This window comes from Choloepus didactylus, chromosome 18 (genome assembly GCF_015220235.1).
Source record: "Choloepus didactylus isolate mChoDid1 chromosome 18, mChoDid1.pri, whole genome shotgun sequence".
Taxonomy (NCBI): Eukaryota; Metazoa; Chordata; class Mammalia; order Pilosa; family Megalonychidae; genus Choloepus; species Choloepus didactylus.
In genome coordinates this window covers 63785145-64028141 of record NC_051324.1, presented here as the reverse complement: position 1 = coordinate 64028141, position 242997 = coordinate 63785145, and the positions used below count along the sequence as shown (strand labels likewise).

Genomic DNA, 242997 nt, shown 5'->3' with positions numbered 1-242997 from the left:
AGTGTGTTGATTTTGCAGCTCAGCACCTGTTGTGCTGCTCCCGCCTGTAGATCTTTTTTACCCTCCCACCTCCATTTTTAAAAACATTTTTCTCGAGTGGAGAATTTGCTAGTGATTTGGCTATCTAATGGTAAGCTTACCTTTGCACTGCAGAGAAGATGCAAAGTTTTATTTAGGTCAGTTATTTTCAAAGTACTTGAAATTCAGTACTGGGTTGCGGGGGCGGGGCGGGGAGTATCGGGGGTGCTCATTTCTTGCAGGGTTAAAGAGGAAGCTTGCTTTTTATATGGCGAAGCGAACTTTTTCCAAGTTCAAGTATTTAGATGCTTTTTCTCAACTGGGCTGGGGGGTGATGGGAGGAAAGTCCCTGGACTAGGGGAGAAAATGGGTGGTAATCTTAGACTAACAAAGTCAAATATCTTGAATTTATTCAATAAAATTAAGACATTTGTGCAGCCCCCAGCGTGTGCCAGGCACTGTGTAGGGCCTTCCGTCATCCTTTTATCATGTACTCCCCACTAGTAGGGGACTAGTGAAGGAAATTGTCACCCCCTTAGTGGGGAAGCCTGAGATGCACAGGGTAATTCCATGCAAGTAATAGAGGAATTGAGAGGAGGGAGTGGGGCTGAAATGAGCTCAGACTTCTTTAGATGAGACCCAGCAATGTGCTTTTAAGGTAGAAAAGGAGGAATTGAGGATTTCAGGCTGCTGAGGTGTGAACGAAGCCCAGTCCCAAGAATGAGGACAGCTTATTCAGGAGACAGTGCTGCCTTTTGTACAGGGGGGAGTGGGTGGGGAATTTGTAGGAGATTCTATGGTACCTTAAAAGGAGGGCTGGAGGTTTGGATTTTATTCTGCAGTTAGTTAGGAGGCAGTGAAAAGGCTTTGAAAAGGGACACGACCTAATCAAAGCGTGGTTTTTAAGAAGGTAAATTTGCCCTCAGTGATCAGGTGGGTTGGAACTGGGAGGAGCTAGAGATAAATCAGGTCAGCAGGGAAAGGAATAAAGAGGCACTTTGAAAGCAGATGTGGCTCGATTCGATGACTGGTAATGAACACTATTGGAAAAACTATTTCTGAAAGATTTGAAATTTTATCAAGAATTGTAGGAAGCCAGGACCTTCTGAGTGATGGATGAGTGAGAGGGAAGAAGGCCATGATGTTTTAGTGGCAAATCAGCAAATCAGCTCTAAAAACAAATATACAATAAGTCATGGGACTGACCTGAATTTACTAAAGTTGATCCCCTTACTGACATTATATTGAGAATTAATCAAGGCAACCTCATGTCCTTATTAGCTTCAGACTTGGAAGGAATCTCTGTCCCATGAGCAGGAGTGCAGGAGCTTACCAGCCTACTTGCTTTCTCTGTCCTTTTGAGCTAGTTCATGCTGTCCCTTCTTCCCTTTCTTGCTGCCTCTAACACACACAATCTCAGAGCCTCATTGAACCAACATTTTTTCTCTAATCTTACTTAACCAAGAGTCATATGGTTGGAGATCCCTTTCATCACATCCAGTTTACTTTTCCAAACATCGATGAGGCACCTGCTCTGGGCCAGGTCTTTGGATAGCTACTGAGCTGTGTGTTGACTTGCTTAGTGCAGGAAGGGCCTGAACAGCTGCTTAGAGCTTGCTTCAGTTCACATTTTATATGGTCAGCTGCATCGCTCCTAAATTGCTTGGACTTCCTTCTTTACGGAAGGGTCCGATCACAACTTATCTGGTGCATTTTGCTACTATCATTTGCGCTTGTATTTTCTCTGCATAGGCAAGCACAGTTAACAGCTGGCAAATGGATTGTGTTCTGAAAGTCAGTCTGTAATTCATTTTCTCATAGAAACAAAAATGTTCAAAAGCTAATGCACGTAAACACAAACACATACACACAGACACACCTGCAACACATCTTTGATCCATAAATTAGTTGGACCATATATTTTAAAAGAGTGACATTTTAATCATTTTTCTTTCTGGGAAAAATATATCCTGAATTCTGAGTGGTAAATTGAGATGACGGGGAATTCAGCCTCTCTGTGAAGTCTTAGATTCCAGAAGAAAATGTTAATTTTCCTGCCTTGGTGGTCAAAAGCTTACTCCACCCTCATTCTTGGGTGGAGGGTAGAGGTGCCTTCCCCCTCTGTACAGCGGTAGGCCTTGCCTCTTCTTGCCTGTCTTATGGAAAATCCCTCCTAAGAAAAGAAGAGTCAATTCTGACACTACTGTTCTCTTGTAAGGCCATCAGGTCTTCATCTTGAGATGGCCTGTGCTTCTACTTAGAATCCCAGGTCTTTGTAATTTTTGGTACTTCACATCTTTCTAAAATGCAAGTCTGATGCACTCTACTCCCAATTTCTAGTTACTCTCAGGATCAATTCCAAACTCCTTGGCATGGTAGTAATTGGGGCTTCAAGACCCAGTCCTTGCCTGCTCTCCGGGCCAGGAGAAGTAAGGTTTTTTCCCTCCTTGCTTTTGGAGACCCTCCTCCCTGTGCCTGGCAAGCCTTTTCCATTCTCACCTTATCTCTTTCCACTTTGTCCTTGAAGACTCAGCTTAGCTGGCACGTCTTTTGGGATGCCTACTGTGACTCATCCCCACCAACAGCATGCATTAGGGGTATCCTACACACAGCTCTGTCATTACACTCATCACAGGGCTGATGGATGGTCATTCACCTATTACTCTCCTCTAGGAGGCTGAGCTGCTGACTTGCAGAGATGTTTCCAATTATCTCGGCCTATCCAGTGACTAGGACAGTCTCTAGGATATAATCAGTACTCAGTTGCATGCTGAAATAATGAATGCCATATATGAGGAAAGGATCCGTAGGACCTGGCTAGCCTGGAATAATTAGATTCCAGCAATGGAGTTAACACCCCTGAAGAAACTAGAGCCCCTGGGGAAAGGCCTCCTCTGTCGGGACAGAGGTGAGATTCTAGGAAGGAGATCCTTAGGTAGGGCAAACTCTCTTTTGAAGGAAGGTACCTGGAAAAGGAGCTATTCAAGAGGTGTATGTGGGATGAGGGATGGGATGGGGGTGTCATGTGTTCAATGAAGGTAATCATATATGTTCAGAAAAAGATTAGGGGAGAAAGAACCCAAATTACCAGGAACAATATCTAATCTCATATCTGGAGAGCAGTGGCTCTCCACAAGGGACGATTTTGACTCCTAGGAGACATTTCTGGTTGTCACAATGTCGGCGTGCTATTGGCTTCCAGTGCAAATGCTGCTAATCATACTACAGTGCAAAGGACAGCCCCCCAGGATTATCTGGCCAAATGTCAATAGGGTCAAAGACGAGAAACCTGCTGTAGAGTGATACCCAGAGAAGTTACTGAACACTGTTTTTTAGATTAATTTGAAAGTAATGAGATTTGGTGAGATATAATTGTTTTGAAATGAGAAAAACACTAGCATCCAGGAGATTTGAATTCTCATCCTGGTTGTAGAAAAAAGTTAATTAAGGCAAGTCACTTCCCCTTTCTGGGCCTCTTTTTGTTCCACTGTAAAATAAGCAGGAACAGCTTAGGCCCTTTCCAATTCTAACATTCCGTGGCTCTAAACCCAGCTCACGTGTCTGATTAAAAGCACTAGTGATTTAAGGAAAGAGGGAGGATTGTGATCACACTAATTTTTAGATTGGTTAAACATCTTTCTGTTTCGTTATTAGAAGAGCCCATAATCCTATGTTGTGGCAAGATAATCAGTGACCATTTTTGAACCTCGCCTAAGAAATGAGATAAGTATACACTTATTTCAGTTTAAATATTGACTGCCAGGGGCAGTACTAATTTTCACATGATATTTATGAATGTTTTCCAACAGTGTCTCCTAGATGGTCAGGAACAGGGGAGAGGAAGGTGCCAAAGTTAAAGCTAAGAGTTCAGGTCTGAATATCGACTTTGGTAGAGTCTAGAACATACTTCTATATAGGGAAGTATATTGGGGAGAAGCATGGGGGAGAGTAGTTTAGGAGGCTGGATAGTGAATCAGGTTTGCACAATATGTTTAAGTGCAATTGTTTTTACTACGTTAAATTATCACAATTAACTATGATTGATGGCAGAAATTTTAGAAATCCCAATATGGATTCAGCATAGTTTTCAGTGCCCTCACAAGTACGGCACAGATAATACCTGTTCGGCCTCATCTCCTCCTTCTATACTATATTTTTTTTTTTCAAGCAGTCTGGCCAAAACAAGATAATTTATCCTACCTGTGACATGACATGACACTGTGTAACTTCTGCACATTAACTCATATTGTTCTGTCTTTGTCCTCTGACCCCCAACTCAGTCTTCATTTTTCAAAATTCTGCCCTTCACTCAAGATTCAAGGTCATCTCTTACATGAAGTTTTCCTTGATCGCAGCTGTCTGTCATGTAAGAGCATCCTCCCCTTTAACTTCTGACAGTACTCATTAGCTCTTATGGGCCATATATCTTATATTGTCTCGTAGTAATATTACTTGAGTACATATCTTCTCTCCTGCTAAATCGAGTATTCCCTGCACAGTTTCTAACCTACTCCCTTGGACAGCCCTTCTTGCTTGTCTTTATTTGGCTCTGGACTTGTAAGGTTGAACAAGGACAGTTTCATCTTCATCATGAAGTCCTAGGTTTGGCAAATGCCTTGCACATAATACGTGCTCAGTCAACACTTGTTTATCTGAAGTTCGGACGGATTTATTACATTCTGAAATAATTCATCTAAAACAGGTTGACAACCGGGACTTGGCCTTTTTTTTTGTAAGTTAAAGAAAAGCGTAGGGATTTGCTAGAGAGAATTTTTTACTTAATTGTGATAGCTAATTAAAAATGTTTCAGCTGATAATTTACCTTAGACCCCTAATAAGATTCTAGATTGAAGAAGCTTTAAAATTGATGGTGTCCGGTATTATGTTATGGAAATGCCAATAGACTATCCAGTCATAATCTGAAAACATTCTCACTGAATAAAGAAACATGTAATACAATTGTTTGATGTTTCTTAGCAGTGAAAGAGCGAGGCAGAGCACCTGTATGATGCTGTTTCAACCTTTCCCTAAAACCATATTGAGTGTTGGCCAGGCAGATTAGCATGAGCTGACGGGCAAAGTATGTAGGTTCTAGAAAAGTAAGAACAGAAATGAGCCCAGCCTAGCATTAACCCTATATGGGTGTCAGTGCATTATCTATGCAGTGGGTTAAAGCACTGGCAAGCAGTAAATAACTTCAAATCATCAGATTAAGTTGTAACTGGGCACAAATTAGTTATTTCAAATTCTGTTATATCAAGAGAGAAAATTGGAAAGATCTCTAAAATACAACATGCATTTTTCTCTTCCTTCCACCCTAATATCCTTCTCTTCTGCCCCTTCATATAGATATGCACATATATACACACACACACATACACGTGTGTATGTGTGTGCGTCTCTCTCTCTCTCATACAACACTCGCTCCAAACCCTCCCACTCACCTTCTGTCAGGCTCTGGTCCTGCCCCCTCTGGCTTTAAAAATCTGAAGAAGTTAGAGCTCGACAGAAAACCAAATAAATGGCTCTGCCCTGTACATGAGGCTCAACTTACACTTCAATTTGGAACTCCTTTGTAACACACCTAATCCATTCCAGATTTAATTACTGGCTTGTGTTATACATGGTGATCCAATAAGAATTGAACATTGGCCCCCCAAACCCCCAGATATCTCGATTTGCAACTTCTTCCTGGGATGATGCCTCCAGAACCTTGCATTTGTCCCACACCTTCCTTTACTGCCTTGAGGAAACAAAGGCATGATCGCAGCTGCTGTTTCAGTTGTCAAAGATGATATGCTATTAAGGGGTCAGGGGCGATAGATAGATGCACACCTTAGTGACAGGAGGGGTGCATATTGAACCTTTATTAAATTATAAAGAGAGCTGGGAGAATTCCTTTATAACAAGGGATGTCAAATTACCACCCATGCTCCAAATCTCGCTCGCCACCTGTTTTTGTAAATAAAGTAGTATTGGAGCACAGCCACACCCATTCGTTTATGAATTGTCTTTGGTTTATAAGGGCAAAGTTGAACAGTGGCAACGAGAGCTTCTGGCCCACAAAGCCTAAAATAGTTACTAGCCCTCCCTTTACAGAAAAAGTGTGCAGACCTCTTCTTTGCATATTGATCTTGACTATATGTACCTGTAAACTTAGTTACTCATTAATGCATTTCTGAAGATATTCAGTTCTTTTGAATCACACTGTGCTTGAACTATTCCTAATGTAAAGTCTTAACTTCACAATTATACTGCAGAATCTGTGAGGATGCTACTCTTGTAGATCATCAGATTAAGTGATACGGGGCACAAATTTGTTATTTCAAATTCTTCTATATCAAGAGAGAAAACTGGAAAGGTCTCTAAGGTGACAGAAGGTGAGTGGGAGGGTTTGGAGCGAGTGTTGTATGAGAGAAAGACACACATACACAGGTGTATATGTGTGTTTGTGTATATATATATATATGTGTGTGCATATATATAAAGAAAAAGGGAGAGAGAAGGATATTAGGGTGGAAGGAATACAGCAGTGGGCACATAGCAAGCCCACTATAAATATTTCTTGATAAACTGAACTTCTATCATAAGAATCATGAATCTTGCAGCATAAAAAAAGTCTCAGTTTTTCTCAAGTATCTCTGACTTTCCACTTACTTTACTTTTCAGTATATTTCTCAGGATGTGCAAGTCCTAGTATGTTTAAGTATGAGGTCTATGGACTTAGAGAAAGCTTAAGAAAAATCAAAATGTAAAATACAGCATGAGAAACATCATTTAAAAAAGACATATTTCACAAATTTGCTTTTCATGCCGGAGCTCAAAAGGAAAAAGAGGGAAGCACCTTGGTTTTTTATATCACATTTTAAAATGTAATAAGACTTTTATTAAGTAAGATCTACAGTTGTGATAGGCATGGTATGGGTTACAAAAATGAAAAAAAGTATAATTCCTGGCCTGAGGAGTTTAAAATCTTGTGGGCAGTGTTAATAAGATTTTTGTAATGTTGTACAATTTACAAGCCCTTTACACGTATACCGTAGCATTTATCCTTACAATGGCAATGTGAAATGGTAGCCCTAACATCGTGGTTATCAAAACCATCTCATGTCATTACTTTGCTTTGACAAGTGGAATTCAGATTTATAAAATTGTCTTGACTGCCAATATAAAACTTGTTTTCTGATTCCTACTTCCCTATTCCTACTTTATGCTATCCAATTTAGTCTTGGCTAGGTAACTTTTAAATAAATTTGCCTTTTTTCAGGTGAAGAGTAATCTGGTAGCATTTTGCCTCATTTTGTATTTGTTGTTAAGGGGACCAGCTCAATCCAAGTCCAGGAGAGATCTGTGTATCTCCTTAACACTCTGTACCTTGGCCAATACACTGTAACAATTCAGTAAAGGCTGTACTATTTGAGGATGAATTGGAAACACTGAGATAGGACAAAGCCTTGTGCCCTTCAAGGCTCCTTGATCTGTTTATGTTGATATTAATAGATGGTCCTGGGCTTCAGTCACAGGCCGGAATAATTCAGGTCATTCTGACCTACGGCACCTTTTAAACAACTATGAAATATTCTGGGAAATATTTTAGGTAGGTAATATATGCAAGTTATAGAAAAAGTTTGAAAGTCCACAGAAAATTAAGAAATTGAACTACAGGGGTATAGAAATACTCAACGTAATACATAAATTGTTCTTAAATTGTTCCTTATAGATTAATGTACAAAGGGAATGTTTTATTATTATTAACAGCAATTAAGTATAAATAATACCAATTTTTCCCTATTTACTCTCTTTTGTGATGGGTGGACTATTTTATTTGTGGGCCAAACTAATAAAAACAATAGGTTGTATATATTTTTGTTTGCATGTTTGTTTGTTTTTGTTTGTTATAAAATGTTTTTTTGCACTTATTTTTTTATTCATTTTATTGAGATATATTCACATACCATGCAGTCATACAAAACAAAGTGTACATTCAGTTGTTTACAGTATCATTATATAGTTGTGCATTCATCACCAAAATTAATTTTTGAACATTTTCATTACCACACACACAAAAATAATAATAAAAATTAAAGTGTAAAAAAGAACACTGGGTGCCTTTTTTTCTTTTTCTTTTTTTTTCCTTCCTCCATTTTTCTACTCATCCATCCATAAACAAGACAAAGGGGAGTGTGGTCCATATGGCTTTCCCAATCGCATTGTCACCCCTCATAAGCTACATTTTTATACAGTTGTCTACAAGATTCATGGGTTCTGGGTTGTAGTTTGATAGTTTCAGGTATTTACTGCTAGCTATTGCAATTCATTAGAACCTAATAAGGGTTGTCTATAGAATGTGTAAAAGTGCCCACCAGAGTGACCTCTCGGCTCCTTTTGGAATCTCTCTGCCACTGAAGCTTATTTCATTTCCTTTCACATCCCCCTTTTGGTTAAGAAGTTGTTCTCCATCCCACGATGCCAGGTCCAGATTCCTCCCCAGGAGTCATATTCCATGTTGCCAGGGAGATTCACTCCCCTGGGTGTCAGATCCCACGTAGCAGGGAGGGCAGTGATTTCACCTGCCAAGTTGTCTTAGCTAGAGAGAGAGGGCCACATCTGAGCAACAAAGAGGTATTTGCGAGGAGGCTCTTAGGCACAATTATAGGGAGGCCTAGCCTCTCCTTTGCAGCAACAGTCTTCCCAAGGGCGAGTCCTGTGGTACAGGGCTCAGCCCATCAAACCACCAGTCCCCTATGTCTGTGAGCACATCAGCAACCATCGAGGTGGGGAAGCCCTATACCCCTGCATTCTCCACAGGCTCCTCAAGGGGGCGCTGCATTTTTTTTTATTGTTTTGTTTTTTTTTAATTAACTCTTTTTTAAAAAAAAATCAACTATATTAAAAAAAATTACAAAAAACATACAATAAAAAACACATTTCAAACAAACCATAACAAGGTAGTAAAAAAAAGACAACTAACCTAAAATAACTACTTTACTTCTAACATGTTCCTACTCTACCCCAAGAAAATAACCTAATATAGCAAAATTTCTGTGAACTTGTTCCTACCATACCCATCAGAAATTAACAGAACACAGTCATTCCTGGGCATTCCCAGAAAGTTAAATTTACCCACAATAGCTTATCTGTTCTTATTGGGTTATCATTCCCCCTTCCTTAATTGCTCTCTATCACTAGTTCCCCTACATTCTGCATTATAAACCATTTGTCTTACATTTTTCAGTGTTAACATTAGTGGTAGCATATAATATTTCTCTTTTTGTGCCTGGCTTATTTCTCTCAGCATCATGTCTTCAAGGTTCATCTATGTTGTCTTATGTTTCATCACATCGTTCCTTCTTACAGCCACATAGAGAGATTCCAAAAGGAGCCACTGTGTGTATATACCACATTTTATTTATCCACTCATCTGTTGAAGGACATTTGGGTTGTTTCCATCTCTTGGAAATTGTGAATAATGCTGCTGTGAACATTGGCATGCAGATATCTGTTCATGTCACTGCTTTCAGATCTTCTGGGTATATACCGGGGAGTATAATCTCTGGATTGAAGGGTAACTCTGTATCTGGTTTTCTAAGGAACTGCCAGACTGACTTCCAGAGAGGCTGAGCCATTATACAGTCCCACCAACAATGAACAAGAGTTCCAAATTCTCCACCATCCTCTCCAGCATTTGTAGTTTCCTGTTTGTTTAATGGCAGCCATTCTAATTGGTGTGAGATGGTATCTCATTGTGGTCTTAATTTGCTTCTCTCTAATAGCTAGTGAAGCTGAAAATTTTTTCATGTGTTTCTTGGCCATCTGTATTTCCTCTCCAGAGAACTGTCTTTTCATATTTTTTGCCCATTTTATAATTGGGCTGTCTGTACTATTGTCATTGAGTTGTAGGATTTCTTTATATATGCAAGATTATCAGTCTTTTGTCAGATACATGGTTTCCAAAAATTTTTTCCCATTGAGTTGGCTGCCTCTTCACCTTTTTGACAAATTCCTTTGAGGTACAGAAACTTGTAAGCTTGAGGAGTTGCCATTTATCTATTTTTTCTTTTGTTGCTTGTGCTTTGGGTGTAAAGTCTAGGAAGTGGCCAGCTAATACAAGGTCTTGAAGATGTTTCCCTACATTATCTTCTAGGAGTTTTATGGTACTGTCTTTTATATTCAGCTCTTTGATCCACTTTGAGTTAATTTTTGTGTAGGGTGTGAGGTAGGGGTCCTCTTTCATTCTTTTGGATATGGATATCCAACTCTCCCAGCCCCATTTGTTGAAAAGACTGTTATGTCCCAGTTCAGTGGCTCTGGGGGCCTTATCGAAGATCAGTCAGCCATAGATCTGGGGCTCTATCTTCGAATTATCAGTTCGATTCCATTGATCAATATATCTATCTTTGTACCAGTACCATGCTGTTTTGACAACTGTGGCTTTACAAAATAAGCTTCAAAGTCAGGGAATGTAAGTCCTCCCACTTGGTTTTTCTTTTTTAGAGTGTCTTTAGCAATTCGAGGCATCTTCCCTTTCCAGATAAATTTGATTGCTAGCTTTTCCAAGTCTGCAAAGTATGTTATTGGAAGTTTGTGTATATATTTTTCAACTAATACATCGTGTAATGAAATAGTATTCTGTAAGTATTATGTAACTGTGTAATATTAGAAAGTTTTTTGAGGATATAATAAACCTCTGATGTTATTTTATAGACTGGACTTCCTGCCATCCTTAAAGGTTAATATTATCTTCTTATGGTGCAGTTGCACGAGCTATATGTTCCATCCTTATTCATGATTCTGAACCATAAAACAGCAGGGACATGTTAGGTTGTACTCTACTGCCTCTGGAATTCTTTGGAAGTCTTTTCTAGAACCCCTTTCCCACAGTCTTACTTTATTGAAAAAGGAATGCAGAAACCCTGGAGGTTAGCAAAAGAAAACAAGAGATTTGCATTTTGTGGGTACTTTTTTTATACTTTTTGTTTCTGTTTTTTTTTTTTTATCCAAATAAATACCAAAATGCATTTATTAAACATTTGTTGGGCATGTTGCCAAATCAGATGCTACTGTATATAAAGAAACTGTGGAGTATGGTAATACCATCTGACACTGTGAATAAATTCTGGAATGTTTGTGAAAATTTCAAAAGAAAATGTAGGAAATTTTGTGTGTAATTTTCTTGAACTTATTTCCATGAGATCCATGATGTTAGGAAGCTCGCTCCATAGGTTTTCAGTAGACATCTGGATGATTTTTTTTAAATATGCAAACAGCCCTTTATGAAAAAATATACTGCTTGCTTTTAATTTTTGGCTTATTATTTTGTGTGTAATAGGAGGTTCTTATAGTAGTTATTTTAAAATATGCTTTGTAAAAATTTTTCAAGAATTTATGAACATGATATTATTTCTTACCCCATCTTAATGAGGTAACAAATCAGAATACCTCCCACTTTGAAGCTATGGAAACTGAAGGCAGTCCACAGTGTTTGTTAGTGATATTATAGGTAGAATCAAAAAAGAGAGCAGGGTACTGAATTTCAGCTTACTACTTGCTATACAGTGCTTATGATGACATCTAACTATCTACTAAGGTAGAATAAAAAATTACTGTGACTCAAAAGTTGGAAGCAAAAAAAACACCCAAATGTAAAATACATTGCTCTCTCTTTATTCCTGTATCTATGGATACCTGTTGCTTTGTTCAACATTGGAGGAGTCAGGCTTATTCAGCTTTTAATTCGGTAACCTGAAGGCACTGTTTTATTTTGCAAACTGAGAATACTCACTATCACAATTTTAAGTGACCTAATTTGTTTGCTGTCCTAGGATTAATACTTTGGTGAAAGTAAAACCGTTTCCACCTGTTCTCTTAAAATTTAGAATCAGAGAAAGGAGGATCTCTAAAACATGTTTAAAAGATCATACCTATTTGGATGTTAGCAACATATTAATGCACCCAGATACGTAAAGCCTGTGTTCTACAAGATGTGTAGTAATTTCAGGTTCAAATCTTTTTATAGCCAATAGCCATGGATTATTTTTCAAGGGCAATGGTGAGTCTAAAGTATGGAATTTATTGGCTGATGGTGCTGTTCAAGCTCCCTTCAACCTAATACAGTTTCTATGCTCCGTTTCAAACCCATTTTAGATAATGAATCAACAGATGTTACATGAAGTTTCTGCCAGTTTTTTTTTTCCTCAGCCATTCACATTTAGTTTGGGAAAGGAGTGTGAGCAAGTAAATTAATATCTTTCCTACTTGTCTTTAAAAGTTTATGTTGAGAGAACTATGAGGGGAGAGAATAGAAGGCAGACCAAAGAATGTAATATTAAAAGAACAAAAAGGACTAAAAGATCTACAGAGTGTCTTGCTAGCAGGGAAGGTTGGGATTTTTAAATAAGTTTTTTTTATCTTTAAAACAAAGGGAAATGGTCTAAGTTTTTCAACACAGGTGAATCCTGATCAGGTCTGTGGGATACCCACTTGTCCCCCTTCCCTGGTCCATCCCACTTGTCTTCCTTTCTTTCCACTCCCTGCGGGAGGAAGGCTGCCTTCAGTGGAGAGAACTTTCTCACAGAGAGGCCGCTGGCTGTGCAGGAGACAGTTGCCCCTCCCAAGACCAGCTGACTGCACTCTCTTGACCAGTGACTAAGAGCAGATCACCCTTTCTACCAGCACTTAGAGGATGGTAGTAGGAGACGATATTCCACTTCAGGAAGAAAACTCTGGGGCACCAAGAGGGGGAAATGGAGAGGAAGCATTAATATTAATGAGCATGAGATGTATCTTAGCCACTAAGCTATGTATTTTAAGATTCTCCATTTCAAAATAGAAGGAATTAATATTAGTCTCTGTCTTCAAACCTGTCTGCTTACATGTTTGCCTCTCTCTCAAACCATAAGCATATAGGATCCAGATGCTCGCCACAAAGCTCTCATCTCGACACGTGGCTCCCATGTCTGTATCATCATCCTCTTTTACTGGCCTGCGATCTTCACTGCTCTTAAGCAGCGGTTTGGACACCGCGTCCCACCTCATATCCACATCTGGTTGACCGATGTCTGAATTCTGGTTCCACCAATGCTGAATTCGATCATTTATGGGATCAAGACCAAGCAAACCTGAGAGCAGGGGACTCGTACTGTGTCCAAAGCGGATGTACCTTTTAGAACAGACTTCAGAGGTAGTTCGTGGCAGTGGTGTGAGTGATTTCCATCTCCGGGGCAAGTCACCAGAAAGGTTGCAAGACCAACTTTTTCCACTGTCTAAACAACCTGAGAGAGCAGCACCGTATTGGACTGGGCAAGCTACCTTCTGCATACAGACTGAGGCAGGATGGATTGATTTTCGGAAGTCATGTATGTATCCTTTATGACACTGGCCTGCTGGTTGGACTTAGAAGAAGTGAGAAGAGTGTTCTGCGCTGGTAATATGTCTGGCCATTCTGCACGTAGTTTCTCAAGCTCTGAAACATCATGTTATATGTCTGGACACTTACAAACTCCATTCCTTTTGGTCCTTCGTTCTAGCAAGCAACATTCTTAGAATCAGTGATTCCTGGACTTTGTGGTTATTCATATTGTAATTTTTATACTGATCAAAAAAAAGTTTATGTTAACAGAAGAGTCACGTATGATGAGTATTTTGTAGAATCAGGTGTTTTATTGAAACCAGATTAGGTTGGAAGAAGTAAAATTTCAGAATGATAGTATATCATATCTGTTGTTTTGTGTTGCATTACGAGGGAATATTTCATGGGAATTAATGATTATGGTCAGACACTGATCCAGAAAAATAAAAGGGTCTCATAATTTGGGGGGAGTTATAGGTTCCCAGGAGCTAATATAAAATCCGTACAGTGCATTGGCTGAACATTGCTTTTTGTGGGTGACATGATTCAGTCTCCAACAGAGAGTATTTGATCTACTTATAATACATACCTTCAACACTAAATTAATGGCCTTTTTCCCACAAAAAGCAAAGTAATCAATTTTACATTAAATAAATAATTTCAGACCTAACTTATGGAAAGTGATTTGCCCTGCCTCATATTCATGGGGGCAGATAAGCTGCTCTATTTCTCAGCTCCCCCGCTTTTTTAAGTTGATAAGTCCTTATTCCAAGTATACAGGTTTCCAATGGATTAAATAAAATCCAGGCAAAAACTTAGAGAATATAGAAAAATTAGTGAACTGCACGTCCTTCAGTAGATCCTCCACAGCTATTATATTTTATGACAAAACTTTTAAAAAGACTTCAGCACCCAAGAAATCAGGATTGTATTCCTTAACCAGAACTAGGAATAGAGATAACCTGTTTGACCAATTGAGAGCAGATCAGACCCACTTTTAATCATCACTGTTTTCATTCAGCAAAATAGTTGATGATTGAGGACTTAAGACAGCTCAGCTGATGGTATACCATACATTGTGATATAGACTGCAAATATTGTGAAGAATTATGTGCAATAAAATTTCAAAGAAACATTAACTTTGGACCCCAGTTTTATGTTTCGAAGACTGAGGTATGCATAGTGTCAAATACCAAGAATATACCATTGGAAGATGCCATTTTCCTTTACAAAATTCCATAAAAGCAGATAAATTGATACAACTCTAGAATTTACTTCAGTGACCAATTCCTATTTCCATTATCTTTTCCTTCTAAATTTTCAAAGGTATAATTTGACTATGCTGTTTTTATAGTTGTGGCATAATTGTGAGAGGATTAAAGCGGAGGCTCCACTGCCAGACTGCCTAGGTTGGACTTCCAGCTCCTCTAGCTCTATATAAAGGTGATGATAATAGTAACCTATCTCGTAGGATCATTGGAAAAAAATGTGAAATAATACACCTACAGCACTTAGAACAGTGCCTGGTACATGAAATGTATCCAATGGCTATTAACTATTGGTATTTTGTTGTTGTTGTTATTGCTATTAAATTTCCAGGTGTTGACTAGTTTCTTGAGAATGAAGATACTGTCTTTGGAATAGAAGAAAAATGAGATGTAGGAAGATGAGTTCTACCAAGTGATAAGATAAAGGTCTTTTTAAGACTAGAAATAAGAAAGCTCTGAAATTACAGCAATGTTAGCACGGACATAAGGAAATAGGAATAGAAATACTTAGTCTTATGGAAGGGAAGGGAGAAGAAATATTTTATTGCAGCAAATCAAAACACTGTTGGATGCTTGTTAAGAGTAATGGAGGCCATCTGGAGAAAACAATTCCATTCCCCAGTGTGGAATGGATTTAAAGGACAGCTGAATAGCTAGGACATGAATTATGGAGGACTTTGGCCATGTAATAGCCTCGATTAACAAAGTGAACGGCAGGGGGCGTGGTGTGGTTAATAAGAGGTGGAAAGAGTCTTCTGGCTTCAGTGATCTCGGGCTTCATTGTTTTCCATATTAAAGCGATTATACTGATGACATTATTTTAGTGCTTTCCAATCATTTGAATACGTTAGGATCGTAACACTAAAAAATCTTTCCATTTTTATTTCTTTTAACTGTACATTTTTTCCTATATTCATTGCCTTTTATTAATATTTTCTTGTAACTATTACTAGTGGTTGCTGTCATTTTATTACTTAATTTATTAATTTTCTAGTTAACTCAGTTTTTAAATTCATTGGGGCATTCGTTAAAAACCACCGAAATATGTTTTCCTCGGCAGTCTGGTTACTTGGTGTCTAAATGCTGGAGGGATTTAAGCATGGTTGGAAGTATTTTATTATTATTTAACATTGATAAATTCTTATTAAATATTTATCACTTGATTCAATCTTTGAAATAATTGTCTAATACCTAAGCAAAATGAGCCATGTGGATTATTTGGATTTAGGCAAGGGTAAAAGGAAAGAATAAAAAAATAAATATTAGCTGAAATATTTTACTTTCCATTATGATCAGTGTTTGAAAACATACATAGAAAATAAGTATTCTTCTTTTATCAATGTTGAGAAGTCCAAACATGAAAATCTTCCTGTAAGCAGCCGAATTTCAAAAGGATAAACGGGTTTACATTAAAGTTTTAATAAGTGTTCAGAAAATTTTTAAAAGTCCACCTGAAAGGTAGCCCCTCTTTGCTAATAACATAGTTATTACCTTTTCTCCAGTTATTATGGATTCTAAAGCTAAATATTTAACTTGACTAAAAATGTAGTTTATTTGAATGAATTGTTTTAGGAATTTATGATCAGTGCTAATTTTGAGTAGATAAAAGGTGAGAAAAAAATGAATTATTTTTAAAATTTCATGTTCACAGTGACTGAGATTGCTTCAAAGAAATAAATAAATTCTCTGCAGCAAGAGCTGAGCGACTATCAGTGTGCCTTCCCAAAAAATGAATTGAGCCTTGTGCCTTAAAGACAGAACTTTAAAAATAAGTCATGAGGGAGCCGAAGAGCTGAGCAGTAACCCTCCTCTGTAGTGGATGGTGTTCCAGTTATTTCTTAAGTCAATTTTGTATAATGCTTTGGGAGCAGAATACCAAGTAATACGAAATCATTTTTCAAGATGCTGCATGTTTACACTCTTCACTCTATTTCAGCCTTCATTGGAACTTACAATTTATGCAATACACTTGTAATACATCAAGACCAATTCCCTGGAGGTTAGGAGCACTTCTGAATTTTAGAAATGTAAAAAAATAAAAAAGTATTTTCATGGTGTCACTTTTAGAAAATAAAGTGTGCTAGATTTACAGTCTCCCTGATGAGTCTCAGGAAAGATGCCCACTGTGCATATATTTTATTCCTGAAGTTCAGAAAGTGGATGTAGGCAATTCTTTTTTTTTTTTTTAATTAAATTCAGTTTTATTGAAATATATTCACATACCATACAGTCATCCTTGGTGTACAATCAACTGTTCACAGCACCATCATACAGTTATGCATTCATCACCACAGTCTATTTCTGAACATTTTCCTTACATCAGAAAGACTCAGAAAAAGAAAAAACAAAAGTAAAAAAGAACACCCAAATCATCCCCCCATCCCACCTATTTCTCATTTAGTTTTTGTCCCCATTTTTCTACACATCCATCCATACACTAGATAAAGGGTGTGCGATCCACAAGGTTTTCACAATCACACTGTCACCCCTCGTAATCTACATTGTTATACAGTCGTCTTCAGGAGTCCAGACTACTGGGTTGGAGTTTGACAGCTTCAGGTATTCACTTCTAGCTATTCCAACACATTAAAACCCAAGAGGTGTTATCCACATAGTGCATAAGAATGTCCACCAGAGTGACCTCTCGACTCCATTTGGAATCTCTCAGCCACTGAAACTTTATTCTGTTTCATTTTGCATCCCCCTTTTGGTCAAGAAGACATTCTCAATCCCACGATGCTGGGTCCAGATTCATCCCTGGGAGTCATATCCTGCGTTGCCAGGGAGATTTATACCCCTGGGAGTCAGGTCCCACATGGGGGGAGGGCAGTGAGTTCACCTGCCGAGGTGGCTCTGTTAGAGAGAGAGAGAGCGGGCCACATCTGAGCAACAAAGAGGTACTCAGGGGGAGATTCTTAGGCACAATTATGTGCAAGTTTAGCTTCTCCTTTGTAGTAATGAGCTTCATGAGGGCAAGTCCCATGATAGAGGGCTCAGCAGGATGTAGGCAATTCTTAACAAGCATCAAGAAGAGGTGATTAACGGTGGGTGCCACGGAAGATGTGGGGCTGAAAGGATTTGGACATCCACTTCTGAACATGAGGATCTTTCATTCTTGGGAAAGCGGTATTCAGGTGATCTGTTTATGATGCTTACTCTAGGTTTGAGAATCGAACATGAAGCTTTGTGCAACTGAAATGAGCCACCTGTTGTCTAAAATGGAAGTGAGGAAAAGGCCGAGTAAAGACAATATATTAGTCTTTTGGCACCTTGTAGCTGTTTTGCTTGTTTTATTCTACTTTGGGGAGGTGCATAGGGCTGAGAATGAAAATGCGTCACTCATGAGAGGCTAGCCATGACCACGTGGCCACCTGATGGCCATGTAGAGTCCAAACTTCAGAGGGAAGTCCTGTGTCTTTGCTCCCTCCAAGTATTCCTTGAATGTTTACATGGTTTTATTTGTTCTTTAATTGTGCCAGTGGAGTCTTGCTGGTGAACTATTTCCCGTACAAGATACATAGAAACAGTGTTTGTGTTTAAAATGTTCTTATCTACCTGATGAATAATCAAATGTGGAAATCCATGTCTTGCTAGAAGCACAGGTATTTTACAGCTTTCCTCCCTTTTCTTGAAATCTGACCTGAATGAACAGACAGAGCACAGTTGATCAGTCTCTCCACCCATTTCCCCCAAAGTTACCCCATCTTTAGGGGCACAGTCCTGCTTAAACTTGCTTCTATGATATTCTATTCTGCATGTGTTCATACTCTACCCTTGCCAAGTTCCACGTTATGTAATGGCCATAAATGCTCTTGTCTGGCTACACGTAATCTATAAGGAAGAACAAAATAGTTCTACGAAAGGAAGTCGTGATATAATTTCTACCAAAAAGAACAAGTTGTGGGCATCCACTCAGTATTTAGGCAGAGGCAGAAAGGCACTTTTGTCCATTTTACTGAAGTGTGCGACCCTATTATAGGCCACAGAGGAAGCCCGAGACAGGAAAGGGTTAGAATCCATAGGCCCCTGCCTGTTGGACCTGAAAAGCAGAAAATGAGGGCTGGATTTTAAGCTTTAATTTGCATTATTAGCACATCATTGGAATGCCATGTCAGATTCCAGCTAAGAGACTAATATGCTCTTTGAATATATCCAACCGTTGAAGTCATACAGCTCTCACCTCATTCAATGGCTTAATTTGTTTGGGGGTAAAAAAGGAGAGGAAAGTAAAAATGCAAGGACCTCTATACTGGGACTAGTGCTGGTGGGTTTTGTTTTTTGTGGGTTTTGGTTTAGTTTTTTATATCCTTTCTAAGTTTTTTAGGTCTGCTAGTGTGAAGTTTTAGTTGTAACTTCACAGATGGTCCAGACAGATGAAAGAGGAAAAGGATGGCTGCAGAGATCTGGCAGTCAGCCCCTTAAATTCTGTCACTCGTTTTAATTATGCTTTTATTCATATATATATAATATATATATATAATATATATATTATATATATATATATATATTTTTTTTTTTGGTCTGCTTTGGAGGGAAGATGGAGTGGGTAGAAGAATGAGTTTGGGAGTTTGGGCATCTCACTTGACAGTCGCGTTCCTCCTGAGGTTTATCTGCCTGCCATGGGTAGGAAGAGCCCTGTATAATGTGTTGAATTATGGCTCCCAAAAGAGAATGCCCACATCTTAATCCCCAGAACCTGTGAATGCAACCTTACTTGGGAAGAGGGTCTTTTTCCAAATAATTAAATTAAGGATTTCAAGATGAGAGCATCATGGATTATCTGGGTCAGCCCTAAATTCATTGACAAGTGTCCTTGTAAGAGACACACAGATAAAACAGACACAGAGAAGGCCATCTGAAGACAGAGGCAGATGGTGGAGTTAATAGCTTACGAGAAAGAATGCCTAGAACCATCAGAAGCTGGAAAAGGTGAGGAAGGCTTCTCCCCCATAGCCTTCAGAAGGAGCAAGGTGCTGCTACTGTGATTTCAAACTTCTGGCCTCCATAATTATAAGAGAATAAATTTCTGTTGTTTTAAGCTACCAAGTGTATGATAGTTTGTTACAGAAGTCCTAGGAAACTAGCTTGTAATATTAATTTCAGGTGGCAATATTTGGATGGGTGGTGATCTTGGCAATCATATTTCTAAAAGTTGCATTCTGATGTTCCTTTTATGTATACTTTGGCAATCCAAGAAGCCATCAATGCCAGTGATATTGCAGCTGAATTGAACCCTTAATAAACGAAAAGGTAGCAAAATCTTGGTTAAAATCTTAAGGTTAATTAGTTCTAAATATTCTTTCAATGATAAAATTGCTTAATCATGCTTAATCAACCCTCTGCTATATTCTTGGATGGATGCCATTTTTAGTAGGCATTCTTATATATTTTTTGGAAATAGGCTACATATAAGTGCTAAATAAATGAAGAATAGGTATCCTCATTTATCTCTTCAGTTACAATCATCTTCATCTCAGTTCATTTCAGCAAACCTGGCTTTCTAAGTCTCTTTTTTTTTTAATCTCTAGAGCAGGGTTTCTCAATCTGGGTGCTATTGACATTTTGGACTAGATAATTCTTTACCTTGGGAGGCTATCCTTTGAATCCCTGGCCTCACTGACCCCTAGTTGTGACAACCAAGAATGTCTTCAGATATTGCCAGATGTTCCTTGGGGGCAAAATTCACCCATGGTTGAGAACTGCTCTAGAGTGAACAGGTTTTCCAAGACAGTCCTGGTTTATACCTATTTCTCAAAGTGAATGACATCCCCTTTCATCTTTAAAGATTTCACAATTTGGACAATAAATTAAATGATTAAATGGCCACCCAACATATCTCAGTGAACAGCAACCCCATGTTTCCAGCTGCTTATGCCAAAAATCTTGGAGACATTCTAAACTCTTCTCATTCCCTCATACCTCAGGTAACCAGTAGCAAATCCTGTTGTATCCATCTTCAGACTCTATGGAGAATCCAGCCACTTCTTCTCACATCCACTGATACCACACTTGTCGAAGCCACTTCTTTTCTAACCCAGAATACTTGCCCCTCTTCAATCTGTTCCCAACACGGTTGCCAAAGTTATAGTTAATTAGCAAGTCAGAGCACACCACTTGTTCTGGTTTGCAAATGCTGCCATTATGCAAAATAAAGAAATGGATAGGCTTTTATAAAGGAGATTTGTTAAGTTACAAATTTACAGTTCTGTGGCCATAAAAGTGTCCAAACTAAGGCATCAACAAGAGATACCTTCACTGAAGAAAGGCTGATGGCACCGAACAGCTCTGTTAGCTGGTAAGGCACACGGCTGCTGGCTGCTGATCCTTTCTTTGCTCCTGGGTTCTGGTTTCCAAATGGTGTTCTCCAAAATGTCTCTGCACTTGTCTTTCTTAGCTTCTTAAGCTTCTGTGCATCTAAGCATCTGGGGGTCCTCCCTTAGCTTCTCTGGAGCAAACTCTGGGCTAGCATCTCCAAACATCTCCAAGCATCTCTTAAGCATCTCCAAGTGTCAGCAAACATCTGGGTCAGCTCTTGAATTCTCTTAAGTAATTCAGTGAACCAGTCAAAACCCACCCTGAGTGGGCGAGGTCCGCACCTCCATGGAAATAATTTAATCAGAGGTTCCACTCTAATCAACAGACTAATCTATCTGACCCCACAAGATTGCATTAAATAATATGGCTTTTCTGGGGGACATAATATATCCAAACCAGCACATCACTCCTCTGCTCAAAACCCTCCAGTGGTTTCCCATCCCTCTCAGAGTAAAAGCCACAGTCATTACAATGACCAAAATGTAGCCTTACAGGATCTGCTCCACTCCCTACCCACCCCCATCCCCACCTCACTCCAGGTAGACTCTCTGACCTTATCCCTGGGCTCACTGTTCCAGTCCTACTGGCTTCTCTGCTATGCCTTCAATGCTTGGCATGCATTTGCTTCAGGGCTTTCTTCTGCCAGTTCCCTCTGCTTGCGATGGCCTTCCCCACTCAGATATCCATCAAGCTTGTTCTCTCATTATTTAGGTCTGTGTTCTAATGTCAGCATCTCAGGGAAGCCTTCCCTGAGCACCCTATTTAAAATCGCCTTTGATTCCTCTCCCCTGCTTTATATTTTTCTGTAGTCCTTATCACCATCTGACATAGTAAAATTTTACCCACTTATACATTTACTTTTTAAACTGTTGTGTGCCTTCCAGAAGTAGAAGATAAAGTCTGTGAGGGCAGAGGTCTGTTTTGTTCACTGTCATATTTGCAATGCCTGTCACAGTTCCTAGGAAGCATGTAGCAGGCACTCAACAAATATTTATTAAATGAATGAAATAATGAATTTATTGAGTGATTTATTCTAAGTATCATGTTAAACAGACTGTACAAAAATGAGTGCAGTGTGCTCCCTGCCTTCAAAGAGCTTACAGTCTAGTTGAGGACACAAGCATGAAAATAAATAAGCACAGTAGCGTGGGATGCATGCAATAAAAGAAGAATAAATGGCTATATTATGGAGGAGTAGAAGGATTTAGTGGAGCACGAGGGATTGCAATGGGTTGAGAAGTAGGGGTAGTGAAGAGATACTCCTTAGGATGCCCTTTCTTGCCACCCAGTCCCAAGTCCGCTATCTGCACGGTGCTGTCATGTAACTCCGATCATGGATGCTCCAGTGGCCCCTCTTCCTCTACACCTCTACCTGCAGCATGGTCAGGTTCCCTATCACCTGGTTCCCTTTCCAGCCTTCTCTACTGCCAGTATCCTCCAAACAGCCTTTCCCTCTAACTAGACTGTGGGAACAAGATGTGTTCTCAACACTTCCAGGATTTTCCTTGTTCCTGCAGTGCCCTCCCCAACCGCCGTGGTCTCCCTACCATGCTTCAAGATGTAGCCAAAATGGAATCACTTCCATGGAGCGTTCCTCCATCCAGGTGGATTATCATTAATAAGGCCAGAGGTAGCTGCCTCAGAAAGCTTGGAAAACTATGCATTTCTACAGAAAATGAAAATACTGAGAAAGTTCAGAAAAGGTGGAAACAACAACAACCCAGAAATATCAATGAAGACGCTATGTGAACTTTGAATAATGGTCTGAGATCCACATTCTTGAAGCAAAGAAGTGAGATACCTCTCATAGATCAATGTAAAACAAACTGGCACAGCAAATCCTGAGCCTGGACAATGAAGAAAGAGGAAGATCAAGATTGGGACCAGATCAAAACATTTCTCTCATCTGTCTGAAGTTTCATTTAATAAAGGATTAGGATTAATTTCTGGAACACACTGTACTTATACCTACATGTTAAATGTGTTTGTTATATAGATCTGCTGAAGTTAAATGTGTAGTAAAATACATAAAGTTCATTTCATGTTTAGAGTTTTATGGTTGATGACTAGTTCCTATTATCATGATAAAGTCCTAGGTTGAAAATGGCCATTCAACTATTGTTAAAGTTAAATACTACAATCAGACAGGCAAGAGGGGGTAACTAGAGACAAGCTGATTATACTGTTTCCTGAAGACTTTGAATATTTATTTAACAACTTTTGTAGGTCTACGTGTCAGGCATTGTGCTAGGCATATGAATGTTCCCAAGAAACTTAAGAATTCAGTTTCATTTTCTTCACTTAAGATACGAAAGCTGAAGCTTATGGAGGTTTAAGTGCCTGCCTAGTATTGCACAACCAGCAAGGGAATTATTAAGATCTGAATGCAATTCTTTCCAAGGTCAAGCTCATTCTTAACCACTATGCACTTCTGGCTCTGTACAATGCATTATCTGGATAATTTCATTTCTGGGGCAGTTATGTCTGAATTAAGGTTAATCATTAGCATCATATTTGATATAGTTTTTGATGGTAATTCATGTGTCATGAGTCATGGTTAGTCACAGAAATTATCTGTTCAATTTGTAACTTTTACACCTTAAACTCATTGAGATTAATGAACTGGCTGAAAATAATGTTTGAGGCCAAATTGTTAGCTTGGGCAGGTGTACCGCTGGCTTGGTATTTAATTACATATGTATCTTTGTGAAAACAGAACAGTTTGAAGACCAGTATCAGCCATTCCTGAAGGAAGATTCCAAGAAGCCGCTGACAAGACTGAAAACTCCACTAGGTATTAAGGATTTCATTGTAAGTTAAAGCAAAGCAGTTAAACTTCTTGTAAATGAATTTCTTAATTATAAATCATTTCTATTGCTTATTTATTTTATCTTTAGAATTTAAGAACATTGATTTCTTGCAACTATGCAACAATTTTAGTGCAAATAGAAAAAGACTAGAAGATTATATGCAAAAAAGAAAATATTTTGGGTCTAAGGATAGTAAGTTAGGATTTCTTTTCCCTTTTTAAAACTTTTCAATATTATTATTTTAGTGATTTTCCATTTTGAAAAAAAAGAACTGTAATCAGTAAAACTGTCCTGAAATAATAGGATATATTTAATATTTGCTCAATATTTAATTCATAGTATGTTGGATTTTAGCTATTTTACTATGTATGTGACTTTACACAAATCACTTAATTTTCTCCATCTCCCATCTCCTTGAGATATTTTAATACGTATACAATAGCTCTCATAATTAGCAATTTGGAGCCCTGGATATATGTATTTAAGATGTTTTCCGTTCAGTCTTTCATTAATTTAAAAATAGGCATTTTCTGGTATGTTTTAGGTATGACTACAATTCAGATGTCTTGGGTGATACTTATGTCCAAGGCAAATTTGTTTTAGTTCCACCATCATATTGTTATTTATTCTTTGACCTCTTATGTCAACACTTTTCTCTCATTACAAAACATATTCGATCCACTCTACTAATTGTGTATCAGATGCTTTCACCTTTTAGGAACCTCCCCAAATTTCCTGGCCCAAACAAAACAGAATAGAATACCAAAGATCCATGGATGACCACTGCACCAAAACTGGGTTACAAATTATCCCTGAACCCCAACCCCCAATATGACCCATTGAGGGCAAACCACACTCGCCTGCAAGTCCCATGTGGAATCACCATCTGCGTCAGATGAAGCGAGGAAGGCATTGTGGCATCTGATGGCCTTGGTAATAGGAGAAGCCCAAATCACCAACAGGTACTCACTGAGAACAGCAACCCAAACTGGGAGGGATTCTACTGGATCCAGTTCAGGAGGGAGACCAAGATAAGGTTCAGTGATACTAGGAGAATTCAACCTACATAAACTCTAAAACTAACACAGGGAAGATGCCATACAGGAGAGTTCTGCTTCCAGTACGGTGGCATAATTCTTCTCTCACCTAATAATATAGGAATACTTATTTGTTTTAAGAAATGAACAAAAATGTACTTCAGTCCCATAAAAAATTATGAGAAAAAGCAGAATAAGTCATTACAAGTAAAGAAAATCAGATTGTCATCAAACTTTTCAACAGTAATGATTTATGCCAGAAGATAATGGAGAAACATATTTCTGACTCAAACAAAATGTGAACCTTGGATTGTGTATACAGCCAAACGATTCAACATAAAGGCTATCAACAGATTACCGTTAACATGTAAAAATGAAGGAAAATTATTCTAATGAACACTTTCTGAAGAATGAAATAGACTGAGTTCCAGACAAGCAGTAAGACTGGACCAGTATGAACATAAAGACTAGTGGTGAGTGTTAAGTACATATTTACTTGTAGTATTAAGAATCAATAACAATTGTAAGGAATAAGTTATTATTCTGTAGATATGGCACAATTATAGCAAATGGGGAAGAACTGGGACTTTACATAAAAAGTAGAATATGCTTGGTCATTTTCTTAGTGTTCTTGACTGGGGCTACAAGAACCTCAAATCAGATACTAAAGGTCAAGGGGAGAGAGGAATAGGGAATTAAGAGGTTACTAGCTGTTTTCAATATTGTACACAATAGAGAACCAGCAGATGATAAATTATTACTAAATGTGATTTGTTTCAGGAATGCAAGGAGGGCTCAATATTAGGAAATCCAGAATTTATAATCTTTATAGATTTAAAGAGAAAAATCATATGATAGCTCTATTGATATTAAAAAGCATTTCACAAAATTTAATGCCTATTCTTTTGAAGAAACACTCAAATATTAATTTATGGATATTTTCTTAACATGAATTACATGCACGCATGCACACACACATTCAATATGCCAGCATTTATCTTATTGGGGAAACCGGCTTTCCCATAAAAATCATAATAAAATATAATGATGCTTGCTATCTCCACTACTACTTAATATATGTTGGAAGTTTTATACAATTAAATTAGATAAGAGATAGCAATCAGAAGCATAAGAATTGAAAAAAGCAAAAGGTAAAATTATACTATTGAATATGGTTATTGAAATTAATTAAAATTAAATTAAATTAAAAATTCAGTTCCTCAGGCACACTAGCCACAACCCAAGTGCTCAATAGCCACATTTGAGCAGTGGCTACCCTATTGGACAGTGCAGATATTGAACAGTTCTGTCATGGCAGAAATTTCTATTAGACACTGTGTTAGTAGCGTAGCTGATACAAATACCTGTAACTTGAAAACTCAAAATAATCAATGGAAAAATTACTGTTTAAAAATTAATCAAGTATCAGGTTATAAAACTAACATACCAAAATCAGTAGCTTTTTATATAGAGACTATATTTACAATGGCAAAATCTAACAAGAAATCTCCAAAGCTTGCATGAGAATAATTTTGAAACATTCCAGGAAAACACAGAGGTACACGTGAATAAATATACATATTCGTACACTTGGGTAGGAACACTCAACATCATAAAGATTTCAGTTTTCACTTATCTATAAATTTAATGCAGTCTCAATAAAAATTATGTTATTTTTTCTTCTAGAACTAGACAAGTGGGTTATAAAATGTATTTGTAAGAATTAAGCAAGAGGACTCTGATAAAGGAGATCGATGGGAGTAGGTAGCATTTCCAGATATTAAAATATACTCTAAAGTGATGTCTCTCAACCTGGAGCTATTTTGCCACCACCACGCCACCCCACCCCCACCACCCCCAGGCAACATTTGGCAAAATTTACAGGTACTTTTTATTGTTTTGACTGGGAAGGAGGTGCTGCTGGGGGTGTGCTTCCAGAATCTAGCAGACAAAGGGCAGGGATGCTGCTAAACATACTACAGTGCACAGAACAGCCTCCCACAACAATGAATTATCTGGTCCAAAACGTCATTCATACTGAAATTGGGAATCTTGACTCCAAAGCTTCTCTAATTAAACCATCTTGAATAGACAGACCAGTGGAACAGAATAGAAAGTCCAGAATTAGGTTCAATTGCTTGGGAAACTTATGATATGATAAACCTTTATACGATAAAGGTACATCACAAATTAGTGGGGGAAAGTGATTTTTAAAATAAGGAGTATTGTGATACTTGGATACCCAATATGAAAGAAGTTAGTCTTCATGTTGTTGCATGTAGCAATAATTTGTTCATTATCACTGATGCATATTAATCCATTGTCTAAAAATGCCACAGTTTACTTTTCCATTCTGTTGATGAGCATTTGAGTTGTATGAGGTTTGTATTTTTAATAATGATGTATGAACATTTTGTATGTAGCTTTTGATGCACATATGTTGCATTTCTGTTGGGTACCTACTGAGGGGTTGAATTGCTGTGTCATATAGTATTCATTAATTTAATTTTAGTACACCCAACAGTTTTAAAAAGTAATCATACTAATTTATACACACACTGGCAGTGTATGAGAGATGCAGTTGCTCTACACGCTCACCAACAGTTGGTATTGACAGTCTTTAATTTTAGATATTTTAGCAGCATTTCCTTGTTGAATAATGAAGTTGGACACCTTTTCATAATTAGAAGCCAGAGAGTCCATTGATGTAATCCATAGGGTTAACGTCCTCAGACAGACAGCATGGTGGTCAGTGGATCTGAAAGGGAAACCAGAATATAGCCAGTTAATCTAGTTAGAGGGGTTTTGTTTTGTTTTTTGTTTTTTGTTTCCCATTGATTTCTAAGTGCTAATTACATTATTAGAGATTGAATACCATGTGACTTGATGTTTTGAAATTTTTTGAGACTTTTCTGTTGAGTTCTGTAGATATGGTACACTGCAGGATCATTTTGTTTTATGTTCTTAAAAAGAATGTCCATTCCATGGTTGTTGTGGGCAATTGTCTACAAATCCCCATTATCAAGCTTTATTAATCATGTTGTTCAAATCTTCTGTATCTGTTCTTCCTGACTTTTTAATTTGTTTGTTTCATCAATTACTAACAGAGGCTTTTAATTTTTTTCACATTATGATAATAGATTTATCTATCTTCTTGCAGTTCATATATATAGATATACATTTATGGGGGGGTGGGCTGTGTTATTTGGTGCACACAAAATGTGAAATGGTCACCTTCTTTTTAAATTAAATGTTTTATCCTTAGGAAGTGACCCACTTTATCCCTAGTAACGCTTTTTGTCTTCAAGTCTGCTTCCTCTGATATCAATATGATTACCCTAGCTTCTTTATGGTTAATATATTCTGAAGCATATGAATATATTTCTCTTCTTATTTATCCTTCTTGGTATTTGCTGAGCCACTTAAGTCTATGGATTGGTGACTTCTTCATTTGTGGAAAGTGCTCAGCCATTATCTCATCAATTATTGCCTCTGTTTCTTTTCTCCTTCTCTTCTGTAACTGATTAAATATATGTTAGGCTTCTCTGCATCTCAAGCGCTCTTCTGTATTTTTCATATTTGTCTCTCTGTGCTGAAATTCTGGATAATTTCTTCAGTCTTCCCGTTAATGGATTTGTCTACTTTGTTTTATCTACTTCCAAACATATCTGTTGAGCTTTTAATTTCAGGTATTGCATTTCTTCATTTTAAGATGTTATGTTTGGTTCTTTTTCAAATCTGCAAGGTCATTTTTTTGTTTCCTGCTGCCCACAGATATTTTCAAGCCCATTATTTATTTCTTTAAACACATTGGGCATATTTGTTTTACAAACTGCTGGTTCTCATTCATGTTGCCTTGTTAAATGGTCTTTGTTATTGTTGATAGAGTACTAGTCATTGTCCCTAAAAAATTATTCAATTATTCAAAAATTCTCCAATGCCTATGATGAAGCCTTCCTCCTGAGAGCTTTGCCATCTTCTTTTGCCAAGTGCCTGAGCACACGACCAGTTAAAGTTCATCTCAAACCAAGTTCAAGGTTTGGGATTCCCAGGTCCATCCTGGCTGTGCAAACCCAGGGTAGAAGTCTGCAGGAGGGCTGGTTTGTGGCCTTATCTTATCAAGCACAGTTATCTCCATTCCTTTCTCTTGTCCTCCATGACAAGGCAGTCTTTACGCCAAGGCAGCCCTAGGGTTGGGTGACTGGGTATGTCATTTGTAATTCATCTTTACCCTGAGATGTACCCTTTTGAGGATCCCAACTTAATATGGAAGGGTCCTCTTTAACACTCTCTACCTTAGATGTGCTTTGCGCCTTGACTTCTGTTTCTTCTCACTCAAGACCAAATATGAGGGATCAGAAAGTATGTTGTTGATGTAAAAAGTGTCTTTTCTACTTTGATACACAGTTTGGCAAAAAATTTTTTTGAAATTAAAAATTTGTAAAATTCCAAAGAAGGAAATAATTGGCCTTATTCCCGTCACCTACAATTGACCACTATATATATCCTTTTATATTTGTTTTTGCTATATTATCTTTCTAATTATACATGCTCTTTTAAAAAAAGATGAGCATTAAAAAATTTTTATTGTCAACATTAAACATCATTCTAGACACTATTGATGTATGTGCAATTTTTTATGCATATGTATGTATAAAAATTGATGATGGATGGATGAATGGATAGATATAGAGAGATATAAAGCTAAAAAGGGCTTGTTAGAATAATGATAAATGCAATTTTTAATTAAAATATTAAATTTTCTTGAATTTAATGTAATAAAAATAAAAAGAAGTGAAACTGAGGGAATTAACTTCAAATAAATGTCTCTTCACCACAAGAGAACTCATTTCCTAAAAGATCTAAGAGATCTTTTAACATTAAAAGACTTAAGATATGGGAGTCATATTGTCTTTTTAAAAAAACTGTATGTATAAGTTTTAGATAATGTTTGTAGACTTCTGTGAAAAATTGGTATATTTTTAATCCTTTATTCCCTCTCTCATCTCCCAAATGTTGTGAGTTATATCATTGGTATATCATCCAGGGAACTGCATTCACATCAGGTTGCTAACCATAATTCTCATGGTTGTTTTGCTCTTTGTTTAAATGGATTCAGAGTTAACACCAGTGCTTTCACTTCTGTTTCTTCATTCCTGAGTTCTTTATTTGAGACTTCAGAAGTTTGAGTCAAACATTTAGAAGGGCTCATGGATGCTATTTCCCCAAGTAATTTAATATTTGAGAATACAACCTATATTAGAATGGCATAGTAACAAAATAGAATAATCCTGACAATATCTTCTTTCCATTAAAACTCAGTAGATTACTGATTTTCAAACTTTCATATGCCTAGAAATTACCTGGGGAGCTTGTTAAAAATGCACATCCACCAGGTCTGGCATGGGGCCTGAGAATCTGTATTTCTAACAAGCATTGCTATAATGCCCATGTTACTAACTGGCAGAACCCCAGTTTGGTGGCAAGTTTGTAGGCTTCACTTTGCTCCATTATGTTCAGACTCCAAAGGCTGCTATACAGAAGTCTAATACCAGCTTTATATCCCCCCCTTGAAGGTGATTTACTTTCTCTGCCTGGATGTCTGAAGCATTTTTCTATTCTTTGATTTGAGCATTCTCTGTAAGACTTTGCTGGGGGGGGAAGAAAAGTGTGTTCTTTAAACTTGGAGATGTGTTTTTTTTTCCTTCATTAATGGGATATTCCCTTAATTATATTTTTAAATACATCTTCTGTTCTCTCTGGTGGGTTCGCTATCTCATGGAGCATATTATCCTTATGGAGTATCTTTTTCTGTGCTCTTTATCTCTTAACTTCTCCTAATAGCTTTATTCTCTCTGTAGTCTTGGTATGCATTCACCAATTAGCCAGAGCCTTTCCTCTATGTCAGTAATTCAAATTTCAGTGGTGTATATTCTGTTAATCATTCGTATTTTTTTATTAGTTCTGTAATTACACTCTTCTGAGCCTCATGACGGTTTTCCTTAGGTCAACATTATCCCTTTCATTCCATTCCTGAGCTATGTTATCTGCTAAGTTGTGGGTGTTTTTTTTTTTGTTGTTGTTGTTGTTGTCTCTTGCCTGCTATACTCCCTCTCCCCAACCCCCAACCCCACTCCACCCCACCCCACCCCCACCAGATATTTGCTTAATTACCAAGCTATTGCTTTTGCTGAGGCTTGAGTGGTTCTGTCTGGACACTGTGTTTGCTCTGATATGATGAAGATGACCTATAGGTTCTCTTTTCATAGTTCCACCTGTTTATTCACCCTATGGATCATTTCCCTCAATTCAGCTTGTGGCCCTGGAACCTTTATATCCATCAGAGAGAGTGAGCCTCATTATTCATTCTTCTATCTCATCCTCACCCCTTACCCCCAACAACAGTTTTCACTAATCCTCAATCAGAAGAGAAAAAAGTGACAATTTGTTTTAATTGTTTTCAGACTTGAGAGTATTAAAGAGGTTTCTCAGGATTTTGCTTCAATATGATTTTGCTGGGAGAGATAGGGGCAGGGTTTAGAGCCAAGTGCTGCTCTATTTCTTTGTAGAATCTTCTGTTTCTTGTTGACCCCTTTCATTGTTTGATTGCAGTTGCTTATTTCTTTTTTCCCCTGAAGATCCTTTTAATATTTAAGTCAGGTCATATCACTCCATTATTTAAAATTTTCCAACGGTTTCCCCATCTCTTTGAGAGTGAAAGCCAAAGGCCTTACCCTGGCTGGGGAGGCCCTCGAGAGTCTGACTTCATCCTTTCCCCTGACCCTCCCTGGCCTAATCCACTTCGCTCTCCCCAGCTCTTTCTGCAGGAGCCCGCTGGCCTCCTTGTTATTATTCCTCAAGCACATCAGGATCTTTTGCCTGCAACATTCTGTCCCCTTCCCCCTATCCTCACAGCTTCTTCCTTCTTCAAATCTTTGCTCAAATATCACGGCAAAGTGGCTGCTGATCAAGCTATTTAAAACTTCAGCCTTCAGCCCCACTTTCTGCTAATTTTTTCCATTTTTCTCCATAGCCCCTATCATGGTCTCATGTACCTTAATATTTACTTCTTCATTTTATTCTCTCCACTTCGCTCCCCACTCCCACCCAAGATAAGTTTCAAGAGGGCAGAAGTTTTTCTGGCTAAAAGAGTACCTGGACAATTTTTAAATCTGGCGATTTCAAGTCTTTATTCATTTCAAGTCTTTTGTGTTTGTGCTCCTGCTGCACTAGTACTGTCTCTAAGATAAAGTTAAGTGTTGGCTTTGCATGTGTGGTTATTACAGGCAGTGCTCACAATAACCCTGTGTGATGGGTATTAGAATAATATGCAATTTACAGATAAAGATATTGAATAGTAAGTTACCTGTCCTAGGCCCATAGCCCAAAGGTGGTAGAATTAGAATTCAAACCAAGGAGTTTGTTTCTAGAGGACACACCCTCAGCACGGTCTTCCTTTACCACATCATCTAAAATTTAGATTGTCCAACCCCCAACAACATGTTATATCTCCCTTCCCTGCTTTTGTTTGTTTTTTCCTTGACATAGTCTAAAATTTCATGTACTTTACTTTCTATCTTATGTATTTCTTGCTCCTTCACTAGAACTGTGTGTATCTTTTGTTCCTGTGCTGGTTTGTATACATTTTAAAGAATAAAAAGCCATATTCTTTAATGTAATCTTGTGGAGGCAGACGTATTAGTATGGATTAGGTTGGAACCTTCGGATTAAGTGTCCCATGGAGATGTGACCCACCCAACTGTGAGTGACACCTTTGATTAGGGTGTGACCTCTTGATTGAATGTTTCCATGGAAATGTGGCCCGGTCATTCAGGGTGGGTCTTGATTAGTTCACTGGGGTCCTATAAAAAGAGCTTACAAACAGAGAGGGACCTCAGAGCAAGTGAGAGTGACATTTTGAAGAGGAGCTGCAGCTAAGAGAAGACAAAATGCCCCAAGAGCAACATTTTGGAGAACACCATTTTGAAATGCAACTTAGGAGCAGGCAGACGCCAGCCACGTGCCTTCCCAGCTAACAGAGGTTTTCCAGACACCATTGGCCATCCTCCACTGAAGGTACCTGATTGTTGATGCCTTACCTTGGGCACTTTATGGCCTTAAGACTGTAACTTTGTAACCAAATAAACTCCCTTTATAAAAGCCAATCCGTTTCTGGTATTTTGCATAACAGGCAGCATTAGCAAACTTGAACAACTACTATATTCTCAACCCCTACTACAGGACTTGGCACATAGTAGGAACTTAATATTGTTGAATAAAGGATTGAATTGAATGGAATTGAATTAAATCAACATACTTCTAGCAGCGCTTAGGTTCCCCATTCTTATTTATGAACGGGATGGACAGTAGAGAGGGAATAATGTACCTAAAGTTGAATATATGATACTGTAAAGCGGTATAATTGACTCAGAAACAGAGCAGTCACATTTTGCCAGGATCTAGACCTAACAACTATGAAACTTTGGATGTGAGCTCATTCTACCCTCTTCTCAGAACACGGCTGTGAAGGCCACATCCTTGGCAGACCACCTAGGCACAGGTAGGATGATGTACCTGGCCATTTGTGACCTGCGAGCAATGCTGTTGGCCCTTTGACATGGCATATATGCTCCACATTATCTGTTAGATGATAACATATGTTATAAATCTAATAGCAATTAATAGATATTTTATTCTATATGCATATAGCATGTATAGTTGCGGGACACTGATTACGTGCTTCAACTTGGCGGGCCTGGGCTGGGGGACCTGATCAGCCCCTGGGGAGGGTGGTGGGCACGGGCGACAGCGCCCTCCGCAGCCCCCCGGGCCTGGGAAAGTGAGGCCGGAGGCAGGCCCCATTTCCTCACCCAAAATAACACTGTTAGGGGAGGCTTGCCGGAGGGAACCGCCTTTTCCCCACCCCCTTATCTTGCCCGGACACTCCCCGTTGCCAGTGCAACTCCCATTACCACCAGTGCGCATACATTGTTGCCAGACACCGTTACCGGAGCAACTCTCGCCCCTTTTCAATCAACCTCCGCGCCCTCTCAGAACCAATCCAAGCCTTTAACCTCTACAGCTACCCCGCCCTCTAAACGCCCGATATAAGCTTGTACTCTCCCCTAATAAAGCTCTCTCTCTTGGCTTCTTCACCCTAAAAGAACCGTGTCCCGCCTGTTCCTTTCTCGCCGCCCTCCATACTTTGCACGCCACCCCGCCGGGGACCTGGCCAAGTCCCCCGCCTCGCCCTCGCCTCCGGGAAAGAGCCCCCGCCGCCGGTACCCTCCAAGCAATCCTGGGAGCCTAGGATTTAGCAACCGGCCGCCACCCCCCCCCAGACGAATCAACTGCGACCGCATATAGTATATATTGAGACTGTTGTACACCTTGAATAAGCAGGTATGGATCTAATGCCTTGTCTTCTGAAGTTGTATTTATTAAAAGAAAAACTAGTTTGCTTTGACCTTTTATTGTGTTCTTCCAACTGAGAATTTTGTTGGTCTGCCATGGGTTTTGAGCAGGAAGTTGATAGGTATCTGGCTATACAAAATGTGGTTTTTTTATTCCAAAATTTTTCCAATCAAATTTCTAGTAAGATAGAAAATCTTAAAATCTGGCAATTTAAAATTTTTGTTCATTTCAAGTTTTTTTTTGTTCCTACTCCTGCTATTACTAGTACTGTCTCTAAGATAATACTTATTACGTGTTGGTTTTGCACATGTGGTTATTACAGGCAATGCTCACAGTAACCCTGTGTGATGAGTATTATAATAATATGCAGTTTACAGAGAGATATTGAATGGTAAGTTACCTGGCCTAGGCCACATAGCACAAAGGTGGTAGAATTAGAATTCAAACCAAGGAGTTTATTTCTAGAGGACACACACTCTTCACCATTGTGTGAAACTTGATGAAACTTGAATATGATTATATGTATGTGTTTGTATGTATATATATATATATATATATGTACATATATAAAATATACACTCTCTATACACCCAAATGCATGTACACACAGAATATATACATGTGTATATTTAATCTGACTTTCTTATTAAATCCAATTCATTAGGTTTACTGAGTTTTTTCTCCAGTTATAGACCTTTGTTAAAGTACAGGACCATCTCTACAGCAAAGAGCACCTCTGTTCTATTTGTCCTTTTTTAAATTTACTTATAAACTTGAGATGGGAAATTAGTAATGAAATAGTTCTTGCTGAATTTGTCCTTACCTCCATAGCAGGAGGTAATTTCTTCCCCTTCCGAATGCCTGTAGCATTCTATTTACATCACCTTTATGGAGTTTCCTCCCTGTTATGCTCTATTTGTATAAATAACTTTTCTCCTCATCTAGATAATAATGAATTCTTCCTGGGGCAGGAGCTCTGTCTTCTGCATGTCTTTTATCCACTACAAGAATGTATTAATGGTACACTTACTGTATTATCTGAATGAATGAACCTTTACCACAACCCCTTTCTATGTACACACACACACACACACACACACACACACAAACACAAACACAAACACAAACCCTACCTAATGCGATACATTGGATTTTGGGGGTGGGAATGATGAATAATACAAGAAAGGGGAAAAAAAGAGGAAGAGAGATAAAGTGAAAGAAGGAAGGAAAGAAAGAATGAATAAGAATAATATCCAGGAAGGGAAATAGACGGAGTTTTATAATAGGTTGCATCCACTGAGTCAAGAATAAAGGAATTAAAACTCCCAAAAGAAGACGAGGATTAGCATTTTCATACCTACTCAAATACTTCCCAATCAAACTGACCCACTTTTCTTGACTTTATTTTCAAATCCCCTCTGATTATAGCATCAATTAGGTGATAATAAAATAAGAAAGTCATGAAAGAGAATTAAGGCATGGTTATAGGTAACTCCAATCCAAGATGGAATTGTTAAAGGATCATTTTTAAGTAAAAAATAAAATGAACATGTATCAGAGATTTTATTTAACTCACTAATTAATGAGGAGACTAGTAATCCACTATAGGTGGTTCATCAGAGAATCCAAAATCCCATCCATACACAGGCTATCAAGAATGCTGAAATAAATTTATAAACAGATGCAAAAACAGCAAAATTTATCCATAGGAGATAATAAATTGCATTCCACCAGGACACAATTCATTTGAATTTCTATGGGCAAGAATGATTTGCATTGTTACTAGTTCTCTACAACTTATAGAGTTGTAAAATAGCTCAAAGACAATGAAAGATGGACATAAACCAAAATGGGGTGTGTTCAGGTTGCTAATGCTGCTGTTATGTAGAATACCAGAAATGGATTGGCTTTTATAAAGGGGATTTAATAAGTTACAAATTTACAGTCTTAAGGCCATAAAAGTGTCCAAACTAAGGCATCAACAATAGGGTACCTTCACTGATGAAAGGCTGTTGGCGTCTGGAACACCTCTGTCAGCTGGGAAGGCACATGGCTGGTGTCTGCTTGTTCCCAGGTTGCATTTCAAAGTGGTGTTCTACAAAACATCTTTGGGCTTAGCTTTTCGGGGCAAACTCTGGGCTAGTATCTCCAAAGCGTCAGCAAGCGTCTGGGCCTGTGATGGCTCTTTTCAAAGGACTTCAGTAAAGTAATCAAGACCCACCCTCAATGGGTGGGGCCGCACCTCCATGGAAATAATCTAATCAAAATTATCACCTACAGTTGGATGAGTCACATCTTGATGGAAACAACCTAATCCAAATAGCCGGCAAGATTGGATTAAAACGTCTTTTGGAGGGACATAACATATCAAAACCGGCAAAGGGTGCAAGACAGGAAAACAATAGCCCTTTTAGCCCATTTCAAAGTTTTCCACAGTTCCTTCTGACAGTCGCCACCAGTCTGATCATAATTTAAAGAAAGATTATTCTTGATTACAAAAAAGGTTTTCTCATTAGGTTTGCTATAATTATTTACATGGTTTCAACAAGATTGTGAATGAACCATAGAGGCATTCTTGAGTTGGCTTTTCCAAGTCCAGAGCTATATAGTATATAGCCACCAGGACCACAAAATAAATTTCTGCTGAAAGAAAGTTTTCATTAGGAATCTCAGATTGGATTTTTAAATAGCCTCAATTGTTTGCCCTCCTGAAGCTAGGAAACCCAGCCTAAGAAACTCTTCACCATATTTCACCTGCAATGACTACAAATTTGGATAGTTTCCTCCCTTCTTAAGGTCCCCAAAATTTGTGTGCTGTTAGGAAGTGACATTCCCTACCCCCCGTAAGGCTGGAACACCGTAAGCAAGGGTCATTCCAGGCCAGATTTCCTGGGAAGGTTCTGTAGGCATTGCCTCTATAAGTAAAGACTACCTTTTTCCTGAAAAGTGGCTTGTCGCCCCTGATTTAATGAGAACCATTCTCAAATCTAACACTCCAAAACATTCCAAGTAAGGTCTTGGCTGCACAATGAATTTGTCCAATTATATCCAGGTGCAAAGTGGGACAGATTCTTATGCAACCTATGCAAGTAACTATATTGTCACGAAAAGTAATGACACTGAATTCTGGGGTATGTGAGAATCAGATATTTTGCGATGTTCATTTAACTTTATAAAAGTGGAGTTTACTAAATTGCTGTGGATTGGAACTAGCTTAAAAGGAAAGAGAAAGAACTTCCTTGTATATCCAGAAAATAGAACATTTAAGAGAACATCGACAAGATTCCTCACAAATAACCACAATAAAATGCCCCTCTTCAGTTCACTCGGTCCTACGTAACTAGTTCTTGTTCTGCTAGATCTTGGACTAGCAATCTGCTTTCATGCAGCCATGTGACTCTGGACTAAAAGGGTCCTGGAAATCCTAATTTAGTCCATTTGGTACTGTCGGAAAGTTGTCTAAGTTATATCAGCTCAGAAGCCTATACCCAAGAATCTGTTCAAAGTTTCAGTAGTTTAAATTTACATAGTACAATCTTTTTCCATAGGGTTCTAGGACAGTTGTATGGGGTTTTGTTTTTGTTTTGTTTTGTTGCAATACAAACTGGCCTGTAGTTTATTGCAGAGCCTTTATATAAGCACCAGAGTAAAACAGAATTATCTGTAGATAACAGAGACTTAATGACTGTTAATTTATTTCTGTAACCCCTAATATCAGAATAGAGGATATTGAATTTCTCAGAGTACACCGAGTGGCTATTACATAAGAGTTTGGCTCATCAGTGTTCATTCTTGAGTGTAAAATTATTGTGGACAAGAAGGGTATTGGTAAATCTCAAGGGATTTTCCATAAAGCATTTGATTTCTGAAATACTTAGTAGCATTTTACCTATACAAATTTAACATAGGGCAGGCTGAGCATATTTTGCAATTTGACAAATATTTTTGTGCATCTCTTACTTTTGTAATACACCAAACAAACCTAAAATATTTCTAGCATCTCTCTTTTTATAAAATAAATGCTTTTCCAAGGGCCCTCTAGGAAATCTCAAAAGATAAGTATAAAAGATGTCTGGAATGTTTTAATTTTTTCCATCTTTCATATTTATTGTGGGTCTAAAAAATCAAATGTTGTCGAAGGAAATTCGGGGACTTGATTAAGATAAGATAATGGGTGCCTGAGAAACCATTTAATCAATGTTATAAGATTTAAAAATAAATATAGAAAGTAACATGATTGTAAAGAACATTAACTCTTTTATAAGTGAGGACCCTTTGTTTTCCTTTTTCTTAAATAATCGAGGATGCAACAAAGTTAACATAAAGCAAAGCAAAGTATTCTGGTAAGAGACAAAATCTTTTCCATCCAGGTAAATTACTTTAAGGTAAATAATAAACTTTACTATTACAGGTGAAGGCAAGACATTAGTCAGTAAATCAAGGGAGCAAGCCCATCAAAACTGAGCAAATTTTCCTAAAATTTTCAAGCTATTTCAAAGCTTTTATTCAAACTCAAGCATTAAAAGTCAAGATAAATAAAATTCTCTAAGTTTTATACTTAATTATGCTCCTTCATATTCTGGATCAAACTGACGTTTTAGGACAATGGTTGCCTCTTAGGGAGTCTGTCATGTCAGAATTATTTCCATAAATAATACTAAGATGATATTTATAACTAAGATTATATTTATACCATGCAGTGTGTTCATCATCTTCAAGTAAATCAATAAATATTTTGTAAAGATCTCAGATTCAATTTCCAATACAGGACGTATTGATAGCTATAACCCATATAGACAAAAGCTCTTTGAGACACTCTGTAAGTCCTAAAAACATTAAGGGACCCAGACACCCAAAGTCCATGAACTGTTGCTTTAGAACAAAACTACTCTTTTTCCTTGAGAAACAAAAGCACATACACAGTTGTATTTCTCTGTCACTACTGCTCCTAACATAGTCTCAACCTTATGATTATAACTCTTAATAACAATAACTAACTTCACACAGAAAACTAGAGTGTAGGTAATTAAGGACCATCATGCACAATCAGTTTTTTTTGGTAGAAAAGTACCGCCTATGACTATATGTAACACAATTTTCTACAACCACATGCATTCCCTTTACATCTTCTTAGTGACAAAAAAAAAAAAAATCATTAACATGTCCCCCATACAGAAAGGCTCCTGCCTCTCTATATCATATAAAAATATAAAGCAAAAATAGGTACTGATTATCCATTAAATCACTTTAAGGTTGGAGGGGAAATGTGAGCTGGAAGGGGATTGTGAGTGAGAAGCAGTAATCAAAGACAACTTTGAGGTTTTGAATTTGGTAGGAGTGAAATGAACATAGAGATCACAGGGTGGTAAACACACTTCCCAGAAGTTGATGATTTCTATTGGGGACATAATGATTTGAGATGTCAAAACATTCAGGGGGAAATGGCTTGCAGACATTTAGCAATGCATCACTAGTATTTGGAAGACATGTCAGGGCATTTATTTGGGCTGGGTCTTGAAGGTTACAGATTTGTGATTTGTCTTTGATAGTTTAGGCCATACAAATAGACGAAATAGCCAAAGAAAGATTAAAAGAGAAATTTGTTTCGGAACTTAATTGTTATTCTAACTGCACATAGGTATTGCTTCATTTGTTCCTGAAATAGTGTTGCTTATAACTGTTTTGAAAGTGCAAAGCAAAACCAAAAGAGGTTTTTGCTACAGTGTTAGTTCCTTTATGTGGCCCCAGCACTTTCAAACCCACGCTGAAACAATGTAAGAAAAATTTTGGTGAATACTTAAATCCAGCCTTAGAGAATTACTCCAGTTTCATCTTCCTTCTCTCTCCTTTGAACTTCCTTTTGCATTAGTTTCCCCCTAGTTTGTGACTTTCTGATATGTTAGCTCATTAACCTCTTCTTGTTTGCATGTTCTGGATTTGCAACAGCCTTCTGGACTGGTTTACCTTGGTGCTGGTTTGGAAATCTAATGGGAGTCTGCTTTGGTAACTGGGTCATGGTTTTATTCAGGAGGGGATGTGCCCACATTCCTTGCACAGGTCCCCAGAGTACAGTTGTCTTGTTAATCTAGTATAACATTCTTTCAAAATGTTTCAGGGAATTTGTAAACATAAATTATAAAAACAATTTATTTTTTTCTTTTGAAATATACACGTCAGTATCTAAGACAGTGCCTGGCACATAAGAAGTGCTTAATAAATAAATGTTAAATAAAAATGAGTAGGGAGTCTTGGGCATACATAGATAAAAGTTTAGTCATGTCTGAGTTCTTCCTAGTCCCTGTAAATTACACTATGAAATCCTGCTACTCGGTGTGCTGAGAATAGAACTGGAACAGTCAAATTTGTGGCATTTAATCCCCAAAATAAGCTCTTGAACACACAAGTGAGAAAATAGTCTAGAAAGCCTAGACTTTTAGTTTTCATAGCCAAGCTTTTTTGGAAGAGAATAGTGTTTTGAGTTTCAAACAGATCAGGATTTAAAATTTATGCATTCATATTAAATAAGAAAGGGACAGAATAGATGAAGAGCCAAAGTACTCTCACCACCACCACTAACTCAACCAAGTTTGCCCAAGCTGTGGGGGGAGGATTTTTAGGAAAGGAGAGGAAGAATGTCTGGATTTGAGCAAAGCCCTTGAAGGGTCCTTTGCCTCTGTCTCCCCATGATTTGTTCCTCAGTAGGTTACAGATGGTGCATTTCCCAGTCACAGATAGGTATGGGTGAAGCCCAAGTATGTAGCAAGTCACTAAGAGAAGAATGCCCATCCAGCAAAATGCAGTGGCACTCAAGGAGAACTGATGGCATCAAGTCTCTGGGTAGAAAACACTAAGTGTTCTTTGACTCTGATGTTGCACAGGGGCTCATTCCAAAGTGTACTGTGCTCAGTTAAGGGCATCAGAATGGAAGGGAAGTGAAGATCAGTGGATCTGTTTGGGATGAAGAGAACACAGAAATAGCTTCCTAGACTTGAAATTCATGAGAAGGAATATGCCAGACAAGTGAAGAGGAAGTCTCAGCAGATGACAGCAGGAACATATGACAAAATCAATGACCAGAAGTGAAGAATTGCTTCTCAATAGATGGCAGTAGAAGACAGAAGATGGAAAACCTCTGCCACCAGTGGTATACACCACATGGACCTCCCTAGCAGCCACATCACTCTACCCTGAATCATAGAATCCATGTTAAGGGGAAAAGGAAATGGAAAATCCTGGATTGACTGAGTTAAACCTGAATCAGATGATGAACTACTGAAGTTGTTGACTTTATTTGGCATTCATTAGATTAAATTTTCAGCCATTGGACAAAATGAGGACTATATAGAGATTAAATGTTCAAAAAAAAATAAATTACAATTACCAACACCTGAATTTGGGGCCCTGAAAATTCATATTGGCTCTCTATAATATGTGCATTTATTTAGAATTAAGGCAACATAAGTACTTAGATACCAGAAGATTCATAACTAAATAATAGAGTAGCAAGACTGTACTTGTTAAATCTTATAAAGTTAAGACTTAAAATGATTCTGAGGTACTTTGTCACTTACAAATGCAAATACTTATAAATTATTTTCAGCATATGTGCCTATAGAAAGACTCGAGGAGATTAGGACAAAGGGTATAAGATAAAAGGAAAACCAATGCACCATAATGAAAGTTGTGTTTAAGTATCAGGTAGAACTTTTAGTAATAGTAATAAAAGTATATTTTCAGAAGGTAATCCCTCAAATTAAGGATAGGGAGTAGGAAAGTGCTTTCTCCTATAGAATAATATCAGGTTCATTTTAATTTTCACTAAAGCCTGAAATTCAAGTGTGTCATTTAGAAAATTTGAGGATTCCTATGTTGGAAATAAGGCAAAGCATAAAATGTTAGATGCACATCTGTACCAAAAAAATGTCTATTTGTATGTTTTATTCACTTGGCAGCCCTATTTGAAAGAAAGATAAATTAAATTTACATATTGTAATTTAAATAATCCAATATTAGGGAATAAATCAGTAACAGAAGCATTTCTCCTTATTCTCCTATCTCCAATATGTAAACATAGGCAGAATAAGGAAAGAAATGCCCCTTTTGGAGTTACCAAAAAAGAATTAAAAAAAGAAAAAGGCCCAAATTTATTTGCCTAGATATTATTTATAGAGTTCTTCAAGTTACCTTATCAGGTTATTGGTGACTTTCCTAGATAACACACATTTGGCTCTCCTGTCTTTGCTTTACTGAATGTTTACAGATTCACTTTTTTTACATGTAATTACATTTTTATATTCCCTAGTTTATTTTGAAAACAGAAATGAATTTCAAATGAATTTGAAGTTACAGTTATCTCAAAGTACACAGAAATTACCTATATTCTCCTATAAATGAAACAGTGATAAAAGAACACTTAACATATTATTTAAGGACTTCAACATAACAGAATTCTCTTTTTCCAGCTTTTTAAACTATTTTTCCCATCTAACTCAATATGTACTATTTGACATTTGGGTTATGTTTGCATATAAAACAAACACATTTGTCAAAATGAGCATAAAATGAAACAGCATACAATGTCCTTTCTGGATATAAATTTTCAGAGGCAAGGTGGTCAAATGGGAGCAAAAAACTGACTTCCTCATGAAATAAACTAGATAAACAAAAATTAAAAATAACACTAAAGATTTATTCCATACCATAAATCATTTCCTTTCCTATCCTAACATACAAGTGTGTACTCTGGGTATGTGTGAATCAGAATACTTCCAATCAAGATTATAAACCTATATGACTAGGAATTTCTAATTCAGTAAGATGCCCTGGGGTAAAAAAGAGAGGTAGTACAGGTGAACAGAGACATTTGTCCATCGAGTTATACATATTTACTCAATAAAGAGGTAGATTATTTAAAAGTCTCAGTGGGCTCAGATATTGACTTGGGCCTGAAAGTGATGTTTTCATTACTTATTAGGCATATTAGAATGCTAGCTGTCACTGGATTAGTACCTTAAGGTTAAACACTGGAAAAAAATGATTGTCACAAAACACACACAGAACATAATATTTTGTGATTCTACTATTTTGTTTGTCCCACTATTTTTGTAATTGGGGCAAGACAAGTGGTCCAATTTGTTTAAGAACATTTAATATACCCCATAAACTGAATCAAAGATTTTTATTAATTCTTCTGCCAAACACAACATTGATTGCTATCTACAATTATTTTTTAAGATAAAAAACAATAAGTCAGTTGAAAAAAAAGTTGTGGCCATGAGCTATGAAGCCTTACACTTTTAACACACTGGCTGAAAAACCTAGAACATCACCATTAAGATGTTAATCATTGTTGGCCTTCAGAAATGAATGGATGCAGCTTTACTGTGACTTTTCCAAAAATGCTTTGCAGCATCTAACACATGGCCGGCACACAGTCTCCAAGTCTGAGTCATTCTCATAATAGGGATCCTCAATAACAAGTTGTTTTTGTGGATCATAGCTCCCAAGTAGTTCAATTTTCGCTTTGCAGCTTTTAACTTCAGTAGCTTTTCTATTCAAATCTCTCAGATTGCTTTCATCCATACAAAGTATATAATCAAATGTGGCAAACTCTTCTTTGGTAACCTGCCAGGCCACGTGATTCCTAGGAATATCAAGCTTCTTCATGCAATTTTGCCCTCAATAATCGGGAGGGTTTCTTATCTCATTAAGTGGATGTTGCGGCACTTACCTGTCCTCCAATTACCTGAAATATTTTGATCAGTTGTAAGTTTTCTGAAAACTGCTTCTGCAATAGGTGATTGACAAATGTTACCCAAACATACAAACAGCACCAATTTGGGCAGCTGCACTGCCATCTTCTCAGAAGCAAAGAGCAGCAGAGAGTGACTACAGATTCACTTTTAAAAATATTTTTTTATATTATCAACATAATATATGCTTATTGTAGAAAATTTGAAAAAGATATGTATGATCCCACCATCCAGATATAATCACTGTCAAAATTTTGCTATACATTCCTTAAGACTTTTCTCTGTGCAACTACACATTTATTTTACATAGTTGATATCACAGTACATAAATAACTTTTCATCTTACTTTCTAATTGTAACATAAGCATTTTTCCCAAGTTTAAAAGAAACTAAAAAAGCATTTTATTGGTTGTTTAATTTTCTATCTTATGATGTACTTAATGCTTTTGAACATTTTTGCTTGTTTTCCTATTTTAAAATTATAAATTAAAATGTGATGAATATTTTTAAGCTTCTATCTAAGCTTACATTTTGGTTACCACTCCACATCCACTCCCTACCTCACACCACACAACAGAGGATAGATTCCCAGAAGTTGAATTACTGGGTCAAATGGTGTCAACATTTTTTTAAGTTAATAACACATATAGATAACTTACTTTCCAGAAAGAAGTTACCAGTATCCATCTCTCTACCAATGTATAAGGAGCCCTTTGCCCAGTACCCTTACAAGCACAGTCAAAAACTGTTAAAAACTTTATTCTTTTAAGACATATTATAAAGAAAAAGGAGCTTTCTCTTTTTAAACTTGCATATAACCATTCTTTTAAAGTTTCATTTCATCAAAATAGTCTTAGTTTTCATGGAATTTGCCTCATGAACATATCACTTTATCTTGAAGTTCCCAGTGCTAGTAATATTTCATAGCTATAAAAAATGTCCAGTCAGGAATCTCCAAACCAAACAAAGCAAACAAACACACAAGAAAACCAAAAACTTCCCAGCATTTTACCATCGCTATTTTTATGTTTATGGAAAGGAGAAACTAAGAACCAGAGATGGTTCCAAGACCATGTAATAATATGATTAACAATCAAAGACATAGAGTATAGACTCTCCCCAGTTTAATGCACACACCACTTTTGGATAGGAAGATGTCATTTTTGTTAGAAAATGTTAATACAGAAAAATTGCCATCGAAACATAACCTGTAATCCCCTCAGTAACTTTATCATGCTTTTAAACAAGCATGATATTCTTGTTTAAAACATTCTACTTTCTACTTTCCCTGATAAGGAATCTAAATTGCTATCTCTTTCATGCCCAATAATTTTCTTTCCTTCAGCTTTGCAAAAGAAAACAGTGACTTAAGAGAGAGGTTGGAATTAAGAACTAAATTATACTTTCCCATCTAGTTTTACGCTAAGAACATTGGACAATGCTCTCCGTAGAATGCAAATATTTGTAGTATAAAAGTAAATTAGTTTATTATCAAATAGAAACTAAGTACGCATCTAATAGAAATTTGCCAACTAATGCCACTGCCAGCTATCCTGTGGACAAATTCAGGATGTTGTGACTTAATGTCTGACTCATTTTTCCATTCTTGCTCCATTCTTAACTCACCTGTTCCCTTCCATATTACTTTACAGCACATCATGCACTATTCTCCTAACTTTGCCCTGAGTTGGCACCCAGTATGTGGAGATGAAAATATCTTTCATGTCAGTCTGCTGTGGCTCATGACATTCTCAAGCTGTTTTCCCACTTTAGGATTTCAAAGGCAGTTCTGTCCTACTGGGTCCTCTTAAAACTGACTGGATTTCAGTGGAAGACGTGCATGCAGAGTTGATAATAGAGCAAAGAAAAGAGAAAATTAAATTCTCCTGTGCTGACCAAGTGGACATACAAGGCCAATCCAATGTCAAACAACGCTTCTTTTAAATGTCAGTGTTAACGGATTTGTGTTTTACAGAAAACCCAGCCAGAAATGTCTACAGCTAAAGAAGTTTATCTTAGAGGCTTTGAGTTTGCATCCTTATGTTATTTTTATAGCATCTACTTTGGTTTTCATCTACGACAAACAGAAAAAAAGAAATCACTGAGTTAAGGAATTGGAATGATAATTTTGAGCAAAGAGATGAGTAGGTAAGGTATGGAGTCAAAATGCCACTTCTTCATACAGAAAAATGTTCTATTTTAGAAAAAGATCTCTTATGGTTCTTAAAACGTCATTTCAGTTATGCTTGTTTTGTTCAATTTAGAAATGCAAGATAGCAATTCTAATTCTTTAAATATATAATGCTCTTTAAATTGAACAGACAAGATGTAATTAAGTGTCTTAATAATCTACTTGAAATAAAATTAGGTTCAAATTGAATTCTTCCCCTGTGTCCATCTTGATGTGGGAAATGCCAGTTTTTAAGTATTCTTATGGAAAAATGATATTTTCTTAAATTAGGATCTAATAAAAGGGAATGCATGCTGGAAAATAATATTCACAGAGTTTCAGTGGTGACTTTTACAAAATATTTGTGAGTAATTCAAGGAGCATTTTGTGGCACAGCTGCTGTGGGGAACAGTTTGACAGGTCCACAGAAATTAAACATAGAATTATCACATAACCTGACAAAAGCAATTCCACAAGTTATTGAACTTAATGTTGTCTATATAGTTGGTGTCAGAAAAAGTAGGACTTGCTGGAATATCCTGACTCACTTGAAACAGTTGATTTGGGAAGAGGAAGAATGAAAGTGTGGGGAATGAGGGACGTCTGGTTCTGGGATGTCCATGAGGTCACCCTGCTATGGAATGGCAGCTGCACTGTGATCAATTGGTAAAGTTTCCAATGGAATTTAGAAACAGTGGTGGACCCACCTCCCAAGGAGTTGGCTCACATAAGGAATTCCAGAGTGACAAGAGAAAAATGAGATGTACAATACCTTGGTTATTCTTATTTGTAATAACTAAAATGAAAGTAAGAGATGGACCAGGCTTAACTTCTGGCTGGTTCAGCCTCTAGCTTCAGGGCTCTGGTGAAGGAAAGTGTTGCAGTATATCCTAACATGGTGCTAAGTATTTAGATTCTCACCATCTGAGCTGAACTGTGACCACTGGCTTCAGGACTTATACCAAAGGGGAAAACTATGCTGAAACAACAGGTAGAGTTATGACTTCTGGTCACTAAGAAGGTAGTACAGGTGGGAAAAGGCAAAAACCGTAAACTGCTGAAACTAGCGATTTAATGTGAGGAAATTGTTTCTTTGTGTGGATCAGTATCATCAGCTTCCTAAAGAGCCTTTATTACAATGGATTGTAAGAGAGGCTAAATTAGGGGGAAGTGTCTTTGGTTTTGAATGCTGCGGAGTGGAAAAACATGTTAGGGTTGATGAAGGATTTATTCCTCACCACTGAACTATCATAGATGGCTATATATGATCCAGTCCCAAATCTGGTTATTTTCCAGTGTGCTGGTTGGGATATATTATGTCCCCCAAAAACCATGTTCTTGAATGCAATCTTGTGGAAGCAGATTTATTAGTCTTTTGATTAGGTTGGAACCTTTCAATTGAGTGTTTCCATGGAGATGTAACTCACTCAACTGTGGGTGATACTTTTGATTAGATTATTTCCTTGGAGGTTGGCCCTGCCAATTCAGGGTGGGTCTTGATTAGTTCACTGGAGTACTTGAGAGAGAAGCTAAGAGCTGACAGACCCAGATGCTTGCTGACGTTTAGAGATGCCTGGAGATGCGGACAGGACATTTGGAGATGCTAAGCTAAGAGATGAAGCCCAGAGTCTGCCCCGGAGAAGCTAAGAGAGACCCAGAGACATTTTGGAGAAAGCTGTTTTGAAATGCAACCTGGGAGCAGAGGAACAGCAGATGTCAGCCATGCGCCTTCCCGCTGACCGAGGTGTTCCAGATGCCATCAGCATTCTTCAGTAAAGGTATCCTCCTGTTGATGCCTTAATTTGGACACTTTTATGGCCTTAGGACTGTAAATTGTAACCAAATAAACCCTTTATGAAAACCAATCCATTTCTGGTATTTTGCATAATGGCAGCATTAGCAAACTGGAACACCTGGGGATCAGCTAACCTGGTGGACTGGACGAAAGTCATTATAAACTTTATATACCCTGAGAAGGGAGACGATCCTGTTCCTCCTACAAATGCCAAGTGGAAAACTACAAATAAAGCAGCTGATACACTTTGTATATGAGGCATACTGGATTGGCTTTACCATCAGGTTGTGCATCCACTGTATGTGCCCCTTGCCCAGGGCATAGTAAATACTTTGATTAAAGGGAACCCATCTGCATGAGCACCCCATGTAACCGTAGTGCTGCAAAATCAAGCAGAGGTCTGAGAGGCCTTATTGAACCAGCTGTCTCTCCTTCCCCTGATGGATCTAATACATGATGAGAAAATCAGAGTAATTCTCAAGAAAATCAGGACAGAGGGAAGAGTCAAAGGACTCATTCCAACTAGGTGGAAATTTTAGATAACCATTAAGAAATGAGATGAATAAAGTGGATATTATGGGGTAGAAATGAAAGTTTCAATGCAAACCAACAGGTTGTGGGGGGTGAACCATTGGGAACTGGTCTCTCAACATTAAAGGCCCCTTCCAACCTAAAGAACAAATCAGCTCTATAACCCTCCAGTTTGAAGGAATTTAAAATGCCAGAAGGCACAGAATTGCCTAGGGTGATGATTGGGGAGATTAATTAAAATGATTGAAGGAGGGGCCAAGGACTTCTGGCTCAGTCTCCTAGCTGGGGACCAAAGACCCATGCACATGTAGGTACAATGGCCATGGGGAGGACAAGAGACTTTGGTGGGGGGGGCTAACCCAATGCACTGTGATTCTGAAACCTGTTGGTGAAATTCCAGTGGGGGACCAGTATTAGGTTGGGGAATGCACCAGTTTTGAGGAATAAAGTGAAAGTTTGGATGCAACTTGGAAGTTTTAAGTGGGCTTTATGTGAGGTGGTTGTGGAGTTTACCTGAATGTCTTATGGGATTGGGTATTACGTCTGACTGGGGAACACTTCCCCTACCTAGTACTGTATAACCAAAATGTGTTGGTGAAGTTCTAACGGGGGCTACAATTAGATTGGGAAAATATATGAATACAGCAGTTGCTGGCATTAAAGCATAACTTAGAATGTTTTAACAGACTTTAAGCAAAGTGGTAATATTTCCCTTACCTGAATGTGGTATGGGGATGAATGTGTCTGACTGGGGAATGTTTCTACTACCTGTTGTAAAACAGAAGGCATGTTTGGCATGCCCTTAGGGTAATGTTAATTGGAAATGCTAAATGGGAACCAATAAGATTGCCCAAGCCCTCACATGTTATTAGTTTCAAACAATATCAGAAAGAAGGTGAAGTAATGGGAGGGATGAAAATATTGCCCTGGGTAAAGTACAGACTGGGGCTTATGGTAAGAGCCTGTGAGCACCACCCAGTGATGACTACTAGAATTTCAGAACAGAAAATTTCCAGTTGACAGACAAGTGGAAGCTGGATTTTGGACTTTGGCTGAGACTACCATTATGAATGAAGGATATAAAATAATCTTAAAGCCTGTAATCTCCATAATATCTTGGGTGTCATAGGGATGGCAATGCCTAGAAGATTTCCATCACAAAATGAAAGTGGTTTATATAGGAACCTGCTGCCAGGGTTATGCAAGGATGGGCCTTACAAGCAGGGAGGCTCCTAGGACTGGCTTTAGAAACTACCTGAGTTGCTGCCAGATCCTATTGCCACTTGGACGATGTTCTGTAAACAGTTCTCAACTGACCAGCTAAGAGCTGCCTGGTTGATGAATGACAATTCCAAGACTGACCGCATCCTGATTGGAAGGTTGCAGTATTGAGACCAGCTGGTAGAAAGCCTAATCAAAGAAGGCAAAAAGACTAATCAAAGAAGGCATAAACAAATCAGCTTGGTGGGCTGAATTGCATGCTGTGTGCCTGTATGTTTGGGTTTTTACTGACTCATAGTTAGCGGCCAATGACCTGGCCATATGGTCAGGCAAAAAGGCAATGGATAACTGGCCTATTAGAGGATGCCCGGACGGGAACAGCCCCATGGAAATCACTACGGGAATTGGAGAGTTGCATTAAAGTAGGACGTGTTAATGCGCATCAGAAGAACCCCTTTTCGGGACCAGAAGGTGACTGGAACCTGCAAGAGGATATCTTTGTGTGCTTGTTGAGGTGACCCCACATAGGCCCTGAAATGAATGGATTCTGGGGGGCTGCAGTAGTGCAGAGATGGACTGAATCTAGACATTTTCCTCTTGCACTCTCTGAGGCACCAAATGCCAATAAGAATTGTTCTGTCTGCCAACCAGAGAGACAGAGACTGAGATGGCCAGGGGGCAGATTCCCCAGAGAGAAGGCCCTGCACATAGCTTGCCAGTCAGACTGATGCCAGAAGCCTTGGGATGCTACAAATGGTTTCTGACTGGAATACACTTACTCTGTACTGGGCTTTGTTGATGTGGTGGTAGACGCAAATGCTCAGGGTACTCTAAAAGAACAGGAGCAGAAGATATTGCATCAATGTGGACTGCTGAATCACAGTTCCTCAGGCCCAGGAACACACTTTCATCCTCAGAGTAGTGATTTGATAGAGAATCAGAATGGGCCACTGAAACATTGATTGTCTAAAACAGGGGATGATATAGAAATGAAGGTGATAGGGCCCAGACCGAGTTTGTGAAGAGCACAAGCTGGTGCTACCGTAAGATCAAAAAACACATCAGACACTGAAGAAAGAGTACATAGCTTTATTAGGACTTATGAACAAGAGAGAGTCTCTGGTCGTGGTGGTCCATAGGGGTGGCGCTAGGCAAAGGGGCAGGAGTGCAAGGGCAATATGTATATGATTTTAGAACAAGGACATTCCATATAGTATGAGGACAGCGGGCCTCTAGTATAATCATTAAAGGGTCTTAAGACCTGATATTTTACTAAGATTAGTGTTTAAGGTTAAGATACAATTAGTCTCATCCACTCCCGTCCCTTTACATCTGTGATTACATTCTCTTCCCTCCTGGGAGGTTGTTTTCTTTCTTGACCTTTGTTCAGTCAAACAGACTGTTACATGCTTGGGGCTTCATTCCCATTTAGGAGGGGGCCTGGGCCTGTGCCACCATGGAGGGGCAGGTTGACATGTCTCCACGAATGTGTGCTCACACTCAACATGAAGGGAGCCAACAGAGTGTAGATTCCTCCATTTTCCTGATGGATCTGGGGAAGAGCTGGTGGGAGAGGATGCTGGTATGATATAAAGTCCTTCTCCACATCACAACTTTTTTTCCTCCCCCCCCCCCATCACCTCAACTTACTTTTATCCAGCATGATGCAGTGGTCCCTAGACCAAGACTGCAACTGCAAGCACCAGAAGCAAGAATGATTCTGAAGCAAGGAACTGTAACTATACTTTTAAAGCTTTATTTCAGAATTGCTAGGGGCCTGATGGGGGAGAATTTTACCTTTGCCCCATTTGGTAGTATTGGGATTGAAAGTAAATACTGCTGTATTACCTAGCGGTAGAGACAGCCCACTAGTTCTGTAACTGTGCAACCCTATCCTGTATGAAGGTGAGCAGACTGAGTAGGAGGCATTTGCTAGACTATTGTTGCTGACAGCATGTGGGTCAGTGCAGGGGCAGAACCCAAAGTCCCTTCCAAAAGTGGAAAAGTTTGGGTAAAAATAAGTAACAAATGGGGAGAAAGAGAAATAATAGCTGATGGTAAAGGAATGAATAAATGGCCTAAGAAACAAGGAAATCCAGTATTATAATGGTTCCATGAGACTCAGAGCAAGGGGGTAAGTATTGTCTCTTGGCTCAATTATACCAGATGCCTGCAGGGATGAAGCTTTACATTCCTGAGACCACTCCTGCTTTTGGAATCTGACAAGTGACCTTGCCCTGGGAGACCTTTTGGTCGTATGATATGGTGATGGACTGAACTGATTGTTAATGACTGAATGAGAGGAAGGAACTACAGCCAAAGACCAGGAGGTGGCCTGTAGGATAATAAAGAACTTGTCTTTGTCCCTTGGTCCTTAGTCCAACATCCCTGGAATTTCCATGTTATTCATGATGGGTCCCAGAACACACCTGATATTCATACCCTAAAAAGATGACAGTGTGGGGCCAGACACAGGTAATCTTAGAATGGGAAGACTGGGCACATGAGAAAGACCAAACATGCCATTAGGTAGTTGGGTCTTTAAGCCATGTTATATCAGCCCTACCTCCTTGACTTCTGGTAGAGGAGGGGGACTGCAGATTGAGTTCAGTCACGTGAGCATTAATTCCACCAATCATGCCCATGTAATGAAACCCCATATAGACTCTGGACACTTGAAGCGTGGGTGAGCTTCCATGATCAATAAGATATATCGCTGAACTGGGAGGGTGATGCATCATGGTGTCACCTGCAGAGTCCCTGGAAGCTTGCATTTGAGACCATCCCAGACCTGGCCCTGAGCTTCTCTTCTTTTGGCTTCTTATTTGTATCCTTTCAACTGTAACAAAAGTAAAATTACACATATACCGTTTTCAGTGAGTTCTGTGAGCCATTCCAGCGAATTATTGAATCTGAGAGGTGGTAGAACCCCCAAATTTGTAGTCAGTTGTTCAGAAGGGAGGGTAGCCCTCACTTTTTAAAAATTTTGAATTGTGGATTTTCTAAATATTCTTATTTGAGTTGACAGTATATAAAATAACTTTTCCCCAGATAGGTAAAAGAATTTGATTTTGCCCCAAACTAACAAAATTAAAATAGAATATAATTGAATATTTGAAAGCTTTGGGATAGTGGTGTACTTCTTGTAATATGTTTCCTCGTTTCCAGTACCTTTGGCAGACATCACTAATACATGAAGGCACTCTTTTTCACTAAACTGGAGCTTGGCTTCAGAATCCTTCTTAACCCAATGTTCTACATAGCCACTACCAATTGATGAGAGGATGCATATGAATGGTAAATTACTTGCCCCTCCTTGCCAAAAAGGAAAAGGTAAAAAGTTTGATTAATTACAAGAAAATGCCATTTCTTAATTATTCTTTCATTCCTTTCCTTCCTTCTATTTGAGAGATTTTTTTCCTTTCCCATTTTTCCCTTCTACTTATTTACAAGTTATACATTTTATCTCTACTTTTTAGCAGTATGTCAGTGGAAAATTATCTTGATACAATCATGGCCTCCAAGTTCACAATCAAGGGGCTATCCCAGAATGGCTTACAGACCAAATTAAGATGCTAAAATCACACTGTTTGTTGAATCAATTTAAAATGTACAGCAAGAAGCAAAGGAAAGAGAAGAAGTAGGTTGTTAATGTATTTAGGACAGAGTGCAGTTGCGATGGGAGAACCAAATTACTCAAATCCTGTATCACAAAATGATTGTATGTCCTGTCTCCCACTCTTCTGCATCAGCTTTTCCCACTGTACTGGTTTGAATCTGTTATGTACCCCAGAAAAGACTGTGTTCTTTTAATCCATTCTTGTGGGGCAGACCTATTGTGGGTAGGACCTTTTGGTTAGGCTATTTCAATTGAGATGTGACCCAGCCCATTCATGGTTAGTCTTAATCCTTTACTGTAATCCTTTGTGAAGATGATAAAAGACAGTAAAAGTCCAGAGAGCAGAGAGAGAAAAACACCCAGAGACATTTGGAGATAGCCATTGAAACCAGAACCAGGAGAGAAGGACCAGCAGACATCACCAGGTGCCTTCCCATGTGACAGAGGAAACCCAGATGCCAGCAGTCTTTCCTCAGAGAAGGTATCTTCCTCTTAATGCCTTAATTTGGACATTTTCATGGCCTTAGAACTGTAAATTTGTAACCTAATAAATCCATTGCAAAAGGCAACCCATTTCTGGTATATTGCATTCCATCAGCTTTAGCAAAACCGAACCACCTACTAACTTTGTGGGTATGAGGACCAAAGTTGAAGGTAAGAAATGAAGGGTCAGAAGATGGAAGGTGCTTAGAGCCAATTCATACTTTCCCTATCAGAGAGACTTAGGGACTGGTATCCAGGGTTTTGGTTGTAACTCAACCCTGATAACTTGCTAAGTAGCCATGGATTTTATCTTAAATTTTTTTTGAGCAGAGGACACATGAGCTAAAGGGGATTCTCATTAATATTTGGTATTTCACATGTCTCATGCTCTACTTTATGTGTTTTGAACATATCTCACAGCTACTTGCTTGTACACTTATTTATATATATATATCACTTGTTTCTATATATCACTTAATTGTCTTATTTTCTATGGCAGAATTGAATACTCTTTAAATGATGCAGCTAACACATATGGCAGGTAATTACTCTTGAAATTTTTAATGTGTACTTGATTTTACAGTGTCTTAAATTAACAAATAGCTGTAGCCTCTTCTCAAAAAATTGAATTTAGAAATGGAGTTTTTCAACCCTGACCTCCCCTTCTTTCATGTTATAGTATTTTTTATTATAATGTATTCTTATTTTAATAGTCAGTACTCAACCTAGTTTCCAAACATTTCAATCAATTAATCAGTTTCTTTGTTCAGTATTTCTTATTACATTCTGCTTCTTCCTTTGGGGCTCAATTTTCTTCTTACTGAAGTGCAGCTATTAGTAGTTCTTTCTGTCTAGGTCTGTGAGTGGGGATCTCATTCTTTCTCTGAAAATGTCTTTTTTCAACAATCACTTCGAATGAGAGTTTCAGTTAGCATAAGATTTCCTTAGCACTTAAAAAATTTATTTCAAAGTTTTTTTTTACGAATGAGACTTCTGTTGTCAGTCTTATTTTTGTTTCTTTTTTAGGTGGTTTTCTTTTTTCTTGTTTTAATGTTATGGGGTTTCCTTGTCTTTGGTGTTCTTCAAGTTTAACTACAAGTGTCTAGGTATTGATTTCTTCCATGGGTCATATCTTTCTTTATTTCTGAGGCGTATTCTGTCATTTTCTCTTTGAATAGTGCCTCTCCTTCATTATCACTATCTTTATGTTTGGATCTACTATTACATGTGTATTGTATCCCCTTACACTATCCTCCACATTTCTTCTCTTTTTTTTCTCCATCTCTTTATCCCTTGTGCTCTACTGTGGGTAATTTCTTCAAATTTATTTTCCTATTTAATAATTTTCTCTTCCACTGTATCTAATCCATTTGTTCAGCCCATCTGTTCAGTGTTCTATTTTGAATACACTATAAGCTCTGTGATGGTAGGGAATTTGTATGTTTTATTCACCATTTTATCCTCCAGAATGAAGAATAGTGCTAGAACTTTTTGGATGCCAAATAAATATTTATTAAAATAATTAATGAATCAGTAAAGTTCTATTCTTTTTCAGTTATGTCTATTTTTCATCTTATCTCATTCTTTTTTATTTTTATTTCTATTTTATATTTTTAATCATTTTATGCATTTTTCTTTTGTGGTCACTTTCAAGTTGTTTAATTAACTGAAGTTATTAGGGCATAGATTCTCCTGTTTGTTGTGTCTTCTGGCTCTCCTTTGTGATGGATTGTGCCTTGTGTGGTATGCAAATTTTATTGAGTACACATCTTTAGGGAAGTTTGTTTATTTTGTGGGATTCTTTTGTGTCCTGAGTTGTGCAAGGGTCTTTATTAAACATTTTTACATTTGCTTCTGTAGGGTCCCTGGCAGTTTCTCTGTTTCTAAGCTTGGGGAAATTTTTTATATTTTACCCATGATTTCTATAAATTTGGAGTGGCTGGGGATCTCATGCCATGGCTGTTATTTCTGCGTGGAAAGATGATTGTGTTCCACGGGTCCTGCTAATGAATTTCATCCAAATATTACAAGAGACTATCATGAAGAATGACCATCTAATTTTTAGTCTTAGCTTTCAGCAAGAATCTTCAGGATACAGCCTTTTAAGTCATTCCAATAAATATGATTGTGCTAAATATTTCAAGAAAAGTAAATAAGACTAAGTCCCTGTACTATAGGCAAGCATTACTTAGTACAGAGACTAAGAAATATTCATACTGGGGTCAGAAAGTCTTTAAGTACTATAGAAATGAATATAGTTCTATAGAATAATACATAGTACATTTATTATTAAACAAGTTATAAAGCTTGTTAAAAGAATAAAAAGGGAATTGATATGACAACAAAATAACAAGAAACCAAAGATAAATTGGAGTTTATCAAAATTAAAAGCTTTTGTGAATCAAAGAACATTATCAAGAAAGTGAAAAGGCAACCTACATAATGATAAAATATATTTGGAAATCATACCTGATAAAGGAGTTATATCCAGAACCCCTACAACTCAACAACAAAAAGACAAATTATTTGATTTAAAAATGGGCAAAGGACTTAAATAGACATTTCTTCAAAGAAGATATACAAATAGCAAACAACCACATGAAAAGATGCACAACATTATTTGCCACCAGGGAAATGCAAGTCAAAAGCACAATGAGATACCATTTCACACCCACAAGGATGGCTATAATTTAAAAATAAATGGATAAACACAAGTATTGGTGAAGACGTGTAGAAACTGGAATCTCAAACATTGCTGGCAGGAATGTAAAATGGTGCAACCAGGAGACTTCCAGTGAATACTGCCAAGTAGAAAGCTCCAGGACTCAGTCCTCCCACCAAAACAACTACTAAACATGCAGGATCTGTCTGAAACAACTATTTAGAAACTCCAGAGGCCAGAAGAGCACTGTACAGCATCCAGGGAAGAGCAGGAGGTAGAGGTTGATAAATTATGGTGAAGAAATGTAAATCACTCTCTTAGAGCAGCAACTACTGGCACATGACAGGCTGCTATGGGGTCCTGTCTCTGGCTTGCTGCTGGTGACAGAAAGGTACCTAAAAATCCTCTTCCCCAAGAACAGGGGTGTTCACAGCTGAACACTGGTCACAGATTTTGTTTAATGAATTTGGATTGCTGAGTCTTGGCTAAGAGGGAAGCCATTGTTCCAACCCTGCCCCAGGACAGGGGCAGAGGTGGTGGAGATTTAAGGATGCAGGGCTTCCTCAGGTCTGCAGAGGAAACTTAGCTGAAGGGCTGCATTTGCTGAACAGGCCAGGAAAGCTCAGCTTTGGGAGCCATTGGAGAAGTTTTTGCTACCTGTCCTGTCCCCCTCCACAGGACACTGTGGAGATGGTCTGTGCCGCCATCATGGGTCCCTGGTCCTATTGTGGCTGGGAAAGACCAATTGGGAAAGTCCTTCCTGGGGTGCCCCCCCACACACATAATTTTCCCTCCAGGCAAAAGCAGCATGAGACAATGAAAGGAGTCTATAAAACTATAGAGGCAGACAGTCTGGCACAGAGACCTGCTGGCTACAGATACCCAGGAGAGGGAGGTTGGTCCCCTGGGAAACAGAAGGTACAATCAAACTCCTGTAAACAGTGACTCCTAAACAACGAACAAGCAAAAGCCCAGGACAAGACAGAGGCCTAGAAAGAGAGGGAAAACCCACACACTGCATTTGCCTTGGGTACATAGACCTTCCTGATAGGCAGGCTTAAGATCAAGAAAATCTGTCTTATCACCAGCTGGTTACAAACACAGGAAACTGACATCGCAGGGAGTAAATCCCAGAGTTAACATTTTAAAATATTAAAATATATAGTGTGCAGTAAAAGAGTATAAGACAAAAAAAAAAAAAAAACAGGAAATGATGACCCATCCGAAGGAAGAGGATAAAAATACAGAAAATACCAATGAAGAAGATGAGAATGTGGACATACTGAACAAAGCCTTAAAAAAAATGATCTTACAAATGCTAAAGGAGATGAAGGAAAGTACAGAAAAATAACTAAAGGATATCACGGAAACAATGAATGAACAATATGAGAGTTTAAGTAAAGAGACAAAAATCTTAAAAAGGAAACAAATAGAACTACTGGAGTTGAAGACCACAGTAACTGAAATGAAAAATGTCCAGGAGGGTTTCAAGAGCAGATTGGAGCTGATAGAAAAAACAATCAGTGAATGTGAAGACAAGACATGGAAATGAGTAGCATCAGGCTGAGGAGCAGAAAGATAAAAGAAACAATAAAGTGAATATAGCATAAGACAGCTATGGGACACCATCAAGGGCAGCATTATATGAGTTATAGGAGTCCCAGATGGAGAAGATAGAGAGAAACGAAAGAACTAATGACAGAGAACTTCCTAAACTTAGCAAAAGACATGAATATGCACATCCAAGAAGCTCAAAGAACACCAAACAGGATAAACATGAAGAAAAATACACCCCATTATATACTGATTACTCTTATCAAATGCAAAAGACAAGGATAGTATTCTGAAAGCTGCAAGAGAAAAGCAACATGTTACATACAGGTGAATCCCAATAAAACTGAGTGCTGATTTCTCGTCAGAAACCATGGAGGTAAGAAGGCAGTAGGTCGAAATACTTAAAAGTGCTGAAGAGAAACAACAGCCAGCCAAGAATTTTATATCCAGCGAGACTCATTCAAAAATGAGGGCAAGATTAAGATATTCTCTGATAAACAAAAGCTGAGGGAGTTCATCACCGCTAGACCTGCCCTACAAGCAGTGCTAAAGGGAGTTCTTCAGACTGAAAGGAAAGGACACTAGACAGTGGTTCAAAGCAGCATAAAGAAATGAAGACCAGTAGTAAAGGTAAGTAACCAAAAGAAAGTTGGGGTAGCTTTACTAACATCAGATAAAACAGATTTTAAATAAAAACAGTCATGAGGGACAAAGATGGTCATTACATACTGATAAAGGGGACAATCCAACAGGAAGATGTAACCATTAAGTGCTTAACAGCAGAGCCCCAAAATATGTGAAGCAAATACTGACGGATATGAAGGGAGAAATTGACAGTTCTACATTAATAGTAGGAGACTTTAACACATCACTCTCAGTAATGGATAGAACCTGTAGTCAGAAAATCAATAAGGACATACAGCATTTGAATGATACACTAAACCAGCTAGACCTAACAGACATATATAGAATATTGCACCCACTGAAAACAGAATACTCATTCTTCTCGAGTGCACATGGATCATTCTCCAGGATAGCCCATATGTTGGATCACAAAACAAGTGTCAATAAATTAAAAAATATTGAAATCATGCAATGTATATTCTCTGACCCCAATGGAATGAAGCTAGAAATCAATGACAGTGGGAGAAATGGAAAATTCTCAAATATGTGGAAATTAAACAACATGGTCTTAAACAACCAATGGATTAAAAAGGAAATCAGAAGTGAAATTAGGAAATAATTTGAGGTGAATGGAAATGAAAATACAACATACCAAAACTTATGAGAGGCAGTGAAGGCAGTATAGAGGGATATTTATAACTCTAAATGCTTACATTAAATAAGAAGAAAGACTTCAAATCATAGACTTAACTTCACAAATGGAAGAACTAGAAAAAAGAATAACAAACTAAACCCAAAGCCAGCAGAAGGAAGACATAACAAAGATTAGAACAGAAATACATGAAATAGAAAACACGAGAACAATAGAGAGGATCCACAAAACCCAAAGCTGATTCTTTGAAAAGATCAACAAAATCAACAAACCTTTAGCTGGACGGACAAAAAAAAAATAAAGAAGATACAAATAATGAAAATCAGAAATAAAAATGGGGACATTACTACCAACCCTGCTGAGTGGATACCATGAACAAACGTATGCCAGTAAATTAGATAACCTTGAAGAAATGGACAAATTCTTAGAAACCCACAAACTACCTACATTATCTTAAGAAGGAATAGAAGATCTCAACAAACCAATTACTAGTAAAGAGATTGAATCAATAATCAAAAACCTCCCAACAAAGAGAAGCAAGGCCAGATGGTTTCACAGGGGAATTCTACCAACATCCAAAAACACTTAACTCCAATTCTGCTCAAACTCCTCCAAAAAATTGAAGAGGATGGAACACTCCCTAACTGAAAGCTAACATCGCCCTCATACCAAAGCTGGATAAAGATATCACAAGAAAAGCAGACTACAGACCAATATCTCTTATGAGATACTAGCAAACTGAATCCAACAGCATATTAAAAGAATTATACACCATGATCCGGTGGGATTTATCTGTGGTGTGCAAGGTTAGTTCAGCATAAGAAAATCAATTAATGTAATACACCACATTAACAGAATGAAGGAAAAAATCCCACATGGTCATCTCAATCAACTCAGAAAAGGCATTTGACAAAATGCAGCATTTCTTGATAAAAACACTTAGAACACTAGGAAAATAAGGAAACTTCAACACTGTAAAGGGCGTATATGAAAAGCCCATAGCCAACATCCTACTATTCGAAAAGATCCTTTTCTCTTCATTGTCCATTGATTCCCTACATGATATCTATTTATTTGTAATCTCTGGTGCTTTACAGAGTACTTCTCTCTACCTCAGTGGAAGAAAAATGATGTATACACAAAATTAGTAGCTTACATTGTCATTGTAGAGATTAAATAAATGACCACATATAAAGCACATGGAATAATATCAGGCACATATTATGTGCTTAATAGTTGGCTTTGTTATTCAACATGCTTCATGTCATATATTCTTGAAGCAGCCTGGAGAGTGAAAGAAGGCAGCTATTTATTAATCCTGTTTTATGTATTAGGAAACCAGTGATCATGGAGGCTAAATGTGTAAGGTCACATTAATCACTAAATTTCTCAATCAAGAACATGTGAATTCTTCACTGCTTCCTCTATGGAATACATGTTGCTTATGTAGAGAGAGAGGAAAAAAAAGAAAGGACATTTGGATACTAAATCACAATGCTACATAGCAGAAATTAATTGTAAGGGGTGTATTAATTAGTCTTTGAGTGCTGCTATAACAAATTTCTACAAACTTCATGGCTTAAAATGACATAAATTGATTACTTTACTCTTCTTTAGGTTAGAAGTCTGACAAAGGTCTCTCTAGGCTAAAATCAAGCTGTTGGAAGGGCTGTGTCCTTTCTGGAGTCTTTAAGGGGGAATCTGTTTCCTTCCTTTTTCCAACTTCTAGAAGGGCCCACATTCCTTGGCTTATGGCCCCCTTCCTCTGTCTTCAAAGCCAGCGATGGCTGGCCAGCTGAGTCCTACCATGTCACCACATTCCAACATCCTCTTCTTCCCTCTTCCACTTATTATTTTTTTAATTCAATTTTATTGAGATATATTCACATACCATGCAGTCATAAAAAGCATACATTCAATTGTTCACAGTAACATTATATAATTGTGCATTCATCACCAAAATTAATTTTTGAACATTTTCATTACCACACAGACAAAAATAAAAGAATAAAAATTAAAGTGAAAAAGAACAATTAAAATAAAAAAGAACACTGGATGCCTTTTTTTTTTTTTTTGCCCCCATTTTTCTACTCATCCATCCATACACTGGACAAAAGGGAGTATGGTCCATATGACTTTCCCAATCACATTGTCACCCCTCATAAGCTATATTTTTATACAGTCGTCTTCAAGATTCAGGGGTTCTGGGTTGTAATTTGATAGTTTCAGGTATTTACTGCTAGCTATTCCAATTCATTAGAACCTAAAAAGGGTTGTCTAAATTGTGCGTAAGAGTGCCCACCAGAGTGACCTCTCGGCTCCTTTTGGAATCTGTCACTGAAGCTTATTTCATTTCCTTTCACATCCCCCTTTTGATCAAGAAGATGTTCTCCATCCCATGATTCCAGGTCTAGATTCCTCCCCGGGAGTCATATTCCACTTTGCCAGGGAGATTTACTCCCCTGGGTGTCAGATCCCACGTAGCGGGGAGGGCAGAGCCACTTATTTTTTAAATTTAACTTTTGATTTCGACAAAATTTCAAATTTACAGGACAGTTTCAAAAAAAAAAGATTCAAACCCCATATAGAGAATCCAACATACCTCCACCCCCTACCCAAGATCCACTGACTTTTAACATTCTGTCACCTTTGCTCTATCATTCTATCTATTTATCATCTATCCACAGGAATACTTCATTTTATTGTGCTTTGGAGATACTGCATTTTTTACAAACTGAAGGTTTGTGGCAACCCTGAGTTGAGCAAGTCTATTGGTGCCATTTTTCTAAAAACATGTGCTCACTTCATGTCTCCATGTCACATTTTGGTTAAGAGACATACAGTTTTTTTAAGACAATGCTATTGCACACTTAATAGACTACAGTATAGTGTAAACAGAACTTTTATATGCACTGGGAAACCAAAAAATTCATGTGACTTGCTTTATTGCGATATTCACTTCATTGTGATGGTCTGGAACACAACCTACAATATCTTGAAGGTATGCCTATACCTATTTATTGTTTATCTATCTGTGCCAGTTTGAATGTATTATGTCCTCCAAAACACCATTATCTTTCATATACTCTTGTGTGGGCAGATGTATCAGTGTTGATTAGATTGTAATTCTTTGAGTGTTTCCACAGAGATGCACCCCACCCAACTGTGGGTGATGACTCTGATTGATAGTTTCCATGGAGGTATGGCCTCGCCCATTCAGTATGGGCCTTGATTAGTTTACTGGAGCACTATATAAGCTCAGACAGAAGGAGCAAGCTTGCTACAGCCAAGAGGGACACTTTGAAGAATGCACAGAAGTTGAGAGAGTAGCTGGAGCTGAGAGACATTTTGAAGACAGCCATTGGAAGCTGATGCAGACATGTTGGAGGATGCCATTCTGAAACAACCTAGGAGCAAGCAGATGCCAGCCATTTACCTTCCCAGATAACAGAGGTTTTCTGGATGCCAATGGCCTTTCTCCAGTGAAGGTACTCTTTGTTGATGGACACTTGATGGCCTTAAGACTGTAACTGTGTAACCAAATAAACCCCCTTTTATAAAAGCCAATCCATTTCTGGTGTTATGCATCCCGGCAGCATTAGCAAACTGGAACAGATTTCCAGTACAAGCCAAAATTGGAGAGAGAACAAACACCCCAAGAGCAACCAAGAGTGACATTTTGAAGTGGAACTGCAGCCAAGAGGGACACTTTGGGGAATGCACAGGGGCTGAGAGAGCTGCAGATGAGAGAGAGTTTGAAGATGGCCATTGAAAGCAGAGTTTTGCTCCAGAGAAAGCTAAGAGAGGACAAATGCCCCAAGAGCAACTGAGAGTGACATTTTTGAGGAACTGCAGCCTAGAGAGGAACATCCTGGGAGATAGCCATTTTGAATCCAGAACTTTGGAGCAGACACCAGCCATGTGTCTTCCCAGCTAACAGAGGTTTTCTGGACACCATTGGCCATCCTCCAGTGAAGGTACCCAATTGCTGATGTGTTACCTTGGACACTTTATGGCCTTAAGACTGTAACTTTGTAACCAAATAAACCCCCTTTATAAAAGTCGATCCATTTCTGGTGTTTTGCATCCCAGCAGCATTAGCAAACTAGAACACCATCTATCATCTATCTATCTGTTTTCTGAACATTTGAGAGCAGGTGGCACATATTATACTCCTTGAACACATAACACTACCATGTACATTTCCTATTAACAGGGATATTCACCTATGTAATCACCATAAGTGCAGCTATCAAGTTCCAGAAATTTAACATTGACCTAAAGCTCATATTCTATATTCCAGCTTTTTCTTATCTCACAAATGTCTTTTTCTCTTCCACTTTGAAGGACTTTTGTGATTTATATTGGGCCCACCCAGATATTTCAGGATAATCTCCCTACTTTAAAGTCAGGTGATTAGCAACTTTAATTTCATTTACAACCCAAATTCCCTTTTGCCATGTAATGTAACATACTCACAGGTTCCACAGATTAGGATGTGGACATCTTTGGAGACAGGGCATGGGGGGAAGCACAGGAAAATAGCGAACTTTAAGGGAAATAGTGCCATGGGCATTCCCCAAATGAATGGAAGAAGCAGGTGCTTTTGAGTTTTCAAATGGAATTGTTAGAGATATAACTGCTAGTGACCTAAGATATATTATTAACTCAAGTTAATCTTGGCAGATAATAAGATCTCTGGATGTTTTTATATGGCAAAACTGGAATCTATCCTATTTTGGACTTGTGTTGTTTTATTTTTCAACTTAAATGAAGGGACGGGATTTTCATTTATTTCTGTTAGATTTTATCTTTTGTTTTATCTCAGAGTTTGAGTCATTAAAATAATTTTGTTTTCTGGTTTAATCTTCAGTCACATTTTCTATGGTTTATAGATTTGCTTCATCCTCTCATTTGATCAGAATGATTTCTATGTCTTTACCTAAACAATTTATGAAAAATAAGTACACTAATTTTGGTATAATTATCCAAATAAATTTGGGTTTACCTAATTATAATGATAGCAAGCCATTATTTTAGGGTCTCATCCACAAAATTATCATAAAAATCTGAATAAAATGCTTTGATGAAATTAATTAGTATCATGCCTATAAAATTTTCATTTTAACCTAAAGATCATATCATAAAAGAAGTATGGGATGAGTTATCTTCAGTTTACTTAGTCTGGTTCCTAGTGATCATCAAACTCCTTTCTAAATGTTCATAAAATTTATGTAATTATGTACCCCAGAATTTTATTTTTCTGGTCTAAAGTTTCCAGTGTCTATCTTTCATCATTTTAAAAAAGCCAGTGATCTGTCATCTTTCCATTTTATACGGTTTCTCTGAACTCATCAACAAATGGACTGGGTCTTAAGTTACCTGTAAACAGCTGTGGGATGTAATTTGTGCCAGGAAACATGAACTTATTCGAACCAGATGAGAAGTGTTATCTTACTAGCTCTTCACCTATCTCAAGTTTCATTTGTTGTTGCATCTTTACCAATTTAAAGTCCATTTTCCTTACTGAAGAGGGAAGGAAAACACAAACTGAATCATCTCTTTTTAGTCTTTGCAATTATTCTGTTAGGTAAATTGACAAGTTTGTCTTTATAAAAAAAAATCTGCACAGTCTTATTTCTCTCTGCCCTCTAATGTATTCTGTTAGTTAAACCTCTCTAGTGAAACCAATCTCCCCATATTTTCCTATTGAAGGTCACCAAGAAACTCCTGCTCTAATTGATTTCTCTATAGCATTTTATTGTTTGCAACACATAATTTAACAGTGGAACAAATATTGTCTTCTATTGTTTGATTCTATTTCATTTTTATATGTGTGCTTCTCAGAATAATTGTTGATTTCTTGACTTTTTTTTTTTGGTTTACCTATAAAGTCATGATTCTTGCTAAGCAAGAACACGCCTGAGGCACTATAGATGAATACTTGGTTGGTTAAGGTTTTAAATATGAAATTTGGCTAGACAGTCTTCAAATATTAGTCTCCATGACTCATTTTTCTATTTGGAGAATGCAAAAAAAAGTAGTTACTTATATTTTTGGGGGTGTAATAAAGAATATCCATAATAATAATGGGAATAATAATAATAGTAATAATTAAAATCTAACAAACCAAAACTACTTTCAGAAGTCATTCCCTTAATGCACTGTCTCTCTTTTAACTAACCACCAATTATTAATTAACCATTTCCAAAGCTGTATAACCATTCAACCCTCTTTGAGATGGTAGTGTGGAGTTATATTGCTAAAGATGCTATATTCTCTTTCCACTTTGTCAATCAAGGTTGCATTTCTTTGTCTTGCCACATTCTAGACAAGGTACCAATTTGAAATTCTTTATAATCATACCTAGTTTAAACCCTGAATTTAGAAACCACATCACTTCTCTTGCTCCTTTTTTAGCTTGTAGAAATGTTTTATGTTTAAAAACAAATAATAATAGAGTGTTTAATAACGTATTTAAAAAGCGCTACATGTAATTTCCAATCTAGTGACAATCATGCAAAATAATTGATATCAGAAAAAAAATGCCCTAACAGTTTAACAATTTTGCTTTTAATTTTGTATCAAATAGCCTAGACAATCCGTTAAAGAGACATTGGTGTTGTAAATAAAAAAGTAACAAATAGCTCCAGTGTTTACCAACAGAAGGTAAGATTTTAGGTTGGTGTTTAGGGTGGCATGCCTTACTCCCATTCTCTGCATTAAAATCTGTCAAAATTCTAGTATGCTGTTAATTTTGTACAGCCAGGCAACCTGTTAAATCTATCCTTGACTTCTATGATCTATGTATTCCCATGGGATTTATTTGTCTAAAAAATCTATTAATGAGATGTGGGGATTTGGGTTGCCACCAGGGGATGTGAGTTGCCACCATGACAACTGAGCAGCATGTTTGCTATATCCTAGTTACAGAAGCTCAGAAAGGAACATCTTCCCTGCAGCTGCTTATTTAGTACTAGGACCTGGTAACTATGGCAATGTAGATTGAGATTATGTGGCTAAATTGTTTACAAAGTATAATAAGCACAGGCAGTAGAATATGTCATGGTGAATTCATTAACTTGTAGCAGTATTTTTATTAAAAGGTGTTATTTAATATTCTGTTTTGTTTCCCACAAGCATATTACCATCAGAATTTGTCATTCACTCCAAAAGAATTAAATTCTTCCCTTTCTATTATTAGGTAGATTTTGTTGAGTGAGTGGTGGCATTTCATGGCATTAATAATGAAAACAATATTTGTACACTCTTTTAAAGCTTACAAAACACTTTTACCTTACATGCATTTCCTCATCATTACCAACCATGTTTACTGCACACTATGATGAGTAAACCCTGGATATTTCAATTGTTACAAGAAAGAGCTCTTAACCCAGTCTATTTACAATTTAATTGAAGAGAGAGAACGTAAGTGAAAGATTATGAACAGGATGGCAGCATGTGCTCAGTTCAGAGGAGAGTGAGATCATTTGTCTGAGATGATGAGAGTTGTAGAGAAGAAATGGGCTTATGTCGTGTCACCATGAAGCAAAAGCAGAAGCAGAAGCAGTCGCTGAATGATAAGCAACATTTCAAGGATAAGAAATCCGGGAAACAAATGCCTAAAATAGTAAAGAAGTAAAGAGTAGACTGATGCGGTTAAAGGGGAGGGTCATTAAAGCCACTAATGAAGAGCTTGATCTTTCAGTGATTTTACCCAGTTTATTTATCTTTGACTTACACTTATTTACTTCCCCACAAAATCTTAGGACCTTAAGAAGGCATTCTTCTGAATTTGTAACTAAAATGCTTTAGATAATGCAAAAAGAGACAAAATATATCACGAATAGTTTTCATTACCTGCTGCCTTCACAGTTTTCTGGTGTTTCCTGGACATTCGATCTCCTTTTTCCCTCACTTCCTATGCCAAATCTCTTTCTTAATCATCATAGATTTTGCTCAACCTCTTTGGATTTCCCATTTAATCCATATTTGATAGGATAAATAAAACTTAATTTTTTAATGAAATTAGAATAATGTTGGGGAGATTCGGTTTGAATTTGAAAAACAGGAAAACAAAGTAAAAAAAAAAAAAAATGTACACAGGACTGACAGAATCTTAAAAACGCCTTTAAATACGTAAATTTCCCAAAATAAAGAACTTGTGAGGTTTTGATAAATCTTGATCACCATATAGGCCACTTTGGGCAATAAAACTCATTACACCATATTATATATTTAGCAAAAAATGAATGCGGTATACAATCTTCCCACAGATGCCATGTCTCAGGCTGTTTGGAAAATCAGGATTCTCTACATTTCCAGACTTTCATGAGCGCACTTCGGAAAAGAAAAGCATCCTCAATTTCCAGATGTCCTACCGTGGGTGTCTGAGGGGAGAACCAAAGAGCTGGTGAGGGGGAGTCAGCAGTAATGAAAAAATGAGGACACTGCACCCCAGACGCTGCAGAGCGACTCGAAAACGCAGCCCTGCTGGAGGACTGTGCAAACGCCTGGAAAGGGGATTTTAAAACTGGACGTTGACAGTGGAGTAAAAATGATACCAGGAGCGTTCTGCCGGTCAAGGTCACACATTAGAGGGCAGTGGGGCTCAGTCACGAACCCGAGCCCCCGACTACAACCCCGTTGTTTTTGCCATGCCCTAAGGGAGGGCGTGACGAGATCCCCCTGGAAGCAGATCCGAGGCGCTGAGGGCCCTGGTACTGAGCCACGAGACTCGGCGCGCGGAGACCAGGGCCGAGGCGCGCGCCCTCACGCCCCGCCCCCGAGAGCCATTGCCCGCCCAGTCTAAGGCTGAACGCGCGTGGCGAACGGCGAGAGCGCGCCCGTCCCTGGCGCCCCATCCCCAGGTGCGCGCAGCAAGGGCCGAAGCTGGGTTTCCGGCGTCGCGCGTAGGCATCGCGGGCGCAGTGCTCACTCTGTACCCGGGCTCGCGGGGCAGAGTGGCGGGAGCGCGCGCGCCCGCGGTCGTGCCCTCGCGCACATTTGCGGTCTCCGTCACCCGCGCGGCGCCCCCAAGCCAGCCGTGTTCGGGCCTGAAGGCGCCGCTGTTCGGGCGCTGAGGTGAGGAGGGCGCAGAGGGCAGGGGCACTTGAAGCCTGGCCGGGGGGATGGGGGCGGAGCTGCCCCTGGAGGAGTGAAGGGTCGAGGGGGGTGGGCCAGAGGTGTCCGCGGAGGGGCTACGAGAGGAGGTGGGTGGGGGTCAGGGGTCTCAGCGGCAGGTGAGGGCGGGGTGCTGCGGGCTTTAGAGAGGGGCAGAGCCACAACCAGAGCTAAGGGAAAGAAGTGCGGTTTATCCGCGTGCAGTGTCCGGGGATGCTGTTTAATCGTCCCAGGAGGTTGGTTTTCTGGATGAAGGGGCGCTGGGGGCTGGGACGTCGAGGAGGGCCCCCGAGGGACCCCCCGCGAGGCTGCAGTTAGTTGTGAGCGTCGTCATCGTTAGGGAGAAAAATTTGCTGAAGTAAAAGTTTCCTCAGAACAATGGGATAATTAGCGCTCGATAGTCCTTTGGGTTTTCGTGCTGATCATTAGCGTGTGTGTTAAAAGGAGTTTGGATGAGATGAAAATGCGCAGATCTCATGACATGGTATTTTGGAAAAAATATCCTGATTCCTAAAACGTAAAGAAAAGCTGTAGACATGAAAATATATGTCAGCGTATACAAAAGAGATAGGCAGGCTGGAGGCATTGTAATCTGTTTGAAACGATAGAAGTTGAAGGAGTGCATCTTTTGTGCTCCCTAGGCTTAAATGTACGCTTAAAATAAATAAGTCTGTAAAAAATGAACACGTTTATTTTTTATCAAGAACATTCTGAAGGAAGGTGAGGGTAGAAAAGAAGTTATTTGTCAGACTGCACTCTGAGCCAGGCCCTGTATTATCTCACTTAATCTGACAGCAGCCTTGAGAGGTTGGAGGTGTTTTTCTAGTTGGGCAGATGTGGAAAATGGGTCTCAAGGACGTTAAGTAACTTATTAAGGTCGCAATTAGCTAAGAGGTGGACCTGAGATTCCAATCCAGGGATGCTAGACTCCAGCGTCTGGTGTTTTATGTACTATATTTTTGCAGTACTGTATATTTGTAGAAAAGACTCCATGCAAGAGAACATTACTGGGGCAGTTAGGAGTTTGGGGGCTTTGGGGTGAAAATCACACTAACCAGGTATTAATCCTTGGATATGTGCTGTTTAAAGTATATTTCCCTTCCAGAAGAGTTCAGTATAGAAAAATTTTACATTTAGGATAAAAGCAAATTTTTTTATACAATACTTGTTTATTGAATGTCTCATATGTCAGATATTATGTGCTGAGAGTATCAAGATGAATACAATTTGTAGTCTCTGCCCTTGAGTTTAGTTAAGAGGGTGATTGTATAAAAGGATTTTGTAATATTCTCCTAAATAGTAATCTTTACTTGTGTGTGAATTAATTGGAATAAAAGTAGTTTTAAGCAAACTTTTAGGAATCTATTGTGTATAAGAAAAGTTACTGGATAAGTTGTTATATGGGTTCAATTGTACTGTTATTTTCCCCTTCAGCAAGACATACTGTCATGAAATTTAGGTTAAATTGTATTGGTAATTTAAAAAAAACTTTCACATTTGCAGTTGTGGAACCAGTATTTTGTTTTATATTTATACCTTCTTCAGGAAATCTTAAAATACTAGACAAGAGGAGAGTGCTTATAATTTATCCCGTTAAGTTAAAAGTGCAGTAGAGGAAATACTGGTTTCTCATAGAGGTGCACAAAATAAAGGTGTCTGAACTAATTTTGTATGTAAGGTATTTCAAAATACATTCCTGGTGCTCTCTTTACAGTCTGATGTAGAACACTTGCCAGCATTCTTTGACCCCATTCGCTTTACCTTATGCCTCAGCCATATTGCAGGTATCCCTCCTATTCTTCATGTGAGAGAAGCCCTTTTAGGAATCTACCATTTTCTTTCTTTTCTCTCTACCTGGAATTTCCATCCCACAATTTTCCAGACTCCCTCAATTGCACTTACCATATTATAGTAAATTTTATTTATCTTCTGTCTTTGACAATGTCTAACTTGTTTTTTCATAATACTTGGTACATAAATCTTTCAGTAAGTTTTTGGTTAAGTGAATATGCCACTTTTCTCACTTCCCCTCCTTCTTCCTCCTTTAACCTACAACAGGGGTCAGCAACCTGTTTTTGTAAAGAGCCATATAGTAAATATTTTAGGTTTTGCAAGCCTTACGGTCTCTGTCTCAGTTTCTTAACTGCTATACCACGAAAGTAACATAGACAATATGTAAATGAATGAGCATGGCTGCTTTCCAATAAAACTTTATTTATAGACACTAAAATTTGAATTTCATATAATTTCACGTCATGAAATAATTGTTTTTTTCAAACATTTAAAAATATAATTCAAATTCTTAGCTTCTGGACCATGCAAAACAGGCTATGCAAAGGATTTAAGTTCCACTTCCTCCATAGACTCTTGATCTGTAAGGCAAGCCCTGATAAAGGCATTCACTGTAAGCTGATCTGGTTATAATATTACTATTGTTGTTAGAGAAGTAAAGATAAATAAGATAGTCTTTTTTCTTTCAAGGAGTTCACAGATAAGTTTAAGATTAAGTAAAGTAAGCAATGATGATGTAGTACGGTAACTGCAATTCAGTTATATTTACTTAGTGTAGAAGGTGGAACAAAGTGGAAATGACCTTTAATCTGTTGGAGACAGGGAACAGATTTTCAACTAAGAGCCTATCTGGGTACCTTTCAAGGATGCAAGGAGGTGAGTGACCACACCTCTTATCATAATTGCTGTGATCATCAGGATGACTCAGTTTCATTATTTTATAGAAAATAATTTTAATTCAGTCTTCACAGAGATAAATATGAATTTGAATTTTTTATTAGGTCTATACATATAAAGATAAATTTTAATATTTTTTCCTGCCAAATAATAAAATGGGACTGTTTATCCCACACACATTTTAGTGTCTCCTCAGTGCTGTTCACTGAGTTGTTTTATTAACTAAATTATTTGAAGGAGATAATGTAGTGTTAGATACATATAGATTTTTTTGGACAGGCTGTTTTAGGGAAAACATTGCTTTTAACCAAAGCAATAAATGTAATTATAGGAATACTTTAGATTGTTAAAATATTTTTATAGTTCTCAAATTTTTTTCCTACTTTGAAACAAACTCATACATTCTAAGTAATTTTTCTGTAACAATTTTTTTGGGGGGTCATGTATATTTTTTATTCTTTGTAGAAATGTGAAATATGTTTCATAGTACCTGGAATTTGGTAATAAATTTTTCTTTAATTGAAATTTTAATATTGAATTTCAGATTATGTAACTCCTAGTCTTTATCTTAAGCCAATTATGAATACACTAGAAGAGGAAGATGGGCTTTAGTGGGCTTTCCATTTTATTGCAATATTAGATTTAGTGTGAATTATTTTATCTAGTTTTGTCTAAAGAAAGAAAATGATACAGAAAAGTTAAAATTTTGATTGAACCTTTAGTGAAATTAAGTGTTTAAAATGTATCTAATTATTATTTAAAGCCCTTCAACAAACTTAATGTATATCCCAGGTATGCTGAGAAATAGTGGAAAGTAACTTTTTAAAGTTTTTTTTATAATTTTGTACCCTTATTTTTGTGTCCTGTGTCATCAAATCATCAGCAGTAGGGATTGGCTTTGTTAAAGAGTTTAGAAAGTATTTCATTGGCAAGACTTTGAGTTGTAACTATATCCATTATTTCTAAGTTTTCAAAAAAGTATGGTTTGTTAAAAATAAGCCTTTGGGAGTTCTATTATATTCCAATTTTTGATTTTTCCATTTAATATATTTTGCAAGAATGGAGGATTAATCTGAGTTATCTACTTTTAATAAAGCTGCTTTTAATACTGTATAGTCTTCTCCACCATTTCCAACTCTGCCATGGGCTTGTATTAATTCTACTGCTAATGAGTGAGTGGTCCTTTCAGTAGGATTCTGTTCCCACTTACAGCTTACGTTAAGTGGAGTACAAGTCAGACTTCCTTTTATTCTTTTGAACAGCATCACATGAGGCTGTACAGATTGGGATAATTAAAGGGAATTATAGTATAGAAATAAGAAATTTAGAGCTATATGCTAAACATGAGATTTAGGAATGGTACCTGAGAAGTTAAATCCTTTTGTGGCCATATCTCATTTCTAACTTTGCAGTCCCATTCTCAGATAAACTTTTCTGCCAGTAGCACCACTTCTGTGTCATCTGTGCTGTGTGACTCTCCTCCTTTCTTTCAAGAGACCTTGTTCCCCTACTACCAGTTAAGCCATAATTGGCTTGTGTCTCACCTCAGACATATTTCTTCATCTCTGGGCGAGTTCTTCATTATATAATAGTCCTGCCTGCCCACATCTTCCCTCCATCCTAATTTCCTTACCCCCCCCTCCCTGTTAGGATAATCATCTAGTACTTTGGCATTCCAAACCCTGCAGAAAGTGGGGGATGGGGGAGGAGCAATTACCCTACCAGAGTGAGTTGTAGCACTACTTTTTTATTTTATTTTTTCCTTCTGTCTTCTACTCATATGACAAACATTAATTCTCAGTGACTATGTGGTTTCAGCGCTTCAAGGGAAGCAAGATATTTTCCTAAGCACCCAGTAACTTCCAAGGAATCTTTTGTAATAGTTAGTAATTATGAACCCCTTTTCATATTGGACCTCCTTAGACATGGGTTGGGAGGGTGAGGAGGACCACAATGTTCATTGTTGTGCAAGTTTACAAAGACCTGATTACAGCATTGAAGTTACTATTTATATGAAACATTAAACTTTAAAGATTTATGAAGAATCAATGTTAAGAATATTTCATTCTCTTTCAATCAGCCAAATCAGTTGTTTCATATTTTTATATTATGAAGAGAATAAGCAATTGTGTTCCCTTCTTTAAGATGTTTTGTTTTCATAAATTTTAACAGAAGTTCAAGTTTATTGAAATTTAGTGTTTTCATATAACCAGACTACAGCTTTTGAATATAAGAATCATCAGATTGTTCAGGTCAGTCATAATACTATATAGTTTCATAACAGATTTAGTTTAGAAACTGTATAGTTTCATAACAGACTTCATACTTTTCATCATTTTCTTTTCTTTGTCCTTTTTGCTGTCTATTCTGGGGGATATGCTTGACTCTGTCTTCAGTCTTAACTCACTAATTTGTCTTCAGATGCAATTATTCTGATATATGTCCTTTCTATTGAGGTTATTATTTCTACTGGCCTATTTACAAGTTCTGTTTTTTTCCTTAATTACATTGTTCTTGTTTCAGGAATGTATTTTCTAGTATCTCTTTGAGGATACTAATTATACTACTTTTATATAGAGCAGCAGTCAACTTGTGTGCATTACTTGCCTGTACAGGTACATTTTCAGCTTTACCTGTATTAATTCTTTTAATCATTGTAACAACCCAAAGAAATGGGTGCTACTATTACATCATTTTACAGATGAGAAATTTAAGGCATAGGAAAGTTAAGTAACTTGCCCATAGACTTATAAGTAGTAAGTAGCAAAGCCAGGATTCATATCTGGTCAGTTTGGCTACAAGGATTCCATGCATAACTACTATACTATCCTACTTCAGGCCTTACTAGTTCTTCTGTTGATTTTGGTGCCTCTCTTCATAATATTGTTATTCTATAAATGTTTACTGATTCCAGTTTCTTTGCTCAACTTTATATTTGAGGTTCTCTTTGAATATGTTTGAAGATGCTGACAAGGTTTATTACACCCTGCTTTCTTTGATTATGTGTATGTGTTAGAAGAGGGGGAAATATGGCCAGATCTGGATAGAGCAGTTTCTGGGACTCAGCAGCCACCTATGGGCTTGTACTGCCTCTCGGTATAAATATCCATACCTATTATTCCAGACTGGAAGAAGGTAAGGAACTAAGGTTGGAATTCTACATGGCAGGTCAAGCTGTTCTTAACAAGGTATTCTTTTAATTCAAAATAGAAATCTAATTATAGTTATCAAAATAAAATGTGGATATGGTGTAGCCTTCTTATAAGTTATTAAATAAATTTTTAGCTAAGTTTTTCTTTGCATTGATTTTTAATTGTTTTTTGGAGGGGAAGGACTAAAGTAGCTGACAGGTGAGGGTAGATAACTCTTAACATCAGATTAATGAGATTATCTGGTCACAAAGTAGAAAGTATTCCCTGAGATACCTGAGCACAAAGTAGTCTAGAACATTTTGACTAAGGAAAAGTCATCAGGGAAAAAGAAAACACAAAAACAGTCTGCTTAGAGAATAGAGTCCAAGGCTGAAAGGAAGATAGTATGAAAGCACCTTTTGCTAATCAAGGGACTTGGTGTTTTGGAAGAAAGAGAACATGAAAGTGAGGGTATGAAAGGCACTGAAGTGACTTCTTTGGTTGTGTGTTATCTTTAGCCGAAACATTTCTGTTAATATTATTTTAAAGCTACCTTAAAAGCTTTTCTTTAAGAACTTATCTACCCCTGCATACTCCTGTTAATATCAGAGGGGAAGCAGGCAGATGATATTAAATGTACCATTTTACTCTTCCCACACTCCTCTTTGAAGATCACTGTTCTACCTCTCCTTAACCGTTACACTGGTTGATTCTTTTGGTTACACTGGTTGATTCTTTTGGTTACAAGAAATGGAATCTGATTCTGATTAGCTTAAGTGAAAACAAAAATATATTGGGAGAATAATAGGGCATTTCACATACTCCAAGGAAGAAAAATAAAGTTTTGGGCATAGTAGGTATCCAGACACCATCCGGGTACCTCAGTAGCAACAATTAACTTTCTTTCTTAAATGCTGCCATTAATGTAGCTCAGTTTTCATGATTCCTGGATCTCATAGTTAAGAATTCCATATTGTCAGGAGAGAATTTAACTGATACAGCTCAGAGGTAGTGGCAGTGGTTGTGGCGGTTGTAGTTTATGTGTATGTTGGAGTGGGTGGTGAGAGAAAAGTGTTCAATTTAGCTTTAAAAAGCACTGACTGGGTTTGGGGTGTGTGGGCAAGTTCAGGTAGCTCACAGGAGGCTATGAGAGAGTCAAGCCTGAGTTCATGGAGCAGTTCTCAAAGAAGGAAAATAATTGTGTGTCCATCAGCTACTCTAAGAGCTGCCTGTTAGCTAAAAATGAGGAATTAAACATGCAGCATTCAATTTCAGTGAATAATTTAGTGGTATCCAGTAAATCAATGTGTTTTGGCAAAGAAATTGAGAATGCTCATGCTGTGTTGTTTAGAATTTCTATGTTTGTTTTCTAGCAAATTGTTCTTGAATGAGTGTGGTTTTTCATTCCTTTTTGGGCTGGGAAAGGCTATGATTACCGATTCTTTACTGAATATGATATAGCATTAATGTGGCTTTTAGAAGAATTTAATATATTCTCTATTCTTGCCTGCTTTTTTATTTTTATCTTTTTTTTTCATTTTTTTATTGTGGAATATAACATATATACATAAAAGTGATAACTTTCAAAATGTGATTTAACAAGCAGAGAGCAAATTTCAAGGAATGTTATGGGTTACATTTCCACAGTTTCAGTTATTTCCTTATTGTGAAATACAGCATATGTATGTACAGAAAGGTGATAACTTTCAATGTACAATTTAATGAGTAGCTATAGAGAAAATTTTAAAGAATGTTGTGGGTTGCAGTGCCATAGTTTCAGTTATTTCCTTATTGTAAAATACATGTACAGAAAGGTGATAACTTTCACAGTACAATTTAACAAGTAGCTATAGAGCAAATTACAAAGAAGATTATGGGTTATAGTTCAACCATTTCAGTTCTTTCCTTCTAATTATTCTATTCTAAAACCCTAGCAACGAAGACAAAATATTTAAGATTCAGTATTCACAATTCCTTTGTTAAATTCTATCTTATCTGTTGCTCCTCCTCCTTCTAGTTTAATCATTTTCCCAATCTTCAGGGATGTCTGTTGCCTGCTTTTTTTTAAAAAGGGAGTTTTGGTTTGCTGTTTTTAATTTACTCATTTATGTCTAAGTGTCTTAGTACATTTTTTTAAGCTATATAAGTAATACTTATTCTTGGGAAAATCGGGATAACAGAGAAAAGCATGAAGAAAGTAAAATTTGTCTATAATCCCATTGTTAAAAATCTCTTGTGTATCTTTATAGTCTGTCTTATGTGCATATAAAGCAGGATGCTTATTTAAGCCAGACTTTAATTGTATATGTTTACTTTTTTGGAGAAGATAACCTACCTCTAAAGCATTTCTTGCTTTTTTCTATACAGGTGGAGACAGTCAAGCCAACTTGGAGTAGATTATCCTCATTTTGGAGGAGAGTCACATCTTGGCCCCCATTAGTTAGGTTCAGATAAAACAAGGCAGCACCAATTCTTCTGGAAGAAGGCTTTACACAGGACATTTTTAAAGTCTTCCCCAAACTGCCCTCTCAGTACTTCTTGGTATGCAGAGATCCTAAGTTACAACTATGGTAGGCGAATTTGAATAGTGACCTTGGAGATTGCAATCCAGGCTCCGTCCCCTTCTCTTGAGTTCAGCTTTAATAAAACCTCTTTGAAGCATTGAGATGTTCCAAGCAAGATTCACTGTCAGGAAAGGGCTCCCAGGACCTCAAAGGGTAAATTCACGCTAGAAGAGGGAGTCTGGACTTGTGACAGATACAGGGATTAAAATCATACAGTCTGCAACCTCCTTTTTCTCCCATGTGACATATTATAGACAAGTTTCCAAAATGATCAATCGATTTTTAATGGCTTCAAATTGTTTTTTATATGGATACACTGTGATTTATTTTATGTCTCGCTATTATAGTACATTCAGTATATCTACGTGTTTTTTCTATTTCATTATTACTTGTTTTAAAAATGAAAATATTTTTACTTAACTGAAATTTAATAAACTGCACAGAAGTTAATTTTAAAGTAGAAAATAAAAATGTCTATGAGCAGTTAACTATCTAGTCTTTATTCCTGAAGATTTTATCTGTACTTACACATACTTTTTTTTTTAAATAGATACAGGATCACATTACACACAACCTCTATATCAATAGCTGTCACTGTACTGTATGGTCTCACTAGAATGAACTAACGTTAAAGAGCAAACTTCGAGAGTTAAGGTAGAGAACACAGGTTACCAGGAGATAGAAAGAGGGTAAATATCAGGCATTTGATGCTGTCACTCTATTAATATACATTATTTACATTGACTCTGTACTGTTTTATTTTTTATATGCACTGTTACTAGAGGACACTTGGGTTGTTACCAATAATTCAATACTGCCTTGAAATTTTTCAGTTATAAATCTTTATGTCTTTGACCTGGAATATCTGTCAGATGTAAATTTAAAATTCTGATAAATATTGTTAGATTGTCTTATATAGAAACTGTGCCAGTTTTACAGTACTGCCAAAGTGGTTGACTGTCCTTTTCCTACAATCTTCTATTGGCTTGTCAATCTTTTAATTATTTGATAGTCTGATAAGCAAAACTATATCTTGTTTGAATGTTTTTTTCTTTTATTACTAATAGAGATGGAGCATCTTTCATATATTCAAACCCAGTTGGTTGATCATGTTGTTCAGTTCTTCTGTATTTTTGCTTATTATCTGTCTACTGGTTCTTTTGCTGAGAGAGGAGTGTTGAAGTCTCCAAGTATAATTGTGGATTTATCTATTTTGCCTTTCATTTCAATAAGTTTTTGCTTCACGTATTTTGATGTTCTCTTGTTGGACGCATACAATTTGGGAATTATGTCTGTTTGATGAATTGACCTTCTTATTATGTGTTATACCCCTCTTTATCCCTGGTGATTTTATTTGCTCTGAAGTCTGCTTTAATTGTAGTATGGCCACCCCAGTTTTTTTTTGTTTTTTGTTTATTAGTATTTATATGGTGTATCTTTTTCTATTCTTTTATTTTTAAACTACCTATATCATTATATATGAGTGACTTTTTTGTAGTCATTATATAGTTGGTTCATTTTTTTATAATTCATTTGGACAATCTGTCTTTTAATTGGGTTTTTAGACGGTTTGCATTTAATGTAATTATTGATATGTTTGGATTTAGGATTACCATTTTAATATTTGTTTTTTGTCTTTCCCTCTGTGTTTGGTTCCTGTTCTCCTTTTCCTGCCTTTGGGTTATTTGAGCATTTTTTCAGTATTCTGTTTTAATTTTTCTATTGTTTTTTTGATGATATCCCTTTGAATAGTTTTTTTTTTTTTTTTTTTAGTTTGCTGTAGATGTGCGTAACTTTTCAGTCTACTTAGAATCATTATTTTACCACTTTAATTGGAATATAGAAACCCCACCTCCATAAGGTCCCTTTACCACTGCCTGCTTTGTTATAATAGTATTATATATTGCATGTGTATACATCCCCTTCAGCTGTCAAACATTTTTAAGAGAACTCAAGAGCAGAATATTTTATTATATTTACTCATATCTTTTCCATTTCTTTTGTTCTTTCACTCATTCTTCATGTTTCAGATTTTCTTCTGGTAACATTTCCCTTCTGCCTGAAGAAATTCCTTCAGTAATTACTTAGAGAATGTTTGTTGGCAATGAATTTTTAGTTTCCCTTCATCTGAGAATGTCTATCTTTCATATTCCTTCCTAACAGATATTTTCACAGTATTTTTGATACAAAATTCTGGTTAACGCATATTTTCTTTTAGCATGTTAAAAATGTTGTACAACTTCTTTCAGTTCTCCAAAGAGTTTCTTATGAGAAATCTGCTCTCGTTCAAATCATTATTCCCCTATAGGCAATGTGTTTTTGTTCTCTGACTGCGTTCAAGATTTTTCATTGTCTTTATTTTTCAGCAGTTTGATTATGATACGTATGGGCATGGATATCCTTCGGGTTATCTTGTTTGGGGTTCCCTGAGCTTATTTAACCTATAGGCTTATATTTCTTGCCAAATTTGGGATGTTTTCAGCCATTAATTATTTAAATATTTTTCCAGTATTAGCACTCTTTCTTTTCTCCTTCTGGGACTCTGATAACATGAATTTAGACTTTTTGTTATTTTCCCACAGGTCTCCGCCTCTATTAGTTTTTTAAATCATTTTTTTTCTCTGTTGTTCATTGTGGCTAATTTCCTGTTTCTTTGTTGAGCTTTTCTGTTTTTCTTGGTTTCAAGAGTATTTGTTGTTGCTTACTAGAGTACTTGTTAAAAAGCTGCTTTAAACTTTTTGTCAGATAATTCCAAAATCTGTATCATCTTGGCATTGACATCTGTTGTTTCTCTTTTCTTGTGAGAATTAGTAGTTTCCATATGCTTCATTTGCTGAGCAATTTTAGATTGTATCCTGGACATTTTAAATATTATGTTATGAGATTTGAGGTTTTGTTTAAATCCTGTGGAGAATGTTGATATTTCCTTTTAGTAGGCTTTCAGCCTAGTTAGGTTCGAGCTTCAAGTTTCAACCTGCCTTCTTTGGACTGTGGTTCTAATGTCAGTTTACTTTTAAGAAGCCTTTGCAGTGTGATTTGGATCTGTCCTGTGTGTGCCACCTAGTGACCAGTCTGAGATCTTGGTAATGGTCTATATCTATTAGTTCAGTTCTCCAGGTCTTTGGTATAAAGAAAAAGATTAGGTCCATGTGTGCCCAGCTTGGAGGTTAGCCTAGAAGATAGGGTTGCTTTACAAAGCTCCTCTTTTTCTTTGATCTCCTTGCTACTTTGTGGTTCCCTTTGGTCCCTCTTTTCCCATTCTCTGGCCAGAAAGCCAGGGTTTATTTGCCCCGTTGTGCCATGCACTTCTGCAGCTGTGTCCACCACATCCACAGCTCAGAGGCAGGAGGACAGATAGACAAGAAAAACATGGGAGTTAGCCCCACCCTATTAGAACCTTAGTTCCACTCTGTGGGGAAGAAGGCTTTTTGCACTTCAGAGTTTTAGCTGAGGTAGGTTTTCATTGCTGTAGTTTGGCACTGTCACCACGGGGTTGCTCAGGTGCTGGGGTAAAGGAGAATGTAATGTTTATGCATTCTTCCTGACCATTAAGAGCTCTCAAGCCAGAACTGGAGGAATTCTTTTTGGGCTCTCTACATGTCCTAGTACACAGTGTACTGAGTTCAGTGAGAGGGATGTGGAGGAGAGCAAATGGTAAGCTCATTGCTGGTTAAGTCATATTTTGAATTCTGGTATTTCCCCCCTATTTAGCCTGCTACTATTTATTTTTCAGAGTCCTCAAATTGTTGCTTCATGCATTCTGTCCAAGTAGGAAAGACATTTTAGAGTATACTTAAGTCCATTTTACCTGAAAGTGATATGTCTGTTTTTACTGTTAAAAAATGGTGTCTGCTTTACCATGTAGTTCAGTAATTTTTTTTTTTTCTTTAATAGGTTGATCCAGAAAATATGGCCACTGCAATTAGGGAGGTGGGAGTTTGGAGACAAACCAGAACACTTCTGCTGAAGAATTATCTAATTAAATGCAGGACAAAAAAAAGTAGTGTTCAGGTAAATTAAATGATTCTTAATGACTTGTTACCATTTACTTTGCTGTTATATGTTCTATTTTTTTACCCCTTTCAAAAGACCTCTTTGTTGCGGTTCCCATAGCTTTCTCATTTATATTTGCATTTGCCATATTCTCCAGTCAGCTTCAGTTGTTGACCAATAAAGAATTTGTTTTCAATTGAGTTTTATTGAGATATATTCACTTACCCTACAGTCATCCACAGTGTACAATCAGTTCACAGTACCATCATATAGTTGTGCATTTATCACCAAAATCAATTTTTGAACATTTTCATTATTCAAAAAAAAAAAAAAAATACAAATAAAGAACACCAAAAACATCCCATCCCCTCCAGCCCCCGTATTATTCATTTAATTTGTGTTTCCATTTTCCTACCCTTCTGTCCATACACTTGAATAAAGGGAATATGAGCCACAAGGTTTTCACAATCAGACAGCCACACCATGTAAACTACATAGTTATACAGTTGTCTTCAAAAATCAAGGCTACTGGGTTGCAGTTCAACAGTTTTAGGTCTTTCCTTCTTGCTGTTATAATACACTAAAAACCACAAAGGAGTATCTATGTAATGCGTAAAAATAACTTCCAGAATGACCTCATGACTCCATTTGAAATTTCTCAGCCACAGAAACTTTATTTTGTTTCATTTCTCTTACCCCTTTTTGTCAAAAAGACTTTCTCAATCCCATGATATCGGGTCCAGGCTCATTCCCAGGAGTAATGTCCCATGTTGCAAGGGAGATTTACACTCCTGGGAATCATGCTCCATGTAGGGGGAGGGCAGTGAGTTTACCTGCCTAGTGGACTTAGAGAGAGAGAGGCCACATCTGAGCAACAAAGAGGTTCTTTTGGGGAGACTCGAAGAGCGAGCCCCAAGATGAAGCACTCAGCCTTCTGAATTGGTAGTTCCCAGTGCTTGTTGAGAATATCAGTAATTCCTCAGGTGGGGAAGTTTAATATTTCCCCATTTTCCCCCAGTCCCTGAGGGGGACTTTGCAAATACATTTTATTCTCTGCCCAATACTTTGGGATGTCTCAGGGTTCCACACTAACCTGTATGAACCAACCAGATCTCACTTCCTATTCAAAGTTCATGTAATTACCGTGTTTGAATAAACTGACCATACAAGTTAAATTATTTAGTGTGATACAGAAAATATAGATTTTGCACCAAACAAACATCTCTTCCTTAGGTCTCACACAGAAGTTGAAGTTTTAAAACTTCAATATTGTCCTTTACTCTTTACTCTGATTTGCCTGAGTCCTAACCACATGTACTTCATTCATATCTCTAATTGAAGTCTGAGCTCTTTTTCAGCTTTTTTAACAGTTGCAGTATGGAGTAATAGTGATTTTATTAAAATGCTGATTTTATTCATAAGAGTATTATATGACTATTGATTCATAGCTGCCTAACTCTAACTCTGAGTCTCAGGGGACACACAGATACCCAAAGTTCCGGAGACCGACCAGGTTATACACAGAGAGCTCAGCATCTCAGAATTTAGACATAACCATTAAAATTAAGTAATAGATGTGACTGCTATAACAGCTTACAATAAGCCTTCCCCCAATAACCTGTGCTCTAAGATTCAATTCTCACAGTTTGCACATTATAGTCTGTATTAGTGAGGCGTTATAATTTTTGTCTTTTCGTTTCTGGCTTATTTCACTCAAGATGCTGTCCTCAAGATCCATTCACCTAGTTGCATGCCTCAAAACTTCATTCCTTCTTGCAGCTGCTTGATATTCTATTGTATGCATACACCACAGTTCACCATTCTGTTCATGAGTCAAGGTACCTTTAGGCCACCTCCATCCATTGCCAGTCATGAATACTGCCTCCATAAACACCAGTGTTCAAATGTCCATTTATATGCTTACTCTCAGTTCTTCCAAGTATATACTGGAGAATGAGGTTGCAGGATCTTATGGCAATCCCATGTTTAGCTTCTTGTGGAACTACCACACTCTCTTCCAGATGGGCTACATCATTCTACTTTCCCACAAACAGTGAGTAGGTACATCCCTCTCTCCATGTTTTCTCTAGCACTTGTCTCCCTCTGTTTATTTTTTTTCCCCTTCAGTTTTGTAGAGATGTGTTCATATAACATACAGTCATCCTTGCTGTAAAATCAGTTGATCACTGTATCATCATATAGTTGTGCATTCACCACCACAGTCAGCCCTTGAACACAGTAATTACTCCAAAAAATTAGAATAGTAAAAAGAATAAAAGAAAAAATAAAAATAAAGTGGAATGAAATACAGTAAAAAGGTGAGACAACACCACCACCACCAAGAATCTCACACCCCCTGTTATACACAGTTAGCTTTGGTGTATTGCCTTTGTTAAAATTAATGGAAACATATTACAATGTTACTGTGAACTATACATTTTAGTTTTCATTGGTTAATTTTTTCCTCAGTATCATCCCATTTTCAACATCTTGCAAAATTGACATCCATTTGTTCTCCCAAATGTTGAAACATTTTTGTATTTGAACGTTTAATCGCAATCGTGGACCACTCTGGGTTTCACTAAGTTATACATTCCCAGTCTTTATCTTCTGTCTTTCCTTCTGGTGTCATTCATGTCCCTAGCCTTCCTCTTTCAGCTTTACTCACAGTCATTTTTGTTTAGTGTACTTACAATATTGTGCTGCCATCACACAGTATTGTGCTATCCATTTTCTGGATCTATACAGTCAGTCCTGTTCAATATGTTATACTCCTTCAGCATTTTTTAAGGTTCTATTTGATTTCCTTTAGCAATTTTTTGTAGTTTTCTGTGTATAGAACTTTTGTGGCCTTGGTTAAGTTTATTCCTAAATACTTCATTGTTTTGGTTGCTTTTGTAAATGGAATTTTTTTTCTTGATTTCCTCCTCAAGTTGCTCATTACTGGTATATGGGAATGCTACTGATTTTTGCGTGTTGAACTTGTACCCTGCTAATTTGCTGTATTCATTTATTAGCTCTAATAGCTTTGCTGTAGATTTTTCTGGATTTTTTACATATAGGATAATGTCAACTGCAAATAGTAAAAGTTTTACTTTTCCCTCTCCAATTTGGATGCTTTTTATTTCTTTTTCTTGCCTGATTGCTCTAGTTAGAACTTCAAGCACAATGTCTTCTTTCTGATCTTAGAGGGAAAGTGTTCTTGTCTTTCCCCATTGGGTATGATGTTAGCTGTGGGTTTTTCATATATGGCTTTATCATATTGAGAAAGCACCTTCTATTTGTATCCTTTTGAGCGTTTTCATCAAGAAGGGATGTTGAGTTTTGTCAAATGCATTTTCTGCATCAATCATGATGATCATGTGGTTCTTCTGCTTTGATTTATTGTTGTGGTATATTACATTAATTGATTTTCTTGTTTTGAACTAGCCTTGCATACCTGGAATAAATTTCACTTGGTCATGGTGTATAATTCTTTTGATGTGCTGCTGGATTCAATTTGTGAGTATTTTGTTGAGGGTTTTTGCATCTATATTCATTATAGAGATTAGCCTATAGTTTTCTTTTTTTTTGTAGTTTCTTTGTCTGACATTGGTATTAGGGTGATGTTGGCTTCATAGAATGAGTTAGGTAACTTTCCCTCTTCAATTTTTTTGAAGAGTTTAAGCAGGATTGGTACTAATTCTTTCTTGAATGCTTGGTAGAATTCACATGTGAAGCTATCTGGTCCTGAAATTTTCTTTGGGAGCTTTTTGATGACTAACTCAGTCTCTTTACTTGTGAATGGTTTGTTGAGGTCATCTGTTTCTTCTTGAGTCAATGTTGATTGTTCATGGCTTTTCTAGGGGAAGTTATCCATTTTGTCTAAGTTATCTAGTTATTAGCATATAGTTGCTCGTAGTATCCTCTCATCCCTTTTATTTCTGCAGGGTTAGTAGTTATGTCCCTTTTCTCATTACTAATTTTATTTATTTGCATCCACTCTTGTTTTGTTTTGTTTTGTTTTTTGTTAACCTAGGTAAGGGTCCATTGATTTTATTGATTTTCACAAAGAACCAAATTCTGCTGTTGTTAATTCTCTATTTTTTTCATATTCTCAATTTCATTTATTTCTCCTCTAATATTTGTTATTTCTTTCATTCTGTTTGATTTGGGGTTAGTTTGCTTTTCTTTCTCTAGTTCCTCGAGGTGAACAGTTAATTCCTCAATTTTTGCTTTTGCTTTTCTTTTAATATAGGTGTTCAGGGCAATAAATTTCTCTCTCAGCACCACCTTTACTGCATCCTGTAAGTTTTTTTTTTTTTTCAACATATAACTTTTTTTTTTATTTTGAAATAAATTCAAAGTTATAGGAACAGTTGCAAAAACAATCCTAACCCCACACACAGAACTCCGTCATACCCTGACCCCCCTCCCCCGATAGCTCAATCCACCAACTTTAACCTGCTGTCACATCGCTATTTCTTTCTCTCCCTCCCTCCCTGCCTATCTATCATCCATCATCTATTGCTCTGTCTTCTGAACATATGAGAGCTAGCTGCACACATCCTTGAACATACACTATAATTCATGTATACACTTCCCATGAACAGGAGCATTCTTTTATGCAATTCCATTAAGTGCAGCTAAGAAATACAAGAGATTGAACAATGATACGAAGCTTACGTTCTATATTTCCTTTTCCTTATGTCTCAACTGTGTCTCTTTGAGCCACCTGTCCTCTATCCTCTAATCCCATCCAAGTTCATCGTTGGCATTCAATTGTCATCTATTTAGACTGTCTTTTTTTTTTTTTTTCCAATTGTGGAAACATATATACAGCCTGAATCTTCCCATTCCACTCCCTCCCTAGCCTTCCATTAGTGGGATTAATCACATTTAGAATGTTGTAATGCTCTTTCCCACCATCCATTACTAGAAATTTCCCTTCACCTCAAAGAGCAACCCTACACTCATTTCTTAACTCCCCATTGCCCCTTCCCCCATTTCTCTTAACCCAAACTCTACTTTTCATCTCTATGAGTTATATTCTCTGATAATTTCTTTGTATTTACTGTGGGGCTTAAAATTAACCTCTTATATCCATAACAATCTTGTTTTTCTTTGATACCACCTCCACTTCAATAGGACACATAAACTATGTTCCTATACTCCTCCATTCCCCCACCTTTATATAGTTGTCTAAAATTACATATTTTACGTTGAGTTCAAAACCACTGATTTGTCATTAGAGTTTGTGTATTTTATATCATGTGGGAAGTAAATAGTGGAGTTACAGTTCAAAAATTATTGACTTCTATTTGTATTCCATTGTGGTTGGAGAGTGTGCTTCAATTTTTTTTTTTTTTTTTTTTTTAATTTCTTGAGGCTTGTTTTATGTCCCAGCTTATGTTCCCTTCTGGAGAAATATCCGTGATCACTGGAGAAAAATGAGTGTCCTGGTGATTTGGGATGTAAGGTACTATATATGTCAGTTAAAGTTTTCTATATCTCTTTTTCCTTTCTTTGTTTCTCTGTTGGTAGGGCTCCCTCTAGTATCTGAAGTAGGGCAGGTCTTTTACTGGCAAACTCTCTCAGCATTTGTTAGTCTGTGAAAAATTTAAGCTCTTCCTCAAATTTGAAGGAGAGTTTTGCTGGATAAAGTATCCTCGGTTGGAAATTTTTCTTTCTCAGAATTTTAAATATGTCATGCCACTGCCTTCTTTCCTCCATGGTGGCCGCTGAGTAGTCACAAATTAGTCTTATGTTGTTTCTTTTGTATGTGGTGAATTGCTTTTCTCTTACTGCTTTCAGAACTTGCTCCTTCTCTTCAGTATTTGAGAGTTTGATCAGAATATGTCTCGGAGTGGGTTTATTTGGATTTATTCTATTTGGAGTTCGCTGGGCACTTATGCTTTGTGTATTTATATTGTGTAGAAGGTTGGGGAAATTTTCCCCAACAATTTCTTTGAAAACTCTTTCTAGACCTTTACCCTTCTCTTCCCCTTCTGGGACACCAATGAGTCTTAAGTTTGGACATTTTATTTTATCTATCGTATCCCTGAGATCCATTTTGATTTTTTTGATTTTTTTCTCCATTCTTTCTTTTGTTCTTTCATTTTCTCTTCTGTGGACTTCTAGGACACTGAGGTGTTGTTCAGCTTCCTCTAGTCTTGTATTGTGAATATCCAGAGTCTTTTTAATTTGGCCAACAGTTTCTTTTATTTCCATAAGATCTTCTATTTTTTTATTTACGCTTGCAATGTCTTCTTTATGCTCTTCTAGGGTCTTCTTTATGTCACTTATATCCTGGGCCATGGTCTTCTTGATGTCCTTTAAATCCTTTGCCATGTTTTCATTCCTTGATTGTAGTTATGTGATTAATTGTGTGAGGTACAGTGTTTCTTCTGAAACACAAAATCAGGATATTGTGTGTTTGGAGTTGGATTCTCCATATCGTCTGGTTTTATCATATGCATTAAGATTTTCTGTTGTTTTTGGCCTCTTGGCATTTGCTCTGCTTGACAGGGTTCTTTCAAGTTGTAAAAAAAAAAAAAATACCTATCTAATTTTTCAGAAACACGGTTTGGTGGCATACACTTTCTCTAACTAACCAGCAGATGGCGTCTGTGAGTCACCCCTCAAGTCAGTTCTCCACCTTGTTCCCACGGTGTGTGGGGAAATGATTCTTGTGGGGTTCAGTTGGAGAACTCGGTTTGGGTGTGTTGCTGGAGCCGTCCACCCTGAATGTGGGGCGTGTGTACGGGTGGCCAGGGAGGAAGGACAGCTTTAATATTCAAATCCCCCAGGTTCCTGGAGATTCAAGGCCACCAGAAGAGTCTAAGCCTTTATTTCATTTCAGCCCCAGACCCTCTCTCTCACTGTCCCACAAACCATCGGACTTAGCATAGTATCCCTGGGTTCTCCAAGCTGGTCCCCCTGCCCAGCCGCGATCCTCCAGGACCTCTGCCGAGGGAATGCCGTGCTACATCACAAGTGCGCGCCGTCCCTCAAGGGAAGCCCCGGGCCACTGGGCCTTGCAGGGGCACTCTCAGCCTGATGCAAAGATGGACGAACGGGGCGTCTCTACACCCCCCTCCTTGCACAGTTCCTCCTTCCCAGCTCCGAGACAACTGGCGGGGCTCTGGGCTGTGGGCACGGCCCCGGGCAGGAGTTTATCCAGCCCTCAGGGGAGCCAGCTGCTAGCCGTGGCTTTTCTTTCAGCTTCCGGCTCTCCCCTCTGTTCCCCTGGCCCCAAGGGTATCTGCAGCGGGCTACCTTCCAGGCCAGTCACCAAGAGGCCGGCCCAGCCCCCTCTTGCTGTGTTTTACTACATGGTTCTCACTATTGCTGCTGCAGCCGCTCCTGGGTTTTTCCCTTCTTTTTTTTTTTTTTTGTTTAAAAGGGCCTGTCAGTCTCCAAACGCCAGACCTCAAACCCCAGCTTCCCCTGACCTCCGCGCGGCTGCGGGTCTTCCAGCCAGCTCACTCACTCGTTTCAGAATGTAGACTCCCGGTTTCACCAAGTATACAGCCCCTTTGGAACTAGCAGACCTCGTCCAGCTGGCGCATCGCTGTAACCGGTATTCTGGGTCACCCTCTGGTTTTTATCTAGTGTCTTTCATGGAGGTGTTTTTTTGCACTGTCTCACCTAGCCGCCGTCTTAGTTTCCTCTCCCCATAAGTTTTGATACATTGTGTTTTCATGTGCATTTGCCTCAATATATTTACTAATTTCTCTTGTAATTTTTTCCTTTACCCACTGGATGTTTAAGAGTATGTTGTTTAGCCTCCATATATTTGTGAATTTTCTGACCTTTCACCTGTTACTGATTTCCAACTTCATTCCATTATAATCTGACAAAGTGTTTTGTATAAATCAATATTTTGAAATTTGTTGAGACTTGCTTTGTTGACCCAACATGTGGTCTGTCCTAGAGAATGATCCATAAGCACTTGAGAAAAATGTGTATCCTGCTGTTGTGGGGTGTAGTGTTCTATAAATGTCTGTCAAGTCTAGTTCATTTATAGTACGATTCAACATTTCTGTTTCCTTACTGATCCTCTGTCCATTGATGAGTACAGTGTATTGATGTCTCCCACTATTATTGTAGCAGTATCTACTTCTTTCAATGTTGTCAGTGTTTGCCTCATGTATTTTGAGACACTCTGGCTTGGTGCATAAATATTTATGATTGTTATGACTTCTTGATGAATTGTGCCATTTGTTAATATATAGTATCCTTCTTTGTCTCTTTTAATTGTTTTACATTTGAAATCTAATTTGTCTGATATTAATAGAGCTACCCCTGCTCTTTTCTAGTTGTTTGTTTGAGATATGTTTTTCCAATCTTTCACTTTCAACCTATTTTTGTCCTTGTGTCTACAGTAGGTCTCTTGTAGACAGCATATACATGGGTCGTGTTTTTTAATCCATTCTGCTAGTCTCTATCTTTTTATTGAGGAGTTTAATCCATTAACATTTAGTGTTATTGCTGTAAGGGCAGTACTTTCTTCTACCATTCTCTCTTTTCGGTTTTATATGTCATATCTTATTTTTTCTCACACTCTATTTTTTTCCCCTTCTTGATAGTCTTCATTGCTACTCTCTTCTCCAAACCTCTCTCTCCTGGCTTTTCCTATCAGCGTATAGCATTCCTTTTAGTATTTCTTGTAGAGCAGGTCACTTATTCTCAAGCTCTCTCATTGTCTGTCTGAAAATATTTTAATCTCTCCCTCATTTTTAAAAGCCAGTTTTGGTGGATATAGAATTCTTAGTTTGAAGTTTTTCTCTTTCAGTATCTTAAATATTTCATACCACTGCCTTCTTGCCTCCATGATTTCTGTGGAGAAATTCTTACATAGTCTCATTGAGCGTCCCCTTGTATGTTACGGATTGCTTTTCCCTTGCTGCTTTCAGAATTCTCTTTGTCTATGATATTGGACAATCTGATCAGTAATTGTCTTGGAGTAGATGTATTAGGATCTATTCTGTTTGGGGTATGTGGGGCTTCTTGAATCTGTAATTTTATGTCTTTCATAAGAGTTGGGAAATTTTCAGTGATTCTTTCTTCTATTATTCTTTCTGCCCCCTTTCCCTTCTCTGCTCCTTCTGGGACACCCATAACAGTATATTCATGTGCTTAATGTTGTCATTCAGTTTCCTAAGACACTTCTCGTGTTTTTTCATTCTTTTACCTACTGTTCTTTTTGTGTATGATTTCAGATGTTTTGTCCCCTAGTTCACTGATTCTTTCTTCTGCCTCTCCAAATCTACTGTTGTATGTCTTCATTGTGGTTTTCATCTCTTCTGTTGTGCCTTTCATGCCCATAGGTTCTACCATTTGTTTTTTCAAGCTCACAAATTCTTTTTTATGGTCATCCAGTGTCTACTTTATATCCTTCATCTCTTTTGCTATATTTTTCTTCAGCTCGTTGATGCGATTTAGGAGACTGTTGGAACATTTTAAATTAGTTGTTTCAATTCCTGTATCTCAGTTGAGTGTTAGTTTTTTGCTTTGGCTCGTCCATATTTTCATGTTTTTTAGTATGGCCTGTGATTTTTAGCTGTCTAGGCATTTGCTTTTCTTGATTAGTTTATTCTGGAGCTCATTTTTACTCCTTTACATAGAGTTTTCTTGTTGGTTGGCTTTGTTCTCTATCTGTTCTTTGGCATTCAGTTCAACTTATTCTGTATCTCTAACATAGCTACTGTTTAGTTGATGAGAATTTTTCAGCTCTTGTTTTTCTGGTTCTTTCCTGCCTCCATATAACCTTTTTGTGAGAGGGTTCTCCAAGATATGATCAACCCCAATCAGATTCTCCTAGTCCAGACAGGCCCAGGTCTCAGGAGGAGGTTGAATTCTGTATCAAGATTCCAGTTCTTTGCCACGATCTCAGCTGGTTCCAGACTGGTGTACATGTGTCTGGTCACAGAAGTCCCCTAAACAGTAGTTCCAGACAGCACCTGACTATTTGCCAGCTGCCCTACAGGAATAACTAAATTCCACACATCCCTACTCCGCCATGTTTCCCTGCCCTCATATATTCTGTTTTTTAAGAGATGGTTTGTTTTGCTGGATACATTTTCATTATAATTTTTCCCCTTAATTCCCTTTCTCTTACTTATAAAATAAAATCTTACTATTAGTCTAAGAAAAATACCTGAATTATACCTAATGCTTTCTAAACATTAATGTTTTTTAGTAATAATTCCTGGATCGGGTTAATTTGTAACAGTTTTGCTTAATTTGTAAAAAACATTTGGCATGCATTTCCCTAGTTAATGCTTCATAGACTAACATTCCACAGATAATTTTGTGGAACATTATTATATAGTTTTATTCTTCCTGCCCTCTCATTTTATGGACTCTGGATTGAAATGCAGAAGATTACTAAAATAACCTCACGTATTTGTTCCCACAAGCATAATTGTTTAAAAAAATTTTTTTTAATTTATATTATTATTTTTTTATTGTGAACTATAACATATATACATAACAGTGATAACTTTAAAAGTACAATATAGCAAGTAGTTAGCAAATTTCAAAGAATGTTATAGGTGACAGTTCTACAATTTCAGTTATTTCCATTATTGTAAAATATAACACATATAGAGAAAGGTGTTAACTTTCCAAGTACAGCTCAACAATCAGTTATATAAGTAATTTCAAAATATGTTATGGGTTACAGTTCTACAGTTACAGTTCTTTCCTTAGTGTGAATATAGAATATATATGAAAAGTTAATAACTTTCAAAGCACAATTCAATAAATAGCTATAGAGCAAATTTAAAAGAGTATTATTTGTTACAGTTCCGCCATTTCAGTTATTTCCTTCTAGCTATTCTAATACCCTAGCATCCAAAAAAAAGTATGTATTTATATGAAGGTTAAGTATTTGTAATCCCTTGTTAAATCCGCTCTTGTCTGTTGCTACTCCTTCCTCTCATTTAATCACTTTCTTGATCTTCAAGGGTGTCTAGGCAGTGAGAACCCTAATGTGTCCTTTTGAAAAGGGGTGTCAACATTATGGGGAAGGGGGCTGCGTCTGATTGTTGTTCTTAAAGAGGCCGTTGCCTCTGAGTTTTATGACTTGTCTGGCATAGGAACACTCTGGTGGATTTAAGTTTCTAAGAGATAAAACTTAGTGAATCTTTTATATAATCTCAGATAGAGACCCAGGTGTTTCAGGACTGTTGTTGGTAAGGGCATGGCATACTGTGGCCATTGTCTAGCTGGAGCTTGCATAATAGAAACCTCCAGGATAGCCTCTCAACTCTACTTGCGATCTCTTAGCCACTGTAACCTTATTTTGTTACCTTTCTTTTCCCCCTTTTGGTCAAATATGCATTGTCAGTCCCTCAGTTCTCAGGCCAGGCTCATTCCTGGGAGTCATGCCCCATGTCGCCAGGGAGATTCATTTCCCTGGGAGTCATGTCCCATGTGTGGGGGATGTTAATGACTTTATTTGCCAAGTTGGACTTAGAGAAAGGCCACATATGAGCAACAAAAGACATTCTCTGGAGGTGCCTCTTAGGCATAATGATAGGAAGGCTTAGCCTCTCATTTACCACCCTAAGTTTTACAAGAGCAATTCTCAAGATCAAGGGCCTGATTTATTAAGTAGTGTGTTCCTAATTTCACCTAACTTTTATTCTGCCCCAAGATAAAGTCACTTTCTCACATTAGCTTCACTTAGTTGTACAATAATCATCACTCTCAATTTTAAACAATTATCATAATATAAAACATCCCAGAGCTCTTACCAGCTGCTATTTATTCTTCCCTAGTATTAGTGTAATGCTGGTAAGATATTCTTATTAAATATAGTCTATGTTATGTTTGGGTACTTTTTCCACATATCACTTTGTTGTTAACTCTTTGTACCAGTGTCATACCTTATAAGTATATCATGCTAACACTTATTTATGTTTCTAGTGCTACTCTGTGGGTTACATGCCTTTAAACAACCTCTTTCAAATACATTCGACTTCAGTGCGGAACTGATACTTATAGTCCCATTAACAAACCATAATCACACCTGACAATTCCCATACCATTAGGTTCACCCTCATTATCATGTCTGTACATATGAGATTATCATTACTCCTTCACTAGCTTCTGTCTATCTCTAGATCCCCTATATTCTACATTATAAGACATTTATTTTACATTGTTCACGGAGTCCACATTAGTGGTAACATACAATATCTCTCCTTCTGTGTCTGGCTTCACTCAGCATTATGTCTTCAGGGTTCATCCATATTTTCTTTTGTATTAAGGCCTTGTTCCTTCCTACTGCTGTGTAATATTCCATCATGTATTTATATATACCACATATTGTTTATCCACTCATCTGTTGAAGGACACTTGGATTCTTCCCGTCTCTTGGCAATTGTGAACAATGCTGCTGTGAACATCAGTGTGCATTTATCTGTTTGTGTCACTGCTTTCAGATCTTCTGGGTATATACCAAGAAGTGAAATTGCTGGGTAGGGTAACTCAGTATCTACTGTTTTGCGGAACTGCCAAACTGTCTTCCACAGGGACTGTACCATTATACAGTCCTACCCGCAATGAATAAGAGTTCCAGTTTCTCCACATCCTCTCCAGCAATTGTAGTTTCCTGTTTGTTTAATGGCAGCCATTCTAATTGGTGTGAGATGATGTCTCATTGTGGTCTGGATTTGCATTTTCTTAATGGCTAGTGAAGATGAAAATTTCTTTCATGTGTTTTTTAGCCATTTGTATTTCCTCTTTGGAGAAATGTCTTTTCATATCTTTTGCCCATTTTATAATTGGGCTGTTTGTACTATTGTTGTTGAGTTGTAGGATTTCTTTATATATGCAAGATATCAATCTCTTATCAGATACATGGTTTCCAAATATTTCCTCCCGTTGCACTGGCTGCCTTTTCACCTTTTTGACAAATTCCTTTGAGATACAGAAGCTTTTTTTATTAACATAATTTTATTGAGATATGTTTACCTACCATACAGTCCATCCAGTGGCATACAGAAGCTTTTGATTTTGAGGAGATTCCATTTATCTTTTTTCTTTCGTTGCTTGTGCTTTGGTTGTAAGTTTGAGAAGTTACTTTCTAATACTAGGTCTTGAAGATGCTTCCCTACATTATCTTCTAGAAGTTTTATCTCTTACTTTTAGGTCTTTGATCCACTTTGAGTTAATTTTTATATATTGTGTGAGGTAGGGGGTCCCTTTTTGTGTATGGATAATTGAGTTCTGCTAGCCCCATTTGTTGAAGAGATTGTTTCTGTCCCAGTTCAGTGGATTTGGGGGGTGCCTTAATAAAAAAAATCAGTCAAACCATAGAACTAGAGGTGTATTTCCGAACTCTCGATTTGATTCCTTTGATCAGTATGTCTATCTTTGTGCCCAATAGCATGCTGTTTTTGAGTACTGGTTGGTTTATAGTAGGCTTCAATGTCCTGAAGTGTAAGTCCTCCCACTTCATTTTTCTTTTTTAGAATATTTTTAGCAATTTGAGGTCTCTTTCCCTTAGAAATAAATTTGATAACCAGCTTTTCCAAATCTGCTAATTAGGTTGTTGGAAATTTGATTGGAATTGCATTGAATCGATAGATCATTTTGGGTAGGATTGACTTCTTAACGATGTTTAGCTTTCCTATTCATGAACATGGAATATCTTTCCATCTCTTTAGGTCTCCTTTTATTTCTTTTAGTTAAGTTATGTAATTTTCTGTGTAGTGGTCTTTTACATCCTTGGTTAAGTTTATTCATAGGTACTTGATTTTTTTTCCTTGCTACTGTGAATTGTATTTTTGTTTTGAGTATCTCTTCAGTTAGTTCATTTCTAGTGTATAGGAACATTCCTGACTTGTGCATTAAGATTATATCCCGCCACTTTGCTGAATTTATTTATTAGCTCAAGTAGCTGTGTCATCGATTTCTCAGGATTTTCCAAATATAAGATCATACCATCTGCAAATAATGAGTTTTACTTCTTCCGTTCCAATTTGGATGCCTTTTATTTCTTTGTCTTGCCAGATTGCTCTGGCTTGAACTTCTAGCACAATGTTGAATAATAGAGGTGACAGTGGACATCCTTGTCTCGTTAAGGATCTTAGGGGAAAGCTTTCTGTATCTCACCATAGAGTACTATGCTGGTTGTAGGTTTTCCATATATGCCCTTTATCATATTGAGGAAGTTGCCTTTAATTCCTGCCTTTTGAAATGATTTTATCAGAAAAGGATGCTGAATTTTGTCAAATGCTTTTTCAGCAACTTTTGAGATATCATTTGCTGTTTCCCTTTCAGTTTGTTAATGTGTTGTATTACATTGATGGATTTTTAAAGTTGAACCACGTTTGTTTGGCTGGGATAAACCCCACTTGGTTGTGGTGTAGGATTTTTTTTTTTTTACTGTATGTTTGGATTTGATTTGCAAGCATTTTGTTGTTAATTTTTGCATCTATATTCATTAGGAAGATTGGCCTGTAGTTATCCTTTCTTGTACCATCTTTATCTGGTTTTGGTATTAGAGTGATGTAGCTTCATAAAATGATTTTGGTGATGTTCCATTTTCTTCAATTTTTTGAAAGAGTTTGAGCAGAAATGTTATCATTTCCTTTTGGAAAGTTTGGTAAAATTCCCCTTTGAAGCCATCTGTCCCTAGGTTTTATTTGTAGGAAGCTTTTAGATCACTGCTAGGATCTCTTTACTTGTAATTCGTTTGTTGAGGTCTTCTGTTTCTTCTCAGGTCAGTCTAGGCTGCTCATGTGTTTCCAGGAAATTATCCATTTCCTCTAAATTGTCTTGTTTGTTGGCGTATAGTTGTTCATAGTATCCTCTTATGATTTTTAAAATTTCTTTGGGATCCACAGTAATGTTCCCACTCTCATTTATGATTTTGTTTATTTGGGTCTTCTCTCTTTTTGACTTTGTCAGTCTAGCTAAGTGTTCGTTAGTCTTGCTTATCTTTTCGAAGAACCGACCTTTGGTTTTATTTAGTCTCTCTATTGTTTTTTTTGTCCCCTATATCATTTATTTCTGCTTTAATCCTTGTTTCTTTTCTTCTACTTGCTTTAGTGTTAGTTTGCTGATCATTCTCTAGTTTCTCCAGTTGTTCCATTAGTTTTTTGATTTTAACTTTCTTCCTTTTTTATGTATGCATTTAGAGCTATGTGTTTCCCCTTCAGCTCCTCCTTCATTGCATCATGTAGGTTTTCTTATGTTATGTCCTTGTTTCCATTCATCTGTAGATATTTAGCGATTTCTCTTGCAATTTCTTCTTTCAACCACTGATTGTTTAGGAGTGTGCTATTTAACCTCCACATGTGTGTCTGTTCTGGTTTTCTGATGGTTTTAACTTCTAGTTGCATTCCACTCTGGTCAGAGAAGGTGCTTTGAATAATTTTAGTCTTTTTTAAAATTTATTGAAGCTTGTTTTTTGCCCTAGCGTATGTTCTGTCCTGGAGACCGTTCCATGAGCACTATAGAAGAATGTATATCCAGTAATCTGAGACGTAATGCTCTATGTATGTCTGTTACGTTTAATTTATTTATCACATTGTTTTGGTTCTCAGTTTCCTTGTTGGTCCTCTGTCTGGGTTGTTCTATCTATAGAACAGAGTGGTGTATTGAAGTTTCTCATGATTATTGTTGAAACATGTATTGCTTCCTTCAGTTTTGCCAATGTTTGTCTCATGTACTTTGGAGCACCTTGTTTAGTTGCATAAACATTTATGATTGTCATTTCTACTTGGTGAATTGTTCCTTTCATTAGTATATAGTATCCTTCTTTGTCTCTTATGACATATTTGCATTTAAAGTCTATTTTATCTGAAATTAGTGTTGCTACCCCTGCTTTCTTTTGGCTGTCGCTTGCGTGGAATTTTTTTTTCCATACTTTCACTTTCAGTATCCTTGTGTTCTAGGTCTAGGTTGAGCCTCTTGTAAACAGCATATTGATGGTTCATACTTTTTAATCCATTATGCCATCTGTATCTTTTCATTGGGGAGTTTAATCCATTCACATTCAGTATTACTGCTGTGAAGGCAGTTCTTGAATCAGCCTTCTTGTCTTTCGGTTTTTAGTTGCCAGATCTATGTTTCCCCCCTCTCTCTTTATTTCCTTTGAGTTACCCTTATTAATACTCTTCAGTTCTGTGCCTTTCTCCAGGCCTCTCTCCTTTCTTTTTTTCTTAGCCAGTATAGCTCCCTTTAGTATTTCTTGCAGGGCAGGTGTCTTTTTAACAAATTCTTTCAGCGTTTGTTGTCTTTGAATTGTCTCCTCAATTTTAAAGGAGAGCTTTGCTGGATAAAGAATTCTTGGCTGCCATTTTTTCTCTTTCAGAATTTTAAATATGTCATACCACTGCCTTCTCCCCTCCACGTTGCCCACTGAGTAGTCAGTAGTTACTCTTATGTTGTTTCCCTTCTATGTGGTGAATCACTTCTCTCTTGCTGCTTTCAGAACTTTCTCCTTCTCTTCAGCATTTGACAATCTGATCAGAATATGCCTTGGAGTGGGTTTATTTGGATTTATTCTATTTGGAATTCTTTGGGCATCTTCGATTTATATATTTATGTCATTTGGAATGGATGGGATGTTTTCCCCAACAGTGTCTTTGGGTACTCTTCCCAGCCCTTTACTCTTCTCTTCACCTTCTGGAACAGCAAGCATTCTTACATTTGTGCACTTCCTGTTGTCCATCATTTCCCTGAGATCCATTTCAAATTATTCAGTTTTTTTTCTCCATTTGTTTTTTGTGCCTCTGCATTCCTTCACTTTGTTCTCTAGTTTGGTAATTCTTTCCTCTGCATCTTCAAATCTGCTGTGTGTGTCTCAAGTATATTTTTAATTTGATAAACAGTATGTTTTAATTCTATAAGAGTCACTATTTTTTTAATTTACTCTTCAAATTCTTCTTTATGCCCTTCTAGAGTCTTCTTGATGTTCTTTACATCCTTATCCATTTCATTGAAGTTGTTTTGGAGATTTATGTGTACTCCTTTGATTAATTGCTCCAGGTTCTATGTCTCCTCTGGCTTTTTAATTTGGTTGTTTGTGTTGTCCATATCCTCTGGTTTCTTCATATGCTTTATAATTTTCTGTTGTTGTTTGCCTCATGGCATTTGCTTATCTTGATAAGGTTATTTTAGGATATGCAGGATTATTTCAAAATTTCTCTGTAATTTTACAGAACTACAGCTTGGTGGAGTGCTCTTTCCCTATCCTACCGGTAGATGGCACTATTGAGCCACCTCTTACTCTCAAGACTCTCTCCTCCAAATTAGTTTCTGTGCTTGGCGGGGTCCAAACCAGGTGGAAAGCCACTCAACGCACTAATTTACTTTGTGCACTGGGGACTGTGAGCCCTGTGGGAAGGGAGTGGGTCCTGCACAATTTGACAGGGAGTTGGTTGTGGTGCACAGTGGTCCTGGCAATTTCTGGGGCTGTGTAGCTCAATGCACTGCAGTCCCTGTCCACCATATACTGTGAGTCCTTGGGGTTGGGGAGGCCTCCTTGCATTTCCTTGCGGCACCCTTGTGTCGTGGTTGTGCACACCACAGGCTTCTGTGGACTAAGGGTCACAGGTCTGTGGAATCCCAAGTTCCCTCACTGGAGCTCTCCACTGTGGTGCTGTGAAGGGTTATCTCTCCAATGAACTGCTGAGGTGGGTTTACAGGGTGTCGAAATCTGCTTCCTCCACACTTGTCTGCCATCTTCAACTGCTAGTCCCCGACAAGGGAGCTCTCGGCTGTGGTGCTGCAAAGGGTTATTACGCCAGCCAACTGGTGAGAAGGGTGCATGGGGCATGGAAGGCTGCTCCAGCCACCCATCCCTGGTGGCATTCTGGGCTGAACACTCACCTGTCCTAAACTCATTCTCTCTGCCTCTCCAACTACATCCTCACTGTGTTGTGTAGACATCCCTGCCCAGTCAGTGGCACCCTGGAACTGCTGTTCTGGAGCACTTTCCGTCCTTTATCTAGTGTTTTCCACCAAGGAGAATTTTGCTCTGCCTCTTCTAATCCACCATTTGTGGTTAAAAATTTAAATACCTGGCAAAAAGGGAACGAGATGGTCCACATGACCCTCGGCAGGAGTCTTCCCACTATTGAAATGACATGCGTTAGCCCCCTGGAACTATGCTTCCTGATAGGCTGCCCATAATTACTTTTAAAGATAAAAGATGTAAAAGAAGGCAAAAGCAAGATAAAATAATAGTTTATCCCTGATAAAGCTGACCATAGGACTTAACTGAGAATTGTTTTAGTAGTATAAGTTTAGGTATAAGTAAAGTATGAGTTCTGATTCAGAATTGAAGAAAGACATTTTCATGGTGACCCTATAGGGCTGTTGGGAGATTACTGTAAATAAAATTACATAGAATAAATTTAATCATGTTTTACATCAGTAATCTAAGATATTTAGATAATAGCTTTTGTATCACCTTAATTTCTGTTACTTGACTTCTAAAACGTTTTAATAGAATTGAATGTAAAGGGAAAATTGCCTAATATGCCCATTTAGTTAGATGAGCTGCTCAACACAGCATTTCTTTGGGGATGGGATTGTTTTTATTAAGGTCTTTTATTCTTAAGAACGACAATTCAAATTCCTCATGTTTTTTCTTAGTGTTATTTATATTATTTGCCTAGAAATCATGATGATTTGTTTATGCCATTCTTATACCTTGTAGTCACTTTGCTTCTTTTCTTTATTATAGGAAATACTTTTTCCACTATTTTTTTTATTTTGGTTAATATTAATTAGCATGATGCATCCAAAGAAGAAATATGAAGAAGTGCCTGATATAGAACTTAGCCCTATGGACAAATCTATCCTCTCTGGCCTGATTCTTGGCTATGCTCCAGTGACTAATATTACAAGAAACATCATGCAAACAGTGTCTACTGATCACCTTCCTGATGGTATTGTGAACTTATATATATGTATTTTGTCTATAAATGAAACCTCTTCAGTATTTATCTGTTTGTTTTACTGAATAATAACATTCTTATAATTTCAGAAATACATCCCTTCACCAAACAGAGTTTTATTAACATATTAAAATCACTTTATTCTGCTGCTTTCTATTTATCCTGAAACATCAATCAGTTTATCTACTTGGCAATAGGAAGCTTATTTTATGTATTTTCATATTTTATATTTAAATCTTAGGCCATTTATATAAAATAGTTCAGTTATACTTTTACAGGATATAATATTTTAGAATATTTCATTTTGATTCTGATTCATGTAAAAATTAATAAGCTATAAATATATGCTAAAGATAATAAAGCAGTAATCTTTTAAGACTGCCATGCCTGGTTATGGAAGTATGTAGTATAAACTGAAGAAGTGCTTAGCTCTGGAGACAATGGCTGTGGCTAAGTGCTAAGTCTCTCAGTGTCTGTACTTCTTAAAAAAAACTGGACTAGAAAACTATGTAAGCATTGAGGAACTAGTCTGTGAGAAAACCTAAGGGAAGACCTGGGAAAAGTTATAGAAATTTATGTACCATGGGTTTAATGAAATATGTTGTATTTTAGAAAATAACAGATTAGCATATTGTCTTCTGTTCATTTATAGTAGTTCTAATTAATTTCTAGTATATTATCAAGGAGTTATTTGTATAGGTTTACTTTGGGATAGATAAGTGTATCTAGTATGTATATACAATAGTTTCCATTAACTTCTAGTGTGTGTGTGTGTGTGTGTGTGTGTGTGTGTGTGTGTGTGTGTGTAGACACACACAATTACTGAAAGTGCATCACTGAATGGAAGATGTTAATTATCCAATCAGGAACCTGATAATTTTTCCCCATTGGTTTCTTTCTTGGCTTATTGCTATTTAATATTTTTATAAAGTACATATTTTATGAGTATATAATGTTTATTAGCATATGTTAAGCACAGGCCGCATGGATGGTCATAGAATTTAGCATGTAAGCTCAAAAGACTGGTCAGAAATGTTGAGAACGTAATCCATTGGTAATTCTGAGTAGGAGGAAACAATAAACATCAAAGAAATCCAAATTAGTGAATATTGATGAAAGGTGCCAAAACGGTAGGAAAAGATACAGGTTTTTTTTAAGCTCTGACTTTTTAAAAATAGAACTATCTGAAAATGGGATATACATAGAGACATTTACTATGACTGGCAGGATGTTGAATTAATACTCTCTTTATTCAGGTCAATCCTGGAGTTCTACATTCACCTTAACAGTCTGGAAAGTCATGTTAATTAACTTGTAAATAATATTGTTAATTGAAAAAACATTTTTATATTCGTTACTACATTTTGTCTTAATACCAATGCATTGTGAGCTGCTAGGTATTGTAGATGAGAGCACTAAGGGTCAGAGAGGTTAAATGGCTTACCTGTGTACACACGGGTAATGAATGACAAAGTTACATACCAATTCTGTGTTCTTTCCATTTCACCACATGTTCTGAAGTTTCTGCAGTGAAGACTGTAAACAAAACTGTGTGAAAATATTTAAAAATTGGTATTATCTGCTGTGAAAGGGATTTGAGTGATCATTGCAGTATTTTCTCCATATGTTTTCTAAGAAAGGAACAAGTCATACTGGGTATAAAAGACAATTTCCATTTATAGAGTTGCATCATAGTTTCTAAAATGCATTCTTAGTTTCTGAAAAGGATTATGGAATTTTCCTCATTAGAAGAAATAATTAAAAATAAAACAGCCATTCATTTAACAAGGAGTTATTTGTATAGTTCTACTTTGAGATGGATATGTGAACTGCATTGCTTGCCATTTTTATAAAATCTTGCCCCCTGAAATCTTATTTTGAATTTAAGTCTCTGCTTGAAAGTAAGCCTACTGGCCAGTGGAGTTTAAAGAGAGAATAGTGGAGATAATGTTGAAACTGTTCATTATGAAAGAATAGTGCAATTCATTGAGTTTGAGAAATAGCTGTCTCTTGATGAAATATGAGTTCTGCATGTTTTTTTTATTTTTTTAATTTGTTTTTATTGAGATTGTTCACATACCATACAATTATCCAAAGATCCAAAGTGTGCAATCAATTGCCCATAGTACCATCCTATAGCTGTGCATCCATCACCACAATAATATTTTTTTCAATTTTTGTAACATTTTCATTACTCCAGAAAAGAAATAGAGACAAAAAAAAGGAAACTCAAATCCTCCCATACCCCCAACCACCCCCCCCCCTCCATTATTGATTCATAGTTTTGGTATAGCACATTTTTTACTGTTGATGAAAGAATGTTAAAATACTGGTAACTGTAGTATATAGTTTGCAGTAGGTATATATATTTTTTCCTATGTGCCCCTCCATTATTAATTTCTAGTTATAGTGTCATACATTTGTTCTAGTTCACGAGAGAGATTTCTAATATTTTTACAGTTAATCACGGACATTATCCACCAAAAGATTCACTGTTTTATACATTACCATCTTTTTACCTCCAACTTTCTTTATAGTGACATACGTGACTCTGAGCTTACCCTTTCCACCACCTTCACACACCATTTAGCCCTGTTAGTTATTCTCACAACATGCTACCATCACCTCTGTCCATTTCCAAACACTTAAGTTCACGCTAGTTAACATTCTCATAATAAGCATCCGCTCCCCATTCTTTAGCCTCGTTCTATATCCTGATAACATATATTTCATGTCTATGAGTTTACATATTATAATTAGTTCATATCAGTGAGACCCTGCGATATTTGTCCTTATGTGTCTGTCTTATTTCACTCAATATAGTGCCCTCAAGGTTTCTTCATCAGCCCATTTTTTTTAAGGTGGTTTTGTTCACGCCCCATACATTCCAGCCTAAGTAAACAGTCATTGGTTCCCTGTATAGTCACGTATTTACGTATTCAGCACCATTGCCACCATCTATATAAGGACATCTCCATTTCTTCCACAAAGAAGGAGGTAGAGTCAAAGAAGGTAGAGAGACAAAAGAAAAAGAAAACAAAGAGGAAAAAAAACATGATGGCTAGAAAGCAACAAAAGAAAAGATAGCATTAAACTAAAGTAGAATAAAGAGTTAAGACAACATCACCAATGCCAAGAGTACCATACCCTTCCCCTATGTCCCCCCCACCCCCCATATGCATTTAGTTTGGTTTATTGCCTTTGTTATATTAAAGGAAGCATAATACAATGTTTCTGTTAATTATAGTCTCTAGTTTGCATTGATTGTATTTTCCCCCCAATCTCACCCTATTTTTATCACCTTGAAATGTTGACATTCATCAGTTCTGTCTCATGTAGAAACATATTTTTACCTTTTATTACAATTGTTGAGCACCCTAGGTTTCACTGAGTTATACATTCCCAGTCTTTATTTTTCATCTGTCATTCTGATGTCCCACATGGTCCTTATCTTCCTCTTTCAACCATGCTCACAGTCATCTTTGTTCAATGTACTTACATTGCTGTGCTGCTATCTCCCAAAACTGTGTTCCAAACCTCTCACTCCTGTCTTTTCCTTTCTGTCTGCAGTGCTTCCTTTAGTGTCTCCTGTAGAGCAGGTATCTTGTTCACAAACTCTCTCATTGTTTGTCAGGGAATATTTTAAACTCTCCCTCATATTTGAAGGACAGTTTTGCCATATATAGGATTCTTGGTTGGTGATTTTTCTCTTTCAGTTTCTTAAACATATCACACCACTTCCTTCTTTCCTCCATGGTTTCTATTGAGAAATCTGCACATAGTCTTATCAAGCTTCCTTTATATGTGATGGATTGCTTTTCTCTTGCTGCTTTTAGGATTCTCTCTTTGGCTTTTGATACTCTGATTATTGAGTGTCTTGGCATAGGCCTATTTCAGATCTATTCTGTTTGGGGTATGCTGTGCTTTTGGATCCATAATTTTATGTCTTTCATAAGAGATGGGAAATTTTCATTTATTATTTCCTCTATTACTGCTTCTGCCTCTTTTCCCTACTCTTATCCTTTGGGGCACCAATGACACGTACATTCCTGCATTTCATGTTGTACTTCAGTTCCCAGAGACATTGCTCATATTCTTCCATTCTTTTCTTTATCTGTTCTTTTGTGTGTAGGCTTTCAGGTCCGTTGTTCTCCAGTTCCTGAGTGTTTTCTTCTGCCTCTTGAGATCTGCTTTTGTATGTTTCCATTGTGTCTTTCATCTCTTGTGTTGTGCCTTTCATTTCCATAGATTCTGCCAGTTGTTTTTTCGAAGTTTCAATTTCTACCTTATATACACCCAGTGTTTTCATTATATGCTTCATCTCTTGCCATATCTTCCCTAAACTTTTTGAATTGATCTACCACTAGTTTTTAAAATTCCTGTATCTCAGTTGAAGCATAAGTTTGTTCCTTTGACTGGGCCATAACTTTGTTTTTCTTAGTGTAGGTTGTAGTTTTCTGTTGTCTAGGCATCTGGTTTCCTTGGTTACCCCAGTGAGGTTTTCCCAGACCAGAACGGGCTCAAGTCTTGGAAAGAGGGAGTAGTATCCGGTTTCCCTGAGCGTGTCTTAGAAGATTGATACACCCTTTGAAGCCTCAAGTCACTGTGCTTTTCTGCCCAGCAGGTAGCACCTGTCAGCCTGCAGCTCCAGACTGGTGTAAGGAGATGTGGCCCATGGCTGTTTTCCCCCAGGTTCTCGGGTCTGGTTTTGAATGGAAGGCAGGTAGTAGAGCTTGGCACCACCTTCTTCCTCTTAGGGAAGATACACCCCTTAGGGAGAGGTCATTTACATTTGAATAGTCTATTTGCCTGTGCTTTCTCCACCCTTGTCTGGGTCAGGGTGCTAGGAACTGAAAATGGCTGAGGCTTTCTCCACTGAGCTGAAAAAGGGACAGAAAGCCCCTTCAGGGCCAGTCTGTGGCCACCCTCCCGCTGTCCAAGGTCAGTCATCGCCAAAGGCCTCTGTCTGCTTGTTGGGGATTCATAGCTTGTATTGAGCAGTCCATGTTTGTTAATTAAAATCTCAGTTGGAGCTGGGCTGAGCTATATTCGCTTGCTGGGAGAGTGCTGCTCTCTAGCACTACAAGGCTTTGCAGTTCGAGCCGTGGGGGTAGGGAGCTCCCAGCTTGGATCTGCAGTTTTTACTTACAGATTTTATGCTGTGATCTCAGGCATTCCTCCCAATTCAGGTCAGTGTATGATGAGTGAACAGTCACGTTTATCCCCCCTCAGTTATTCCAGATTACTTACTAGTTTTTTCCTGGTTGTTTATTAGTTGTTCCAGGGGGACAAACTGGCTTCCATTCCTCTCTATGCCGCCATCTTCTTCCATGTCCTGCATGTTGTTTAAAACTGCACTTTATTATATTCATAACTTGTGTATTATACTGATACATAATTTATGTAATCAGATGAGAGCTGAGTAGAGTGTAAAATTGTACAACTTTTTCATTTTTCATTATTATCTGATACTATTTTTTAGAAGGGCGTTATTCATTTTATAAGATGTTAGAGAAAGAAAAGTACTTAAAATATGCTATTCGTCAAAAATAATCATGAATTTGGTCCAGTATATTTTAGTTTGTGAGTTAACTATATAATTATGTTATTTTACAGCCATAATTACTGAAGAATATACAAATGAAAACGAATTGGTGGCATCCAGTCTTTCTAAGTCCTATAACTTTGTAGGTGTGGTTTTCAAAGAATTCATGTCCTATGAACTCCGTTTCTTTCCTGACATGATTCCAGCATCTTCTATTTATATGGATTCAAGAGGTAAATAGTCCTAATTAATTACTGAAAATAAATTTAATGCATTCCTTTGCTATTCTCAGTTCAAAAGCAAAATGTGATGAGACCCAACAATTGGCATTTTCAACTATACTTATTTGTTCAAGTAGGAAAGCTGTCAAGTGTATCAGAAAAATAAATCTATACACAAATATCTATTTACCTATACATACATATACTATAAAATATGTACAAAATCCATTTTTTATTTTAAATATATTTATATATTTTTTATATTAACACATAGCAAAATTGTATGTTGAATTGTATGACTTTTGTGACTCTGTATTTTTTCCTCCATGTAATTGTTTTCATATATGATATGTTAAGATTTTATCATAGATGTATCTTTAAAATCTCAAGGTCTTCCATCATTGAACTTCATTGGTTCTGTGTTTGAAACATGAAAACAGCTTTCAATGCGTAAACCTGTGAAGAGAGATTATCGTCAAACACAGACATTTACTGAACACTGTTGAAGTCATCATGCTGTATGCTCAATTTGTGATTTGATTCCAAAAAACCCTTACAGATTTTTTATTTGTAGACTCTTAAGCTGGACTTGTCCTTGGATCTGGAAGTGCTCTGAAGCTGATAAGTCATTCTAGTATGACTTACCTTTAAATAGAGAATTGACTTAAGTGACAAATTAAGTAACTATGTTTGCAACTATTATCTTTCCATTTTTATTCATTTACCAATGCCTTTCAGTATCCTAACACCTGTAACCTTTTATTTCAAAATCTCAAATGATCAGAAAAATTATAGAAATTGTTTGCCATAAAAGGTCAATAGCTTATTTTCCTTGGTCTTATAGAGATTGATAAATTATACTATCTTTAAAAGAAAATGTTAGCTTTAAAAGAAAGTACATACATGTTGTGCAAAATCTTACATCTTACATTTTTCTCCTCATAGCTGGCTGTTCAAAATCATGTGAGGCTGCTAAGTACTGGTCCTCAGGATTTATAGCTTTACAAGCATCCATAGATGCTGCCATTATACAGGTAATTATGATAAACTAAGAAAAATAAAAGCCAAACCATATTTTAATAATTACATCCTAAGTCTTTACAATAGGATTTGGTTTGCCATAACATTACATCTTCTTTAAGACAAAAGATATGGAAAAAGTCCTGTTTTATGGTTTAATACTCTTTTGAAACCCACTTTTATTTGATGGTTTCTAAGCATTGATTCTGTATGTTTGTATTTTTATATCTGAGTTGACCATAGGGATCTTTTATGAAAGGTAGGTATTTGCAGACATTTCCCCTTGAATACAGATTGCTTAGTTTAAAAATGTCAGTATCTTTATTACCTTAATTATAGTAGTAGATTAATTTTTTTAATGAACTTTTAGAACTTATTTGCCAAATACTGTTTCTAAATTTTATACAAATATCACCCCATTTATTCCTTAACACAAGATCGGTGTTATTATCTCCATTTCATATCTGAAACTGAAACAGGGAGATTAAGTGACTTGCCCAAACTCAGTTTAATTGGTGACAAAGCAGGGATTTGCACTACAGCTTTTTTTGCTTCCAAATTTGTGCTTTTAATGCTATACTTTCCTGCCATTAAGATTGTGTATAAATGGTGCAATTAAATTTTAAAGACATGCTTAGACTTGATCTTGCTTTTTATATTTTAGCAGAAAAGCTAGCCATGATATTTATTTGTATTTAAATGCAATTTTATTGAGATACATTCACATACCATACAGTCATCCAAAGTGTACAGTCATTTGTTCACAGTATCATCATACAGTTGTGCATTCATGGAATCGTCATATAGTTGTGCATTCAACACTACAATCAACTTTTTAAGCATTTTCATAACTCCAGGAATTAAAAATGAAGATAAGAATAAAAATAAAAAGTACAAAAGAACACCCAAAACATCTCATACTCTTTCTCCTCCTCATTATTCATTTACTTTTTGTCACCCTTTTTTCTACTCATCTGTCTGTATAGTGAGTAAAGGGAGTGTGAGCCACAGTGTTTTCACAATCACACAGTCACACCATATAAGCTATACAATAATGTATAGTTATACACTCATCTTCAAGAATCAAGGATACTGGATTGCAGTTCAACAGTATTTCCTTCTAGATATTCTAATACACTAAAAACTACAAAGGGATATCTACAAAATGCCTAAGAATAACCTCCAGAATGACCTCTTGACCCCATTTGAAATATCTGAGCCACTGAAACTTTATTTTGTTTCATTTCTCTTCCCCCTTTTTGTCAAGAAGGCTTTCTCAATCCCACGATGCTGGGTCCAGGCTCATACCCGGGAGTCATTTCCCATGTTGTCAGGGAGATTAACACCCCTGGGAGTCATGTCCCACATAGGGTGGAAGGCAGTGAGTTTACCTGCAGTGTTGGCTTAGAGAGAGAGGCCACATCTGAACAATGAAAGAGGTTCTCTGGAGATGACTCTTAGGCACACTTATAAGTAGGCTTAACCTCTGTTTTGCAGTAACAAGCTTCATAAGGGCAAGCCCCAAAATCAAGGGCTTGCCCTGCTACAATGGTAGTCTCCAATGCTTTCGAGACTATCAGGAATTCCTCAGGTGGGGGAATTTAATATTTCCAGTTTTTCTCCAGTCCCTCAAGGGGACTCTGCAAATACATTTTTATTCTCTGCCCAAATTACTCTGGGATGTATCAGGACTTCATACTGACCTGTACAAGCCAATCAGATCTCACCCTCTATTCAAGGTTCCATGTGATTGTGGGGTTTGAATAAACTGACCATATGAGTTAAATTGTATAGCCTGCTACAGAAAATATAAATTTCTACCAAATGAATATCAGTTCCTTTGGTCTCACATAGAAGTTAAACTTTTAAAACACAGTATCATCCTTTTCCCTTTAGTCTGGTTTATCTTAGTCCTAACCAAGTCCATTTTGTTCATATCTCTAATTAAAGTCTGATCTCTTTTTCAGGTTCTTTAACGTTTGCTGTATGGGGTAATGCTGGCATTCATAGCTGCCAAACTCTGGCTCTGAGTCACAGGTGTCACACAGATACCCGAAGTTAAGGGACCGAACAGGTTATACACAAATAGCTCATCATCTCAGAATTTAGAAATATCCATTGCAGCTCATGAATAGATGTGACTGCTGTAAGAGCTTACAATCTGGGACCCTTTACCTTATGCCTTCCCCTGATAACCTATGCTCTCAGATTCAATTCTCCGAGTTTGCACATTATAATTAGTCCATATTAGTGAGGCATTATAATGTTTGTCTTTTTGATTCTGACTTATTTCACTCAACATACTGTCCTCAGGATCCATTCACTTAGTTGTGTACCTCACAACTTCATTTCTTCTTGCCGCTGCTCAATATTCCATTGAATGTATACACCACAGTTCACCATTCTGTTTCTTGGTTGATGTACCCTTAGGTCGCCTCCATCCATTGCGAATTGTGAATACTGCCTCCAAAAACACTGGAGTGCGATGTCCATTCATGTCCCTGCTCTCAGTTCTTCCAAGTATATACCCAATAATGGGGTTGCAGAACCATATGGCAACCCCATAGTTAGCTTCCTGTGGAACCACCAGAGTGCTCCCCAGATGGCCTGTGTTCTGGTTTGCTAATGCTTCCATTATGCAAAATACCAGAAATGGATTGGCTTTTATAATGGGGGTTTCATTTGGTTAAAAAGTTACAGTCCTAAGGCCATAAAGGTGTCCATACTAAGGCATCAGCAGATGATACCTTCAGTGAAGGATGGCCAATAGCATCCGGAAAACTTCTGTAAGCCAGGAAGGCACGTGGTTGCCATCTGTTGATCCCGGGTTGTGTTCCAGCTCATCTCTCAGCCCCTGTGTTCTTGGTTCTTTCTCCCAGGATGTTTCTCTCTAAGCACCTGGGGGTCCTGGCTTAGCACATCCCAGCTCAAACTCTGGGCTTCAACTCGTAGCTAAATGTCCTTCTGTCTGCATCTCCAAGTATTTCGAAACATCAGTGTCAGTTCTTAGCTTCTCTCCAAAATGTCCCTCTCAGCTGTTCTGAATTCTTTCTGTTTGTGAGCTCTTTCATAGGACTCCAGCGATTAAATCAAGACCCACCCTGAATGGGCAGGGTTCATATCTCTGTGGAAATAATTTAATCAAATATTTCACCCACAGTTGATTGAGTCACATCTCCATGGAAACACTCCATCAAAAGATTCCTATCTAATCTACAACTAATACATCTACCCCCACAAGATTACATTAAAGAATATGGCTTTTGGGGGGACATAATATATCCAAATTGCACATGCTGCACCATTCTTATTCTCTATCAACAGTGAATAGGTACATCCCTCTCTCGATGTTTTCTCCAGCATTTGTCTCTATTTTTTAAATGGTTTTATTCACATACTATACATTCCATTCTAAGTAAACAAACAGTGATTCCCAGTGTAGTCACACAGTTATGCATTCACCTCCACAACATACAGGAGGACACTTCCATTTCTTCCACAAAGAAAGAGGAAAAGGAGAAAAAAAAAAATGATGAATAAAAATATAAAATATTGAAGAAAAATTAAAATAAGGCAAGATATGATGAAAAGGTCAGACAACAAAACCACCACCAAGAAACCCCTAACTCTCCCTTATAACTCCTTCTTATAGACATTTAGCTTTGGTATGTTGCCTTTTTTACAATTAATGACAGCATCTTACAGTGTTAACTATAGACTCTAGTTTGCATTGATTGTATTTTTTTCTACCATCTAATATTCAGCACTTTGCAATGATGACATTTGTTTGTTTTCCCTCTTTTAAAAACATTCTTATATTGGTACATTTAATCACCATTGTTGACACTCTAGGTTTCACTAAGTTATACAATCCCAGTCTTTATCTTCTGTCTTTCATTCTGGTGTTATTCATGCCCCTAGCCTTCCTCATTCAACCATACTCACAGTCACGTTTGTTGAGAGTACTCACAGTATTATGCTACCATCACACAGTATTATGCTATCTATTTCTGGATCTATACAATCAATCCTGTTTATACTTACGCACTCCTTCAGTATCAAATGGCCATTTCCTAGCCTCTTTCTATCTCCTTATAATCTGTGTTCTCAACTTTAACTCTCAAATTTTGCTCATCAATGTTAGTTCATATTAGTGAGTCCATAGAGTACCCATCCTTTTGTTTCTGGCTAATTTCACTCAATGTAATGTCTACTGTCTACCATTTTGGCTTTTGGAATTTATATGTCAATATCTTATTTTATTTTATTTTCCCTCTCTCTCTGTTTTTACTCTCACTGATAGTCTTCATTTGTACTCTCTTCTCCAAACCTCCCTCTTCTGTCTTTTTCTGTCTGCCAATAGTGCTCCCTTTAGTATTTCTTCTAGAGAGGTATCTTTTTCACAAACTCTCTCAGTATCTGTCTGAAAATACTTTAAATTCTCCCTCATTTTTGAAAGACAGTGTTGCTGGATATAGAATTCTTGGTTGAACATTTTTCTCTTTCAATATCTTAAATATATCATACCACTGCCTTCTCTCCTCCATGGTTTCTACTGAGAAATCTGCACAGTCTTATCAAGCTTCCTTTGTACCTGATGGATTGCTTTTCTCTTGGTACTTTCAGAATTCTCTATCTTTGAGCTTTGATAATCTGCTTATTAAGTGTTTTGACATAGGTCTATTCAGATCTGTTCTGTTTGGGGTGCACTGCGCTTCTTGGATCTGCAATTTTAGGTCTTTCATAAGAAATGGGAAATTTTCAGTGATTATTTTCTACATTATTGTTTCTGCTCCTTTTCCCCTCTCTTCTCCTTGTGGGACATCCATGACATGTACATTCATGCATTTCATGTTGTCATTCACTTCCCTGAGACCCTGCTCATGTTTTTCCATTCTTTTCCCTATCTGTTCTTTTAAGTGTGGGATTGCAGATATCTTCTCTTGTAGTTCCTGAATCCTTTCTTCTGCATCTTCAAATCTGCTGTTGTATGTCTCCGTTGTGTTTTTCATCTCTTGTATTGTGCTTTTTGTTCCCATAAGTTCTGCTGATTGTATTTTCAAACTTTCAGGTTCTTCCTTATGTTCACCCTGTGTCTTCTTTATATCCTTCATCTCTTTTGCCGTATCTGCCCTCAACTGATTGATTTTTTAATTGATGTAGCATGTTTGTTTGAAGATCTTTAATTAGTTGTTCCAACTCCTGTTATCTCTTTTAAAGTATAAGTTTGTTCCATTGACTGGGCCATATCTTCATTTTTTCTAGTATGATTCATAATTTTTTGTTGTCCAGGTATCTGGTTTCCTTGATTACCCCAGATTTTCCCAGACGAGGTGGGCCCTCATCTCAGGAGGGTATAATCTGTATTTCCCTGAGGATGAGACCCAGAAGGGTGTCAAACTTTCCTGTGCATCCTCTAGACACTGGGCTTTTCCTATCCTGCCCAGCAGGTGGCACTTGTCAGCCTGCAGTTCCTCACTGCCATAAAGAGGTGCATTACCTTTAATTCTCAGTAGACCCTGTCCCTGCCAAGGGCTGAGAGTGTCAGAAGCCAAGCTTAAACTGTTTCTGTGTTTATATTTCCTCCAGGCCCTAGGGTCTGAAGTCTCTGAGGGAGGGCAGCCGCTTGAACTGCCCTCCCCCTTTTCTTAGGGCAGGTACACCCTTTAGGGATTTATCTCCTACCTTTGACTTCTTCCTTTGTCTCTCTAACAATCTTAATGCCACCCTTGCCTGAGTCAGTGCTGACAATTGAAAATGCCTGAGGCTTTCTCTAATGAGCTATTTAGAAGGGGAGAAAAATAGGAAAGAAGAAAGAAATTCCCTTTTCAGAGCCAGTCGCCAGCCCCCACCCAGTTCCCAGCCAAGGACCAGAGTTGGTGCCCAGTTCTGTGTGCCTCTTTTCTTAGTGCACAGCCCCTTTTCAGTATTCTGAGGTCAGCCAACTCCAAAAGCCTCTGTTTTTATTTATTTATGTAATTTTTTTCCATCAGCCCTTCCTCCTCTCTGCTGGAAGAAATGCTGGGTTCCTTTCCTGCTTGTTCCGGGTTTATCTGTGCTTGTTGTGTGTATTCAGTAGTCGAAATTCATTAACTGATACCACAGTTGGAGCTTTGTTGAGTTACCTTCCCCTCCTTTTAGTAGATTGCTTCTTTTTCCCACAGGGAAGGGTTTCAGCTCAGCCTGCCGTGCTGTTGGGGGAGGGGTGCCAGCTCCTCAGTTCGGGAAGCTTTACTTACAGTTCTTATGCTACAATCTCAGCCTTTTCACCCATTCCAGACTGGTGTATGATGTGTGACCGGTCACAGATGTCACCCAACAGTTGTTCCAAACTGCTTACTAGTTGTTCCTGGCCATATGCTAGTTGTTCTAGAGGACTAACTAAATTCCATACCTCCCCATGCTGCCATCTTGCCCAGCCTCTGACACTTACTTTTTAACATCTTAATTTTATATCTGGGCTAGGTAGCAGTAAGATGGAGTGCCTTTAGAGTTCAAACTACTTAAATTAATTATAACATGTTCCTCCATGTTGCATATAAATTTGTTGCTTTTTTTCTATTTGCTTTTTCAAATTGAAATGTACTATACTGTAAAATATTGTAATTTAGATTGTACATGTTAGCAGTCCTTCTCCACTAAACTGTATGTTAAGAATATGCATGAGTACTGATGGAACTGGAATCAAGACCTGAAAAAGAGTCCCATCCCTGCTGATTGCTAGTTGAATGAATTTGGAAAGCTTATTTAACTGCTGTGTAACAAAATGACTATAATAATAATACATTAACTGACAGAGTTGTAAGACTCAAATGAAATACGTATGTAGTCTTGTCTTAAAAACTCTTATATGGTAAAATACAGATATGTGATATCACACAAATTCGGTAGTATAGAAGTTTAAGGTAAAAACAATAAAATATGTGATTTATCACTCTGATAGTGTTACAGCAGTTATTTGCATTTTGGCCAAAGACTGTATCCATCCACAATCCAGACTACCCTGGGCTAGGCAGATCTTATTTTAGGCATTCATTTGAATCTTGGATAGAGGTATCAGGTGGCATAGTTTTATTACTCTATCTGTACATGTTAATGTATATATTTTTAACTAACGGAAGGGCATACTACTTAAAAGAGCGTTTTTAAAACATAGTCATTCTTTATGGCACTAATAATCATTCCCTAATTTCCTAATTTTGTAAGATTATATTTTTGTTAAGATGCATATAATTGTTTGCCTAAGAAAATTGTGGAATTTTATTTTCTTTGATAAATTATTTAACCAGAATATGTACACTTCCCATCTTCAAACTTTAAACTTTATTGTAGTTTACAGGATGAATTACAAGAAGTATTCTATTCTATATCATGATTTTGGGGTCAGTCACTTTATTTCAGGTGTGTAGCTTTTGCGGATTGTGTTTGTGCTAGGTTATCAACAAAATTTTGGAGTGTAATTGTCACGTTTTATTAGGGGCTACTTTCAGAACTAAATTAATTGAATGCATTTGCATTTTCTGTTTTAGTTGAAGACCAATGTTTCTCTTTGGAAGGAGCTGGAGTCAACTAAAGCTATTATTATGGGAGAAACTGCAGTTATAGAAATAGATACCTTTCCTCGAGGAGTAATTTTAATATACCTAGTTATAGCATTTTCACCATTTGGATATTTCTTGGCAATTCATATTGTAGCAGAAAAAGAGAAAAAGTTAAAGGAATTTTTAAAGATAATAGGACTTCATGACACTGCCTTTTGGTATGTTATTAAACGTTTATTATTTAGTGCAATTAACAGTTGTGTTAAATATCTTACAAATCTTCAGAATTGTAATTTTGTTATTCACCTGACTTGATGTGGTGTTGATCCTAATTTTTTACACTTACTGTCTTTGTTTTGGAATTTGACTAGTGAATAAGCTTCTGATATTAATTGGCTTGTTTTAATGAAAGAGAAGTGAAATTTGGAAAGCTCATATTGGCACTACATGTTTAAATTTTATTTCTCATTTTGTTTGAATCAGTGAGGCATGCTCCATGTATTTTTATATTTTGTCTGTATAAATGAAAAAGAAAGTTGAAAATTAATGGCCTCTTACTGTCTTCCCACAGAATCAGAGCATATACATGGTATTAAAAAATTAAAATGACTGAATTCTGTGTATTTATATATGGGCCCCCAAAAATGTTTAGTTATTTGGGTGAATTAATTAAAAATCTATACATAATTTATAGAGAAGTTTTATACAGTGATAATTTTATTAGAGGCATGTATTTTATAAATAATTTTAAGTGTTTTGTTTCTCTTTCTCCCATTATATAATTAAATTGGGGACAAAAGTTAACACTATGCTTATTGGGTTGTTCTTTTAGTCTGTTTTACAAAATTTTATTCCAGTTATTCCCATGGAACAATTAATTATAACACTTTACATAATGGGGTAATTCAGTATAATATATTTTCTTCCATGTTTCTTTCTCCTATCATTTAAAAAGTGATTGGTTTTTAAGACCCATGGAGTTTTTAAAGTAAATTTTCTAGGGAAATAGAAGCTGAATGAATTTAGAAAATCAGTCTCTGAGTGCCTCAGTTTTGCTTCTCTAAAGTGGTGGACTCAGTTTTAGTAACTTAGGTAACTTTTAGCCCTAACACGGTGATTGATTTTACTATACATACATTAAACCATGACCTGCTAACTTGAAAAAATAAAATGAAACTAAAAACTGTAACAATTCCATTGAGCTCAGATTTCAAGAGTAAATGTAGTGAATCCATTATTGACCTTCTTGATCTTAAGTTGTATAAACATAATAATTATTATCCACTGTTGATAAGTGAGCCTTATTATTTGCATTAGCAGTAACCATTGGAGGTTTAATTGTAGCATGTACCCTAAAGAAGATTGCTACATTGACTCATTAAATATTTTTGTACGTCAAGAAAATCAGACATGTGCGTTATGGAACTTTTAAGAGTGTTAGATTTCAATTAATTGTGAATTGCCATTCATTGCTAAAGTTTGCTTTGACTCTTTGAAAGGTGATTACCATTTTATCTCCATATCAAGCTATACTTTTAACTGTAACTTAACCATGCTGTATTTTTAATTACTTATGAAGAGCATTAATTTCCAATACTTGAGCATACACAGAAATGAATAGATTGACTTAATTTTAAGAATAAAATTACTAAATTAAGCTTGTTTTTATCTTAAAGCCTATACATATTGATCATAAATTGTATTTTTATTCTCATTTTAGGCTTTCCTGGGTTCTTCTGTATACAAGTTTGATTTTTCTCATGTCCCTTCTTATGGCAGTCATTGCAACAGCATCTTCATTATTCCCTCAAAGTAGCTGCATTGTGGTATTTCTACTTTTTTTCCTGTATGGATTGTCTTCTGTAAGTATTTGATTTGAAATGGGAATAAAGAACAGTCTAAATATTTTACTAATATAGCAAAGTCTTTTTCTTTGGTTTGTTTATAATTGATTTCCCATAAAAGACAGGTTGTTACTAGATTACTGTTAAATGACTTGTATATAGCATCATTGTACCTCCATATTTTTGGGGAAGGTACAAAATAGTCTCAGGTTTAAATTTAATTTGGTTTTTTTTTTTTTTTTAATCATCATTTTATTGAGATATATTCACATACCACGCAGTCATACAAAACAAATTGTACTTTCGATTGTTTACAGTACCATTACATAGTTGTACATTCATCACCTAAATCAATCCCTGACACCTTCATTAGCACACACACAAAAATAACAAGAATAATAATTAGAGTGAAAAAGAGCAATTGAAGTAAAAAAGAACACTGGGTACCTTTGTCTGTTTGTTTCCTTCCCCTGCTTTTCTACACATCCATCCATAAACTAGACAAAGTGGAGTTTGGTCCTTATGGCTTTCCCAATCCCACTGTCACCCCTCATAAGCTACATTTTTATACAACTGTCTTCGAGATTCATGGGTTCTGGATTGTACTTTGATAGTTTCAGGTATCCACCACCAGCTACCCCAATTCTTTAGAACCTAAAAAGGGTTGTCTAAAGTGTGCGTAAGAGTGCCCACCAGAGTGGTCTCTCGGCTCGTTTTGGAATCTCTCTGCCACTGAAGCTTATTTCATTTCCTTTCACATCCCCCTTTTGGTCAAGAAGATGTTCTCCGTCCCACGATGCCGGGTCTACATTCCTCCCCGGGAGTCATATTCCACGTTGCCAGGGAGATTCACTCCCCTGGGTGTCTGATCCCACGTAGAGGGGAGGGCAGTGATTTCACCTTTCAAGTTGGCTTAGCCAGAGAGAGAGGGCCACATCTGAGCAACAAAGAGGCATTCAGGAGGAGACTCTTAGGCACAAATATAGGGAGGCCTAGCCTCTCCTTTGCAGCAACCGTCTTCCCAAGGGTAAAACTTATGGTAGAGGGCTCAACCCATCAAACCACCAGTCCCCTATGTCTGTGGTCATGTTAGCAACCATGGAGGTGGGGTAGGCGAATACCCCTGCATTCTCCACAGGCTCCTCAAGGGGGCACTACATCTTTTTTTTTTTTTTAACTTTCCCTTCTTTTTTAAATCAACTGTATGAAAAAAAAAAGTTAAAAAGAAAACAAACATACAATAAAAGAACATTTCAAAGAGACCATAACAAGGGAGTAAGAAAAAGACAACTAACCTAAGATAACTGCTTAACTTCCAACATGTTCCTACTTTACCCCAAGAAAGTTACATAATATAGCAACATTTCTGTGAACTTGTTCCTACTATATCCATCAGAAATTAACAGACCATAGTCATTTCTGGGCATCCCCAGAACATTAAATAGCTTATCTGTTCTTCTTGGATTATTGTTCCCCCTTCCTTAATTGCTCTCTACTGCTAGTTCCCCTACATTCTACATTATAAACCATTTGTTTTACATTTTTCAAAGTTCACATTAGTGGTAGCATATAATATTTCTCTTTTTGTGCCTGGCTTATTTCGCTCAGCATTATGTCTTCAGGGTTCATCCATGTTGTCATATGTTTCACGAGATCGTTCCTTCTTACTGCCACGTAGTATTCCATCATGTGTATATACCACATTTTATTTATCCACTCATCTGTTGAAGGACATTTGGGTTGTTTCCATCTCTTGGCAATTGTGAATAATGCTGCTATGAACATTGGCGTGCAGATATCTGTTCGTGTCACTGCTTTCCGATCTTCCGGGTATATACCGAGAAGTGCAATCGCTGGATCGAATGGTAGCTCTATATCTAGTTTTCTAAGGAACTGCCAGACTGACTTCCAGAGTGGCTGAACCATTATACAGTCCCACCAACAATGAATAAGAGTTCCAATTTCTCCACATCCCCTCCAGCATTTGTAGTTTCCTGTTTGTTTAATGGCAGCCATTCTAACCGGTGTTAGATGGTATCTCATTGTGGTCTTAATTTGCATCTCTCTAATAGCTAGTGAAGCTGAACATTTTTTCATGTGTTTCTTGGCCATTTGTATTTCCTCTTCAGAGAACTGTCTTTTCATATCTTTTGCCCATTTTTTAATTGGGCTGTCTGTACTATTGTCATTGAGTTGTAGGATTTCTTTGTATATGCAAGATATCAGTCTTTTGTCAGATACATGGTTTCCAAAAATTTTTTCCCATTGAGTTGGCTGCCTCTTTACCTTTTTGAGAAATTCCTTTGAGGTGCAGAAACTTCTAAGCTTGAGGAGTTCCCATTTATCTATTTTCTCTTTTGTTGCTTGTGCTTTGGGTGTAAAGTCTAGGAAGTGGCCGCCTAATACAAGGTCTTGAAGATGTTTTCCTACATTATCTTCTAGGAGTTTTATGGTACTTTCTTTTATATTGAGATCTTTGGTCCATTTTGAGTTAATTTTTGTGTAGGGGGTGAGGTAGGGGTCCTCTTTCATTCTTTTGGATATGGATATCCAACTCTCCCAGCCCCATTTGTTGAAACGACCATTATGGCTCAGTTCAGTGACTTTGGGGGCCTTATCAAAGATCAGTCGGCCATAGATCTGAGGGTCTATCTCTGAATTCTCAATTCGATTCCATTGATCTATATGTCTATCTTTGTGCCAGTACCATGCTGTTTTGGCAACTGTGGCTTTATAATAAGCTTCAAAGTCAGGGAGTGTAAGTCCTCCCACTTCGTTTTTCTTTTTTAGAGTGTCTTTAGCAATTCGAGGCATCTTCCCTTTCCAAATAAATTTGATAACTAGCTTTTCCAAGTCTGCAAAGTAGGCTGTTGGAATTTTGATTGGGATTGCATTGAATCTGTAGATGAGTTTGGGTAGAATTGACATCTTAATGACATTTAGCCTTCCTATCCATGAACATGGAATATTTTTCCATCTTTTAAGGTCCCCTTCTATTTCTTTTAGTAGAGTTATGTAGTTTTCTTTGTATAGGTCTTTTACATCTTTGGTTAAGTTGATTCCTAGGTACTTGATTTTTTTAGTTGCTATTGAAAATGGTATCTTTTTCTTGAGTGTCTCTTCAGTTTGTTCATTTCTAGCATATAGAAACATTACTGACTTATGTGTATTAATCTTGTATCCCGCTACTTTGCTAAATTTATTTATTAGCTCTAGTAGGTGTATCGTTGATTTCTCAGGGTTTTCTAGATATAAGATCATATCATCTGCAAACAATGACAGTTTTACTTCTTCTTTTCCAATTTGGATGCCTTTTATTTCTTTGTCTTGCCGGATTGCCCTGGCTAGCACTTCCAGCACAATGTTGAATAACAGTGGTGACAGCGGGCATCCTTGTCTTGTTCCTGATCTTAGAGGGAAGGCTTTCAGTCTCTCACCATTGAGTACTATGCTGGCTGTGGGTTTTTCATATATGCTCTTTATCATGTTGAGGAAGTTTCCTTCAATTCCTACCTTTTGAAGTGTTTTTATCAAAAAGGGATGTTGGATTTTGTCAAATGCTTTTTCAGCATCTATTGAGATGATCAATTGATTTTTCCCTTTCGAGTTTTTAATGTGTTGTAATACATTGATTGTTTTTCTTATGTTGAACCATCCTTGCATGCCTGGAATGAACCCCACTTGGTCATGGTGTATGATTTTTTTAATGTGTCTTTGGATTCGATTTGCAAGTATTTTGTTGAGGATTTTTGCATCTATATTCATTAGGGAGATTGGCTGGTAGTTTTCCTTTTTTGTAGCATCTTTGCCTGGTTTTGGTATTAGATTGATGTTAGCTTCATAAAATGAGTTAGGTAGTGTTCCATTTTTTTCAATGTTTTGAAAGAGTTTGAGTAAGATTGGTGTCAGTTCTTTCTGGAAAGTTTGGTAGAATTCCCCTGTGAAGCCATCTGGCCCTGGGCATTTATTTGTGGGAAGATTTTTGATGACTGATTGGATCTCTTTGCTTGTGATGGGTTGGTTGAGGTCTTCTATTTCTTCTCTGGTCAGTCTAGGTTGTTCATATGTTTCCAGGAAATTGTCCATTTCTTCTACATTATCCAGTTTGTTGCCATACAGTTGTTCATAATATCCTCTTATAATTTTTTTAATTTCTTCAGGATCTGCAGTTATGTCACCTTTTTCATTCATTATTTTGTTTATATGGGTCTTCTCTCTTTTTGATTTTGTCAGTCTAGCTAGGGGCTTGTCAATCTTGTTGATCTTCTCAAAGAACCAACTTTTGGTGATATTTATCCTCTCTATTGTTTTTTTGTTCTCTATGTCATTTATTTCTGCTTTAATCCTTGTTATTTCTTTTCTTCTACTTGGTTTCGGATTGGTTTGCTGTTCATTTTCTAGCTTCTTCAGTTGATCCATTAGTTCTTTGATTTTGGCTCTTTCTTCCTTTTTAATATATACATTTAGTGCTATAAATTTCCCCCTTAGCACTGCTTTTGCTGCATCCCATAGGTTTTGGTATGTTGTGTTCTCATTTTCATTCGTCTCTATATATTTAGCAATGTCTCTTGCTATTTCTTCTTTAACCCACTGATTTTTTAGGAGTGTGTTGTTTAACCTCCAGGTATTTGTGAATTTTCTAAGTCTCTGATGGTTATTGACTTCTAATTGTATTCCATTGTGGTCAGAGAATGTGCTTTGAATAATTTCAATCTTTTTAAATTTATTGAGGCGTGTTTTATGTCCCAGCATATGATCTATTCTGGAGAAAGTTCCATGAGCACTAGAAAAGTATGTGTATCCTGGTGATTTGGGATGTAATGTCCTGTATATGTCTGTTAAATCTAATTCATTTATCAGATTGTTTAGGTTTTCAGTTTCCTTATTGGTCTTCTGTCTGGTTGATCTATCTATAGGAGAGAGTGATGTGTTGAAGTCTCCCACAATTATTGTGGAAACATCAATTGCTTCCTTTAGTTTTGCCAGTGTTTCTCTCATGTATTTTGTGGCACCTTGATTGGGTGCATAGACATTTACGATTGTTATTTCTTCTTGCTGAATTGCCCCTTTTATTAGTATGTAGTGGCCTTCTTTGTCTCTCAAAACATCCCTGCATTTGAAGTCTATTTTATCTGAGATTAATATTGCTACACCTGCTTTCTTTTGGCTGTAGCTTGCATGAAATATTTTTTTCCATCCTTTCACTTTCAGTTTCTTTGTGTCCCTGTGTCTAAGATGAGTCTCTTGTATGCAACATATTGATGGTTCATTTTTTTTGATCCATTCTGTGAATCTATATCTTTTAATTGGGGAGTTTAATCCATTTACATTCAACGTTAAAACCGTGAAGGCATTTCTTGAATCGGCCATCTTATCCTTTGGTTTATGGTTGCCATATTTTTCCCTCTCTCTATTAATATCCTTTATTGTACCCATACCGAATCTCTTTAGTACTGAACCTTTCTCCAAGTCTCTCTGTCCTGTCTTTGTTTCTCTGTCTGTAGGGCTCCCTTTAGTATCTCCAGTAGGGCAGGTCTCTTGTTAGCAAATTCTCTCAGCATTTGTTTGTCTGTGAAAAATTTAAGCTCTCCCTCAAATTTGAAGGAGAGCTTTGCTGGATAAAGTATTCTTGGCTGGACATTTTTCTCACTCAGAATTTTAAATATATCGTGCCACTGCCTTCTTGCCTCCATGGTGGCTGCTGAGTAGTCACTACTTAGTCTTATGCTGTTTCCTTTGTATGTGGTGAATTGCTTTTCTCTTGCTGCTTTCAGAACTTGCTCCTTCTCTTCTGTGTTTGACAGTGTGATCAGTATATGTCTCGGAGTGGGTTTATTTGGATTTATTCTATTTGGAGTTCGCTGAGCATTATGATTTGTGTATTTATGTTGTTTAGAAGATTTGGGAAGTTTTCCCCAACAATTTCTTTGAATACTCTTCCTAGACCTTTACCCTTTTCTTCCCCTTCTGGGACATCAATGAGTCTTATATTTGGACGTTTCATATCATCTGTCATATCCCTGAGGTCCATTTCGATTTTTTCAATTTTTTTCCCCATTCTTTCTTTTATGCTTTCATTTTCCATTCTGTCATCTTCCAGGTCACTGATTCGTTGTTCAACTTCCTCTAGTCTTGTACTATGAGTGTCCAGAATCTTTTTAATTTGGTCAACAGTTTCTTTAATTTCCATAAGATCATCCATTTTTTTATTTAGTCTTGCAATGTCTTCTTTATGCTCTTCTAGAGTCTTCTTGATTTCCTTTATATCCCGTACTATGGTCTCATTGTTCATCTTTAGTTCTTTGAGTAGCTGCTGTAGGTGCTGTGTCTCTTCTAGTCTTTTGATTTGGGTGCTTGGGCTTGGGTTATCCATATCGTCTGGTTTTTTCATATGCTTTATAATTTTCTGTTGTTTTTGGCCTCGTGGCATTTGCTGAACTTGATAGGGTTCTTTTAGGGTTTGTAGACCTATTGAAGTCCTTATCTCTAATTTATCAGATCTACAGCTTCTTGGAGTACACTTTCTCTAACTAACCAGCAGGTGGCGTCCACGAGCCACCTGTTCTCCACAAGCCAGTTCTCCCCTGCTTAGCCTTTTTGGTGAGTGGGGGAGTGAGTCTTGTGGGGCCCAATTGGTGTACCAAGCTTGCGTGTGTAGTTGGTGTTGCCTGCCCTGTATGTGGGGCGTGTTTCTGGGCAGTCGGGGAGAGGGGGTGGCCCTAACAATCAAATCTCCCTGATGATCCTAGAGTTTTAAAGCTGCTACAATAGTCTAATCCTTCAGTTCAGTCCTGCCACAGTTTGTCTCTGCCACTGACCCACAAGTCCTTGGTATTGGCGTATGGCTCCTGAGACTTGCAAGTGGGCCCCTCTTCCAGACTGTGCACCCCGGGTCCTCTGTTGAAGGATGACTGTGCTATGTCACAGGTGAGTGCCGTCCCCCCAGGGCAGTTCTGGGCTGCTGGGCTGTGTAGGGAGGCTCCCAGTTTGCTCAAATGATGGCTGAATGGGGCTTTGTTAATTCACACTGCTCCACCTTCCCAACTCTGGGACAATCAGCTGAGGTTGCAGGGAAGGCTAATGTCCACGCCCAGTTTTGTGGTGTGTGCCTGTTATTTGAAGCACTTCCGTCACACTGGGTTGTCTGGGGCAGCTCTGGGCTATGGGGCTGGCGATGGGCAGGAGTGTTTCCTGTCCACCAGGATGGTGGCTGTGAGCGGACACCCCCCTTTTCTTGGGAAGTTGTGGTGTTTAGTGAATTTTCTCAGCCACTGGATTATTGCCTTTTGTCTCAGATCTCTCTTAGTTCTGCTCTTGACTTGACGTGCCCAAATTGCAATTCTTTGAAGCTTTCTGTATTGGGCTTCTTAGAGTAATTGTTTTTGAAAAAGAAAAAAGGATTAAAAAAAAAAAAAAAAAAGAGGGCCCTCCTCAGAGATCTAATGGGTTATTGAAATGCTAATAGACAAAGCAACCAGGGCCATTAAGGAAAGGTCCACAGGGCAGAGAGATCAGCTTTTCTTCGGGATTTGCATATGCGCCTCAAGGCCTGAGCTCCGCCCTTCCCCTTTCTGTGTTCACCAGAACTCCAAAAATCCTCTGCTTTTATTTTGGAGTTTTTCGTGTTATTTTTTTTTTTCTATGCCTGTCTCCTCTCTGCTGGGCTGGCAGCTCTCAGATTCTCTGGTGTCTGGTCTCAGTCTATCTATGGTTGGAGTATGGATCAGTAGAATGAGTTTCCGAGAAGGGCTACCACTGCAGTTCTCCCTTCTCCTTCCCGGAGCTGGCAGCCCCTCCTCCCACGGGACTGAGCCTGGCAGGGAGGGGCGCGGGTCCCCTGGCTGCAAAAACTTACAGATTTCGCTGATCTCAGCAGTTCGACATTTTCATGAGTGTTGTATGAAGTATGCTCAAAGACAGATTGCTCTGTGGTGTCCAGTCCATGCAGTTCCTGGCTTTTTACCTACTTTCCTGGAGGAGTAACTAAAACTTACAGCTCACCAGTCTGCCATCTTGCCCCGCCTCTTAATTTGGTTTTATGGGGTGTATTTCACATTAGAATTCTTCTGACACTCTCTTTTACTCTCTTTATATAATTGTGTGATTGTGATTACCCAGTACTGGACTTTTTTCTTTGTTTTTATGAAATCTGTTCCAGTTTGCTAATGCTGCCATTATGCAAAAATACCAGAAATGGGTAGGCTTTTATAAAGGGGGTTTATTTGGATACAGAGTTACAGTCTTAAGCCCATAAAGTATCCAAGCTAAGGCATCAACAGTAGAATACAGTACCTTCACTGAAGGATGGCCAATGGCATCCGGAAAACTTCTGTTAGCTGGGAAGGCACGTAGCTGGCATCTTTGATACCAGTTTGTGTTCCATCTCCTTTCTCAGCTCCTATGTGTTCTTGGTTCTTTCTCCCAGGATGTTTCTCTCTAAGTGCCTGAAGGTCCTGTCTTAGCATATCCTGGGGCAAACTCTGGGCTTCATCTCTTCTCGCTTCTCCGTTGCAAACTCTGGGCTAGCAAGTCTGTTTTCAGTGGCCATCTCCAAAACGTCTCTCTCAGCTGCTCTCCAAAATGTCACTCTCACCTGCTCTGAGGTCCTTTTGTTTGTGAGCCCTTTTGTAGGACTGGAGTGATTAAATCAAGACCCACCCTGAATGGGTGGGGTCCATATCTCCATGGAAATAATCTAATCAAAGGTATTACCTACAGTTGGGTGGGTCACATCTCCATGGAAACATCTATTCAAGAGATCACAGCCTAATCAAGAAGATTAATCAATCTGCCCCCACAAGATTGCATCAAAGACTATGGCTTTTTCTGGGGGGACATAATATGTATACAAACTGGCACCTTCCACCCCTTGGACTCCAGAAAAACAAGATCTTTCCATGTACAAAATTCATTCATCCCATCACAGTATCACAGAAACTTAAATCATCTCAGTAACAGTTGTTAAGTACAAGATCCCATCAAAATCAGTTACAGGCGTGGTCTGTCCTAAGGCAGATTTCTCCTCTGTCTGTGGACCTGTGAAACTTAGAACAGGTTATCCACTGCCAGTACACAAAGGAGGAACAGTCATAGGATAAACATTCCCATTGCCATAGGGAGAAATTGAAAAGAAAACAGGGTTCACAGGGCCAAAACAATTCCTAAAACCTACAGGGCAAATTTCATTAGATTTCAAAGTCTGAGAGTCATTTATAGGACGATGCTTTAAACTTTGGGCTTGAGAGAGCGGCTGTGCCACCCTTTTCAAGGGTCTTTGCGGGAGCCCTTTTCTCTCCAAATGCTGGGTGAGTGCTCCAACATATCCACACATTAGGGAAACCACCTTCTTCTCGGCCCCACCTTCCTCAAACATCAGGGTGCCACCTGAACTCTGCCTCTCTGGGGCAAAGCCTCTCCCCTCTCCAAACAGTGGCGTGGTGGCCAGGCTCTCCCCAGTCCCCGGGGAATGTGTTTCACCCTCTCTGAGGCCTGGGGTGGCAGCACTCTTCCTGAGCATCTAGGTGGAAGGCCCATCCTCTGCCTCTGGGGCAAACTCCCCGTTTCCACATGCATGGGTTCCTCTGCTCTTCTTGCCTTAGGTTTCTTGACTCTAGACCTCAGTTTCCATAGTTCTGTCTTTGAAGTAATTTTTCCTTCAATCTGTTCCTTCTCTGTCCCTTCCAGTCCAGACTGGCAGTGGCTCCATCCATATAGATCACGCAAGAATTTTGTAGGCTTGGCATGCAGTTTACAGGGGTCAGAACTGTCAGACAATAGGACTTTCCACACATTCTTTCTGGATAACTCCATCTCTAATTTTGGCTTGTACTGAAATGGCAGTCAGGTTCCATGTTTGGTTAAATCCTCACATGGGGCTGTAGCCTCTGGGTCTCACTTTCTGGAAATCCAGAGTTTTCCAGACCATCAATTTCTGGGTTTTTTGTACCCAAGAATTCAGTTCTCAGCTTATCTCTGTCCTGTAGCATTTTACTGTAAGCTGCATGGAGAAGCCAGTCTACATCCTCCACATGCAGTTTCAAGATCTCCTCAGCTAAGTATCCCAGCCCGTCATTTTCAAATTCTGCCTTCCGTCCAACACCAGGATACAATTTTGCCAAATTCTCTGCCACTTTAAACAAGGATCACTTTCCTTCTAGTTTGCAATGATACATTCAACATTCTGTTCAAGGCCTCATCAGAGCTAATTTTAGAGTCCATATTTCTACCAACAGTCTCTTCAAAGCCATTTAGGCCTTTTCTGTCAAACTCTTCCCAGTTCTTCCAGAATTTTCTCCTTATCCATTTAAAAAGCTGTTCCAACATGTTTGGTATTTGCAAACTCAGTAGCAGCCGACTCTCAGTGCCAAAATCTGTTCTGGTATGCTAATGCTGCCATTATGCAAAATACCAAAAATGGATTGGCTAAAAAAAGGGAGTTCATTTGGTTGCAAATTTACAGTCTGAAGGCCATGAAAATGTCCAAATTAAGGCATCAACACAAGTATACTTTCACTGAAGGAAGGCCAGTGGCATCTGGAAAACCTCTGTTAGCTGGAAAGGCACATGGCTGGCATCTGCTGATCCTGGGTTGTGTTCCACTCCTCTCTCAGCTCCTGTGCTTTCTTCAAAATGTTGCTCTTGGGACGTTTTGTCCTGTCTTAGCTTCTCTGGAGCACACAGTGGGCTAGCATCTCCAAGGTCTCAGCAAAAGTCTGCTTTCAGCGGCTGTGCTGGTTTGTATATATTATATCTCTCAGAAAAAGCCATATTCTTTGATGCAGTCTTGTGGGGGCAGATGTATTAGTGTTGATTAAGTTGAAGCCTTTGGATTAGGTTGTTTCCATGGAGATGTGACTCACCCAACTGTAGGTGATAACTGATTAGATAATTTCCACGGAGGCATGACCCTGCCCATTCAGCGTGGGCCTTGATTAGTTTACCAGAGCCCTGTATAAGTGTTCAGACAGAAGGAGCTCAGAGCTTCAGCCAAGAGACAGCAACTGAGAGTGACATCTTGAAGCAGAGCTGCAGCTAAGAGAGGACAAAATGCCCCAAGAGCAACACTTTGGAGAACGCCATTTTGAAACACAACCTGGGAGCAAGCGCACACCAGTCATGTGCCTTCCCAGCTAACGCAGGTTTTCCGGATGCCAATGGCCATCCTTCAGTGAAGGTACCCTGTTGTTGAGGGACACTTTATGGCCTTAAGATTGTAACTTTGTAACCAAATTAACCCCCTTTATAAAAGCCAATCCGTTTCTGGTGTTTTGCAAAATAGCAGCATTAGCAAACCAAAACAGCGGCCATCTCCAAAATGTCTCTCTCAACTGCTCTCCAAAATGTCACTTTCAGCTGCTCTGACGTCCTTCTGTTTTGTGAGCTGTTTTATAGGACTCAAATGATTAAATCAAGACCCACCTTGAATGGGCAGGGTCCATATCTCCATGGAAATAATTCAATCAAACATTTTACCCACAGTTCATTGAGTCACATCTCCGTGGAAACACCCCATCAAAGGATTCCAACCCAATCAACACTAATATGTCTGTCCTCACAAAACTGCATCAAAGAACATTGCATTTTGGGGGACATAATACATCCAAACTGGCACGAAATCCTTAAGTTTTCAAATTAATTCATGTTGTAGGATGATGATGTTTAAAGATAATGTTTCAAGTTAATTCATGTTATAGGATGATGATGTTTAAAGCTTTGTAAGTAAAACTGCAGCAGTGTGGTTATTCATCTGGTAATTGGCATATGTATCAGCCTTTCTTTAAGTGGTTACAGCTTGCATTCTTATTGGTTTATGTGCCCATGCTGTACTGGTTGCTAAATATTGTGACTATCACCATTGCTCTTTAAACTGATAAACAAACAAATAATTCATATACTTCTATATATAATTGCCTAGCTTTTAACTGGTTTTCTGTCTTATCAATACATTGTTTAAAAGACAAGTTCTGGCCAGTGATTCCGGAAATAAGACAGAGTGTGGCGTGAATATGGGGAAGCAAAAGAAAACAAGGAAGTATGCGACCATGAAGAGAATGCTTAGTCTCAGAGACCAGAGGCTTAAAGAAAAGGATAGATTAAAGCCTAAAAAGAAAGAAAAGAAAGATCCCAGCGCACTCAAGGAAAGAGAATTGCCTCAACATCCTTCCTGCTTATTTTTCCAATATAATACACAGCTGGGCCCACCTTACCACATCCTGGTAGATACCAACTTTATCAACTTTTCCATTAAAGCCAAACTGGATTTAGTGCAGTCAATGATGGACTGTTTGTATGCCAAGTGTATCCCTTGTATAACTGACTGTGTGATGGCTGAAATTGAGAAATTGGGACAGAAGTATCGAGTGGCTCTAAGGATCGCCAAGGATCCAAGATTTGAACGATTACCATGCACACACAAAGGAACCTATGCAGATGACTGTTTGGTACAGAGAGTAACTCAGCATAAGTGTTATATTGTGGCCACGGTTGACCGGGACCTTAAGAGAAGAATTCGAAAGATCCCTGGAGTTCCTATCATGTACATTTCTAACCATAGGTACAACATTGAACGGATGCCAGATGATTATGGAGCCCCTCGGTTCTAGTCCTTGCAAGACAAAGTTTCTCTGCCTTCCTTCAACTGACTTTTTCTGTTACTAGTTCATTAAACATTTTCTATTATGAGCCAAAAAAAAAAAAAAAAAAAAAAAAAAAAAAAGACAAGTTCTTTGTTTAAAAGCTTGTTGGTTTATTGTTTTGTTTACCTATGTATATATCTAACCGCAGAAACATAATGGCTGATTATCGTTTCTATAGTGTAGAGATGACTATGTTTGCCTATTATATGGATAAACTGTAGCTTTTAATGTTTATCAGTTTCAATTTTTTCTTACATATATCAGTATTTATGTGAAAATACCTTACTATAGCATTGAGAAGTTAATTTTTTTATGAATTTTATTTTCCAATGAATATAGCTTGTTCTTTCATAAGCAAAATTTAATTTTTGTTTTCATACCAGTGTACATGAAAGATTCATTAACCTTACTGTTTATATTTTATAGGTATTTTTTGCTTTAATGCTGACACCTCTTTTTAAAAAATCAAAACATGTGGGAATAGTTGAATTTTTAGTCACTGTGGCTTTTGGATTTGTTGGCCTTTTGATAGTCCTCATGGAAAGTTTTCCCAAATCATTAGTGTGGCTTTTCAGTCCCTTCTGTCAGTGTACTTTTTTGATTGGTATTGCACAGGTAAGTGGTATCTTTATCTTGCTTTTACTATGTATTTTCTTTCCTCTCCAGTTCCATGCAGCATCTTATACTACTGAATATGTATCTTGATTTGAAGAAAAATAAAAACAAAAAACAAATTTTAAATTTCAACATGAGAAAGGAGTGATGTTTGAATTCTGGAGCATGTTTTATATCTCCTTTCAATTACATTTTCTCCATTTTTAAGGTTTTCATTTAAATGCTCTGTAAGTCCCAACAATTTTCTTTAGTGTATCTTTTTTTAAATACAATTTTATTGAGATATATTCACACACCATATAATCCATTCAATGTATGCAGTCAGTGGCTCACAGTATCATCACATAGTCTTACATTCATCACCACAATCAATTTTAAAACATTTCCATTACTCCAAAAAAGTAATAAAAATAAAAACTGAAAAAATAAAAATAAAAAAAGAACACCCAAAATATCCCAAACCCCTTATCCCCCCTATTATTTATTTATTTATTTGTCTTTATTTTATTACTCATCTGCCAATGCAATGGATCCAGGGAGTGCCAGTCACAAGGACAATCACATAGTCACATGATCAAAGTCATATAGTTATACAGCCATCATCCAGAATCAAGGGTACTGCATTACAGTTCAGCAGTTTCAGGTATTTCCTTTTAGCTATTCTAATACACTATAAACATAAAGGAATATCTATATAATGCATAAGAATAACCTCCAGAGTGACCTCTCAACTCTATTTGAAATCTCTTAGCCACTGAAACTTTATTTTGTTTCGTTTATTTTCCCCCTTTTGGTTAAGAAGGATCCTCAATCCCACGATGCCAGGGCCAGGCTTTCCCTGGAAGTCATGTCCCATGTTCCCAGGGAGTCTTACACCCCTGGGAGTCATGTCCCATATACGGGGGAGGGTAGTGAGTTAATTTGCAATGTTGGCTTAGAGATACAGGCCACATATGAGCAGCAAAAGAGGTTCTTTGGGGGTGACTTTTAAGCATAGTTGTAAGTAGGGTTAGCTTCTGTTGGAGAGATAAGTTTCATAAGGGCAAGCCTTTATATCGAGGGCTTGGTTTATTAAACTGGGAGCCCCTGTTGCTTAAGAGAACAGCAGGAATTCCCCAGATGGGGAAGTTTAATAGTTTCACATTTTCCCCTAGTCTCTCAAGGGGACTTTGCATGTCCTTCTGTATTTTCTGCCAAAGGTATTCTGGAATGTGTTGGAGTAGTACATTAGCCTGTACAGTATGAGAAGATCTCATTCCCTATTCTAGGTTCCATGTAGTTACATTGTTTAAATAAATTGACCAGACAGGTTAAATTAGATAGTGTGCTACAGAAAATACAAATTTTGGACCAAATAAACCTCTCTTCCTTTGGTCTCTCATAAAAGCTGGAGTTTTAAAGTACAGTTCGTCCTTTGCCCTGTATTCTTATTTACCTTAGTCCTAACCAAGTCCATTTCACTCATATCTCTATTTGTAGTCTTTTCAGCTTAACAGTTGCTGTATGGAGTAATGCTGACTTAGCTGCAGAACTCTGAGTCTCAGGTGTCCCAAATTTCCAGAGAACTACCATAGTATAACTTTTAATGTATTTTATTGTAATAACTCATTTTGTTGGAAGTCATTGGTTTAAGCGTCAAGTGATCTAGCTTGCTCTGTGGCCTACTTGCCCTGCTGCCAATTGTAAATTTATCTCAGATGTATTTCTAGCAGAAAATTGTGTTTGGGGCAGAATATTTATCCTGAATGTAGTAGTGATATAAGTACATCAGTGAATTTTCTAGGTCTAGGCTTCATGGGATTGTCATTCACCCAACTAATATTTAGATTTATGAATTTGGTTTCTTTTTAGTATTTATGGGGTAGTTAGGTTCTAAAGGAAAAAAATCTTCAAAGGAACTGCTTTATATACTAGAGCATAAATTTGGCTAATGTATAAAGAAAAAATGTAATTACTAAATAGTTTACTCACATTGGCTGGATAGAATATTCTGACTTGTGAGACTAAATTATTAAGATATTGTTTATGAATATTAAATCAAATAAAATTTAATTGCTTGAGACCTAAGAGTTATTGTTACACATTTTGGGAGTCCACAGAAGCTTCATTTACTTAAGATTGTAGAATTATAGATTTGTAGGTTTTTGTTGTGAGTGGGAGGGACTTTAAATATCATTTAATTTATCTTTATTTCACAGATGAAGGCACTAGAGTCCAGTCCAGATTTGTATATTCAAAATTTACACAGCCACTTTCTGGTAGGGCTCAATCCTAAATGGGCCCTCAACCCAGTACATTTCTCTTTATACTCTATCACATGTGTTTACTATGACTACTTTATAAATTGCATTAATTAACCAAAGTACCTTCTCCCTTTTCAATATTGGAAAAACGCTGCCCATAATTTTGTCCTCTAACACTTAAATTGTTTGACTTCCATGTGGACCATAACCCTTTGGTTTACATTAGTTATTATCAACATCATACTTCTTTTTTTCCATTTAATAATCAGTGATAGAATTAAATTTCTCAGGAGTGGATATATCCTAGTTTAAGAAGCACAGCGTTAAAACCTTGAGTAAAAGAAATTTCAGTGATAAACCTGTGTTTTAGTAAAGTCTTTACTATTTTCCTCATACATTCATGTTACTAATTTGGTAGACGTCTCATCTGTTAAATGGCCATGTTTGGTTATTGTCACTCAAAATATAATGTGTAACTCTAAGTTTAAGTAGTGTTAGCTATTGCATGTCTTTTATCATTATTATATAATAAAGTTGGTGTTTCTGTTTTTCAGGTCATGCATTTGGAAGATTTTAATGAAGGTGCTTTATTTTCTAATTTGACTGAAGGCCCATATCCTCTAATTATTACTATTATCATGCTAGCACTTAATAGTATATTTTATGTTCTCTTGGCTGTTTATCTTGATCAAGTCATTCCAGGTATGCTGGAGATTATTGGATTTTACTTTAAAGATATTTAGTTTTGTTCCTATGTAGGGTTAAATTAATTTTAATTTTTTAGCCAGAATATCCTAGGTCATATTAAAAAAAAATACTAAGTATATTTTGTACTTTGTGTCTTAGCCATTACTGAACAGAAGGAGATTGTATAAAGAGAGAAGTTTGTTTTGAAAGCCTTAAGTCCCAACCTGAACTTCTTAACTCAGTCTTTCACTATTCAGTCTTTCTTATTCCCCAAACTATAAAGTAGTCTTGTAATTCCTGCTATTCCCCTTTTCTCCTGTCATGCTTCCATAGCCAATTCCTGTAGTTTCAATAGTATTATTAATGTCAACACTCCTTTTCTTTTTCCCTTATGTTTGTATACATTCCTGACCAACACTATCTTGTATAGTAATTACTGTCCCACATGTGGCTTTTCAAATTTAAATTATTTAAAATACTATTGTAAATTGTCAATAGTCAATATAAAACTATATTATATGCAGACCTGTGACTGTTAGCCTTGTCATCTTGGATAAACAGATACACTTTATACTATGAAAATTTTTAATTATTTAAAATTAAATAAATTAACAGTTCCTTTCCTCAGTAGCATGAGCCACATTTCAAGTGCTCGATAACCACATACAGCTGTTAGCTACCATATTAGACAGGGCAGATATAGAACATTTGCATCATCATGAAAAGTTTTATTGGGCAGTAGTGGTCGAGACCTTTGCAATATGCCTTACCTAGTTTTCCTACCTCTGGTCTGTGAAAGCACTTTAGCACCTACTTTTATTAAATTAATCACCTGTTCAAAAACTTTGCTATGCATATCTTGGTGAATTATGTAGAAATTCTTTTTATTTATTTATTAATGTCCTCCATACTACTTACATATTCAACCACTCATTATCCCCTCTCTCTCCTTACTGTACCTTTTATTCATCCATGCAGCTTATTTTCTGTATTTAAGCACATCCCTATTGTATCAGTCCAAATGGTTTCAGCAACTCATAACAGAAAACCTTCCTGATTGGCTTAAATAGGAAGAAATTAATTGTGACACTTAAAAGGAAGTCCAGAGATAAAGTAGTCTTAGTCAATGTGTTTTGCCACCTTTATGTCAAGAGTCTGGCAGGTTGCTCTCCTCATGGTGGTGCAAGTAGGAACTGGGCTGTTATCCTTCTTTGTTCATGTCTAGTGGAAGTGGAATGGTGAACCTGTCCCTCATCTAAGTCCTTTACTTCAGTCTGATTGGTTACCTGCTTGCTGCTGAAGTAAGAACAGTCACCAGAAGAATCCAAATACTGGTTGACTTTAGAACAATAAGGATCTTCTCTGTTGTTGAAATTGAATCTCTTTGAAACATGTGGCCACTGGAAGAGGAATGGGTATTTACAAAAATGGAGGTTGTAGGTTTTGGGGGGACAAAAGGAGGAAAATGGTTTGTGCTGTGTGGGCAACCATCACTATCTCCCATATCTAAGTTCTGCTTTCTGTTCTCCATGTTGCTCTCCTAATTCTGCAGTCTTCTCCCTGAACATATCTACTTTTCTAAATATTACTGGTTTTCAAAGACTATCTAAGATGGTACCCATTCAGGCCTTCAGGATATATCTCCTAGCCAGATATAAGCTTTTCCTTTTTTGGAACTTGGTTGGCACTATGCATGACATGCCTAATGTTTTGCAATTGTTTCTGCTCATTTGGTATATACTTGTACCTGTAAGATGTAAGCTTGTTTAGGATAGAGAATGTTTATTCACCTTTATACTCCTATGAACTCTTAGTAACTCTGAAATTATGGACAAAAATTATTTGTCAGTAAAACATGATTTTCACAATAATTGATTTTATAACTTTATCTGTATCTAAACTTTGTATCTAAGTTGTCATGTTTCAGATACTGCCTTTATGATTTAAAAACTAGTTTTCAGAAATGATAATTTATGTTGTCTCTTTTTTTTTTAATTCTCAGGTGAATTTGGCTTACGGCGATCATCTTTTTATTTTCTGAAGCCATCATATTGGTCAAAGAGCAAAAGGAATTATAAGGAGTTATCAGAGGGCAATGTTAATGGGAATATTAGTTTTAGTGAAATTGTTGAGCCTGTTTCTTCAGAATTTCTAGGAAAGGAGGCCATAAGGTATGATTAAATCTTTGGTGATTTAGTTATAAAAACTGTTGATGGAGCTTGTCACATTTAAATTTTGTCTTTTAAATAATGTTTGTAATTATCATATCTTAGGAGATTTGGGAGACACGATGATTTTTAAAACACAGCATTAATAAGGGTTGCTTTTTAAAAAAGGTTCTCATTTTTTTTGTAGCCATTTAGAAAAAGGTTGCTGCTAGGTTTGAAATTTTATTGTCAGTTGTTATACTGTTAAACTGTTTAAAGCTTCCCCTGTTAAGGAGGTAGAAACAGAATAAATATTAATGCTAGATTTTATTCATGCTTTATTGTCTTTATACACATATTTAATTGTCCTCTGTTAATTTCAGAGACCCTTAGGGTATTGAGACATAATCAGAATGTCATTTTAATTTATTTTTAAATAAAAAATCACTTTATTCATCTAGGTTCAGTAGGTTCCAATGATACCCTGATTTAGTGTTGCATGATTAAGGCAGTTTATATATATATATGTATTTATTTATTTATTTATTTATTTTATTGTAATAACATGTATAACATAAAATTTGCCATTTTAACCATTTTTAAGTGTACAACTCAGTGGCATTAATTATATTTACAGTGTTGTGCTGACATTAACACCATCCATTATCGAAACTTTTTCATCACTTGAAAGAAAAACTCTATACCCATTAAGCAATAATTACCCATTCTCCCTTCTCCTAGCCACTGGTACCCTCTAATCTACTTCCTATATCCCTGAATTTTCTTATTCAAGATATTTCATGTAAGTGGAATCATACAATATTTATCCTTTTGTGTCTGGCTTATTTCAATTGGCATAATGTTTCAAGGTTCATCCATATTGTAACATATATCAGAACTTCATTCCTTTTTATGGCTGAATAATAATCCATTATTAAATATGCCACATTTTGTTTATCCATTCATCCATTGATAGGCACTTGGGTTGTGCCCATCTTTTGGTTATTGTGAATAATGCGCTGTGGACATTGGTGTACAAGTATCTGTTTGAGTCCCTGCTTTCAATTCTTTTGGGTATATATCTAGAAGTGGAATTGCCAGGCCATATGGTAATTCTTTGTTTAACTTTTTGAGGGACTGCTGAACCGCACAGCAGTTTCACCATTTTACATTACCAACAACAATGCACCAAAGTTTCAGTTTCTTCAAACTTTTCCAACAGTTGTTATTTTTCATTTTTTACGTAATAGCCGCTGTCATTAATGTGAAGTGATATCTCATGGTTTTGATTTGTATTTCCCTAATGGCTGATGATGTCAACGGTCTTTGTATGTGCTTATTGGCCATTCATATATCTTTGGAGAAATGTCTATTTTGGTCCTTTGCCTGTTTTTTTAAAGATTGGGTTGTTTGTCTTTTTGTTGTTGAGTTGTAGAGATATTTATATATTCTGGATATGATTTCCAAATATTTTGTCCCATTATGTAGGTTGTCTTTTCACTTTCTTAATGTTTTTTGATGCACAACGTTTTTTAATTTTGATGAAGCCCAACAGTTTAACTTCTAAGAACCAAATAAATTCATTAGCTTAATACCAAATCAAAAATAAAAAAGACCAAGGAAATAGAAATAAAAGAAAAATGAAAATAAAAAGAAATATAATGTGTTCTTTTTAAATTTTAGAAAAATGTATAAAAGCAAGGAGAGAGAAAATATTTAAGATGTAGTTGGTGGACCTGTGGTCTGCCTTCCCAATAGCAAAATTTGGACTGATTAGCAGAATTGTTTCTTTTAAAAATTATGTAAAACAACAACAACAACAAAACCAAAACTGAACTGGAATGAAGGGATTGCTTCACAGTTATACACAGTTTAGAATATGTGCTGACATGAAATTGTGTTTAAAATTTACAAATGCATTGATGCATTTAAATTGCGTTTAATTTGTATCCCTCTTAACCAATGCAAAAAGCATTTAAAAACAATGGAAAAAGCATCAAAGATGAAAAGAAATCTATAGCTTGCTAGAATCAAATATTTCACTTTCTTTTTAGAAGTTGGCTTAGCATGAAAAATGAATAAATGTCACTTAAAATGGAGAGGAATGCTTTAAAACTTCCTTAAAATAATAATATAATTATTGTCTTAGAGGTCTCCAGAGAAATCTAGAACCAACGGGATATTAAGAGATTTATTATAGGAATTGGCTCATGTAACCATGGAGATTGGCAAATCTGAATTCTGTAGGGCCAGTCACAAGTTGGAAACTCCGGTAAAGGTAATGTTGAATTTCTCAGGAAAAGGAACTGGTGGAAATAGAGATAGAAATTCTTCTTTCTGGTTGCTGAAACTCTCAGTTCTATGTTTAAGGCCTCCAACTTATTAAATGAGGAGGCTCCTCATTGCTGAAGGCTCTCTCCTTTGTTGATTATAGATATAATCAGCCATAGATGCACTCAACTGACTGATGATTTCATTCTATCTACAAAATACCCTTATAATCACAATGAATCACAATACTTGACCAAACAACTGGACACCATAGCCTGTCTGAGTTGACACATGAAATTAACCATCACAATTATTGTTGCCTTTCTTTGGTTTGTTTTATTAGGAAGATAATTTATTATTACTATTAAATATGACAACTTTGATACAAATATTATACATAAACACACACTTTTAAATTGCTTCAGATACTGAAATTAGAAACTGTGTCTTTCAGAATCAGTGGTGTTCAGAAGACATACAGAAAGAAAGGTGAAGCTATAGAGGCTTTGAGAAGTAAGTGGCTTTCCTGATATTCAGTCCATAATATTAAAGCACACATGGGAAAAGCAATGTGCATAGTGTATGGGAAAGTTAAAACTCTCTACCACGATTTTCTATTTTTCATTTAGGAATACTTTCATTTATTTATGTTATTAATATTCATAATAAAACTAACAATAAAACAACCTCAAAGTAGTAAAAGCAAAATATAATAGCTACTAAGATGAAAAACCTTCAGTTTACTTGAACATGTTTATCTCCTTTTAAATGTTATCATTATGCATGTGTATACATGTAGGTAACTTTTTTTTTTTTTTTTTTGCTTAACAGAGTTTTCTCATCCTCAACACTCTTGATACTCTTGGCATTTAGGGCTAGATAATTTTGGTTGTGGGGAACCTACCTGGGAATTGTAGGACCACTCGGTGCTAGTAGCACTCTTTCCACCCAGTTGTGACAACAAAAAATATCTCCAGACTGCCAAATGTCCCTTGGGGGACAGTAATCCAGCCCCACCCCCCCACCCACACACAGACACACTCACACACTGAGGACCATTGAGCTAACGTATTTACATTTTAAGATGCCTTTGTTTTATTATTTTCAAGTTTATTGCCATAAATTTATTTATAATATTCTCATCTTATCTTTTTAAGGTCTGTGGAATCTATAGTGACCTCTTTTTTATTCCTGAAGTTTACTATATGTGCCTTTTTTCCTTTATTAGTAGGGGTTTATCAGTTTAACAAAAAATCTTTTCAAAGAACCAACTTTTGGCTTGGTTGGATCTGTCTTTTATATATTTATTTTTTATTTCCTAATTTTTTGCTCTTATCTTTATTGTTTTCTGGTTGTTTCTTTCCCTCCCCCCCTCCGCCCCCTTTCCTGCCAATTCTTGAGATAGATGCTTAGATCATTTTCTAATGATGCATTTAAGTATATAAGATTTTCTCGAAGCCTGGCTTTAGCTGCATTCCACAGGTCTTTATAGGTTGTATTTTCATTATTATTAAATTTTAGATATTTTCTACTTTCTATTGTGATTTCTACTTTGTTCCATGGGTTATTTATACGTTTTGATTTTTAATTATATGGAGATTTTGTAGCTATGATTTTTGTTACAGATTTCTACATTAATTCCACTGTGATCAAACAGCATAGTCTTATGATTTCAGCCTTTTGAAATTTTTTGAGATCTGATTTATAGCCTAGCATGTGGTCAGTTTTTGTATCAGTTCTGTGTGTACTTGCAGAAAACATATTCTTTAGATAAGTTTTGTGAAATGTTCCATATGTCAGATCAAGTTGGTTAATTGTATATTTAAAATTTTCTGTATTTTTGCTTTTGGGATTACTTCTCCTGTCATTTATTGGGAGAGAGGGGTTAAAAATAAAACTCTTCCTTTATGATTGTGGTATGTCTGTTTTCCCTTGGCCTCTGTCATTGTTTTCCTTTGTATATTTTCAGACCATGCTATTAGGTACTTAACAGAGTTAGAGTTATGGCTCCTAATGAATTGAACTTTTTATTATTATGAAATATATCTCTAGCAATGTTTACTTTTATAAATTCTACTCTTCTTTACATGGTATGTGTGTACATGGTATGTATTTTAAATCCATGTACTTTGAATCCTTTTTTTGAAGGTGTCTCTATTATAAGTGCTGTATAATTGTAATTATTGTTTTAAAGTCTGATCTGAAAATTTTTTTCTTTAAATTGGAAAATTTAGACCATTTGCCTTTAATGAGATTAATGCTGTAGTTACATTTTATTCTACCATTTTATTACTTTGTTACTATTTGTCTCACCTTTCCTATGATTTTCCTTTACCTTTCCTGTTTTTTTTTTGATTGAACATCTTTTAACTTTATTTCCTTTTTTTCATTATAATTTAGTCAGTAAATTACACAGATCTTAAATGTACAACTTAATGTATCTTTTACAAATGTGTATAGCCATGTAATCACTACCCAGATAAAGACAGAGAACCCAAGAAGATTTGCTCATGCTCCCTTCCCAATCAATACCATCATTCCCCAAACATAGCCACTATTCTGAGCTTTATCACCATAGATTAGCTTTGCCTAGTTTTGAATTTCTTATCAATAAAATCAGACAAAATATACTCCTTCACACCTGGCTTCTTTCACTCAATATTATGTTTAATATATTCTTTCATGTTACTTTGTATTATGGTAATTTGTTATTGCTGTATGGTTTTCTATTGTATGAATATTTGACAATTTATTTTTCCTTTCTGTTTAAAGGACATTTTAATTGTTTCCAGATTATGGGTAATGTGAGTAAAATTCTTATGAACGTTCTGAATGTTCAAGTATTTTTCTTGAAAAGTTTTAATTTCTCTTGGGTATAAACTTATGAGTGGAATTGCTAAATCATATGATGTTTAACCCTAATAGATACTTTGATACTGTTTTCTAAAGGGTGTACTCCTCTCACTCCTGACCAGTAATATATGCGAGTTCTAGTTGTTCCACAATCTCATCGGTCTTTGATATTGGCAGTGCTTTTAACTAGCTGTGCTGAAAGGGTTATAGTGGTATGATAAGATGGTTTGAATTTGCCTTTAATAATGCTATTGATCACTTTTTCACATGTTTATTAGCAGTCAAATATTCTCTTTCATGAAGTATCTATTAAGTTTCTTTGGTTCATTTTAAAAATTAGGTATTCTGATTTTCTTCTTTTATTTTGTGGAAGTGCTTTGTACATTTTGGGTCCAAGATGTTATTAGTTATATGTATTCAAATATTTTATCCCAATCTAAGGCCTGCCTTTTTACTCTCTTAGCATAGTGCCCTTTGATGAACACAAGTTCTTAATTTGAATGAAGCCCTATTCATGAATCCATTCAATGCTTTTGGGTCCTGTTTAAGAAACCAAGGTGGTTAGAGTTTGCAGGACAGACTATCCAAGAGGATAAGTGCACTGAGAAAGAATTCTAGAAGTCTGGATGGTCCCCCTTAAGTATTCAGCTAAATAGTGATCAGTGCATGCCTATGAGGAACCTACCCAACATTCGGGAAGAACCTCCTGAAAGGATTAAAAGTAACAGTGTCTGGTGCTCACAAAGCTCTGATAAAAATGTCTTCTCCCATCTGTTCCATAAGCTAAAACTCCTGGCAGAGTAGGAATACAAGGGCACTTATGTGATGAAATAAAGGTCATCTATGAAAAACCTGCAGCAAACATCATGCTTTATAGTGAACAACTGAATATTTTCTCCCTGAGATCAGGAATAAGACAAACACTCTTACCACTTTTATTCAGCATTGGGGATTATTGCCCCCAGTGAAGATTATTCAGCTGGAGGTTATAGCTAGTGAAAACAGACAGAAAAAGAAATAAAAGGCATCCAGATTGGAAAGAAAGCAGCAAAATTGTTTATTTGCAATTGACATGATTGTCCATGTGGAAAATTGATGAGATGAACAAAAAAGCTAGTGGAACTAAAAAGTGAGATTAGCAAGGTGACAGGATGCAAGATATACAAAAATCAATTTTATTTCTGTATACTACCAACAAATAATTGGAAATTGAAATAAAAATAGCATTTACAATAGCATAAAAAATATGATATAGATAAAGCTGACAAAAGTTATAAAAGACCTGCACCCTGAAAAGTACAATACAATGCTAAGAGAAATTAATGGAGACATCAATGAATGGGTCCGAAGACTCAGTGCCAATTTAGATGTCATTTCTATCCAAATTGTTCTATAGATTCAAACTTTGTCAAAATCGCATCAGATTTTATTGTAGATTTTGGCAAACTGATTCTAAAATTCATATGAAAATGCAAGTGACCTAGAATAGCCAAAACTTTGAAAAGAACAAAGTTGGAGGACTAGCATTACTTCGTTTCAAGACTTACTATAACAAGGACAATGTAATTTGGCATGAAGCAGAAAAATAGATCAAAGAAGCAGAAAAGAGAATGTTGAAGTAGACCTATACCGCTAAGTGTTTTTTGATAGAAGTGTGGAGGTAATTCTTTAGAGAAAGGATATTCATTTAACAAATGTTGCAGCAATTAAATATCCACATGAAATCAAAAGAAAAAGAAAAAAGTGAACTATAGTCTATACTGGTCACTATATACAAAAACTAACTGAAGATAGATCATATATCTAAATGTTAAACCTAAAACTATAACACTTCAAAAAGAAAACATGAAAAATCCTTTGTAATGTTGGATTAGGGAAAAGTTTCTTGGATATGAGACCAAAAATGCAAACCTTAAAATAACTTATTGATAAATTGGACTTGATAAAAATTTTAAAAAGCCAAAGAGCTTCTGCTTTTTGTAAGACAGTTAGTGTAATGAAAAGACAAGCCACAAACATGGATATGAAATATTTGTAAAGCGTGTATCTGATAAAGGACTTGTATACAGCATAAAAATCTCTCAAAACTCAATAATAAGAAAACAACCTAATTTAAAAGTGGGTAAAATATTTGAACAGACTCTTCACCAGAAAAGATATAAGGATAGCAAACAAATACCTGAAAATATGCCGGACATCATTACTCATTAGGAAAATGCAAATTAAAATCACAGGATATTGCCACATACCTATTAGAATGACTAAAATTAAAAAGTGTTCATGAGGATTTAGAAGAACTGGAACTCCTATACATAGCTTGGGGGAATGCAAAATGATACAACTTCTTTGAGAAATAGTTTGGCAGTTTCTTAAAAAGTTAAACCTATACCTCCTATGTGATCCAGCCATTCCACTTCTAGGTGTTTACCCAAGAGAAATGAATAACTTATACAAGAATGCTTATTGAAACTTTTAAAAGTTATAGTTTTAAGTTATAATCTTAAAAATGAAGATTATAAAAAAAGGCAAACTATCTTAATAATGCTGTTTAAAAAGATTAAATCAAGTGATCATACATGTTTGGGTCTGCTTCTGCTTCTCTTCTGTTCCACTGGTCTTTTTATCTATCCCTCCTTCAGTACTATACTATCATAAATACTGTAGCTTTATAGTTACTTTTTAACTGTGTAAATAACTTTATTGATGCATTTGGGGCTATTTACATTCTCATGTATATTTTAGAATCAGCTTGTGAATTTCCACCAGTGTATCTGTTTTGGTGAGTTGTTTTTTTACAAGGAATTTGTCATTTCATTTAAATTACCAAATTGTTTACAGGTTGTAACAATCTCTTTTTATCTTTTTAATGTCTTAAATATCTGTAATGATGTCCTCTTTTCATTGAATATTTAATAATTTGTAATTTCTTAAATTTTTTTGGTAGGTCTTGCAATGTATATCAGTTTTATTAATTTTTTTCAAGGAATCAGCTTTTGGTTTTGTTGATTTTCCGTATCATATATTTGCTTTGCATTTATTGATTTATGTTACTGTTTTTATTGTTTATTACTACTTTCTTTGGATTTAATTCATTCTGCTTTTTCTAGCTTCTTGATGTAGAATCAGTTATCTATTTCTGCATAATAAACTACCCTAATGTTTAGTGACTTAAGACAACCACTATTTTACTATTGACAGGTGGTCTCTAGTTTAGCTGGGCAGCTCTCAGTAACTTTGTGGATTAGCTGAGACTGGATGGTGGTCTAGTATGGCCTCATGTATCTGGCTACTGACAAGCTGATTGGTCTCATGGACTTTAGGTGGGACAGTTTGCCTGTACTGCACATGACCTCTCATTCTCCACTAGGCTGGCTGGACCAGAAACAATTTAGTATTTTTTACTATGTCATTTTTCACTCTTCCCCTATGAGCGTCTTTGTTATACATGCCTTTTTTTAGTAGTTACCCTTGTTATTATGACATGCATCATTGACTTATTAAAGTCTAATATAAATTAGTGCTTATCTTTTCTCCAGAGAAGAAACGCCAAGACCTTACTTTTATACGTTTTCCACCTATATACTGTTGTTTTCATGTATTTTAATGCTGATATATTTTAAACGAACTATAATGTTGTTATTAAAAAGGCAGTTTATTCAGATTTACCTATATATTACCACATCATCTATTACTTCCTACATTTCTGGTCTTCTATCAATGATAATTTTCCTTCTGCACGAAGAAGATATATTAGTATTTCCTTTAATGCACATTTGCTGATGACAAATTCTATTAGTTTTTGTTTGTAAATATCTTTTTTCCAGTCAGTTTTGAAGGATATTTTCTCCAAACATATAATTTTACTTGGCAGTTAACTTCTTTTAGCACTTTAAAAATGTAATTCTTTTGTCCTGTTTCCATTGTTTTGGTTGAGAAGAGGATTGTCCATTTTCTCACTACTGTGTTGTTGGTATATACCTTGTCCCTGACTTTTAAATACTTTTCTGTTTATTTTAGACATTCGGCAATTTTACTACAACATGCCTTGGTGTTTTGTTTTGTTTCCATTTTACATTTATTCTCCTTAGTTTATAGTGCTTCTTGAATCTGTGGCTTGATGTCTTTCTTTTGTTCTAGAAAGTTCTCAGCTGTTTCTCTTTTAATATTCCTTGTAACCTATTTTCTTTTCTCTCCCTCTATGATTATTATTACATGTTGTTACAGTTTTTCATTTTATCCCACTTGCCTTCTGTTGTCTTTTCTGCAAATTATTATCCTTTTGTCTCTCTGTCCTTTAGATGTTTTCTTCTGAATTTTCTTCTCATTCACTGATTCTTTAGAGTGGTCTAATCTTCTGATAAGCTATCTATTGAAATGCTAATTTCACTTATCTTTCCAGTTTTTGTCTTGCTTGGTTCTTTTTTGTCATTACTAGTTCTTTGCCATCAGCCTCAATCTTTGTCATTTATTTTCCTGAAAGTGATAGTGCAGTTATTTTTAAATCTTTGTCTTATGGTGTCAATATCTGCATCTCCTCTAAGTCCATTTCTACTGCCTGTCTTTTCTATTGTGTTTTGGCCTTATCTTGGCTTCTCATGCCTCGTTATTTTTGATGGAATACTACACACAGTATATGAATAATTGGAGAGATTATTTGATGTTCTGGATGATATGATTTTCCTCTAGAGAGGATTACCTTTGTTTCTGTTCTGCAGCTCTTAGGGATACTAGCATTACCTTCATCCAATCAGGTTGAAATGATATGAAGCTGGGTTTTAGTTTTTGTGAGGGCCAATATATTTCTGATTTATCCTTACTTCTTAGGTCTAGTCCTCTGAGATCCTAACCAAAAGCCTGAGGGGTTTACCAGGGCCAGTCTTCCTCTTTGTTCCACTCTTTGTTTCTTCAGTTCTCTGTGTTCAAAGCCCTCCACAGCCTCTCATCTACGCTACTGCCACTTTTGCTTTTAGAATTAGCTGGCAGCCTCTCTTCTTCCCCAGATCTTTGTCCTGCAGTCTTTCGTTCTTGTCCTCCATGGCCTTCAAATAGTTGAGTTTCTTTAATACTTTATTCAGCTTTTCTTGTTCTTAGCAGGAGGATTAGAGGCAGGACTCAGCATAGACAGCTTTAATATTCACGTACTTTTGAATAACAATATAAATTGTGGTACCAGTAGATTGTAGTTAACTCTTAAAAGATTACTGAGGGATGAGGGCAGGGCAAAATGGCGGAGTGGTGAGGTGTAGGTTTTAATTACTCCTCAGGGGCAGTAGGTAGAAAGCCAGGAACTGCGTGGACCGGACACCACAGAGCAATTTGACTTTGGGCATACTTCATACAACACTCACGAACATGTGCAACAGCTAGCTGAGATCAGCGAAATCTGTAAGTTCTTGCAGCCAGGGAACCCATGCCCCTCCCTCCCAGGCTCAGTCCCGTGGGAGGAGGGGCCATCGGTGCTGGGAACCAGGATGGAGAACTACAGTTGCAGCTCTGATTGAAAACTCAGACTGCTGATCAAAAATTCCAAACATAGATAGACTGAGACCAGACACTGGAGAATCTGGGAGCAGTCAACCCAGCAGAGAGAAGTTAGGACAGGCAAAAACAGCAAAAGAACCCAAAAATAAAAAGAGACTTTTTGGAGTTCCCGTGAACATAAAGTGGAGAAGGGCAGGGCTCAAACAGTCAGGCACATATGCAAATCCAGAGGGTAAGGACCATTGTCTGAAGAGCCAGTTTCTCTGCTTTTTTGATTGTTCCTTAATGGCCCTCACCTGTTTGTCTCTTAGCATTTCAATAGCCCATTAGATCTGCAAGGAGGGCCCTTCTTTTTCTTTTCTTTTCTTTTTTTTTTTTAAATCTTTTTCTGTTTTTCTATAACAATCACTCTTAAGAAGCCCATTACAGAAAGCCTCAAAGACGTGCAATTTGGGCCCAGGCAAGAACAGAGCTACGATAGCTCTGAGAGACAAAGCAATAAGTCTAGTGACTGAGATAATTTGCTGAACACTATAATTTCCCAAGAAAAGGGGGGCTTCCCCCTACAGCCATCTTCCTGATGGGCTGGGAATGCTCTTGCCCGGCACCAGCGCCACAGCCCAGAGCTGCCACAAACAACCCAGTGTGATGGGAAGAGTTTCCAGCAACACACGCACATGCCACAATATCTGGCATGGATGATAGCCTTTGTGCACCCACAGCTAATTGTCCCAGAGCTGGGAAGGTGGAGCTTTGTGAAAAGGGAGAAATTAACACACCCCATTCAGTCAACTTTTCAGCAGGCTGGGAACGCCCCTACATGGTCCTGCGGCCCAGAACTTCCCTTGGGGTACAGCTCTCACCTGTGACATAGCACAGTCTTCCCTCAGCAGAGGCCCTAGGAGGGCATGGCTTGGAAGAGGGACCCACTCACAAGTCCCAGGGACCATACAGCAATACCAAGGAGTTGTGGGTCAGCAGCAGAGACAAACTGTGGCAAGACTGAACTGAAGGATTAGACTATTGCAACAGCTTTGAATCTCCAGGAAAACCTGGGATATTTGATTATTAAAGCCGCCTTCCCTCCCTAACCTCTCAGACACATGCCCACATTCAGGGCAGGCAGCACCAACTACACACGCAAAGTTTGTGCACCAATTGGAGCCCCACAAGACTCAGACCCTCCACTCACCACAAAGACAAAGTTGGGGAGAACTGGCTTGAGGTGGCTCCCGGACACCACCTGCTGGTTAATTAGAGAAAGTGTACTCCACCAAGCTGTAGATCTAACAAATTAGAGATAAGGGTTTGAGTCAGTCTACATATCCTGAAAGAACCCTATCAAGTTAAGCAAATGCCAAGAGGCCAAAAACAACAGAAAATTTTAAAGCATATGAAAAAACGAGGCGATATGGATAACTCAAACCCAGACACCAAAATCAGAAGTTCAGAGGAGACACAGTACTTGGAGCAGTTAATCAAAGAACTAAAGACAAACAATGAGAGCATGGCACAAGATATAAAGGACATGAAGAAGACCCTAGAAGACCATAAAGAAGAAATTGCAAGAGTAAATAAAAAAATAGATGACGTTATGTAAATAAAAGAAACTGTCAATGAAATCAAAAAGATTCTGGATACTCATAGTACTAGACTAGAGGAAGCTGAACAGCAAGTCAGTGACCTTGAGGATGACAAAACAGAAAATGAAAGAACAAAAGAAAGATTGGGGAAAAAATTGAAAAAATCAAAATGGACCTTAGGGATATGATAGATAATATAAAACGTCCAAATATAAGAGTCATTGGTGTTCTGGAAGGGAAGAGGAGAGTAAAGATCTAGGAAAAGTGTTGTGCTGGTTTGAGTGTATTATGTCCTCCAGAAAAAGCCATATTATTTGATGCAGTCTTGTGGGGCAGATGTTTTGGTGCTGATTAGATTTGCATGGAAATGCGCCCCACCCAACTGTAGGTGATAACTCTGATGAGATATTTCCATGGAGGCGTGGCCCCACACATTCAGGGTGGGCCTTGATCAGTGGAGCCATATAAATGACCTGACGGGCAGAGGGAACTCAGTGCAGCTGTGAGTGACATTTTGAAGAGGAGCTACAGCCAAGAGGGACACTTTGAAGAAAGCACAGGAGCTGCAGATGAGAGTTTGAAGATGGCCATTGAAAGCAGACTCTTGCTCTGTAGAAGCTGAGAGAGGACAAATATCCAAGTGCAACTAAGAGTGACATTTTTGAGGAACTGCAGCTGAGAGAGGAACGTCCTGGGAAAAAGCCATTTTGAAACCAGAACTTTGAAGCAGATGCCAGCCACATGCCTTCCCAGCTAACAGAGGTTTTCTGGACACCATTGGCCATCCTCCAGTGAAGGTACACGATTGCTGATGTGTTACCTGGGACACTTTATGGCCTTAAGACTGTAACTGTGTAACCAAATAAACCCCGTTTTATTAAAGCCAATCCGTCTCTGGTGTTTTGCATTCTGGCAATATTAGCAAACTAGAACAAGTATTCAAAAAAATTTGGGGGGAAAACTTCCTAAGCCTTCTAAACAATATAAATACACAAATTATAAAAGGCCAGCGAACTCCAAATAGAATAAATCCAAATAGACCCACTCCGAGACATATTCTGATCAGATTGTCAAATACTAAAGAGAAGGAGCAAGTTCTGAAAGCAGCAAGAGAAAAGCAGTTCACTACTTATAAAAGAAACAGTGTAAGACTAAGTAGTGACTAATCAGCAGCCACTATGGAGGCAAGAAGGCAGTGGCATAACATATTTAAAATTCTGAGAGAGAAAAATTGCCAACCAAGAATTCTTTATCCAGCAAAGCTCTCCTTCAAATTTGAGGGAGAGCTTAAATTTTTCACAGACAAATCCTGAGAGAAGTTGCTAACAAGAGACCTGCCCTACTTGAGATACTAAAGGGAGCCCTACCAACAGAGAAACAAAGAAAGGAAAGAGAGATATCCAGAAAGGTTCAGTATTAAAGAGATTCAGTATGGATATGTTAAAAGACATTAAGAGAGAGAGGGAAAAAATATATCTGACAAATATAAACCAAAGGATAGGGTGACTGATTCAAGAAATGCCTTCACAGTAATAACGTTGAATGTAAATGGATTAAACTCCTCAATTAAAAGCTATAGATTGGCAGAATAGATCAAAAAATATGAGCCATCAGTATGTTGCATACAAAAGATTCATCTTACACACAGGGACACAAAGAAATTAAAAGTGAAAGGATGGAAAAAAATTATTTCATGCAAGCTACAGCCCAAAGAAAGCAGGAGTAGCAATATTAATCTCAGATAAAATAGACCTTAAATGCAAGGATGTTATGAGAGACAAAGAAAGCCACTACATACTAACAAATGGGGCAATTCAACAAGAGGAAATAACAATCATAAATGTTTGCGCACCCATTCAGGGTGCCTCAAAATACATGAGACAAACACTGGCAAAGCTAAAGGAAGCAATTGATGTTTCCACAATAATTGTGGGAGATTTCAATATATCACTCTCTCCTGTAGATAGATCAACCAGACAGAAGACCAATAAGGAAATTGAAAACCTAAACAATCTGATAAATGAATTTGATTTCATGGACATATATAGAACATTACATCCCAAATCACCAGGATACACATTCTTCTCTAGTGCTCATGGAACTTTCTCCAGAATAGATCATATACTGGGACATAAAACAAGCCTCAATAAATTTAAAAAAAAATTGAAATTATTCAAAACACATTCTCTGACCACAATGGAATACAATTAGAAGTTCAGTAACCATCAGAGACTTAGGAAATTCACAAATACCTGGATGTTAAACAACACACTCCCAAACAATCATGGGTTAAAGAAGAAATAGCAGGAGAAATTGCTGAATATATACGGACGAATGAAATGAGAACACAACATATCAAAACCTATGGAATGCAGCAAAAGCAGTACTGAGGGGGAAATTTGTGGCACGAAATGCGTACATAATAAAAGGAAGAAAGAGCTAAAATCAAAGAACTAATGGAACAACGGAAAAATCTAGAAAATGAACAGCAAACCAATCCTAAACCAAGTAGAAGAAAAGAAATAACAAGGATTAAAGCAGAAATAAATGACACAGAGAACAAAAAAAGAATAGAGAGAATAAATACCACCAAAAGTTGGTTCTTTGAGAAGATCAACAAGATTGACAAGCCCTTAGCTAGACTGACAAAATCAAAAAAAGAGAAGATCCATATAAACAAAATAATGAATGAGAAAGGTGACATTACTGTGGATCCTAAAGAAATTTAAAAAATTATAAAAGGATACTATGAACAACTCTATACCAACAAACTGAATAATGTAGAAGAAATAGACAATTTCCTGGAAACATGTGAACAACCTAGATGGACCAAAGAAGAAATAGAAGACCTCAACCAACCAGTCACAACCAAAGAGATCCAATCAGTCATCAAAAAGCAATGCCCAGGGCCAGATGGCTTCACAGGGGAATTCTACCAAACTTTCCAAAAAGAACTTACACCAGTCTTACTTAAACTCTTTCAAAACACTGAAGAAAATGGAACACTACCTAACACATTTTATGAAGCTAACATCAATCTAATACTAAAACCAGGCAAAGATGCTACAAAAAAGGAAAACTACAGGTCAATCTCCCTAATGAATATAGATGCAAAAATTCTCAACAAAATACTTGCAAATCGAATCCAAAGACACATTAAAAAAATCATACATCATGACCAGGTGGGTTTCATTCCAGGCATGCAAGGATGGTTCAACATAAGAAAATCAATCAATGTCTTACAACACATTAACAAATCAAAAGAGAAAAATCAAATGATCATCTCAATAGATGCTGAAAAAGCATTCGACAAAATCCAACATCTCTTTTTGATAAAAACACTTCAAAAGGTAGGAATTGAAGGACACTTCCTCAATATGATAAAGGGCATATGTGAAAAACCCACAACCAGCATAGTACTCAATGGTGAGAGACTCAAAGCCTTCCCTCTAAGATCAGGAACAAGACAAGGATGCCCACTATCACCACTGTTATTCAACATTGTGCTGGAAGTGCTAGCCAGGGCAATCTGGCAAGACAAACAAATAAAAGGCATCCAAATTGGAAAGGAAGAAGTAAAACTGTCATTGTTTGCAGATGATATGATCTTATATCTGGAAAACCCTGAGAAATTGACGATACAGCTACTAGAGCTAATAAACAAATTTAGCAAAGTAGCGGGATACAAGGTTAATGCACATAAGTCAGTAATGTTTCTATATGCTAGAAATGAACAAAGTGAAGAGACACTCAAGAAAAAGATACCATTTTCAATAGCAACTAAAAAAATCAAGTACCTAGGAATAAACTTAACCAAAGATGTAAAAGACCTATACAAAGAAAACTACATAAATCTACTAAAAGAAATAGAAAGGGACCTTAAAAGATGGAAAAATATTCCATGTTCATGGATAAGAAAGCTAAATGTCATTATGATGTCAATTCTACCCAAACTCATCTACAGATTCAATGCAATCCCAATCAAAATTCCAACAACCTGCTTTGCAGACTTGGAGAAGCTAGTTATCAAATTTATTTGGAAAGGGAAGATGCCTCAAGTTGCTAAAAACATTCTGAAAAAGAAAAACGCAGTGGGAGGACTTACACTCCCTGACTTTGAAGCTTATTATAAAGCCACAGTAGTCAAAACAGCATGGTACTGGCACAAAGATAGACATATTTATCAATGCAATCAAACTGAGAATTTGGAGATAGACCCCCAGATCTATGGCTGACTGATCTTTGATAAGGCCCTCAAAGCCACTGAACTGGGACATAACAGTCTTTTCAACAAAGGGGGCTGGAAGAATTGGATATCCATATCCAAAAGAATGAAAGAGGACCCCTACCTCACACCCTACACAAAAATTAACTCAAAGTGCATCAAAGACCTCAATATAAAAGACAGTACATGACGGTTAGGTTCATGTGTCAACTTGGCCAGGTGATGGTACCCAGCTGTCTGGTCAAGCAAACACTGGCCTAACAATTGCTACGAAGATGTTTGTGGCTGGTTAATAAACCAACATGCTGGTTTATTAAATCATCAGTTAACTACAGCTGTGAATGATGACTCACCAAAGGGTGTGTCTTCCACAATGAGAGAATGCAGTTGGCTAGATTTAATCCAATTAATCAGTTGAAGACTTCTAAGCAGGACAGATAGAGGACCTTCACTTCTTCAGCTGCCCAGCAAAGCGTTTCCTGAGGAGTTTGTCGAAGTTGCTGGTTCGTTTCCTGAGGAGTTCATCGAACACATTCGTCGAAGATCCCAGGTTATTTCCTGAGGAGTTCGTCGAAGTTGCTGGTTCGTTTCCTGAGGAGTTCATCGAACATGTTCGTTGAAGATCCCAGTTCATTTCCTGAGGAGTTCGTCGAAGTTGCCAGTTCGTTTCCTGAGGAGTTCATCGAACATCTTCCTTGGAGTTGACAGTTTGCTGACTGCTCTACAGAATTTGGACTCATGCATACCCACAGTTGCGTGAGTCACTTTTACGAATTTTACAGTCATAGACACCTCTCATTGTTTCTGTTTCCCTAGAGAACCCTAACTAATACACAGTACCATAAAACTCCTAGAAGATAATGTAGGGAAACATCTTTAAGACCTTGTATTAGGCGGCCACTTTCTAGCCCTTACACCCAAAGCACAAGCAACAAAAGAAAAAATAGATAAATGGGAAGTTTCTGTACCTCAAAGGAATTTGTCAAAAGGTGAAGAGGCAGCCAACTCAATGGGAAAAATTTTTTGGAAACCATGTATCTGACAAAAGACTGATATCTTGCATATTTAAAGAAACCCTGCAACTCAATGACAGTAGTACATACAGCCCAATTATAAAATGGGCAAAAGATGCAAAAAGACAGTTCTCTGGAAAGGAAATACAAATGGCCAAGAAACACCTGAAAAAATGTTCAGCTTCACTAGCTATTAGAGAGATGCAAATTAAGACCACAATGAGATACCATCTCACACCAATTAAAATGGCTGCCATTAAAAAAATGGGAAACTACAAATGCTAGAGAGAATTTGGAGAAATTGGAACTCTTATTCATTGTTGGTGGGACTGTATAATGGCTCAGCCACTCTGGAAGTCAGTCTGGCAGTTCCTTAGAAAACTAGATACAGAGTTACCCTTCAATACAGCAATTTCCCTTCTCGGTATATACCCAGAAGATCTGAAGCAGATCTGAACAGATATCTGCACGCCAATGTTCATATCAGCATTATTCATAGTTGCCAAGAGATGGAAACAACCCAAATGTCCTTCGACAGATGAGTGGATAAATAAAATGTGGTATATACACACAATGGAATACTACGCGGTAGTAAGAAGGAACGGTGTCATGAAACATATGACAACGTGGATGAACCTTGAAGACAATGCTGAGCAAAATAAGCCAGGCACAAAAAGAGAAATATTATGTGCTGCCACTAATGCAAACATTGAAAAATGTAAAATAAATGGTTTATAATGTAGAATGTAGGGAGACTAGCAAGAGAGAGCAATTGATGAAGGGGGAACAATAACCCAATAAGAAAAGATAAGCTATCGTGGGTAAATTTAACATTCTGGGAATGCCCAGGAATGACTATGGTTAGTTAATTTCTGGTGGGTATGGTAGGAACAAGTTCACAGAAATGTTGCTATATTAGGTTATTTTCTTGGGGTAGAGTAGGAACATGTTGGAAGTAAGTAATTATTTTAGGTTAGTTGTGTTTTTCTTACTCCCTTGTTATATTATGGTTTGTTTGAAATGCTTTTTAATTGTATGTTTTTAAAAAATATTTTTTATATAGTTAATAGTTAATTAAAAAAAAAATAAAAAAAGAAAAACAACAGTGAAAAAAATATGCAGAGCCCCCCTGAGGAGCTGGTGGAGGATGCAGGGGTGTTGGGCTTCCCCACCTCAATGGTTGCTGATGTGCTCACAGACATAAGGGACTGGTGGTTTGATGGGTGAGCCCTCTACCACGGGATTTGCCCTTGGGAAGACTGTTGCTGCAAAGGAGAGGCTAGGCCTGCCTGTAATTGTGCCTAAGAGTCTCCTGAATTCCTTTGTTGCTCAGATGTGGCCCTCTCTCTCTAGCTAAGCCAACTTGGCAGGTGAAATCACTGCCCTCCTCACTACGTGGGATCTGACACTCAGGGGAGTAAATCTCCTTGGCAATGTGGAATGTGACTCCCGGGGAGGAATCTAGACCCGGCATCTTGGGATGGAGAACATCTTGACCAAAAGGGGAATGTGAAAGGCAATGAAATAAGCTTCAATGGCAGAGAGATTCCAAAAGGAGCTGAGGGGTCACTCTTGTGGGCTGTCTTACGCACAATATAGACAACCCTTTTTAGGTTCTACTGAATTGGAATAGCTAGCAGTAAATACCTGAAACTATCAAACTGCAACCTAGAACCCTTGAATCTTGAGGACTATTGTATAAAAATGTAGCTTATGAGGGGTGACAGTGTGATTGGGAAAGCCATATGGACCACACTCCCGTCTGTCCAGTGTATGGATGGATGAGTAGAAAAATGGGGGCAAAAAAAAAAAAAAAAAGGCACCTAGTGTTCTTTTTTACTTTAATTGTTCCTTTTCACTTTAATTTTTATTCTTATTATTTGTGTGTGCATGGTAATGAAAATGTTCAAAAGTTAATTTTGGTGATGAACACACAACTGTGTAATGGTACTGTGAGCTACTGAATATACGCTTTGTATGACTGCATGATATTGAATGTATCTCAATAAAATTGAATTGAAAAAAAAGGATTCCTTAGGACAAGGAAGAAAAACAGTAGGGAGCTTTATCTTCACCCATATTAAGAAAAGCTTTGCTATATAGGCAAATTTGATTCCAGGCTTTCATGGATGGTGAGCAAAGGCATATTGTTCTCATCCATCTTTCTCCGTTCTTAGAATGAAAGTAATTATGCAACTTATGTTCTCTAAGAATAGTTTTTCCTACTAATAGGGATATGATTCCCACAGGGAAGTCTTTCCAAACTCTTGCCCTCTTGCTTAAGGATTGAACCCTGATAATAGTAATGTAATATCCTCTGATCTCCACGACATACCATTGGCTTCTTTGTTGATTTGTTGAAAGTGAATCCATCCTCGGTCTTAAAGATTAATTTTATTATTTTTAATCAAAAGGATGATTTATCATTTATCAACTAAAGATAAGATCACAGCACTCATTTTATAAACTATCTGGATCTCACTAATCTCTCTTCTTTGTATCAAAGCTCTATAAAAAGCATTCATCTGGTTTCTGACCTATAGTGCATGGACAGGAAAAGTAAGGTCAGGGTGATGCTTAGTTTTGAGCTGATTTATGGATTTTAGCCCCTAACTTCAGTGACTCTAAACAGTTTCTCTTTGTAGATGAGTATGGAAATACTGTTACACAAAACAGCCTCTGGCCACTTCCTTGTCATATGATTGCTGATATGATTGCTCCTTCAGTTACTAGCAAAGGAAGGAGTTGACCAGTTCATCTATGGGGCTGGACTTAAGGCAGCAAAGACATTCTGGAATGGCTACTGCCAATCTTTTTTTTTTTTTTTTTTTTTTAATTAATGAAGCCGTTCTTGTTCCTGGAAGCTTTCACAGCTCAGTGGAAGAAATAAAGAATTGCCATACCCATGGTGATTCCTAGGAATAGGACATGAATATCTAAGCCAACGATAGAGTGATGTGGGTATTGGGGGGAAATTTCCTAAATGGAAGTAATAGATGACTGAGCATAGTGTTGCTGATTCAAAGGAATACTGGGAATGAATGGCATTCTGTCTGGGAAAATGATACCTGTAGAAGCTATTGTCATTCTTGGTTGGTAGTCATTGACAGGAATGGGAGCTAACTGGGGGTTCAGATTATCTCTGCTATTAAAAGACCAGAAGAGTCTAGGGTAAAAGCCTCCCTGATCTTTACCATTAGCTTTGACACCTCACCTTTATTTCTTTAGAAGGAGAAGCAGGGTACTTTCCTGAGTTATGAAGTTATAATGAAGTTACAGTTTTTGAGGCAGAGAACATGGTGGGCACACCATCTTCTATATTGAGAGTGACACATTCTAAGCTAGTATGATGTGTGTTTGTGTGTGTTATGGGGCCACTGCACTCACCAGGAGAGGGAGGACAGGACTCTCCAAAAGAGAAATACTTAACCTTTGAAACACCATAGTTACATCTCTCCTCTGTGTAGCTCCTGGATATTTTTCTTCTTTATTCAGTGTGTGCCATGATGTTCCAGGATTTGTATCTTATATATTTATTGATTTGTTACTTTTCCTCTTTCCATAGAAATTGTCAGAAAATGAAACGTTTGCCTAGATTATAGTACCCATTTGAGTCAGCTTACATATAAACATAGCATCTGTCAGTGCTTTTAATTTTCTGTGAAGTAACTTATATCTTAAAAGATACTTTACTGACTTATTTTATTTCTAATTTATATGTGTGTATAACAATATATATTATATAGCTTGTATATAAACTGTGTGTGTGTGTATATACTGTGCCACTTTTTTTCCTTCTCAGATAATTATACTCATGGTCTTGCCTTGGGTTTCTTGCTGCTTCCTTTGTCAATGTATTCAACATGCCTGTGAATAGCCTTTAGATGAATTCCTTTTTCTCCATTTATATAGTTTAATTCTCTTGAGAATTCCTAAGAATGGGTATAGGAAATACCCCCAAATATTTGTTTGCGTCCTAAATCTAACTGGTAGTGTAACAAATAAATGAAAGTTTGTTTTTATATACTTTTCTTGTTCTACCATTGACTATAAGAAAGAAGTTATTTAACCTGCTATAGACTATAGTATATTTAAAATCTGCCTTTAAATTTATTGCCTTACTTCATAATTGCAGAAGTATTTTGAATTATCTTGCATAGCTGAACAGAAATAAAAATCACATTTGAATCTTCTCCTTCTTTCCTGAACTAGATTTGTCATTTGACATATACGAGGGTCAGATTACTGCATTACTTGGCCACAGTGGAACAGGAAAGAGTACATTGATGAATATTCTTTGTGGACTATGCCCACCTTCTGAAGGTGAGAGCTTTCTGGCTTATAAAAAAACATGCCAACTCTTTGTTTTATTAGTATTTTTAATTAAGGTATCACAATGTAATTATTTATCCGTTAAATGTATACTGAATGATTTTTGTCAGTGATTTGGGACCAACTTCTGTGTATATAAAGATGTTTTCTCTTTATAGATTAACACATAATTGGTTGTTTTTCAATAGAAAATAAAAGTGATTAATCATGTTTAATAAGTACAAGAATCTAATTTTACATGTATTTTCATATGTTCTCTCTCTGTATGTATATGTTTTTATTTTTCATTTCCAAGGAAGGATAAATCAGTAAATAATTTGAAATTAAATGAGATCTATAGACTTTTAGGTTGAAAAAATAGATACAGATTTCCAAAGATGCCACAGTGGTTCAAAAGGGAAAGAATTATAAATGTGAATACCATCTTCTAAAATAAAATTTTAAGAGCAGTACTTCAAAAGTATAATTTTGATATGTGATTTTCCTATAGATAAGAATTCAATATGGCAACTCCATATTTCCATAATAAACAAGTAGGGTGGCAGTATAATGAATAGTTGACTTTTAAAATGGGCTGAATTTCCATGTACTGTATCTGCATTTCAACCTTTTAAATGTAGCTCAATTAGTTTGATTTTGTTTTTTATCCCTAATTGTGTCACCCTTTGAAGGTAATAATAATATCCTACATTTTGATAAGAATTAATGATTTTGTAATGATTCTCCATACATTAGTATATTGATTTAATAGTTCTTAAATCAATTGGGATATACTAGTATTCCATTTATAAAAGAGAAAAGCTGGAATTCAGAGGATTAAGAAATTAGTCCAAGATCACACAGTTTATTAGGGGAAAATGTGTAGTTCCTTGTTCTCTTCACTATTTTATAATGCCTGGAGAGGAAGGAAAATTTTTATTGGAGTATAAGTGAAAATAATGATAATTATATTTAGTGTTAAGCTTCTAGTTCCTTGCTTTTTCCACTATGTAATATGACCTGGAAATGAAGGAAAATGAGATTGGAATATAAGTACAAACAAATCAACAGTAGTATAGAGATGAGGTTGTGCCATATCTTCCAAATTTATGTTAATTCTTGCCTTATATGTCTGTTACAACCAAATAGCTAAATTATTAGGATCTAAGTTAACACATACACACTTTTTAATGCTTACTATATTTAATATGAATTTAAATATATATTTTGCTTTTTAGGATTTGCATCTATATATGGACACAGAGTTTCAGAAATAGATGAAATGTTTGAAGCAAGAAAAATGATTGGCATTTGTCCACAGTTAGATATACACTTCGATGTTTTGACAGTAGAAGAAAATTTATCAATTTTGGCCTCAATCAAAGGAATACCAGCCAACAATATAATACAAGAAGTATGTTATTCATATAGGAATCTTGACTTTTATTCTCTATAAATTAATTACCTTTTGTAATAACATGTGTAATAAAAATATACTTGAAAAATCTAAATATAAAACCTGTTCAAAACCAGTAAACAAGAAAGTCATTATAAAAAATTAGAATTTGGAGTAAATTTTAGCACACATAAAATAGTCCTTGTTTCATCTGAAGGATACTGATCTCTCAAAATAGGTGTTTCCTTCCTTCCCTCTCTCCTCCCCTTCCCTCCTTCTCTCCCTCCCTTCCTCCCTTCCTTCCTTCCTTGTTTCCTTCTTCCTTTCCTTCCATTTTATCCCTTTCTCCCATTCATGACACACAGAACCTTGACCCTGTTATTATCCCTTCCCCACTACCCGGGAAGGGACAAAAGTAAAACAGACTTTCCCCTCAAGATACATGTTATCTGTTATTTTCAAAATTATATATGAATATGTGAAAATAAAATTCCATAGTCGAAGAATATTTTCAAGTTGGTATTAAAATTGGAACATTTAAAAACTAACATTGATAATTATGTAAATAGTGTGACTTTTAAAATAACATTATTCACCCTTTACTTTTACAGGTACAGAAAGTTTTGCTGGATTTAGACATGCAGGCCATCAAAGATAACCAAGCTAAAAAGTTAAGTGGTGGTCAAAAAAGAAAACTGTCTTTAGGAATTGCTGTTCTTGGCAATCCTAAGGTAAGTAATGTTAGTTTTAACTGATGGGGTAATATTAAATTATGTTGACTTAAAAAAAGCAAGTTGTGGAAAGATATGTATGATACATATATGTAAATTTTTTAAAAATACCTAAAATACTGTATATCAGTGTGAATGAAATCATAGAAAAAAGTTTTAAAACTGAAATCAGAAAGACATACAACATCTTTATGATAGTAGTTACTTCTAGGAATGGAAATGGAAAGGAGGGACTTGAGTTATATCTGAAATGTTTTGTTTCTTCTAAACACGATCTGAAGAAAATGGGGCCAAAAGTTACACTTGTTAAATTTGAATGGTGGCTATAACAGTATAGTTCTATTATTCTCTATACTTTTCTATATACCTGAAATATTTCATAATAAAAAACAGAACAAAATCAAAGGAAAGTTCAGTTTATCATTTTCCTGCTGCTTTGATTTTACATGTGTTTCTTTTGTGATGTTCTCTGTCCTAGAAACAGAACCAGCTGATGTACTGCTTTGTACAGTGCTGGAAAACTGCCAGGCCTGTGCTGGCAGCTGGGAGCCTTATTGATCTCCACTATCCCACCACATTGCCCTTGCTGCTGCAGCTTGGGGATGACTGGATTCTGGCTTTATGTTAATCTTCCTCCCAAATTGCTTCCCTTGAACTAATATAGGAATACTTCTTTAACAAGCAGTTGTTCCGTCTACAGAATTTAATTGCTGCGATAATAGCAATATACTTGATTTCTGTTTTTTAGTTTATTTGTCTAGTTGTTATTACATTTAGGTCATACATAACAAAAATTAGTCTTTTAAAATTAACCTAGGAAAGTATTCACGTACCAAACTGATCATTTTTAAAATTTATGCTAACTCAAAGATGAGTGAAAATCTCGGATCTAATATATTTCTCATTGGAAATAAGATTTTTGGTATCCGTATGTTTTATATATTTTAATTTTTCTGAGGATTCCCTGCCCCTCTGCACCCTTTTCACATAGATACTATTGCTAGATGAACCAACAGCTGGAATGGACCCCTGTTCTCGTCATATTGTTTGGAATCTTCTAAAATTCAGAAAATCCAATCGAGTGACAGTGATTAGTACTCATTTCATGGATGAAGCTGACATCCTTGCTGGTGAGGTGTTTGCTTTATTTTGGAAGTTTAAGGTCCTGGAGGCCAAAAAGGAAATGGACATAGAGATGCTAAATCCTGAGAAATAGAGAAGCTCTTATTTAATGGTGTATGTTCTTCACAAAAAAGATTTAAAGAATTTTTAAAGTATATATTTTTGTGTTGGGGGTCCCCCAAGACCTCCCTAATTTCAGAGATTTGCTTGGAGGACTCATAGGACTCAGCATATAGTCATACTCACATCTATGATTTATGACAGTGGAAGGATACAAAGCAAAATCAGTAAAGGGAAAAAGCATATGAGGTGAAGTCTGGAGGAAATCAGATGCAAGCTTCCAAGAGTCCTTTCCCAGTGGAGTCACACAGTATGCACTTAATTTCTCCAGCATTGAATCATGACAATATGTTTGAAATGTTGTCTACCAGTGAAGTTCCTTAGAGACTCAGCTCCCAAAGGTTTTATTGGGTGCTGGTCGTATAGACACAATGTCTACCATGTGTCAAGATTCTAGAATCCCAGAAGGAAAGCAGGTATTTATTATAAACCATGTTGTTTATATGGTGTAGGCATGAGCCACTCTTATCAGGAAATGGTGGGATCCTTCCTGAAATCCAAGTTCCCAGGCACTAGCAAAGGGCTGACCTTGCAAGCAAAACAAGGAGGCACATTCTGAGGATAATAGTCTCAGGACTACTAAGTTAACTCTTTTCTGCTCAATTTTGTACACAGACACACATACAAAGAACACAGGTTTAAGTCAACACATGATTTCTAATAGCTATGGCAAGATCCGAGAGTTTGAAATTCTAGAGCAACTTTTTACTGCTTATAATATAATCTAATAAATTGGGCAAGTCATTCATCTCTTCAGCAGTATCTTTGTTTTTAAGAAAAACACAACAAACTAATATTTTGTTTTTTTTTTGTCTTTCTGTTGCTTTTTTGTTGTTTTTACATTTGGTTATAAAGGAAATTATGAAAGCCCTTGCATTAGTAAGTCTTTTAGGAAGAGTCACAGATATTTGGAGCAGTGTAAGGAAAGCAGACCCTAGAATCAGATTTCCTGGGTGCAAATGCTGGCTTTGTCACTTAATAGCCACGTGGATCATGAGAAAGCAATGTATTTTCTTATTTTCTCAGCATCCTCATCTAAAAAACGGGTGATGATATTTTTGTATCTTCCTCATAGGTTTGTTGGGATGATTTAAAGATGTAACACATGAGTGTCTCTCATATGTTATCCGTAAAATATACATGCCAATTATTAATGCTGTTATTAATTTAAAAATTGAAATGTAAATCTCTGTTTGCAGATAGGAAAGCTGTCATATCACAAGGAATGTTGAAATGTGTTGGGTCATCAATTTTTCTCAAAAGTAAATGGGGAATTGGCTACCGCCTGAGGTATCATTCATTCTTTATTATACTCTTGATCTGTTGTTATATTTAGGGTTTGTCTTAGTGTTTTGACCGTCTTTATGATGCTAAATCTAATTTAAAGCATTCAGAAATTACTTTCTTTGTTGTTCTTTACTGAGTAATCATAAAAAAATCATGACTTGTGATTTTCTCTAGTATGTACATAGACAGATATTGTGCCACAGAATCTCTTTCTTCACTGGTTAAACAACATATTCCTGGAGCTACTTTATTACAACAGAATGACCAACAACTTGTGTATAGCTTGCCTTTCAAGGACATGAACAAATTTTCAGGTATTACATCCTATGAGTTTCTTGGTTGTTGAACTAGGATCTTGCATTGGTAATATTTTATTGATTTACTCTTTGATTAATTTTCTGTGTAATATTTTCATGCTCCCAGGTGACCAGAGTTAATACCCCATTTCTGATTTTGCTTTTGAAAACCATAAATATTGCAAGCTAATGTGTTTCTTTTTTTGCAGATGACTTGCAAAAAACTGTAACTAATATGCTATCTTAAATTATGCTGGTGAAAATGTAAGAAAAACTTAAAAACAATTGTGTACACTTTGTTGCAAAGAAAAAAATAAATTGTTCCAAGTTTGCTTCTAGACCTCCTGGGAATAAGACACACACACACACACACACACACACACACACACACACACACACACACACACACAGACACACAGACACACAGACACACACGTATATACAATGTGTTCTATATGTTCTCAAGTTATTTTCTAGTTTCATGATTCCTTAATGAATTATATGGTAAAACCTTGAGAAGCAATATTTTTCTACTTTATAATGAAGATTTCAAACTAAGTCTCCTTCATCTGTTTAGGAATCATTTAATTGCCAAAGGGATATTACTCATGAGGCTGCGTATAGAATTCCCATAGTATTATCGTACTATCATAAAATTATCATAGTATCAATATAGGTAAAATTTTCTGTATTAGGTTAATAGATTTCTTTTGGAAAAAAAAGAAAAATCATTAATCAACTGGATTGAAAATATATGCCAACTTAATGTATCCTGTTTATCTTTCCATCCACCTGCTTATTTACCCCTGTTCTTTAATTTAATAGCACTTATATAGCATTTATTATGTGCCAGCTGCTGGTCTGTGCCTACAATTAGTTTATTTTGTCATCTCAGCATTTCAACAAATATGCAAGATAAATACTGTTATTGTTTCCATTTTATAAATGAGGAAACCAAGCCATGGAAAAATTACACAACGTACCCAAGGTAACACTGGTAGCAAGTAGTGGAGCTGAGTTTTGAACTCAGCCAGAATGATTCCAGAACTCTAGAACTTATGGTCTTTACCACCACAGTTTGTTGCCACTCACATGTCTTTGATAAATTGTCACTGATTTTTCAAAGAATGTCTGGGAACTTCCTGGGAGTGGTCCCAGAACCTTTCAAGAGTTCTTAAGTTCAACACTTTTACATAATAATACAAAGATGTTATTTGCCTTTTTGACCCTCAGTCTCTTAGAAGTATATAGTGGAATTCTCCAGGAATTACAATCACAACAGATTGAATGCAGAAGGAAATTTTGGAATTCATGTCCTCTCTTAAGACAGACATTAAAGATATTTGCAAAAATATGAAACAGTGCCCTCTTCTTATTGAAATTTTTTGTTTGGAAAAATATAGTTTTTTTTTCAATAAAATACTTATGTTAACATATAATAGGTTTATTTTTGTTATTTTTAAATGAATGATTTCTGTTTTCTCTGGTATATTTTTCTGTTTCAATTTTTAATATAGTATCATAGTCACAGTTTTAATTTCAAATACTGTCAAATATTCCTTAGTCTTAATTTATAATATAGTAAATATCCAGTAGATACATCCCCATAAACAGAAGTTCTTTTGAGTCCTTAGCAATTTTTAAGTGTTAAAGGGATCTGAGACCAAAATATTTAAAATTGCTATGAATCGGATTTAATTTAGATTGTACTATTTTAAAATAATTCATGATAATATCCTTAGCTATACAATATTCTTTTTTATTTTTTTCTTTTAGGCTTGTTTTCTGCTCTAGACACTCATTCTAATTTGGGTGTTATTTCTTATGGTGTTTCCATGACGACTTTGGAAGATGTATTCTTAAAGCTAGAAGTTGAAGCAGAACTTGACCAAGCAGGTAAAAAACAAATTAATAAACTATTTATTGAATGGACCAGACAGAAATAATTATATAAGCATGTGTGCCTGTTTGAATGTATTGTGTCCCCCAAATGCCATTATCTTTGTGGTCTTGTGTGGGGCAGACCCTTGGGTGCTGGTTGGATTTGCTTGGAGTGTGCCCCACCCAGCTGTCGGTGATAATTTTGATGAGATGTTCCCATGGAGGCGTGGCCCCACCCATTCGGGGTGGGCCTTGATCGGTGGAGCTATATAAATGAGCTGACTCAAAGAGGAAAGAGAGTGCAGCTGGGAGTGATGTTTTGAAGAGGAGCAAGCTTGCTAGAGAGGAACGTCCTGGGAGAAAGCCGTTTTGAGGCCGGAGCTTTGGAGCAGATGCCAGCTGCCTTCCTAGCTAACAGAGGTTTTCTGGAGGCCATTGGCCATCCTCCGGTGAGGGTACCCGATTGCTGATGTGTTACCTTGGATGCTTTGTGGCCTTAAGACTGTAATTGTGTAGCGAAATAAACCCCCGTTTTATAAAAGCCTATCCATCTCTGGTGTTTTGCATTCTGCAGCATTAGCAAACTAGGACAGCATGTGAACAGTATGTTATTTTAGGGAAGGAAACCAATACAGGCATGATTTTTCTTAACTATATTTGAGGTGCTTTTTAGACATCCAAGTGGAAATGATGTGGGGAGTTGGGTTAACATATTTGGAGCTAAGTGAAGATGTTAGGACTAAACAGAATTTTGGAGTTACTCACACATAGATGATGCCATGGGATTGGATAAAGTCACTTAGGTAGAGAATAGAGATAAGAGAAGAATAGAGGGACAAGCCCTGAGATTGAGCAGAGGAGAAAGAGCCAAAAAGGAGTGACTGAGAAGGAGCAATTATTGCTCTTTCTCTATGAAAGAATGGAGATGCAATAGCCAAGACAAAATGTTGTTTCAGGAAAGAAGTGATGAATTAGTGTTGATTGCTGTGAAAAATAAGAGGAAGATGGAAAACATAGACGATAGGGATTTGATGGTGAACTTGACAAGAGCAATTTCTGTGGTGTGGTGAGGATTGAAGCTGAATCTGTATAGGTTGAGGTGAGAGTACAAGTTGAGGAAGCTTTTCCTGTCATTGAAGGATAGCAAGATGGTTGTGGTGGTGAGTCAAGAGAGTTGAAGGAAACTAGGGTGTCAGAGTGTATATTGGTTAAAAGAGTTAAGGTGCCTCAGATACACATTTTATATGAATGCTGAGTGGGTGAGGATTAAAACTGCAAAGCCTAAGTCAAGACTGAAGTTGCAATATGTTATAGAATAAACTTCTGTCATACAAAACTAAATCTGAAGCTTTGTAAAAAAAAAAATATATATATATATATATCAATTTTATTATTCATACTTTTTTGGTAGTCAGATTTTAAAAGATTGGTATTGTGCAGGAACAACAATTTTTCAGCATTGCCAACTGCAAAATTGCTCATGTGGTTACACATTGATGATACCAAACACTCACTTTCAAATGCAGTCAGTGGAGAAGCAATGTATTTTTGGGTCCTTCATTTTTCTCCTGTTATTATGTCTTGATCAAAACATATTTATCCAAAATATATATTGTATGTGATTTTGTTGTTGTTCCTTCTTTTGAAAATTTGGAATTAGGAGGTTAGCATTCTGCTTTTAATTCATCCTCACAAATTGTGGAAGAGTAGTATATAAAACATTTAATTGAAAGACTTATGGCCTTAATGGAATTAAATAACCAAAAATTAAATGCAGTCCCCAAAGATTATTCTGTTTAACATTATGAGTACTGGTATACCAAACTATTATATAGGAATTAATGTTATGAGATAATCTAATTTCAATTATTTTGTTTGTGTTTAAGAAGATGAATATTAGCCCCAAAGCTATAATGTTCTCCCTAAAGTTATTTAATTAGTACATTCTTTAATATTTGAATTAACTGTCAGTATCTTTCCCCATTTACTTAATGGCTTTAAAGTTCTTAATATCTGTTTTTGAAGTTTTAAAAATGATCAATCATCAATTGTTGTAGCATTTTACTCTTGCTATAATAAATAAACATTTATGCTTCTATAGACTGGCAGAATTTCAACGTAAGATAAGTATACAAATTTTCACTCAAAATACATTTAGAATGTTTAACTATCATTGAAAATGAATATTCAGTATCAGCAATAAATGTGAATGACACCCTTATTTTCATCACTGAGTTTATGCCTCCTAAATTTTACGGAAATTACCTGTATGATCACATGATCATTTATCATGCGCAACTTCAGGATGCCAAAAATGATGTTAAAATAGGCCTTTAGCTATTAAGCCTTCCAAACACTGAAGATGACGTTGAAGGGCAGATTGACTGTATCTAATGCTAAATTTAATACTGAAGTTAAGCCAGGAGAAGGCTCTCAAACATGGTGGGAAGAAAAATCACGTTCGTGATAAGGACATGATGTCAGGTTGCAGTCAGAGAAGGAATGATCATATAAAAATTTTGGATATCATACATTTGCAAAGATAAGATCTTAAAAGTGACCATGTATCCAGTTTGTTGAAATTAAGTGGAGATAAAGATGTGGGAATAGAGGAGATGGAGGAAGTTAGAGAAGTTAGGATGTAGAATCTTTATCAATGAATATGTTTGGAATATCTAGGATATTAGAAGGGAATTAAGTTAAAAGGCTGTTGTGTGGTGGTAAAGATTTCTGAATTATATGAAGTAGTTTCTAAAAATGTTTGGTGGGTGGGGACAGAGACGAAAAGGATGTGCTCTATCTAGGCATTATTGGCTTTGTATTATAATACCTTTAAGTCCACCATGCAAAATAAATTTAGTGCTAACTTTTGTTTACTTTCAGTTGGACTGTTTTTAATTGTTTTATTTTTCAAAGTTTGCCATATATCAAATTATGTGGAAGGTAAATTGGTCCTTGCTGAATACCATGATTGTGACATATATTATTTTGGCATCTATTTTTAGTTTGTTTCAGGGACTGTATTGGGGGAGTTAGAGCTTTTCATTTCCCTGTGTCTCGAAAATTTACATGCTTTAGAAGGGTTTTCATCTTTTTAAGGAATATGCCATAATTTTCTATCTTTTCTTTTTTTTTTTTTTTTTTTTGGTCTAATAGATTATAGTGTATTTACTCAGCAGCCCCCAGAGGAGGAAAAGGATTCAAAACCTTTTGATGACATGGAACAGAGCTTACTTATTCTCTCTGAAACCAAGGCTTCTCTGCTGAGTACTATGAGCCTCTGGAAACAGCAGGTTTATACAATAGCAAAGTTTCATTTTCTTAACTTGAAACATGAAAGTAAATCAGTGAGATCAGTGTAAGTATAATCACTCTTTTGCCTGATGAGTTTTTTTTTAAGGTTACAAATTTGAGTTGCCATCTCAGTTTTTCAAATGTAGACAGTATGTAAATAATCTGTATAGTTTTGAAGGATTGAAAATGTAATTTCACAATACCAGAGAAGAAAATACAGTAATTTCATCAAATACTTTTAGAACTGTACTCTTTTTTTATAACTAGCATTTATTGTTTCTTCTATAAAATGAGGGAGTGACAGATGATAGTCTCTAATTGTAAATTTTTTAATTGCTAGTATTTTATCTTAAACTTTATTTTGCATGTATATTTTTCATATTTTTGCATCTATTAGTTAATTTGTATGATCACCTTCTGTAAACAGCAGGAAGAATGATATTTATTCCTTAGACTCTTACTCTTTTTTTTAACTAGCATTTATTATTTCTTCTATAAAATGAGGAAGTTACAGATAATAGCCTCTAATTGTAAAAATTTTAATTGCTATTTTATCTTAAATTTTATTTTGCATTTATATTTTTCATATTTTTGCATTTATTAGTTAATTCGTATGACCACCTTCTGTGAACAGCAGGATGAATGAAATTTATCCCTATTTTTAAGATGAAGAAACTGAAATACAAGGATAACTTTATAATTGGTAGAACTGGGATCAAAGTGACATGTTTTCAACTTAGCTTTCTTTAGCTTTTCTCAGAAGATTTGTAATAGATTTATATACTATTGTGCCTTGAGCTGTATTAATTTTTTTTTCTTTCAGGTTGCTTCTGCTTTTCATTTTTATTGTAGTTCAGATTTTTATGTTTTTGGTCCATCACTCTTTTAAAAATGCTGTGGTTCCCATCAAACTTGTTCCTGACTTATATTTCCTAAAGCCTGGAGATAAACCACATAAATACAAAACAAGTCTGCTTCTTCACAATTCTACTGGTGAGAATGTGTGAAGGTCTGTGAATGTGTGTTGGTTGGGACATGGGATGAGGGGTGGAGATGAGTCAGAGGATTGAATTTTAGAAATATTTTTAAGGTAAAGGCATGGTCTGCATGAAATCTAAATTTAACGAAACACTTTATTAATGCTGAGTTAATATATTATAGAAATTAAATTTTGGTTTGAGTATAAATGACAGTTTTTAAAAATATTCTGATTGTTTCTGCTTATAATCAGTATTTTAGCAGCCTAGTTATTCTCAACAGGGTTTTATCTCAAAGTTCATGATGAGCAAAATAAATTTCAAAAGTTGAACAAACCCTCTCGAGAATTATAACGTGTAACCTTTATACTGTTATATATGCTACATAGAAATGTTGAACAACCCTTGTTTAAACAATCCTTTAAGGACTATATGAAGAATTAGTTGGAATTAAGAAAAATAAACTATGTGTATTTATATAATTAATAATTAAGAAAAATCAACCCTATATATGATTAAAAACATTACATTTCTAGTTGATAGTTTCTAATTGGTATTGATTATTCTTACTACATAATTATCAAATATGAAAAAAGTATTTTTAAAAGTATATGACCTTGAGCAAGGCTTAGAACAAATCTGACATAGAATTCTGATCTTCAGAATATTAAAAGTTGGTTGTGATGATGAAAGTACAAATATGATACTGTGAGCCATTGATTGTGTACTTTGGATGGATTATATGGTGTGTGAATATATGTCAGTAAAATTGCATAAAAATATTAAAACCTAATACAAAATTTTATTCATGCATAATTAGTTGTACCTGCGTAAATAGTTTGCAAACCCAGGGTTTTTGAAGAGAAAATCAAAGTTAACTAACTCCGACAAATTTACAGCAAAACAAAAGCAACTTCATTTGCTATCTTCCTGAAATATGTTGGGAAGTTGCATTTCATATAACCCTATCTATAGTCTCAACCTCCTTGGCATTTACCATACATTCCACCTATATTCTGGTATCTTCCCTTTTTGTTCCAGTGTTATTTGAAGAGTTTTGCCCAGTATTAAAATAATGATCACAGTGAGGGATTGTTATAAATTACTATTAAAATCATCACTGTTAAAATTTGGCTCTTAGTATAGTATGTAACCTTCACTGTTGCAGGGGAAGAATGCATTTAGTAATAGAAAACTGCTCTTGAATAGAAAATACTATATTTTGCTATTTTTTTCTTTAGTTAGACTTCTTGTTTCAGTTTTAACTTACATTATATGTTACTAATATACAGTACTACATGAAGCCTTATACTCTGATATGTGACATTTTTTATGTGTGTTTTGGGGAATTATACATGTATCTCAAATCTCTGTGCTCTGAGTTCCCCCTCAACGATATGCAGAAATTCTAATATTTCCAGTTTTGTCTCTTCCATTATTTTTTAGTATTACTATAATCACTTACATATATATCCAATATTTCTATAGGCCGTGTTGCTGGTTCAAAATAGAGCCACTTTTTGTTTGGGAGTAACTGGCCTTTCTGTGTGTATATTGGGGGGTATCTTACCCTCCCTGCAGAGCTTTTTGTATCACAGGTGATACAGTTCCTTCAGTTATAATATAGCTTTCTTTTCAGAGTACGGTCACTCAGGCAGATGGAGATTAGAGATCAGTTGAGGCACTAGATTTGGGAGTGGTAAAGCATAGTGTACTCTGTACCTAAAAGGACCATCCTCTGTGACACTCAAGTTTGGTTATGATTCTGATCCACCCTGCCTTACCACTTAGTAATAATGTTTTGCTTTGTTTGGTTTTGATTTCTTTCAGTCACATTTGTCCCTTCCTTTTGTGATGATGGCGATGGAGAAATTGCCTTCATTTAGCAGACATGTTGGTATAGATTTCAACCCCATACATGATTCAGAATCTTTTCCTTTGCTCAGGAAATTTAGAGACTGTAGATCCCTTAGGTGATGTTCTTCAGCATCTTTAACACCATCAACAAAGATCTTTTTCACAGTGAAATGGGCATCTGCTCTTTGAGAGTCTTCTCTTGAGGCAGGCCTCTTTGGTTCCTCAACTCTTCCATCTACCTTTTGTGGCCTGACATTCATGGCTGCATCTGCCTCCTTCCCAGTGGCATAGTTGACAAAGCCAAAGCCTCTGGAGTTCTTGGTGTTTGGATCTCTCATTACCACACAGTCCGTAAGTGTTCTCCATTGTTCAGAATGGCTCCTGAGACTCTCATCGGTTATTTTCAAAGCTCAACCCTCCAATGAAGAGCTTCAGCAGCTGTCTGGGCTCTTTAGGAGTCTCTGACTTAGACATGATTGATGGCAGTGGGAGGAAAGACTTGAAAGGTCACATAGATTTTTATTCTTGCTATTTTACCAAATTTTATGTGAGTATTATATAAGTAAACTTTTAATGTTAGTAATAGTAGTAGCAGCAGCTAAAATTTGATTGCTGTGTGTAAGGTTCTGTTCCAAGCCCTGTGCATATATTGAATCAGTTTAGTCCTCATGACTACCCTCTGAAGTCAATAACATTTATTTTACCCAATTTACAAAAGAGGAAACAGAGGTCCAGAGCATCTAAGTAACTTATTGGAAGGACAGATAGTGAGAGTAGTTCAACTGGAATTTGAATCCAGCCTGGCCAGTTCTGTAACCAGTGTTCTTAATATCTAACATCTAATAAAGATAATATATTTCTCTAAACAAAGAGTAACCTTTCCAGTGTTATTAAAAACCTATGTCTGTTTCTCATTTAAACTGATTATTTGCTTGTTTTCTCATTCCAGACTCAGATATCAGTGATTTTGTTAGCTTTTTCATGAACCGAAACATATTGGTGATGATGTTTAATGACAGTGACTATGTATCTGCTGCTCCCCATAGTGCAGCTTTAAATGTGATGCCTTCAGAAAAGGTAAGAGTAACATATTTTCAGGAATACCCACTTGAGAGTTACAAAAAGACTAAAATTTTTCATCTAAAATTAATTGATTGCTGATATGGCCTCATTAGTTGGAAATTAGAATTTATTTTTGGAAATAGCTAGCAGTGTATATTTATGATATATTTTTTGTCCTGGTAAGTGATCAATATGTAAAGCTAAAGGAATTTAATTTTATTTTAAGATTATACTTTTGTCTAAAATACATGAACATTCCAAATCAGGTTGTTATTATCTATTATTAAATATTATGTCTAAGATTTGTTTCACCAGCTTTTAATACTGTTGGTGAGAATTAGCTTAGTTGGTGCAAAAAGCTTTATAGACAGCAATACTATATCCATTTATATTTATATGTGGTATGTAATAAGTCTCTTTATTTTCTTATTGTAGGACTATGTTTTTGCAGCTGTTTTCAACAGTACTATGGTTTATTCTTTACCTGTGTTGATGAATATCATTAGTAACTACTATCTTTATCATTTAAACGTGACTGAAAGCATCCAGATCTGGAATACCCCATTCTTTCACGTAAGCTTAAAAATATGTGTAGATACAGATATACATATATATTACCACAAACATACATACATATATATGTATGTGTGTGTGTGTGTGTATACACATATATATGCATAAAAGCCAATCAGTACTAATAAATGAAATCTGTAAAAATTTGTCTTAGGACATCTAGTCTTCTTTAAACTTGAGTGGTGATGGTTTATGTCTGGGTTTAGGATTCTTTTATTAATCATGGAAGAAAAATAAAGGTAATTTAAAAATGAATACTTGGTCATACTTGGAGGGTTGAAAGAACCTTGAGAAGTTACCCAGACTGTGCCATTTTTCATCTGGGCTTTTGGATTGTCAACTTCAACATATTCATATTCATAATGAATTCATGTTCATTTCATCACTATATTCAATTAATATTAATTCATCATTTTTCTCTCAGTCCTTATGATTTGTTTTTCATATATTGAAAAATAAATGGGCAAATATCTGTAACATTTCCTGTTATTTTATATTGCCATATTTTTTAAAACAGCTTTATATATAATTCACATACCATATAACATATTTAAAATGTACAACTCACTGATTTTAGTGTGTTCATAAAGTTGTACAACCCTCACCACCAACAATTTAAAAATATTTTCATCATACCCCCAAAAACACCTTGTAACTATTAGCAGTCAATACCCATTTCTTTCCCTTCCTCATCTCCCATACCTAGGCAACCACTAATCTACTTTCTGTCTGTGAATTTACCTATTCTATAATAAATGAAATCATTCAATATGTGTTCTCCTTTGTCTAGCTTCTTTCACTTAGCATGCTGTTTTAAAGATTCATACATGTTATAACATGTATCAGGACTTCCTTTCTTGTTATGGTGGATAATATTCCATTGTATAGATACACCACATTTTATTTATCCATTCATCAGTTGAAGGACATTTGGGTTGTTCCAACTTTTTGGCTATTTTGAATAACGCTGCTGTGAACATTCATATACAAGTTTTTGTGTGGAAGTATATTTTCATTTCTCTTGGGTGAATGCCTAGGAATAGAATTGCCTGGGTCATGTAGTAACTATGTTTAATTTTTTGAAGTGATTTCCAAGCTGTTTTCTAAAGTGGCTACACCTTTTTTCCATTCCCACCAGCAGTGAATGAGAGTTCCCATTTCTCCACATCCGCTCTAACATTGTTATTTTCTGTCCTTTTTTGAGTATTGTCATCCTAGTGAATGTAAAGAAGTATCTCACTGTCATTTTGATTTGCATTTTCCTAATGGCTAATGATGTTGAGAATCTTTTCATGTACTTACTATCTACTTTTGTATCTTTGGATATTTACACTATGTTTAGGAGTTTACACTGTATTCTGACATAGATCATGGAGAACTAGTAAGTGATATTAAGCAGAGGAGTGGCATAATAGTTTAATGCTTTAAAACATCACTTGAGCTGTGCTGTGGGGAATGTAGCGAAGGGACAAGACTAGAAACAGGAAAACCAGTTAGGAGACTGTTGGAGTAATTCAAGTAAGAGTTGGTGGTAACTTGAACTAAAGTACTAGTCGTGGGTGTGATGAGAATTGGATAGATTTAAAAGATGCAACAAAGTAGAAGTGTCATCAGGACTTGGTAGTTATTAACAAGTGGTAGGTAAAGATGACAGACATATTTTTGGCTTGGAAACTTGGTGGTTGATAGGGCCAGTGCCATTTGCCAAGATTGACAATAAAGATAGATGGAGTGGTCAGCATCATATGATATAGGAAGTAAGATAAGGACAGACAGGTGTCCATTGGCTTTATCAACAAGGAGATCATTGGTGGCCCTGGCTTTAGCAGTGTAGAGATTGAAGTGGCATCCATGTTATAGTGGTAAGTTAAGTTATGAATGTGAAATGAGTAAGGGGAAACAACTTTCAAGAATTTTAGCTGTGAGGGGTAGCAATAGGTGGAGGTGTCAGGGAATTTCCCTTCCTTCAGACTTCTTTCCTCCTTTATTCTCACCTCCCTCTCTTCCTCCTGCCATTTCTATCTCTTGTTCATTTTTATTCTTATGGGAAGCAGAAAGGAAGGTAAAAAATGGATGAAAAGAGTTAGATCTGAGAAGGCAAGAGTAGATGGAGGCAAAACACCTGTGTTATCATGATGAGGGAAGGAGATAGTGCCGATGAAGATACATTTACATGTGATAGTTTCTGTTTTCTCTGTGAGGCAAAAGATTCCTTCCCTGAAATATAACACACATTCCATTTTTCCAGACGTTTGTGGCTGTGTAATTCACACCCAAAACTTTTTAGTTTGCTGTAACATTTTTGCCATCTTTAAATGGAAATCATGTAGAAGATTAACTTAGTACTCTTCTTTTTGCAGTTCTACGTAGACATGGGGTACAAAATAACATCAAATTTGAATTTTAGAAAGATCACTGGCACCAAAATGGAGAAATAGTAAGTGAACTAGTAAGCAGAGAAGTGGCATGAATAGATTAATGCTTTAAAACATCGCCTGAGCTGTACTGTAGGGAATGTAGTGGAGGGGCAAGACTAGAGACAGGAAATCAAATTAGGAGGCTGTAGGGGGAATTTGGATAGAGGGGAGGAAAGAAATACGGCAATTAAATCAGTTTCTAATAAATAGTTCAGAGGAGAGGAGATTATGAGTGTCTGAGCTAATGCAACAATAGTAGTGATAGTAGGAGAAAAAGATGTTAAAAACCAAATTAGCATAACGTAATCACTTACATTTGTGAGGTGAGGAAAATTGACATAGTCTTCTTTTACAGTTTTGGGTAATGAGTTGCATAGAAAATCATTCACTAATTTTGAGAATACAGGTAGAAGAGAGATTTTTATTTTGTTTTGGTGGAATAGGGATACTGATTTCAGTGTTTAACCTAATAAGCTGTTGGTTATCCTTGTGGCATTTGCCTGATGGACAGATTTCTGGAAAGGACATAAAAACTTGTGTCACCAGCACATAGGTAATATTGAAATCATCAAAGTTGTTGATCATCCAACTTGATTTTTATTGTGTGAAATATTTCAAAGATGCATAAAATGAACAACCATGTATTTATCACCCAGATGTTTCAAATATTAATATCTTGTCATAGTTAAGTAGGTTTTTACTTACTAAAACTTTAGAGATATTGTGGTAACCTCCGGTATACCCATCTGCAATCCTGTTTACTTTCTTCCTCCCTAGAAATAGACACAATTCATAAGTTATAATACCTATACATGTTTTTATGATATTACTACGTGTGTGTATACACACACACACACGTATCCATAACTATCAGAAAGTATCTTACATTTTCCATCAAACACTGACACATACTATACCATTTTTAAAAACCAGAGGGAAAGAAATGGAGACTTTTTAAAGCTAATTATACATATGGTCCTACTTATGCTTAACATTTTTTCTTCTTCAGATTCTGTATGATTGAATCCAACTATAGTTTCGTTAATCTCCCCTTTTACCGTTTAGTTTATATATCTGTGGGTTCTCTCTGGGTTCAAAGTTTGGGACAAATTCTACAATGTTACATGGCATGAATTAAGGAATTAACTTTATTGTTGAATGAGGAAGCTCACAAGGCCAAGGTCAATAAGACAGGATATGTTCTGTCTTCACGTCATGCCATGGAGGGGTATGCCAGGCCCAGGATATCTACTAGACAATGTGTATGTTCTTTTCTAGTGCAGGGTACCCTTCCTGCCCCATGGGTATATCCTCCTACAGAACAAGGGGGAAAAAAATTGGCTTTTTGTTGGGGATGGAGTGAGGATAATACAGTATGCTTCATCCTGAATAGTCTGCATTTGGGATGTCAGCTTTTACTAGGTTGTTTGGGAAAGTTAGTTGCCTACAGCTAGATCCTTGGGGCATCCAGGGATGTCAGGATCTGTGGGGGTTAAAGATACCCCTGGTAGAGAGAAGAAGCTCCTGGTTCCATGGGAAACTGAGCTTGGGTACAGCATTTCCTGGTTGAGAAAAGTAGGGTCCTGAGACAGCTAACTCATGGTTCAGCATCCAATAACAAACACTGAAAATCATTCTTAGACAGTCATGATCATTGTTTGGGACATGCTAACTGCTTTTCACACACATTATTGTTATTTTTTAATGGTGAAGCTTAACTTGTATGCCAGATTATATGTATTGTAAATAAGAAAATGGAAGTACAATGATTTTGTCAGAATCATGTGGCTATTTATTATGTAGCAAAATTGATACTGTAGCCCAATATCTGCTAATAACTTGGCCACCCATTTTTTCGAATAGACTATGCATAGGATAGATATCCTAATGTGTTCCTTCAGAGGTTTTGATGGTCTTTTAGAAAGTACCAAGATGATATAAAGTGATTCTGAGTTCCATTTCTTACTCTGTGGTTGTCTTTCAGGAAGTTACTGACATAGTTTTTAGAATTGAACTGTATTTTCAAGCAGCTTTGCTTGGAATCATTGTCACTGCAATGCCACCTTACTTTGCCATGGAAAATGCAGAGAATCATAAGGTAATGACTAAGCAAAAAAAACAAACAAAAAAAAACAGGTATAGTTTGCTAATAATCTTATAATAAATAATGATGTTTTTGCATGAGTTTATGACTTATATTTAATTATTATTTCAGGAGTAAGTCAATGTACTATAAAATAAATCATATTTTATTGTTTTAGTAGTAGTGATAATTAATATTTATTACTTGAGTCTTTGCTAGGTGCATTAAAAATTACTTTCTTAATCCTTATAACATTATAAGGGCAGTTTTATGTTAACCAGTTTGCAGGTAAGGAAATTGGAGATGGTTGTTTAAGTGGTGCATCTGAGAACTTACTCTGATATTTATATACTTATTTGGAACACTAAACTACCTTTCCCCTTTCAATAGAGGGTATTGATGTACAGGGCACTTAATTTGTTAATGGAAAATGATTATCCTCACCAGGGCCTGGGAAAAAGTGCTATGTATGTAGAACGTTTTTGGTATTCTTTCACCGCTTTTTCTGCACCTTTTCAAAGTCTCCCAGGAAATTGGTGGTTTTGTACAGTCTTCTTGCTGTTCAAAGCCTTCTATTGTCCCACTCTGCTGAGATTGTATCTCTCTTACTCTTCTAATCAAAATTTTTATTCTCTCTATGGCTGATCTTAGTTTATTGGGAGAAAATGTGTCTAAATTAATTTACACAGTGTGATGAATAGTGAGCTTAAGCCTCATAGCAGACAATTATATCTTTATTGAATTTGTTTAGTATAAAATTAGTACATGAGTCTCGGGATAATTTTTAAATGATGTTCAATTTTTTGTTTAATAAATGTACATATTCATTGTAGCAATTCAGAAAATATAGAAAAATGTAAAGAAGAAAATTAAAATTAACCATAACCTCACCACTCAAAGATGAAACTTATTGGACAATTGCATTATTTTCTTTTTTTGTTTTAACTTTAAAGTTTTATAATTAAACTTTTGAGATAATTTTAGATTCCCATTAAGTTGTAAAGAATAATACAGAGAGATCCAGTGCACCCTTTATGGGTGTCCCCCAGTGATCACATTGATACAGTTAAGATAGAGAACAGTTACATCATCACAAAGATCCCTCTTGTTGCCCTTTTCTAGCCATGCACTCACCACCCCTACCTTTGCAACTAGCAACTGCTAGTCTGTTTGCATTTCTATAATTTTGATATTTTGAGAATGTAAAAATAGAATGGTAGTATATTTCCTTTGGTGATTGGCTTTTTATAAATAGTCTGTTCTTTTGTATTGCTCATTGAAGGGCATCTGAGTTGTTTTCAGTTTTTGCCTGTTATGAGTAAAACTGCTATGAGCATTCATTTACAGGTTTTTGTGTGAACATAGATTTTCATTTCTCTGGATGCAGAAATTACTAAACTGTTTTCCAGAGTGGCTATACCATTTTACATTTCTACCAGCAGTGTAAGAGTTACAAAAGTATAGATTATTGAAAATAATTTTATTTGACTGGGTTTATTTTTAGACTTAAATTGAAATCTACATGTCTGATGTTCTTATAATTCATTGAGCATAAAAGTTGTCCAGTTTTTCTCATTCCTTCTCTTCTTTTTGACTAATGTTTATATTCCGTACTTTCCCTACCTCACGTCTGTGGCCAGCTCTTTTGTAAAACATCTTTAATTATTAGGAATAGATTTTTTTTCATAGATGAATGGTTTACCATATCTTCAAAATCCAACTGAATAAAATTGTTAGGTATTTGGAGTTATAGAAGGTTCTAAAAACTTCAGATTGAATAAGGAGTGCATGAGATATTTAAGAAAACTTTTCTGTATACATGAAAATGCTATTTGCTTATGTTAGTAATAATTTATATACTGCTAATGAGTATTAAGAATACATAAAATGTTTTCAACTGCATTATCTATCCCAATTTTCACACTTAAGCTGAAAACCCTATATAAATCCACTGGGTGCTTTGCAGTCAATTAGTGTTGGCATAAAAGGTTAATTTTTAAAATTGAGAATCCTTTTATTGTTTAAAGTATATCTTTCCATCTGTTTAAACACATTTTCAAAACCAACGGTGTTTTGGCTACGCTACTGTTGGATCACTGTTTGCACATCTATAGCCCCTGTGATTCCTTTTGCTTTATTTTAGTTTCATGTTTGTTAGCAATACTGCTGTATTCTGATTCTTAAAAATTTCATTGAAATTATTATGTCAGAAACAGTGATCCAAATTATAGGCTAAGTTGAATTTATATTTAGCTGTGAGGAGAAATTTTATTACCCGTACACCTGGAATACCACCTTTTTGTTTTGTTGATGTGAAATAAAGAGTTCTAAAACAAATTGCTAGTGTTTTTTGTTTGTTTGTAAAATGTTTAAAATTATAATCAGTTATTTTCCTTTTTTTTTCCCAGATCAAAGCTTATACTCAACTTAGACTTTCAGGTCTTTTTCCATCTGCGTATTGGATTGGACAAGCTATTATTGATATTCCCTTATTTTATATTGTTCTTCTTTTGATGCTAGGAAGCCTATTTGCATTTCATTATGGATTAAATTTTTATTCTGTAAAGTTACTTTCTGTGGTAAGTTAACATTATTTGTTTCATACTATTTATAAATAAAATGTTATTTTAAAATTTAAGTGTTTATCAATATGACAATTGATTAGTTGAGTAATTTGGATAGTTATTTTTTACAAAGAAAATAGAGGCAGTACGTTTTTAATTATTGTATGTGATAACTATCATCAGTACAATTTATGTTACTATAGGTGACTTTTAAAAATAATAACAACTCCCATTATAAAGTTATTCCTTAAAACTCAGGTGGTCTTTCATGAAGACCACCTACTTGTATGTAGTCAGGATTGCTTGAACAGTCCTTCCTTAAAATGTCTCCTCTGTCTGTTCTTATGCCTGAAAATAATTTCTCACACACAAAAATATTTTAGTCCATAATTTAAAATATGAAGGAAGAAAATGGTTTGTATTCATGTTCAGATGTAAATGACTGATAACAGATCCTTTCATGTGAATGATTTTTGTTAGGAAAAAGAGAATACAAAGTTGGTGAGATTGGATTGCTAAAAGCAAACTTAATTTCCCTAGAGATCATAATTACTTTATATATTAATTTCTGCCTTACAAATTAATGAATATTTTTCTTAGACCTTTGCAAAATATATTAAGTGCTATGTATTACAGTGATAGGCTAATACTTGATTAAGAAAGATAAAGTTGTAACCACCTATAATTGCTTTTTATAATAAAATAACATTTTACTTGGTATCAAAGAAGAACTACAAATATTGTTCGATTTAAATGACATATTCAGGATTGTGTTAACAATAAAGCATGATTTTTATTGAAATTTAGGAGAAATATGGAAAATAAGTCCTCAAGTAACCACAGTTTCAGGTTTTGAATGATTTGTTTAGCTATAAAATTTGAATAATAATTATTCCTTAATATTTTAATGTTGACTGATGTTATACCATATGTACTGCTAGCTATTCATATTTTTGCTTAAAGCATATACATTTCTCTTTTACAGGTTTTTTGCCTTATTGGTTATGTTCCATCAGTTATTTTTTTTACCTATGTTGCTTCTTTCACTTTTAAAAAAGTTTTAAATACCAAAGAATTTTGGTCATTTATCTATTCTGTGGTAAGTCACCTTTTACATTATTTCAGCCTAACTTTTCAAAGCAGCTTAACTGAAAAGCCATGAACTCTTTCATGATTCCACACACACAAAAAGTGTCTTTTATAAGTGCAGACTTGAGATAGCTGGCAGCATCGTTTTGAATATTTATCTTCTGCATCATCCACTCAATGAAAGGATGATTTTGAAAGCATTTAACAACTGAAATAGCAAAGTTCACACTTCACAAACAGCTGGTACCAGTGTACTGACATTTTCAGCTTTATTACCTCTGGTTCCATGTTTGTTAAAGGATTGGCAGCATAGTTAAATGCGAGGCACAGATTTACAAGTAAGTTTGGATAGAAAGTTCTAAACACTTTTTTACTTGCTTTTTCTTTTTTTTTTTTTTTTTTCTCTTTAGACAGCTTTGGCTTGTATTGCAGTCACCGAGATAACTTACTTTATGGGATACGTGGTTTCAGCTATTCTTCATTACACCTTTTGCATGGCCATTCCGATCTATCCACTTCTAGGTTGCCTGATTTGTTTCATAAAGGTAGGTCTCTTAGATATTTTAATATTATTCTGCCTGATCTTTGAGATCTTAGTTCTTTTACTGAAAACAGTAAAAATGATCAGTGTAACTGCTGTTACTTGATTCAGGTATTATTAATTCAGAGATTTTAAGTTACTTTGGGGTCTTTTCAAACATTTCTTTAAACTGTAAATTCTCAAAGGAGAAGGACTATGTCTATCACACATTCTTTGAGGCCCAGAATGATGTACATAGTAGAATTATGATCTGGCTTCAATCAGTATTTTTTTTGTGTGTAGTTTTTCAAGGATTAAATAATGCCTTTTGCTACAGATTAGTTTTATTAGGCCTGGAGAATTAAAACAAATTTCTGTGTGATTAGAAAAAAGTATTAAGGGATGAATTCTTGACTTGGGACGATTGCTGATTAATTCTCTTCACTAAATCTTGTTCCCTTTTTTTCACTACAGTTTAATATGTTTAAATTATACCTGATAGAAATATTTTGGGGTGAGATAAATTTTAATCTGAAAATAAAACGTGGCTACTAATATTAATAGCTATTTAAACAGAATACATTTGCAGCATATACATTTTCTACATATTGCAGCATATACATTTTTAAAAATTTTTGTCTCAGATTTCTTGGAAGAATATACAAAGAAGTGAGGACACCTATGATCCATGGGATAGGCTTTTGATGGCTGTTATAGCGGTAAGAAATAGCAAAAAGTTTTTTTGTGTGTTAGCATGTTACCTTAAGAATAATTTTGGTTGTATAGTTTTAACACAGTCTTTTTAGTTTTATCCTATCGCATAAAAATTAAGGTGCATGAAAGTTCAAGTGTGTTTGTTAATGCTAATGAATCTGTATTTTGGTGGTAATACCTTTCATTAACTGAATATGTCCATTTTAAGATACTTGGCTCATTTATATGTTATTAATTCTTTTTAATTACAATTCTGGCTTCCAGGAGCAAAAACAAATTTTTTTTTTTTATTACTTTATTTTCTGAAGCTGACAACAAATGCACTTTACAAAGGTAGAGAAAATATATGAAGGATTACTTTACTAAAGTTAATTCTACCTTAATTTGTATTAAAAGTTATTCTTAATTCTCTTCATCATAGGCTGATGGTAAGGTACCAGATATATGGATTTGGTTCTGTTGACATAGGACAAAAAAAAATTCAGCAATTAATTGTTACATGTTTTTGATTTAGCCCTATTTGCAGTGTGTACTGTGGATTTTCCTCTTACAATACTATGAGAAAAAATATGGAGGCAGAGCATTAAGAAAGGATCCCTTTTTCAGGTCAGTTTGATTTTTTTTTTAAGTTTCACCATAATCTAATTTTAGAACATTTTCATCACCCCCCCAAAAAACCCTTGTACCCATTAGTAGTCACTTCCCCATCTTCTCTCCTCTGTCCCAGCCCTAGGCAACCACTAGTTTACTTTCTGTCTGTTTTGTATATTCTTGACATTTCGTATACATGGGATCATACAAATATAGTCATTTTTGTCTAACATCTTTCACTTAATATGTTTTTAAGGCTACCCTTGTTGGCAGCTGTAGCAGTAATCCATTTCTTTTTTATTGCCAATAATACTGTATTATACGAATACCACATTTTGTCTATCCATTTGTCAATTGGTGGACATTTGGATTGTGTTCACTTTTGGGTTATTATGAATAATGCCACTGTGAACATTTGTGTACAAGTTTGCGTAGGTATATGTTTTCATTTCTCTTGAGTGGATACTTAGGAATGGAATTGCTAAATCATAATAGTAACTCTGTGTTTAACCTTTTGAGGAACTGCCAGACCATTTTCCAAAGTGGCTGTACCATTTTCCATTCCTACTAACAATATATGAGGATTCTATTTTCTCCACATCCTTGCCAGTGCTTGTTATTGTTTATATTTTTTATTTTAGTTATTTTAGTTGGTGTGAATTGTGATTTTGATTTGCATTTCCCCAAAGACTAACGATGTTCAGCATCTCTTCGTCTACTTATTAACCATTCATTAAATCGTGTTTTGAGAAATGTCTATTCAAAACCTTTACCCATTTTTAAAATTGGGCTATTGTTTTTGTATTATTGACTAGTAAGAGTCCTTTATATATATTCTGGATGCAAGTTCTGTATCAAATATATGGTTTGCAAAAATTTTCTCACAGTGTATTTTCTTTTGACAGACCAGTTTAAAGGAAAATTACTTACTGAATTTTAGCCATTTGCACTAAATTAGTTCAAAAATTTCTTTTTTATATTTCTCATGTATTTGTTTATTTACTGAATATTAGCATATTATAAAAAAGTGGAAGCACAGACATATATAAAGACATTTATTAACCACTGATACTCCTCATATCCGTTGATGACTTTAGAATATGTTCTCCTTCTTCATGTGGTCATCTTGGAGGAGATTTCAGCATCCACATAGATAGCCTTTCTAACACCCTAATTTCTTAGTTGCTGATTTTCTCTAACCCGATGACTTGTGCCTCTACTCCACTTCAACCATTTATTTGCCACCACTGCTTTCGGTTCATATTTAAAATCTTAAACTTCACTGTTCAATACTACCAGGAACTTTTTCTCTTTCCAGCTCTCTCATTTTACTAGTACCATTGGACTTGCCTCCTAATCTCATTATTGGTTTCCTACCTTTGAGTTTTCCCTGTCTTTCCAAATGTATCATCTAATACTTGTTTTTACTTTCTTCTCTATCCAGCCGTGCCTACATGATTCATCACTTTAACCCTCATTCCTTTCAACTTCTGTATCTCTTTGACCTTTTCACTAAAAACATAGTTATGGCTTTTGGCTGGAACTGCCATCTTGCAGTAATTTGCCAAAATGACAAACACAAAGGGAAAGAGGAAAAACACCCACTATATGTTTTCTAGGCTTTTTGAAAAACATGGAGTTGTTCCTTTGGCCACCTACATGCAAATCTACAAGAAAGATGATATTGTAGATGTCAGGAGAATGGGCACTGTTCAAAAAGGAATGCCCCATGAATATACCATGGCAAAACCAGAAGAGTCTTCAGTGTTACCCAGCATGCTGTTGGGATTGTAAACAAATAAGATTCTTGCCAAGAGAAGTAATATATGTATTGAGCATATTAAGCACTCTAAGTGTGGAGATAGCTTCCTGAACTATGTGAAAGAAAATGATCAGAAAAAGAAGAAAGCCAAAGAGAAAGGTACTGGGGTTCAACTGAAATGCTAGCTTGCTCCACCGAGAGAAATACACTTTATGAGAACAGTGGAAAGGAGCCTGAGTTGCTGGAACCTATTCCCTGAGGATTCATGTCATAATAGGTGTAAAGGAAAATAAAAGACTTTTGGATTGTAAAAATGTTAGGTCTTTGATTTTCTTTTGAGTAGAAGTGTTATATCCCCTCCCCAAAAGAAAACATATTTAAAGCAAACTATGTCCTAATTCATTGGTTAATAAGTATCTTCACTGTTAAAATTTAGTGTTTCTCTTCCTGGAACAAAACAAAACAAAACATAGTTATGGGTGACTTTAATGCTACAGAAAAATCACATAAAAGTGCAGATTGATAATACTATACATTTATCCCAGTTCAGCTTAGCTTTATTTTAAAATGTTTGGTAACCTTATCACATTTTCCTAGTCAGCACCTAACTTTCTATTCAGTTATTATCCCGGGCTGCCTTCTTCTTCAAGTATTCCTCAAATTCCCAAATTCACCTTATCTCATTCCTTAATTCTCAGTAGATAAGATGGCCACCTATCTCAGAAAAGAGAAACACTTAATTTTAAATTGTAAATTTCTAAAATTTATTCACACCCTCTATTATTTTTGCTTTTTCCCAGTACCAATAACTTTATGACTTCCTTTCTGCCACATCAAATAGGCTTAATTTAACTAATCTTTAATATGGTTGACTTCCTCCTTGTAGTTTTCTCTTATTCCTTTGTTTTTCTGAATGTCATCCCCTATTTGCCTCCTTACCTAACTTTTAGTTCAGCATCTCCTTTCTAACATTTTTCTTCTGTCTACTCTTCTTTTTTAATTTTGAAAGTTTTTATTTATTGAGATTGTTTACATACCATACAATTATCCAAAGATCCAAAGTGTACAATCAGTCAGTTGCCCCCAGTACCATCATACAGCTGTGCATCCATCACCACAGTTAGTTTTTTTTCAATTTTTAGAACATTTTCATTACTCCAGAAAAGAAATACAGACAAAAAAAGGAAACTCAAATCCTCCCATACCCCCAACTACCCCCCCTCCATTGTTGACTCATAGTATTCGTATAGTACATTTGTTACTGTTGATGAAAGAATGTTAAAATACTGCCAACTGTAATTAGTTTGCAATAGGTATATTTTTTCCCTATATGCCCCTCTATTAATTTGTTTTAAGTTTCAGAATAGTATTTAATTTTCAGATATTTATAGTCATCTTATTTGATATCACAAAATAGTGGCCATGTTATAAATTTTACAGATGAGGACATTGTTGCACTACTGTCATGATGCCTAGGTTGCAGAATAAATCTGAATACAGATCAATACTTACCCTTCTTCCTCCTTTGTGTATTTACAAACATGCCTGCACATAACCCTTGCTATTCAAATTATTTTTATCTGAACCAAAGAACTAAATGCATTGAGATAATTTTGTTTTATTTATAGGGATTCTCACTGTAAACTATACAAGCTTAGGGATCAGAGAGTAAATAGTTTTTTTGTTGTTGTTTGTTTTTTGTTTTTTGTTTTTTGTTTTGCCAAACCCTCTATCTGAACTCAGAAGCTAAAATGGTTCTGTATTTTCCATTAACTATGCAATAAATAGGTAATCTTGGGTCCACAGTTAATGTTCTTTTGTTTCAGTGTATGAAATAGAAGTTAATAATTGCCACTTAAATTTAGTGGTTCAGTGACTACAATAACGGATGTCTCTCCATATATAAATAGACATTTTCACCAGCACTGCTCCCTATATGCCTTTGCTCTATATATCCCATGCCTATCTCCAGAAAATGGCATCTAATCTACACCAACCAATAAAACATAATTGAGAATACACAATTTTCAGTGCTTTCAAAAAGTATAGGAATATTCCTTTGGATTTTCAAAAGAAGTCTCTATTTTCTCCCTTTAGTATCTCAAGTAGGGCAGGTCTTCCACTAGCAAAATCTCTCAGCATTTGTCTGTCTGTGAAAAATTTAAGCTCTCCCTCAAATTTGAAGGAGAGCTTTGCTGGATAAAGAATTCTTGGTTGGCAATTTCTCTCTCTCAGAATTTTAAATATGTTGTGCCACTGCCTTCTCACCTCCATGGTGGCCGCTGAGTAGTCACTATTTAGTCTTATGTTTTTTCCTTTGTATGTGGTGAATTGCTTTTCTCTTGCTGCTTTCAGAACTTGCTCCCTCTCCTCAGCACTTGACAGTTCAATCAGAATACTTCTCAGAGTGGGTTTATTTGGGCCCATTCTACCTGTAGTTCGCTGGGCATCCATGCCCTGTGTATTTATGTTGTGTAGAAGGTTTGGGAAATTTTCCCCAACAATTTCTTTGAAAACTCTTTCTAGACCTTTACCCTTCTCTTCCCCTTCTGGGACACCTGTGAGTCTTATATTTGGAGGTTTTATTTTATCTATCATATCCCTGAGGTCCATTTTGATTTTTTTGATTTTTTCCCCCATTCTTTCTTTTGTTCTTTCATTTTCCATTTTGTCATACTCCAGGTCACTGATTTGTTGTTCAGCCTCCTCCAGTCCTGCACCATGAGTATCCGGAATCTTTTTAATTTGGTCAACAGTTTCTTTTATTTCCATAAGATCATCTACTTTTTTTTTATTTACTCTTGCAATTTCTTCCTTATGTTCCCTCAGGCTCTTCTCCATGTACTCTACATCTTGTGCCATGCACTTCCTCATGTCCTCTATACCATGTGCCATGGTCTCGCTGTCTGTCCCCAGTTCTTTGATTAATTGCTCCAAGTACTGCGTCTCCTCTGATCCTTCAACTTGGGTGTTTGGGCTTGGGTTATCTATATCATCTGCTTTTTTCATATGCTTTAAAATTTTCTGTTGTTTTCGGCCTCTTGGCATCTGCTCAACTTGACAGGGTTCCTTTAGGATATGTATACTAATTCAAATACTTCTCTCTAATTTGTCCACACCCTCTCCAGAACCAACCAGCAGGTGGTGTCCGCGAGCCACCCAATCCCCCCAAGCCAGCCCTCCGCAACTTTGTCTTTGTGGTGTATGGGGGTCTGACTCTTGTGGGGTCCAACTGGTGTGCTGTCCACCCTGACTGTGGGGCGAATGTCTGAGCAGCCAGGGAGCGAGGGTGGCCCTAACAATCAAACCTCCCAGAGATCCAAGGCTGTTCCAAGAATCCAAACCCTCAGCTCGGTCCTGCCACAGATTGCCTCTGCCACTGACCCACAAGTCCCTGGCATTGGTGCATGGTCCCTGGGATCTCCGAATGGGTCCCCTCTCTAAGCCGTGCCCTTCTAGGGCCTGCGCTGAGGGGAGGCTGCACTATGCCACAAGTGGGCACCGACCCTCAAGGGAAGTTCTGTGCCGCCGGGCCATGTAGAGGCATTCCCAGCCTGCTGAAAGGATGGCCGGCGCAGGGCAGGAGCATTCCCAGCCCATCGGGAAGATGGCTAAAAGGGGCATGGTTCCCCTCCCCTTTTGACTCACCTCTGCCCGCCCTGCTCTGCGACAGTCAGCAGCGGATGCACGAAAGGCTATCATCCATGCCAAATAGTGAAGCGTACTCACAGATTGTGGAGATGCCCTTCCTGCCACGCTTCCCTGTGCAGCCCTCGCTGCCATATCCGCAGCCACCCTTGGGTTTTCAGAAAGAACTAGTCCGACACCAAATGCCATCCCACAGCTTCCCCACACCACAGCGTGGCCACCGGACATTCAGCAGTCTTACTCACGTGCTTCAGAACACAGACTCCCAGTTTCACCAAGTGCACGGTCCCTGTGGATTTAGCAGACCCTGTTCAGCTGGTGCCTCACTGGGTGACTCTCTGGCTTTATCTAGTATTTTTCACGAAGGTGTTTTTTGTCCTGTCTCTCCTAACCACCATCTTCCGGAGGGCCGGATCCACGGTTTTTACTTACAGATTTTATGCTATGATCTCGGGCATTCCTCCCAATTCAGGTTGGTGTATAATGAGTAGAAGGTCATGTTTGTCCCCCCCCCCCCCCCCAGTTATTCCAGCTTATTTAATAATTGTTTCTGTTTTTTTTTCAGTTGTTCCAGGGACTCCTCTCTATGCTGCCATCTTAGATCCACTCCTTCTGTCTACTCTTAAAAATGGTGTTCCTATGGGCTCTGACCTCTGTCCTCTATCTTCTCTTCCTTAGTAATTCCATTTATACCCAGACTAAATTCTTGGAGGGCAGGGTCCATGTTTTTTCATATTTCTGTCACTCTGTAGAGTAGTTGCTGAAGCATACTGCTCATAAAGTAATATTGTTGAATGAATGAATAAATTTAGATAATATATTTATCCATTTATTCAGTAAGTATCCATTGGTAAACATTTATCTGTGAATGAAAAATAACACTTGCAATTCCACCTTTCGTAAGTTACCACAGATCTCATGTTGCTATGTTTTTTTAGTGTTTTCTCTATGTAGTGCCTGAACTTCTTACTACTTTAATTATTTGAAAATCTACTATATTTTAAATATATAGGGCCCTTTCAGCAAAGTCCAAAAATAGGAAGTTTCCAGAACCACCAAACAATGAAGATGAAGATGCAGATGTCAAAGCTGAAAGACTAAAGGTCAAAGAGCTGATGAATTGCCAGTGTTGTGAGGAGGTAAATTATCTTCATGGCTAATTCATTTTAATGTGAAATGGTTAGTTCCCAATGCATAGTAATTAATTTCAAAAAATATTTTTCTTTGCATTGTATTATCTGAAAAAATATTTTTTGAGAAATATTTCTTCCCCTTTCTTTTGAATAAGCCATTATTTCATTCATAAATATGCATTTATTTGTACGATACCTCTTATCAGTAGATGTAGATCTTAAAATATGGATGTGAAATGTGTGCACCCTGTCATCTCGTGATAGGTTTGTTTAAGTCTAACTTCTTAAATCCTGTTTCCCTTATTAGAAACCAGCTATTATGGTCAACAATTTGCATAAAGAATATGATGACAAGAAAGATTTTCTTCTTACAAGAAAAGTAAAAAAAGTGGCCGCTAAATATGTCTCTTTCTGTGTGAAAAAAGGCTGGTATTTCATAATTTTTCTTAAATAATTTTTCCAGAAAAGTAATTCCCAATTTTAGTTCTATTTGCAACTGATGATTTTCTCTTTCAATTCCTTTAGGAGAAATACTAGGACTGTTGGGTCCAAATGGCGCAGGCAAAACCACAATTATTAATATTCTGGTTGGTGATACTGAACCAACTTCAGGCCAGGTATGATATGTAAGGAATATGTTAAATATGATTTACATTTTTTTTTAAATGTGTTTCCTGATGAAAGATTAGGAATTTGATGCTCAAATTTTATATCTGTTTCTAGTATTAATTTTTTAGTATAGCTTGATGAAATTGTGGTCTTTTTGATTATCTGTAAAAATAATGGATGTAGTAAAAAATTAATATATATGTGCAGATATACACATAGACACATATACCATGTTTCTGCTTTTATAATTATTATGTGGATGGGTTATTAGTCTGCCACCTTTAATGGAAGACAGTTGTATTAATTTCAGGAGATATAGGAGCTAGTCCTTTCTTTTTTTTTTTTTTTAGAAAGCAGTTTTATTGAGATAAATTCACATACCATACAAGCCATCCAAAGTGTAGAATTATTGGCTTTTAGTATAATCACAGAGTTGTGCATTCATCACCACAATCAATTCTAGAACATTTTCATTACTCCAAAAAGAAAAACCCCTTAGCAGTCACCACTCAATCCCTTTCTCCTTCCGCAGTCCTACATAAGCACTAATCTAATTATGTCTGTATAGATTTATTTATATTTACGTTTTATACAAATGGAATGATATAATATGTAGTGCTTTGTATCTGGTTTCTTTCACTTAGCATGTTTTTAAAAAATTGTTTTTTTAATCAGAGAAGTTGAATGTTTACATAAAAGTCATGTAAAAAATACAGTGTTCCTATATACACCCCCACCCATGATTAACATTTTGCATTGGTGTGGTACCTTTGTTACAATTGATGAACGAATAGTAAAATATTACTGTTAAATGTAGTCCATAGTTTGAATTAGTTGTATTTTTTCCCATATACTACCCTGTTTTTATACCTTGTAATAGTGTCATACATCTGTTATAATTCATGAAAGAACATTCTTATATTTGTACTGTTAACCACAGTCATTGTCCACAACAGGATTCACTGTGTTATAAAGTCCCATGTTTTATCCCCTTTCCTTCTGGTAACATATATGACCCAAAACTTCCCTCTTTCAACCACATTCACACTTGATAATTCAGCACTGTTAGTTATACGCACAACACTATGCTCCCATCATGACTATCCATTTCCAACATTTGCAATCAACTTAATTAGAAATTCTGCACAAATTAATCATCACCTCCCCATTCTCTACCTCCATTTTATCTCCAGGTAATCTATATTCTAGTTTAGAACTTTTTGAGTTTACGTATTCTGATTATTTCATATCAGTAATATCATACAATATTTGTCCTTTTGTGTCTGCCTCAACATAATGTCCTCAAGGTTCATCCATGTTGTTGCATACGTCAGGACTTTATTTCTTCTTGAAGCTGAATAATATTCCATCATATGCATATACCACATTTTATTTGTCATTCATTGGTTGATGGACGCTTGGGTTGCTTCCATCTTTTGGCAATTGTGAATAATGCCACTATGAACATTGGTGTTCAAATGTTTGTTAGAGTCCTGCTTTCAGATCTTCCAGGTATACACCTAGTAGTGGGATTGCCAGATCATATGGCAATTCTGTGCTTAACTTCCTGAGGAACTACCAAACTGTCCACCACAGCAACAATACCATTTTACATTCCCACTAGCAGTGAACACATGTTCCTATTTCTCCACAACCTCTCTGACAATTGTAGTTTTCTGTTTTCTTAATAGTGAACATTCTAGTAGATGCAAAATGATATCTCATTGTGGTTTGGATTTGCATTTCCCTAATAGCTAATGTTGTTGAGCATCTTTATATATGCTTTTTAGCCATTTGTATTTCCTTTTTGGAAAAATGTCTATTCAAATCTTTTGCCCATTTTTAAACTGAGTTGTTTGTCTTTTATTGTTGAATTGTACAATTTCTTTATATATTCTGGATATTAAATCCTTATCAGATTTGTGGTTTCCAAATATTTTCTCCCATTGAATATACCATCTTTTTACTTTCTTGACAAAGTCCTATGAAGCACAAAAGTTTTTAATTTTGAGGATGTCCCATTTAATCTCTTTTTTCTTTTCATTACTTGTGCTTTGGGTGTAAAGTCTAAGAAACCATTGCCTGCCACAGGATATTAAAGATGCTTCCCTGCATTGTCTTCTGGGAGTTTTATGGTTCTGGCTTTTCTGTTTAGGTTTTTGATCCATTTTGAGTTAGTTTTTTGTATAAGGTGTGAGATAGAGGTCCTCTTTCATTTTTTTGCATACAGATATTCAGTTCTCAGCACCATTTGTTGAAGAGAATATTCTGCCCCGGTTGAGTGGACTTGGCAGTCTTACCAAAAATCGATTGGCCATAGACTTGAGGGTCTATTTCTGAATGCTCAGTTCAATTCCATTGGTCAGTATATCTGTCCTTGTGCCACTGCCGTACTGTTTTGACCACTGGAGCTTTGTAATATACTTTAAAGCCAGAAAGTGTGAGTCCTCCAACTTCATTCTTCTTTTTCAAGATGTTTTTGGCTATTCTGGGCTCCTTATCCTTCCAAATAAATTTGATAATTAGCTTTCCCATTTCTGCAAAGTAGGTTGTTGGACTTTTGGTTGGCATTGTGTTGAATCTATAAATTCAGTTTAGAGAGAATTGACAGCTTAATGATAGTCTTCCAATCCATGAACTTGAAATGTCTTTCCATTTATTTAGGTCTTTTTTATTTCTTTTGTAAATGTTTTATAGTTTTCTGTGTAAAAGTTCCTTTACAACCTTGGTTAGATTTATTCCTAGATATTTGATTCTTTTAGTTGCTATTGTAAATGACATTTTTAAATTGATTTCCTCCTCAGATTGCTCATTACTAGTGTACAGAAACACTACTTATTTTTGCAGGCTGCAGAATTTTCAGGACTTTCTATATATAGAATCATGTCATCTGCAAATAGTGAAAGTTTTACTTCTTCCTTTTCAATCTGATGACTTTTATTTATTTTTCTTGCCTAACTTCTCTAGCTAGAACTAGCACAATGTTGAATAATAGTGGTGACAATGGGCATCCTTGTCTTACTCCAGATCTTAGAAGGAAAGCTTTCAGTCTTTTCACCATTTAGTATGATGTTAGCTCTGGGTTTTTCGTGTATGCCCTTTGCCATTTTGAGGAAGTTTCCTTCTATTCCTATCTTTTGAAGTATTTTTATCAAGAAAGGATGCTGGATTTTGTCAGATTCCTTTTCTGTATCAATTTAGATGAACATGTGTTTTTTTCCCTTCATTTTGTTAATGTAGTGTTTTATATTAATTGTATTTCTTATATTGAACCACCCTTGCATACTTGGGATAAAGTCTACTTGATCATGGTACATAATTCTTTTAATGTGCTTTTGAATTAGATTTGCAAGTATTTTGTTGAGGGTTTTTATATCTATATTCATAAGAGAAATTGGCCTGTAATTTTCTTTTCTTGTGGTATCTTTATCTGGCTTTAGTAGTAGGGTGATGTTGGCTTCATAGAATCATAGAATGAGTTAGGTAGTGTTCCCTTTTCTTCAATTTTTTGGAAGACTTTGAGCAGGATTGGTATAATTCTTGAAATGATTGGTAGAATTTACCTGTGAAGCTATCTGATCCCAGGCTTTTCTTTGCTGGTTTTTAAAGACTTATTCAATATGTTTGCTTGTAATTGGTCTCTTGAGGTCTTCTATTTCATCCAGAATCAGTGTAGGTTGTTCATGTGTTTCTAAGAACTTGTACATTTCATCTAGGTGGTCTAATTTGTTGGCATACAGTTGTTCATATGTGTAGTATTCTTGTTTAATCCTTCTTATTTCTGTGTGGTCAGTAGTAATGTTCCCTTCCTCTCATTTCTGATTTTATTTATTTGCATTTTCTCTTTTTTTCTTTTGTCAGTCTAGCTTAAGGGTTTGTCCATTTTATTGATCTTTTGAAAGAACCAACTTTCAGTTTTGTTAATTCTCTCTATTGTTTTTTATTCTCAATTTCATTTTTTTCTGCTCTGATATATGTTATTTCTTTCCTTCTTGCTTTGGGATTGGTTTGCTGTACTTTTCCAGTTCCTCCTGCTGTGCTGTTAGGTCTTTGATTTTAGCTATGGGTACTTCTTCTATTAATCTTTAAGAATAAGCACATCACTTACCAAGTTATAGGAATGTCACAAAACTGCTCTGATCCCATCTCCTATACTATCCCCATTGTTTACTTCACACCAGACACACCAGACATTGCTTTCCTGGGAAATGTCAGGCACACTCTATTCTTTGGTTTTTCACCCTAGCTGTTCCCTGTGTTGGCTATGCCTGGCCCACTTGAGAATCAAATGACTAACTTCACTTATCTCCTTGGCTAAAATATCACTCCCCAATGAGCCCCCGATCATTCTAATTAAAATTCCAGCTCATCTTCTCTGCCCAACCCTGCATTTCTAATCACCCTTTCTTGCCATGTCACTGGGCTCTGATTTAGCTATGTATGATGTCCTTCCTTCATCAAAAAGGGGTAAAAATCTGACTTGATATTACTCTGACTCTAGGGTGGGGATTGAATTAATTCATTTACCACTTCTTTCACAAAAGTAAATTAATAGTTACATAAATAGTTGTATAAATAGTTACTAAAAATAGGTTTGTGTTACTTTAGGTATTTCTAGGAGATTATTCTTCAGACCTAACTGAAGATAATGATTCCATTAAGTGTATGGGATATTGTCCTCAGATGAACCCACTGTGGCCAGATATTACATTGCAGGAACATTTTGAAATTTATGGAGCTGTGAAAGGAATGAGTGCAAGTGACATGAAAGAAGTCATAAACCGGTAAAATAATTGTCTTTAGCACCCTTTTGTTACGTGGGGAAAAGGTTAATTTTCACATCTTAAAAATTTGCTTACTAGGTATTTCCATGATCATAGTTTTCATTGAAAGTAGTCATTACGTTTTTCATAGTCTTTACAAAGTTATGATAGCTATGAAAAACAGTTTTTCTATTTCTAACTACAGAATGAATGTACCTATACACATAAATGTCATGAAATGTATTTTAATTTAAAATGAAGTGTTTTATCATTAAGATGTTAATTTGTTTAAAATGATGTAAATTGTCAGATTTTGTTCTTACCTAATTGTAGTAAGCTTCAACTGAGTAACTAGTATAGAGAAAAAAATGTCAGTGGTCACAAGCAGTTTATATGGGTATTTATTTATATCATGGTTTGCTCATTTTGTATTGTCTATTTTGCAGAATCACAAATGCACTTGATTTAAAAGAACATCTTCAGAAAACTATAAAGAAACTACCTGCAGGAATCAAACGAAAGGTACTTTCATTAAATACTAAATATGCATGTATTTTATTGATCATGCTTGTTACCGTCTTGATAAAATGCCTTGTGGTGATGTCTTAGTTTTTTGTGGTTTTTATTTCCCCATTTTCTTTGCATCTAGTTGTGTTTTGCTCTAAGTATGCTGGGAAATCCTCAGATTACTCTGTTAGATGAACCATCTACAGGTATGGATCCTAAAGCCAAACAGCACATGTGGTGAGTATGCATTGTAGAAGCTTGAGACACATTATATTATATCGTGTTTTAGAATAAAAGAATGGTTTCATTGGTTATATGTACGTATTGATTTAAAACCCTATGAACATGATAATATAGTAATTGAAAAATTTTTAGATTTTTAGAGATTTCTTCAAACTTTTAAGATTTATCATTTGATAAGTTTAAAGTAGCCAAAATAAGCATAGTTGGATTTTAAACTTACTTTATTTTTCATGACATATTAATATTTTATATATTCCAGAATAAAAATAGTTATATGGGTATTTACTAAAATAGTGCTATTATCTAAATAGTTTTTAAAAGTTTTTCCCCCCTTGTCCTTTAACATACAAATTATCTTTCTCATAATTATATTGTCTTGAATTTATGTTGGAACTCTTTCTGGGAATTCAAAGTGCTAATTAAGTTGACCAACTCTTTGGTCCTCAATTTCCATGTCTGAAAGGCTAAGGCTTCCTTCAGTTGTAAGAGTCCATGAGTATTTTTTTTGTAACATGAGAAGGAATCAATCCTTATTAGTCATTGATTAGTATAATTTGGCCCATAGAAACATTTGAAATTATGGAATTTCTCTTTCCATGTGACAAACTTTCAAAAATAAGAAAAAATAAATTAGAATATTAAAATCACTGTCGTGCAGGATGTAACAGCCACAGCAGTTGATATTTGGTATGTTTTAATTAACCAAATTAGCCAAATAGTTGGATTTCAAAAACCAAGTATTTGCATTAACATATAGGCGTTTTCCTCTCATCTTTCAATTTTATTTATGTTTATGTTTTATAGGCGAGCAATTCGAACTGCATTTAAAAACAAAAAGCGAGCTGCTATTCTGACCACTCACTATATGGAAGAGGCAGAGGCTGTCTGTGACCGAGTAGCTATCATGGTGTCTGGGCAGTTAAGGTAGATGTCTATACAGCATGCCATTTAAGGAAACAGAATGAATTTTTTTTTTTAATTATATTTTGAAATAAATTCAAAGTTACAGGAACAGTTGCAAAAACAATACAAACCCCATACACAGCATACCCTGATCCCCCTCCCCCGATACCCCGATCCATCAACTTTAACATGCTGTCGCACCGCCATTTCTTTCTTTCCCTCCCTCCCTCCCTGCCTATCATCCATCATCTATTGCTGTCTTCTGAACATATGAGAGCAAGCTGCACACATCCTTGAACAAACACTATAATTCACATATGCAATTCCCATGAACCAGAACATTATTTTGTGCAATCCCATTAAGCGCAGCTAAGAAGTTCAAGAAATTCAACATTGATACAAACCTTACATTCTATATTTCCTTTTTTTTTTTTTTCCCTTATGTCCCAACTGTGTCCCTTTGAGCCTCCTGTCCTCCATCCTCAGATCCCATCCAGGATCATCCTTGGCATTCAATTGTCATCTATTTAGACTGTCTTTTTTTTTTTTCAATTGTGGAAACATATATACAGCCCAAATCTTCCCATTCCACCCCCTCCCTAGCATTCCATTTGTGGAATTAATCACATTTAGAATGTTGTAATGCTGTCACCTTCCCACCATCCATTACTAGAAATTTCCCTTCACCTCAAACAGCAACCCTACACTCATTTCTTAACTCCCCATTGCCCCTTCCCCCACTTCTCATAATCCATATTCTACTTTTCATCTCTGTGGTCATATTCTCTGATAATTTCTTTGTGTTTACTGTGGGGCTTAAATTTAACCTCTTAAATCTGTAACAATCTTGTTTTTCTTTGAAACCAACTTAACTTCAATAGGACCCATAAACTATGTTCCTATACTCCTCTGTTCCCCCGCCTTTATATAGTTCTTGTCAAAAATTACATATTTTACATTGAGTCCAAAACCACTGATTTGTCATTAGAGTTTATGTATTTTAGATCCTGTAGGAAGTAAACAGTGGAGTTACAAATCAAAAATTATTGACTTCTATTTGTATTCCATTGTAGTCAGAGAATGTGCTTTGAATATATTCAATTGTTTGTTTGTTTTTTAATTTATTGAGGCTTGATTTATGTCCCAGCATATGGTCTATTCTGGAGAAAGATCCATGATCACTAGAGAAAAATGTGTGTCCTGGTGATTTGGGATGTAAGGTTCTATATATGTCTGTTAAAATTCTCTATGTCTCTCTCTCCTTTCTTTGTTTCTCTGTGGATAGGGCTCCTTTTAGTATCTGAAGTAGGGCAGGTCTTTTATTGGCAAAATCTCTCAGCATTCGTTTGTCTGTGAAGAATTTAAGCTCTCCCTCAATTTTGAAGGAGAGTTTTGCTGGATAAAGTATTCTTGGCTGGAAATTTTTCTCTCTGAGAATTTTAAATATGTCATGCCACTGCCTTCTCACCTCCATGGTGGCCACTGAGTAGTCACTACTTAGTCGTATGTTGTTTCTTTTGTATGTGGTGAATTGCTTTTCTCTTGCTGCTTTCAGAACTTGCTCCTTCTCTTCAGTATTTGACAGTCTAATCAGAATATGTCTTGGGGTGGGTTTATTTGGATTTATTCTATTTGGAGTTCTCTGGGCATTTACGCTTTGTGTATTTATATTGTGTATAAGGTTGGGGAAGTTTTCCCCAACAATTTCTTTGAATACTCTTTCTAGACTTTTACCCTTCTCTTCCCCTTCTGGGACACCAATGAGACTTAAATTTGGACGTTTTATTTTATCTATCATATCCCTGAGATCCATTTAGATTTTTTAGATTTTTTTCTCCATTCTTCCTTTTCTTCTTTCATTTTCTGTTCTGTGGTCTTCTAGGACGCTGAGTTGTTGTTCAACTTCCTCTAATCTTGTGTTATGAGTATCCAGAGTCTTTTTAATTTGGCCAACAGTTTCTTTTATTTCCATAAGATCTTCTATTTTTTTACTTACTCTTGGAATTTCTTCTTTATGCTCTTCTAGGGTCTTCTTTTTGTCCTTCATATCCTGTGCCATGCTCTTCTTCATGTCCTTTATATCCTGTGCCATGCTCTCATTCTTTGACTGTAGTCCTTTGATTAATTGCACCAAGTACTGTGTCTCCTCCGATTGTTTGATTTGGGTGTTTGGGATTGGGTTCTCCATATCGTCTGGTTTTAGCAAATCAGAATGGATTTTGAATGCCATCATTTCAAAAACTTATAGTAATATATATTGATTTGAATGTTTAAAAATTGTTTCCTTGTTTGAATTTTAGAATCAGTCTTTAGGTTTTCTCCAGAATTTCTTGGAAATGTTATTTCCAAAATATGGTTGACTACTTTGCATTTGAAGTTAACTTAATCATTCAGCACTTTGGGATTTTTTATTTCCAGGCAGGGTGTTTGATATATTTTAAAAATTAATGTTATACGTAGTATTGGATTATAACCCAAAATGTAAAATAAATACATGAGTTTATCCTCATATAAATAAATAATAGAATAAATAAATAAATGGGGAGTGCAGGCAAATTTTTCTTACAGGATTCCAAATAATATATGCAGATACTGCTCCTCCAGGAAGGGGAGCTTATTCCCCAAGAATTTTCCGGACTTAGGGAGTCACTTCTAAAGAATTGAATATGGGAAAGGGAAAAATAGGAACTTTACAGTAGAGAAACCTGACAAACACTGGCTTAACCAAGAGATGTCATGTGGTATATCATGTACCCCCTGATACAATGTGATAAGGTGTTTCAGTTCTGCAGTATTCTCTCCAGAAACCCATAACCCCAGTCTAATCATGAGGAAAAAATCAGACTAAACCAAATTGAGGAACATTCTAGAAAACACCTGACCATTATTTCTCAAAACTATCAAAGTTATGAAAATCAAGGAAAGACTGTGTGAAAAACTGTCACAGACCAGTGGAGGCTAAGGAGATGCGACTAACTGCAATATGGTATCTTGGAAAGATCCTGAAACAGAAGTGAAAAAACTGATGAAATCCAAATAAAGTCTGGAGCTAGTTAGTAGTAATGTACCAATGTGGATTCTTAGTTATGCTAAATGTACCACAGTAATGTAAAATGATAACATTAGGGAAACTGAAACTGAGTGAAGGGTATTTGGTGACTCTGTATTATCTTTGTACCTTTTCCATAAATCTAAAATTATTCCAAAATAAAAAGTTTATTTAAGAAAATGATAGAGATTTAAATGAGAAATAATTCTTTGAAACTGTCAAGTCATTTTATGTCTGAGTTTTCTTTGAAAAATTATTACAGATGTATTGGGACAGTACAACATCTAAAGAGTAAATTTGGGAAAGGCTACTTTTTGGAAATTAAATTGAACGACTGGATAGAAAACCTAGAAGTAGACCGTCTTCAAAGAGAAATTCAATATATTTTCCCAAATGCAAGCCGTCAGGAAAGGTAAAGATACAAAAAATTTAGTTACATTTCTTTGTAGAGCAATAATTATAAAAATTGATTGTTGTCTTGAGGATGAGTGGGGAAACCTCTTTTCATACATAGGCTATCTATATATATATCTTACATTAAAACATTTGTATATATCTTACATTAAAATATCTGTATTATTACAAATATTGGGCTATTATAGTCTGATGTATTACAAATATTGGACTAATGTCTTGAGTTCTATATCTAAGTGTTGGATCTTTCAATATTTGATAGTATTTAAGCTTTTTAAAGTTCTTATTTGGTAGTAATGATAGTTTTTTATTGTGCATGAAAGTATTTTATGATTTCAAACAATTTTCTCCAAATAAATATCAAAATAAATAAAAAAATTAATAAATATCAAAATAAAATTTAATTTTGAAGTTTAGCTTTAGAATATAATAGTAGTCATGTTTGAATTTTTAAAATTTCCTGTATTTTATCTTACCTTTGTTTTTAGTTTTTCTTCTATTTTGGCTTTTAAAATTCCTAAGGAAGATGTTCAGTCCCTTTCACAGTCTTTTTCTAAGCTGGAAGAAGGTAAGTAGTATTTGAAATACACTATAAGGTAGTTCACAAATTATGAGTTTTATTTTCAGAGTTTAGAACTTGGGACTTACAAACCATGGTAAATAAGAAGATAGCCTTTTTACTCATCTCGTCTAAAATATAACTAAATACTAATACCATGGGGATTTTGTAGATTAATTACGTTGTAGCATAATCCATTTACAGTCTCCAGTGGACATGTCCGCAGTATCACATTGCATCTATGAGAAAGTTCAGCTTAATTATGTCTCACTAATTCAGTCTAGCAGTGGGAGTATTGAGTTTCTTGAATCCTCACTTCATACTGGGCCATAATACTAGCAGTGGTATCCAGACTCCTTTGGCAGCACAAGAGAGAAAGGAGTTCATAGTACAAGAGGGAGGACATCCACAACAATTTTAAGGAAACTTATTGAATCTTGGCGTTTTTAAAATAAGTGATGGATAGGGTAAAGTTTGCTGGTGGCCACAGAAAGAAGCTCTTATATGGTGAATGGGTTGTATGCAGGGTTATTTTATGGCATTTACAAACTATGAAACAATGTGTATTTGTTTATGTGAAGATTTATCAATACCTTTCAAAATAACTATAGGATTTTTAGGATTGTTCATTAAGTGAATGCTGAGTACAAAGAGATTTGCTGATACCCCATATGTATCCATCATAGTTATGGGTTACTTTTCTTCCTGCCTTAAGAGGACTGATTTAATTAATTAATTTTGTGCCTATTGTATATGCAATTCCATAATCAGATAATGTTTTTGCCTTTCTGGTGATTCTTTTATGGCCAGACAGAAACTCTGAACTACTTGTGGAGAATTAAAGGAATGAATAGAAAATCGGAAATTTGGTATTGGATTTGATTGTAAAACAATCTGAACTAAATATTCAAAAGTATATGGAGATGTGATCAGTATCCAGAATCTAGTTCAAGAAGTCAAGAACAATATATGTTGGAGTTGGGGAATGAGAATAGAAAGCAGGGATTAAAAGAAAACATGAAAGAAAGGAACAGTGGAAGAAGATAAAGGAGGGAAAGGAAAAAATGCTTGGAAAAGGTGAAATAAGACAAGTAACATTAAACATATAGTGCTTAGGGTTCTAGGGGATTGTGGGGGTGGGGAAACAAAAAGGAGTAAGTGGAGAGGAAAAATGACATTTTTTGGCAGCTTCAAATTTAAATTTGTGTGTGTGTGTGTGTGTGTGTGTGTGTGTGTGTGTATTTTAACAGAAATTTTTGGCAACCTAAGTAGTAAATGCCGTTTTATTCTTTAAAATATTGGTAAAATATTGTTTTCATATTTTAATAGCTAAACACACTTTTGCCATTGAAGAATACAGCTTTTCTCAAGCAACTTTGGAACAGGTACTATAAAGTTAAATTTTTTAATGTATTTTATAGAAGAAAGTGTCTAATATCAAATTGTCTAGGTTTATATTAGGAAAGGTGGGAGATTGTGAACCAGAGACAAATTGTTAAAGAATATTTCTGAACTTTGTATAATTTTAAGCAACTTCAGATCTCTGCCTTATTTTCAGTAGCTCAATTTTTTTTAGTTTGGTAAAGAAAGTTGATGGTGATGATGGTGTTTCATAGTAACATACTTGAAATTATGTTCTGTAAATATTTGTACATATTTTTAATATTATGACAGTGCTACTTACATAAATTAATGAAAAACAACCTATTCCTCTAAAGTAAAATTCATTTTTTGCATGTTATTAATGGAGATTATTTTAAGTAGTATTAATATCAGAAAATCTCTCTTGATAGCTAAAATGATTAATGTAGTTAGATACAGCTTTATACTCTCTGATTTAATTAAAAGTTCTTTTGAGATACAGAATGCTGTATTTGATTTATTTCCTTTCATTTAGGTTTTTGTAGAACTAACCAAGGAACAGCAAGAAGATATTTGTGGAACTTTAAATAGCACACTTTGGTGGGAAAGAACACAGGAAGACAGAGTAATATTTTGAACTTGTTTTCCTCAACTCTGCTTATTGAACTAACTTATTTTCTGTCTTTATTTTAACTTTGATTTTAAAAGTTTATTTGACTGGTGACTAGAGAACCATGAAAGCATTCAGGATAAATAAAATGCTCATTTCACTAAATTTGCTAAGCACCTTAATTGAAATGCTGTGATTGTATGATTTGCTGTTCTTCAAATAAAGCTTATATATAATTAATTAAACCTGCATGTTTGTTTCTGAAATATATTGAAATGTAGTCCATATGTCAATATGGGTACTTACTTTTTCATCTTTCAAAAATAATGCTTCCGAATTTATAATTTAGAGGAATAGTGATGGAATAATTTTATTTTGGACAGTTATTTATGTTTTTAAAAATTTTGTACCATCTTGTCACATAAGTATATGTAATGTACAATCTGAATAGAAACATGATATTTAGGTAATACATGTAAAAGAGACATAAAGCGATATGAAAGTTTCTTCCTTCTTTGTAATTGCTAAGAAAAATTTTGAATGGAAGTTAGCATCCTAAAAACCTAAAACATAAACACTATAATCTCCAAGCAAATAGGGGTTTGCGGGAAGTAAATACCCACTAGGTGGCACTCATCAATCATAGTAAATGAAATGAGACCTTGTTCTATTGGATGATCTTAAATATAGGTAACTCAGGTATTTGAAGTTACATTTCTTTGGCTTATAGTAAAATTCATAAATGTTTTAATTATTATAATTAAAAGAAGACGATGTCTAGAATTTTGCATAACAGTCGGATTCTTTGACTCTGTTGCTCAAATGGCAGACATCTGTAGAGGTGAAAGAATTAAACCATAGCTCCTCTCCCATCCTTCATGGAACATATAGATTTTTTTTGTCATTTCCATTCCAAGGGAACATTTTATTTTATTCTTTGAATAAGATAATTTGTTGGGTGATTGTTTTTATTGGTCAATATTATTATTTAACTATCCCTTTCCTCTACAGAATTTTAAGTATTATCAGTGCATAAATTTGCTGAGAAATTCACCTCAGATTCACTGTGGAATATGGTGGGATATAAATAAACAAGCTCTTTTGGGGTTAAATTAAGACTTATAAGTAAAATGTGCTTAATTCTCTTTAATAAGAAACCGTAATTTCACCCTATGACAGAGTTGAAGTAAGGTTATTATTCATGTAATCTTAGATATACTTCCTTGTAGAATCCATGTATAGACTATAGGTATAATATAGTATAAATAATAATTGTATAAATTATATTTCAATTGAATGAAAGTTTGAACTTGCAAAAGCAAAAATAATAGAAGTGTGATTATCATAATACAAAGAGTCTTCAAGAACAACAGCAGCAGCAGCAACAAAGGGATTTTGCACTGAGTTACTTTGACCCTGTAATGAAGTTACTCATTATGTAATATAGATATAGCTTAATCAACTTTTAGCTCTATTGTGAAATAAAGAAAATGTTTGTGATTGTAGGCTCTAACAACTGATTTTAAATATTGTTCCTTTCTCCACCTAAGTACAAAACACATGATTGGCATCTTCCCCCATTGCTTTGGCAATTACTGTACACATTCCAAAAGACATCTACTTTACCAGCTATCTCAGAGGTCTTCTAACTAATCTAAGAAACTTAGAAGTTTCTGCTTGTATTTTACAACCCAATGCTAAGTTTTTTCTGCTTGTAAGATTTAGCTGGTATTAGTTTTTCATCTTTTATTTATCACTGACAGCTAGTTGCCTCATGACACCAGACTTTAATTTTGGATTCTGTACCTGAGAATCTCTCTTTTTACTTTTTTAGCCAAGGACTACTGCATAATGAATACAATTCAAGACACATTTGAAAGCAAATCATTACCTTTGTAGATAAATTAATAAATAGCACATTCTATTTTCTAAGGAAATCATTGCTGAATGGTGCTGTAAATTTAAAGAGTATCTTAGTATTTAATAGTCATCGAAATACCTGGGAACCTCTCTTTGGAGATACATAACTAGGTATAACCTTGAACACTAAGCTGAGTAAAAGAAACAAACTATTGATAGTTTACTAGGGCAGACACTGAAAAAGGTAGTTTTTTAGAACTTGATGATACTAAAAGAGATGTTTTATTTTCAAAAAAGAGCATGACTAACACAGAACATTACCAGCTTTTGCACATAGATTTAGTCACTATCACTTTACATTGGTGAATCTGTGCTCAACATAAATTAAATTTTTTTTCTGCACAGTGAAAGTTAAGATTATGCTGACTAACCATAATCATGTTTTTACTATTGTATTCATTCAATTACTTTATTATTATTGAATATGAATACATGTGCTCTTTTTAACATGATTTTAAAAGGACATTTGAATTCATTTTTTTTAGTTTTTACATACTTAGGGTGAACATATTTTGGTCATGAATTAAATTTTTTGTAGGAATGTTCTCTTTCATTTCTCATAGTAATGAAATCTTTCCTATTTAGAAGAAGTATAATTTAACTAATACTTAGGAAAGCAAGGGGAAGTGAGGAGGGAGGAAAAGAAAAGACAAAGTCAAATCTGAAATTTGTCTTTATTAACAGTCTGTGTTCTTGTTTTTGCACATATATTACTTTCTTTTAAAATGTCTTGAATTGCAGATCTCAAAACTCTTTTTCTGTACTAAAACAAATAATTATAAATATATATATTAGGCAAAAGTTGAAAAAAAAAAGATTCATCTAGCTTATATTTTCCATCCATGATCACATCTTAAAAGTAGAGTAAAGGCTGAACTTAACTGAGCAACTATGGTTACTGACAAACAAGGCAAACTTGTGTCTGCCTTGGGAATCAAGCAGTTGGCAACAATGGAAAACATGATAAGTATACTTTACATTTCACTTTGTGAGCTCTTCATTCTTCTTCCAGTTTGTTCTTCATAAAAAGCTATAGGTGTTCTTTAAAAATATTTTTTCTTTAAATTGGCACAAACTATTTTAAATTAATATTTTTCTTTTAATCATTAAAAATTAATTTTAGAGTAATTCATTAGATTTATTAGTGACTATTTTTCAAGTCCCAGGGGTTCTTTGGATATAGGGATGATGGTCAATTTTAGTCCCTTAAGATCTTACGGTCTACTGGGAGGAAGATAGATGTTTATATAACTAAATTATGACAAATGCATTGCCAACAGTACTGAAAATAATTTATAGGAGCACAATTAATTCTTTTTAGGGTAAGTATTGTTATTGTTTATATTGTAATTCTGTTGGTCACTCAACATTTCATTCTGACCTTACTCTGAATTTGTTAAAATATCATACTAAATTTTCATGTAACATATAAATAGACATTTTGAAAAACAAAAATGTTTATCCTTAATGTATTTTTAATATTGCTAACATTGTATATTTTTCATTTTCTTTATTTAAATAACATATTACATAAAATGAAAGAATTTATGCTCAGGTGAATAATTTTTATATCAACTAATCTTATAAACAAAAGTTTAATTGTTTTTTATTTGTAACATCTTGTATGTAAGTAATTCTCAGTGCTGTTCCTTAAGAAAAAAGAAGTAATATGATTTATGTTATTATTAATGAGCTGTAAGAACTAAAAAGTATAAGACAAATCCTTCATTTTGTATACCGAAATGGATATTTTTTGTTATTTAGTATTGATAACTGAATTATGAGTGGCTCATATTAAAAGCTGAAAAAAAAACCTTGGTACTAAAGTTGTTAGTGATTTATTTATTTTTATTTTTATTTTTTTTGTTAGTGATTTTTTAAAAAAATCTGGAGTTTTCATGTACAGAGGAATATTGATAGTTACTTGAGTTTTAATTCACATTCAGATTTTAAATTTGAATTAGGTATTCTCATAGATCCTTTTCTCTCAAATCTATTTTGTGTAAATAGAAAACTCACTTTCACTTATATCTTATTAATTTTAACAGATCAAATTATTCCCAAGTATGTAACACTGCTTACATATATGTCAATTTCCCTTTAATTTTTTTGATAAATTTTGTACATTTAAAGAGTATCTTAGTAGGCAAAATTTTAAATTTAATGAACAATTTCTTTGTAAGCAACTAAACAACTCTTTCAAATCTATAATTCACCTTTTTTAAAATTAGGCAAATCAACTTCTCCAGAATTTTCACATCTTAAAAATATATAAAACAGCATGATGATTTTCCAATTTGCTTCCACACTTGCATAAATGCAGGATTCCCAAAGAGAGTCAGTATAATAATTTAAAGTAATTTCACTGTACCTGCATCTGTACATTCCAAGGGTTACAGTTTTACCAATAGAAGGGAAGAGAATAACCATCTCAGACAACCTAAAGTTTACCCCTTTTATAACTTGAGACCGAGAAATAGGTATAGATTAGACTGCTCAATTAATGATTGGGACTGATAAAGTGTTATCTAAATTCTAATACTAAATTAAACACTAATAAAAGCAAAGCACTTGGATGTGCCCTCCAAGATTAGCTGGCACCTATTGGGATGTATTGTGAACTGAATTGTGGCCCAGAAGAAGATATGTCTTGGTGCTTGAATTCTAATGCCCTGGTCCCATGAATGTGACCCTATTTGATGATGTTATTAATTAAGATGAGGCCAAACTGGATTAGGGTGGACCCTAACCCAATATGACAGCTATTCTTATAAGGAGAGAAATTTTGTTCATGCACACACACACACAGAGAAAGAGAGAGGGAAAGAGAGGGAGGGAGTGAGAAGGCCATATGATGGAGACAGAGATTAAGTTATGCTGCAAGCCAAGGAACATCATGGATTGTCAGGCCCCACCAGAACCCTACTTCAGAGGCAGCATGGCCCCTGACAACTTGATTTGAACTTCTATCCTCCAGAACTGTGAGACAAATTTCTGTTGTCAAAGCCAACTACTCTTTGGTACTTTGCTATGGTAACATTGGCAAACTAAGACAGTGGTCCTTTTATGTTCCAGCTTTGTCAAAAAGAGCTGAGTTTCAAGTTTTGGCAACCCAATATTTTTCCCTAAGTCTTATTGTTAGGTGTCATCTAAACTCATGATAATAGGATTTTCCAAGTTCTGTGTTATGATTATAGTCCAACCTTAAAGACTAGCTAAATGAATCACTTGGTTTGCAATTTTATTTCCCTTTTGGTTTTGCAATTCTTACATTATTAACAACTATACTATGGTATCTCTTGTTTGGGATCAACTTATCTAATTATTTATTAATATGTTTGTCACAGTTGTAGGAAAAGAGATTGAGTGATAATTATGTTATCTGTTGTCTAGTTATTTCAATGGCCGAACTATACTACAGACATTATTATATAACTATTATGTAGTTGATGTTTGTTTTCTGTTGACTATATTCAAACAGTAACACATCAACTGTATGTGAAATCAAGTTTGTGACTGAATGAAATCAAAATTATTCTTGGTCAAACTTTAAAAATTTATGAGAACCCCTAAATTGTAATCTCATTGTATCTGTTAAGTTTCCAAGATGTTAACATTATGCTTTAATTTTGTAGTAAACAGGTTAGTTTAAATTTTAAAAGTAGTCAAGAGTGAAAAGTAAATCATCCTCTTTTGCTCTTCAAGAAAGGAATAAATCTTCCTAAAAACTCAAAAATGAAAGTTTTAGTCTTCAAATATGTGAAATACAACTTGTATTTGGTTAAAGAAATATGACTTAAAAGGGGTGACTGTAATCACAAAGAATGCAGGTTTTAGAATTTCCCTTTACCCATATCATTATTAACTAGTTCTTTATAATTAACATTGATAGAATCCCAAGTTGTTAATGTTCAAAGATTGCTTTTCCATATCATTCATTTATTCATAAATGTTTATAACATGCTTATTTGAATCAAGCCTTGTTCTAAGTACTAAGGATAAATTGTTGCAACAATAGACAAAAATCCTTGCCCTCACTGAACTTGTATTAAGGTAGAGTGAAACAAACTACTTATCTAAGTAAAATATATAAGATGTTAGATGGTGAAAAAAAAAAAAAGGGAGATATGGAGTATTGGAGTGGTTGCTGTGGTATTAAAGAGGAGAGACCACACTGAGCAGGTGATCTGGTGAAAGAGTATTTACAGGCAGAGGGTACAGGAAGTATAGAGGCCTTTAGGCAAGAGTGGTGTGGCATTTGGTAGAGAGCAACAAGACCAGTGAGGCTTGAGTGAACTGATCAAGGGGACATGATTAGAAGATGGGGTCAGAAATCTCAAAGGAGTCCTTATAGACACTGTATGGACTTTGAGTAGATCAGAAGTCATTAGAGGGTTTTGAGCAGAGGAGAGACTTCATCTGAAATAAGTAAACAAGCAATTTTGCTGCTGTGTTGAAAAATAAATGGGGAATACAAGGGAAGGAAAAAGGAGACCTGTTAAGAGGCTGCTGCATTTGATTAGGAAAGACATTATGATGAGTTAAATCAGGGAGGTGATAAGAAGTGCATGTGGTAAGAAGTAGTTGGATGTTTTTTTGTTTTTTTTTTTTTAATTTGTATTGTAAATATATTCAACATAAAATTTCCCATTTTAACTACTTCCAAGTATACATTTTAGAGATGTTAACAGTCACAATGTTTGCTAGCACTGCCGTCATCCATTACCAAAACTTTTCCATCACCCCTAAAAGAAACTGTTTCAGTTAAGCATTAACCCCATTCGCCACCCCCACACCCACCCCTGGTAACCTGTAATCAAATTTCTCTCTCTGAATTTGCATATCTTAGTTATTTCAATTAAGTGAGATCATATAATATTTGTCTTTTTGTGTCCTTTTTTCACTCAATATGATGTCTTCAGTGTTCGTCTATGTTGTAGCATGTATCAGAAGTTTGTTCCTTTTTATGGCTGAATAATAGTCCATTCACAATTTGTTTATCCATTCATTTTGGGTTGCTTCCACCTTTTGGCTATTGTGTGTAGAACTGCTTTGAGCATTGATGTGCAAATATCTGTTTGAGTCCCTACTTTCACTTCTTTTGGTTATATGCCCAGAAGTGAGATTGCCAGGTCATATAGAAATTCTATATTTAACTATCGTTAGAAATTATTTTCCACAGTGGCTGCACATATTACTTTCCCTCAAAAAATGCATGAGGATTCCTGTTTCTCCACATCCTTATCAATGCCTGTTATTTTGCATTTTTTAATAATAACCGTTTTAGTGTGTGTGAAGTGGTATCTCATTTTGGTTTCTATTGGCATTTTCCTAATGGTTAATGATGTTGAGCATCTTTTCATGTGTTTATTGGCCATTTGTAAGTCTTCTTCAGAAAAATGTCTATTCAAGTCCTTTGCTCATTTTTAAATTTGGCTGTATGTCTTATTGAGTTATAGGGGTTCTTTATATGTTCTGAATATTAAACCCTTTCTGATATATATTTTCTGTATATATTCTAGGTTGTCTTCACAGAAGTGGATGGATTTTAAATGTTGTGAAGATAAATACTATAGAAGCTGGGGTATAAGAGAAAGAGAGTCAATGACTCCAAGTTGGTATGAACTACTGGAGGAATGGAATTGTCAACAATTGTTGTCTCTCTGACCCCATCTTCTACTAGCTTCATCAACTGGGATGAAGAAGGCCATGGAAGTTCTGGTTTGGGCAAAATCAGGGATTCAGTTTTGAACTTGTTAAGTTTGAGATTCCCTGTAGACGTTAAGTGGAGATGTCCAGTATGCAAAGGAAATAAATATCTGAGAAAGTGTTAGTTTTGGAGCCCACCCTTGAGTTGAGTGTCAAGTGGGTATTGAGCAGAAGAGTAAAAAGTGCAGCCAAGTCCAAGCAAGAGTCAGACACACAACATTAAAGTACACCACCAGAAGGCAAGGTTCCCACCCTGGATTAGGAAATGCTGACAACAGATTTGAGACCTTGTTGACCAAAGCATTAGCAACTGAGGAATTGAAAAGGAAGCAATTAAGTGTTAAGGACTAGATGGCTTTCTTGAGAAGGCACTGTTGGGAGAGAAGGAGACAACTTTGACAGGAGACCCATCCCTTGGAGGCATGGTAAACTAGAGAAATAAAGAAAGAATGACCTGATAATATCACATAATCAGAAGACAGATGTTCTAGTTAGCTAATGCTGCTGGAATGCAGAACACCAGAGATGGATTGGCTTTTATAAAAGGGGGTTTATTTGGTTACACAGTTACAGTCTAAAGGCCATAAAGTGTCCAGGGTAACATCAGCAATCGGGTACCTTCACTGGAGGATGGCCAATGGTGTCCAGAAAATCTCTGTTAGCTGGGAAGGCACGTGGCTGGCGTTTGCTCCAAAGTTCTGGTTTCAAAATGGCTTTCTCCCAGGACATTCCTCTCTAGGCTTCAGTTCCTCAAAAATGTCACTCTAAGTTGCGCTTGGGGTATTGGTGCTCTCTTAGCTTCACTGGAACAAGAGTCTGCTTTCAACGGCTGTCTTCAAACTGTCTCTCATCTGCAGCTCTTGTGCTTTCTTCAAAGGGTCCCTCTTGGCTGTTGCTCCCTTCAAAATGTCACTCTCAGCTGCACTGAGTTCCCTCTGAATGGGTGGGTCCACCCACCATGGAAATATCTCATCAGAGTTATCACCTACAGTTGGGTGGGGTGCATTTCATGCAAACAACCTAATCCAAATGTTCCAGCTTAATCCCCACTAATATATCTGCCCCACAAGATTGCATCAAAGAGTATGGCTTTTTCTGGGGGACATAATACATTCAAACCAGCACAACAGACTACCCAAATCTCCCCATAGGTACTTATTAAATAAAGAAACTATTTCATTGCTCTAGTTTAGGAACTGATTTAACCATGCTAAACCACAGAATGGCACATTGTTGATCATTCTGGTGGATGCTGTAATGAGCCATCTATATTCTGCTTATGGAATGAGAAACTTATTTCTCCAGCTGAAGGTACTGCTAGGCAACAGGCCTCAGCTTTCAAACCCCTTTAATATTGCCTCAGCTAAAGGTATCCATATTTCCCAGGGCATCCTGCTGCCAATAACTCATGCAGTGGTATGAAGGCTCAGTTCACTTTCTATTGCCCCAACTCAGGAAAGTCTAAAGAGTCATCATATTTTTAGAATTTCCTGTAGGATGGAAAGTATTGGTCCCTTGGGACTGCATTGTAGCTTGAACTTTGCCCCAATCTAGCTTTCTTTCCTTATATAGGTGTTTATTCCAAGAGCACTCCCTAAAAAAATCACCTGCATGCTAATCTGAATTTCTAGAGTTTGTTTTCCAGGGAAACATCTGGTTCCAGGACTAATCTGAGAATGAAGACACTAGAAGGGAATTTTGGACCTGGATCACCTGTCACCCAGCTGGCAATGAGAACTTCATGGTGGTAAGTTGAGCATAGATGGATCCTGGCGCAGAGTAGTAGTGCAGTTGTCAACTTCCTTCACTGGTGAATGGGAATGGGATCCCTGTAGAAAGGAATGTATTTGCTGGTAGGGTTTGTCAGGTGTGTTTGAGCTTGAATGACTTGGGGGAGGGGGAGAGGGGAGAGATTGAAAGTGATTAATTGGCAATTAAATCTAAGTATGAAAGTCAGAGGGCCTCCAAGGTAGCATGTAAAGAGGTATTCATCTCCTGCAATGGGAGAACAGAGAAAGCTGAGGCCCAGGGTTATTGAAAGAAAAAATGAGCTCCATACAAGATTATTATCCCTCTGGAATGTTGTCATCAAGATTGTGATGTAAGACATCCCTGGGAAAATTTCCTCTCAGAGACAACTAAATAAAAGGGCAAATCCCACTTGCTTGGAAATCTGGAGGATGATAAGAGACTGGAGAAAGACTCCACAAATGCTAAGTCAAATGAAAACAAAACAAAACAAAACAAAAACAAAACAAAGAATAAGATGAGAGATATGTGACTCAGACATGCTAGCCTGTACCCCTCTCCCACACTTGGTCTCACACAGCTTAAGAGTCATACAGTGGCACACTCCAGCCCAGGCACCTTCTGCCATAGTCATGGACCACAGAGTCACTCATCTCAGCAACTTAGCACCCCACACATATTAATTATGGGGTCCCAAGGCCACATAGACCCAGGGTGGGACCCTAAAGGTCAGCAAGTATGTACATACAGAATGGCCGCCAGGAAACAAAAGAGACCTATGACAGAATTGTTGGCAAGGGCTGCACACACTGAATCCAATCTGTAATCACTGGTGCACCCTAAAAAAAAAACAAGAACAAAAACAAAAAAGGCTTTTGTGAACACAGACCCCTTCTGGCTCCTTGGGACTGGATACACTAACATGGAACTTACTAGAGGCAGAAAAGCTGCATGGATAAAGGGGAAAATGGAACTGCTGTAAGGCACAGTGAACTTGAGGACTAAAAGCTGTAGGGAAAAGTTGGCATTAAGCATGGAAGAGCAGTTGAACAAATCATGCTGGGGAGGAAAGTTTGCACAAAAGCAAACAGAACAGCTCAGGACTCCCAGAGGAAAAAGAGGAATTCGTCTCTTAGAGATGAAACAGTTGCACATAAATAGGGCAATCTTAAAAGCTGCACTGTATGTTCCAGGCAAAAGACAGCTGCAGAAGACCTGAGAAAATCTGAACAAATGCAGGCTGCTCTGAAGGTTCAGCATAAGCTAGACCATGCATTGAAAAAGAACCTTAACACACAGCCAATCTACAATAAAACCCTAGGCAAGAGGGAGAAACTGACTTTCAGAGTTAGCACATCAAAATAAATCAAATGTGCAGACATCAGCAAAAAATCACAAGCCATACTAAGAAAAAGGAGATATGGCTCATTAAAGGGAACAAATTAAAACTTAAGAGGAAACAGATATTGGAACGACTAATCAAGGATATGTAAAGAAATCACCTAAGTCAATTCAAGGACTTGAAGGAAAATATGGATAGGAATAACCTGTATATGAATATAGAGCTAAAGGATATTAAGAATCCAATATGTGAATAAAAAGAATTAGCTTATAAAGGAACATAACAGAACTTATGAGGATGAAAAACATAAAATGAAGATTAAAAATACGCTAGAGACATACAAGAGCCGATTTGAACAGACAGAAGAAAGAATCAGCAAACTAGAAGACAGAACACTAGAAATCATACAGTCAGAAGAACAGAAAGAGAAAAGAATAGAAAGTAGTGAACAGAGCCTTACAGACCTGTGGAACAGCATGAAATATACCAACATACACATCATGGGAATTCCAGGAGAAAAGAAGGGAAAGGGGGCAAAAAGAATATTTGAGGAAATAATAGCTGAAAATTTCCCAACTTTTATGAAAGACATAAATATACATGCAAAGTACTCCAAACAGGATAAACCCTAATAGAACTGTTCCAAGACACATACAAATCAAAATGTCCAATGCCAAGTATAAAGAGAAAATTCTGAAAGCAGCAAGAGAAAAGCAACTCATCACATACAATCACTAATAAAACTAAAAGACCGGTTTCTCATCAGAAAACATGGAGGCAAGAAGGCTATGGTGTGACATATTAAAGGTATTGAAAGAGAAGACTTGCCAGTCAAAAAATTCTTTATCTGGTAAAACTGTCCTTCAGAGAGGAGGAGCTAAGATGGCAGCATAGGGAGATGTGGAATTTAGTTAGTCCCCTTGAACAACTAATAAATAACCAGGAACAACCAGTAAATAATCTGGAACAACTGCTGAGAGAGAACTGTGACTATCCACACATCATACACCAACCTGGATTGGGTGGAAAGGCTGAGATCAGAGCATAAAATCTGTAAGTAAAAACTGCGGACCCACACTGGGAGCCCCCTCCCCCCAAGACAGGCCAAGTGGCAGGACCTCCCTGTGGGAGAAACCAGCATTCCCAGAGCCAGTGAATATAGCTCAGACCAGCTCCAACTGGGGTTTTAATTAACTAATGTGGACTCCTGAATACAAACTACAAACATAGCCAAGCAGCAAAGTACCCTGAGGTTGCTCCCAGTGGAGAGGAGGTGGGGCTGATGGAGAGGAAAAAAATTAATTAAAAAAAGAAAAAAAATACAGAGACTTTTAGAGACAGACCTTAGAGAGCCAGAAAACACCGGTGCCCTGGGAGAGGGAGCCCAGAAAACCAAGTGCTTTGTCTGACCAACGGGTGAAATTGGAGGCTGCAGACTGGTTCTGAAGGGGGACTTTCTTCCCCTTTTTCTCTATTTCAACCTGAGCGGCTCAGTGAAGCCTCAGCCATTTTCAATCCACAGTGCTCTGACCCAGACGGGTAGAGTTGACAGAGCCAGAGAGTCAAAGAAACCATTGAAATGCAGAAGATAGCTCCCTAAGGGGTGTATCTTCCCTATGAGGAAGGAAGTGAGGCCCAGCTCAAAGGCTTGCCTCTCCCTCAGCAAACTCTAAGACACACCCTCAGGGAGACTTGAAACTGAATATATCCCCATTCTGAGATCTGAACCTGTTCTGGTCTTGGAAAATCTGATTTGGGTAACCAGGGAAGCCAGATGCCTAGACAACAGAGGACCACAGACTACACTGGGAAGGGCAGAGTTATGGCCCAGTAAAGGAACAAATGTACACCTCAATCAAGATACAGTTGAGATATTATTCCACTTTAATGAAACAGTCGATTAAAGATTTTCAAAGAAATATGATAAATCAAATAAAAAACCAAATCAACAAGTTCAGGGAAGATATGGCAAAAGAGATGAAGGATATAAAGAAAACACTGGGAGAACATAAGGTAGAAGTCAAAAGTTTGAAAAAACTACTGGCAAAATCTATGGAAATGAAAGGCACAACACAAGAGAAAAAAAACACAATGGAGACATACAACAGCAGAGTTCAAGAGGCAGAAGAAAACACTTAGGAACTGGAGAACAAGACACCTGAAATCCTACACACAAAAAACAGATAGGAAAAAGAATGGAAAAATATGAGCAACATCTCAGGGAACTGAATGACAACATGAAGTGCATAAATGTACATGTCATGATTGTCCTAGAAGAAGAGAAGGGAAAAGGGGCAGAAGCAATAATAAAAGAAATAATCAATGAAAAGTTCCCATCTTTTATGAAAGACATAAAATTACAGATCCAAGAGGACAGCATACACCAAACAGAATAGATCTGAATAGACTTATGCCAAGACACTTAATAATTAGATTATCAGATGTCAAAGACAAAGAGAATCCTGAAAGCAGCAAGAGAAAAGCAATCCATCACATACAAAGGAAGCTTAATAAGACTATGTGCGGATTTCTCAGTAGAAATCATGGAGGCAAGAAAGAAGTGGTGTGATATATTTAAGATACTGAAAGAGAAAAATCGCCAACCAAGAATCCTATATCCCAGGCAAAACTGTCCTTCAAATATGAAGGAGAGTTTAAAATATCCTCTGACAAACAGACAATAAGAGAGTTTGTGAATAAGATACCTGCTCTACAGGAAATACTAAAGGGATCACTACACATAGATAGAAGAAGACAGGAGTGAGAGGTTTCAAACAATTTTGGGTGACGGTAGCACAACAAGGTAAGTACACTAAACAAAGATGACTGTGAGTATGGTTGAAAGAGGAAGGCCAGGAGCATGTAGGACACCAGAAGGAAAGAGGAAAGATAAAGACTGGGACTGTGTAACTCAGTGAAACCTAGAGTGCTCAATAATTGTGATAAAATGTACAAATATGTTTTTACATGAGGGAGAAGAAATGAATGTCAACCTTGCATGGTGTTAAAAATAGGGTGGTATTGGGGGGAAAATACAGTCAATACAAACTAGAGGCTATAGTTAACAGAAACATTTTACTATGCTTCCTTTAATATAAAAAAGGCAATATACCAAAGCTAAATGCCTATAATGGGGATATAAGGGAGGCGTATGGGACTCTTGGCATTGGTGATGTTATCTGACTCTTTTATTGTACTTTAGTTTAATTCTGTCTTTCCTTTTGTTGCTTTTTAGCTGTCATTGTTTTTTCCTTTTTGTCTCTCTACCTTCTTTGACTCTTCCTCTTCCTTTGTGGAAGAAATGGAGATGTCTATATAGATAGCGGTGATGGTGGTGAATGCATAAATACATGATTATACAGGGAACCTTCAATTGTTTACTAATGACAGGATGTATGGTGGGTGAATAAAACCATCTAAAAAAACCAGGGTGATGAAGAAATCTTGAGGGCACTATATTGAGTGAAATAAGTCAAACACAAAAGAGCAAATATTGTATGGTTTCCCTGATATGCATTAATTATAATATGTAAACTCATAGACATGAAATATAAGATACCAGGATATAGAACAAAGCCAAAGAATGGGTAGCAGTTCCATATTATGAACAGAATGTTTAGCTAGGTTGAACTAAAGTGTTTGGAAATGGACAGAGGTGATGGTAGCATGTTATGGGAATAACTAACAGTGCTAAACAGTGTGTGAATGTGGTGGAAACAGGAAGCTTAGAGTCATGTATGTCACCAGAAGGAAATTTAGAGGTTAAAATATGGGAATTTATAAAACAGTGAATCTTGTGCTGGACAATGTCAGTGATTAACTGTACAAATATTAGAAATCTCTTTCATAAACTAGAACAAATGTATGACATATAACTAGAAATTAATAATAGAGGGGTATATAGGGAGAAAATATACCTATTGCAAACTGTATACTACAGTTGGTAGTATTTTAACATTCTTTCATCAACAGTAACAAATGTACTATACTAATGCCATGAGTCAGTAATGGAGGGGAGAATTAGGGGTATGGGAGGATTTCAGTTTTCTTTTTTGTTTTTATGTCCTTTCTAGAATTATGAACGCACAGCTGTATGATGGTATACCATGGGCAATTGATTGTGCACATTGGATGATTGTATGGTATGTGAACAATCTCAATAAAATTGAATTAAAAAAAAACCTGTCCTTCAGAAATGAGAGAGAGAGTTTAAGACATTCATGAAGAAACAAAACCTGAGAGAGTTCATTACCAAGTGAAATGCTAAAGGGAGTTCTTCGGGTTGGAAGGAAAGGACAGGAGAGAATGAATATTTGGAGCAATATGAAGAAGTGAAGATCTTCAGTAAAGATAACTACATGGTTAAATGTAAAACCTAATAGTACTATATCTTCAGTAAAGAACTCTACTCTTTATTTCCTATAAGAGTTAGAATGCAATTGAATAAGACACAATCATATTTTCTTGTGACAGACATGCAAAATCTAAAGAAGTAATGTATGTCAAAAACAACATAAAGAGGAAAATGGGTGGATATGGGAGTAGAGAATGTGTATGCTATTGAAGTTCTTAGTATCTTTTCAAACTACTAGATTGTAGAATTGAATTGTTTAACACAAACCCCAGGGTAATCACAAAGAAAGCATTTTTAATATATACAGAAATGGAAATGAGAAAGGGATTGATCACTTATATCACAAAATGTCAACCTAAAGGGAAGCTGCAGTAAAGGAAAATAGATACAAAAAATATATGACATTTTTTAAAAAAAGGACAAAATAGCTGAAGTAAGTCTTGCCTTATCAGTAATACCACTGAATGTTAATGGTTTAAACTCCCCAATTAAGAGATACAGATTGGCAGAAACTCACCTTAGACCCAAAGATACAAATACGTTGAAAGTGAAAGGACGGAAGAAGATATTCTATGTAAATAGTAACCAGAAGAGAGCTGTAGTAGCTATATTAATATTGAACAAAATTGACCTTAAATCAAAAACTGTTACAAAGAAGGGCACTATACATTAATAAAAGGGTCAATCCACCAGGAAGAAATAACAATCATAAACATTTATGCATCTAACCACAGTGCCTCAAAATACATGAGGCAAACAGGCAAATTAAGGAGAAGTAGACCCCGCTACAATAATATTTGGAGACTTGAATACACCACTTTCATCAATGATTAGTACAGCTAGAAAGAAGATAGATAAGAAAATGGAGAACTTGAACAGTGCTATATATGAACTAGACTTAACAGACATTTATAGAACACCACCCCCAAACAGCAGAATACACATTTTTTCTTAAGTGCACATGGATCATTCTCCAGGATAGACCACATGTTGGGTAACAAAACAAGTCTCAATAAATTTAAAAAGATTGAAATTATACAAAGCATTTTCTCTTATCACAATGGAATGAAGTTAGAAACCAATAACAGATGGAGAACTAGAAAATCCACAAATATACGGAAGTTGAATAACACACTCTTAAGTAATCAATGGGTCAAATTAGAAATCACAAGGGAAATAAAGAAATATCTTAAATTGAATGAAAGTAAGAACATAACATTTCAAACTTATAGAATGCAGTGAAAGCAGTGATTAGAGAGGAATTTATAGCTCTAAATTCTTATATTGAAAAAGAAATAAGTCAAATCAGAGACCTAACTGCACACTAAATCAAAGGTAGCAGAAAGAAGAAAATAATACATATTAGTACAGATATAAATGAAATAGAGAATTAAGAATGCAATAGAAATAATAAAACCAAAAGTTGATTCTTTGAAAACAGCAATAAAATTTGCAAACCTTTAGATAAACTGATGTGAAAAAGAGAGGAAGCAAATAATTTAAATTGGAAATGAAAGGGGGGACATTACTACTGACTCTATATATATAAAAAGGATCATAAAAGGATACAATGGACTACTGTATGCCAGTGTTTTCATTTCCTGGCTGCTGAACATAAATATCATGCAATGGGTTGGCTTAAATGATGGGAATTTATTGGCTTATGGTTTTAAGGCTAGGAGAAGTCCAAAATCAAGGTGTCATCAAGTTGACGTTTTCTCCCAGAAGACTGTGGTGTTCTGCGGTTGGCTGCCAGAGATCCCTCGTCCTTGTCTTTTCTGTCACCTGGCAACTTCTCTTGGCTTCTTTTGTCTCTTCTGGGTACCATTGACATTCAGCTTCTGACTACTACTTCTGGCTTTCTTTCTCCCTGTGACCTTCTCTATAAGGCCTTCAGTAATAGGATAAAGACCCATCCTGATTCAGCTATCCCACATCTAAACTGAAGTATCTCTTCAAAAGGTCCTATTTATAAGAGTTCACACCCACAGGAATGAATTAAATTTAAGAACATATTTTTCTGGGGTACATAGCTCCAACCTTAGACAACCTAGATATAATGGACATGTTCCAGAAACAAACAAATAACCTACTTCTTCTACTCTAGAAGAAATTGAAGATCTCACCACACCAGTTACAATAAAAGAAATTGAATCTGTAATCAAAAACCTCACAGCAACATCAACAAAAAAACAAGGACCAGATGGCTTCACTGGTGACTTTAACAAACATTCCCAGCAAAATTAACAGCATTCTTGCTCAAACTCTTCCAAAAAAAATGAAGAGGAGGAAACACCCCCTAACTCATTCTCCAACATCACCTTAGGCCAACATCACCCTAATACCAAAGTCAGATAAAGATGCTTCAGGAAAAGAAAATTACACCAATATCCCTTATGAAAAAGGGTGCAAAAACCCACCACAAAATACTAGCAAACCTAATTCAACTGCACAAATTAAACACCAAGATAAAGTGGGTTTTATCCCAGACATGCAAGGATGGTTCAGCATAAGAAAATCAATTAATGTCTACATTAATAGAACAAAGGAAAAAAATGTTCATCTCAATTGATGCAGAAAAGGCATTTGACAAAATCCAACACCACTTCTTGATAAAAACACACAGAAAACTAGGAATAGAAAGAAAATTCCTCAAAATGATACAGAACTTAGATAAAAAACCCACAGCTATAGGTAAAGAATAGAATAGATTTTCCTAAATATATGGGAATAAATTTAACCAAGAATGTAAAGGATTTATGCACAGAAAACTAAAAAATATTGCTAAAAGAAATCAAAGAAGACCTAAACAAATGGGAGGACAGTCCATGTTCATGGATTGGAAGACCAAATATTGTTAAAACATTAATTCTACCCAAAATGATTTACAGATTCAGTGTAATCCCAATCAAAATTTTATCATCCTTCTTTGAAGAAATGGAAAAGCCAATCATCTAATTTATGTGGAAAGGTAAGGGTCTTCAAATAACCAAAATCATCTTGAAAAAGAAGAACGAAGTTGGAAGACTCACACATCCCAATTTAAAAACTTATTACAGAGCTACAATAATCAAAACAGCATGGTACTGGCACAAAGGCAGACATATAGACTGATATAATCTACTTGAGAGTTCGGAAATAAACTTCCATTTATGGCCACTTGATTTTTGACAAGGGTGCCAAGTCTACTCAATTGGGGAAGAATGGTCTCTTCAATAAATGGTGCTGGGAAAACTGAATATCCTTATGCAAAAGAATGAAGGTGGGTCCTTACCTCACACCATATACAAAATTTAAGTAAAAATGTATCAAATACCTAAATATAAGAAGCCCTTGAAAAGATGCTGACCATCTTTATCCATTGGAGAAATGCAAATCAAAAGCACGAGTTACCATTTCACATTCACTAGAATGGTTACTATTAAAAAAGTGGAAAAGAACATGTGTTTGAGAGGGTGTGGAGAAACAGGAATACTCATTCACTGTTGGTGGCAGTGTAAAATGGTGTACCTGCTATGGAAAACAGTTGTTGGTTCCTCAGAAAGTTAAGTTTAGAATTACCATATGACCAAGCAATCCCACTTCTGGGTATATACCCAAAAGAATTGAAAACAGGCCCTTGAACGGATATTTGCACACTGATGTCCATAGAGACATCATTCACAATTTCTAAAAGATGAAAGCAACCCAAATGTCCATCACTAGAGAAATGGATAAACCAAATGTGGTATATGCTTACAAGGGAATATTATTCAGCCATAAAAAGGAATGAAATTCTGATACATGAGACAACATGGATGAACCCAGAAGACACCATGTTGAATGAAATAAGTGAGACATAAAAGGACAAATATTGTTTGATCTCACTGAAATTACATAATTAACATAAGCAAATTCATAGCATCAGAAATTAAATACAGATTACCAGGGGTCTGGGGCTAGGGTAGAGAATGGGGAATTAAGCTTAATTGTTACAGAATTTCTGTTTGGTATGATGAAATAGTTTTGGTAATGGATGGTTGTGATGGTAGCATAACACTATGAATGTAATTAACACTGCTGAATTATATATCTGAATGAGGTTAAAAGGGGAAATTTTTCGTTGTGTACGTGTTACTAACATGAAAGTCTAAACCAATGTTGTTATTCCCCACAGGAGATCTGCTATGCTAAAGTCAAGGCATGGTTGAGAAAAAATGGGTACATCTCGATTGATAAACCTAAACATTCATAATCTCAAGACTCCCAAGAAACTTCTGAGCCTACGGAAAAGGCCTACCCATCGATTAAAGGCCTAACGGTCTCCACTTGCTTTAAGACAATGTAGAGGCCTCACTCTTGCAAGACAGTATACCCCCATAATGGGTTGAATGTGACCTTATTTGGAAATAGGTTTTTGCAGATGGAATTATTTAAGATGAGGTCATACTGGATTAGAGTGAGCCCTAATTCCAATAATTATGCACTTACTGGAAGAGAAGAGGACACCAGATATACATACAGGGAAGAAAGCCATGTTATCAATTTTCTCTGGAGGCAGAGATTGGAGTGATTAAGCTACAAGCCAAGGAACGTCAAGTATTGCTGGGAGTCCCCAGAAGCTAGAAAGAAGCAAGGAATGATTCTTCCCTTGAGCTTCAGAGGGACCATGGCACCACCAATACCTTGATTTTGGACTTACAGCCTCCATAACTGTGAGAAAATAAATGTGTTGTTCTGAGCCACCCAACCAGTGATAATTTGTTACTGTAGCCCTAGGAAACTAATACAACCCCATCCCAGAATCTGCTCCCACCTCTCTACCTAGGAAGAAAATTAGAAATGTTTCACATTATTCTTGAATGGGTAACAGTAGACATTTCAGTTTTGTTCAAAGGTTATGTTGTCTCTCTAACATTATGTCAAAAGATGCTTGGATCAGATGGACATCTCGTGGAACACTGCACTGGTTCACTCTGTTGGTGACGTCATGGATTAGATGAACAATGATTGGCAAGTACATTAGAAGTCTTGGTGCTGCAGAAAGTGTATGAAAATCCAACAGAAATAGTATTCTACTGCAGAAATAATAAATAACCTTTTACCATACAGAAATAGTATTCTACTGCAGAAATAATAAATAACCTTTTACCATATTCTCCTTACCATCCAAAATACTCTGTATATTCTCCTTAGAGATCTATTTTGACAAAGATGATTTGTGATAGTTTTTTGCAGGGTTCCTTAACTGTGACACTAGTGACATTTTTTGTGCTGGATAGACAAGATTCTTTGTTGTGTAAGGCTGTCCTGTGCATTACAGGATGTTTAGCAGGATCCCTAGCCTCTTCTCACAAGGTATCAGTCATGACAAAGAAAAATGTCTCAGATATTGCCAAATGTGCCCTGGGGAACAAAATCACCCCCTGGTTGAGAACATTGGTTTAATGTACAATATTTTAAAAATAGATTCAGTTCCTTTATCCAAAGGTGTCAGAGGAAAATTTATCTTTAACACTTTATGATTTTTCTGTACACACTCAATGTGTATGGAAAGGGGATGGGTTCCTGGTTCTAAAGTTCACTCAGATCTTTTAAATTCTTAAAAAGAATTAAGATTTAAATATTTTAAATTCTAATTTTAAAACAAACATATTCTATCAGAATTTTAGGTAAGCCTTTATCTGCAAACTTATTCTGAAAGTCTTTGTGTGCGTTTTTTTTGGATGCATCTCTACTTTCAGTGTTGTTTTAAGTTAATCTTGCATTATCTTTTGAATATTTTGTGACCCGTCCACTTCTTGCTTATCAAGTTATCTGCTATGCTTAAGTCATTTCTTAATGTGGTTCCCAGTTTGGGGGAATCACTAATTACATGCCTACATTATGAGTATTAGAAGTGGATGCCCAAGAGGAACATAACTGTCCATAAAATCAGTGTGGCGGGTACGCATGTTTGTATGGTTTTGGTTACATTTTAAATTTCAAGGTACCTTTAAAAACCATAGTTCTATTGATGTTAAAACCATCATCCAGCTTATTTGTAAGATTCAAACCCAGGATCCTGTCTTGGCCCTCAAGGATTTTCCCATGCAAGCGACGATATATTAGAGCACTGAGTAAAAATGAGAACTGAATTGTTTAGAAAGCCGCTGAAAATTTCTTGGTCTCTTTGGTCTAGTTAATTGTCAAAATAATTTACAACAATTTACAATTTAAATTCAAAGTTCCAACTGTGCTGGGGGAGAATCAGAATCACAGCGGAAATGTGGAAATGACAGGGTTTATGCAAAAACGTTCTACATCGACTTTACCGTTAAAGTCCAATCTTTCTTCTTTTTTAAAAAAAATTTCAGTGATCATGAGACACATAATTTCTAGTCCTGCCAGAAGGAGGCACCCCAGTAGACGCTGCAGGTGCCTAGTTAGATGGGTGGACGGGTGGGTGAAATGCTTTGACCATCAGGAGGCAGCAGAGGACTGCACTGCAGTGGCGCTTTCCTAGTTCCACAAAGAGATGGGATGAGGTTGCTGAAGTGCCAAAAGCAGAGCCTGAGTTGGAGCCAGCGAGGCAGTCTGTGAAAAGCTGGAGGCTGAACTCTGCTGAGTCAAAGAGTCACCATGTGCTAGTTCTTTTCAGAGACAGTGAGGAGGCAACAGAGTTCAGGATGTCAAAACAAAGAACAAGAAATGCGGGGTGAGCCAGAAGACAGTCCTAGATGTTCATCAAAGTGAAGAAAGCAGAACTGCCAAAGATTAGAATGACCAGAACTAAATGGTAGACAAAAGCCTGAGGCTGGGTTTTAAATCATCAATTTTAAATACTTCTTTTGGTCCTTTTAAAAGTAGCCACAAAATCTGAAGCTTTTTTAGGCACTCTTCAATTGGCAGGCAGGGAATCCTCTGCCATCGTGTAAGTAAACTTTACTTCCAGGATAGTTGGAAGGAGGATTGGCAGAGGGGGTAAAATAAAATCTCCAGAAAAGATGTCGGAGTATCATCTCTGTTAATAAAGGTAAAACCCCATTCTCCAATGTGATTTTTTCTTCCTTCTCTTCTTCAGATAGCAAAAGTAATGATACATATTTGAAAAAAACACAGTTTATTTTTCCCCATATAAATGATTACTTAAGAATATCAATGATAATTTCTACCAGGAGAAATCATTAACATAAATCAGAAGTGTCATTTCATTGGAAGTGAAGCAATTCCTACTGTTGGAAGAGAATTGATATGTAAGATTAAGCTTTAAAAATAGTGATCGCTAACATTTATTGAGGACTCTATGCAGGCATTGTTCTATGCACTTTATGTAGGCTAGTGGTTCTCTGGACCATCAGTATCAGCATTAGCTGGCAATTTTTAGAAATGCAAATTCTCAGGCCATAGAATCAGAATCAGAAACTCTTGGGGTGGGGTACAGCCATCTCTGTTTTAACAAACCCTCTAGATAATTCTGATACACAATAAAGGTTGAGAACCATTGGTGTTGAGTAGTAATTACATTTAATCCTTACAACAACCCAAAGAAGTAAGGACCTTTATTTTTATCCTACCCTTTATAGCAAAACATTGAAGATGTGATTGCTAAAAGTTAAATGGAAATCAGAAGAGAAAACTAACATTTGGGATTGACATTTTAGAAGATCCTTAGGGGAGAAAAAGGGTACTTTTAGTATTAATTTGCATTGAAGGATATGAAACTTTTATTAAAGTTCAAATTCTTTTGTTATAACCAAAATTGAAGGAAAGTTAGTAATAAATTACCTTGCAAACTTGTTAGGGATCTGGTGGAGGAACTGTGCTTGAACTTAGAAATCATATTGGTTTCCATGCTACTTTCTGAAGATTTTCACCTTGAAGTGGAATATGCTTTCATACATTTAATCCTATTTTTTAAGGCACCAATAATGGAACTTCCTGAAGGGTTGTGAAGCAGACCATGTGATTCTCTTCAGTACATGGATGAGGGTGACATCTTGGCTGGTGATTCTTTTCTTTTCTTTTCTTTTCTTTCTTTCTTTCTTTTTTTTAAATGTTATTCTGTTATTTAAGGATTTAGTGTAAGAGATATTCTCTATAGTCTGTTTTAAATAGAGGAGAATCTTTTTGCAATCCATTGGAATGACCATATCCTGAAGATGCATTTTGCTCATAAGAATTCTAATCTTCCAGTGAGTTCTTGGGTACATGCTTTATGTATCTTCTTAAATCTCTACATTAATAACAAATATATATATATATATACTTAAAATTCAAAACACCCCTATTACCTTTCATACATAGTTTCTTCTTTCTCCCAGGGCATTTCTCTCTGAGTGTCTGAATTAAAACAAACTGAGCTAGGAAAAATTCTTTTAAAGTTTAAAATCCTTTGTTACCTTCCTAGGTAACTGAATGAGGTGTTGGGTATGAAGCTGCAAGATTGAAAAATTAGAGATAGAACCAAATGTTTTTACATAGGAAGTGGTGGGAGTTCAGGAAAACTAGAGTAAATGAGCCTGGAGAGTCTGTGTAGAGGAAGATTAAGAAAAAAATGAAGCTGAAAAAGGGATTCAGTAGAAGAAAAAAGAAATTTCCTGTGGCATGATGTGTGATGTGAAATGATATCTGAGGTAAAAAAAAAAAAATAGCTTTATGCATTGTATCAGTTTTCTGTTGCCTCAGTAATGCTGTGTATCAACTCAGCCCAAAACTCAGTGCCTTCAATCAACAAACATTTGTTTAGTGCGTGAGTCAGATGGTTAGCAATTTAAGGTAGGCTCACCTGGTAGATTTTCCGGTCTTGACTGGGTACTCACATGTCTGGCAGTCAAGTGGCCATTGGCTGGGGTGACTTAGGTTACTCAGCCATGCTGCCTATGCATTTCATCCTCCAGCAGGCTAGCACAGGCAGGTTCTCATGGGAGTGAATGAGTCTTAGCACACACTAGGGCATAAGCCATTTCAAGCTTCTGTGTGCCAATGTCTGCTAACCTGCTATGGACCAAGAAGTCACATGGTAGAGCAAGGGGTGGAGTAGGGCAAGTTGCATAGCAAAGAGTGTGGATACAGGGAGAGATGAAGAATTGGGACCATCTTGCAATGTTTTGTGGCATTGGATTAGCTGTGGGGATACAGTGTACTCCTTTTTATGAATTTTTTAATTGTGAACTTTAACATATATACGTAACAGTGATAACTTTCAAAGTATGATTTAACAAGTAGAGAGCAAATTTCAAAGACTGTTATAGGTTACAGTTACACAATTTGAGTTATTTCTTATTGTAATATACAACATATATACAGAAAGGTGTTAACTTTCAAAGTACAGCTCAACAAGCAGTTATATAGGTATTTTCAGAAAAAAATGTTGCAGGTTACACTTAACAGTTTCAGTTTCTTCCTTATTGTGAAATATAGTATATATACAGAAAGGTGATAACTTTCAAAGCACAATTCAGCAAATAGCTATAGAGCAAATTTCAAAGAATGTTAAAGGTTACGGTTCCACCAATCCAGTTATTTCCTTCTAGCTATTCTAATACCTTATCATCTAAAATATATAGTTAAATAAAGTTTCAATGTTCATAATCCTTTGTTAAATCCTATCTTGTCTGTTGCTACCCCTTCCTCTCGTTTAATCACTTTCTTGATCTTTAGGGGTGTCAAGGCAGTGAGCACCCTAACTATTCATATTGAAAGGGGATATCAACATTATGGGGAAGGGGGCTGCATCTGATTGTTGTTCTTAAAAAGGCTGTTGCTTCTGGGTTTTAGGACTTATCTGGCATAGGAACACTGGTGGATTTAAGTTTCTGAGAGATAAAACTTAGTGAGTGAATCTTTTGTAGAATCTCAGATAGGGACCTAGATACTTCAGGACTACTTTTGGTAAGGTCATGGCATACTGTGGCCATTTCAGATATCTAGCTGGAGCTTGCATAAGAGAAACCTCCAGGATAGCCTCTTGACTCTATTTGAGATCTCTTAGCCGCTGTAAACTTATTTTGTTACTGTGCCAGTTTGAATGTATTATACCCGCCCCCCCCCCCAGAACACCATTATCTTTGATGTTATCTTGTGTGGGCAGATGTTATCAGTGTTGATTAGATTGTAATTCTTTGAGTGTTTCTTTGGAGATGCGCCCCACCCAGCTGTGGGTAATAACTCTGATGAGATAATTTCCATGAAGGCATGGCCCCACCCATTCAGGGTGGGCCTTGATCAGTGGAGCCATATAAATGAGCTGACAAGCAGAAGGAACTCAGTGCAACTGAGAGTGATGTTTTGAAGAGGAGCTACAGCCAAGAGAGACACTTTGAAGAAAGCACAGGAGCTGCAGATGAGACAGTTTGAAGACGGCCGTTGAAAGCAGACTTGCTCCAGAGAAGCTGAGAGAGGACAAATATCCCAAGTGCAGCTAAGAGTGACATTTTCGAGGAACTGCAGCCTAGAGAGGAATGTCCTGGGTGAAAGCCATTTTGAAACCAGAACTTTGGAGCAAACGCCAGCCACGTGCCTTCCCAGCTAACAGAGATTTTTCGGACACCATTGGCCATCCTCCAGTGAAGGTACCTGATTGCTGATGTGTTACCTTGGACACTTTATGGCCTTAAGACTGTAACTGTGTAACCAAATAAACCCTCTTTTGTAAAAGCCGATCCATTTCTGGTGTTTTGCATTCTGGCAGCGTTAGGAAACTAGAACAGTTACCTTTCTTTACCCCCCTTTTGTTTCAGGAGGCATTTTCATTCCCTTGATCCCTTGATGCCAGGGCAAGGGTCATTCCTGGGAGTCGTGTCCCACATCACCAGGGAGATTCATTCCCCTGAGAGTCATGTCCCTTTTGGTGGTGGTGGTGGGGAGGGGTTAATGAATTTATTTGCCAATTTGGGCTTAGAGAGAAGGAAGCCACACCTGAACAACAAAAGAGGTTTTCTGGAGGTGCTTCTTAGGCATAATTATAGGAAGGCTTAGCTTCCCATTTACAGCCCTGAGTTTCACTAGAGCAAGCCTCAAGATTGAGGACCTGATTTATTAAGTGGTGGGTTCCTAATTTCATATAACATATATTCTGTCCAAAGATAAACAGTTTCTCACATTATCTTCACTTAGTTGTACAATCATCATCCCTCTCAATTGTAAACAATTATCATAACATAAAAGATCCCAGAGCTCTTATCAGCCATGAATTATTCATTCCTAATATTAGTATAGTGCTGGTAAGATATTCCTATTAAATATAGACTATAATATGTAATGGGTAGTTTTTCCATATACCACTCTGTTGTTAACTCTTTGACCAGTGTCATGCCTTATAAGTATATCATTCTGTTCCGGTTTGCTAAAACTGCCATTATGCAAAATAACAGAAATGGATTGGCTTTTATAAAGGGGGTTTCTTAGGTTACAAATTTACAGTTACAAAGGCCATGAAAATGTCCAAATTAAGGCATCAACAAGATGATACCTTCACTGAAGGATGGTCAATGGCATCCGGAATACCTCCATCAGCTGGGAGGACACATGGCTGGTGACTGCTGGTCCTTTGCTCGTGGGTTGTGTTTCAAAATGGCTTTCTTCAAAATGTCTCTGGGCTTTTCCCTTAGCTCCTCTCTCTTGGCTCCTATGCATTGTTGCTTCTTTCTCCAAGGGCATTTCTCTCTGAGTGTCTAGGGTTCCTCTGTTAGCTTCTTTGGAGCAAACTCTGGACTTCATCTCTTAACTTAGTATCTCCAAATGTCTTTTTGCCCACATCTCTAAGCATCAGCAAGCATCTCTCCAAAATGTCCCTCTCAGCTGCTCTGAGCTGCATCTGTTTATGAGCTCTTTTATGGGACTTCAGTGATTAAATTAAGGCACCCCCTAAATGGATGGGGTCCATATCTTCATGGAAATAATTTAACCAAATGTTCCATCCACATTGGTTGAGTCACATCTCCATGGAAACAATCAAAAGATTTCAACCTAATCAATACTAATACATCTGCCCCCACAAGATTTGCATTAAAGAATATGACTTTTGGAGGGACGTAATATATCCAAACTGGCACACGTGCTAACTCTTATTTATGTTTATAATGCTCCTTCGTGGGTTACATGCCTTTCAACAATCACTTTCGAATATGTTCGCCTTCAATGTGGCACTGATACTTATAATCCCATTAACAAACCATAATCAAACATGTCCATTCCCATACCATTAAGTTCACCCTCATTATCATGCCTGTACATATTAGATTATCATTCCCCATTTACTAGCTTCTGTCCATCTCTAGGTCCCCTACATTCTACATTATAAGACACTTATTTTATATTGTTCATGGAAGTCATGTTAGTGGTAACATGCAATATCTCTCCTTTTGCGTCTGGCTTATTTCATTCAGCATTATACTTTCAAGGTTCATCCATGTGGTCATGTGTTTTAAGACCTTATTCCTTCTTGCTACTGTGTAGTATTCCATCGTATGTATATACCACATTTTGTTTATTCATTCGTCTGTTGAAGGACATTTTGGTTGTTTCCATTTCTTGGCAATTGTGAATAATGCTGCTGTGAACATTGGTATGCAAATATCTGTTCGTGTCACTGCTTTCAGATCTTCTGGGTATATACCAAGAAGTGAAATTGCCAGGTTGTAGAGTAACCTGATATCTAGTTTTCTGAGGAACCACCAAAATGTCTTCCACAGTGGCTGTACCATTATACAGTCTCACCAGCAGTGACTAAGAGTTCCAATTTCTCCACATCCTCTCCAGTATTTGTAGTTTCCTGTTTGTTTAATGGCAGCTATTCTTATTGGTGTGAGATGATGTCTCATTATGGTCTTGATTTGCATTTCCCTAATAACTAGTGAATATGAACATTTTTTCATCTGTTTTTTAGCCTTTAGTATTTCCTCTTTGGAGAAATGTTTTTTTCATATCTTTTGCCCATTTTATAATTGGACTGTTGTACTATGTCATTGAGTTGTAGGATTTCTTTATATATGCAAGATACCACTCTTTCATCAGATACATGGTATCCAAATATTTTCTCCCATTGCATTGGCTGCCTCTTCACCTTTTAACAAATTTTTGAGGTACAGAAGACTTTGATTTTGAGGCGTTCCCATTTATCTATTTTTTCTTCTATTACTTGTGCTTTGGGTATAAGGTCTAAGAAGCTAACTCCCAATACTAGGTCTTGAAGATGTTTCCCTACATTATCTTCTGGGAGTTTTATGGTGCTGTGTCTTACATCGAGGTCTTTGATCCATTTTTAGTTAATTTTTGTATAGCATGTGAGGTAGGTGTACTCTTTCATTCTTTTGGTTATGAATATCCAGTTCTCCCAGCCCCATTTGTTGAAGAGACTATTCTGTCCCAGTTCAGTGGATTTGGGGACGTTATCAAAAATCAGTCAATTATAGATCTGGGGGTCTATTTCCAAACTCTTAATTCAATTCCATTGATCAATATGTCTATCTTTATGCCAATACAGTACTGTTTTGAGTACTGTGGCTTTAAAGTAGGCTTCACAGTCAGAAAGTGTAAGTCCTCCCACTTCATTTTTCTTTTTTGGAATGTTTTTGGCAATTTGAGGCCCCTTTCCCTTACAAATAAATTTGATAACTAGGTTTTCCAAGTCTGCAACCTAGGTTGTTGGAATTTTGATTGGAATTGCATTGAGTCTGTAGATCAGTTTGGGTAAGATTGACATCTTAACGACGTTTAGCCTTCCTATCCATGAACATAGAATATCTTTCCATCTCTTTAGGTCCCCTTTTATTTCTTTTAGTAAAGTTATGTAATTTTAGTAAAGTTATATAATTTTCTGTGTCTTTTACATCCTTGGTTAAGTTTATTCCTAGGTACTTGATTTTTTTAGTTGCTGTTGTGAATGAGATTTTTTTTTTGATTGTCCTTTCAGTTAGGTCATTTCTAGTGTATAGGAACATTACTGACTTTTGTGCATTAAGGTTGTATCCCACCACTCTGCTGAATTTGTTTATTAGCTCAAGTAGCTGGGTCGTCAATTTCTCAGGATTTTCCAAATGTATGATCATATCATCTGCAAATAATGACAGTTTTACTTCTTCCTTTCTAATTTAGATGCCTTTTATTTCTTTGTCTTGCTGAATTGCTCTGGCTAGAACTTCTAGCACAATTTTGAGTAATAGTGGTGACAGCGGGCATCTTTATCTTGTTCCTGATCCTAAGGGGAAGGCTTTCCACCTCTCACCATTGAGTGCTATGCTGCCTGTGGGTTTTTCATATATGCCCTTTATCATATTGAGGAAGTTTCCTTCAATTCCTACCTTTTGAAGTGATTTTATCAAAAAAGGATGATGATTTTGTCAAATGTTTTTTCAGCATCTATTGAGATGATCACTTGATTTTTCACTTTTGATTTGTTAATATATTGTATTACATTGACTGATTTTCTTATGTTGAACCACCCTTGCATGCCAGGGATGAACCCCACTTGGTTGTTGTGTAGGATTCTTTTAATGTATTTTGGATTTGACTTGCATTTATTTTGTGGAGAATTTTTGCATCTATATTCATTAGGGAGATTGGCCTGTAGTTTTCCTTTCTTGTAGCATCTTTATCTGGTTTAGGTATTGGAGTGATGTTAGCTTCATAAAATGAATTAGGTGGTGTTCCATTTCTTCAATTTTTCAAAAGAGTTTGAGCAGGAATGGTGTCAGTTCTTTTTGGAAAATTTGGTAAAATTCCCCTGTGAAGCCATCTGGCCATGGGCTTTTATTTGTAGGAGGCTTTTTGATGATGGACTGCATCACTTTACTTGTGATTGGTTTTTAGAGGGTCTATTTCTTCTAGGGTCAGTCTGAGCTGTTCATGTGTTTCCATGAAATTATCCATGTCCTCAAAATTGTCTAGTTTGTTGGTGTACAGTTGTACATAATATCCTCTTATGATTTTTTAAAATTTCTTCAGGATCCACAGTAATGTCCTACCTCTTGTTTATTATTTTATTTATTTGGGTCTTCTCTTTTTTTATTTTGTCAGTCTAGCTGTTCTAGTTCGCTAATGCTGCAGAATGCAAAACACCAGAGATGGATAGGCTTTTATAAAACGGGGGTTTATTTCGCTACACAGTTACAGTCTTAAGGCCACAAAGCGTCCAAGGTAACACCTCAGCAATTGGGTACCTTCACCGGAGGATGGCCAATGGTGTCCGGAAAACCTCTGCTAGCTAGGAAGGCAACTGGCGTCTGCTCCAAAACTCTGGCCTCAAAATGGCTTTCTCTCAGGACGTTCCTCTCTAGCAAGCTTGCTCCTCTTCAAAACATCACTCACAGCTGCACTCAGTTCCCTCTCTTTGAGTCAGCTCATTTATATAGCTCCACTGATCAAGGCCCACCCTGAATGGGCGGGGCCACACCTCCATGGGAACATCTCATCAGAATCATTACTCACAGCTGGATGGGGCACATTCCAAGCAAATCTAACCAGTACCAAAACGTCTGCCCCACAAGACTACAAAGATAATGGCATTTGGGGGACACAATACATTCAAACCGGCACACTAGCTAAGGGTTTGTTAGTCTTGTCGATCTTCTCAAAGAACTAACTTTTGGTTTTATTCTTTCTTTCTTTGTTTTATCATTTTTTTCTGCTTTAATCCTTGCTATTTCTTTTCTTCTACTTGTTTTAGGGATATTTGCTGATCATTCTCTAACTTCTTCATTTGTTAGTTCTTTGATTTTAGCTCTTTCTTCCTTTTTAATGTATGCACTTGGAGCTATAATTTCCCACTCAGCACCACCTTCACTGCATTCCATAGCTTTATATGTTGTGTTCTTGTTTTCATTCATCTCTAGATATTTAGCAATTTCTCTTGCAATTTCTTCTTTGACCCACTGATTATTTAGGAGTGTGTTGTTTAACCTCCACATATTTGTGTATATTCTGGTTCTTTGATGATTATTGACTTCTAGTTGCATTCCATTGTGGTCAGAGAATGTGCTTTGAATAATTTCAATCTTTTTAAATTTATTGAGGCTTGTTTTATGCCCCGGCACATGATCTATCCTGGAGAATGTTCCATGTGAACTATAGAAGAATGTATATCCGGTAATTTGGGATGTGACACTATATATATGTCTGTTAAGTCTAATTCATTCATCCCATTGTTTACGTTCTCATTTTCCTTATTGTTTCTCTGTCTGGTTGTTCTATCTGTAGAAGAGAGTGGTATATTGAAGTCTCCCATGATTATCTTAGAAGTATCTATTGCTTCCTTCAGTTTTGCCAATGTTTGTCCCATGTACTTTGGAGCACCTTGATTGGGTGCATAAGCATTTATGATTGTTATTTCTTCTTGGTGAATTATCCTTTTTATTAGTATATAGTGTCCTTCTTTGTCTTTCATGATATCTTTGCATTTAAAGTCTATTTTATCTGAAATTAGTATTACTACCCCTGCTTTCTTTTGGCTGTAGCTTGCGTGGAATATTTTTTTCCCATCCTTTCACTTTCAGTCTGTTTGTGTTGCTGGATCTAGGATGAGTCTATTGTAAATAGCATATTGATGGTTCATACTTTTAAATCCATTCTGCCAATCTATATCTTTTAATTGGGGTGTTTAAGCCATTCACATTCAATGTTATGACTGTGAAGGCCGTTCTTGAATCAGCCATCTTATCCTTCAGTTTTTATTTGTCGGATCTATTTTTTCCCTCTATTTATTTCTTTTAAGTTACCCTTACTAAAACTCTTCAATTCTGTGCCCTTCTCCAGTCCGCTGTCTCCTTTATTTTTTTTCTCAGCTGGTAGGCTCCCTTTAACATTTTCTTGCAGGGCAGGTCTCTTTTTAACAAATTCTCTCAGCATTTGTTTATCTGTGAAAATTTTAAACTGTCCCTAATTTTGAAGGAGAGCTTTGCTGGATAAAGAATTCACATTTTGGCCCTACAGGAAAAGAATGTTCTTTATAGAAAGAATTTCAGTTCACTATGAATAGCTGATGCTCTTCAGCAACGTGATATATGATTAAACACCTTCCCCTACATTTAAAATTGGGGAAGAAATTCAGAGGCAGGTTTCTTTTTTCCTTTCAACTTTTCTTTCTCTTCCCTGGACCCAGGTGTGCTGGTTCCATTCCACATCCGACAGCAAGTTTTATTTACTAGAAATAAAAATGAAAGAATCAATTCAAGTGGAGCTCCTCCACACAGAGATTCTGAAGCTTTTTTCACAGGCTGCTCAGCAGGAAAGGTAAAGGACGTTTGTGTTTGGATGACAAATGTGAGTTTTCCAGTCTTAACATCATTTTGTTTTGTGTTAGTCTGGATGGAGAAATGGTGAGCGGGCTTGTTCATTATAAAACAAGTTGTTTGAGAGTCACTAGGATGTATTGAAAATAGAAGCTGAAAAGTTATCTTCAGTAACTTTATCAGATCTCAGGAAGTGTGGATCAAGTGTGTGTTTGTGGGGAAGGTATAAATGGTGGAATGGCTTAGAGATGAGGAACAAGGTACAGAGAAACTAAACTATCAATGTTTTAAAATTAACAATGATAGTAATGTATTAACATGTGGTATTTTACACAGTGTAAAATTATATGAAGACCTTAATAACACAGACTCACATGCTTCACAAAGGTTGACTGTACGCTATGTTAATTTTATCCTTCCTTATACACAAACTGTGTGTGGTCAGCAAGTTTAACCAAGCCCATGTGAGTAGCAGAATGTAGCTAAATTAAACCAAAGGATGTACAGGATTTTCTTATATATTACTTCTATTTATTTTTTTTAATATTAATTGAGCACCTACTGTGTGCTGGAGTTTATATACAGAGTGGTCAGTAAAATAGATGAGGTACTTCTTACGGTGCTTAGAATTTGTAGGAGCAAGGATAATAAGCAACTGAAGATGCAAATAAAAGAGGAAATGGCACTGAGGAAGGGCTTTTAGACTGAGAAGGGGTTGGACAGCTGAAGAGTGGGGATAAGAGGCACTCCATCAAAGAAACAGCATGTGCAGGGAACTTGAGTCAGGAATCGGCTCTATACATGCAGAAAATTGAAGAAGGCCCGTATAGCTGACATAACCATGTGGAAATGCCAAAATACAGAAGTATAGGCATGTGGCTTAGAAGAAACATGAGACGGCATTGAGAGATATGATCTGGCAATTAACAAAATGGGACATTTTTCACTTTTGGAAGACAATTGAGCTAGGAGAACTGATGAAATCAACTAGAGAGAGAATATGGATTGAAAGGAGAAAGGGTCAAGGATGAATGTCAGAACACTCATCTTTGAGATCTGATTGATGAAAAAAGTGATCACCACAAGAAACATAACAAAAACTAAAGAGTATTTAGAACAGTGCTGCCCAATAGAAATTACTGTGATTATGGAAATGTCCTCTATCTGTGCTGTCAAAGACAGTAATCACTACCCATGAATGGCTCCTGACTGAGAACTTGAAATGTGACTTGTACATCTAAGGAATTGAATTTATATATATATATATATATATATAAAACAGGGCAAGTTTAGAAAGTTGGAAGGAAAATCATAAAAGTCTGTTTGTCTTTGAAGCTGAGAAGGTAGGGTGTGAGATTTAAGAAAGAAGATGTGTGCAATTTTATTTAATACTTTTGAGAAGTCTAAAAAACGACCGAGTGTACATTGGATTGTACAACATGGAGGTCATGTATGAACTTATTGGGGGGAGGGAGGTTAGAGGTCAAGGGAGAATTTCTTTTTTTAAAGAGAGGGTTAAATAGATTTTCATTCTTATAGGAGTGTTTAAAATTAAAGAGAGGGGAAAATTGATGTAAAAGTTCCAGGGAGCACATGGAAGGATTGGATTTTGAAGGTAGTAACAGTAGGAAAGATAGCACAGGCTGAATATGAACAAATGTTTTCCAGAGATATTTTCAGAATTTATCTTCAATAATAAATTCAGAGCAATCAGAGTTTTGTTACTGATTTTTTCATGACTAAAGATAAGGTGTTTGACTCAGATTCATGCTCTATCAAATCAAAATATTTGCCATTTTATTTAAAGGACACTGAAAATTTTTGTTTATTTTTACTATTAATTCATCCCCAATATAATAATACTGATACAGTGTGAGCAATTTCATTCTTTATTCCTCACAGGTATTCCTCCTTGATGGCATATAAGTTGCCTGTGTAGGATGTTCACTCTCTCAGGCCTTTTCTGAATTAGAGGCAGGTAAGTTTGGACATATTTAAATAGGATCTTATGTATTGATTGGCTGACTTCATGCAAAATACATACTATATAATTATAGGTAGAAAAATCAATCAAAATCTGGAAAACCTCCACTGAAAGGAGTGGAGTGATGGCCTAGCCTTAGGTTTACTCCATCTGATTCTTCCTCTGCTAACAAGGAAAGCCAGCTAGTGGTCAGACCACTGGGCACTGCAGGATTGACACAGGAGGACTCTTTCTTCTCATGGTCCCATTGCATATCAGAATGTGCTCCCAAAGAATACAAAGTTGAGCTTTTACCATGTTTATCAAAGCCATTGGTACCAGGAGCAAGAATATGGGGCCAATAATTGGAGACCCAAATGAAGGTCAGAGAAGGGAAACCCACAGGGTGAGATGTAACAAGTCAGGATTGGGAGGGGCAGGGGTGGTCTGAACTAGTTCCGGAGACAATGGTCTGAGCTCAAACTATGTACTTACGAGGCCTTGGCCTGTAGAAATGTGGAATTCATTCAAAAGGGGCCAGCATGGAGTGGACACCTCCATAGTTTTATAAATGTAGAGTAAAGCAATATTTACCCAATATTCTATTCCTTCAAAGACCAACAGTTGATTTGGAGTCTAAAACATATATTTGTAAAGAAAAAGCAAACTACTGAAATAGAACATTAGGAATTTTTAAAAGAGAAGGTTTATTGATAATTTAGTACATTTGTGCATTGTTATCTTTTGATAAATCAAATCAGCACTCTTTAGTTTATCCTTCAAGAAAATTTAATTATTTGGCCTGTATTTTAAAATATTGAATAGATTTGAAGTTGCTATTTATATTGTGTGACTTTGAAAATGCTTTCCATGAAAATTATGTAAGCCTCTAAGCAGTCCCTAGAAATGCAGTGAAATGGAGCTGGGAAATTTTGGTGATAAAGTTAATGTGACAGCTAGAAGGAAGCTCCTCTCATAGGAAGCGCTTTAAAACCATGAACCTCCTAATGGTCAATTTTAGGTCCCACTACCTTGTTAATCTCCATAATTATAGAAGAACCTTCCATAATACTTCAGTTAAGAAAGCAAAACATTCAATAATTTAAAAATTCAATTTAATTTAAGGTTTTATTTTTTTTTTTTACATTTTGAGTTAAGGGGAAAAGCAAAGATGGGGAAAGGTAGTAGCAATATTAACAAAATCAAACAGTTTTGGTAATGGATGGTGGTAATGGTAACACAACATTGTGACTGTAATTAATACCACTGAATTGTATATCTGAAAGTGGACAAAATGGGAAATTGTAGTTCAACAACAATTGTAACCAACAACCATAGAACTGTATAACACAAAGAGTGAGCCCTAATGTAAACTCTGGACTATAGATAAAACTTCAATTAAAATAATATTGTTTCATCAATTGTAGAAAGGTATCACATTTTGATGCAAAATATTAGTAATTGGGAAAACTATGTGTGAGGGTGGTATATGGGAACTCAATTTTCTGCACAATTTTTCTGTAAATCTGCAACTGCTCTAATTAAAAAAAAGAACAAAGAAATTCTTCAACACAGGCCTATTTTGTGCTTAATATTAATTCACAAAAAATCACATAATCTTAGGCTAGTTTTTAATTATTATCAGTAAGACTGAGTTGAGCATATTTTTAATACAATTTTATTGAAATATATATTGACATACCATACAATCCATCATATTGTTTTGCATTCAGCACCACAATCAATTTTAGAACATTTTCATTAGTCCAAAAACAAAAACTATAAAATAAAAAAGAAAACCAAAAACATCTTGTACCCGTTACACCCTATTATTGACCCCTAGAACTGATGTGGGACATTTGTTACTATTGATGAAAGAGTATAAAGATGTTACTGTTAACTATAGTCCATAGTTTGCAATAAGTGCATTTTTTTCTCATATACCACTCTTTTATTAAGTCCTTGTAATAGTGTCATACATTTGTTCTAGTTCATGAAAGAACTTATTTGTATTTGTACAGTTAATCATAGTCATCGTCCACCACAAGATTCACTGAGTTATACAGTCCCATGTTTTAACCTCTAGCTTTCCTTCTGGTGACATACATGACTCTAAATGCCCCCTTTCAACTACCTTCATACACAATTCAGCACTGATAATTATACTCACAATAACATGCTACCATCACCTCTATCCATTTCCAAACATTTAAATTCAACCTAGTTAAAAATTCTGTTAATTATAGTTCCTAGTATGAGAGGCTGCCCTGGAGGTTACTCCTATGCAAGCTTCAGCTAAATATCCCAAATGGCCACAGTATGATAAGCCAAAGTCAACAGTAGTCCCCAAAATCCTAAAGAATACCTGGTCCCTATTAGAGACTCCATGAAAATTTCACTCACTAAGTTTATTCTTCAGAAACTTAAATCCTACAGAAAGCTCCTATGCCAGTTAAGTTCCAAAACCCAGAAGCAACAGCCTCTTCAAGAACATCAACCAGTTGCACGCCTTTTTCCCATAACGTCGACATCACTTTTCAACATGAGCAAGTTAGGGTGTTGCTGCCTAGATATCCCTGAAGGCTGGGAAAGTAATTAAACTAGGAAGGGGTAGCAATAGACAAGACAGAATTTAACAAAGGATTATGAATTCTGAATCTCTATATAATTTTCTTTTTCTTAGTCGCTAGGATATTAGATTAGCTAGAAGGAAAGAAATGAAATGGTCAAACTGTAACCCATAACATTCTTTGAAATTTGCTATATAGCTACTTGTTAAATTGTAATTTGAAAGTTATCACCTTTTTGTATATATATTATATTTCACGATAAGGAAATAACTGAAACTATGGTACTGTAACCCATAACATTATTGGAAATTTCCTATATAACAACTTGTTAAATTGTACTTTGAAAGTTATCACCTTTTTGCATGTATGTTATATTTCACAATAAGGAAATAAGGAACTGTAACCCAAAGCATTCTTTGAAATCTGCTTTCTAACTACTAGTTAAATTGCACTTGGGAAGTTATCACTTCTGTGTAAATATGTTATATTCTACAATAAAAAATTTTGCACATATTAAGCAACCATTGTATATTCTCTAGCCTCATTCTATCTCCTGATAGCCTATATTCTAGATTTTATGTCTATGAGTTTACATATTATAATTATTTCATATTAGTGAGATCATACAATATTTGTCTTTTAAGTTGAGCATATTTTGCAAATTGAATATTGGAAGTTTTTTCAACCCAAACTTTAAACACATCAATTATGTTCTTTTAATTAGTTACTAATACACCAATTTGATGTGATAGCCATATAGTGAGCTGATGGATGAGATAGCACAGTATAGTCTTCAAATATAATGACATATTCTGATTTTACGGCATTTAGAAACTATATACCTATATTTATGGAAGAAAATAACATCTATAATATAAAACCACAGTTAATATTTTGTCCCATTTATTTCAGTGCATATTTTATGAGTAGATTTTCAAAGTTGACATCAGTTAGCATAGTAATTTTCTATATTTTTTCACTTCATAGTTCATGAACATTTTCCCATGGCATTATGACAATTTTGTGGTATGCAATGACTGCATTGCATTCTTTTGATGTACCCTTATGGTTTTTACTTAACCTTTTCCCCATTATCTTACATTTTGGTGTCATTCAAGTTTATCTCATAAATAAAGCTGCAAAGAATTTCTCTTAAGTCTTCTTTTGTGTAGTATTAGGATAAGTTGTTCAGGTATCAACTGATGGCTCTCTGTGCTCTATAAGTTCTAGGTAACTTCATTCTCTGACCCGTGGGAAAAGTCAGTACCCCCCTAAGATTCTGAAACCCCCTACAGGAGCATTTAATCTCATGGTTCACCTTGTGAACTCTTGTTATCTGGTCTGTGGTTCATGTCAGTTCCATTACCTCCACCTAGGCATTGACACAAAGGTAGGACTTGGTCCATTCCCTGATTTCTACAGATAACAGGTAATCTGTGAAAGAGGCAAGTCCTCTTGACTTGCAGGAAGGCTTTAAAAATATGAATAAAAATTTAACATGTATTTCATATTTCATATCAGATGAAGACATACACATCTTCTCATAAATAGAATATTCCCTTGTAAATACAAAGAATTAAGACATTATTCTAGTAGTTCTTAAAATACTGGACAAAGTTATATAAGAAGAAGATAAATAAACAGAAAGGAAAAGAAAATATCTAAAATTTATAATTAATTCTACATCAATACAAATTAATGAATGCAGGTGTGGGGCAGAGGTGTAGTGGGAGGGATGTCTGGAGGACAAGTGGGGGGAGGGCTAAGTGAAGAAGGAAGCTAATCTACAGATACTCCCAAATTATGGTTAAAACAAAACTTAACATTAGTACGCCATTTTCCAGGATGTGGACTATTTGATTTCTTACTAACTTCCTAAGAACATTTATGTGTTTTCCTCTCTATCCGGGGTCAGAAATTAAGTGCCACCTGAATAGTGAGATTGCTGCCCTCTTCCCATCTCCCTAGGCAAGGGGGCTGGTCCCCTTCAGAAGAGGGTTCCAAGTAATAGAAACTGCCTTGATTGAAACTGGGTGTGAGGATCTATGGAGCCCTGAGTCCTTGGACAAGTCTTGTTTCCTTTCCTTCCACCCAGCAGAAGGCCCTCAACCACTGACGGTAGTCAGTCACTGTCTCATAATCTCCTGCTGCTTGGTTAACTAGATCCTTGGTCCCTTGTGTATTTTAATCATGATTTATCTGCCACTGAATGACCAAGTATTGCCTGTTCACTAACCGCATGACATCTATTAGGTTTTTTGTCTATGAAGAGTAGACCTTTGATCAGGCTAAGTTCAAGTGCTTGCATTGAGTTTTTTTATTGTAAGAATGCACATGGTAAGAAAAAAAAATAAGAATCCATGAACAGAAATGGCTTTGGGGTTTACTTAATCTTTATTGACTCTGGAAGAATGATCTGCTGCCATGAAATACTGGGAATTGAGCAGCAGAAGGTCTTGGATTGCCATGCTGTTGCCTCTCTTTGGGTCTCTACTGCTGTTCCTACCAGGACTGACTTCTCCACCCTTAAGTCTTTAGAGCTGTTACTCTTTCTCTGACGATATGCTTGCTCGTGGATTTGGCTCACGCATAACATTGGCTTTTTCATGGTTCCCTCAGTTTCATGGTCTGTTTCTATCCATTCTTTATGCTTCAGCCCCTGCTGCTAAATACAGATTCTCTCCAAAAACTCTCATTTAAGTTACTTAACAGAAATTGGCTCAGTGTGTCCAGTCATATGGATCCCAAGTGGAATAACCAGCAAAGTTCTGCAAAGAAACATAGTTAATTCCAGAAACAGCAGAAATCTTAAAAATAATATTAATTAGAATTCTCTAATAGTCACATTTGGCAGTGCTTGCTCAGCTCGCAACAATTTCCCCTTTTCTGGGGACAGCTTTATCTTCTCTTGGCAGACTTACAGGGGGCCTCCAGCAGCTGCACCTGCTGTATCAAATGACTCCATCCTTGGGAGAACAATGGGTTGGAGCTGGAGCAGGGCCAGCAGGGTTCTCAGATCCTCTCTCAGAGGTCTGAATGGCTACTGAGATGCCAGAAGCTGGGATATTTTATAGAGAGGTTCACAAACTCTTGGTGCTGAGATTCTCTTCTAGGTTAATGCTGGTATAATCCTGATATTTGACCCTAATCACTCTGGGCACAAATGGAAGTCTGTACCTGTTCTTCATAAAGCAGATAAGCAAAATATATAAGCTTGTAAGAGGAAACATGCAAAAAAAAGAAGAAATAGAGATAAAAAATTACTGCTGCAGCTAAAATTCCGGAAAACTTGTGGTTAGCTCTAATACAGTGCCAAGCTGCTAAATTGTAGTTTACTTGAAATGTTTCTTTAGTTAGGAAATGACTTATGGATACATATTCTATTATCCCTCAATGAAGCTTTGATATACTCTTAGATAGTCGAGCCCCCCAAAACTCAACACCTTACTAGGCACAGCATATCAGCTCTGTGCCATGTATGTAAAAGCATAATCTGGGAACCAAGGGACCAAATCAAACAGGCAAGAAAGATGAAGCGCCTCCCATATCTCACCTAGGAGTCCTCAATCTTTCAAGGGAAAGACTTACCTCAGCCAGTAGCCACTCCCTCACTAACACAATCAATACTTTGTCCTCTTTCCCTTCACAATTATTGTCTGGGAGAACTCCAGTCTTGGTTATATCCAACTCTCCACCTACTTTGTGCCTGCATTTAGGAAATGAACATGGGTAGAAAGCACACAATAATGTAATAAACACTATCAGTTTAAATGTGTGAGCAGTACCCTCAAGTGGAGCCCTAGGGCTGCCTGCCAATTCCACTACCTTTCCCTAATCCACTCACTCTTCAGCTGAATCGGATGATTTATTCACTTCTCTCTTCTCAGACCTCTAATATTCTTTTCCCCTTCCCCCTTTTCACTTTCAGAAGGCTTTGATTCCCATTCGATTGTGAAAATGCGAGCAATTAGAAGGGAATGTTTTCAAGTTTCAAAACCTCATCTTCTAGCCAGGTTGCATTGTGCCCATATACTCAGGCTTTCTTATTATAGTGAACATTTCTGTACCTGATCCCATGCTACTCAAGAACATCACTCTGTCAATTGCCCCCACTCCTTGCCTACATTATCTTTCAGATTTTAACTCACAAGCGTTGCTTTTAAAGTGAAGGAGGGATTTCTCAAAACCAACTCAATCTATTAGTGACAAATTGGTGAACAGAATAGTAATCTAAATCACTTTGGGCTCCTACAACAGAATCTGAGGGAAACAAGGCATAGTATGTATATAAAAACCACTCTCCACTCCCATGTCAACTCCTACTGCTATTTTTGACTAGCTATTAAAGCCCTATGAAATCACAGTAACCTCTAAGATTCCATCAGCAGAGGCTGAAAAAGTATGTAAGTTGGTGGAAAGTTCTCTCTCTTCTCCCATGAAATTATTATTTACAGTCAATGAATATTTAGTTTTGACAATATATATATGTGAGATCCCTGGGCCCAGGGCCTTCCCTAAGGGCCTTGAAGACTGTGCACACAGCAGCTTGCATGACCTAGGTCAGTTAAGGTTTGACCTACTCTCCTTGTAAAATCAGGCCTCCTGCGCTAAATGTAATCTATAGTTCACCTCCTTCCTAAACTCCCTGAGATACTATTATATACAAGTTCATCTATAATCATTCCTTCTTTCCTGTTGACTACAATCTATCGTTCCCTATGTCACAAGACCCCCGTTCCCATGCTTACGCTGTCATACCCACTGGAATGTCTCTGTCTCAAGCCCCTGTAACTGGCTTGACCAGTCTGCCCCAAAGCGCAGAGAACTTTCACTCTGAGCTCTAAACCAGCCGCCATTCGCAGCAGCTCCTGACTTCAGAGCAGCTTGACTGAATTCCATTCCTTGCAAGTAAGCCCTGAATAAAAGCTCATGTCTCAAACCATGCCCGGTGCCTTCTTTGGTCCTTCAGCTGCAAAAACCCCCTTGGGCCATGACAATGTACCAAATGCTTCTCATTGTCAACTCTTTCCTTCTGAGTTCAGTTTGCTGTCTTGTTATTTTTTTAATTGAAGTACATCCTTTAGTATTCTTTCAGTCAGGGTGTGTGGGTGGTAAACTCTGGTTGAAGATGTCTTTTTTTTGTGCTAATATAGCTGGCTGTAGAATTTGAGGTTGACAGTTTTCTCTTTACTCCTTTAGGACATTCCATTGTTTTATGACATCTTTTGTCCTTTGAACTTTAGTAATCTACCTTTTCTACTTTGGTTGTTTTTAGTATGTTTTTAATCTCTCTCTCTCTTTTGTATTTTGAAAACTCACTTCAAAGTAGTTAGTTGTTAATTAAAAAAAAAAAAAAAACAAAAAAACTCTGCCAGGACACAGTTTGTTTTTCTAATCTGAGGGCTCACTCATGTTTTCAATTCTGGAAAATGCTCATCCATTTTATCTCTGAATGTTTCCTATTATATATTCTCTCTGTTTTATTATGGAATGCCTATTAGACATGTGCTGTGCATCCTTATTCTTTCATGTCTTTTAACCTTTTCAATATTTTACATGTTCTGTCCTTTGCATTACATTCTATATGGCTCAAGAGAACATAAACTAACAACTATGACATTGTTCTTAGACATGATACTATGGTTCTGTCTCTATACCATGCAGAGAGAATAAATTCAGATCCCACTCCTGTTTCCTGTACCTGGCATGTGTTTGAGGTTTTCATTTTCCACAGATATATATGGGGGGAGAAAATATGTGCTTACTCTTCCCTGTTGCAGTAGCTGAAGTTTTTCTAGTCTCTATTTCTAGCACTGAAGAGTCCTGCAAAGCTTCTGGATTCATGCAGAGATGTGAATTATAGCCTTCCAAATCTCCAGGCCCAAAGTCTGCAATGCCACTGGGACATTAGGACACCCAGGGCCTGGGTCTCGATCCAGCACCTCCTTGGACAGATGGGATCTCAGGAACTCTACCCACAGCTCTGGCTTTAATTGCCCTTTTCATTTTTAACACGTGGGAATGTGCCTTCCCTTCTTTCTTCATTTCTCCCATTGTTTCTCTCTTTCCTCCTCCTTTTTTCTTTTTCCTGGTTATATATCTGAACCTCTATTTTGGATATATTTTACCCACATTTCAATGAGCTTCTAGAGG

At 36.4% G+C, this 242997-nt stretch overlaps 1 protein-coding gene across 4 annotated transcripts; it reads left to right on the top strand.

The window, feature by feature from the left end:
• The first annotated feature begins 68159 nt into the window (after window positions 1–68159).
• On the top strand, window positions 68160–202836 carry ABCA5 (ATP binding cassette subfamily A member 5). 4 transcript variants are annotated; one of them, XM_037808414.1, is made up of 40 exons: window positions 68160–68357; window positions 76583–76785; window positions 80674–80790; window positions 99467–99671; window positions 105297–105458; window positions 106392–106480; window positions 113996–114225; window positions 115728–115869; window positions 128913–129101; window positions 131899–132046; window positions 134034–134202; window positions 136904–136962; window positions 155817–155927; window positions 157154–157329; window positions 157923–158042; window positions 159034–159172; window positions 160484–160574; window positions 160746–160885; window positions 162644–162763; window positions 165905–166106; window positions 166866–167035; window positions 169826–169953; window positions 170374–170511; window positions 174913–175026; window positions 177420–177590; window positions 178561–178674; window positions 179075–179209; window positions 179829–179903; window positions 180413–180504; window positions 186912–187038; window positions 187340–187457; window positions 187558–187649; window positions 192250–192425; window positions 192851–192926; window positions 193054–193148; window positions 193959–194078; window positions 197369–197518; window positions 198009–198088; window positions 199409–199464; window positions 199977–202836. In XM_037808414.1, exons 2-40 carry the CDS (start codon window positions 76783–76785, stop codon window positions 200076–200078), a joined length of 4941 nt encoding a protein of 1646 aa, XP_037664342.1. In that variant the 5' UTR covers window positions 68160–68357; window positions 76583–76782; the 3' UTR covers window positions 200079–202836. The 4 variants fall into 4 exon arrangements, with proteins under 4 accessions (XP_037664342.1, XP_037664344.1, XP_037664345.1 ...); XM_037808416.1 differs by lacking the exon at window positions 76583–76785; XM_037808417.1 differs by lacking the exon at window positions 68160–68357 and having other exon boundaries at window positions 76374–76756.
• Window positions 202837–242997: the final 40161 nt, after the last annotated feature.

Bases quoted from the DNA above. Each gene is read 5' to 3' on its own strand.
- ABCA5 (XM_037808414.1), top strand. The intron at 160,575-160,745 runs GTATCATTCATT...GATTTTCTCTAG, and splicing joins GGAATTGGCTACCGCCTGAG to TATGTACATAGACAGATATT. The intron at 197,519-198,008 runs GTAAAGATACAA...CTTTGTTTTTAG, and splicing joins AATGCAAGCCGTCAGGAAAG to TTTTTCTTCTATTTTGGCTT.